Consider the following 230,308-nt stretch of genomic DNA (forward strand, 5'->3'; position numbering starts at 1 on the left):
GTTTCACAAAGTTAAACGTTAAACTATTATCTATGTGAATATATTACATAGTATACGATGGTATTATATGTTTAAACGTTATGGTCTTAAAGATAATAAATTAGTTTTAATTTTGTTCAAGAAAAAATCAATGATGAATGATGGCATGTAAAAAAAATCATTATGTAAATATTGCTGCGAAAAGTAATTTTCGTCTCGGTCCAAATGAGGAATTGAAAACAACTATTTTATGCTTGAGACAACTATATAATACCTTTAATAAGTTTTATCGCGTTTTATCTTTTATGATCATTATTTTAGATAATATATTATACCGCTTCTTATATCTTCTTCTTAATATATATCATAATAAAAAATTGAAACCTTTGACGGTAATATTCTTGGAAACAACTAAACCGATTTATCTAAATATATTTTTTTTTAATGGAGAAGGTTTCTAACGCAATAACTTGGGAAAATCCCCAATTATTTTGTAGGTGCTAAAACAGGATTTTGAGATTTACGATGGACATTTTTATTCGTAAATTATTGCTACCTATTGGTTTTTATTAATATTTGGTTATAATAATGAAATGGTGAATATGTCAACACAGAAGTCAGGTTGTTATGCCAACCATATAAAAAACCATGAGGACGGTACATTATTGTATCTAATCCACCGTCACCGTAGTAAAAAGAAAAAAAATTGATATAACATGGACACTTAAGGTTTAGAAATTATAAGCTATGTACACATCTCGCGGGGTTCGCAATCCACAACAAATGGATCATTCGTAACAAGAATTTAGTGTTAAATAAAAAAGCATTAATTACGTGATATATGATTATATGATTATCTATTATAACCCATATTTGTCGTCGACCTGCTGAATCTCACACATTAAAATAACAAGTAATATTTTCAATAGTTTCGTGAATTTTATATTTGTATATATTTATAACCTATTTTGAGAATAATTATTATATTATAAACTAATCAATTCGGTATTGCTTCGAAAGCCAGCCCACCCAGCCCGTACGTTCTTTGCTTGCTTTAAAAATAATTATAATATATGTAAAATATGGCGTGGGTACGAATTGCCACTCATCATTGATTCAGTCATACTATTGTATCATCTTGGTAAGTGCAAATTGCCAAATTAATATTATTGTCATTAAATATTATAATAATTGGCTCTGATTGTCATTTATTTATGGACGCAAGTCTCCAATTATTATTTATTGTATTATTCGTGTGTACAAATTGCCATGCAGTGAATAATTTACCTTATTGCTTATAGGTAGTCGTGCGTGTTTGTGAATTTTTCTTTTTTATATAATTATAGTACCAGCTGGCCAGTCTGAACTCCACAAATTGTAAGGTTTTTATTATTATTATTTATTATTACTCTTATGCATTGTTGGGCCAGAGCCCAGAGCCCAGAAGGACTATTATTTATTTTCTATCGTTTAAGCTGACTGTCTGATCTATCAATGGACAACCCAAGTCATTGGATGGATCGGATTGAAATTCGGCATACAGATAGCTATTATGACGTATGGGTCAAAAAGGGTAAAAGGGGTATTATTTATATAAATGTTATAATTTATCGTCGAACTGTACTGTAACGGCTCAACCGATTTTTATGAATTTTTTTTTTTTTTTTATTTGATGGCTATAAGAATAGGTCGTAAAGTATTTTTCACCATTCCGTTTCCACCCCCAGTAGGTGCTATAACAGGGATTTTGAGATTTACGATGGAAATTTATTTTTCATAAATATAATAAACTATAAATGTATATTCATTGAAGCACTCCAGAATTCAAATTCACAAGCAATTTTCAGATGAAGAGAATACCACACATTTTTGTAAATCATTGATAATAATATTGTATTATAGAATAATACATATACAAAAAAATTAAATCATTTAATCAAAAATAGAATATTACTTACAATAAAATTTTTAGAGCATATTTTAAGGACATATTTTGGTAATTTTTAAGGCATAACTGCATGTATATTTTAAAGATTTTTAGGGCATATAATTGTCGATCCTAATTATTACAATGGTCTTTGTTGCCTGAACTGAAAGTGCACATCATACATTGTACTTTCACGGTATTCGACCATGTACCTACACAGTAACAACATAATGATATAATAATATTTTGTGAGAAAATTGTCGTCGTACCGTTTTTCGGCGTAAGACTTATTGGAGCGGTCTTAAATTATAATAAATATAGTTGTCGTGCACACACTGCCGTACATTATAATACAATAATATAAACGCGTACGTCGTGTATTGACACTATATTATTATTATTGAAAACAAGCACTCGTCGTGTGAACACAAAACGTGTCTAAACGTGTAAATAATAATCGTTGTTTGCACAACCTTTATGTGGTGTTTTTTTTTTTTTTTTTTTTAAGAGCATCTACCTACCTGTCTACGACTGTTCCGGTGAATAATAATAATACAAAAAAAAAAAAAAATCGAAATGCGAGTCACACGTCATGACTTACGCATACAACACACATATTATAGGTATACGCGCATGAAGTCGTCCGCGGTCGCCGCCCTCGAAAAGGATTCTTTTTATTATTATATTTTTCCGTTCCCGACAACGCGCGTGACTGACAACAACAACAACACGACGTAGTTTTGCGTTTATATATTTTCGTTCAATAGATTTCGGAAGCTTTCGTTTTTTTAATTGTGAGACGTGTATGTCCACACACATACTACACACATGGGTCGTCGGCGAGGCGGATATTTGTACAGCGTGATGGTAGGGCGGAATGTCAGGGGGGGTAAAAAACTGTAATAATGACGACAAAATACGCTGTCACGCCCACGCCGAGAGGGGTGGCCGTCGGAGACTTGACGCGCTCACTGTAGGTACGCGCAATGATAACATTATAATATACATACCACTACTGTTACCTATTATTACATATTTTATTATCATTTTAATATTGTGCAAATATCAATAACCGCGTTTTATCGCGCCGGGCAGTGTTTGACCCGCCGTCGCCGTCTTCCCCACCGTCGCGAGTCGCCTCGCACAGTTGTTCAAACAAACGTGAATATAGTTTGCTTTATTTCGTTTCTTTTTTTATTTTCCAATTATTATTACTATTATTATTACGACTACTTCTGTCTTCCCGTCGTTTGTCGACTTACGTGGGCGTTATTATTATATCGGCTCGATCGTCAGCTCTCGAACGCCGTTTAATCGCGACGCGCGCGCCCGTCGTTTCCTAAAATCGTTATTTATTATACACTCGATAACGTCGTCATGTTTATTGTATTAACACGACGGCCGGTAAAATATCGTATGAAATGTATTATAATATAAGTCGTCGTAGAGTTCACCTACTTTTTTTTAAATCGTCGACCGTTATTGTGTCTCCGATAATTTTATTTTTTGCATTCTATCGAAATGAGATGTATAAAAAACGACGTATCTATATTGAATTAACGAACTTTTAACGTAATTAAAGATTGATTTTTAATATTTTTATTTTATTTAGTCTTCTGATCACATTAATTCACCTTCATATAATATGTACACAAGATAAAAAAAAATGAAGACTACTTTAAGCACTGTACCTAGACGTTATTTATAATGACAATTATAGTTTACTTATGAATTACACACAAAACAAATAAACATAAATACTTAGTTAAACAAATAGAAAAATTAACATAATGATTTATTATGTTAATATAACTGCTAAATGTATATGTTATCTTTATACTACTCGTAAACAATAGTATTTACAGTATACATTTTTTCGTATTCGCAGTTGTAAGTCATTTAGATTGAAATTGTGTGAATATTGACGTAGAATATAAAACGAGTAACAACAGAACAATAAAAAACCGCAGAAACGTTAGCAAAAAAATGTTTTTTTTCGTAATGTAATGGAGTTATTAAAATCTGTTAGGTTCCAATCCTTGACTTTTACATAACACATATAGGCCGTACTTAATAAATTATAGTCTCGTTCTCGAATTGGTGTGTACATGTAGGTATATCAAAGTTCCTCCGTTATTATATAAGTCATCATAGAGTAATACTTATAAGTATTACACTTATACACAACGTACAAAGGAAAAACGCGAAAGGATTAAATCGCTGCAGTGCGTCCTCGTATTATTATATGGCAGCCGCTATACAACATCTTTATATATATATATATATTATAATATGTACTTTAAAGATCCGTTGTGCGTGTGAGTTTTTCGATAACAAAACACCGAAGGCCGCCGCCGCACGCGATACGGTAGGACGCGCGTGTACACGCCACACGGCATCAAAAGGGGTAGAAACGCGAATTCAATTATCGACTGCAATCGTTTACAATATTATAGAAACCGAGTTTCCGGGCCATTGTTTGGGGCCGAGAGGGCGGAACGAGAGTCAACGACGACGTATTTTCCGTACATATTATTATACATAATTACGCGCGCAATATTATACTTTAACCCCTTGTCGTCATTAATTATCGGATCAACGCCGTCTCGCCGATTGTGTTTCGACGATTTCGCGGCGCACTGCACTATAAACACGTAGGTGTAGGAAGTTGACAAAACACCTTTGAGCTGCAGTGTTCGAATAGTCACCACTTTTAATGTAAAAGTTCGCTATACAATCATCGTTACTGTTGTTCAAACATAAAAGGGTGTTATTACACAACGGAGTTACTTTTAGTTATAAAGGATATCGCAGATAGAAGTTTATGACGTTTAAAATAGGTTAAAAAAAACCTTCACGGCTACAAACTGCAAACATATCATCATAATTCACATTTTTTTAGAAATATCATTTATCGTTTTTATTTACAGTGTCTATTGTACAATTGTACAATAAGTCTGATGACGAAAATCTATATTAAATAAACAGCAAAACAGAATGATACGTATTCTTCACGTTGATGGGGAAAGCCACTTGTAAACAAAATTACCCTATGTTTAAATTCAACTAAAAATTAATATTATTTTTTCAGTGAAAAAGCTGGAACACTTAATACAAGGTATTACATTAGATTATTCTTACAACATTTAAAAAAATCAACTAATCAAACTGGACGCCAAATATCGGTATCTACTATCTACTACCTAGGTACCAATTTTAATGTCAAAATAAAATATTATAATATAGAAATTAATCACTAGAGGTGTGTTATACAATACAACTTTATATTGCAGCAATAGCTGCCTCATATTTGATACTCCTATCATTATGCATAGAAATGTATCAATTAAACCTAATAATGTAATTTATATATTTTGAATATTATTATGCAATTTCATCGTACCGTAAAAAACGAACAGAAAGAATACGTAACATTATAATTGATTAAAAAATAAAAAAAAAGGCTTTCTCCTCAATATCATAATTATATACCTAATGTTAATATATTATTTTGTCTCAAATAATTGTTGATGACATGTTGTGTATATTTAATTGATGAGATAATTTTCCTTAGGTATATAACTAATAATTATATTATTTGGCCGAGAACAATAATACACTATTACAACATAATATGAGATTAATACGTAGTGACGTTGAATAAATTATCTAATAATGAATAAATTATGATCATTTCCACTTAAACTTAAAAAACAAAAAAATTAATTTTAAAATAATTGTATCGAACAATAAAAACCTTATGAAAATTTAAGGTTAGACATTTAACGTGTAAATATATCCATTTAACCTTGCTAAGTGAGGTTTCTTATACGGTATAGGAAATATATTAGACATAAAAAACAATAATTAGCTTTTTATATTAACATAATATTATTATTGCAATTATGATGCTGACAATCTTCGATACAATCATAATGGTATATATAATATATATTATATTATATTATACAGTCATCACTCCGCACCATGTGAACTTATAAAATATGTTTATCTATATTTATAAGTGCCGCTCGTGAGTTTCAATAAAATTGTATTTTAATTGATAAGTATTTATTGTCACGGCCAAGCGATGTATAGAAATCAAAATTCGCATCGATTTACGGATTCACTTATTACCTGTAGGAAATTGGAACAGAGTATTATTGTAATATTGAACACGTCGAATCCGATTGAATTCACCCTCGCTTGAGGCTTGACTGACAACTATACTGCAAACATACAAAACCCAACGTGCAATAAATTATAATAACATCGATTGAGCGAGTGGGAAGGTCTTAAAAATTATAAATTATGAGCTTCAAACTGTATGGTCATAGTAGATCAAAAGCTTTTGTCATTTCACGGCTATAAATATTCATTTCGCATTTACTTCCATTACAACCCGCTGCGCTCGCATCGAAAACACTCACTATAACGTCGGCGGATTTGTGAACGTGATAAAACTAATATAGTGTATAGAGCGTCGATTATCTGCACGCCAATTATCCAGCCCATCAATTATCCACACTACGATTTTTTTTTTAAAAAAACTTGGTATTTTAATTTAATTTTTTTTTTAATTTTAAATTTAAATTAATTATGTTACCTACGTACTTTTAACAAATAACAATACATTGTTTTTGTTTTATTATAATATTACACTTTTATGTTTTACATACATACACTAGTTTTATTTTTCATTATACGAAAAATTTTATTAATTCGTGTTCACTGTTTATAATTTTTAATCATTAAATTTCATTACCCGCACTACTTTCGATCACAATTTTAGTGAGGATAATATTGACGTTCCGCTGTAATAAAAGTAAAGTCGCACAAAAAGGAGGTAATTTTTTTTAAAATAATTACCCAACAAAAAATTCAAATTTTGATAATATACTTAAAGTATCTGGAGTACATTTTTCTCGCAAAGTTTCAAAATATAAATCATTACGTTCCGGTTCATGCTGAGCGTTTGCTAAAATTGATTGAATTTATTATTTGCTCTGCAGGTTATCTTGGCCAAATCATTATCGTAGGACGTACTTAATTGCAATAGAATGGCTGACAGGCCGCGTGACTTAACAATTTATATTAGACACAGCTGCAGTTGTCAAACACATGTACTTGTATATTATTATGTATTATTTTACTGCACCTTGCATGGTTATTCATAACTTTTAGCGTGTGTGTAGGTTTATCACGCGAGGAATGCAGTCCGCTTATTGTTAGTTAGTGATCGAAACATTTTTTTTGAAGTTTTTGAATTTTATTAGTCCCTACGTAACCTACCGCTTCTCATATAACCAGATTTATAATAAAATAGCAAATATAATACATTTTACTGCTTACTAAGTACGAATAATTCTTGTCAAAATCATGAAATTTATCTGCAGGGTCTTGAGTAACCGAATTCTCCACAGTATGAGAAAACGCCATTATAATATGACTCATACTGTTTTGTCTATTGTATTGATAATAGTAATATAAAATCGATTATACGCTTAAATATAGGAAATGATAGTTATGGATACAATAGCCACCAACATAACCAAGTCACCCGAAATTATGTTTCTCTGTAGACAAAAAATAAACTGCAGTGGATGTGTCCTTTTTCTAGACTTAGAAATATATATGCGTATAATTAGGTAAATTAAAATTCTATCATAAATACACAAAAAAAAATAATAATAGTAATGATAATAATATCTTATCGTCGGTAAGCTAGTATACTACTAGTTTTTACATACAAAACATTTAATTTTCATTGCTCGTAAAAACGTATTGGCCATAATATATTCGAATATTAAATGTAGGTAATATATTATACGCATTAGGACAACCGTTGAAAACTTTTACAACGCCATATTCTCTTATATATATATACCTTGAGCCGTCACTCATAATTGTCCCCTCAAAGTTAACGTTTTTCTATTTTATTTCCCACGGTAATTTTATTTTCATTATTTAGGTTAAATTTAAATTTTATCATTATTATTTGAAGAGAAGTAAATATTTTATTAGTTCGAGCAGTCATAGTTTTGTCGTATTAATGATAAATCTACCAACACCATGCACGATTGGTGTAGACTTCCTATACTACTATAACACCCACTGAGATATCGCCAATATTATTATATTGGTATTGAACAATGTAAAATAAAAGGTACAAAAGAAAAGTTATCGATATGAAAAATAATTTTAAACAAAATATTTTTAAATGAATATAAAATAAAATAAATAATATTTAATAATAAAATATCATACTAGATTTAATATAGACATTATGAATAATAGGAAAACGCACGATAACAAAAATTCCGAGAAAAACTCAAATATCACTTACACACTTTTATTTAAAAATAATAATAACTTAGCCTCGTCTGGTAAACGTATAGGGAGAAAAATAATGGCACGCACAATAAAAACGTTAATACGAACGTAATAATATAATTTTAATGTGGACTGTGAAGTGCAGTATACTTATAATATAACCATTAAAAAATATAACCATAAAACAACGTAGAATAAAATTCCATATATTATAACATTGTACATTTGTACCTATGTGTATATTATATTATATACATACTCATACTTACATATATATATGTATATATATACGACTGCCTATAATATATCAAAGACGTTCTGCACAATTAACAAGCGCTTTTCTCTCGACCCTGCAGCAGTTTAACTTGAACAAAAACTTTGATATTATAATAAAATAAAATAAAATTTAATAAAATACGATGCATAATAATAATAATAATATTATTATTACGAGAGTATAATACGACTTATTACTGCAATATGCACATGCATACACGCACACGCGCGCGTCATATAGTACTCATATATATGTATACGTAACCTAACCTAACAGTATATACAGGTAACGCAAATATATATATATATATATACGTGTAATATATTGTACATATTATTATATGTATAAATATAAATAGAGAGAGAAGGGTAAATATTATATACATTCGGTTCGGTTTGTATGCATAAAAGATCGTAAAAAACAACAATATTTTTTTAACGCGATAAAATATAAATATTATACGTCATAAAAATCGACGAGTAAGACGAAATATTATATAGGTACGTATAGGTACGTACAATAATAATAATAATAATAATATACATACGGTTAGCGGATACCCATATTTCTGCAGCTAACGATAATATACGCTGCATAATACGGCGAATTATTATTATTATACGATCGTTGTACTTTTATCTGCTGCAGAGAGACCCTAGTCCGAGGACAAGCCACCGACACTCGTCCGTTTATGTTTATTGAAATATGTTATATTGCAGCGGGTACCTATCCTGTATATATACGTAGGTACTTACATATTATTATTATTATTATACAAATAGTGACTGTATAATATTAATATAATAGTAATAAACTCGAGAAAGCGCGCGACGGACGAGCGCACAACGCGCGAGATTATTATCGGATAGTATATACATAATATAAATGCACAAATGCATGTATAAAGTACATAATGATATTATATCGAACGGCGGTTCGATGTTTACCCACATACGCGTTGTTCCGTTGTTATTATTTTATATTGTACAGTACTATAAGCACGATTTCTCGTACGTCGAGCCACGGAATAACGTTTAATATTTGTGTTTTTTTTTTATTTCAATATCTGTAAAGGGACGCATAATATATAGCAGGATATTATTGCGGACTTTTCAGTAATTTACTCGACGTATATGAAGTCTTCCATACCATAAACATAATAATAATATCGTGAACGTACCAAAATTTATCGAAACGACGACACTAGTGCAAACATCAGTCCCCCGAAAAACCCCAACAAGACTACTCGGGGAAGAAAACTTTATTTCCGTCAACAGTTTTACGCTAAGTTGCACCGCTATTGCGCCGGCGAGATTTAATTTACTCCGCGCGGACTATGTACATAACATTGTACGCGGTAAAAAGAGAAAAATTACCCCTCTTATTAAGCAATGAGATGCACAAGCCGCCGCCATAAACGATCGTACACTTTGCGAAGTCGCAGTTTTAAATTTTATATTTAAATGTAATTATTTTCGATGTTCCGTGTGGATCCACTGTGGATACGGATTTTTAAGCAATTAATTATATATACTGCTCGTGGAAGCCGTCTGCGGGACGAATAAATTATTATTTAAAAGATGAAATGAGTGCAAGTGTATATATATATATATATATACATATTATACACCGGCAGCGAACCAAAAAGCCCGGGAGGAAAACTGTACTGAAATCCTATCGCGACAAATTGCTTAATCAAAGTTTCGTCGTGTACCCGCTCGTCCGTCTATCGCACATCAAAAAGATGTATTTTCTATTTATTTTTTATTTTTCGTATACCTTATCAAAAGAAACAGAATTCAAAAGTTATGTGCACCGTGTTCTTTAGACAAACTTTCGGAATTGTTTTAAGTAATATTTTGTATTTAATCGTGTTTGTGCGTAGCTGTATCTACCCAGTGTCGACGACTAAGTTCGATGTAAATTTCGATCATTTGTCCGGTCCGTACGTCTTCCATTTTGCTTTTACAGTGTTAGATTAATGTACGAGTTAGTAAATCGACGAAGATGAAGAACCATATAATTTGTAGTCACATGGAACGTTTTGATGAATAATATATGATATCAGTCTAAAAAGATAATATTTTTAAAAGCAACTTTTTAATTCTGTAACACGTGCAACAAGTATTATGCTAAGGGTACGGTACTGTAGACGAAGTACATTTTTACAAGGGTTATGCATCATCCGAGGGTTAAGCATTTTCCAAGAGTTACGCGTTTTCCATAAATCCGAGTACTAAACGATTTCACATAAGAGTTGTAATCATGGATTATTGTCAGTACACAGTCGTACGGAAGAAAAATATTATTCCTGTGATGTTTGCCAAATTCAAAATAACACTCGTATAATATGATGTCGGTCTGCATGGTGTGCAGATTTTCAGGTAAGATTATACTCAGAACATCGGCACAAAATATCGTGTTGATCTTTGTCCAACGAAAGAAGAAATCCATTTTCGCAACGACCGCGAATATACCGCGAACAGTATGTCTCGACGCGTATAGACAATATTATCATCGGTCGAACGATGGCGGAGATAAATGAGTACAATATCTTACCGTCACCCGCGTAGTATATCGTTCGAAATTTTTCATCGCCCCACGGATTGTTTGTTGGAAATTTCACAAACACTCCGCGCAGTGCACACAATATTTATATATACACATTTTTTTTTTTGTGGTATTATAGACGTGTGACGTGCGTGTAAAACATCGACCGGCGACGACCGCGGTTTTAATGTCTTGATTTGAAAATAAATAAATAAATAAAGATATACCAGTATAGGATTTTTTCCCGTTCTACCGTTCGGCCGTCATTCGTATACGTATTATAATATAAACCAGTTTCGACTTTGAGAGTTTGAGTAGTAGTCGTGTAGTGCGGTGTGGGTACCCGGCAGTGCAGGTGAGCATAATATTATTACGCGTTGTAGTCGTCCGGGGCGCGCGCGGTATAAGTGAAAAGCATAGAAAAAAAACAAACCAAAATCTCCGAGTACCGCGGGCGCGCGCAAACTACGTTTCCCACGGATTTCCGATACGATATACTGACGTGCTGGTTTGACGTACGAAACTTAAGCCGAACGACCGAATAAGACTCGGCGTCGATGAGGTCGACTTCTTTTTCGCGCGGACAAATACGCGTGCAATCTCATAATCACTATAAGTGTACAATAATAATATTATAATATTATATTGTTACAAAACAACACTATTTCGTGTGACGAAAAACGTATAGATTACGTACCGTGCTCGCGCACCAGCGTTTTTTAATGGCGATATTGAATCCAATGTTTTTTTTTTTTTTTTACGACCTTCGCGTAGATGTGCCTGTTTATGTATACGCGTGTATACTCTTCGTGTATAGTCAATGATCGCAGTTTTTATTCGTTTTAAACGTTGCCGCGTTCGTTTGATACCGTATAATTTTTATTATTTTGACGGCGGCGGCGGCGGTGGCGACGAAGAATATAATATTATAATATTATATTGTTACAAAACAACACTATTTCGTGTGACGAAAAACGTATAGATTACGTACCGTGCGCGCGCACCAGCGTTTTTTAATGGCGATATTGAATCCAATGTTTTTTTTTTTTTTTTACGACCTTCGCGTAGATGTGCCTGTTTATGTATACGCGTGTATACTCTTCGTGTATAGTCAATGATCGCAGTTTTTATTCGTTTTAAACGTTGCCGCGTTCGTTTGATACCGTATAATTTTTATTATTTTGACGGCGGCGGCGGCGGTGGCGACGAAGAATATAATATTATATATACGGAGTGTATATTATATTATATATTGTCCGCCGCGCGCAAACCGGTCCCATTACTACACATATATAATAATAATTGTAAACTGTTATTTTTTTTCCCGTCGCTCCTGCAGTTCGATCTTTCTTTCTTATTTTTATCATTTACTATTCTCTCTGAATAATATCCGTCTCCGTTTCCCTCGCGTCTTACCCGCGTTTCCTCCGGCAGCGTATATCGCAACTCTCGTCAGGACGTTCGACTATTATTATAATATACTGCGCCTATTATATACATACGCTATACCACGGCTGCATCCGTCACACGCAGCATCACGCCACTCGTGTAACGGCCGACGACCACGAAAATCTATACGTATACATTCATCGTCCGAAATCGCGAGATTCGACTCGGGTCTCGTGTGGACACACACGCTCACGCAAGCGATATTCCCATCGTCGGTCGTGAAATTTAAAACCCCCCTGCTGGGCCTGTCTCTTGATCCGAGAGCGCGAATTTGTCACGACCGTCGAGATAAATCCACGAGATTGTTTTTTAATCCTCGTCGCCTTCTACGCGTAGTAACCCTTCCATCCGCACCGCCGACCGTCGTGTCGACATTGTTCGTCGAGAGATTTAAAAATCCGCGATACCCGCGGGCGGTCGTTCATCCGTTTTCCAAATACGCCGAAATAGACGTTAACTTATGACGACGTATATTATAGAATAGAAAATATGAAAAGTTTAAATATTATACTTACGGATTACGAAACCCGCAGTAATAATTTTCGCGACGCAGAACCCTGCAGCTCACGCGTTATTGGACTTTAGTGAAGTCACTTCTAAAACCTTGATTTAGATGCTCTTCTTTATATAAGCAGTGTGGTGGATCCTGGATCACTATATTCCATAGAAATTTAGTCAACAGAACGAAAATGTTAAAATGTTAATACTTTTTGTTTTGGCTGCAGATACATACACGTACCTATAGTTTGTTATCAAACTGTTCGTCTATTTTCATAACTTATAAATCGTGCAATTCAGTATGCGTTGTCACATATCGAATAGTTCTACATTTAGTCCAATAACTGCAGTTTAATGTAAATACTTGATATACCTATATTTCTCGGTGCATTACGATTCATAGTGTTGATTTGGTTAATGAAATAATGTTGCTACATGCATAGTCGACGCAGGTGGTGGTCACACGATCACTGCAAGTGTTCCTGGTAGTGTAATAAGAGTGACGGCGTACACCGTTCGTTTGATGTGTCGTTATCAAATTTCCAGTTGGGAGGAGCGACGACTAGCAGCCCTTAAACCGTTTATAACAGTCGATGACATTTCGAGAATGTCTGAAGCAATGAAACCGCGTGTGTGCAACCCTCAATCGCGTGTAAGTGTAACGTAGTTTAAAAATATGTTATAATATTGGGAGATGTGTCGCGCGTATACCTATTATTACGGTATTTCGTGAGTGTATTTAAAGATCTTCCTTGCATTGTGCGGTGTTAATATGCCACTGATGGTCCAAAGACGACTGTTTGGTTTTCGAAAAGTTCCTTGCTGAAGACGATACTGTATTACGTATGTGTGCGCATAATACCAAACATCGTACACGGTCGTCCGGTTTTTCGTTTGCAGTACATATTCGGTATTATTACGCTTGATTGTAGGTAATATAATAATAATAATATAAGGTAATATTATAATATATTTCATGAATTGGCTTTTTTTCATTTCATTAACGCCAAGTCAAACCCGTGCCTCCCCACGTAGATATCGATTACCCGCGATAATAGATAAATAATGCAAGTATATAGTTATTATAGTTATAACTTGTAATAAGCGTACGCAGATCGTTTGTACGTGTCCGTCTGGACGTCAGCGCAATCAATAACAATATTCTTAAAACGCGTCTATTAAAATAGCGATTCGAGATCGTTGTGCCGGTACAGCTTCCCGAATGATATAGACTCGGGCGGGGTACAATACAGACGCCAGACACGTATATATACGATACTAGAAACATAATTATTGAAATTGATAAATTTAGCTCACGAAACTCAATGTATTCCATTATATATTATAACTATGTTCACCGTATATATATATATAGATTACTATATAAGTGTATTATCTCCGCCGTAATACACCGTCGTGCCTACAAATTGTACTCGAATACTTTAGTTCATTGGCATTTATAGTAATAAATGCTTAGAGTAGGAGGAATGGCGATAGAAGGGAGGAAAGGTGATTTAAAATTACAGATTAGTTTAGTATAGATATGTTGGCTTGAAGTGTAATAAAAAGCCGGAAAAACCAAAATTTCCTCTATAGACTAATAATCTATTTGAGTGTAGTTGTTTTTTTATCCTTGTTAAGCATAATAAAGTATTATTATTAATAATATAATTTATGCGTATACGTGGGTTTTTACTACGATCACACGAAAATCATCATACTATATACATAAACGATTGGTTCTCGTCAAGTCATAAACATAATAGTTAATTATTTTTTAAACTAAAATGATTAATACAATATTATTTCTATTATTAAAAACAGAAATATGACTTAATATGAAAATTGAATAACGTGTAGTACAACGTGTTTGTTATATTGATAGCTACTTATGCTATACACTATTATGTTTGCAAAAAGCGTTCGTTTAAGGCGTTTACAGAAAACATATGCGCCCACGACGTGTTTTCGCGTGTACAGTAACGAAAACCGCACGTATCTACGTTTATTGAGTCATTCTCGTTTGTAACGAAGTTGTAAGTCTGAAAGCAGTCAAATAAAATTAGCAAATGTAATTACTTCGTGTGTGTGTGTGTGTGTGTGTGTGTTTATATATAAAATAATGTTATGCGCATCAGACAACATTTTAGTTACCATGCACCATCAAAACGTTACAAATTAATAATATTGCAGAACGGATTGACGGGCGTGCATAAGTGATAGAATACCATCATCATAATATTATGATATATGTAACCGGTCGAGTAGTCATTAACTTGTAAAAATAAGTTTTTCCACGTATATAATATAATATTATGAAATAATTTGTAAAATCGATATTAAACGATATTTAATCTATTTTCCCCTCGAAACCACCGTCTATCCATCGCGATATTACTGCTCGATTCACTTTCGCGGCACTATAAAAAAAAGGTATATGGTTTATATTGTACAATTATTTACTATTGTAGTGTTTTTACTATAGTTGTATAGTTATGTATACTGTCGCATCCGTTTCGGGTTCTTACCCGTTTCATGAAATGGATAAAAATTTCATCCAGTTCGCGAAACGGAACTATGTTTTTTACGCATCGCATGATTAAACAATGTGGATAATTTTTCACAAAACGGACATGGATTTTTAGGGCCGAGCCGCACTACAACGGTTTTCAAAAACTTTAGATGAAAACGCACTGCGCATATAATATAGAGCACGTTAAAATAGTGCGACAAAAACGCGCGTTACCGCGTGCAAAAACGCAAAACAGCGGTTGCACGCGGTAACGCGCGTGCACTGGTTTGGCGTGCTTTATATTATATGCAGCGCGTTTTCAAGCGGCGTTTTTTACGTGCGGTGAAAACACGGTAAAAGCGCGTTTTCACCGCTCTTCAAAACTGCAGCTCTATAGCGTGGCTCGGCCCTAAATGACGTTTCCTGAAATTTTATCCACATCGTGTAATTATACGAAGTGTAAAAAAAAAATAGTTCCGTTTCGCGAACCGGACGAAACGTCTATCCATTTCACGAATCGGGCCAGAACGATAAATGAATGTGACATATACACACTATAAATATATCATATAGTAATAGTAACTGAGATTACTAATTTGTCGTAGTTGTTTTATTATAACGTATAAAACCATATCATAAGCACCTATTATCGCGTAAATTTGTTATCTATTGAAAAACAATGTAAAACTTTTGAGGCTCACGTCTCTCAGTCAACAGCCAAAATATTAGAAAACAAACCTTGGCATACTCGTTCCGACAACTTTTCCAACGAAATTCAATATATCTATATATTAGTTATAACTAATAATTTAATATGCGTAATCGTTTCTATTACAAGAGTGAACGTCCGCGGTGCTATCGGAAATTAACTCCACTAGGTAGGTTTATCCTGTTATTCCGGAACTGGTCACTGCCCATAGATTAACACCGATAATATAATAACAACAGACGATAAACATATTATAAAATAGGTTTACATAATATTGTAGATAATAAAGCGTATGATATTTGATGTTAAAAAAAAAATATACGAATTCGCTTATTTATTCCGGAGATATTTATTAAAATGTGAACCATATAGTCCACAACTTGTGTAATATTATGTTCCCGTTCCGCGAGCAACGCACTAGCACTACACGATATTCGAAGCTTGGCGCTTGCCCACTTCTAAAACATCCATATGCTTATTTAACAAAAATCTCAGTAACTATTATTATACGCAAAAGGGTGTCAGAGTATAATGATAATAATACGATTGTCGAGAAATATAAAATAAGTATGATCTTGTTTCGTTTGCCAACACTGCAATATTGTTAAAATATAATAGCGAAATAATTAAATAATAAAATAACATACAATAATACGCTGACGGATCGTCAGGGTCGTTGAAAAATTTGAATTTTTGACGGTGTTCATCACTATATTTGCATTTCTATTATGTAGATTTTTTTTTGATATTTCATTGGCTTTGGACACTCGCATATGAACATTTGAAAGCGTCGCATACATCGGTTTGCGAGAGATTCGATAGTTTTCGATGTTACAGTTGTGTTACTATAGAATCATATAATATATTCTCGATTTTACGGGTTGGATTATAATAACATAGTAATGATGTGTGGATGTTATGACTCACCGAGGTAGACTGCAGCAACAGACGACAATGAGAAGTTTCTGCCAGCTGGGTTTGCAAAAAAAAATAAATAAACAAATAAATAAATAAAATAGATAAAATTCGAAAAGACAATAAAATAGACTCGGGTTAGTCATCGTTTTCGTCGCGACGAAACGCGCGATATGAAACAGTGTGAATATTCGCTGCTTCGTCATACGAATTTCTACACGTTTAATATTATACAACAGATACATAATAATATAATATATTGTCTTATAATGTACACAAGACGCATATTATACGGCGTCTTGGGGTCATAATAATATATAGGTATATAGGTGCGCGTATAAATATATATATATATATATATACTCACATTATGCCGACCGTATTAAAAACCGATATCGTCCGGATAGGTTCCCGCGCAGTCGTAATCGTTAAAATTACGATCGCGAGACGACGACGGCGACGACTACAATGTGTAGGTACAATATAAATGTTCATGTGTGCGTTGTGTAATATAATAATATTATAATGCTCGCGCCGCGCGTTATATATTACGGGTGGACGGTGAAATTTGTTTTATTGCTATCCTCGATCGCGGCGAGTCGGTTGAGCAATAATTATTGCAGCGACGGTGCAGGCGGGATGAGTAGATAATATACCTACGTTATGATATTATACATATTCCTTCCCCCCCACTGAGACTTCTACGTCTTTACGTCTTCTCCTTCGTCTTCTCGTACGTTTTTTTCCGGCGTGTAATTCACGTCCATAATATATAATATCTTATACGACGACCGATCGATAAATCGATTAGCTTAAAGAGAGAAAGAAAGATGCTAGGCACAATATTATAATATATCATAATAATAGTATATTAGACGTATATACCTATGCGTGTATATATTATGTGTACACGGTAAAATAGTGAAATTGGATCCTTAGAACATATTGAAAACGGATGATTTGTTGCCTAAAAAGTAGGTATATTCTATATATAATGTCTATGCGCGAGTATTATAAATTATTATAGTAAAATATTATGTACATTAAATAGGCAATGTCATCCTTAACTGTAATAACTTACGAATTGAAAAAAAATAATTTGTCATGGTTGAAATATTTCTTAGAAACATCGATACAGAAAATGACGAAGGAACTAAATTATGTGACACGTACAATTAACGCGCCCGGTATATTAGAAATATATAGGTACAAATGAACTTTATCGGTTTCGTATTATATTTCACGCAGTTATATTTAACAGGTATATTTAAAAATATTCAGCGGCTAGGCAAAGGATCCGAGAATAATAATTCTTCAGACGACGTGGACGTAAGTTATACGCAACTAATATCAATATATTATATGCGTAAATACCAATTTTATGTGTGTGGATCTAAGATATCTGTGTGTGAGGATGAAAGGAACGTAGTCGTTAGTGTTAAAAAACTCGACAAATTGTAATAGTCTCTATAAAATATGGATTGTATTAACTTGATACATAATTGAATTTTGCAATAGTAATACATTAAAAAATCAAAAAAAAAAAAAAATTTAAAAAGCGACGTGTTATAATAATAATGTTTATAATTATGTTTTTACAATAATATATCTACACGGTATTGCACAGCGCGTTATAAATTAATTTTACTAAACGCGCACTGCAATGGCTTGCCGGAAGACTATAGAGGAGCCAGTTCAAAAGTCCCGCATCGCCTACGCACGACTCCCTTATAATACGTATTTAGAACGTCTTCGGCGATAACATCGCATGTACGATTTAAATAATATCAAAACAGAATCTGCAGTTTCGTTTTACCCGTGAAACGTGTGAGGTATAGATAATCATCATTATCATTATCGCCGCTATCCGTACACGCGTCTTACACGAGTAACTGTATATACACGACTTGCCGAATCGCACACCCAAAACTGTTCCTAATGCGGCAAACGTTCCTACAAACCACACGTGTCCGGCTTTTTATGAATGATTTATTGATAATCCGAGTATACGTTCACTTTCGTGTATACGCATAATACACATATACATATAGGTACGCACACCTAGTTAAAATAGTAAATATAAATTATGCTACCCGTAGGCGTGTGCAGGATACCCGACTATAATATACGTATAATATATTTCCGACACTATATAATATATAATACGCCGTCGGAATGCGTGATGCGTGCTCGAATTATTCTAAACGACGTCTAGAGCAAGAACATCGGCTCGAAAAGGGGATGGACAGGCGACCGCCGCCGTCCGGACTACGATTTCGTAATTTTTTTTTTTTTTTTAATGCTTTTTTATACTTACAGGAACTACTTGAAATCGTGTCGTGACCACCATAATATGTAAACTGCAACGTCCTCCGGAATAAAAGCATTTACTGTGTATATTATTATTACAGTCGATAATATAATAATATTATGGTATTATTACACTGCCGAGTCGATCGGAGTAGACTGGTTTGCTGAAATCTCTGAAGCTATATAGTGTTGTCAATAATATTATTATATATTGTTAGTTATGACTTTATGAGTTTATGACTATTATGATGAGTTTTAGAGTGCTACTATACAACTCGTACTCGGTGCAGAAAATGCACACATAATATCCACACCAAATAATGTGCGTACACATATATTTTTTTAATAACTCCAAAGTGTCTAGGTCGAATGCGTACAAAACCTATGAACGATAATTATGTTTTACGATCAAGCCAATGATTATAATGCACTAAAATACTGTTAATTACACATTCATTTGTGCATTAAAAGTAGAAAAAAAATATGCTTTCGAAATAAATGCAATGTAAAACTATGCAAAATATAACTTTATACAATAATAAAATGTTATTAGTTAATTACTTATTTAAAGTGTTTTTTAGTTAAGACAATCATAATAATAATAATTAAAAAAAAAACTGAATTTATTAAAAATTCCATACGTGTTAGCTTGGGTAGGTACTAACTATATAATATAGGGTAGACGACGAGAATACATGGAACTGGGTATGCATCGCACGAGAAAAGTCGCTGGCGTTTTAGTATAAAATTGGTATTATGACAATGCGATCTTTAGATTTCGTTTTTTCTTCCTGTATATTACCTATTCGGGTTATACGTATCGCGTTATTCATGTTATCGTAACCGGTAATTCAATGCGGTATCGTTTTTTTTATATTTCGAGTGGTTTTGATATTGAATTTCGTTACGTTCGGCGTGTACCGCGGAGTAAACATAATATATATACCTATAAGATACACGCACGCACAATGATGACAATGATTATTATACGTATAACATTTATATTTCTGTGTAATGAAGTAACGATACCTTTAAGATCAATAAAATTATTCAATTTTTAACTTTGAGTGTGATTTCTGGTAGCAAATTGAATTTATTTGAGTACTTTGGGAATTTGGGAAGCGAGAAAGTTTAATAAGTAAACTAATCCTGTGTCATTTTCTGTAATCAAATAGAAATACTCTTTAATAGAGAATAATAAAAAAAATGCCCCCGGTTTGTACCTAAAATAAGAACGATGACAAAATGTTTGAAAAATTAGAAAGTAAAACCGTGGATATTCGTTACTTTATGTGTCTGTTGAAGTCATATTCTATTAAATTTTTTGGATTTATACTGGTCCTATATCATTATCTATATCTAACGTATTATTAAATATTATTAATAATTGCCTTGTCTTTTTTACGAGTAACCAAAGTAACTATTTTTATTCGTCATCAATATTGTTTTTTGTAATTTGTTTTTCACGAACAAAAAAACCAATTCGTTGGCTCACTCGAAATCCTCATTTGCTCACTATAAGACGACAGTTAGCTCTAAACGTATAACGACTAACGGTACATTATAATATACTATTATATATGTACAAATAGTCGGGTAAAAATACTACCACAGATAATAATAATTGCTCTTTTCCCTTCGTACATATTATTACCTATATGTATGTAGGTATAGCCGGTAGTATGGCCAGTGCGTGCTGCGTCTCCACGGTCGCGCATATAGGACGCGTATACGAACGGTTCGCAAACATGACAATATAATATATTATAAAATAGGTAGGTTTTATTATTATTATAATATAACTGCGCGTACAATGCCATCGGCCGTCCGCGCGGCTTCCGCGTGCTGTAGTTACCTCAACGCAGACCGCACACGAGTACCGGTAAAAACGTACATAAGCAAAACCTATCGGTGATCGAATTCCTCCACCGTCGTTGTCGTCTTCTTCGTTTCGTCCGAGCTCGTTCTATATACATATATATATATATATATATATATGTCGTGTAAGTCCACTAGAGCGTATAACTGAATGCCTATACGTTTAATAATGATGATGGTCCTTTGCGCGGTCTCTATAACGCCACCGCCGACTTCCGATACGATATATACACGTATATTACAATGGCAGCGCCCGTCAATCGGAGTGTACGTTCAGTCCGAGTACACGTGTACGGTAGATACATATAAAATGTGTATCGTACGGACGAGAGCGTTGCGTTCCGTTAGTCGATGTGTGTATGTATGTGTAAGTATAACGCGTTTAATAATCGTTTAATTTGTCGGTCACGACTAACTGTTTTGGTAATATCGCGGACGTCCATCTGCGTGTATACGAGCCAGGTAACCGACGCCCGCCATCGTCGCAGCGGTTGTAGGAGACGAGCGTTCGTGCAAGGGGATGGCGGCGGCTTCTTTTATGTATTTTTTTGCACGTATAGTAGCTGTCCGCACGCCACTGTTATACATACTGTATTGTCGATCGAATGTACGAAAATACTCACTCTAAGGAGTAAGGACCTTTGAACCTCAACGTGTACGATCGATACTCATCGTCCCTCGCAGCGACAAACAGTGTTCCGTGGCTGGAGAAAAACTCGACTCGAAATGTTAATTTCATACATTTATAATAATATACTAACATTTCAAAAAAAAACTATTTGACTAATATACCTAACACGATTATATGGTAAAACACTAAAAAACGAAAACGGATCTATTCGGCGGAGGAAATGGAAGGCATTATAAGTATACATTATCAGCACCGACAGCATCATAACAGAACTCTCACGTCTTACTGCGGTCATCACATATTTCTCAAAACAATCCATCGATTATCGAAATAAGTCATCTCTGATACGACGATAGCCGGTAGGACTGAAAAACTTGAGTCTGGAAGATCAGCTAAACTATACGATAGACCAATAGATAACAGGTACGTATTAGGCACAAGAGGTACTAAATAAGCTTCGTTATTTGATACAAGTTGTTATTGGAATTCACCTGTATTTAATATTGAAAAAGTTGCGAATCAATAGGGTCACAAAAAACCCAAGAGCTCGTAATCATCTCATGAAGTTCGGAAGACATCAAACATTGCTTTATTACCGGGGACGGTTCTCAACTAGTTCCAAAATAAGGTTGTCGAAAATATTTTTCATGCGTATAGTATACCTAGGTACATTGACAAATTACTTTTTTTGTTGAACGGTAGATGAGAAGTATTTTTATGTAATTTTCATTTATAATTACCTAATGTTTAATGTTTTTATGATTATTAGAGTTGCTGTAAATGTATACATTTACACAGTCCAGAAGGGGGGTCAAATTCCCCCTTTCCCGCCGTAACACCACCTCTACCGTATACAGATTATTATTATAATACCTATATATACACGAGTATATATTATAATTATTCTCGTGGTGATATTAAAAGCAGTGTTACGATAAGCTACCGTTATAATATACTACGTTAGTATTATATACACAATCTTTGGATGCTGGTCGCACACGATAATATCTTGTTGTCGGATCGATGTTGAATCGTTGCGTGTAATTATATGTAGGGACGTCGACGACGCGTGTGACGATTAAACACTCCATTCGCAAAATAGCCACCCGACAGTCGATGATAATTTCAATTGAAAAATAATCATAATAATAATAAATAATAAAATACAATATAATATATAGAGATATTATATTGGAAATTAATCCTTCTCAACCATAACGCGTATCGTATTCGGTTATTCGGATGAATTCATCACGCGGGACTATACGTGGATGATAATTATTATAATAACGGAAAACCATATGGTCTGACTCGAGGTTTGCAAGGCGATTCGATCACGATTTAAGTCGAATAGTGTTTGAAAAACAGTCACTACCTAATAATTTTATAACAATCCTCTTCCTTTTACTGCAATTTATTTTGATTCATCGACAAATTTTAGTGTGTTTCCGCGATTTTTCCGAAGATATATATATATATTATATATATATAGGTTATTGCCTTGTCACTTTGTCAGAGCTCAAATACTACGTCGAATGTCCGTCGTTCAATACTGTCGTAGTGCTATAAATTATAATACTCGTGTACAACAATAACTGCGTAGGTACTATAAATTCTGCACTCGTGTGACTTTTTATCTTTGGTGCACGAATTTCGTCTCTTGAGTGCCATCCATTTGTTTGCAATATTTACTACTGTAATTATTCGCGTCGTCGATTTTTGTGAAAGTCAAAATCTATCGGCAAATCTATTGCCTGGAATTCAGTTGCGTGCATATATTATAATATTATTATGTATACCAGATACCTACTTGAATCGATACGCGCGTGACGTCACATTTCGTATGTCCTTTCCCTTTACAGAACGATTGCGATTTAATGAAAATAATAAATACGCACACACACACACATACACATTATTATAAATACTATAATGTATATCGTACAATAAATTCCCATCGTACATTTTTATATACATATATATATATATATATATATATATACCGACATTAATATAATATATAATGTAAGAGGTTAACGTCTCTTCTTCGACCACGTCCTTCGTCTTTTGCACTTGTCTCATTACGTAATAATATTATATTATGCTGTTTACATTGTATTTATATTGTATAGTGTGTGTGTGTGTGTGTACAGTGCTCACAGTGCGCTCTCCGTTTTGATCGAACTTTTTTATTACGATTTCTGTGTAAAACACTCGACATAAAATTAATCCACTATTTTAATTTTTTAAGTAATTCTCGAATAAAAACTCTTAGAGAATAGATAGTATTTTACAACGATCGTACACCGATAAAATTACTTTTATTTTATTCTAAAGTGTCCTATTATTTTTTAAATTTCAAGCCTGATATGAATCATTGTATAATTTACACTAAACCAAAATAAAACAAGTTTTCGTGTCTATTTAAAGCTGAGCTGAGACAATTAATGAAAGATACATTTTAAAAATAGTTATAAAATTATTGATTTCTATAGAGTTTCGATTGCGAAAATAATACAAAAAAGAAAACGAAGCGAGTAGAAATACTAACATCGATGAGATTTAAAAGTTCAATTTGTTAGTTTATAGTTTTGCAAAGCATACCTCGTTTTTTTTAGCCATAATTCATTCTGCTTGACTGCAATGTACTGGAAAAATGATCCAGTCTGACACAAACTCTGTCGATTCGAAGATTCCTTGATCCGGCTTTACTATATTATTAACTACAAATTATAATACAAAATAACATATAAAATATTATGGTAGTGAATTTGTAGCGATCAATCAGAAATCCAATCGCCTTCGATGTACCTATACTATAATATCGTTTTCGAGAGTATTATTATTTAATAATGTGTCTAAGTAATATTATTTTAATAAATACATAAATATTTTTTTAAATTATCATTATTAGTAGACATGTTCTATCTACGCCGAAAATCATAAAATATCAAACGATTCCATTCATGATCGTCTCGGTGTACAATTCAACGCGCACATGTGTAATGGTGTAAGAGTAAAAAAAAACAAGGCGTCGAGAGCAGTCGTTTCAGTATAACACACAATACATAAAACACAATCGCAGAAAACCGTTCGATTTTCAAAAAAATCCCAACGTCGCGTCTTCTTTCATAATATCACATTATAATCATATGTGTACGTGTGTAGTATCGTCACTGCGGTTCACGCCACAATAAGAATATTACATTACAATCGCGCCATACCATAAAATATTCATATAATACCGATGACGCGTCATCGGCGGTCAAGAGCCGAATAGGAAAGGGGAGAGGGGGTGGGGTGGACGAGAGCGAAAAATTTTTTCAATGCAATATAATATCGAACCGAATATAATATAAAATATTATGCTTTATTGTTTCTGTAATGCGACGAACACGCTAAAACCGTCGGAATTTCGAAAGTAAATCGACCGGGGCGAGGAACGACGACCATCCGAGCTATATATCATTATATTCGTTACGTATTTATACAATATACACATATATAATATGTAATTATTATATCGCGGTCGGTCGCGTAGGTATTATATTATTATAAACTATATATACGCGTAGCTGTTGTGTTATTGTCGCGGCTGCGGAGTGCCGATGACCGCTCTCTCCGTCGCCATCGCGGATGCTGCGCTGCTGGAGTAGCGGCGAAATAATAATATAATATAATACATAAGTAGGTTTATTATATTCACGATCTATTTACGTACGGTCGCCGTATATTTTGACGTAATACTGACCGACGATATATATTATATAGGTATCTCCTGCAGCAGGCATACGAGAGTTTCGTATAGTGATCATAGAATTAAAAAAAAATTAAATATTGAGAAAACCTTTTTTATTTTTTTGATATTTGAAAAATAGCTAGTAATATAATTAGCATAAAAAGCTTTTATTTAGTTACGACAGGTTTATATTAAGTAAACTGAACATATTTGATTTTTTTTTTTAGGGGGGGGGTCATCGTAAAAACTTCCAAGTATTATTCTTAATATCAGGAAAAATAGATTTTTTTGACTAAACCAATATTAGACAAAATATACTTTATTTTGTTGTAATTTAGAAACCAATTACCGTAGAAATTTGAAACTTTACCAAATGTTTATTTAATCATTTTTTATACTTAGTATAATTTTCAAAACAGTTAAACCTTTTGTGGATTAATTTTATGATATTACCTGAATTGCTATACTATATAGGTATATATTAACATAAACCTATTCACATTGTCTATAGAATTACAGTAAGGTGTTATCAACTCGAATGATAAAAATAATAATATTATATGGTATAGGTAATTGTACTATTATTTATCAAAAGATATTGTATCATTGAATTTCAATTAAAATACACTCATTAAAATAACTCAAATAGCACCTTATGTACCTATAACAGAGTGGCGTCTTATATGACCAATTTTTTTTAATGTATTATTTCGTTTTAATGGGTTTATAGATTTAAATATGTATTTATAAATATTTAATCAACTTTACACTATGATTTAAAAAAGAAATGTATTGGTTTTAATTTTACTCAATTTTTCAATTGCAAAATATGCAAAATATACAAAATATTATTTCAAGGATAAAATATATACTGATATTTTTTCGGGTGAAGAATCAACTAGGATTGCCCTCGTCAATCTGATAAATCGAAAATACACAATAGTTACAATAGTATTATTACTTTGAACATAGAATAACACGTGAAACACTCTGTATATGAGATAATTACATAATAATAAAAGTGCATACTTATACAAACATGTATATATATATTATTATATAGATTAGTCCTAATTGTCGTCATTAGAAATAAAATAGTCGAACGCGGCTACAGATAAATCAATACGGTCGTACGTCGCCGCCATAATATAACATCGACAGTACTCTCTGAATTCCGACGGTATCGATAGGTATTAAATATTATTGCGGGCGGCGGCAATAGTAGGTCTCGAGTGGAAAAAAAAATGTCGGTAGGGACGCGATTGATTTATAACAAAGGATCGGCCGGACTGCAGTTATTATATTATTATTATTATACTGGTAATACTGGTCAACACTTTGTCGTTTAAGGATAAAACAATATATATATATAAATAAAAATGTGGACGGGAGGAAAAAAATGTAAGCAAAAGATAATTAAAAAGGAAAGTCGCGTCTCGCGGACGGAAACACGCCGCGAGAGATGTGCTGCAATTGTCGCCGCGGTCACAATTTATATTTTTTTTTCCGATTTTTTTTTAATTAATGGAAACTTGTGGCGTGTGACCGCGGCGACGGCGTTCACTCGCGTGTAAATACGATCGACCGATCGATTATAATTATTATTACCATTTACCAGGTATACATATAAATAAAAATCGTCGATAGTTATAATTGATGTCATCGTCTGGAACACTGTGTGTAGTGTACCCGATAATCAAATATCTCTTGCAAAAAGTAGCTCTTTTGTATATAAAATTATATTGTTTATAGTTTATAGTTAATGTTACACAGAGTGATTATTTTAACATTGGAAAAACATTCATTATTTAAAAAAAATAAAGACCCTAAAATTTATAACGGTACCTATAATAATTACTTAGAGAAAATGATAATTTTATTTTAACAATTTAAGGAATTAAAATTATTAAAATTATTATTAAAAATATTTTCAGAAAACTTAAATACATTTTTAGAAAATTAGTTTTTATTGTTGAAATAATTGTAAAATTCTTCCAATAAATATTATAATATACCAACTTTACGATCATAATATGAGTAAATAACGCTGATATGGACTCGGTCGTACCTTGACGCGTTATCGTCTTGCGAAATTTGTGAATTTGTATTATATACATCATATTATATTTGTAGATTGTAAGTACCCGCGAAAATAGAACCCTATGATACAAATGAGTAGCGGCCGATGAAGGATTAATTAGTATTTAAATTCCATTTAATATTATTACATACATGCACAATATTAACAGCAATATATTATTATTAACGTATATAATTATGTATAAATAATAGTAAATATTATTGCGGCCTCGAGTCGTGACAAGAGGATAATAATATACACCTTGGTTATTTAGTTAACCATGGTACAGATTAATCCGCTATTGTCGCAATACAAGCGATTATTAAAATGGTTCTTATATCTATATTACATTTTTTTTATTGTTATACTATAAAGCTATATGGAGGATAAATTCCAGTATTCAATGTTACTGAAAAGTGAAAACCACGTGCTACTAATAAGTCTACATTTTAGAATCTAAGCATTGTTTTCAACTAAAACAGTTTTTTTTTTTATAATATAACGTATTAACTTGTATAAGTTCTAACACATACGATGTACAATTTAAATCTTAAATTCGTATTTGCTGTTATCGGGTATTGAAAAGATACGAGTACCTATATACCTATTATGTTAAAAAATATTGGGTAATTCATTAATGCATTCATTAATCGTAATTATTTTGTTAAAGACTTAGGCTGTTTTTGACCTTAAAGTCAAAATATATATGTAAATATGCACGAAAAATTATCTCAAAGTATTACATAAAACCAATTAAAATAATATGACGTTATAATATATATATATATTTAAAATTGCATTATTTGTTATTCATTTAAAATATTTTACACATTTTCAATAGATTGTTAATACTGAGTACACGTTTCATTATTACATGTTCAGGTATAATATTATCTAAGTGAAAAAATCGTAATTCAAGTATGTAAGAGCATAAATAACACATTAACACGCTTGTGTAACCGTAAAAAGCACCTATACCTATGTGGTAAATCTAATAATAAAAAAGTATATTTAAAAAAATGTTCTTTGTAATTTTTAATTTAAACTACAACTGCTTAAATGATATAACAAACAAATTTATAATATGATTTACAATGTAAATATGACTATGTGTACCTATCTATAAAAAAAAAAAGTGTCTATAATATGATCTCTATCCGTCAAACATAATTTACTCTCGATATTATACTCTAATTTTTAATTTATTTTTTCTCCAAAATCGAAGTTAAAAATACTAAAAAAAAAAAACTTTGTTTTATTTCAAAATACAATAGCTTTCTGTGCAGATTCTATTTTTATAAAAGAAGAAGAATTAATGACTTATAAATACAATAATAATGTAAAGATGATAATGTAGACAAAGTGGTCACTGAACATGATTAATCAAAGGGAAAGTTTATATTCCTACTCTTACTAATCCCACATCGTATAAGTTATAATTTTAATTTTAATTAAAGAAAACATAAGTCACTCTCTATAACTATAATTTCATGCATCGTCTTCTATAGACATATAATATAATATGTGTGCAATGTACATGCCACATTTTTATATGATTGGTTAGCCGTTTAGTGAAAGCGACCAATCGTAGTTGTGTTCGTCTATACATTTGGGCAGTACACAAAATTATATAAAAAGTATAAAGACCAAAATAGAATTATTTTGAAACCAACAAATTAATTAATTAAATATTATAATACTTATTTATTATCTTACGACTTACGCCATAATAATAATAGGTATTCTTGTGCCTGATATTTTTTTTATGTTGTTACAAGTCGTAGATCTTTACAACAGTACCTATTATAGCATAGGTGTTTGTTGGTGCGATTTTAATTTTAAAACATCATAAGTAAATTAATATTTACTAGTATACGATCTAAGGCGATATAAAAAGAAAAAGGGTAATTTAAAAAATATATCATCAGATACAATAGATATGGGAATAAAAAATGAATACTATGTTCAATAGATTTAGATTTACGGAATATCCGATAAACATAAAATAAATTAAAACCTATCGTTGCGACACGATGATACCACGTAAACACGTAGGTATAAAATAGTGTATTGATTATAGTTAGTTGTACAATAATAATATTATAATACCTATTAACTGTCGTATCGTGAACGAAATTCCTATATCCCTATATTCCTATATGTGTTTATAAATATATATATGAACGGAGTTTAAAATTAAATCGGATGTGATGTTTAATACACAATGTCTTCTATATCAATATATCATTACGATGATCAGTGTAACTGTGTAAAGACGATATTTTAAAAAATATTCAATAATCATGGTAAAATATATACCTATTATTAAACCGCATGTGATTCGATCGCTGCTGTGACTTGTAAATATTGTGATTCACTTCGCTGCTGAAAATCACGATGCATAATATAATATTATTATTTGGTAACAGAGTATATGCAAACACCGTAAAATACTATAATAATTGTGCGATGTTCATCATAATAGATGCTTTACGCCTTCTAAATAACAAAAAATTAAAATTAAAAATCGTAGTTTTTTGTCTGTAGGTTATAAAAAACTATGTAACCGTATAGATGTTTGTGCTATGTAGCCATATACAAATATGTAAATACACATAGGTATATGATTATATTTTATTTAAGGTAAAACACTGGATTATTTAGATTACGAACTAAATGGCACTGTTAGGTAGTACGTATTTTTTTTGTCAAAAATTTGTCGTCAATTCTTGATGATTTACATGAAACTAGCCTATCTATTTAATTCAGTAAACTATTAGTACCTAAACTGCATTCGGTTATCTATATTATATTATTATTATTAACGTGTACATCGATGAGTTATAATAATGGTTTCCCACGCAATGCGCTCGTAATATTTATAATCACTCAATCGATCAAATTGTGCGTATTACATCTCAGAGACGTTCCGACACAGCCGGAGAATGTCCATAAATCCAGTAGATAATATGTACACACATGCACGCTCGCGCGTATTTATCCATCTCAACTATGACTATTGTCGGGACAAAAAAAAAATGATACATTTGCTGGTCGTCGTCACAAATCTCATAGTGCTATTAATTATTATATACATACCTGTATACAGAGCGGTGCAGTGAATTTGCATTTTTTTTTATCTCGTCGATACTCTGATAGATCTATAAAAATAATATTAATATTGTATTTTTGTATAAAATATGTAATAAAATATGTATTAAATGTAACTTGAAAAGTGTTCGATAAATCATAAACGAAAAAAATTTAGGTATTTAATATAATCGGTAATTTATCATAGATACATTACATATAGCTTTTATAAATGTTTGAAGAGAAAGTGTTAACTATCTGATATTATTATTGTATTGTAATTTTGCTAGGCGAGTTGTTATAATACATTTCTAATACACTTCGAACAAGGTATTATATGATTATAACTTTCAGTATTAAATGTGTTTTAAATTTTATTCAACGAACTTTTCATCATAAAAAATGTGTTTTTTAAATATACCTAATTTATATTATACACAATTATAATACTGTTCTTTTATAAATGTAGGTACTTTTCAGTTGTCAATTATTACCAATATGGGTTGATTATTCATTATTTGCTTATTAGTCGTATGCAGTAACTAATAACTATACCAGTATAAGAAAACGCTTAACGTTCATCATCATGTTCAGACTTTTTATATGTTTCTTGGTAAGAGATCACCTAATAAATGATATACATTTTCTCATGAACTGTCGAAATAGCTTGTTACTATTTAAATATTTAGGTAAAATATCATTGATAATGAAAAAAATAATATCAGTGCTTTTATGCTATTTTCATAAAAACGGAATACATACCAACATTTTTTTTATGCAGAGATGTTTGAACAATTATTTGCTTTAACTTTTAATAAAACAAATGTGCAGTTCATCGAGTCGAATGTTAATTGAAGAAATGGTATTAAGTTTATATCATCTGGTCCGCGTGTCCTAGTGATCGACGACGACGAAACTTCTTGTACCTGAACGCGCCCGGCTGCAAGAGAATGATTATAATGTAGTTCTATATAATGTATTATATCGGATAGACTCGGTTCAAAAGACCTGTAATTGAACGGGCGCGCGATGCCTTTGCAAATTTATGCGCCACCTCGACCGCGTAGTGGGTATGTGATGGTCGGCGGAGAAGGTTGCCGGACCTTTGACGTGCAAATCATCGTCATTGTGTATACCCGTCTGACACTGGACACGCGTTAGACTCGCTAACGCCGCGCCGTTTCCCCATTCACCCCTCTAGGGATTTGTCCTCCGCGTCCAACGATAATATACATTATTTTATAATAACTTTCGAGTGAGGCATAAATTATGTATGCAGTGTCTTTCAGATTTAGTGTGTGAGTGTGTGACGTAATGCACAGACACCACATGCGATCACAGTTTTCGATATTGGTGGCGTGTGTTTTTTTCTTCTATATGGATCAACTATTTAATTATTTGAAATAAGTACCCATCCATCAATTATTCCCGTATATAGTGCTAACTTACATATAAAATCAATTAATAAAATTTAATTGTAAAATAATTCTCTGATCGTTAAAATATCCACCCCCATTTTTACACAAAGCAATGCTTCGTAATTGTATAATATTCATGCTATCACTGATTTTTGGCATATATTTACATGGAATTTATTAAAGACCCAATATTTCTATACATACAACATAAGGATGTATATTGTATGTGCATACCTATCACATTATACTTTACAAAAAACTAAGTTGGTACTTAGAAATAAGAATCAATAAGTTATGACATAGAATATGTATTCAAATTTTAATAAATGAAAAATTATATATTGGGCGATTCAACATACATTTTACGGCTATTTAATCACATAAATATAAAATATTCATATTAGAGAGAAAAATGTTTAAAAAGTTTTTTATTTAGAAATATCTAAAATTATTAGTAATTATTATACTTTATTACATTATTTTAGAGGTAGTATTTTCGGTCAACATAAGAAAATTAAAACGGTGACCTATACTTATACCCAATACTTACTTACAATTATAATGTGTATTTTTTTTCTAAATATTTTGTTACATAAAAATCAAAATTCGGACGAGTAGTTTATAAGCTATAAATATTTTAAATTAGATCGGTTAGTAGAATGGAGCGTGGTACGGTGATACTCCGTAAAATGTTTTTCTACTTCTCATTTTGCTCAACTTAACTTTAAATACTTTTAACTCAACTCATAAACTATTCGTCCGAATTTCGATTTTTATGAACCGAATTCTCTAAGTTGCAATTGCAAAAACATATAGTTTTCATTTTAATTTTCTTAAGTTGAGCAAAAAATTCCCTCTAAAATAATGTAAAAAAATAAAAAATTACTAATTATTTAAGATTTTTCGTATTTAACATATTTAAAATATAATATTATAATGGCTATTTATTCGATAAAATGGTTGTAACATAAATTTTGAATCACCCTGTATGATATATATATTAAAATTTAACATACTAGTTTCTACTAAATATCATACATATTTCGCAAACTAAAATCATCGCTAGCAAATTGAACAAAAAACATTAAAAAACTAGATGAAAAAAAAGTGATTTCCTCTTACTATAAAAATCCTTAAAACTAAACTCAAACGATTAAAAATAATAATAAGTAGGTAGTGAAAAAAAATAAATTATAAGTTTTTTCAGTAAATTGAACTTTCCAATAAAGAATAAAGCTTTTGTATAAGAAAAAGTTATGTGCACGATATTCATGTATTTATAATATTTTAAATTCAAATGATTTCACCCTATCCTCAGAACCACCGTGATTTAAAAAAAAATGTCTTTTCTGAAACGATCATATTATAGCACTACCATTATAATATGCAAGTATGCGAATTTTAATAACTCGAGTTTCAAGAAGAGTATACATTTACCCGTCGTAAACATAATATTATTATAATAATAATGCGCGTCAAGTAATAAAAAAAAATAATAATAATAATAGTTACAATAATAAAATACAATAACTGCGTGGTAAGTACATATTTTTTTATATTCGTTTATATTTTTATGGGTATTGTAATTAACGATTCTGCGCTACGCAAATTTCGAACCTTTCATTTTTTTCTTCTCGCTTATTGCTAATTTTAACGCGACAAACTTGGCGCCGGCGTTTCTGAATTTTAGATGCCAATGTACCTATCTGATACCTAATACAATCCATATAACATACGTGCCGACGATATCGTTCCGACATCCCGGCTAACGCAGTTAAATTATTGTAATGTTCAAAAACAATGTGCGCGTGGCGACGTGCCAAATGCGTTGTTTTTTGCTTCGTCATCCGTATATATATTGTTCATATATGTATATAATATATATCCAATACGATATTAACCGTCATTGCGATTCGTTCCACATAGTTTATATTATTATGATTATTATTGTATTATTTATATCAGGGCTTATTTCATATATTATATGAATTTTATATACAGTGTTTTTTATTTCATTTAAACTATTAAAATGTTAAATTTAATTGATTCGATTATTATAGTGACAACTATAGAATTACATTACACAAATATAATACAGGTATATATAATACGACTCTGTTTGTATTCTAGAATCAAAGATAGCTAATAGGTATCTAACGAGCATTATAATTAGTGATTAAGCTTATTGAATCGATGCAAAATATAAATTTACTAGGTAATTCATCAATCTGTTCATCCCAATTATTCCCTTTAATTAAGATTGTATTCAAAATCTGATTTTTTTTGTTGATTTTATAGGTTTTACATACTATTTAAGGAGTATTTAAAGCTTAAACAAATTCTTTTGTTTTAACGAGAACCAACTAGTTTTACTCTAATATATTAAGTCGATGACTTTTTTGATATAGAGGTATAAATATACCAATAATTTAAAAAATAATCGTGATTTGGTAAAAATAAGTAGATTTTGCCATAAGCTACTTCTTAAAAAGTTTAACAAATAGAAATATTTAAAAATCTCATCCCCGAGTTTAACTATTTAAAAATTCTGTAAATCATAATTGAATAAGTACATTTATTATTTATAAGGCACAAATGAAAATAATATGATGGTGAATAGAATCACCCTGTATATAATTATATTAACTTGAAAAAGATTTGAGTAGGTTTATTGATGTATTTGTAATTTATTTTAGAAACACAACTTTCTAGAATCTAGTTATCAATAAATTTAAAATTTACATAAATAGGTACTTTCCTGAAATTAACTTAAGTATTTTATTACAAAAAAAAAAACCATCCAAGGTAAGGCACCCATAGACAGGGATTACAAGTGACATCAGTCACAATTATAGACATAATGAATAACTATTACGTAAAATATACACCCAATATGTTATATAAATATATAATAGCCAACATATATGTAGAATTGTTAATTTAATGTTAGTTAAAAAATTACTTTATTAATCATGGTTAATTGTAGACAAGTAATGCGCTGTAAAAAAAAATTAAATCGAAAAACAAGTTAGGTAAATTATAATTAGGTATTATGCTTAAAATGTTTTGTTAAATAGTTTTCACTCCGAACCTGTACACGTCTTTCTCAATGTCCACCCGTTTATTTCGAAATAATCAATCACGAGTTCACATCGTGATATCATCATTGACGTATCTCGAGACGCAAGGCCTACCGATAAAAAATACCACCGAAAAACAACATTTGTGATGGTATTTTTTCTCAATAATATAATATTATGCACGTATATTATCCACCACGTCGTACCCATTAGAGCCGCGGTGATTGGACACAATTATTTAAAAGAAGAAAAAAACCTGACGATAACATCAATATGCGCGCGCGTGTGTGTGTGTGTGTGTGTGTGTGTTTGTGTATTTGCCGAGAAAAGAAAAACAGGTGACTTTATCTAGAAAAAAACCCATGTATATATATATATTGATATATAATATAATAAATATTTGATTTTTATCGGACAAAATAAATCGGACGTGGGGTACCAATAATATGTATAACATTATGTATAGTCATCGGTCGAAGCCGCGTAATAAATTACTATTGTAAATGTGTACCGCGGGTGGGTAAATCGCTGCAGCGGCTACTACTGTTCGATGCCCGCGTCCCACGTCATCCGAGAGATATCTGTGACGAGGATATAATATTATACCATGTACACCATACGCGTATATAGGAATAATATATCATTATCGATTTATAGGCACGCTGATGGTGGAAGGGTGATGCAAAAACCATGTAGGCATAAGTACACACCTGGAGGCTGCAGATAGCATGTACGCAATGCTCGTGCACTTTAAATAAACTCACTTCTCTAGAGTATACAATTTTTGAAAACAACGATCCTTAGAGCCAAAATGATTTGTGTTTAAGTTTACCTATCCGAATCTCGTGATATATGCGAGAGCGAGATCCGAACGATCGCATACAAGTATAAGCTATAAAATAATAATATTATGATAACGTCTGCGAGAGGCGGTTTCCTGCAGAAGGAGATGTGATGACGAAACTAATAGGTCCTAGACAAATACATCGTGTTTTCTCACATAATTATTGTTTACCAAACGATTCTTGTTAAGGGACTTCAAAACGTTTTGGTATAATCCATATTATGTTTTATCCACCTCTGCAAACGCAGGAAACATAATAATAATAATATGACGGAGGTTATATTTCAGAACTTTCGCGTGAAAGTATATTATATTCGGACGAATACCACACTCGAATTTCCACGATATGGACTTGGGCTGAAATCAATACAATATGGTAATTCGAAATCGTTTTGCAATTTATTCCAGGGGATGGAATCGACGCATGTACCGTTTTCCGCATAACACTTATCTCTGCGCACGCTCGGCGTATAGGGTACGTTATTATAATATGTATACGTATTTTACGGGGATTGGTTAACTCGCACAACGGTCGTCGAATTTCAAATAAAATAAAACCATAGTCGTATATATCTATAGTACATAATAATATATTATTTATGACGGCATATAATAATATATTATATAAATATATAATATACCGTGCACAGCACTCTAACCACGACCGCATGCAAGGTCCGTTTTCCGAGTAGCGAAATATAAAGATATTCTGCTCGGAGTGCAATATAGAATGGCGCGTTTCCCTTATTTTATTTATTTCGTCCCGCTGCGTATATTATTATAGTCAATGGGGAGGGGTGAGAGGGCGTGTTAGGATAAAGGATTTTATAGCGCAATAAAACTTCACACGTGTATACGACCGTAGGAACTTGTGTTTTTCCGTATTTGTACTGGCATTTTTATGCCGGGTCATCCGGACCCTACACGCACACATTATCGTCGGATTTTCATCCAAAGAACCTTGGCGTGTGCACGTGTTTACAGCAGTAAGTATAGCGAGCTGTTTTTTTTTTTTTTTAATATATCAGAAAGCCGATTTTTGCGCGCCGCAGTGTGGCGAACGCCGTTCGGACGTTTGCTGCAGACGGCGAGCGGACGTTATCGTCATCCCGGCATGTCGTTTCGTGTTAACCGCGATCAATGCGATAATAATTCATTTTTCAAACTGGGTCACAGCAGCACCACGCATAGCTGCTGCACCGCAGAACCATACGATCCGCAAAAATCGTGCATCGTTTAGCGAAAAAAAAATCGCTAATTGTACAGCGTTATTACACTATACTATATTAGGTGGTAATTTCGGTTTTTTTTTGTCTTTCCCGTGAGAATTCCTACCTAGTCACCGATTAGGCGGTATATAATAAAATAAAAAAAAATAATAATATACAAGTATATAATACACACAGATATTAATATACCTCTCCACGGCTTGAAACCCATTAAGTTATTATTATTTATCTCGTTTAAAATGAAAAACGGTCGTCTCCGCCTGCAGTACCTCTATATACATAATATCTGTACCCACACCGCTCGTTGCTACCATAATAATAATATTATACACATATACATATACTGGTTTGGTGAGTGTGTGTGAGAGAGAGTGTCCGCGGTATATAAAACGCGCGCAGCAGTGTATTGACCTGCTTGCTACACACGAGGCGATTGACAGTTTTTTTTTTTAATTAAATTAATTTTTTTTCCATAATGACTAAACTTATAATCAAAAAACACGATATGGCATTGAAAATTTACAAGCGCACTTACACGAACGCGCATTATGGAGCGCTTCAAAAGCAGACGTGGACCCACGATAGTTGACATCTGATATAATATGTTGTTTGGTTTAATTGAATATATAATATGACATTGTCAAAACGCGATTTCGACGTGCAAAAGCAACTATCCTACCTATATGATATAAGCACCGAGGTATATGTTCGAAACTGTTAAACAGTCAGATCCTTTGGCGCGCATCACATGTCGTAGCCTAGCGTATATAATATATATAATTATGATATAATTACTGAACGACAATGCAATAATATTTTATAAGAATATCGGTAAACAAGTAATGTGTTGTGTCTTGGGCCAAATTTGGACTTTTACAATCATATCATATTGTAATTGATATATATCATGAAGTAACCTAACCGCACGACATGGTATATAGATGAGCTAAATTTTGGCGAAAACCAATAATTTGGGTGTTAAATTATTATTATTATTTTACGTGATATTATATTATATTATTTTTAATTATTATCTGATACTTGGTAAAATATGATCGTTTAGTCTTATATAATATCCCAACGATAAAATTCTATCGTCACTCGAAAGATTAGTACCATGATTTTACTTATACTATATTTATTACTAGGTATTACATACAAGAAAATCATAAAGACTTAACACTTTCTGAAAACACAATTAAATAATATAAATTTATTCGGGTGTAATACTTACCGCTGTAGTTCCAGATCTTGTGTATTATCCATCATAGATTATCACATTGTACATACAAGTTATTGTGAAGACATGTTTTTCATCGTATCTAATGGGCAATGGCTGGAATGAAAAGACAGGCACGTTTTTTCTACTTGAATGAACTTGTACATGATATTATTATTGGCTGTGAACACGTTATATTCATCGTATTAATTGAATTGCATTATGTAAGATGCAAACAATAATTGCTATATGCAAACAATTACAAACATTTTTAATTTCTATAACTCCATGACCATGTACTATTTTACTAATTTAATATTTTTATAAGTTTTAATGTATTATTTTTATATATTTATGTAATAATATATTATTATTATATTTAGCTTTTGGTTAAGTTATAAAATATATATTATAATATGTATAATATTTAATATTATTTAATTTACTAATGCAGTGTTTTTAGCTTATCTCGTTAAATAATGCGGAATTTTAAGCTAGAGAGAAACACACGTTTCTAAATAATTTAAAATATTCTCGCTTAAAAAATTTAGATAGGTATCATTGAAAATGTCAGTTAATTATACGTAATATTATAATATAATATATTTTGTTGTCATCAGCCGCGTGTATCGGGATAATGGCCGAAGTAGTGAAGTGTACACATCGGAAACATATTATATTCCATAACGTCGACGATATTCATCTACTTCATATATTGTGCCAGCTAATGATGCGTAATCTATTTTTTACGGTTTTTTGAACGACGATCCGGAGTGACGTCGAGATCAGTATCTAAACGGTAAAATCCGTCGAACACACGTTATAATCATCGTCATATATAAATACCGAGGTGGTTTATAAAATATGATATATCTACCGTGTTGCAAATATGCTGTACGCATACAAGTAGTGTACAAGTATATATTATTATACATTTATCTATATAATATTATTATCTATAGCGAATAAATGGGTGTTCGCCGTGTGTGTCCGCGTTGACGAGAAACGATCAATTTTATTACACTGCATTTTTCGCGTAGACACGACGATAAACTCGGAAAAAAAATCACATATCTACGGCGACGACGTACCTAACCTACCGGTCGGTGTACAGGTACATAGCGATAAGAATAACGTTACCTCGATGGATATATTACTGTGCCCTTGCTTGAAGTGTAGTAGTCATCATACCGTAGACTTTATCAACTTGATAAGTTATAGGTATACTCGCGTTTATTTACTACTTTAATTATTATAATTATTATTATTTACTATGTATTACGTATAGTACGTAATTTTATGTTTCGCTATCATTGTTTTCAGTTTGCTACTAGTCACGTGAAATATTAGCTGTGCATAAATAAAAAAAATATATATAATATATGATCTTGATTAAAAAATAATAATAGTGATAGTAAACAAGAACGGAACTGGACGGGCGGTCGCTACTAAACACGCAGACCCTGGTGATTATGAAGCTCTCCGTGGTCGTGTTATATAAATTTCAGTGTTAACCCCGAATCTGAGTACCATATCGTGGTAACCCACGGTTACCTGTATTGTGGACGACAATGTAGTGGAATATTGGTGACGCGTCCTACCTTGCTAACGCGTAAATCTTTTGGCCGAGTGCTGATGATTCATTTTAACGCGTTTCTTATTTATTTTTCTTTTCTACCCTCAAGCGCCGTGTTATAATATTATTACGTTAGTACCTGGGCCATAATAATATTAATCGTTAGTTGGACAATTTATTTTTACGATTTTTATATTTACGATTGCAGTATAATGCTCGAGCATAGGGTAAATTCCGTCATAATATTTTATACTGGCCGCGCATGTAATCGGATACGCATTGTGGATTTCTTGCGATTTTTCTTTCTTACTATTTAACATACTGTAGATAAGCAACGCTGCAATGGTTATGATTATTATTGGTTGGTGAACGGCGAGACTTTCGCGATGATTTTACCGGAACCGTGACGAAACTACAATATTTTTTATAAACAATATAACTAGTTAGAGAGAGAGATCATCGTGCGTTATCCATCTGAGAGTACTTACGATTTTTCTTATCGGAATTCAAAAATGTCATTCTTTTGTTTGACCGTTGAATCTTTTTCGAAACGTTATATAGTGATTATACTAAGGACTTATACTTTTTTACGAATGGTGACCCGTATAACTGTTTGATCTTGCATAATATTCTGTGAGGTAGTTAGACGTCTGTTAAATGTAAATGTAGATAAATGACATCTAAAATTTAAAGCCTCTCCAGATGTGTTTTGGATTTATTTGTATTACCTACATCTTATTTGATAATTCAAATGTCTTGATGTTGAAATTTACCATCCGTTTATACTAATTGCCACCATTGGGCATTTCTAGTGATAGTTATAGGTAACGTTGATATTTTATGAGCCCGTGCCTAATCCGGAAAAGGTGTACATAGTATACACACCATGATGGATTCGTCGATAGTATTATTGTGAGGTTGTTGTCCTCGATAAAGCCGTTGACAATTTCACCTTTGAAAAAGCAGCTATCTGATGCACAACTCCAACTTTTACAGTGCCCTTTTACGTCGACTGTACATAGGTATAATATTATAATCATATTATAATATATAATATGTTTGTATACATATTTATATGAACAGTTATTTTTATGACTGCACGCATGATTATGTGTTATTGATTGCGAATGTATCGTTGGCCGATTGCGATTATATTATGATGAAGATTTTGGCTGTGTATATTGGTGAAATTTGATTAATCAGACAAAGAAACTATACAAAGATATATCTATTTACTGACGTTTTAAATTCAATATTACAGTTTAATAAATCATAGGTTATGCCCATATGTAAATAGTAATTAAAAGGGTTTTATTTTTGTTAAATTTATTTTTCATGATCACCATACATTTGAACACCGGATAACAATCCTAAACACTATAAGTAAAATTGTTTTGTTGCATTCTCATACATATCTTTTCATCCAGTGTGAGACTTAACGATAAATTAGAAAAATAACATATTTCTTACGTGTACCTAAACCATCACACAAAGATTTTCAAATTGTATAACAAATTAAATTATTGAATATAAACGTAAATTCAAATATTGGTACAAACAACTTTTTTTGGTATCTCATAAATATAATATAAAATAATCATAAACATCAGCTCTTCTAATATAAAATGGTTTATATTAGTATATTATATTAATTGGTAAATGGACCCATAATATAATATAATATTGTATAATGTATATACCTAACCAGGCTTACCGTCTAAAATTTGTATACTTAATAGTGACCATATAATACACATGTGTAATACAGCGCGGGTGATATTACAAAAATAGAAACAATCGAGTTTTCTTTTTTTTTTTTAATACAATAAAAATCACGGTTCATCGTGCATTATTATCTCAGTATCTTTGTATTTATTTTTATAAAAATCACATTTCATAATTTATATTTTATATAATATAAAACAAGTAAAACAAAATACGCTCAGTGCGCATATTATGTACCCATATATACATTATTAAATATATATAGCCGTGCAGTGTATATAGTACCTTATAATATTACAGTGGTCATTATTTTCGATGTAATTTATGTGCGTTCAGTAGAATGGAAATGGTTTACAACTCGTAAATAATAATATTTTATCGTTTCGAATAGTCTTCGAGCTATTTGAATAAACACTGTTTTATTAACACCATATCCACTGCATGTATATGTGTATATGTGTGGCTTAGTATATGTGTGTACATATACACATTAATTTATTCATCATATTACGGAACATATTATTATTATCATGTGTGTACGTAATCAACCATACTCGCTCCATCATTGCCCAATAAAAATACATTTATAATTGCAACTAAATCCGTTCACCGATGTGTACAATAGTATATCGCATTTGAGTTTGGTCGTTTTGACCGTTTTTATAATATGCCGGTCATTTACAATAGTATTATACAGCGAAAATAATTGGTGTTATTACGGTGGTCTACGCTATATTGTACAGTAATGTACAAAAATTAACAACGAATTAGTAAATCGAGGACCAAGGGACGATCGAGATAAACAGATAAATGTTCTTAATATAAGTAAATTAGGCAAGTGTACTTATTATGGGTAATTGTTAAAAACACGATAAGTCGATTACTCCTCGTGATCGTTGCAATAATTATAGGTGTTTATAATTTGCGTGAAACCGATCGAATATCAAACGAAAATTACGAAAAGCACGTAACTATATTTTAGAAATATTGTATTGAATGATTCGCACAATCGACGCACTAATATTTATGCCACTATGCACTTGCATTACAAACTGAAATATAATATATTGTTCCGATTTTAGTATAATATGTATACTGCCAAAGCAAGTACCTACCTACGTAATAATATTATTATTACGAATATCGTTTGCATTTGTTACGGCTGAAGTTATTATGCAGATGATTCGATATCCCAAGACTATATTATATATATATATATAGATAATGGCTTTTCGCGATGGCAAGTTGAACCGAAACACGCTTGCTACAGAAGCACACGCGAATTTAATACCCAAATACAATAGATACATGGGTACACGGAGTACGCATTATATATCTACGCAAGTACGACTACGGGCGAGGGGATGATTCTGGGAAGACCTCATTGCGCGATATATCTACCGACGTTCATTTATTACGCGGCGAGGAGGTTTTGGGTTTTTGTTTAGAAAAGGTCTCTTTCACGGCACCGTGTTCGCTCGCACAAAAGATAAATTCTGCTGGGGCGAAACGCCCGCGCAGGCAAACACGAACACACATAATGTAATACATATCTATATATATATATATATACCGTGTACGTTAGGTTAGGTAGAACCATAGTATAGTTTTATAGCATATAGTAGAGAAGGTATATGACGGTGATAGTGGTGCCACGTTGAATGAGGCACACAGGGACGGTTCAAAGGTTTCAAAAGCTTCGAACAAAACATTATCTCCCGTCCTACTCGCCTCCTTCGCCAAGTAGTCGTCCCGTCTCGAGCGCCATGCCTATCCACCCCGCATACACGGCCATTCGTCGGAAGAATATATATAATATACGCGCAAACAAAGACGGACACAAAGTTCGTTATTATCTTTATTATTATTATTATTCTATACATTATATTTCTATATAGTACTGCAGTGTATATACATCACAGTGAAACTTTGACAGCTGTGCCAAAACTTTGAAGGCAGCACCGCTATCCCTATCAGACGCTTAACTGCAGCGTATTGACTGAGAACACGAGCGTAAATCAATGAAAATAGAAGATTTTTCCAGGAAATAACAATATGCACACAGTAGATAAGGTTAGGAAAATAATGAGGTTATAAACATATAAAGCTGATAACGCGCAGGCCGTACTGTAGAATAGAAAAAAATAAAATACGCGTTCTAATAAATGGATCCACTACGTGTACCTATGGTATCTCAAATATGTATATTTAAATTTAAACTGTTCACGTTTTTAGCAGTATTCGGTGTTGTTGAGTACTATACCTTGGATGCTCGCTGATTTTATATAAAAAAAAATTCCATTCCTATAAACCTATTGCGCAATTTGAAGATCACTAGTATAAATATTAAATATTTTTTGTGAAAAAAGGCGAGGATTTAAAAATGTAAAAACCCTATATACGTTTAAAGATTTAATTAAAGAAAAATGTATGTACAAAAACGAGGATTCTATAGAACGATTCTCGATAAATATTGAGAACAAAAAATATTATTTTTACAATAAAAAATTACATCATTTTCAAATACGGAATTATGGTATAATAATAAAGAATAATACATAAAAGTAATACAATTTATGAAATTCAGTCTTATGGGTATTAATCATATTATTATAATATTACATGAATACATAATTCAAAATGTGAATGGGACTAATAAATCGATATTTTTGTTGAACACGATATTTTTATCATTTAAAACGCAACAAAAAAAGAATATATGGTCTCACCAACAATGTTTCAAAACGGTTCTACAACAATTAATGTAGAAATAAATTTAGGGTTATTAGTTACTACTATAATATATTTGTTTTATCGAATCGGTGCAGATGTTTATTCCGTAATAACAAGATCAGAACGACAATACAATGATGGCATCAGCTATGTGCAAAAGACTTAATTCAAGCGAAAAATGTATTGTTGGTGTATCAATATATAATATATTATTGAAATAATAATAATGATTGACATTTTGAGTTATATGAAAATTTATTTTTAATCAATATGTCATTGATTTCACAACATATATATATACCTATATATGTTGTGAGGTATATATTTTATTGCCTACTATATCTTATGAAATTTAAAATTCATCTATACAATATATAAATACTGGAGACAAAATACATAAACGAGACTACGTTTATTGACCTACAGAAACTAACCATCATGGAATCCACATACCTACTATACTTCCATACAGTATATTACTATGTACAATGTATAATGCACATTATAATGTTAGTAAGTACATTGTATCAATTTAGGGATTAGGTTGCAGGTTATACCTATATAAGGGTGCTGTACGTCAAAAATACATTGATTAGATTTCTCTGTATAGTGCGATTGCGCCGATAAGTAAGGTGACTGCAAAATGATAAAAATATCCTTTTCACCTTGCTGTCGTTGGACGCTGCACGCAGTTTCCAGTTGGCATTCATCACGAACAAAATATATGAATAAATTAATGGCGAAATACCAATGCGACTGCGGTGCAAGTGTGCAACTAGGCGACCTCTCCCGATTTTTTCTGATTATTATTATTATTGTTATTATAATATCATACGTACTTATTTACATTATTTTACATTCTATATTATAATACAAGTTATTATCATTGCACGCACATCAAATACATTGCATTATAGTTGAAATCTTAACGTAAAAATCCAAAGTAGCCGTTTTGCGGGAAACCGGTTGTCGCGCGCTGCGGCGTCGCCGTGGGATTTAAATGCGTGTGAGCGCGATCTTTTGGCTCGGAACAATAATATTATTCATACATCGTCAAATCAAGAAAACAATACGATAACCATATTTCATATCGAGCATAACATTACGATACAGTAATGTAGACCATATAGGTAAAAATCGTGAATACGAGAGATATATCTATGTAATCTCTGTAAGGCTCGAATTTGTAAGTGTTTGTACAATTTATTTTTTACTGATTAGTCACACTGTATGCTCAGAAAGCATAAAATATGTTTTTGAAAAGTTTGATTGAAAATATCAATTATTATAGGGTATATTTATGCATATTTCAACATCTGATAATTTTTAAATCATATTTTATAACAATTTTAAAATTATTATATGTTTAGTCATTAGTTGGTATTTTAATATGGCCATAAGCCCAAGATTAGAGAAGTTCAATATAAGATATCTAGGGTCTACAAAAATTCGTAGGATCCTGTAGGTATAATTATTGTAGCTAGGGGTAGATAGATATGAAGATCTTAAATGTATAGGTATTTAAATCATATTTATAATCAGTTACAGTTTTTACTCACTTGTGGATATTGATACGAATGACCCCAAAATACCATTCCGTTGTTTTTTGTTCTAATTTGTTATCGTCACTGTCACTGTTCACCTTTTTTAAAGATGCCTTCTATACAATATCGTTCGTGTCTGATGTCCACATCACCAAAACAACTGCCGACCAACTACCACCATAGAGTTAATTCTTTTATTATTTATTAAATATATTAATATTTAATTTTTACTGTTATTACATTTATTATATTATAGTCCCTTTGTCGACCGGTATAATTGCGTGCCATATATACTTTATTGATTATTGTATAGTTGTCATTTGATCAATAGTAAAATAGTAGAAGCAAAAAATACCTGAAAATAAAAATTGTTTTTCTTTATAATATCACTCTCAATTTGTATTTTTTTTATCCAAAACAATTTCAGTTATTAAAATACGATGATATAATATGTACCCTGCTACTGAATACGTTATAACAAAATTACATTAATAAAGGTAAATAATAAAAATAAAATAAAAACCCAATTCAAATATTTAGTAGGTAGGTATAGGACAGTTTAGTTTCCTATTAGAGGTGAACGAACGTTGAATTGTGATAGCCATTATATTATAGATAGAAACGATTAGATAGATAGATGAACGTTATTTTATTTTATTACAAAAACGAATAAAAAGATTCGCATGTAACTATGTACACCTGCTACCTAACCCCGCCCACACCCCTCGCACAAGCGTTTACAGTAGGCACCAGGTACGTATAGGTAAACTTCACAATCGCGATTAATTAACGTTTCGTTCTTTCAATATTAAATAAAATATAAGATTATATTATATGAACGTGTATTTTATGAGTATCATATAACGACGGCGATCTATAGAGATCTATATTATATATTGGATGTGGGGGGAGGGGAAAGAATCATATACACGCACGGTTGCTGCAACCGAGTCCAAATAACGATAAAAATTGATTGGGCACCAACAACGAACAACGAAAAAAAAACTCGTTCGAGCAACATAATAATATAATACCTACCTACCTATTGGTATTATATTGATAAACGTTGGTTCAAAGGAGAGCGTTGACATTTCGTTGACTAATTATAATCTAACTGTATCATCCGTGCTTGAGTGATGTTAAGACACTATAAGTACCTACCTATATACGTAGTTATAGTGTAATAATATTATTAAACTAATAATTGTATCCTGTTAAACTACATAATAATATATATTTTTTTTATTTTATACTTGTGTGCAGTGTGTAACCGGCTAGTGAAAATCGATGATTTTCAAATGTAATAATAGGTATATTGTTTGTCTTTTCTTCTCGCTAATATTAAACAGACGGAAAGCGAACGCATCAGCGGAAACGTCGGAGTATAATATTGGGGTTTTTTTTTATTACTATTATTTTCTGTTATACAATATTATATTTTACATTCGAATTAACGGCAGTTGTGTATATTTAGTATAATTATCGTGCCTATACGAATCACGTTTGTATTCCCACATATACCTAATAATATTATAGACGCGCGAATCGTTTCGTAATTTTATTCGAAAACCGGACTGGTAGAGTGTGAGTGGGTATAATAATATGTATATAATATTGTTTATATATTTTATGATGTATTACATTATTACGTTAGGTCTATACGCTTTAAGTACGTTTAGTCGGTGCGGGTTTTATTTAAAAAGAAAAAAATCTGCAATATAATAAAGCACGTAAGCCAAGCATGTCGTGTAGGCATAATGTTACCTGGTATAGACACAAAAGGTTAAAATAAAAAAGTGTCTAACACTATAATGATATTAATCATATTATAAAGGTTGGTTTTTAGACGTGAAAACAGCGATAAGGAAATAGGTTCATTTATAAAAAATAAGGCGATATGCTGGTAAATAATAGCGAACCGCCTGAAAACTTCGTAATCGGTAATAGTGATAATTGATTTTAATATCTAATAAATAATAGACAACATAATATTATTATGATAATGAACTCGCGCATTTTGAAAACATTTCTAATGCTAACTTGTATGGTTATTAAAAAAATAACAAAACAAATTATTATAATAATTTTAAAACTTCGTTTTTATTACATATGATGATGATGAGAAAAACTAAAAATAAACTGATCAAATTGAAAATGCAGGTATTTCACGTACACTATACAAAAATATATGGCTACATAAAATTACACACATTATGCTTTATACAAATACTGTAACTTTCCCAACCTATATATTTCAAGATGGTTTTAAATGTTAATAGTTATTAGATCATGGAACCTATACCTAAATTACTTTCGCGAAGGATAAAAATTATAAATGCGTAGACTTATAAAAAATAGCAATTATGAATCTAAAAATTAGGCATTAGCTTAGTCAAGGTAGTATACAAATTATAAAATTAAATGTGGGAGACTATAAGAGTTTACTCTTATTAAGAAGTATTCTGTAGGCAATTGTTTTAATGTAAGTTGTAGCATAATAAATAGATAAATACAGTTGTTTTGAGACCATATAGTATAAAGTATAAAATATAAATATTTCAATATATTATAATAAAAATGTTTTATTTTCGCTATCATTTACGTGTTGATAACACTGTTGCGAATATCATTATAATTTAATAATGGTTAATCGTGTGGATTTTACGACTTTTAGAAGTAGAATTAAATTGTACAATTCTATGTATATAATACTAAAGTCTAAAACGATCAAAAACGTTAGAAATTCTTCTCAAAATAACCTACTTTATTAAGGTGTACCTATCTATATATACTGAGTAGTAAACCATCATTAATATTGTAATATTGTCGCCATAGGACTGCCCTCATATTCATTATGTGCTGGAAAATGTTATTGCATTAAATTTGCTTTTAATAAAATAAAATATTTTGATCCTACGCATAAAACCATTGATTGTAAAATAAACTAGTATTTATATCCAATGATAAAACTAAGTTTATTATTTTAGACCTAAAAGCGTGATAAAATTATGTCCACTTACAGAGTTTGGGTTTTAATTTTGTAGTAGTATAGTACTGTAGTTAATAAAAATATTTGAACTCATTGTTTTTTTTTTTTTCTAATTTATTGTGGAAGTTAATTATTGAACAAGTCTGTTTAAGTTTTTAAGAAACGTTTACATAAAAAAAAAACAGTGATATGAATCAACATTTAATCAAGGTAATAGGATTACTACTTTTATTTATACTTTTGATTAAATAATATGAATATTTGATTCACACCACAACCGATGGAAAAGAAGCAGATAAACTCAAATATTTTAATGAAATTAAAATGAAATTATACTATCTGTTATTTTGATCTTACTCACGAAAAAAAATTTGACATTTTCAACCACCATTACACATCTGATTCATGCTCATAAGGAATACACCTATTCCCTTTGTTAAAAAATGTAGACATTATATCAAATCCAGTATCAGCGAGTGTAAGTACAATATTTTCTTTAGAACAATTTTAGTGGTCCAAACTTGCATGAAAATGAATATATTTTTACATTGGTTTCTTTGGATCTGGCTTGAAAAAATAGTAGTTGAAAATTCTATTAAGGTATAAAATTATTTTTTAAATACAAGGATATTTTATAAAACATTTGAAATTCACAAGGGGACTTTTCATATTTTGTCCATATAACGGTGTAATATAGATATTTTCAAAAATTCATTACATCAAATTTTTCGAGCTTTTTTACGTTAATTTTACGTATAGAAATAATACATAATATATATAATAATAATATATATGGCTATACATTTGCATCATATTATATAATATCATGATATGCATGTAATATAACGAAATGTGAAATGAGTATCATGCGTGTTAGCGGAATAACGATTTAGTTAATAATATTGTACATACTCAGTACACAGTAGGTACTCAGCTATTGTATAGTAAATTATCTCAAGTTATAGTTCATAATCATCGTAATGTAGAGGTATAATATTAAAACAGTTAAAATAGTATTCAATTTAATATTATAATTATACATATTTATCACCATTAATAATGAAAATAAGTAAAATATAATATAGGCGGTATAGGTATGTATTTTTAGTATATAATATATATATATATATATATATATATATATAATAGAAAGACAAGGTCATTATCTTAGCCCTTACAGGCTAATTATTCTCGAACCGTCCTGTCACGTGTATAATACGCTTTATGTGTATAGTTATGTACCTATAATCTACATACATCTTATATATTATTATATAATAAGTATATATTATACAAAACTGTAGATACTGTTAAATGTAAATGATAATTTTATATATCATGATATAAAGTAGTTAATTTCGTACTTATTGTTTAATATAAAAAAAAAGTTAGCTAAAATTGCGTACAACATAATGTAGTACACTTCGCTGTTAAATTTATCGTTCATCTCTGTTATATCTTTATCATAGTATAATATCATACATAATTCAACAATAAATTTAATTGTACTCTTTTAACATATTGATCAATATCGATTTTTTCAGGTACATATTCTCCGAACTGAGCGGAATTTACACTGGTATGTGTATTTTTTATAGTTTGTTTTACACACGACCACTTTATACATATAAAAATACTAAATAGAATTGGCAATAAGTACACTATGTTAATAACATTTGAAAATGTTATTTTATCAAATATCTGCCTAATTATTCTAGCATATTATTTTAACTATATGGTTTGACACATTTCGAAAATTTTTACTCGTTAATTGTTTTTATGAGCAACTTAAACAGAAAAAAATTTATACAATATATAAACATATCTACTATCAAGTAACGACATATATATATACTATATAATAGTAAAACGAGCACCGTTTCACTGTTTCAGAATCGTTACCAACCAAGTCTCAACTGGTATCATTAGAAGTAATAATATGTAAGAATAATTAGGTATACCTACCTACTCGTTTTGTAACTACTAGGTACATAATATATGTTGACAGGTTAACCCATTTGTGTGTGAATGATATATCTTTGCAAAACGATACACCATGATGTTGTACAATAATTAATAATATAGTAATAAGCTCTTACCTTAAGGTCGGATCTTTGTTGAAATTAATTGAAAACCACGGTAAGTTTATAAGTATGCATAATAATTCAATAAGACTGACATATAGTTGCTGAACAATTCTTGTGATTTTCTTAAAAACTAAAACGCCAAACTGAACAACATATTATGTAGATATTGCGGTGATAAAAACGTATTTGATTTACGAACAATTTGATCGATTATAATTATTTATAACACTGTAATGGGCACATATATATTATTATATTTATATAAATACTAAGTAAGCATACTTACTATCAGACATTAAATGTCAGAACCTAACATAATATAACATATATTTTAAATTATAATATGTAAAATAACGTGTTAAGTGTATATAATACAATTAAAATAATAATGATCGTCGATCATAATAATTTCCAATTTTAATAATGCAGTATATTTAAAAAAAAGTAATTCTATTTCATAATGATCCTATTTTCCTAAAAAGAACTTTACGAAATGTCAGTATAATAAGCACAATTAATTTTTTTGATCGATTTAGCCGTACTAATACGAATGTTTATCTCAGGGCAATGCACGAATGCATTCATTTTATCGTTATGTGCTTGTGATTATAATTTTGTTTATGGTGAATACTGCAAGTACGATTATATATATATAGATAAAACTATTTATGCCATCTTGTGAATAATTTTCTCCTCAATAATTTTTATTCGAATTTTTTTTGTATAATCAATTCAAAGGGAGATAGTTTAAACGTAAGCTATTTATTGTTTTTAGTGAAAAACCAAAAATATGTACTCGTTAGCCCTTATAGTGCAAAAAACAATGTCTCTAACGTGAAAATGTCATTAAACCTTTTTGGTAAATAATTATCTCCTCTATAATTTTAAAATTTTTTTATCGTACGATCAATATATTCATATTAAAAAAATCATTTTCGAGACCTATAATCTCGAATAACCTATAACGCTCAATATTGATTTCGAGGTCGAATTTGTGCACAATGTTTATATAACAACGTTTTAAAGGCATACGTCAAAATTCAACTTGATAGGATTTTTACCATACAGAAAATTTATAATTTGACTAGACTACTAAGTATAGTATTTCTAGAGTACCAGGAAATGAACATTTTGGAGAAGTACATAGTACTCTCGCAACAGCCGTTAAATTAAAATATTACATAAATAGTATTGTAATTTTCATCCCTCTTAAAATTGAGCCCATGGGTGAATACGGCCCTGGTTTTTTTCATAGAAATTACGTTACTAATAAAATATAATTTATAATAACTTTATTACTTTACTTACGGTTTCGTATCTGTATGTTTTATAACTTATTTATACTTATAATTTATTTATGTAAATGTAATATTATTATACTTCAAGATATACACCTTATTGTTATTGTTTACAAGACATTGTTTAAATGGTTTCAGTTGTTTCAAGAAAATAGATAAACTTAAAAATACCATAATACCATAAGTATTTTAACATTTAAAAAAAGGTATGCAACAAGTTTTTGTAACAACTTCATTAGCTTGAATAATCTTACATCGATAATATTATTTTATATGGTTAAAATGAACACGGTATTAACACCAACTAATATGATTTTAACTCACACTAAAAACAAACTTTTAACTGAAACTGTTAATTTTTAGTACTTATGAAATATTCATTATTTTTATGTTTTCAATGTTATTTTAAATTCAAACTAATTTTCACACATTAGTCAAAAAATGTGTTGATTTCTGGTTAATTTTTCGATTCGGTCACTAATTTTATCATCGAAGTACGTAAGTTAACATTCATTTTCATATATGATATAAAATTAAAACTCTTTATGGCGTGTGAATAAATACACAAATAACTGTATACAATTTTGTTATCGTCATTATATGTTAATAAAATTGATTCGTAAAAACAAGATTGGGATCACAATATATAATGCGCCTTCTCATTTGATTTTTATAGGTAAATTAAAAAATTATTTAACTATACTATATTTTATTTAGATTTTACATAAAAATTAACACAACTTAACCAAAACTGATTAACCATAGAAACAAAAATAAACTGTTTTACATTACCATCTTTCCGACTACATCGTTATTATTTTATTTACAACATTTATCATCTTTGATGTTGGTACGCTTATCTTACCATACTTTGACGTATTGAAATCAAAACCTTAGGAAACCTGTACATAAAAAAAATCACATTATTATGTATGCACATTATGTCATTATGCCATAAAAGTATATCAAATAGAATTAATAAGTATTGACCGTGCTATAATTGCAGGGATAAGCACGTTATCGAGTACAAAGTTTTCATAAAACAAACTTTGAACGTGTGCGTTTATATTTCTCGGGTTTTGACAGAAAACAGATTAATTATGAAATGCGTGCACATAAAAATGTATACATAATAATATCATGACAATATATTATTATACGTATAATATCATCATTATCACGTGCGTGTTAAATTTATCTTAGCTCCACGCATATTCCAGCTACACAATTATCAGAGAAATTATTCAAAACGAATTATATTATAATAATATATAATCTGCATTATTATAATACTACTAAAACATTATATATATACGATCGACAAGGCTTCGCGTTAGTATACTCGTCACAATATTTATAAGTTATAGGTACCTACCCATCATACACACGCGAGTACCTACATTTCATATATAATATTATAGATGATAGACTTATTATATTTAGGTCGAACAAGAATTACGCAGGTTATTTGATGACTTATCTGTCGCCTAAACTAGGAGAAAATGTACCCAATAATATTGTTAAATTTACGACATTAAAATGCTTTCTATTACTTCTAATTGTAGTCCATGTTATATGTATTGCCATAATAAATTAATGGTCTGCATGGTTAATTTATATTAATTGCACACCAATAATGTAATGTTGAGTTGTCTTAACTTTCTATGTACAATACACATCAGTCACAAATCGTGTATATTTACGAGTATTAGTGAGTATTACATGAGAAGGTACTGACTATCAAGGGTAACAATTCAGATGCAAATTTATTTCTTTTAAAAAAAAAACTTTGGTATACTCTTCCGAAAATGACATTACATACATGCGCTGATATTCACGGAATTATACAAAGATTAATTAATTTTCTAATCATCGTATAACTATTAGATTACACAACCACTCAGCCTGTTTCCGGTATTACCTGTCTAATATTATTAATAAAAAAATAAAAAATAATTTATGGAGTTAAGGTGATACGTACATTACAAAATGGTCACGATGCATGCGCAGTAACGGTGCACCGAAACAATTATATTGTCATCACTCATTATAGTAGTACAAATAGCAGCTAATATTTATGGAATACGCACCCACCTGTGGATCGATAGTGTATTTTTTTTATCGTATACCTGCGGCACTATCTTTGATTGCGTTATTTCGACGCTTTTTTACTGTTCTTCAAGTAGGTATACCTGGTACATGGTATATGTTTAATACTTCCAAATTCTATTGTTTGGTATTTTTGTATAATAATTTACTTGAAAATGTATTTACCATACAATAAAACGCTTATTTTTCCCATTAACAAAATAAAGATGAATAACAATAAACTGCGTTCCAGCCATGTCTCCTATAATATTAGATACTATCATCGTGGTTATTAGAATAATATATTATACTTGTCATACATACGTATAATGGCAAATTAACTCTGCAAATAGCATTCCTCTTGTGTCTGAAAATTTAAATATCTATTATAAAATTGTATCTTTGATTCTTTGTATAATCAACTATAATTTTACACCACTATTAAAACTAATAATATTACCTATTGTTATTTTCTCAGTTCTTGGCGAGGTGAGGTGAGGTCTTACACGCTGGTTACCGTATTTAAAGATATTATAATAAATATCGTCTAACACGATAAAATTCAAAATTTTATTTGAAGGGTCATATTTTGTACTCATATAGAATGATAGTAATAATTGATATTATTTTGCAAACAAACTGTGAAAATAAAAAATATGTAGATTTAAAAATAAATCTTTAACATTGATTTATATACATACATACATACATAATATAACAATATTATTATAGATCTTTAAATATTAAATTCAACTATATACTCTCCATCAGTCCTCGTATAATATATTACACGTGTAAATCATATTATTTATCATTTTACGCGTATAATATATATTTAAATATTTTATTATGTATTTTACATGATGTATGAAATAAAAATTTAAGGCGTTCCGGTTAGGAAAATTTTTCATCTCTAGTAATGGACATGACAACACGAGGACAGCAACATTAAACAGATAAGTACCTATGTTATATATATATATATATACACACACTATATACATTATACAAAGTATACACGTTTGCGGAGCTCTTTGTCGGCATAATACACTATCAATTACTAGTAAAATCCAACTTCATTAACGCGTCGAATCGTGGGTGATGATAAGAACTAAGAAGTAAATATTAATCGGAGATGATTTTTTTCAATTTTATACAATACGTTTGGACGAATAGGGCTAAGGAGTCACACCTATCTCAGGGCAGTTGTTTTTTATAGTGTACACGACTAAACCAGTGCATTCACACGTACGTTCTGTCCGGCAATTTGTCTACAGTCGTTCACAGACGTCGGATTTTGTATTTCGACAGAAAAGGTAAGAAAAAAATGTAAATAAAAAACTTATTGTAGGTATACGAAGAACGAGAAAACATTATACGGTAGAGGGGAAGAGAAACAACAACGAGGACGACGACGACAACAGCATAGATTCTTCTGCGATATCATTGCCTCGATAATTTATCTTTTATTCCTCCTCTCACTCTTTCTCTCTCAATTTCTCTAAAAGATTTTGTATGTCTCTTTCTCCCAGTCTAGTATGTATATCTCCGTCACCGTGTCCATCGCCGGTCTTGGTGCGATATTAATGGGCTTTCTGGAATTAAATTGATTAAAAACAATGGACGAGCGCTTAAAACATATTAGAACCTTGTATTTTTTTTTTTTTTTTGTTCTCCACCGTCCATCGCTCTAGGACCGGTGAACACATTGCAATACTAGTGTAGTACTACACACGTGTGTTATGGTTATCCTCCCCCTCCCAACATTAAACGTGAACATAATACGATTGTAGATAGATATAATATTATACACCTAATACCTATACAGTTACATGCTATATTTAAAGCATGTATCGTGTGTGTGTGTATGTGATGGGTATACGTATAGGTATGTTACTTATTCAAAATAGTCGTATAAATAAATATGCCAGACAATAAGTTTTAACTGAACCAGATTAAGTATACCAATGAATACAAACATCGAGTTGTAAATTATTTTAATGGTATACGTTAACATTTTGGGAAGATCGCCAGCTAGAGACATAACTTCTTTCTTGATAAAAATGTGTTATAGATACAATATCATAAAAGTTATGCAATTCATGTAAAATATTCTAAATTTACGTGTCAATATTGTTGATAGCATAGGTACTTTATTGGTATTATAGTATTATACTATTACTATTCCTATTAATAATTGAAAGTTGAAATTCAATATACCTAATTGTTTTTGATTTTCGATAGTAGGTAGTATGTACCTACATTATAATATATGATAAACATATTATTACATAATTTACACGTTATCTTATTATCTTCGTCTACTTTGTTGATTTCGAATAGACAGGTGCGCTTGCATCAGTGGCAGTAGTTGCCGCCCCGTCGTATTTTACACACCACACAATCGAGGATTCGTCAAACTAGTTACCTCATTTTTACCATAAGACAACGCGTGGAATAATATTATCGTCTTGAAAATATTGAATGACAGCGATAAATAGGTTTTATGCAAATGCAAGTACACTGTTTACCAATAACTTTTGTAGTTTTGTATGATAAACAATTAATAAATTCATTGTCGAAGTTTTGATGGAACGCCTGCGAATTACAATGTTGACAGGCACTCAGAGAATTTCTTTAGAGCTGTATCACAAAATAATATTTTTATACTTGAAAAATAATGACACTGCATACAGAAACAAAAAATATACGGTAAGTCGGTCTCGTCGATTCAATGTGTGTATAACATGTATAACGAGCAAACCTCGTAGTCACAAGTATTCGAATTTTACTGTGTATATTACAACGAGACAACGAAAATTACCCCACCCTTCACGTCCTCAAAATGTGTCAGTTTCCGGTTTTTTTTTTTTGTTTAATTTTAAATTGTACTTAATCACCTACCTACCCATAAGTTACACGTAGAGGAAGTAATCGATCCGGTTTACGAGTGCACATACAATATACATATATAATATATTTTTAGGTATAACGCATGTGCACTGTACAGTGTACCTGTACACAAAATTATTATTGTATTGCTGCTGCCGCGACCGCCGGATTTATTTTTTATGCGCCCTTTCAAACATATTATGTGTTATGTTGTTTTGTATAATGCTCAATGCATTTATGCGTATTTTTTTTCTTTTAACACGAATCGCACGCGTACGCCCACACGTCTTAACCGAACTAGGTCGAAGGCCCTGACTGGGACAACTTATATCATACAGTTTTACAACACCGATTTACAACCCCTCTCTTACCCGACAGTCGTGCTCGGTTATCTTGTCGGCTGTATGTCACTGCATAAGACGTAAACGTGCGTGCGCACGCGCGCACACACACACTCATACATACTTACATATATGATATATATAATATATATACATATAATACATATATTACCTGTAATTAGCTATAATACGCATCACGGTTAACATTGATATAATATCGTTTTATTGTTTTTTAGCATATAGTAGTCGTATACAACTATGATTAGGTAATATATTTACTTACCAGCCGCCACAATAACTTTATTGGTCAACAACATTGAGATTTATAAAATAAAAGAAGATATTTTTACATACAGTTTACAATACTTGATAGCTGTAACAAAACATTATTTTTCATCTACAATGTATAGCCTGTAGTATTATTTTCTAATAAAATTGAAGTTATTTTAATATTTATGACTTATATGAGCCTTTATACGTATTAGTATTAATAAATAGATACTATAATATATTAAATAATATTAGAAACTGCGTTCAACTAAAATATATTGTTATATTATATACCTATGAATTTAGTCTACCACTAGTCCTGTATTCACAGTCAGATATCAGGGGAGGATTCAAGAGCCTCTCTCTCAAATGGAATTTATATATGAATTAATTAACCATACAATAAGTACATTATGTACAATCGGGGTGCACTTGGCTTAAAATAACACTATAGGACCATTCAAATAAATAATAAAAAAAACCTATAGTTGTCGTGGTTAATGGTTATACTATATCATAAGTCATTGATATTATGTAACCAAAATATGTAACAAGAAAAAAAAACGATTTATATATTTTTACTTCAAGAGCAAAAAAATATATATGTATTATTATCATATAAACTCTTTAAATATATTCTGTTGTTAGTGTAAAAAGATTTATTAAATGGAATTTAGATAATTGCACTGGACCGCATCTATTGTGTACAATAAGCTAAAAGTTAGTTTAATTTCATACGAAAACAAACGAATGCGTACAACGTACGTTTGTCACAATGTGCATGCACGTGTTCGTGCGTGCGTGCGTGCATGCGTATCTGAGGAAAAATGTAAATTTTATGCAAAAAATAAATAAATAAATAAAATCTCTCTATGTTTAGAAATTATTTTAATTGGAATTCGATTTAATGAACGGCGGGGTGACTGTTCGTTATGTACGTACGCGACAAACGCAGAAATCCGAAACAATGTGTGTATAATAGGTAAATAAATGTAAATTGTGTAAATTGTATAAAGAGACGGCGACGACGACGTGCTTGTGGCGGAAATGGAGATTACATTCATATGAACGGAATATTGTTATAATTGCAAAACGTTTTCCACAACGCATTCAACGTGCGAGAGTGTACTACGCATGGGCCGATAGTCTCTTTCTCTCTATCGTAGGAAACCGATTGATGGCACAATAATAGCAGCGATACTTCGAGTGCACCTTTGTATTATACAACCACGGTATACGCGATATTACGAAAAATCAGATGCTTTTTTTAGAAAGGATATATATATATGTACATAAACATACGAACATATCATGATATTCACCATAATAATCATAATTGTTATTTGTAGTGTCGCGTATCTCTTGCGTGAACTACTTATATACATTATAATACACACGCCGAGCGCCGCAGCCGTCGTTTTACATAACGCAGTTGCTACCACCACCGAACACTATAATAGATGATATGTTGTATCGAATTTATATATTAAACCTTCATTTTTTTGTTTTCAGTTATAAACAGCGAGATAGTGAGGGAAATAGGTTATCCCATTGCTGTCTCCTGATACCTATATAATATTAAAATATCTACAACAGCATTCACTCGCTGCTAAATAACTATATAGGAACATTACTGAAACACACGGCCATTCCTTTCCCTAGTTATAGATCAATGTTTTTCTCTTAATAGTCTCGGTGTTGTCACTTTTATATCAGCGAACATTCTGAATAGCAGTGTGTGCGTGCACAACTTAATACCTACATGAAACAAAAACCGATTTCCGCGTATGTATGCGCTGCACTGGTTATAAAAATTAGATGTTGTAATGTACGTCCTATATTTTTATAAATATTTATCCTTTTTAACTGATAAAATATTTCTATTTTAGATTCTGAGCGGAGCAAGGAATGTATTGGTTTTACAACGATGTTTATTTATTTTTTATTCTGTAAACACTTTTTCTCCCCCTAAACTTGCTCAACAGTACAAGTGTAGCATATTTTCTAAAGGGTAATGTTCATGAGCTGGTACTTTAGAGAGGTCATTTTTAGATTTTCAAAACGGTACTCGAAATAAAAGCGGTTAAAAGAGAAAAACGTACGATATCACGGTTGTAATATTAAATAATTATGGAGACTAATTACGGCTTTGTTTTCATCATAAAAACGAATAAAATTAAATAAAAAAGATCCCCTCGTCCGCGCAGAATCGTTTTTTATCGAATGCAATGATTGTATTCAAATCGAATACCTACAGTAAAATTACACTATCCTGTCCGAGGACTGAATGACGATGGATAAACATCCACCACTGAAATGCGCTGAAATATCATTATCTTAAAATTGTATGAATTGTGCACATAACAACAAAACGCTGAAATTACTTCACTGCAAAGAATCTGACAAGACTCGTGTAAAGATACGTTTTCTCAACAGCGTTCAAATGCTGGCGTTCGATACGGTACACTGGTATGAGACCAGTGCTTTTTGTTTTACTAACTTCGATTACCAGTATTTGGTTATAAAGTTAAAAGCGTTAGAAACATTTTTCATTAAGGGTTGGTAGTTAAGTTCATTTTTCTAACACGCACGACTATCAGCAATCGGTAAAATTGTTTATGTTTCAAGGCCCTAATCGAGTCATATTATTCGTTTTAAATTAACTTTTAAGTGCCTGTATATTACGGAATTTTATATAAATTATTGTAGTAAGTAATACATACAGTCTCATTATTAAACGCGTAAAAATATAAAACCTTTGTTCGTAAAGCGAGATCTTATATATTATAGATAGCCATAAAGGTACATCGATCGGTATGTAAGCGAATACTTTCTTGGTAATTTAATTTAAAATAATTTTTCAAAATTGTATTGCACTAATGGACATCTGGACGCACATTTGATATACTAGATTAGTGTCTATTCGTTTTAATACAAAACGTTAACGCCACGACAAGTGGCAAATTCAATCGATTTCAACGGAAATATACGACTATAATATACGAGATTTGTAATGAGAAAAATTCTCGCCGTCTCCCACCTGCAACTCCACGCGCGCGCGCGCTCGCGGCGACCTCTCCAAAACCGCACATATACAATCGTATACATACATACATACGTTAGGTATAATGTATGATGATGCGGTCGCATCGCGGTCATCCGATTGCCGCCGATGCACGGACGGACATTGCTACAGCACCAGCACCAGCACCAGCAGCAGCAGCAGCAGCATCGTCGGCCGTGGAAGCGGCGGCCAATTAATCAAAAAACGCTCGAAGAGCCCGTTCTCAACAGGAGTCCCGACGCTGAAGCTGCCGAGTCCTGGCGGGGCCCCCATGCCGAGTCCCACCACGCGCTGCCGGAGTATAAATAATGGTGTCTGCGCCATGAGAAACGAAAGAGAAAGAAAAAAAAAACCGAATCATATATACTTACACGCGCACACGCACACGCGTCATACACGTACCTACGCGTGTGTATATAATAATATTATAATACACTCGCACACACGAAATTAGCATAATTAAAAATCGTATCGGTCGCCGCTGTACGTTTATACCTGTGCACCTATACGTTGCGCGGGGCGTTGATCGATTCTACATAACCACACTCTGTGATACTATATAGCTATATATAATATAATATATCGTATATTATCCGTATATAATATGTATGTGGATGCATGTCCACTGCATATACCTGTAGCGTATCTGTATATATATATATATACTGCCGTCCGATCGTCCGCGGTCGTATACATGCGATATTATACATATATATAAGTATTGCGTACATGTTTTATACGATAATAATAATGGAAATCATGTAAGCGCAACGATGATGACGACTGCGACGATGCCCACGACACGAATGAGAGTCAATGCGCAGAAATCGCTTTTTATTGGCAAAAAAAAAAAATTTAAACCTACGTCCGTTGTCGAGTGCGTCGAAATCGTTATTATTACCGTCCGTCCGTCCGTCCACGGCGTCCTGACTAAACCGATCGACGATCACATGTACAACATTATAATATTATACTTATATATATGTTATTATTACTAAGTTACGTCATTGATCGTGACCTCTCTCTTTTCACTGTCACCCGAAGTATGCTGTAGGTATATTGTCTTCTTCTGTACACTTACACATATTTATATACATACATTCGTTTCGTATCACGTAGTCCCTTCACTACTCGTGAAATACAATACATATAATATTATTATATCGATATTGTACGTATACAATACGATGTAGTTAGATACTAACCTGACATGTACATTTTATATTGTTATCTTTTCCGGACTAAACCCTTTTGAGCTACGTGGCTGACACGGCATTGACAAAACGCCTCACAAACACTAAACACTGCTCCATTGTCGAACAGAGCGCAAAGATACCAAAACCAGAGGCGTTTGCCGTTTGCGAAACCGACATTTATTGACATTGATTGACGTTCTTCTATATAATATAACACAAATAATACAATTTTAATGCTTTTGGACATTTATAATGGTAAAAGTAGGCAGAACGCATTCTATAAAAAAACTTTGAAATTTTCGATTTATTTTTAGTTTTTTACGATTTACGTAGATAAAATTAGATCTATTTTTGTTAAAACTTACATTACTATAAGAGAATTGTTGAAGGCAATAAAAAAATACTTTAATGAAAAACATACATTTTTTTATTAAACTTGACATTTAAATTTAATTAAATAACAAAATGATTTTTTAATTCAATTGATCTAATGCAGCAGTACTCTGTAGTATCTTAACTGCGTAGTATTCATTGACTACTCGACCACTAAATAAGAACTTACAAAATCATTAAGAAATAGCTAAGAGCTTTTTGGTTAGGTTATTTTATAATTCATTAATGTTAACATTAAAAATTAAACAAGAATAATAAATTGCTAAAGAGCTCTGTATCAAAAATAATTTTTATAAGCAGTAAAAATTTAGCTTACTGGAATCAGCCTAACCCTCATAGTTATACTGATTCTATAAACATAATTAGGCAAAATTTCACTTACAAAAAGTGCTGGTTTATTTTAAATAAACTTAGAACGGGGTATGAATTAAGACTTATTAAGTTTATAAATGTCATTATTATATACTATATATAATATGCAACATAACTATTATTTATTTTGTAAATTAAAATATATTAAAATATTATTAATCTGTTAAAGTGTTGAAGTATGCTTATGTTTATACTTTTTATTATCAAATGTTATTTTTTGTTTATATCTGCATATAATTTAATATACCAATTAATAAATTTAGAACATTATATGGGGCGTTTTGTCTTTAAAGACATTTCCCGTTGCATCGGCTCTCCGCATTCAAATTTCAAATTATGTATTAATCGCTCAGACAAAAATTTAATTATCTTATTTACAAATCATCAACTTATAAAGTATAAATAATCTTCAATATAAACTACTTATCTGATGCATATGTATATATTACTAGGTTATATTGGTACTCCTAACTCGTGGTATTGTGAGTAGTATTTAAAATTATTCATAATTATGGCATCATTTCGGAGATCCCGTCGCTGCTAGTATAATAGAGTATTAAATACACGGTTAATAACAAAAAAAAAAGTCTAGTGGTAAACGATAAAAAGATAATATTATGGTTATCAATAACTGATATAATATATAGGTACTTTAATCGACAAGATTAATCACTTTACATTATATTTAATATCAAAAGCGCAATGCATACAATGGTCAGGCGACGAAGCTTAAAAAAAAGGTTCATTGTTTTCGAGCACAATTTTGTTCTAGGGACATGACGGATGTAAAAAAAAATTGCAGTTCTGTGTATGAAAAGTGGCTACTCGTAATACGGGTGAATAAAAAATATATAACCGAAAATAATATTATAATAATACGATGGCAGTTCACAGTTTGATGTTGAAAACTTGTGTATTGGTCATCGACCGGTTGTAACATATTACTCGCCAATAATTTAAATTTGTGCAAATTGCAATGCTTCACAACATAATATTACAACATTTTAACACTACAAGACAATCAATGTTATAGATGTACAGTGTACACGTTTTTATTTCTTGTCTATTTATACGTATAATGATGATATTGTACCGAGGTCGATAACACTATAGGTTGAATAATATTATAATAATATTAATAATCGTATATTTTTATGTTTTAAACTAGTTTTGGAGTACCATCTGAAGTGATATTTTAAAAAGTCTCTGTACACGCACCTCGGACAAACAACTCACGTCACCGCTTCGTGTGGCTAATGCTTTAATTCGCGAGTCAGTAAAAAATATTAAAAAGAAAAATACAAACACGAGTTATTCGAAATTCAAATTGGATATGAATTTGAATTTGTATTTAAACGTCAAATAACTAGTTTGAGAATACGTTGTAAATTTAAGATTAATAAACCAATTACTTTTTATCGAGTATTATAATAATATTATCGCACACGGAGTATATTATAGCAGTCGACAGTTCAATTTTTCCAAACGATTTTTGTTTTACTTCTACAAGTCTATTTCACGCACATTAAGGCAATAGTTCATTATGTTTTATAATACGAATAGACCGTTTAAATTGAAAACGCGCAATTTTTATACATATGTTTAAAACATATTATCATTATACCTTATTTGATCACCCTCAATCTTTTTTTTTTTTTAATTCATAAATTCTAGTCAATATCTAAGTATGCAACATAATATTAAAAAATACATAAATTATTTTTTTTAAAGTAATTTTTGGTTTATCTAATTTAAAATAAAAAAATTTTGTATTTATTTTTATCCATTGTTTAAAAATCTGAGAATACCAATTTTTAAGGAATAATTGCTTACTGAATATTTTGATTAAATTTAAAAGTCTAAAATGATCGTTTTTATGAATATATCATTTTTACATACAGGAATCACAAAAGTTCGCGTTTGAGGTCAAAAGGATTTCATACATAACCGCCGTTTACGGATATATACCTATGGATCGACAAGTGCCCTAACTGCCATATTGATGGAAAGCGCAAGTGCCGAGTCTAAAATTGCCACATGTGATAGTCGATGCAAAAGCGATAAAATTATTGCGATTTTGTACACCGGCTGTCAAAAATCTTCGGCCTTGGTAATTATGTGGTTTATGTTAATGGTTGACTTTATGTTATCTGTAGCAGCCGATAATTTAATACAAGTCTAATAAGTTTTTGTAATGGAAACTTGAAAAACATTGTAGTTGGGATTCTATTTATATATTTCTTCAGTTTCTCAGATTCGACAATCGAGTTTTTTTATAAAAAATGTATGCATATATTATAGATATGATAAGTTTTAAATTGATTGCTCTTAATCAAAATTTGTGGGATATCGACTCATCCGAATAAAAAAAGTTTATTTCGGCTTAATGCAAAGTTATAGTATGTGTATGAGCGTTTATTATCTCCTCAGTACTCTTATCAACTAAAATATAATTTGTCATAACTATCTCCAGGTTTCCTGGGAAAAAGACTCAAGGGCTTTCAATTTGTTTCACTAGAAAACTCGTATAAAAATAAAATATCAAAGTTATAAAATTGTTCAAGTCTAGGTTTTAATTATAGTTATACAAATCCATTGTCGAATACTCGGTAGTCCAATATCAGAAGGCTTTGTGAAATTAGCCCCAATACAAGTTTGTAATCTCTATCTCAAAGTCGAAAATGCCAAGTAATTATATATTTAACAAGCAACCAAAATACATGTAAGTATAGGCACATGTACGTATTATATTGTATCGATAAAGAAGTTCTTAGTACTTTTGAAACTATAATGTACATATTTATAAAATGTATAGATAATATAATTTGTATGGAATATTTTAACTATTTCGAATTTCAAGTACATATATTGATAAATAACGACTTACAATGTATAAGTTATACTTATAATAGTGATTTAATAAAATATAATAATTAAACTTATCATAACACAAGAAAATATGGATTCTTATTGATCAACATCTAAAAAACGTCAATGATATATTATATTTAAATAGAATTAAGTCGACACACATCCCACATGTTGTTAACAGTGGTTCATTTAATTTTATAAATAATATAACTGTTATTTTATCATGTAAATTAAAATAAAAAATGGTTCTGCAAAAACAGCAGGAGGTATCTAAGGACTAAACTCAATAGTTCACCTCAATATTTCGGTGACACAATATCTCTGAATGGATAAATCGCGTGGTACGTGTACAATGTAAAAATGTTATAGTATCTGGAGATAATTTTTCTTAAACGTTTATAATATTATTAATTGGTAAAAAAAATTAACTTGTTAAAAAAATGATGCGTAATAATATTATATCAGTTCGTTATGCTATACGTATTTTTTCAAGTAAAAAGTTTTAAATTCTATATGTTTTTCAAATTCGTAATTTGTTGATGAAATAAACAATATATATGTCCATGTAAATGTATTCTGTCACGGTTGACACGTTTTTTTTTGTTAAACTATTACCTCTAATATTATAAAACTTAATATGAGTACTTAATCGTATTCCATCAAAAATAATAGAGTAGGTACCTATAATATCTATTATACTACATTATAAAAACAAATGTATTATGCCACTACGGCCAACGATTGATTTCTCCGACATGCTCAGAGATTTAACTTATGAGTGCATATACGTATACATGTTCACACAATAGAGTATAGAGAACGAAAATTATTATTATAGTCATCAGGATTTTAGATTTATCCAGTGTATTAATAATTAATGTAATTACTAGGTATAAAGCTAAGTAGAAGGTAGAAAATTAATAATATTATTTAATGTAACAATTTATAACATATTTATATAATGTGTATATGCCTAAATAACCGAATGTATACAATTTTTCGCTGCCGCTGCCGACACCGGAATCGTCGGTACATATTATACTTATACTATGTCCTAATATACGTGTATAATACTTCATAACGTTACGACGCTATATTAAAAGTATTTACTCGTACCTATACCTATATCGCTTTCGAACATAATTTATACACTATGTCTGTCGGCCTATTTTAAATACCTTGTAAAACTATAAATCTTATCCAATTTTTTTATTTTTAATATGCTCCGAACTTGCTTATTAATATATAAATCAAAACGTCGCGTATATATATCGTGTCTATTGTGTGTTATAATGCATTAAAACCATTCAATAATCTACCGTTAAATTATATCGTTGATTATATATTATTAGTATATTACTATACCTAAATACATTAATAACATATCCATAATAATACTACTTCGCAGTGCCAATTTATAAAATATAACATACCTATCATATATAGATAATAATATAATATTTAGTTATATTGTACACTGTATACAGGTTGATGGCGTTATTTCAGAACTTTATTCTGAATGCACATATTTCGACATCATGGACCACCAAGTAAACATTTTTCTTCAAAATCAATTCCATTGTTTAGTCACTGATTCGTAGCACAACATTTTGAATAAAAAATATCATAACAAAAATCTTTTCCAGGGAACACTATTTGTCTTAGTATAATGAATGTTACACCAGTACTAGCAAAAAAAACAACGATTTTTTTAGAAGAGTAGTTAAGAATAGTTTTGAAGTAATAATAAATGAACACTGAGTGAGTGGCACCACAATAAGTACATAATAATATTATTTCAATCAGTCTATATAAAAAAATTGAATAAAAATACGTACAAACCAAACCAAACGAATGAAAATTATGAAAATTGTTTTGCATTAAAACTGGGTACCTACTTTGTTTTTTATCGCATAAAATTACTTTTTGGTATTTACCAAGATATTTGTAATGTCTATCAAAGTGCTAAAAATACTGAAATTTTGTGAGTAACATTTTATACAAAATATAAAATATAACTACCATAATATTTTTTAAGAGAAAGTAAATTGTATTAAATTAATAAAATGTTACGAACATGATGATGTTATATAATTATTCCTATTTTAAAATACTTTTATAAATTTATAATTAATTAAAAACACAATCGTTGAATTTTTTTATTAGCAAACAACGATAATATTATAAAGTATAGTTCTGGAAGGTTAACGATGTTTATAAAAAAATTAATTATAATTTTTACTTTTTACTTATTTTTACGTATTTCACATTACGTTGTTAAGAATCAAATCATTTAGAAAATCTTAAAAAATGTATGTCCACATTAATTATAATTCCTTGTTAACAAAATATCATTAGTAGATTTTTGTATTGAACGTTTATATTGAAAATAATAAATTATTTAGTTAAATAGATAACCTAACCTAACCTTTCAACAATCATATTTCTTTTATTTTCTATATAAAATATTTATTTTGCTCTGTAAATCTATATATTATATACATCTTTTTATAAGCGCTTGAAGTTTAATCCTTGACAACATTTGTCAAAATTATGATTATTTAGAATAATTATTTTGTAGTTGAAAATGTATAAAAAATGTTGTACAAGTAGCTATGAGTTGAAAATTGAATGCAAGATTTTTCATAAGTTTGGCTAACTGGTTTAATTATAAAAGAAGTTGAGCGTTGACCAATTAAAAAAAAATGTTATCTATAGTTTAAATTTATACGAAATACTGAATTCACGCGTAAAATAACGATTAACTATCAAATAATTTTAGATTTTTGTTTTAGTTGTAGAAACTTTAAACATACACTAGTTATTTAAATAATAGGCAAATTATTTTCATTAAAACATAAGCCACCTTTTTCACCACCCAATAAAAATTATATATCCTAGCACCTATAGGCTGATAATTCATCTCTGTTCAGAATCGTTTTTCGTTTACAATGATACCTGTCATTGGATTCAAATTTAACACACTCATCATAATAACCTACCTGCTCTATGTCCAAGGTCCACTCGATTAGGTATCGAGTACAGCAGAACGTTAACTAATCATCTTTGAAAGGTAAATTTTTAGAAACATTTGTAGTAACAGTAAGCCATGTGTGGTCTTTTAACTTTTCCAAAACTCTGCATATTATAATTAAAGTGATCAAAATTAAAGTTATTCTATAGATACGAAATAAATGTCAAACAATCGATATGTGTTGCTCATTCTATAAATCGAATGAAGTCCGTATGCATTGCAATTTGTAAGTGCACTAATTATAAGAGTTTAAAATTAAAGTACGTACGTAGCGTATAATGTATCCATATATGATAGGTATATATAATATATATACGCAAAACTTAGGAACCTTAAGAACCTGAATAAACATTGTATGGAAGTAGTTTTTGAGCGTTGAATTTTTAACCAACTGAACGGTGCGAAATAATTAATTTTTAGTGTGTTACATATTTTTAATTTTAATTTTCTTGGCTGTCCCAGATGGTTAAAAATTTTATATGATTTTATTATTACGTTAGATATCGTTACATGTTTATTATTAGAAGCCCAAATTTGAATACGTGCCAAAGTTAGATCAATAGTGAGTTCAATATTTATTATTATAATAATATGATATTTTAATCAAATCATTTATATTCAAGAGTTAATAGAATAGTAATATTTGGGCATTATAACAGAATACCTCATATTATTTGTATAGTATTTTTTTTTTTTTTTTTTTTTTTATTATCATAAAACTAGTAAACTTAATGTTTGGAATTTTGGAATTAAATAAAAAATAAATAGGTAAATAATACGTCTGTTCAATTCAAACTTCAAAGATAAAAATATTTTAATAATGATCTTTATTGCACGTCATACAAATCCTATAAAAGCGGACACGTTATCGTGTGGTGTACTCGTTGCGATCCACAGGTAGTTGACCCATTAATTTTACTATAAACGATTCCGTATATATTGGCATCAAATTAGTTTTGCGAACATTTTTTTTCTTCACAAAACCAAACCCAGAAAGCATGCAACGCAATTTTATTTATTTACCTGAACTGGTAAGAACAGTGAATTATAAGACATACCGACTTAAATTAATTTTTTATCAGTAGGAACTATAATACTATTTATTAAAAAGAATAAATTAGTTATTAGATTTAAACATCATGGCTTGAGATATCATTACAACGTGACGATAGATAAATGTTGGCAATAAAAAGTTTTAATTGTATATATTATGTATATCATGTATATCGTACTTTTAGGTATTTTCGGCAATCATTTTAATCTCATTTCTCAGTCAGTTTATTCGTTTTTGAAGAAAACTACATTTTTATTGATTCTGTTTAATAACTCTACTTATTGTTCGATTGTCAATCGAAACACATAATTTAATTTCAAAGTTTGAAACAGAATATAATATACTTTTAAACGTTGATATCGACATTACAATAACATAATCCATTGTTGAAATCACAAAACATTAAATATTAAAACTAAATCGATAAATTTATTTTAATAACACGGGTTGAATCGATGTAAACTATCTCAAACAGTCTCCTGTTAACATATTGTAAACATCTACGAGGTGTGCAGAGAAAACAGATTATGGCAGTAGATTAACCGATTTGATAATTGCATCCGTAGCAAATAACTTGATTATTCAGTAAATTATCATATTTTGTTGCTGGTTCATGTTTAATTAGTTTTACGAAAAAAAAATTATAGGTATGCGTGAGTAGAATCATAGGTCAAACTAGAATCTGAACTTAATTAGATTGGATCCCAAAGAAAAAGGTAAAAAAAATATATGATTTAATCTGATGTTTAATTTTATATTTAAATAAATAATTAACCATTATTTTAAATTTGATAGACCTCTACTATTTTTTTAAGATTATATTACGTGCAATTATTTTAGTGCCCGTGTCTAGAGATTGCCCTCCTGAAATTCACAACTCACCGACTTATTAACGTATAATAATGTTTACTACTACCAATATCTAATAATACAAGGTATATTATAACTATTTTAAGTCGATAATTATTATGCGCCGCGCTGCCGCATAATATTATGAATTTTTCTCCGAGGATTACATATTTTTAAAGTAATAAGTTCAGATTTTAATGAACACGCGGTCGATAATTTTACCAATTTTAGACTGACGACGATTTTGTTTTTATACTCAAAACGAAACTAAACGCGTATATATTGTATAGGTATGTATATATAAAGTGCGCGTTGTCGAGAAGCCGATCGTCGTGATTGACAAAACGGTCCTGCAGTGACGTATCGCGAAAAGGTAATGTGCCGATTTGTCGAAAGGATTTGCAGGGACGTCGGTCGCGGACGATAGTACTACGACGTACGCGTGTGCGGTGTGCGCGTTGGACGCGGACGAAAGTTCAAAACACACACGACGCGAAACGTATATCATCACTGCAGCCCCTGCACCCCCTCACTCGAATCGCTTACCCGCGCACCGTCACCGCGGAGGCGCCGATACCGCGGGCGGCGATACTCGATCGAGCGTGCCTATAAAATATAATAATAAAAGAACTACCGTTGTTTACGTAAAACGTCGTCGGAGAAGTACTGTTGTCGTCCGCCGCGGCCGAACGCTCACGCACGCGCACGCAAATACAAACACACACACACGCGCGCACCAGCACCCCGTCTGCGTATGTACGCGCGCACACGGACACGAAAACTTGTTTGACTAGGCACGGCCGGTCACCCGCCGCCGCCGAGAGGTACACACACGCGCGGGCGCGCGCGCAACCGGCAAGAATGGGACGGAGGAGAATAAAGTTGATCTCGTCTCACACCTGCTCAAGATTCCCTCCGTGTCCGATGAGCATTCAGTGTCTTCGGAGCTCCGGTTCCGTGCGTTTCGTTTGATATCATATCACAGTAACCGTGTGCGCGGTTCCGCGGCGCCGCCGTCGCGCGTCAAATCCATCATCGCCGGTGCGGTTGCGTTAATGATAATAATAATAATAGTAATAGTAATAAATTTAATTATATAGGTTGGTACCTGCTATTTTGTTTTTCGCCCGTCGTCGCCGATTTTGGTGTTTTAGTTTTCGCGCCGCCGTCCGCCTTTGTACGCCGCCGTCTCCGTCTCCGTCCGCCGTTGTTTTCGTGAATAATATTATATTATATTATTATTAATACTTCGATAAAATAGTTCGTCTTTCGTGTTTCGCGTACCGACCGAGTGCGTCTCGTCAAAACAGTGTGCGTTCGGTTCGCCGGCTCGACCGAAGTCGTCGTGAGATCTGTACCGTCGCCATCGCGGCAAATTCCGAAAATCCGACGTCAGGCTTCCGGAGGATATTTTACTCGCAGCAGGATCCGAACGCTCGAGGTAGGTGCACTTTTCGTATACTCGATTTTGATCCAATGCCACACATAAAATTGTTCGTTCGTTCGATCGCTGCGTATTCTGTCCGTCCGCGCGACTTTAACGCCGTTTCCCGCCGGTTTTTCGACGACGAATATCCGAGCGACGAGCGTTGTACGCGTTCTCCGCACCAAACGGTAGTAATAACGCTGGGGTTTTCCCCGGACTGCCAAAAAATCTTAAACAGCTGCTGTATTCGACGTTGTTACCGGTTCGTCACGATTACTGCGGTACCTGCTGAACGATTCGCGGTATCGACCGTCGTGGTATCCGCGGGGAATCCCGCCAATATGGAATCTGCGCGCATTCCACCGTCGTTTTCGCTATTATTCTACGAATTAAAAACATATATTATATTATAATTTGCTCACGATGTCGTGTACTCGACTACTCAACGTTTTGTCGAATAAATGTGCGATTTGTCGCGACGTGGGCGAAACCTGCCGCGACGTTGTATTATCGTATATTATCTCCCTGTCTCCGAAGTACCTATTAAATTATATGTATAAAATATGTGTACCTAGCCGGCAGCCGTAACCGCGATACGGTCGTCGTCGTCGTCGTCGTGTGTGTGTCGCATATAATAACAACTGGGTTATAATAATAATCGTCGTTTGCAGAAGAAAAAAAAAAATAATTATTATTATTATAAATTATTATGATAGAAAAAAAACTACCGTTGCCAGCTCCCGGAGCACAAAAAAAAAAAAAACCTGCCACAGTCGTTGTAAACGCCGTCCGTTTATGTTATTGTAGGTATATCTGGTATATATTATATGGGTACACCGAGTCTGTGGCGTTGTGTGTGTCGTTGCAATACTTAATATTGTCCTACGTAGGTTATATTATGTACGACGTTATATAAATGTGCGGTTTTATTATTATATTATTTATTTTTTTATCGTCTGAAAAATAAAACGCGTATTATATACGATACGAGTTAATAATTTTCTTGGTAGGTACTAAGTACTACACGTCATGACAATAATAATAATAATAATAATAATAATAATAATAATAAAAACAATAATAATACGCGCAGCGGTACCGCCGTCGAGTTCGCCCACATTCCCTGACGCGATCGCCGCTTGATGTCCACTGCACTGGGTTCATGGGTTGCCGAGCAGGAAAATAATTCCGGTGCAGTGTGCCTAATATTATTATAGTTACTTTGCACATGGTCACGAATTTCTTCACTTTTCGTACGTCGTTTTTACCAGGATAGGTACTTATTCAAAACTACACGTCTGTCGCAATTTTTTTTCGTTACACTATTTCCATGTAAATTTCTATGTAAATAGATACAATTTTTTCACACCGCCCGGCGTCAACGGTTTCCAGAAAATCCCACATCAAAATGATATCCGTCTTCTAATTCGTTGCAGTTATTTTTTACGTGCCGTTAATTTTACCCATTTTACAACAATAGTAGGTAGGTATATGAGTGAGTATACCTATACAAAAACCGTAATTCGATCCGTGTAATTTTAAAAAAATATACAAACGGTTTCAGTATATTATTGTCTATCTAGGTTATTATACTATATGATAATTGTTCACCATATTTTCGACTTCAACCTGTATTATTTTCGTTTTTGTTTTATTATTATCGACTCGTCGTGTTTAATAACTATACGTCTGTGTATACATATAATGTTATATTATTATACACTTTTTATAGGTATGTGGTATTATAGACGTATAGTCAGTGGCTATTGTTGTTGACCAGCAGCTGAGTGTTCCGTCGCACTGTGTTTACGCCGCGACCTTGGCATTAGGTAGAAATATATAAATCACTATACTTTGCTTTATTATTCAACTAATATATTGTAATATAATATTATTGTACATATAAAACACTTCGCTCACGCCGCCCAATCACCTCTATCCAACAATTAACTGCGCAGTCTATATAGGTATATACGACGACGTAGGTATACTATTATGTATTTATAGGTATTTGAATCTTCGCTATGAATAAACGTTGGTGTAATAATTACATGAATATAACTTACCTGAGTAAAGAATAAGCTATGATTAATAATGAAACTAGTTCTTTTTTTAAATTAATAATGCTATAACAACATTGTATTAACCAAAATAATTTTCAATCGTCATAAATTCATCACATACCTAGGTACTCTGATTTCATAGAATTCTCATATACCTATACTTTTAATTGTTTTCATTTATATTTTATTTCCTTAAATAAATCTGTTATAATAACAGAAAGCTCATAAGTTATAAATGTTATAGTATTTATCCTTTTAAATAAACTATTTAATATAAAAATAATTTTTTCGTTAACTGGTTGACAATATTTTTCACACGAGTTACATATTATAAAATATAAGTAAGAATATTAAGATGACACAGCACTATAAGATACGCGTTGACATAAACGTCTCGAAATTCATTTGTATTTTTTTATTAGGTACTTTTGACATAAATAGTGGTTAGACTATGTTGATCAACAATCACGGAATATCACTTGGTGTTACCATTTCATAATTTATATTCGATATTTGTAAAACTTTAAAAAAGATATACATTTGTATTCATATATGCATTACCTATTACTTATATAACACGTATTTATTTAGCTGTGTTTTCTAACTGTAAATAGTATAAACTTTATTGTTTAGATAATTAAAACATTGGTAATTTATTCAATACCTACACATACGTGTACACGCCAATTTAGCAGTCTATTCGTGGCCCGCAGGGACTGAAACAGTGGCGGCGTTGTGCTATAACCCGCCGCAATAATAATTGACTATGGCCATTGTTTCGCAGTCTTGCGTTGAGTAAAAAACGGTCGACGACAATCACATGACAATAATAATTGTCGTTTGACAAGGTCTCTTTGGAATAAAAATAAGTACGCACACATATATACATAAAAGCGCGCGTAATATGCATTTCGCATACATCTATATAGGTAATACGTATACATTACAGTAATATATTATAAACCTTCGGGTGCACAATGGCTGATCATTTTTAGCTTTCGTGGGAAAATTGTGGGCGCCGTCACCGTTAATTAATGAAAAATTAAAATGATCGGTATAAAATAATAAGTAATATTGTAGTATAAGTATAAATATAATATTGTATCTACGAGTATTATGATAGGCAGTATCGATTATTATTATTTATAGTAATAATAATACGTATGTCGTATGGACCTATACCTATATGTCCTATAATATTATGCACGTGTGTGCATATTATTATAATTTCGAAGCAATTGTCTCACAATGGCGTTTCGGTTTTCCGGCGTACTTACAAGTTGCACAAGCATTCCGAATAACTATTTATTTATATATATATATATATATTATTATTTTAAGCAACAGCTCGCGATAGGTGCCCATACTTAATGAGCGTCGACCGGAGCCGTTCGCGCGTGTAATAATAACAATCACGCGACGATGGAAATGAGAGCTATTCTCTCATTGTACAATATAATAATTACAATATAATAGCCGGCGGCGGGGCTACTGCTGTGGAAAAACGGGGTGGTGGTCGTCGTCGTTAACCTATTATTAATTGTAAATTACCGGGTAATTTTTGTATTATGATCGAATATAATGCGTATTTGTTGTTTAATATTTCCGAAGAGAAATCGTGTTTTCCGCGTGTATATAATACTATTATAACAGTATAATACTATATGTATGTATCTGTTGTCGAAACCGTTGATGTCGTTTAAAACCTCGTTCATTTGTCGACGTTGATACTTAGGTAATATTTACGTTTATAGAATACAACAACGGCAACCCACGACGATTTACGCGATTGGTAGAGACAAGAGACTTAAACGGTGTTGTTTGATAAGCATATACTACTTTGTCGTCGGGAGGTCCTCTACGCGTATAATATACGCCATAGACAAGAAAAACATCGAATTATAACCCAACGAACGCACAATAATAAATTATAAAGCCGTTCATACTGTTTTGTTTCAACACGACGCGATTAGGCTAATAAAACTAATTTTGTCTTTATTTTATATTTTACTTTTTTTTTATAAGTAAATATTGTATTTTATGAATTAACATAAAAGTAATATTATACTTTATAGTATAAACTTCCACCACGCAAAACGAAACTACGAGTGTACATAAGAGTGCTGTGTCAAAGTCGATTTATCACTAGTGTGACTATACGACATCTATGCGGCGACCGTGTAGGGGACTTTTCCGATTATACTACCTAAAACATCTTAAATGCGATAAATAATTATTTCTATCGTATTGTGGACCATAATAATTTACGCTGTGTAAGAAAATTAAAAAAAAAAAAAAAAATCTTCGCGCATTTCGTATATAATACGTATATTTACGGTACTGCGGCAGTGCGCCCACGACGGTTGCAGCCCGGGGGCAGCGACAGAAACTGGAGAACCCGACGACTTGTTTATTTAATTTAGTCACTGCTACATTTCGATTTTGGCTACTGCGCCTTCGTTTGTTGAAGTGTTGTGTGATGTGTTTTTGTGGTTTTCATTCTTAGGTCATAGATTTCTCGTTGTGAAAATAACAATATAATATATCGGACTATAATATCGCATCTATAATATTACTAAACCACCATTTTATATATATAACTGTAGACACATTGGTTTTTGAATCAAATTCTATTTATCGTATTATATAGTGTGTATTTTTTATAGTAGTATCGGGAGGTAATGTGTTGCATAGACTGCTAGGTCATGGACCCCAGTAATATAGGTATACCTACCTATCGAAAAATGTTTTATTTTTGTGTAACTTAAGTGGACTGTATTGTTCGTAAGACACTGAAACAGAGAGAGAAATAATAAACTTATCGTCAACGACTCCGGAATAGTATTTCAATGAACACGCTATGTATAATAAGAAATATAATAATATAATAAGAAATAACAATATGTTATAAAATCCCATCAATTCGTGATTGTGGCTACTAAACAATTGTTATATTAATAAAATATATACTTTTTATCTTCGACAACACTTAACAGCAGTGAAAGTATATTATGCTTTGTAAACTATAGGTACCTTCTCTATAATATGCAGATTATTCAATCGATTGCCACGAAAAATCGTGTGTATACCTATACCTATATACTATATTTTTTGTGGAACTCAACTATTTTAGCCTATTTTGATAATTTTCTAAGACATCTATTATATTATTAAATAAGTAATATAGTGCATTTAGAACTTGGAAAAAATTGAAAATAAAATGATATTTTACTTATACCTACCTATATGCATATTGCATATATTCTGCATATATCTGTCATATAATATTATATTATACGTTTAACGTAGTTATTTTTCTTGTGTTGTTATTAGTTTAACGTTTATTTTCCATAATCATATCAGATAATATCGCAATGAATGTAGGTATAATAATAAATAATGAGTAAGACGAGTATCTCTTTCAAAATGTAATCAGAATCGACGTGCGATCATTACACGTAGTCTCGTTTTCAATGCACTCATTTTTCACAGATGATGTAAAATGTAATTATTATCTCCAGTACAATACATCATTTCGTTTGAATAATATAGCGTGACAATTTTAAGTAGAAAATATAATTTAAAAATAAATTATTTTTTTTTATCAACAGTATTTGTGAGCATAATATTATGCGTACAGTCCATAATATTTATTATATGTGTGTTCTATGTATGAGTTTGTTTTTTTGTCATAATCATATAGTAAATACTCGGCGAAATCTTTAATTAGCTGTGTAAAATCAGTAGAATTTGCGTGTTCACCGCATACTTCAGCCGTTATAATACGTATTATAATATTAAGGCATCGGTCACATTTCACTCATTTATATACACATTTACTTCGAAATTAAAGTTTCTAAATCGCATACCATACATAGGTAGTAGGTACCTACGTTGTATAATAATTTTAATATCATGGATCCAATGATAAATTACTTGTACCTATATATACTATGATAAACCAGAAAAATATCATAATTAGTATAATTACAATTTATCACTGAGTACATGGTTTTACTGTAATATCGTTACTATAGTATATCGTTTGTACGTACGTTTTTTATTCGCCTGTTGTACTCGCGAGTACTATTATATTAATATAAAGTCTTTGTGTATATTTAGATATCGATAAAAATTAGGCTTGACCTAGGAGTAAAACAAAACTATCGGTAGATCTTTGAGGATATTAACGTCTAATCTGTAAATATTTAGTTATATAAATAACAATAATAATAATAATAATAGTATAATGTATACGTGATAACAATAATATATAATAACGATAAGGTCTAATATATAAGGTTAAACGGTTTCGTCGATAGCATACAGCTCCATACAGGATTTAGACAACAAACGCATCCATACACACACATACACGCGCACACACACACAATAATAGTAAAAAACGAATATAATATTTATATACCTATAGGTACATATATGTGTAAAAAAACACGATCGGTAGCAGTATTAAAGATAGATGATAGACGGTGAGTGAGAGAGAGAGACCGAGGGAGAGAGCTGCAGTTGTTACATTTATACCGCGTGTTCCGGTCGATTCAATTAAATTTAATTGGATTTTAACGACGACGACAACGAGGACTTGACCACCGCCGCCACTGCCCGTTCGCGAGCTCTACTCCATTTATGCGCTCAGTCTTGCCAGCGTGTGTGTGTGTTGGACGGAGCTTTTATTGTTGTTGTCGTCGTCGTCGTTGTACCGCCCGTACGGTTTTTACACGCAATTATCTCGGTAAACCGTCTCCGCATCGCCGAGACATACATACAACAGGCACATAATCTTCGCGGCGGCGGCGGCGGCGGCAGTGACGTGACGGAATGCTATCGCCACCGCGCCTCCGCTAATGGTGCGGTAACAGACGAGGCATGATGCAGCACGCGACTTACGCTGCGCTTTCGGTCCGTTTCCGTCGTGTTCTAATAAAACGATACAGTAGCATTATATTATAGTGTTCTAATAAAACGCTACAATAGCATTATATTATATTATTATACCGCAGCCGAGTCGGAGTATGGGCACTCTCAAAGTTTGTCGATACTCGACCAGATCGTCGTTATTATAGTTACACGTGTATACTGTATACATGTATATAACGTACAATATCTATACAATGTCGTTTAGAAAATAATACTAATGTATTTTGAAATATATATATATCTATTATTCCAACGGTGGGCAGTAATCAACTCGAATAGGCCAGTGCATAGGAAAACTACAGATAGTTTCTAAGCAGTGTTATCTTAACGATTATGGGTCGCATTGGTTAAAAAAGTAAAATCATAATTATTATAATATTTTATTAAGTTTATATGCTTTCAATATGTATATCAATGCTTTAATACAATAATAATATTATACCTACCAATATAAAGGCAACTAAAAATGGGGAAATATTATATATTTTGTATTGTTGTGATCAAGCAGGTTATATATTTACATATCAACGCTATTTTATTCTCACGGTAATATTATATAAACTCACAGTATATTCTATAATTAATCGTATACTTAGGATAATTTAAAAATAATAAAAATATATTGTCATCTATTGATCTTAAAAATATTTCCACTACCACCTGCATTCATTATTAGAGTATCATAATATATACATCTGCAGCAATACTTATATTTTATACTTCGAAAATATAGAAACATATCTATAAAAATATGTCTAGTTGCGTCCTATTTATAGATTGTTTAGCGTAACTCTACTACTAGCTGAATGATATAATTTTCAGTCTTTTAACAATGTGCAGTTGTAAACTAAGTGAAAAAATTTAAAAAAAAAATAGTTTGATAGTAGGTACACATATGGTTGTTAAACATTTCTAACATTCCGTGGTAAAATAGGTGTTGTAAATTATTGTTTTTTTGCTCTTCGAGATTCCCCGTAGGCCAATCAGACATAAATGGAATATTATATTACGTCGATTACTCTGCGATGCAGATAGAAACGGTCCGAGTGACTGGAACAGGTGTCGGCTAATATTTAATTTTAGAACGGCGCTACATACTACTGCGAGTAAAATAATGCATGGAACTACGATGGTGTTGTGCCCTAATTTGGCAACGACGGCCACTTCAAAGTTGATAAAACAATAAATTACGGTAATACGCGAAGACTGCACGCCAAACAGCAGATTGAATACCTACCATTATGTACGCGCATTAAAGTCTCCGTCAATATTTTATATTATTATAATTCTTATAAAATGCGTCAAATTTGCGTTGTCTAAATAGTCTTGATAAATATAATTTTTTGAAACTTTTTGCATTCAAGAAAATAGATTTGATTTTCTTGATGAGTATACAATATAGAGCTCGAAGAATATTTCTTATATCATTATTTCACATAAAAAACAAGTAGTTACATTTATACACGGACCTGTTGACGATATGTTAGAGTGTTGGAGTATTTAATGTATTATATTTTATACAATGTTATTCATCATTTGTACCTACAAAATAATGATAATAACTGCAATCGTCACCCATACGGTGTTGTCGACACGACTCGCGATTGGTCGGTCACTGGTAACGCCTCCCCCCTTCACCGTGGCAATATAAAAATATAAATTATTATTATTTTTATTATACGCGCGCAGGTACAATGTAACGATGAGGCGCGCTCAGCGGTTACCTGCCTCCGCCGCATACTCGGTCACGGTATTTTAAGCCACTGTCGGTGCGCGAGTATAAGAGGAGGAATAATAGACTAAATTATAGGCAGGCTCGCCGAGTGTTGCCATTTTTTTTGTCCCCACCGTCGTCCACGACCGCTGGAAACGGTAGTGCACGAAAATCTATAAAACATCATATGAAGATAAATTCGTTTTATTTTATAGGTCTATACGTATCAATATGTTCCATCAATTATATAAAATCAAATTTTAATACGCCACAGTTAATTTTAAATACTATATACTACTGTTTCAAATATTTAACAGGCCCTATGTAAAGTTAACATATTAATATTATATAATAGGTACGTCATTAGGTACATTTTTAAAAATATTCAAAAATTATACGAACCATTTTTATAGTATTATATTTTGTCATTAAACTAGCACTTATTTCAATTAAAAATATCTGTTCAGTTTTATTATATAAATGTGTTTGGGTCGTAAAAATGAAACTGATATATTCTTGTATATTCGTAATGAACGTCTAATTTAAATTTAGTAGAAAAAAATATACAATGTTAAATTTTCATTAGTGCGTTTGGTGATAAATTTCTAAATATTTATAGTGCTTCGTTGATCTTTTGTTGTTGATTTAAAAATATATTACTATAATAAAATGTGCAAAGAACATGCGTGTCCAAGATTTAATCTCTGAAAGTATTTTACGAATTTTAATGAAACTCGTTGTTGTACGCTCTTAGTTTAAGTCTTTATCGTAAAAAATTATTGCGACCGTTTTTAACACTGTTTTTGCATATTTTCGAAACTCGAGAGATGCTTATATATTCACGCGTGTGTGTTTACTGTAGTGGGTTTTGGACGGATTAAAAGAAATAATTCGCGCACGCCAAATGATTGTCGAAAACGGACCACATTTTGGGTCATTTGTGTGCAAACGAGAATCACCTCGATCCCACTCATGAAATACTCCAAAAACCTGTTTAATGCTAACAGTTGCCATTGTATATGTTTACTTACACACCTATTTATATCCGCGTGATGTGTTACCACTGTCATCGTCGTCGTCGTCATGATCTCGCAGTGATTCATAGATCCTGTAGAGTCTAAATCTGTTTTAAGTTTATTATACTAAAATATTAAATAGCTGTAGCACATGCGATTTTAACTAAAAACAAGTAATTATATATATTTATTTTATTACCTTTTATACATATTATTATATTTTTAAGACTTCCTTAACCATATTTGTTATAGGTACACCATTTAAACGACAACTCATTATTTTTAGATTCGTACAACTTCACATTTTGTACTTAGTTACACGGTTAGGTAATTCAATAAATTATAATTTATTTATTGAATTATCGTGTAACTAAATATTAAATACCATATACAATATTTAAAAAAATTATTAATATTATATTGTATGAAATCAAAATTTTTCTTTAGTTTTCATACGTTTTTATTACTTATTCAGCTTTAGGGTTTAAAACTCATACGATGTACATTGTACATATTATATTATTCTAGTTTATTCTATACATATTGTTAATTATTGATTAAGCTCATTTATGTTCATTTTTTTTCTTTATTTCTCGCTTTATTTACAATTGTCATTACTCTGTAAATACACTTGTAATTGGACAATTTTTCTCTAAATAATAAAATAAAATAAAGTAAACAATATATTGTCATACTCAGTACAGATAAGATGAAATTGTATGTAATAATAATACATTTTAACTTTATGTGGTTATGTTTTAATGTTTTTTGACTATCTGTTTGTGCCTTGAACTAATATATAATATAGCTACATTTATATTTAAAAACTTGTTTGATACAATTAAAGGAAAACTATAAATAATATATGAAATTTTGTCAGTTTTTTTAAACTTGAAACGGGTTTCATATTGTATATTATATATTATTGAAGACCACGTTCTTAGCGTGAAATAGGATACATTTTTTTTAACACTCTTGTTAAGTTATGTAACGATCTAGTTGTACCTCTGGATCGATTTCGGTAGCTGTTTCCTTACAGTTCCTATGCAATTTTTAATTAAATACGGTCGGTTTCGATGTGTAAAATATGTATATACTCGTATGTGTATGCTCGAAGAAATGTGTCCATTTAGTCTTAAATATTATAGTTCATAAATATTATAATGTCTTACTATACAGTATACATATATAGTTTTCTTTCATAACTAGCTATATTTCGAAAGGTTTTTGTTTCTTTATACTAATAAACTAACTTGTGCTATTATATTTTAAAAGTAAAATGAGAAGGAGATAATATAAAGAGTAAAAACTAGTTTAGTACTTAAATAAATGAAATATCTGTAGTAGTCTATTAAATATTATTATTATTATTCATCTCTAGTTAGTTTTGATTGGTGGAGTTGTGGTACTTTAGACCGTTGTAATTTGCTCGTATACTGCATTCAATTATTTCGTGTGTTTTGTATTATTCGGCTAATTCTAATTCACAGATAACACAAAATAATAGTAGGTACAAGTAACCTAAATCTACTAACGAATCTGACAATTGTCATGTACTCATGTGCGATGCATTATAATATACGGTGCAGTTGGTATATTATGAATGTATCTAATATTTTTTTAAGTACATTTTTTGCTTATTATTGTTTGTATAGACAATTTCAATCCAGTTTATCAACTTTTACCGGAACTAAAAATACACATGATACGCAGTGACAGCATTATATATAACTCGTATATATATAATATTTATGTTTGTTCTGTAGCGAAGACGTTTTATTTACTTATGCAGTTCGCTTGCACGTTTCACTCGTAATATTCGTCGTATTTGGACAAAATTTAATCGATTCCAATTAATAAAATTCATCTCAAGTAGAAAATAGTAAATTATCTGTGTATCTTCTCGCCATTTAATAGGCTCTGTTTAAACAATAATAAATTGACATTGCGTCTGTTGCATCAACTTTTAAGTAGGTACGTACATATAAGTATAGACGTATATAGAATTGATTTATTATTTTTATCGGCCCAATCAATTATGAGTTTATGACATTTAATATTACACATCATAAATATAATTGAATTTCATAGAAACAACAAATTATTGCCTTTTAAGTTATAATATTTATGAATAATATTTTTTACAAGATCATGTTTTATAAAGTAAAATTCAATCAGTCTTTATAATTTGTAATGTTATGTTCTATCTTACAAGTGTTTATGGGTAGATATAGAACAATTAATTTCATAAGCGCTATTAAAATATTGAATTATATTAATTTAAATATTTTGATTAATGTTATCATTTGTTTGTAGATATTATATAGGTTATGCTATTGAATAGAGCAATTCTATTTTATGAATAGTTAGTATTTTTATTGTGCTTGATTTTATTTTGATTTACATAAATCATTATTCTTCTATAATACATACATACATTATTGATTTTTATTTTTATTATATAGTTGTTTTTCAACTTAATTCATCTTCTCTTCGACACGTAAGTCTTTAAGGTCAATGTATCATCATTCTTCTTCGTGGTGTATTTTGGTTTGTCTTCATTAGATAACTTCGATTGATTAGATAAATATTCAGATTCTTTAAAATATGTGTCCATATTATTATTTGTTATTTATTTAAATTTGTTGTGTTACAGTTTTTTTTTTTGGGGGGGAAATAGATTGATTATTTATAATTTGCACATTCATTTGAATTTTTCAACAATATTTCCATCGTCCCAAAGCACTTGAATTGCCTATATACTTCGCCGTCCGTCCCTTAGAAAATATTCTTATAACTTTATAAGTATATACGTATACAAAAAATAATAATAAATGAATGAAATAAAAAATAAAAAAATATAATAATATAATATAATCCGGGTGATTTTTTAAGCATGCTCAACCAATTTTTATGCTTAAATTATGCATATATTCAAATTCTGATTTTTGGAATTTAAAAAATTACCCTTATTTATTATTATAAATAATTTTATAATTTATTGTCATACAGTTTATGATCGTTGTAAAACCATAGCACGTCATGATTATAGCAATGGCATGGTATATGACTTTAGGCTGACCATGCTAGCGTAATTAATCCTTAGTAATACACGCATCAGTATAGATATAGGGATTTTAATTGGTTGACACTGATCACTCGTAATACATTATTTACACAAGATGACTTAATATTATATATAATAATTTTTGTCTGAAATAATGCAACAAAATTTAAAGATTATTTTTTTCTTGTTAATTGGTATACCTACCACGTTATTTGATTATAATTCGTTCATAGTATACATGCGTAACCCGGCACATTTCTAAGATAAAACAGCATCTGTTTCAAACGTATACCTACATTATATTTTAGTAAAATGAGTAACCGGTTTTTTCGATTCGGAATGAAAAGTATATACATCTAGATAATTGTAAAAAATAATAGTTATATTAAACATAATAATAATTATGAAGATTGTTAAAGAATTGTAAAAATTCTCCATGGTTGTTATTGCGCGATGGGGACACTTATGGAATTCATATAAGATCGTATGTATGGATGATGCTGATATTTAAGACTGAAAAATTATTATTGCCTTTATACGTGACAATATATTATTAAGAGTCGAGATCTTTGCCTATAACTTATTTCTTTTAATATAATGTCAACCCTTTGAAAATAGTAATCGTCTTATCGAAACATGGGCTCCATCATTTCTACACTATTTTATTTTGTATACTATATGCGTTGCATGAGAACGTAGATAGCAAATAAAAAGAAAAAAAATTAATATAAAAAAGAAGAAGAAAAACGAAATAATTGATATTTTTCCTCTTCGAAAACCGGATTGACGACGTAGTTGGACTTTATAACTGATCGACGTGCGAGTTTCTGCAGCACCACGCTGTAACTACCGGGTGCGAGTTTTCTTTCTCTCTTCTCTCTCTCTCTCTCACTTACAGTCTTACCGCTTATATTATTATTCTATTTTAAAATAGTCGGACAATCAACAGCGGACTACTAAATTACATAGACACAGCCAATTTGGCAGCTTTCCAAACTTAGAGCATAATATATATACGCATTATATGCATATTCACGTACGGGCCGTATAATATTATGTTTCTATCTATATTATGCATTTTTATTATTATCTTTTATTTTCATCTTTTTTTCCATATTTGCAAAGACGACGATGATAAGAATATGAATAGTAATAATAATAACAGTTACAGTGTGTTATCGATTAATACTTCAGTGCTATATTAAACGCGCGTACAAAATTCGACAAACCGTCCATTATAATAGCCGCCACATAATATTATTGTATGCATTTATTTATAAAAAGTGTCATGTAAATTAAAGTTGTCATTATTAAAATTTCACATTTGATGATTCTTATAAAATACCTATAATTGTACCTGTATAATGAATATATTAGGTGTACAATAAGTTTGGAAACTCTTAATCATTGTATGTAGGTACATTTTAATTCCTGTATGGGACAATAACAAAAAACACTGCTGTAGTATATGTATTAGGTAAAAATCCTATTAATTTTATTATATTATAGTTGATTAGTCTAATGATCGTTTCTAAACTTATTAAACACATTGTATAGTTTATCAATACATTTTATAATAACAATTTTACACAATATAATATGCAAATTTTGATTATTATAATATTAAAATATGATATATATATACAATTCATTGAAATATAAATTGGAACATATGGATTATGTTAACTATAAAGTTAACTTCTTTTTAGTATGTCCTCAAATCATTTACAAATTACAATTGAAATTATACACACCTATAAGACCACAGAGTTACGATGTGTATATTTGTTTTTCATTACATTTATGAATAAAAATACTATATTTACCTAACTACGTTTATAGATTTAAAATATTATTATGTTATTATATATTTAATTAATTTTTATATTATATATTATATACAATAAATATACTTTTAGTGTATATTTCATATAAATTTAAATTACGTAAATATAATACAATATATATATCTTACAAGTATTTTATTTTTTTGAGACTAAAAACAAGGAAATTATCATAATAACGTTATTAAGTTGAATGCTATTTTTAAAAACCAGTAAATGATTATTATGATTTAGATTTAATCAATAAGGTCCAATGATGTTGGAATAAAAACAAATAAATAATTATGTAAATAGCAAATGAATATAATTTTAACAAACCTGTTTAGTTGATCACAAATATAAATATAAATATATATTACTAATAGATAAAATAGATTGCATATTTTTAAATTTTAGATCAATAATTATTTACAAAAATAAATTGCCATAAAGTCTCATTTATATTATTTTATTTTGAAACAGGTGAATCTAAAATGTGTAGCCTGTTTTAATATAAATTAATTGGTACTCGATTTTAAAATAATTATAAAACATTTTTACATAATTATACTGAACAAAATTTAAAATTTAAAAACTCTATTTAAAAAATAAAAATTGTTAAAAATTGAATACCTACCTTTTTTTTTTTAATAACTCTCAGTAAAATACTTATACTCAATGTTTTATTTCATTTTATTTCAATAATTCTATAGTTAATTCTTATATTGATAATTATTTAGATTAAAAAAATTTAAGTGATTAGTAGGTACCTATTAGTTTTCCAATAACTTGGTCAATTTTATGAAATACGAATCACAAAATTAGACTGATTATTTTTTAATACTAAACAATGTTTATTGACGTGCACAAACCGGTTGTTATAGTATTATCAAATTTTTATAACTAACGGATTATTTAGTTTACGATAAAAATGGTATATTTTTTTAATAATTTATGAAACAAAATGTATACATCTCAAAAACGAGTATTTTAATGAGTTAGAAAATGTACGGAAGTGTTTAATTAAAAATGTTTTCAGTTTAAATTTAAAATTAATACTTATGGGTATTAATAATCTGCACAACTACAGATTAAATTCATTAATAAAATTTATAGTTTGATTTTTAACTATTTAAAAAGTTTTAAGACTTTAAGTATAATATGTATATCTCTTTGTAATATGTATGATAGACACCTATCATAATATATTGAGTATTATTGTTTATTATGAAAAATTGTGTTTATCATAACGATAGACTTCTAACTTGATAGATTTGTATGTTTTTTCCTATCATATGTGTATAACTATACTATAAACATAATAATGCAAAATAATATCAGTGGTAACTGTTAAAATATGTGCTCTGGTAGGTTATATTTAGGTCGATAAGGCAATAACTGATTGTATTATATTATTATTTATTCTATTGCGGTGTCTTGTCGCGGTCCTGTTCTCAATCTATCATCATAAAATTATAATAGTGAAATGAAATATATTATTATACTGTACTTCAGATGGCCAACTGAGCAAGGGTCCGTTATCATTTATGTGAGTGAGTATATGGATTTCATTGAAGCACAATGACCTAAGCATGTATAATATACATTTAAATTCTACACTGACAACGTTTGAACAGACGATGTGTAGTCATACCTCATACATAGCACATACATATTTTACAATAGTTTTGTATCGTTTTCCGATTTTTGTCCAAATCATTATTATATATTCCTCTATATGTTCTAATATAATTTTTTCCGAATTAATCAAATATTTTTTCATATTAAAATTTTCAAACATTGTCTTTAATCGTTATTGTTTAAAAAGTATTATTGTTCTTATCTCTGTATTGTGTACCTACCTATATTCATCAGTTTAAATAATAATTACACATTTTTACTAGGTACTGATTAATATATTTATTACTTTTAATGTGTATTATTAGAATAATATACATACTATAAAATATTTTATTTTTATAATTGTTCAATAAACTTAAAAAATTATTATTGGATTTTTCCAATGTTTTATAAGTTAAATATTGGTTTTTGTATTTGATACTAATTGCTAATTACTAATGAATAATATAAAAAGTACTTAAAATGAAATACGCATAATTGAAAATATTTCTATAAATATAATAATTTATATAGTTAATTATTATTTAATAGTATAGTAATAATTAAAAGTTTTTTTATAATAGGTAATTACCTAGCTTTTTAATATAAAAACAGTTTCGGGTCAATTAGAAAAAAATCCATCATAATTTATTAGCCTACATTTAAAAAATATGGATTTTAATTAACACTAACTGCATGGTATGTAGAAAAAAAACAATTTTTTAAGATAACGAAATTATGATGCTTGTACAATATACATATCATTAACTTATACGTGTATACAATATTTTACGTACAATCCCCTTTTAAATAAATATATATAATACTCTAAAGAGGTCAACTATAATAATACATACAAAGTACGTATATACCTACAACCTAATACAAAATACATATATACCTGCGACCTATTAACCAATAACCATGACGTATATACTAACCAAGCTATAACGCTGCAAATCCCGATTTAAGACTATACTATCTTAATCTATAATTAACTATTTAAAAAATAAAAATATATAGAGTAAGTAATCAAAATTCGACAAATCGTTATTGTATAACTTAATATATAAATTAAGTTATGAACCTTGATAACACACATATAATGATATAAGTATAATCAATAACTAATAAGGATATGATATAATTGACGAATTAGCATTAGGAATATGTTACATATTTGTTTTTATTTTCTTTAACATTATTTTTTGGACACCAGCTATATTATATTTTTAAATTTTAATGCTTCAATGATTGTATATATTATATAATATTGATTGCCTACTGTATAGTTTTCTGCACCGTACACGAATTTGGTTTGGTTAGGTTCTTGTCCACCTTATATCTATTATTATTTCTATAGTACTGAAATAATGTTTTCTCGTTAGCTATGCTATAGAAACGCTCGAAACGTATTATTGCGGTTAAGAATAGCTTTTTATAATTTATTTTACTTTAAAGAACCACAATAAACGACTGAAACAAGTAAACAAATGGCACGTATTGTATGAGCTATAGGTACTTATCCAGCTATATGTTTATTATACAGGTATATTTACTCCAATATTTCATACATAATTAAGACATATTTTACTCATGTGTGGATGGCAATTACATGTATGACAACATTATTATAGTATTATATAGATTGGGGATGAGATATTTTCTTTATACGACTTTGGGTTTTTCGATCCTGCGCTGCAGTGTCGTGTCGTATCATCTAATGTCACACGTATACACATAATACATATTATATTCGCTCTTATGCACCATTTACATATTATGTACTACTACTATATAGGTATAAGGCTGTAATATGTACGCGATATAAATGCAGTTTATATACATGTATGATTGGCATCGAGCTATTATATGTTATACGATAATATACGGCAGACACCGCGAGGTCGTCGATCCGATTGAGTTATTATTGAACCTTAGACGATGGCGTTACAATATAATGTGTAGTATATAGGTTTTATAAATGTACATATACGTATACGTTTTCCCCCTTTGATCGGTTCTGACGAGTTGTCTTCCAAACGCGCGCCGTGTTTTATATAGTAATAATATACCTATAGGTACCTCTTCGTGTAATATGTATATGATGTGTATGTGTGTGTGTGTGCGTGCGAGACGGGCGGACGAGAAGAAAGTCTATCGAAGAAAAATAATAAACAACGTTCTTGAATAGTTCGACTGGTCGTTGCAGGGTTGCACGTATGTAATCCAACTTACTATACTATAGCCACTATAGGTATGATATGCATTTAATTGTCAGGCATTTTTTAATTTAACCGCGGTAAGCGAAACAATATTATAACGAAACTTGCTCGATTACGGCTAATTCAATTGAACATGGAAGTTTTATTATATCCATATTTTATATTATCTATATACTAAACAAATAATTTATATATATATTATAAATCGTAAATTCCGCTTCCACACCACGCAAATGTTTACTTATTAGTTATTAATGTTATTATAAACGGTATGGAAAATTAGAAAACATCAATCACATCATTATTGTTGTTCCGTAGTCGATCATACCACGTTAATCCCGTATAAATTATAAGATAATTATTTCGAATTTATAATGGGACGATAAATTAATATAATAGTTTGAAAACGTGTAATATCATCGTCGTAACATATTGTAAAGTCTCGAGATCATTCCATATTATATACCTACTATACATAATATTATGTACGTGTTTCTTATTTTGTATGCCATAATTCTTTTTATCCACTGCAACAACGCGCGTGGTGTTTCGTGACACAACCGAGACGTCTTTGAATGTTATTATTATTATTGTTTATTTTACGCCAGCGGGCGATCTTTACCCAAGTGAATAACTCACCATTATTCTCAGACGCTGTTGTATACCGACAATAATAATTTTTACACAATATGCGTGCGTATACCTATGTCGTATATGTACTGCTGCAGCCGTGTATAATATTATAATATAAATTATATAAATATAATATGTGATTTCTACGTAGAAAGCCGCGTTTTGGAACAGATTGAAACGCACACTTCACTCGCGTGCGCGCGCGTATTATATCGTAATGTTTTGGAAACGATTTTGAAAAACGATATGAGTTTCGTGACGACCAGTTTTGTATTTTACTCTTGTATACGGCGCGGCGCGACGGCCTGCCAGATTAAGGTGCCGCCGCCAAACCTTCTTTTGTACGCTAAGCCATAATATAATATACCGCCGAGTAGGTAATAGTTTAGAATTAGAGTGTCGTATATGCTATATAATATACGCTCTTTTTCATATATTTATCGTGTACGTTATGCGCGCGTTTTATTTTTTCATGAAAAATCGCCGGTCGCGTCAATAAATTACGACCGTAATAAGCCACACCACATGAAAAATATTATTATTATTACTGTACACGAGAAAGGCTTAACCGTCACGTTTAGCAGGCATGTATATATTTATATATATTGTGTGTGTATGAAGCAACTGATGTATTACCGGGTCATTAGCGCCCCCCGACGGAATATTATATTCCGCGTTTGCTGTTTTTTTCCGACTTGGAGCGAGAACCCATTATTCAGTTTTTATTTCTTCTTCTTATGATACTTATTAGTTATTATGATTATTATTATAATATTGTATACCTACTTATATCGTTGGGTTAGGTATTATAATTGGCGGCCAAACGAGCCTGTCAGTCTTAGCCGGCCGCCGATGGGTACGTTTCGTTACGTTCTGCAGCGTTCCAAAAATGTTTGACCGATCTATGTTATTGTTGTTCATATAGCTTGCACACAATGATAATATCCTATAATAAGTACTTCACGCATTCGTGTTGAAAAAATAGCGTAATGAGTTTTTAATAAAGAATTAAATTATAAAAATAATTATTTTTATTTTTTACACATTAAAAGAAACATTTTTCTTACTCGACCTATAGCTTCTAAAGTATATGGAGTAGAATGTATCCGCGCACGTATAAATGCGTTCACATTGCTAGGTATAATCTGCTAATCGGATTATTTAATTCCTAGAACTTCTAACAATTTTCTGTTTTTACAGTGACACGCCCGTCTTACAACAATACTTAGCGTTAACAATTTAACATGACATGATGATGTGCTGCAACAACATCAGATTATATAAACTTGTTGTGTACTTACCTATAAATGTGTTCGTTCCATCTAGATTCTCTCTCTCTCTTTCTTATTCAATCAAAATGCCGAGAAAAACATTGTACAGCGACGCGCATTTTCATCGTGTTACTATTATCGGCTGAACCATGTACAAGCACACACTCATATTATCTTCGCGCGTATCGATTTCCGTGTATATTGGTAAAATCTCTACAATTTGTATTGGTTTTCGATATACATCCACGATTTAGTGTAACCTACTACATGTCATGCTTATTCGCTGGTTTTACAAATCTTAACTTTTCTTGAATTGGCGATAACAAGTCGACTCTGTGTATGTTTATGACGATTAGTCATTATTATTACTGTTTTTATTGTGTTTTCCTTGTTGGTCCGAACACGTAGCATTAGTCTGTCCTATTATATCTATCTGTACGCGCATATATATGTGTGTGTTTCTGCTGACCTGCCCAATATGTGTACGATGCGCATACAGCTTGCCGAGAAGTCTAAGCGCGTCGTTGCGGTCTGCTCATCATCGGTAGTATTACAATAGCGTACACGTATAATATATAATAATATAATACACAATTGCAGCTGCCATCTTTGGTGCGAACGGTACATTTAATCAGATAATAAATCGTGTTTTGTAAGCCAATAAAAATTAATGTCATATTCTTGTGTGGACACAATTGCGCGCACGGTGTGACGTGAAGATATTGTCGGTCCGTCGCATGCCGTGGACGGGTTTTCTTTCTTGCGCCGCGCATATCATATTATTATTTACCAGTAAGTGATCTCTTTCTCTCTCTTTCTCTAGTCTATAGGTATGAGTGCCACGTGCGTTTATTATTATTATTATTGATCATTAAAAAAAAAAAATCTCTTCGTCGCTGAAGGCACAGTCGTACCTGGTCGCGATGCAGTGTGACGACATCAGTGTTCGGGAAAAACAATAGCACACAACTACTACTAAGGTATATATTACTGCTATACGCGTACGTCGCCGTCGCCGTCGCCGCGGCTTATACGATGTGATAGCCATCGCGTATATATAAACATACTATAGTGTTGTTTATTGTGTTTGACAGCAGTACTAAGAGTCTGAGCTCGTGATCCGCGTGTTAACTTCGGCGTACTTCCAATTAATACGAAAACAAAGACATGACTATATCGTTGCGGTTTTCTCCGTTGAAAAATAATACATCCAATCCGGCGGCGACGACGTGACATGACGAGATGTGGAGAAATATTTATACACACGACAATGTCGAAATCTTTAAGTACCTATGGCCTATACTCATATTATAAATAGCCATAAAAAACGATCTCAACATATTATAATGATTATACAATATTTTTGCCGCTGAATAAATTGAGATTCAGTGAAAATGAAAATTACAAAAATTGAGTTTGCGTAGATAAGATAATAAGTCGTGTGGAAGAACTTTTCACATACACGTAATAAATACTAATTTATTATACTATTTTGTAACGCTGCGGTGAATTAAATATATTAAACAACTTTCAAGTATATTTCATGTAGGTACATAATATTATATAATTTAAAAATTAGCTAAATTTATCGAAACGTAAAATACAATAAAATTACAAGATATTTTAAAATAAAAATGTGATACCAATTAAAAATTACAATACCTATTAGTCGTATTACCTACATATAATAGGTTAAGACTACTTAATATTTTTTTCACAATTTAATTGATTAAAAAACATGATAATGATTTGTAGTACAACCTAAATTTTTTTTTCTGAAATAAAAATAAAATGCAATTATAATGCGAAATTGTAACATACATTTCATATTTCTTATTATTTAGTTGCCCTGTAACCCTGTTACATAAAATAGTCCACGCAAAATTAATTTAAAAAAAGTTGTATCTAGCCCTAAAACATAGTTATTATACATATTAAACATTGTTTTTGTATTAATATAGGACATAGGTATAATATAAGTAATATTTTGAAATGAAAATTAATTACAAACTTTTATATAAAAAAATTGAATTAAAAAAAAAAAAATAATAAAAACAAGTTTGAATCTATTCAAATATCTCAGTCTAATGAAATTATGTTATCGAACAATAAGAGTAGGTATATAATGTACAATTTAGTATTTACACGTAGCTTATTATGTCTGACATATTTTTAGATTGCTGTATTTAATATATTATTCTATATTTTAATTAAATTATTCAACTAACATGCGCTAACTGGAATATGTGAACGATAACGATTGATTAGTATAATAATTATTATTATCTAGAATCTAAGCTTTAAATCACGTTAACCCGACGGCAGTGGTTTAAGTCGTGGCAACCACGTACGGATCTTTGATGATCATTTTATTATGTTTAATGCCACAGTGGCTGCAGCAATCGTAATAAGATTAATAGGCTGGACTGGCCGTATAGTCATCGTATTCCGAACCAGTAAACTAGTACATAAGTAAACGATTAAAAAAATCATAATTAATAAATAATTAAATGTAAAAAAAAAATAATAAATATAAATTATTATAATTTATAAGTATGTTACAAATAGCTCCCGCGAGTCACGACCTGCAAAACGCAATCAAATCACCCACATCTCTCCGGTAGTATATAACTACTGCACTGTATGGTAAAATATTGTAAACATGTACATTACGCTTATTAAAGTCCATAACACAGTTCTTCGAAAGTATAGAGGATTTTAGGCTCATTGACAATGCAGATTGCAGAGGATAACTTACTGTAATAAAACTTTTTGAAGGAAAATCATTGACGATTGTCGTTTTTATTATGCGTTTGTATAATACAAACTCTAATGTATAATATAGGTAATTATGTTACTACGCGCGCAAGATTATCTGAAACCATTGTGCCGAATCTATGTATGTATAGGTACTTCCTACTTGTGTTTTTTATTATGTCGACTATGTCTTTTTCGTATTTAGGTATCACTTATAGAAACGTTGGCCATATGATAAATGATAATAGATCCCCCCCGTGTAGTAATAAGTTTGATTATAATATATTATGATGGACAAGGAAGTGTGTATCTGCAGTCAGTATGAATCTACTACTACAATGACTCGGGATTTATTTACCGGGTCATCATTATGCGGCTGTTACAGAGAAACTATATTATATTATTATTTATTATAATATAAATGCGTGTTTTGGTTTCATTCTTATGGACTGGATCTGAGATACAATATACGTAGTTCGGTTAATAAACCGGTTTGATAACAATATTCTATTTAATAGTCAAAAGTGTATTATTATTATTATTATATTTAGATATACGATCTATTGTATTTTATACATATAATATATATATATATATTATATAAATATAATAATATAGTTGTGTTGTAAATAAATCCGAAACAACGTTCGTCGCGAAGGATGCATTTTTCCTCAAGTAACGCGATCTAATAATATTATTATGATTATAACAAAATGAAATATTATATCGTGCGTATCGGTCGAGGATGATAATGATGTATAATATTACATTTAGTCGGTTACTTACAATAGTTTTTATACGTCTACAATATTATATATAGCCGTTCATAACTGTTGCATTTTCTCTGGTAGTTTTCCCAAGTATTTGCACGTGTGAAACTGTGAACTCGCACACATCGTTAAATGTATATACAGCTGTCAGTTGTAGGTGGTCGTTTTCTGGCGAAGAAAAATAATATATTTAAAACCCTCCTACACCTCGACCGATGCCGCCAGGCTAACCGAGACGCTCCACAATTATATTTTATTGTTATTGTTATTGGTAGACAGTAGCGTAATCCTATTTTATTGTTATTATAGTTTATTTCTTCATCGCAGAACTCACGGTCAAACCGATTATCCCAAAATATTTTTAACGTTTTTATATTTATAATTTCATAAAACGAATTTTTCAAAAACTAACTTGATCAAAAATTCCTCGCGGGGCATCATCATTACTCATATTACGTAACACCTGCAGAGAGTGGTTGTTACCAAATATATTATACTAACAGTTATTATATTATACAATAATGTACCGCTAGTTAATATTTTATTAATTTTTGTTTTCTACACAAAGCTCTAACACGCGTTATTTTTTTTTTTTTTTTTAAATAATTAATATATTTAATTGCTGTGTGTGAAAAACATTATCTATATCATTTTATATTGTCAACAAAATGACGGCGAACGCGCATCTTTGAGCGCTTTTTTATTAACGTGAAATGAAAAATAAAAAACACGTGCAGTAAAACCGATGATGCTTCCGCAGTCGAGATCTCTTACAAAAAACCCACGTTAATTCCTATCCGGCGGCGGCGGCGGCAGTGGAGGCCCATGCCAGAGCCACTGACGACGTATATTAGCGCCCGTGTATAACATCGATACGCGCCTATCAATCACGCTCGGAAACCGGTAAATCATTATTTCAATAAACGAACACCGCCACTGCTCACGCTACAAAAAATATACACATACCTAGTAGGTACATCCCATGTATTATATTATTATTATGTTTACCGGCGGCGGCGCCTGTTCGGAGGACGACTTTTCATCAGTCGTGGTACGGTGGGTGGCAAGCGGTAAAGGTATATACGGGTTTCCGGATAATCGAAAAATCGTGTCCTGCTATATAATTCCCTGTTCAACAAACCCACTCTATTACCTTATCTTTCTCACTCTGAAAGTATACGTATTACCTATTAAAACATGTTGCAGTTGGTCTTTTTGGTTTTCGTTTATTTCGCTATTTCGTTTGGCTACAGTTGATTTTTAGACTATTTATTACTAACATTTTTTCACACAATCTATTGAGAATATACGGAAGCATATTTAGTCAATTTTTTTTTTTTTTAATGATTTGGCATGCTAAATTACCCAATTAGAATATCTCTCTCATCCACCAGCGCCGTAAAACGAAAGATAATTAAAAATAATTAATATATAAAAATATAATTTTTCGATTAAATTATATGATACATTTTCATACAGGTAATTTGTGTTATTTTATGGTTTGTTCAGATTGCGATGTTTTAGAATAAAATGAATAAGGGCTTAACGCGACTATGAAAAGTCATTTGAGCGAGTGACTGTAGACGATACGTACGTAAAGGCGAAACAATAATATCATAGCATAGTAGCATACCAATACATATAATAATATTTCATTATGTTTATTATAATATTAGTATATAGGTACTGTATAGTAGACGATTTTACAAAGTCGAATAATAAGACGCCACCATAAAATATGGATTGAAATTACATATGTTGCCAGATTAAAATTATTGCGCTGTGCAAACAATAAAATATTAGCCATATAATCGTATATATATATATATATATATATATATATGTGTGTGTGTGTGTATTTGTATATATTATAATAAACAATAATAATACACGCATGCTCTGCAAAACCGTATTAACCATCGTCCGATCTTTCTGGGTTGATGCACAATATAATTGCGCATATAATATTATTATTCCGTGAATTTATAATATTATATGTATTAATAATTACTATATATACCAATACGTAAGGACGGATTTTGTTTCATTGTGTATTACTGTATTAGATATTTTTTTTTGCGTTTTGCGAAAATCAAACTCAATTCCAAATCGGGTTTATAAATAATTATTCTATAATAAACTGTTATATTATGCAAGCTAATTGATGTTTAAATATTGCAAAAGGATAACAAATTTCGAACTTCACATAAATTGTGTTCATGCCAAAATAATGCACTTTTCATACTTACTTAAAATACCGACCATTTTTTGACAGGCTATACTTACTATTAAAACATAGAGAATAAAATACCATGGTAAACTGCAGTCATCTCCAACATGTCATACTGAACATATTCCACCATAATAAATAATATATATATACTCAGAATTCCGGCTATGTGAAATAAATAAAACGTTTGTAAAGTACACTTAAAAATTCCTATGGTGAATAACAATTAATCTTACTAAATAGACATTCTTAATTCTAAAATAAACATACATATTATACGCGTGACTATCACCGAGACGGTGGTACTCCGTTAACAAATGTAATTGGGTTATTATTATTATTATTATTATTATTTTTACTATTATTTTTTTTTAAGATTAAGAGAGAGTGAGAGACTTTATTTTAGCTCAGAAAATGTTTAACCGATTTTATATTCTTTAATTAATAAAAACCAGAACGTGTTTTATTTCGTGCATCGAAATTATATGTATGAAAGATTTATTGTCGTTTTGTAAATAAATCTTACTCGTGTTGAAAGTTTTATGAAATCCGAGACATTGTTAACTTAGTATTCCCCAACTGTAGGTAAGGTGTCAATCCCAATGATATATTATTTTCATTACGTATTTCACCATACAGAGTGATCTGATTTTACCGTGTAAAATACCATTTTTAACATATTTATGCGTATTAAATTTTCATTTTTTATTCGTCATACTATTTTTAAATTGAATAATATTCTTATCTATAATTTTTATTATTATTATATTATATTATAAATTTATAAATAAATTAAATTGTTAGTTTTAACGTTATTACTTATTAGATAATTTATTATTCTTTTTTATACTGATTATACAAATAACCCGATTATTAAATATTAATACTATAATAACTATTTAGTATTTTTACTAAAATACTTGGATTATATAAATTTATATAGTTATTTAATACATGATTTATTATATAATACCATTGATTTTAGAATATTCTAAAATCAATGATAATACGCATTAAATTAACAATTTTGTTTAATACTGAATGTATATCATAGTATTAACTATTATTAATATAACATTTTGGAAATCAATGAACAATCGTGTTAAACTCTGTATACTGTATAGGGTATCATAATATCGTGTCCGGTGACACTGAATCCTTTTCATCCAATGTATTTGTCGTTGACGTGTGATCTTCGATGAATAATACATGTGGCTCGTCGAGTTCTCGATTTGGAATACAAACGTGTAAGTTCCGTTTCGGATAATAAATTCCACCCCTAAAATCTAAATCCGTACGCATGTTATATTATGTGACTTCGCGGCGATATACAAAGTCGGGTAGTGTATATAGCAAGTATACGTACACGTCGTGTATAATGTATAGGTATATAGCATACAAAAGGCTAAGTTCAGAAAAATCAAGACTGACACGCGTTAGATCAAAAAAGAAAAGACCGTTCCTATAAGGTTACTTTGTTTGAAACATTTCAAAACGTGTCTTGCCAATAGACTGGTCGGATATTGTTTTTTCTTCCAAATGTAATTCAACGCGTCCACAGTATCTATCCCAGACGATTGTATAGTAACACGTGTTTAAAACTTATTCTTGTGTATGTGTTTGCGAATATAAATATGTGCGCGTGTATTATGACGAGCAATGATTTCTACTAAAAAATACGGATATAAATTACTAGATCGAGTGTAGGAACTGCTTGCTTTATTTCCTATAAGCATCTTAACCATTTAACATTTTCGTAAAATACAATATCTGTATTCAATTTATGATAAACGCAGAAGTATCAATTTGCATACTTGTAAAATAATACATCATCCTCTTATACGTATTATTGTTTATTTGTTAAAATAACATGTTTTTGTTTTCAAAAATGATTTTAAAATAAGTGTATTTTCTTTTGTTACAGGTAAGCACTATATTATCGAGTATTATTATAGTTGAAAAAAGTAAGGAAATTAATGGGTTTCTGTCATTCTTCCTTATTGGATGATTAAGTATGAATAGAGACACAGAGTACGTTGGTGAGTTCTTTTAAATGTAACAATATAATTGATTATTATTGTTAATAAAATCGTTTTGTCGTTTGTTGGTTGGTTGAATATTTTGGGGCATTTATTTACTTAAAAAGCTATAAATTAATTGTGTATAAATCTATCAGGGTGATAAAATATAATTTGTCAAAAAAAAAAAGAAGACACAATTCTTAAATCGTTCTTATAATAATATTATAAATTATTATATTGTATTTAAAAACCAACTCGCGTAGTCGTGTGTGCGCACTTAATTTGTTACACGCAATGAACAGGCGGACAACCTATGCAGGATAATAATAATAATTACAGTCGCATTGTCTGGACGGACGTAAGCCTTGGGGACGATTATTATCACGTATTATTTAAGGGATACTGCCATAGCCGCCGCCAAGGGACGTATATATATTTATGTATATCGTGTCCGGACCAAGACGCTCCGGGGCAATACGTGCGATACGCGACGAGAATATACTTATATGGCCGTTATTAATAATACCCTTCATGACGATGAGTCATTAATAATAGTTACGGGGAAGAGTGCATTTAAAAAATAATTAGATCCGTAAAAGAACTTACATATTACCTTGTATATATCTAACGTATGATCCCCGACAGTTTTGTAACGTATACGACTACAGTGCTTTTTCCAAAGAATCTTTCCTCTGTATGATATACCCGTTTGTAGTTGGATATTAATATCTGTGTCTTTGTGAATCATAAGCGGGAGAGGGTTGTAGAGGTGATTTTTACAATCTCAAATATTATACTTATTTCTAGGATACCAAAAACTATTAAAATTTAGAACTGTTTATATATCAGAACGTTGAGTTTGGAAAGAATAAAACTCACAATTTTGTATCGTAAATGTCTATTGTATATTATACTCGTATATCCACCAAGTTAACTCTTTAAGGTACTATTTCGATAATTCTCTTTTAGTATCCATATTTCGGTACTTTATTTTCCATTCGTTTCTATGGATTTTACAGCTTGCAACTTATATTATAATAGTACCTTCAATATATTATTACGTGTGTATGATTTTTTTATGAAAATTATTATAGTATACAATAAAAACCACTATACATATTTGTGTAACATATTATATAGGTTATAAAGATTAGAGGTATAGATGATTCATTCTACACTTTTCGTACTTTTATAGTCAAAGTCGCACGCATAAAATTGCAGACTCACGAAGACGACTACGACGGCTCGTCGTCAATTATTTCTATTAACATAACATTTTGTACGGGACGGTAAATTATCGGTGGATTAATACGTTTAGTGAACAAATAGCGTCTTCGACTTATCGGGAAACTCGTATAAGTATACCATAGCGCAAAATGACGGACGTATATTTTCTCGCGTGAATCTATCTCTGCTGTTGCTATATAGGTAGGTGTATACATATACGCACTTTATAATTTATGTATAATATATTATATCCATACGTGAACGTGTGCGTTCAATTCAACCACGTCTTGTACACATATATTGTATTCAATGTTTGTAATATTATTTTCTCTATATTATATTGTATAATATATATATATAGTGCCGTACAATCTCGTACGTCGGTTATATATCAAACGGGAGATGGTATAAGAAATAAGTAATAACCGTCGTGGGTTAATTTAATAAATATTTTCAACAGCAGGCGTTCAAGTCTATGTATACAGTGTACAATGTACATGCATATATATATCAAGTCTGGTCGTACCGCCACGCGACATCCTTTGAACTCTTCGCGTATCGTCATTGTCGGTGTACTGTACGAAACTATTATATGAAGTATTCTAAGTGCAGCTCGTTACACACAGGTTATAGGTACTTCACTATACATGTGTTTTATATATTTTATCTATAGTATTGAGCCCCGTTGCAGTGTATAAAACTGCAGGTGTTTTGACTTCCGCGATGGAAGTCATTGGCGTTTGACGTGTACCAGTCACTGCGCTGCTCACTATGTTGTATAAAAGAGATTCCGCCGCATGGCTTTGGTGATTGCGATCTTAGCAACGGCGCGGCGCGCGAAGGATTTCGAGAGGTTAATTTTTCTCCACTATTACAAGCGACATTAATTTTTGCACTCCACGACGTTGTACCCATATGTGTTGTTATATGGTAGATACTTACAACAGAGAAGGGGGATAACAAACTCACAGCGGAAGAAAAATGACAAAAAAACAGTTAATAATAATAAAATATAAAAACGCGTCTTGCGACAGTTAGCTCGAACCGGGTTGTGACTCTTCGGCACGCGTCCACGCATTCCTCGGGTACGTAGTACGCGCGCGCGGCATATTATACGATTTATCGGATCAAACGGTAGACGTATATAATACTATGGCGGTGTTCATTGTACAATCTTCTATCGCTCTCGCCCCGCTCGACACTGCGACAGCGTGGCTAAAAATATAAGATATGAAACGAAAAATATATCCTTGCGACACGTTTTCGTTTGACCATTTCATGGTTATCTGATGGTTGTGCGCCGCACACGCGCCGAACTACATCCGAAATCAGACTTTCGGCGCCCGTCACCATTCGTCATAATAATAATAATTATATACTATACGACCTCTTTTACTTTTCGTCAACGCCGCCGTAGAAACGGGTTCGTAAAAATAATATAGAGATTTGCTGTGCACATTTTCATATTATTATACTTCAGGATGCTGCTCAGATATAATAATTATACAGTCGGCACTTTTGGAGGTAAGATATGAAACCATATGTGATTTGGATCTGTATCTCTTAGTAAGTCGTACCTACGCGCACGCACACGTGCTCTGAGACCGCGAGATATATGCGATGAGTATAATGTAAAAAAAAAAAATAGAAAATATTTATATATTTTATAGGTATATAATATATATACCGGAACACATTGAAATGGCCTTTTAAAGTAAAACCAGCGACCGCCAGCGCCTCTCTCTCTCTCTTTGTCTCTTTTACGCACACACATTATACTCGTTCTCGTCAGCTATATTATATACCAATAATATTTATAGCGCAATAACAAATTTGTACTTGTACACGTCTTGTGCCGCTGCCTGCACATAATAAATATCGCCAAGACGATAGATATCGGATAAACCGCGTATATTATTATCATCCGTATTGAGCCGTCCACTTTGTTGAAAATTCTATGTTCCAGACTATAAGAGAGTATATTTTTTTACTTTCTGTCAATCAGTGATATGGCAGCAATCTTTTATACCAGAAGACGTATTCGTCAAACTAACCTTCGATCCTAGTATACAAATCTATGAGCCAATTTTTTGACTAGTTATCATCATTTCAGGATTGCAAAATTATAATTTGAATTTGTTGTATAAGAGGTGATTAACTTTTTGTTTTATAAAAATATGTTGTTTTTTTTATTAAGCAATCATGTAAAAGGCACGAGTCCCCTTAAATCACCATATTATTATAAATACTAGGTAACTATAATTGCATTGTAATAAACAATTCATAATGCATTAAACTCATTTAAGTGTATACACCTTATGTATGACATATAATAATAATCAATCATGATATTTCCCCAACAGCAAAACAATAAAAATGTATCAGTTTTTTTAAATATTTTATTTAATACAATTTTTTTAAATTTTAATATTTTTATTTCTGATATGAGACAGCTAAAAATAAAAGCTATTGACTTCAAATAATATAAATTAAAATATAATATAATAATTAAATTATTAAATGTTCGAATAATGGTAACTTGTTCCAGTTTTTTAAGTACATTATGCAGATGCTATAAAATAATAAGTTAATAAAAAGTTCTCCCAATTTCTCACTAGTTGTACCTATTTATAGGGCCTTGCTTTTCCTATTATATTACACCTATCGCAATATTTCATCCAACAGGGTTTTTTATGCTATATATACATAATATATTTTGTTATTAGTTAATTTTTTTAAATGAGAATTCAGTTTTTGAGATTTGTTAATATCTTTTTGATAATTTAGAATTAATGTACCTACATAATATATTCTTTGTATTATTTTGATTATTTAATTTATCCATATAGTTATATATATATGAAAGCATAAATAGTATTTTATACATTATAATTTACATGGAATGCGAATGGGATTGAAAAAAAACAACGTGATAATCCCCGCTCCAGGTTTTCTAATTAAATTCATACCTAATACCTATTCTGACATATCTCAAAGTATAATCAGAATTACAATAATTTTTATGTTCTTCGTATTTTATAACAAACGTTATTTTACCATCAATTAAATATTCAAATTATTTTCGACTAGAACTCAACATTTGTTTTATTTATTGAATCTATTGTACCTATATAATACGCTCCGTTTGTAATTTTTCGATAAATGTCAACGATCCTTTGATAACAACATTATTAAATACTTAACGATGGGTTTGAACTTTTATGGTACTAGTTTTACGAAATATAAAAACTGGTTTCTCTTTGTAAATTTTATTTCGCACATAAATGGAGAATGTCCATTTTAATAAAAAAAAAAAAAAAAAAATTGTGATTTGTATTCACTTGATTTTTAAGGTAAAAATCATTAAAATAAACTTAATTTATATTATAAAATCATTTTTCCCCATTATATTTAACGATTTTTAAAAATTTGTCACAGCAACTGTATATAGTAAAACAAGTAAAAAATATTGAATATTATTTATAATTAATCAAAATAAATTAACTATAGATTTCCCAAGTGTACAACGTACGTGCAAGACTTGAAGTATATATATCCTAGTAGATATATCCTTAATGACCTGCCAAAAACATTTAAACCATAAATATATGACACAATTTCAGGAAATGCCCAATATGTAATCGGACTAAACTCACACACAATCAACAACTCACGCCATATATATGCTATTATTTAATTATTGTCGTTATTGTATGTTTGTATGGTTATTGATTTCAATAAGGTTATACCAATGTGTATAGTAAATTATTATTATAATATGGATAACTTGATTTCTCATAATATTATTACAATTATACTGTTTCCTATATTCTTGTCATTCAATAAAATCCTAGTGGGGTTTTTTTAGAGAAATGTCCTTCGAATGATGTGTTAGAACCTTAGTAATAGTATTATTTTATAATATTTATAGGCTTATAATGTATGCACAATTTTGGATATTTATTAAAAAAAAAAAAGCCATACTAAGTTATATCGTACCTATTAGATTGATTTTACAGTGTATTTAGTCTTCACTTTCATTAATTCTCGTGAAACTATAAAATAATAGCTGTTATCAATATAAAATGTTTAATTTCGTTTATGCCGTCGACACGATGATGACCTTTATACACTCTAATGTTAAATCGTTGATTATAATATATTCGATGGTCTCTGCAGCGTCATAATGCATAACCGATGTTTCAGCGTACCTATGTAATTTTGTTTGATCCATCGAACTATTATACGGATCGCAAGTTAGATCACTAGGTATATATGTATATAATATGATGCTTTTATCGTGTAAGATGAAATCCATTATTACAGCCAGCTATAATCGATTAATTATTGTCGATAACCGAAAAGTCTGGTTATTTTTTTTTTTTTTAGATAAATTATACTGCGGTCGTATAGGTGTCATATTATACACGTATGTATATTTCGTATGGCGTGGGGGTAGAGCATTAAGAATAGCTGCTGTGTCGCGCGCGATGTCATCCCTTCGGAGGTGCGCGCGGTCGGGGTCAACGATATTACGAATTACACGTTTTTTCACTTAAAACGCACCGGTATACGTTTATTTTTGTGTGCACATTATTATACACGTGTAAGCGTATAATATAATATATAATGAAAACAATAAAGACGCGAACACATATACGATAGAGCGTATAATAATAATAATAATAATAATAATAATAACATAGCGTTGACCGGAGGAGAGACAAACCAGTTTTTTTAACGGTTGTTCGTGATTATATTTTATCTCGTCTCTTCTCATTCTTCTTCTCGTCCGACCAGCATATCGTATACTATAATATTTCTATGTACACGGCGTTTATTTTTATTTCGAGAAAACGGCTTGCAGCGCTGCAGCAGGACGCATAACGTGCCCGCGCGAAACGAAAACATAATAATTAACGACGACGCAGCTACGTTATAGTTGATTGGCAAAACGCGAAATATTAAACGTATGCACGCGCATGATACTGTATTATTTTAAAACGTCCGTCTCGCTAAGGTGCGCATAATATAATAATCTATAGAGGTACTCATACACGTTAATATTAATGTACGTGTTATTATTGTGTATTATTATTATTATTATTATTATTATTATTATTATTATTATATAGTATGATGTTGTACGTGCAGTCGGGGACTAGTCGTGTGCAGAGAGATGATGTTGCAGCGCGTGTATTGCGATTATGACAATGACGACGAAAACGATGGAATATATATTATATGATAATGATAATAATAATAATTTAATAACATAATATATAATATACCCGACCTGTAGTCCTGTCGGTGGTTTTATTACTATTTATACATCTCGTATATTTAAATATATGCATACGAATCATACGAGTGATAGTGTTTACGGACCCGCGCTTTTATCCATTACTAACGTTGAAAAGAAGAAGAACCAGTTTCGTAATAAATAATTAGACTGCAGCAGCAACATCGGTGGTGGCGTCGCGCGAGAGATATCCGACTGAGACGTTCCGCACAATTGACGTTTATTGTAATTGAAAAAGCTTTTTCTCTGCGTGTTTAGAAGCAAAAAATTTGTGTCGGGTACGCATATTATATTTTAATAGTTTTCGTTTCAACCGACCCGGATGAATCGCCTATCAACTTACTAGCTATCGCAATCGTCGCCGCCCCTGGCAAAATGCGTTCGAATATAATTTGTCCAGAAATATGTGCTATCGTCGAACACTGTATATAGTTACATTCTCGCGTTATCGAATTTCTAGTTGAGTCATAGTTCACATTTTGACAAGTATACACTATACATATAATCAGTACCTTTTTAATATTTTTAAGTTTCCAAATTAAATTCGTTAATAAATAATATATCGTTTAATTTTAATGTATATACCTATTTTATGTATTTATAATATAAATCTATAAATCCATAAATCAATTCATAAATATACTCAATATCATAATAACTAATAATTATTTAATATAATATGAATAATAAATTATACGATTATTAAAGGTAGTTTTAAACATTTACATAACACACGCGTATCCGATCACGATAAGTTCTATCTTAGCCGTTGTCTTGTTCAGTGTTAGTTAAAAACGCCATTATCTATCACAATTTTAAATAATTTAGAAAGTAGAAACAAATCCTCTCGTTTTACATTATTTTGTCATCTAAAAATGAACAAATAGATATCAAAACTTGGAGGTAATATAATATAGGTATTTTTATATATTACATTAACATATCATAACTATACGGTGGATATTTTAAATTAAATACATATAATTTTATTGAATAGGTACATGTTTCTTTATTCTGATTAAAAGCTAGCAAAAATATTAAAAACTTAAATATAATTTCCTAAATAAAATTATACATGATGATTTTTTATTACAACATTTTTTTAATTTTAATTTTAATTTAGTTTTTATGTTTTTAGTTTTTACATATAATTTATAAATATATATGTATTATTATAAATAATAATTATGATAACCCTTTAAAATTGGTTCTGTTTTCAAAGCAAAAATGGTAAAGATTAAACCAAATATTTAAAAATTTGTATATTGGATGGATTTTTATGTTTACAATGATTTTTTTACTTAGATTACTGATAAAGATTTTTGTAAAAACTACGAAACAGCTTCTGTCATATCGTAATATAATAATATATATATATTATAAAGTCTTAATACCTAAATAATTTTATTTATCAGTCATTACTATATTATAGTATAAGAAATAACATACAGTCGAATGAAAAACTGCATATTCATATCCGTCGGATTTATCGTGTATTTAAATGTAGTAGTACGACGTGACGAATTATTTTAATAAAATATCAGTTGTAAATCTTTTATATTATTGTTGTGACGCCGTTACTCTGCTCGTCTTAGGTCTGTGATGAAGTCGATTTTCGCCGATGTGTAAAAAATAAATTCTAACCTACATAATAATAATTTGTTTGGAAGTGGATAGATAAGTATTATATGTATCTGTATATGTGTATATATAGTTGTTTTGCCGCCAACCATTATTATATTATTATTATTTCGTATTCCACTGCAACACGTATAGAGAGCGGAAACGGCGGCGGTGTGGTGGTTGTAATACAAGCATAATAGTAATAATAACATATTATTTTTATTGGACAATTTTATTTTTATATATTCTCGAAGTCCATTTTTAGTATACATTTAGAACGACGATGTTTTATTATATTTTACGATTACGTGGTAAAAAATCAACGTGCACTCACGTATAAAATGCAGTCTACGTCGAATAGCTGCTTGGAACGGAGGCATTATTAATATGTTATAGGATATTTAGCGGAATTGTTTTATAATAGGTCATCTGGTGGCAGTCATATAATACATTTATCAAAAACAATTAAAAACGGAAAATCGATCAATTGTCGATATAATAAGTACCCTTGTATTATATATTAATTATTACACTCGTGTGTTATGTAGAAATTAATGTATAAGACAAGCGCTAAATCGCTATTCAGTGCGAACAAGCCCGTCATGTTAATGACGCTAAGGCATTATAAGATAAAAGTTATCTACTGTAACATCTAGATAGAAGTCGTAACAATAAACAAACTTAAAAAAAAAATTTGTCCGAAATCTGTTCAAATATTTTATAAATATTATTATACAAGAAGTTGTATATAACACAAGAAACCCACTATATAAGTGCAAACGTTAACGCTCAATACGCTGTACTTCCGTCAAAAAAATATTAAACATAATAATATTATTATTAAATAATATATTAATATGCAATGATGATGTTTATACAATACATAATTGGTTATATTTATTGAATTTACAGTTCAATAGATGATCAAAATTCATTTATTTTTTCACTTTGTTGATTTATTATCTGCATGTTTATTGTTTATATGACCAAATTTTCGAATATGTATACCATATATTGGTTATAATTATTTAATTTCAATAACCAATTAAGACTAAAAGTATTAGATAATATTATATTATATTGTGGCGTCGCAAGAATAATAAATACGTTGTTTACTAGATATATTCACTTTATTATTATTTGGTATTAATACAACGAACTAAAATACACAATTGGTGAAACTATATTGCTAACAACGATGTCTTTTTTTTTATCATACAAGGAAAGCAATGATAAATAATGAACTACTAATTAAATTTATATTTAAAGTTTTTGAATGGATTGACTGAAATTTATAAAAACAGGAATCAATGTCAGAATTAATTAATTTTTTACTTCCTAATTCCTAAGTAAAATTCTAAATTATTTCTATATACCTAAGTCATCGCCATGTTTTACTCACATTAATAATCTATTTTAGTTAATATCTACTATTGCAAACTACAAGATTTTTGTAGGATTGTTGGAATCTGATAATCATAAACGTTCAATAATTATCATTGTTAGTTTTATTACTTCTATTAGAGACTATTTTTTTTCTGTAATAGAAATGTCAAAACGTTAAAACCACTCCACCGCGTATATAAGACCAGTGACTTCACGATTATTTTTTTATAGACCATTTTCTCGTGCATAATGTAAGTCGTATAAAATGTGGATAGATAAGAATTCTTGCGATTTCAAAAAGTCGTGCTCGGAAACATTTACGCAATCGTATATTATTATACGTATAAAACATTGTATAATACTGTGTAGCAGGGTCAACAATAAAAAAGTCTGTCGGCTCAGATTTTATTGGTGCCATAATTGAGCTAGATATTAGGTAGAATATTTTTTTACGATTAAAATTAGATTTATAACGATGTCTGAGACGCGAATAATATATGTATAAAAAACAGTCCATATCGTATATATATACATAGAGGACTAAGGGTAATAACTGTTAAAAGCCAGTGACCCTCGGCAGTAGCATACAGCACTATAATACTATATTATGTACAATGTCTTTTAGATAAACGCGTATAGCAGCAGCTCATTAACATTATCATTGTATCAATGCAGCTGTAGTGGTCATTATACTTTTCTTTTTTTTTATCTAAGACCATAAATTCGAGTTTTTAGTAGAAGCCCGCTCGTTGTACCTACATATAGTTTGGCGATTTCACGATTGTTACCCAGAATATAATGTATACTTAATATATGCTCGTAAAAAACAGAATCTTATTTTTGATTCTATCGTGCAACGAAATAACTGCAGTATTCATAAGACTCACAAAATATTTAAATATATAATGTACGTAATTAAAACAACTCAAGAACGTGTAATTTTTTTAGTATATTGAGTAATATGCAATAAATATCACTCACTATACAATTATATTACATTTACTATTGAGGTTTTACTATTAGGTATATATATTTTGGATAAAATTAAAATATATTATATGTTCATGTACTTAGATAATGGGACGAATTTACCAAAAAGTAAATGTATTATACGTTAAAAATATTTTCGTAATAAAAATCCATTTAAGATATTACATGATGCGTAAAGACTTTATATTATAACGGCATATAATACATTAAATAGATTATGAGAAAACAGAAAAGCACCAAACTTTAAAAGCGTGTCATCATTTAATATTATAACCATTACATTAATGTAATAATAAATATTTTACGAGTACATACTTATACCTACCTATAATTTTATATATTATAGATTCCGACTAAATATTATAGTTATGTTAGTGTGTTAGTTAGTGTATTTGTTTTGTTTTTACTAAAATGATGATAATATGATGGTAATTAACCAATTAATACGTTATTTGAATTTTTCAAGGTAAAAAAAATAAAATACGTTTTGGATAGTTCTCAAATTATTATTAAAGACCACAGGAGGAGAACGTGATGAGTGGTAATTACGACAACTTATGTAGTATATTATAGCCTATGCATACAATATCTTTACACCTGACATCTTAAGTCTATACACAGTATACACATTATTCCTATATCATAAGTTATACTGAAACTTTAAGTTCAAGTGTCATATAATATATGTAAAAAAATAATAAACCCTTTAACACATTTTTTCAGTAAAATATATGTTTAAACACACAGCATGTACTGTTGCTTGTATTTTTTTTACAACAATAATAAATTACTATAATATAGTGTATCATATAATATGTTTTAGAAAAAAATTACTCATTATTTTTAACTATCGCTAACGGCTAATAATTTTTCAACGTTTATATATTGGAGAACGCACGTATGAGACACGATCGATCATTGGCCATATATTGATTATTTCGTAATTAAAACGAACGTCCTTTCGCCGAAACTATATATACGTATAATAGTTCCCTGGTTTCGTCCATTTATATGTTCGTACAAGAAACGTGAAATAATAATTATGCATGTACGCTGATTGGGGTCCGAGAAAAAATCTACAGAGTTATGTAAATTGTTGCCCCTTGGACTCGTCAGCAGCTGGATTGCGTGATTAAGACGTCTTCGTTGTGCGTTTCGGTAAAATATCGGTCGAAAAACGAATTTATTATAATAATGGATTTGTAAAATTATACTTTTAAGTTTTTTTTGTCATTATCTATAATATAGATATAAATAGATATATTTTCCTTTAAATTAATTAGTAACTCGGTTTAAAATATTGTAAGTTGCCATCATGCTACAGAATATAAAATATAATATACGTTGGTCGTAGAATACAAATTCCTTAATGTATATTACACTTCGATACGATCCAAAAGCGTTGTTTTTGACAGTTAATCTTTTTTTATACAAACAAATTTCTACTTTATATCGAAACGAGTTTATTGTGCATAAATTATACTATCATGCAATATTATATATATATATGTGTGTGTGTATGTGTGTGTTTAATCAATCCACGTGTTTCGGATAGTGAAGATTTCGATCTAAAACTGTCGGACACGGAAATAATATAACAAGGGGAGCGATACAAATTATGTAAAATATTTCGTTTTCATAATTTTGACATTACTATAATATTTTTTATTTTGTATCAAGTGCAATAATCTATAAACATAATAAACTTGTATTTTACGTTCCGGTAAATGGATAATGGGTTTGTGTGTGTATAAATCATTTTTATTAGTAAAAAGAGCAATTTCTCGAATGTTAATGCCAAAAGAAAGTGCAGGATTGTGCGATGTTTGGTCGTAAGACTGCGTAATGAGGTAGGACGATGTTTTTGATCATATTTTGTTTCCACGCCAAACATTTATTAGAACACTTATCTGTAAGCACATAGTTTGAAGTTTTGTTTACAATAAGCATATTATTATCTCCAAAGGAATTTAAATGATGTATGTGAATTAAATGAAAAAAAAATATATAATTAAAAGGGGATTATTACATTATTCCGGAGTACAATCAGAATTCTATACCTGAAATCGAAGATTAGACATAATTAACTAGCTATAATCATATTTCATATACCTAATAGTTATAGTCCTAAAACTTGGTCGAATAACGCTTACAAATCACAATTCCTAATAAATAAAATAATCAAAGTCCTATAAGAGGCAATATTTAATATTGGAATTAATACTATATAAATTTTTTTTTTAGTCTTTAAAGCACTTATACTTAACAATGAACAAAACTATACTCTTCCATCTGTGACTTAAAATGAGCTATTTTATTCTTGAACTACTATAGGTACAATGAAATATTTAAGAATTTTATTAGAATTTAACTTATATATTAAGATATACATGGTGTGCAGAATAATGGAATCATGCATAATTGGTCAAAAAAAATTCTAAAACGTTTGCCACCGAGCGTGTTTCGTTGTGCCGCGTGTATAGGTATAATAATATAAGAGGATATTTAAAGAACCGGATAGACCGCATCGTGAGTGGGATGGTCAATATCGCCTTCTCGAGTGGTGTATTATTTTATCTTATTTTCTTTTTTTTTTGCTCTCTTCTTTTCTTTTCGGCAATGTTTCCGCGCATACCGTGTATATACATCTATATAACGTTATAAACGCGCTTTTAATGCGAGTATTACTATGATTATTATTATTATTATTACACACACTGACGTTTAAACAAGAGTCATTGCATCGTACGAGTTTCGCGCCAGATCCTCGTCTGTCCGTCTCTCTCGATTGCTGTATTTTCTCTTCCGCCTCTTTTACACATTATTATTATTATGTATACTTATAATACCAGTACTAGAGTTGGCCGCGGGTGCTAACGAGATTTCGCAGGACACACGACTATAATAATAATATAATATGCAATTGTTGAGTACGAGAAAAACACACACGCGTAATAATATTATATATTATTATAAATGCGATTTGTGATTGTACGTGGGCTACTTATACTTCGTTTGTTCTACGGACATATGCATTGAAACGTAGGTTGCTGCCACAATATATAGGTGGTAATGGTGGTAGTGGTTACCAAAACTTATAGCACAGATTTCTGTGTATTTCGTAATTGAAATAATTATCGTGTCAGCATACTTTTAAGCAGCAAAGTGTTGATGATGGTAGCTAAAACTATAGTTGTAAGGTATTCTTCCTCTTATTATTATTATTACTGTCGGTACAGACGATATTATATACTCTCTAGTTGTCTGCCTCACCACAGCTCCTTTCTTGTGAACTTCGTATTTTAGTTTTAGCCTTTTTTTAAGTCATCAACGGTGACAGAGATAAAAATGTCACTACGACAATTATTATTTTGTTTTTAGTTTCGTTTGTTACGAGATATTATTAATAACTGATTGCGCTAAGAACGAACTCAGTGAAGTGCCTAATAAGTTTAAACCCAACTATAGCTCTTTTTAATTTAGTTACTTTTAACAAAATTGTTGAACCACAAAATTGTATGTAAGTCGAATTTATTACTAAACATAAACTATAGAGTACATAACACGCAGAACAGAACTGAATTTGAGTTTTTGTAGAGGTTATAATAATGGAGATGGCGCTTTAAAACTCATTTGTCAGACTAATTATAACGTGAATGTTTCTTTTTTTTTTTTTTTTAGTTGTGCTTAATATAGTAAGTTATATAGTGATTTGGAGACAACGGTCTAAAAATAATTAATTATCTCGGAAATTAAAATCGACATTCAAAAACTTTGAAAGTTAATCATATAATATTGACATTAATAGAATGTTCAAACAACTTTTAAAAATAAATAAATGTAACATGATAAATAAATAAATAAAATACTTTAAAATATAAAACCGAAATCTTTGGAAATATACTTATATTATATAGGAAATATCCGAAATAATGTCAAAACAATAATTGTATACCATATTGTTTCCAAAATAATAATATGAAAAAACTTCATGCGAACTTCATTGCGAACCTAACCTTTTCTTTATAGCGCAAGTATTGTGCATGACATAGGTACCTATTAGTGCGTCATAATAAGATTATCATATTATATTTGCGAATGTGATCGTATAAGAGTGTAAGTAGTTATTAATTTTCGATCACAATGCCTGCGCTGACTTTAACGTATAAATTATCTAAATAAAAAAGATTCTAATTAATTTTATCAAAGCAGTTGCTCTAGTAATCGTATCAATTATAAATTATAAAGCACAATCATTTCAGTAATTATAAATTTATTATTTTTTTTCATTTGTGTTGTTCATAAAATCATATTTATAATCGTACTACCGAAATACCGTTAAAGTATATATATATATATACCTTTGTTAGCTATAAATGATTATGACGTGCCATTAGACGTGGCTTCTTACCGGTAGAATTGTAGTAGCACTACCGATGTATATACTTTGTAACTGCTCCAGGCTCTTCGGCTTTCCTTATAATTTTATTTCTCCCTTTCAATTGTTTTTAACCTTCTACTACCTGCATATTCGATCATATATATACTACTCACCGCGTGCATAGTACCTACATCATAATAAAATAAATTATGATACATAGAAGACCAGAACACTACGCGTTTTCGTCATCTACAACTATCCCTATAATATATTATGCACTTTCATTCGTTATCTTCATCTCAAAACCTCTTATGGCGTACAACACATTACAAAATAATATAATATTATCATACACATTACGAACAGTCTGTTCAATTAAAACAATACGATTAAATATTTTTACTATGAATAAACTCGACATTCCTAGACATTTGTTACCTACATGATTTACTGTTTTTGTAGTTGGTAATAATAATAATAATACTAATAATAATTTTATACGTGGTGGAATTCGTAATAAACGGCTCGGGATATCAAAAAACATACGAATATACATATTATATAATATACAACATGGAAGTACGCACCAGACAGTTGTTATCGCGTGTTTTGATTTTATAGTTATTTTTTTTTGTTTTTACTGAACAATATAATCTATACACACCCGTGCAACAATAGTGTCTAACCGCACGAAGACGAACAATATGTTCCCATTTGTGTACGACGCACAGAGGATAAAACGATGTAAAAAATATTATGATTATCTACCTCTTACGGTTTCTGTGTGCATCATCTCGGTTGGTGCTTAAACGGTTTATACTACTACCGAATTCGTGATTGTCAAATGTTATGATACCATAATATGATGTATCTATTTCCCAAATATACTAGTAGGACCAGTTATATTTGTATTGTACGTCGAAATATACTATTTTTTTTTCATTCCTGCCTTACAGAGAATGATTAATTATTTTGTAATAACGACGTTGATTTTTTTTCAAATCACAATACTATTATACTATTATATATATATATATATATAATATATACATACATATTATTATCCTTATACGTGTATCATACGTCCGACAAGTATTAATGACGAGCTGCAGGTTATTTATGCAGGGCGTATTGATTTTATATTGTTTTACACGTTTATGTGTACATAATGAGTTCGAGGTCTTTTATATTTTTTAATTTTATATAAATATATAATAGAACACCTCTCAATAATGGAAGAGTTACACAGTTACACGCTTTTATTTAGATTCACAACTATGACTGAAAAAAAGATGACACTAACAAGAAGCTGTATACATTATACGTATACAGTGTAGGTACACACTTTTAAAATAATTTAAAGAAACATATTATTTTATTGTAAATTGGTACACATTTTATACATAGGAACATGATGCGCGTGCGTGTTAGGCAGTGTGTTTAGCGTATCCAGCTAATGATCTACAAATTGTGTATCGGTGATTTTCTGATCGTTATCGACAGTAAAAAAACAACAACTATCAACTATCGCCTCCAGAGATTCTCCGTACAGTATACCGTTTGCAGTACCGGTGGTGTATTGCTCCTGCTATGTTATGTGTGTACCTAAGCTATCTCACTGTCTTTGAACGCTCGATACATGTTTTTCGAACAAAACGTTATATAATATATTGATTTATATTATATAAATTTATAATACATAATATATATATTTAGTATTATAAAATATTAGCTATTTTTTTAGTTGTTTTGTTTATTATTGTGGTTTTTTTTTTTTTTTGTACGAATTGCTTTGTATCTGATTACTTCAAAGGTGGTATTTCTTAGAGGGCCCGCATTCACCACTAGCGTGTCTTGCAGTACCTAATTTTTACTAATCATTGCACGAATAACAAATAAAAAAAAATCATAAATAATCACTGCGATTCATTACAGCCCACCGCTGTAGTTGGCACTGCATTGCATTATACCTACGATATTATTATTGTCAAAATACAATACAAATATATACATTAAATGTCGTTCGTCGATGGTTTAAATGATAAAAACAGGTGTTTGTAAATCGAATATTAATTTGCAGAGCTTTTATCAGTAGGAGGGGGACGGACAGTGACCAATTATTGTTGGAATTGTATCTACCTACCCACATGACCAGTCCGTATAATGAATATAAATGTTATTCTATACTTAATATTAATATTGTTGTTTTTGAAGATGATTACAGCATTTTCTTCGCTCAACGTCAATTACTAAAGTTTGCAAGGACACGTCGTCGTGGTCGCTTTAAACTATTTCGATTTCGCCCTGGACCATGGTCTGTAAGAATTCTTAAATGGACTCGCGGCATCTTCTGTTAATATTACAATTTAATGTTTTTGTTCGGAGAAATCAAAAATGTATATAAAAAAAAAAAAAACGATAGCCACTATAATAATATTAATAAATACGGCGGGGGGCGTTCCGTGATAACCATCCGTTGTCTGAATGTACTGCTGTTACTACAACACTATAATGTGCATATGTACCTAATATACGCCGCGGTGGCGAAGTCGAATCTGGCCTTGAAATTTTTATCTCAAAAAGAAACAGACAAACGACTGAGCAAAGATACGAAAACTACGTCTAATCCCACCCACCCCTCTTTAAGAAAATCTCAAATTTACAGTATATAATATTATAATAGGTATATTAAAAGTAAACCGCTTGGATGAGGAAGAGGACTACTTATATACTTTACTGCAGCGGCTATACGCGAGAATACGACAACACAATCGAATAGAAATAAATAAATACAACCGCCTCACACGCCTATTTTGCCTTTACCAGCTCTATCTTTATTAGACGGTAATATGTTTAACCCGTACTACAGACAATGTACCTACATACATAATATATACGCGTGGAACAAATAACCCGCGGAGGTGTCCGACCTGCGGATTTTCTATTGTTGCCGCCGCCGCCACCGCTCTTGGGCAACTCGCGCGCCACCATTATAATATAGACTACATTAAGATCGTAATCCGAGAATATTATGTATAATAGGCGGCGTGTATGTACGCTAAATACGTCCTCGAGCTACACTACCACTGCACCAGTGCGCTCGGCCACAGCAGCAGCAGCCGCAGTATGATATCGACCGACCGCATCGGGAGCGCGTGGGCTACTGCGCCGGCTATCTTCTCTGCTCCCGTGGTATATATCTGGTTCGGTACCTGTTATACATACGTCTTAAATCGCTAACCACAACAGAGTCAACTTATTGCGAGTCACACCTACGGCATGCATAATATTATTATTCCACATCCACACACAGATGATGCCGCTGTGATCTTGGTCGTGGAGTTCAAAACCTGTAATGGTTTGCGACGTCATATACATACATTGGAATTGGTTAGCACCGCAAATAGGCTCCTTGGTTGTCTCGAGAATCTGTCAAAATAAGTTTTATTCGAGTGAATACTACAAACTCAACGAGATCTTCTTCTGTGGACTGTGATGTGTTTCACACAGGGCCGTGTTCTTTACGCACGTTTCAATAGTATGGATAATATTATTTTAACTACCTACTAGTTGTAATTAAAATCATCGTTTGTTCTATAATAATGTAACGAAATCAGAACTTTTCTCACGGTTTTCTATTTCTTTTTCTCTAATTAGTCTTGTTTTTTTATACAAATACGAGGAATGATTATTTATGTAAATATCTCTTCGACACATCAAACCAAACCCATCGATCGACAATACTGCGGTATAAATAATTGATCTGGCTGAACAACAAAAACTTGATTCGTATATACATTTAATATTTATATACTCTTGTATTTTGTTCCCGCTCGGAACGCGTTTCATCCGGTGTGTTTACTGTGTCAAATTCTTAAAACGTGTTGCTGCCGCCGTTGACCAAGACCAGTAATTTGACGGCGCGCGGGTATACCGCGCACAGTAATTATATTACCAAACACGCGAGTTTTTATGTATAGGTGTCGTATATATATTATTGTTATTAATTCAACGATGGAAACGTCCCAAATAGAGGATATCAGATTGATCTCGTTATTTTGTAATGACTTATATAAATCGTTTCTTATTTGTATTCTAAGCTCATTCACTCGGTATATATATATCATTTTAAAATGTGTTAGTGTTACAATATCAACCTGCCATATATATTTTCTGTAGGTCTAACGATGAAATACACCTAATTTACGACAGTTTTTAGTTAGGTACGTTTCGGAAAAAAATATTGTGCAAATCTTACATGCAGGTAAAGTTTGATTCTAACCTACGTTATGTTCCGCATCTAAAAGCTTAGTTCAGCCCAACTCTGATGAAAATCGAATGGTATATTATGGTTAATGGAAGATTCTATGAACATATAACAGCCAATAAATTTATGATACAATGAATACAACATGACAAATTATTAGCTGTGAATAACCAGAATTTATACAATAATATCAAATTCCTATACCGTAACGACGGTAATATAATAATATAAACTAATATCATCCATACATAAGTTACGTTCAGTGGTGGTGCATATATTTGTATTATAGTGTAGGTAACAAACGTGTGTTTCCTACATGTATAATTTATACTTATACCTACATTTAATACTAACAGCAGTCGTGGTCGACGTGTGATGATCGGCGCGAGATACTGCAATTGTAGAAGAGAAATAATAAATAAATAATGTGGGTACTGAGAAAAAAAGCGCGTAATCTTCTCGGCTGCGGAATACAATATTGTCGCGTTTTTCTAATATACGTGCCCGTCTCACGGCACGTGTTTTAGCCCCGTTTTCCTACGCGCCCGACCCATTGTCGGCGACCGCTTTAAACGTTAAACCGGTATGTCGGTATCTTTCTAGCTACGACCGCGAGTGTGTATGCAGTTGTATTTATACGTAATGTATAATATATATATATATGTGTGTGTGTATACAATATACATCATACATGCGTATTATATTATAGGTGCACGCGTGTGTGTGTGTGTGTGTACGGGTACACAAACGAGGTGAACGACCGACCCGATCGATGGTGGTGGTACCAATCATTCAAAAACAAAAAAAAAACCCAAATCAAAACGATTTAGAAAACGAAATTCCCGATGTTTTACGGTTTCTTCTCCCCCGAGGGAAATCCGTAAAGTGAGAGCGCGATGATCCTGGCGGTGCGCTAAAAATGACTATTACCATAACCGGCATACGTCACCCATAATATAAAAAACACCAGATATATTGTATTAGTATGACGCAGAGTTTTCAAAAATCAACATTGTAGAACAAAAATGACCGATACTCATTAGTACCTCTATACCGCTATACTTGTTTATTTTTTATTTTTTTATATAATATTATGTACTCGTAAATGGGTAGCTATATGTTTTTTTTTTTTAATAGTTTATAGTGTTGTTCTCATTTTTATTTGAAAAATGAATAAATTTCTCATCATTAAAAATAAAATTTGGATTAATTGTACGATGCTTCAGTGATAAATATTATAGTTATAAATACAAGACCGTGTTTAATCGCTAGCCAACAGAAAACGCTACCAAAAAAATATGACTTGAGTATTTGTGCTGTTCTTTCATTAAAAAAACTATTTTAAAACATAATGAATATTGCTTGACTCAACTATTTAAGATGTTTGTGGCCATGACAAGATAATTAATTTCAATATATTGCAGTTTTTCCTTTTGTGTGTTGTCATTTGTTATACATAGTTTCATTTTCATCACATAAACATTATATATTTATTTAATACATTATATACTTGCTCGTATATAAACTGTTTGAAATATCGAATTTTCGAATTATTTTCACAGTCGAGATGACAATTTTAGTTATTTAGACTTTTGACGAATTAATTGAATCATTATATAGCCGTTTATTATAGACTCGATTGTTTATTTACGATAGTTATTATTTAGTTAACGGCAATAACCGCGCGTTTATTCGTTAGTCGTAAAAGTTTTTTATTTTTAAATATTTTTCTTGATATCGACGTCAATGATTAAAATTTGTGCCAATCACAAGATGGAAAATTGAATTGCATTTTACATTCAAGTCAGTTTTGAGTAAAGTGGAGTATTCTTGTGTGTGTCTGTGTACCGAACGAAAGTTAATCAGGACAAATATATATTATTATGTATGGAAAGAGAAGAAGTAAAATGAAAAAAATTGTGTTTTAAAGAAAAAGAGAGAAAAACATAAGAAAATGAGAAAAAGTCTTAATTGCGTCATGCAGCGAAAGAGCAAAAACAATCCGCGACCGTTGGCAAAATCAATGCATTTTTTTTTCATAAATACTTACGATATTAATAATGTTCACTTTCGTCTTTGACTTTCAAAAGTCTGAACGTGACATGTAAATAAATAAGATTTCCATTCTACGAGGGAGACGTAATTTTGCTCGTATTTTTGCATCAAGTAGTAATAATAATAATAAAAAAAATTAGTAATAATAACACAAAGCCGGAAATGTTTAAAGCAGTCGTGTTACATTAGTAGTAGTAGTAGTATAATAGTAGTAGTAGTAGTAGTAGTAGTAGTAGTAGTAGTAGCAGCAACAGCAGCAGCGTGTGTCAAACGTCGGGGGTCGACGACAATCATCAACAATCAAGCCACCGCCGTACGCGCATAATAATAATATAGAAGGGTATATATATATCATTATGCTATGTACTGTTGCCGAATATAATATGCACGACAGTATGCCTCCACCGCCATGGTAGTCGCCGTCGTTGTCGCCATCAGTCCCATACGCTCTTTGCAACGTATTATTATACCATACATTGACTTTTTTTTTGTTATCAAAGTAAAAAAAATATATATAGTAGTAGTGACACGCCCACGTTTCGAAATGTGTCTAAACCAAACTAGTTTTCATTCGGACGCACCGCATAATTTCAGACCACGTGTATGTGTTCGAGTGGGCAACCTTTCCTTCGTTGTGTTTATTTGTCATCGATTATAATATCCGGCCGTTTCTCTGATCTCTATAATATACTCCCTCGCTCTTTGTTCGTTTCAGATATTTTCGTCTCTTATTACTCGTATTATTATAATATACGCACAACCATATAATCGGACGAAAAAGTTCGCCTTTGTATAGTTGCGTGCCTGAACATAAAGCGAGCGCAATCACTGTCTATGTGGGGTATTGCATGAGCTATGCACTATAGCTTTGCAGTATATATAAAAAAAATCAATATCATAATAATATTAAGTATAGCAAAATTGATTTATCTCTATCAGCAATATTTATGGGAGAAATTATTACAAGTCATAAAACTATTCGCTATATAATATCAAAACGTATATTATTTAAGTAACGACCGAATAAGAAGAGTGACTTATTGATATGTGTGCCTACCCTATATATATTATATATAATAATATAAAGTATAGGTTTATCCTGCAGATTCATTTCAAAATCAAATCAGTAGATCAAAGTAGCGAAATTGATCGGATTGTAGGCTAAAATTTTCATAGTGAACATTATTATAGATATAAAATAGCGGAAACGAGTAGGTTTCAATGAAAACAATATCCGCCAAAATATTATTCTTTAAAAAGAAAATTGAACAACACATATTTATACTTCTGGACTCTGGTTATAGAAAATGTAAAAAAAAATGTATAAATTCGAAGAACGAATCGACTGATACGTTATCGTATCATGCCGCGTGTACACTTATTTACCATACTTATTGTTTTGATGCATTTACCATCGTTCATATTATAGTATAAAAAATTTAATTTTAATTGACGATATATCGGGTCCGCTGTTAGCAATCGGTATATTATACATGCACGTGAGTGTCATGTGTCGAGGTGTGGGACTTTACGTGCGTATACATGGGAAAAATGGACGGATTGCACTCAAAACGTCAGCGGGTTAGAGGTATTGTGTCAGCGGTCGTCGAAGTGAAAATAATTGAAAAAAAAGTACAAAATAAGAACGTAGGGGAAAAAGCGGCGCGCGTGAGTGTGCGTTTTTCTTTATTTATTATTCCGTTCTTCTATAACATATTATATACGATACTATGTGTGTATATTCTCTCTATTTTTACCTATATATATATATATATATATATATATTACACGTACTATAACAAGACAGATGAGAGGTAGATATATATATAGGTATAAGCGCGAGTGGCTGCTGTGCTGCAATGAATTTCTCGGTTTTCTCCACTCTTTTCTTTTCTTTTCCACTCATCGTTTTCACGCACAACACTAGTTTTATCATTATTATTATATACTCTGGCAATGATTATTATAAATGCATGACGGTGGAGGAGATAGTGCAGTGCACATCACGTGCAAACACACACGTCACATTGTGGCGCTGGTGGTTACACGTCGGCGGAGGGGTAGCGAAAAAAGGGTTTCTTCATTATTATTGTGTGCTATATACTATGTATGACGTATAATACGTAATATAATGTATACACGTATTTATAACATATAGAAGCACACCCATACACAAGATTCACGAACAATGCAAGACGAGAACTGATAAAAAATGCACGGTGAAAACCTATTGACGAAGAAAAGTAGAATGAGTAGGAAAAAATGAAAATTATTATATGTAATAATAATGAAAAACCACCGCAATACTCGGTCGATGGAAAAGCTCTTCCTCCAGGCCATCACCATTGCCTGACAAAAGCCACTCAAGTTTTGTTTTGTTAAAGCTCGGTTTATTTTTCGAGTTGCACCCCCCCACGGAAAATAATAATAATAAAAATTGTTGTCGGCCACTTAAAAAAGTCGCTGCTGCGGCTGCTGTTGTTAGTTGCTGCATCGTTGAGAGCAGAAAAAAAGTCGTTTAAAACAAGCTGCACTATTATACTAAATATATATATGCACTTCATAATGACATATTGTTTTGTGGTTTTGTATTTTAGTTTTTTAATTGTGACCGCGGTGGCGGTGGAAATGAAGTCATTATTTTATAATGGACGACTTGTAGTGCATGCACCTTCCCTGTTTACTTAATACGCGCTGCTCTATAATATGTAAAAATAATATTTTTAATTTTTGTCAAAGTTTTTCAATTTGTTTTTTCCCCTATAGTCATTGTACGAAATGGTATAGTATAATATATTATGTTATGATATACCTATATAATAATAAATATAGTTTCACCGTATAACGTCATCTTCTGCAGTTGTGTTCTACCGATATAGTACATAATAATAATTACTATATAGAAGAAACGATGTAAATATATTTAATGAAGGTATGCTTGTATTAAATAAAGGATGGAAAAAAATTACGCTTTTCTTTATGATTTTGATTTACGAGAGACCAGCCAGTTGATTGGGAGTTCTCGTGCGTGATCGTCATTATTCACTATAGCCGTCGATCGGTGACATTAAGTCTATTTGTCGAAATCTATTATTCTTTCTACATAAAACGCCATAATGTTCGTCGTATTTAAATCGTGTAATAGGTACCATACACGTCGTTGTCCTCGGGTCTGCGTAATCATATAATAGCATCCAAATAGTATAATATACATTCCATATAATATACTAGTCGTTGCGCGTAGTTGGGAAAATCAAGCGAATTACGTTCGTACAACTTTGGAACTGTATAATATACGCTGTCGCGTGTACTGCAATACGCATAGGCATATATTATATAGGTACTATGTGTGTGCGTATAATATAATATTATATTCTGCGGTTGTGATGCATTTTTAATAACACGGTACAGCGACGGCGATATAACATTTATATTATATAGTTATATATCGCATGTTTATATTATATCTATATATATTAAACCGATATAATATTAAAACCATTTTTTTTCTGTCTACTCGGCCGTAGATGGCGGTCGTTGTTATTTGTATCACGGGACGAGGAACATCTGCTACATTGATATAATAATAGTGTAATAATAATAATAATAATAATAATGAACTGCAGAAATGAAATGAATGCGCTCAACATATATTTTTTGTTTTATATATATAATATGTACTTATAATAGGTACTCACGCAGTATCCGTACGGTAATATGTATATATATATACGCAGAATCCTCGAACGAAGGAATAATAATCGCCAGCAAAATATGTATAAAAACTACTCTTGTAGAATATATAAACGTCGAACACGAGTTAATTGATTTACAATGAGCGTGGATTGAGCCATTAGCCGCCGCCGTCTTGGGTTGCAGCATCCGTCGCTGTAATATTCGTCGCCGCAATCGGGAGGACGCGTGTGGGCATCGCAGTTATTATTATTTATTTATACGAACGTATTATTGCTTATTATTATTATTATAGTATTAGTATTATAACGTAGTATATATATATACGCCTTTTATCATAATGCTTTATAACATCTATATAATATAATATCGTGATATAACTATACGGTTTGTAAATATACATATATATATATTATATATATATAAATGTATAATATACGATACGATAAAATAAGGATAATTTAGTATTCTAAAAAATAATGCATAACGTCATAATCGGCGATAGGACTGCGGATGTGTTTTTTATTTATTAATTTTTATCGAAAATAAAATATCGTAGGTATATCATATTTATACTGTACACACGTGCGGTGCAACACATTAATAACAATAATAAATAATAATATATAATATACACGGAACGCCGATTATTATATACATTATTGTTTTTTTTTCTTTCTTTTAATGAGCCCCGTTCGACTAACGACTAGATCAGCTCGTACGACGACCACTATATATAATGCAATAATCTTCTGCAATATTATACTATTATATATGCGTTCCTCGTTATAACAAGGAAAGGTCCATTATACACGCGAAACGCAATAAATTTAACGAGTTTTTTTTTTTCGTGCAACATCCATGTTAATATTAATATCCACGCATATTATTATATACCTAAATATTATATGAAACGAGTGTTACCTACATATTATATTTATTATTGTTGTCATGTTATTACTTATCGTTATTATAATATGCGCTCATGATCTTATTTTATTTTTCAACTATTATTAATTGTTAACGCGTGTGATACAATATATTATGTTATACACAAGAACATCACAATAATTATACAACATTACGGCAGTACCTACCTATCATTTGTCTACGAGTCTGTATGCGAATTGCAACGATTCACTGCGCTGCGGACGTTGGTTTTTTTTTCCAGTAGTCATTTTAGATTGGAAAAAAATCGATTATTAATTGTCTGTCGATTTTTATCGTCAAATCGTGGTTTACACCTCCCCCGCCGTCGCGCATCACTGCCGAGGAGCGAGTTATATTATAAGTAGATATACATACCTGTACCTATAACCTATATAGACAAGCGGCTCTTCAGCGTAGGTTTCATATTATTATCTGTGTTTGCATCATCTCCATATTATCAAATATCCGCAGCTCCCTCTAAGAAAACTCATAGGTACATGGAATCCGTTATAATGTATACGATTGTTCTAGATGGATGACACGGTTTTTCTCACTTACGTTTTAATCAAATTCATTATATCGTCGAAATCGTTGAATTTTATTAAAACTAATATAGATGTTTCAATAATATATTCATGTTATTATTATCTTAACCTACACGACGTGTCGTATTACGTCGTTGGGTAACCTATATGCCACTACACCGTATAATATGTGTACATTGGAATTGATATTTTTTTATTAAGCTGGGATTATAATATTATATTTATTCAGGATTAACGAGATCAAATTCGTAGCGTACCTTTACCTATAAAATCGAAATCAGTTAAAATATGTTTAAGCCATTACACGTGTTTTGACGTAAATTTAATTTTTCAAAATAGACTTGTTAACTAAAAAAATATTCACTTGTTTTGGCAGGTGTACCAATATATAATATAATTCTTTAATTTAAATTTAAATTACATTTTTGATTTTGGAGGATTTTTATTGCATCCGTTCACAAACCGAATTCCATTATTCGTACATTAATTAATATATCTCAAGTAATTTTTCAATACTTCATCATTTGATGACAAGTCATAATGTTCGCATTATGTTTCATATTTTTTTATACATTTTAATGAAATATATATACATACCTAATATTATTTTCACTTGTGTGTTTAAATTGTTCAGGTAGTTGACTTATATATTATGATATTGTATATTATATAATTACTTAATTAATATGTATAAGTGTTAGCAGTATTTATTTATTATTTTAGATACCTACTTGTTGAATTTTTTATTCAATAGTTAATTAACTGAAGATAGTATATTTATGTATATTATGTAATAAAATAAATTATTATATTTAATATATTTCCACTAAAAAATATTTAAGATATGCGTGCGCGTCTTCTCGTCCCACGTGTAGTGTAATTTGACTTCAGAAGTTATTTCAGTTATTATTTATTTCATTTTATTTTAATTACAAGACGTCCATAAAAATACATTATGATATAATTATTAGTTGTTCGGTTTTATAACCACCCACGCCACCCTATTTCTACACCATTTCACTAATGCGTAGGCAATTGTTCGTTTCGAATTCAGTGTTCGCTATTATAATAATAATATATTATTATTGTACAGTGGTTTAATCGACTTATGTGCTTTTCTCTTAGCAACGATTGTTATATACTTAATTCAAAAACGTTTAATATCAGTAAAATATGAACTATTATTTGATATAGACTTTTTTCATGACTAAAATAATACATTCAGTTTTATACCTATCATATAAGAATTCAAATTAAATTTAACTAAATAATTTTTCAATTATTTGAATAAGTTTAAAATTTTAAACTAAAAATATTATATTAAAAAATACCGATGTATGTATAACTTTAATTAAATTATTGTATATATATACCTAGTATATATAATAAGTAATTTGAATGATTTATATAAAATCGTTTTTTTATTAGTACCTATTTGTAATTTTTTTCCAATATATACGTATAAACGTGTAAAATCAATAGTTATGTTAATATTGTTAAGTTAATGAAAAATACTAAATTTTTTTAAGCACTGTAATTTCATTAAATGGAATGCACAACTTTTTTAATTACGCATGGGGACATATAAAAATATTATAGAGGCACTTCAAATTTAGCTAGGTAGGTATAATTTATCGGATTTTGAATAAGTAATAATTTTCAGTTTATACATTATCTCAATCCTACGATAATCGGAATTTAAAAGTTATGTAATGTTGGTTGAGTTCTTTTTATAATTTTAATCCCACAGAGAAGTGCTTCAACTACACAAGCACTACCAATAAAATATTTTAAGAGCAAAAATATTAATTATTATTAATATTCTGATAAAATAAAATTACATATTAATTTTATTTAATATAACATATAAGTAATAATAATGTCTAAAATTCCATTATATAAACTTCAGTTATATTCGTATATTATAAATAACAATCGATTATTGTATTTATAAAACAATATTAATTTGCATATATATTATGTAGGTATCGTTTATAAATAATAATTAATATATTATAACATAATGTTTATCAACTGATATTTTTTTTATATTATTCTTTTGACATTGATAAAATTTTTTTTTCAGGTGTTACCCTCTATCGAGAATCACGCTACAGACGCATAATATTATATACCCGCGTCATTTATTGTAGCGTACAATATGACTATGACTGTCGGAGTCGTTCAATACCGTCCAACATAACATGAGCAAACAGGTATGAGACATTTATTTTTGGTTTGCCGTTTTTATAACAGCAGTGGAGATATTCCTCTCCCTATATAGACTTCCCCGGGGACTTGTATTAATCTTATACCGGAGGACATCTATTAATTCTATTGCTAGTTTTTTTTTCTCTCCGTTTTATACGTACGTCCTTCTCAACCCTTCTCCACGCGTCACCTGTAAATATAGACGACACTACACCAATCCTTTCACCACATGTCTCCTTAGCGCGGGTGCTTATACGCTCGCACATTAATATTCACCACTATATAAACCAGTTAGGACACCGAGCGGAATTCGACCCCGAACGCACAACAGTTGGCATGGATTTTGGAATTAAACGGCGGAAGCAGTGTTTTATTTTCGTATAATCACGAGTACCTAATGGCCAGGGGAAAACAAATTGAAGAAAAAAATGGTTTTGGTTTTTTATACCCAAAACAACGCCCTCTTCCCCTTGTTCTTCACCACCATGTTGCTGCTTCCAACCAAAGTTGTGAAAAAAGTAAATAAAAACTCGTTTCGTTTATACTGACTAGTATGGTATAACGTGTGTATAATAAATATATGTATATATATCTTATTATACACTGATGATGGTGGTATATACTGCTACTACACCCTTTTCGTTTATTCATAATCCCGTGTTGACAGATTCCGTTACCCACGAAATTATTACGATACGACTTAACATGCGCGTGTGTCGTTTGCCGCAGTCGTTGGATAATATATTTTTAAGTTTTAACGCGATAACCGATTATATATACTTTAAACTGTTTAAGACTATTAGTGTGTTAAATTAATTTTAAGTTATTGTGCAGATGATATAATATAATATGTTGAAACATGAAACAATATAATAAGATATGTGTATAGTACTATAATGTATATAAGTAAATCATCCTATTAAAATTACATCCACATAAAATATAGAAGTGGAAATAAACATAAAACTTCTGTACTTGATATGTTTTAAGTCTAACGGTCATTATTCATTGTCATTATGTTATATATAGTATTCGAGATAGAAGTACTCCAAGATTAAACTCTTAAGTATCATTTTTTATACATACGATGTACATTGATGTGGGGTAATAAACTAGCGTGTAATATAAGTAGAAAAATATCAATGAAAGTACACTATGAAATTATTCATATTCTTTTTGTCCATGCCAAATATTCCCTAGTCGTCTTTATAGCTTACAGTTATTTCTGTCACAGAGGTCAATCTACATTACTGCCAAGACAAAAAGACGCAATACGCTGTCTCTTTAACAATAAACTGTTATTATAATTATTTTTAAGCAATGTATGGCACATAATAATATATATATATTATATATATATAAATATATATAAATATAAATATAAGTGTACTTTTACGGAATATACGTTTAAAAAGCAATATAAAGTTAATTACGTAATTCATAATTCGAAAATATTTTAGTACAATATATTCATTATTATTATTAAGTGTACCTATATTATGTACCTATTTATGTTTTTCGTGCATAGCAACACACAGATTTGGAGTTAATTTTACCATTTCAGTGAGTAGGACGAATTGACGTAACGATATTGTCATTTGAGCTCCAATCAATACAGATATATTTTATTTGAACCTAAAGTAATTGACATATAATTCAATTTTTCCTCCAAGCCAGTTTCGTTTACACGTATTTTAAATAATAACATAAATTGTAATTTGAACGTTCATATAAAACACTTATTATACATAAATATACTAATAATTTAAAATCTAACTGCTTCATATCGTCTATCTAGACATAGATAGTATAAATATAGTTATAGTAACTAAGTTATTCATATATCAATGCTGAACAAGTCGTTTTTTCTGCAGACTGTCATAATACAATGTATTAGGTGCTTTTCGGATTATATTATTATTATTATGTCTCCCGACCCATGGTTAGGTAGGTTAGACGTTTTCAATCTCATACTCGTGATATGATAAATAGCTAGGTTAACCGTTGAACAAGGCATTTTACGTTGTCAATATAATTTGGCTTCGTACGAGCAATTGTAATTCGCCCGCGGAGTTTTAAACGTAGCAACCGTCCACGCTGGAAAAGCATCAACGACAAAGACGACAAAATGATTAATGATTAATCCACCGTTCGCTTTTCTCGTCTGAACCCTTTTCTTCATGGGTCGTTATTTGTTTTACGCATATTTCCCGCTTTCGAGTTGTTAACTGATCATAATTGACAAGCGGATGTTCGTTAAAGGTCGATGTAGGTGCTTCTTACTGTACAAAAATGATGAAAGGTTTTCTTTTATTTTTCCCTTCCTTGCCGCCTGGTGGTTAGCACTACTAGCACCTAAATTGTATTAAACAAACCAAATATTTATATATATACATATACAATTTGTTTTTCGTGGTTTTTTGTATCGACGTAGCTATAAATTGCGTAATAACTGTGGCATCCACCGCATCGCTGAATAAAAGTTTCAGACTGAGAACGACTACGGTGCACAGTGGACGTGTGTCGAATTCGACCCTTTTTTCAGACCCCTCTTCGCCCGGTGACGAAACTTTTGCCCTTCGGGTGACAATTACGTTTGAATTATCATTCCCTGGGCGCGGCCGGTGCATCTTACGTTACAATACGATCGCGTACCCGGGAATTCAGTTACCAATTATATCTATTACAATTGTCATTCGTTTATCCCTACGGCGTGCAAAAATACGAGTTCAATAGCTTGTTAAACAATTCGACCGAGGGGATCGAATATTTTTTTTTCGGAAAGACTCAATTTTACGTTTACCGCTTACCACTGAAACAATATAGAATATGTTTTTATATCTGCATCGTAAAAAAACGTATACATTGAGAGTAAATTTCTTTTCGTGTTATTTCATCACCAGCGTGTAGCCACAGTGATTATTGCAATATATTACGATTACTGCAGAGCTCCGCTATTATTACAATATTTTCGTACACACTGCACGCAGGTGTGAGGTGCTACAAAGTAGCACTGTCGAGTTGCACTGATATATATGTATATATTAAAATCGTACGATGTGTTCCCAATGTTTTAGAGAGTGAACCACTTTAGCGAGAGAAAAAATCCAAGCCCCGGGTGTTTTAATCATATCATCATAATGCCACCACTATTATTTTATATTACATATTTATACTCTACTGATCGAGAAACTGGTCGGAGACTCTATAGTCAATACACCAGCAGCATGTTCCCATTACCTACGCCTAAATCTGATACTGTCACGTACAAATATAACAAACATTATTGACGCGTTCAAACTATGTTGTATAGATTTAATATAGTAGTATCTATACGCAGTTCGAAAATCTATCATTTCGCAATATATATTTACAAACATGATACAAACAATTTCACTCGTCAATTGTCATTTTTCGTTTTGCCTCGTCCGGTATAATATATTATATATTAAATATTAATGTGGGTCGAAACGTAAATAACATGACTTGTATATGCATGGCGTTAATATATCAGGCTCAACAATAATAATAGTCGTCAATTTTTAATGCGGATACATAGGTTTACTGCTGACCATTATATATATAATATTATATAGTTTGTATTATTTAAGTATAGATTTTGGTATACCAACACGTAATATAATATAATATACATTAAACATCCTCGACGGTTTCGATCGTTATTAATAAAATGGCTTTCTCTTCTATATATAAATGTGTAGTGGCGCACAATATATAATGAATATTTTTTGCGTCGCTTCGAGATGGGTCCGACCATTCATCTTGATCAACTCGTTTTGTTCCCCGGATTTCTCGAAGGCACATCGAATTCCGAACATTTAACGCTTCCAGTGTGTGTATGTATGTGTGTGCGTGCCAGTCTCAGTGTGTGTACTGTACAGCATTATACAGAAATCTCCTCGAAACTTTTCCTCTCCTTAACCTTATTATTGTTGTTCATTGCTGTACACAAAAACGTACGTAGTACATATAATATTGTAAAACTATGAAGATGCTGTCGTGATTGTATTCGTTTTTGTTCAAAACTATTACTTCCTCCGAAAACAGCTTTCTCATGTAATTAAAAGGGTTTGCGTCAGAAACGACGACTGACAAGACCTTATATTAATACTTAAAACTTTTCGTTTGGAGAACTATATATTATAATATATACTGGTGCTTAAGAGAAATGTCGACATTTAGAGAAAGCATTTATTTTTAAATAAGCAAAAAAAAATAATAATAATTACTCCAAATAATTATTTAAGGTAGAAGAGTGTGGCGTTTCGATATTTTAATATCTTCTATATATTATATTGAGTATATTTGATAAAATTATTTTTGTGGTTTTCTAGTTAAAAAATATAGTTATAGTTATTATATAGTTATTATAGTTTACTATTAGTAAACTCTAAAAATTAACCAAACTTTAAATTATTTTAAAATAACAACCAATATATTATAGTACATGTCGTAAAGTAATTATACTCGTCAACTCTTTTTTAGGGAGATTGCAAATAATTTGAAGGAGATAATATGCCTCCTTGTTAATTTTTACCTTTAGTAAGACTGGATTTTTGCGGCAAACTGTTTTTATTTCTACGATATAGCAATAAGGTGGTATACGTATACCTTGGTTGTGTACGAGGGACTAACTAGAAACGAAATAATATCTGTAGACTGTAATAGTGCTTTTTATATTATACAGTCCACGGCCCACACAGTGCACATAATATTATATATATACTGCCGTTGTACGATGGAAAATAGATATGTTTGGCATCTGCGAAAATCGATACCTACCAGGAAACGGGCGGCCGACAATAGTGATTGGATGGAAACGGTCCGGAATTGCGGTCATGAAATTTGTATTAGTTTTATAACGCTTGCACGCGGACTTCTGGAGAGCGTAAAAAAAACAAGAAGAGAAAAATAGAAAACACCACCGATACACACGGCTCATGGTGGCAATGATCATATTTATATGGTTATTTAAAGGTTTTCTTCTTTTCAAGGGCCGAATCCCTGTGGGACGATAAATTCAAGCCGGCCGAGCAAACAGGCTACCGCCGTATTTCTACTATTTTTCAATTTTTTTTCTACTCTCTCTTACGTTGGTTTTTTTTACGTGCGTCTGTCTCTTCCTTGCCCTTTACATTTTAAAGATATAGTTGTACAGTGGTGTGGTGTGTTCGGCTCTTGCCGTTGTTTATGGTCCATACAATCTATCGGCTCTAAATCGTGGTTACTCCATGCGGGTTTTCTTTATTTATTATTTTTTTCTTTCTTTTTCTCTTTATATAAGTGTCCATAAAATTTTACGCCGGCCAATATAGTTTTACGATGATTTTACATTATCAAAGTTACAAGCCAAGTTTATGTAAAGAACGCGACTTGTACGTAAATTGCCTTACAACCGAACCAATGAATCATGACGTAAAACCGGCAGTGCTGCTGCCTGTTATACCACTATATGTTCATAATATACATGTAGGTATACATATAGATACGTATAGGTACACGTCCAAGTTTCTATATACGTATATATATATATATGTATAATATATATACATATATATTATACATGCTTTCTATTCAGTACCGTATAATAAATAAACGGTTGCATTAAAATATAGCGAATAAAGTTCAATTATGTGAACCGTACAAACCCTTTTGAGTGAATAATAAAATAAAAACAAAAATAGAGAGTTAAGGCTAAATATCTTTGAGTTTATGGAAATACTTCATGATTATAAAATAATATTTCTATTTTGTATTCAACAATGAACAATTAACATGGGGTATAGGTAGTATACTATTAGTTTATATATATAAGGTATATAAAATAAAAATATTATATTAATGTCACCTGAGCTGATGTTAATTATGTTATATAATAATTACAATATTTTTTTCAAAAAACTGCAAATAAATTGAGGTGGCCTATATTATCCTTACATACAATTTAATATATTTAGTGTTTACTATACGGACGATGTATATAATAGGAAACAGCAGAACGAAATGTAATCTGATATTTTGTTTTGTCGACTGTATAACTCAATTGTGAGACTACCGTTCCGACTGAGAAGAATTGTAAATTAAATCAAAAACTTGTCGAAATGAAAGTTCTCAATCAGAGTTTATTATAAATCAGTTATGTGGCATGTATGTTCGCAGTAAAAACTTTTTTGAAACCAGTGAAAATTAAACCAAATTCAATTTTAAAATAAATATTGAGATTTTTTTTAAAGTTGTAAAATACTTTTAAAATAAACAAAATATATTATTTATTTTATTTTTCCACCATTTATAGATTTCTAACCGTATTGTTTTTTTTTAATTTCAAATTAATAATGGTAGGAAAAGTTCTATTCACGTTTTAATAAATCTATCACATAATATTTACATATTTAATAATAATTATATAAATACGATTACTCTTTAAAAATGTTTCTTTTAATAACTTTATGTTAGTCAACACTTGTTCGTTCATAGTAGGTTGAACTTGTGAGCGTGAATTTTTCTTTTATTTTCTTTTATTATTTTTATTTCTACCACAAAACCTTCGCCGAGCACTAGTGTACGCTCGAAAAATCGTGAGTGTACATGAGTATACAATAAAATATTATAATATTGTATTCACGCGTATAAAATCGCGTAAAAGAGGAGAGGATGATGTATATATTGAGAGAGTGAGAGAGAATGAGAAAGATCCGTCGTAACGAATCATTAACTTAATTTAAAACCTCCGTGGAAATTGTATGTTATTATTATTATTATTATTATTATTATTATTATTTTTTATTTAAAAACTTAATCCGATCGAGTGGCGGCGTGGGACACATCGCACGCACAAGAGGAGCTTGAGACAGCAGACGCGTTCCGTGGGTAGTGGTGTACGCATAGTAGTGGGATATAAGTATTCAATCAAATTCTCGGCGGGAGAGTAAAACGCTCTCGCGCGTTTCAATAATGAAAAGGGTCAAAAGAAAATTGGTATTGCCAGTGGCGCGATGAAAAGGGGACACTCTCCGCCGCTGCCGTCGCCGCCCTAGCATTGTCGTCAGTGGCGGCGGCGGCATCATCGGTGGTAGCGGTGATCCATCTTGGTGCCCGATATATAATTATTGCCTCTGCTATTTCACCACAACGCCGTTCCTTTTGTGCTCGTTTACGCCGCGCGCGCGTATTTCTGTCGCCGCGTTCAAATATAATGTGCCACCGCCGCAGCTTTTCGGTTATAGTGTCTTCCATCAAACAAGTGTCAACGCCTCTTGCCACCTCGGTGACAGCTATATATATATATATACCTATATTATATTATATTATATTATATTATGTTATATTATATTCTATAACTCGCAGTAGCTCTTGTTCTGCGCGGCTATATATATATACACTCTGATCCAAATCAGCTCCTTTATTTCTAAAGAACGAAAAAAAAAAACTCGCACGAATAGGTATATTATATTATAATGTCTGGTAGTTCTAATTGATTTTTGAAAAGGGTGATTTTTACTTCCCTCCACCACTTAGTTTGATCGATATAGTATGGTTTTTTTTATAGTGCTCTCTCAATCTATAGACTACAGTACGTATAAACACAATAATAAGTAAATTTAGGCGTATTTACAGACTCTTTCGACACATTAACTAAGATCATATACACGCGCCGTATAGGCTCGTCGGTCTTATATATCGATCGCCTGAATTTCGCGTATGGCAAAGTCGAATGACGAACAACATATAGGCAAACAAACATACGCAATGCGTATATTATGTACACATAATACACGCGCTATATTATACGTATATTAGGTAGACATAAACGTGTGCGGATAAAACATAATATCGTAAGAAACGCAATTAATCGTGTATGCAGGAAATGTAACTCGGCTGGGTAGAGAAGGGAAGGAGTTGGACAAGGACGAACGGACAGTTGAAAAGTGTTTATAGTTTATAATATATTATGCAAAATGCAAATTCCCCTTGCAGTGATATATTATATGGTTCACGCGCGTTATATAGGCATTTCGGCGTAGACAGTCATGACACGACACGCCACCGCGACCACATTGTAGACAAAGTATACTAGGTATCTCCTGTACATGAACAACACACGGAATTTTACAGTTTTTATATCATATAAAGCTCGTTGAGAATGTAGGTTAGGTAGGTACTATCGATACGCGGCGGAGACCTGTCGACGACCGTCGTTGCGGTGGAAATTAAAAACAGTCCGCCTCGAAGAAGTATACAAGACGTATGTATACATACGTGTACAAGTATAATATTATATATAAATAGGTATGCGTGTGCAGTGTACTATTTGTACATGCGTATATGAATAATTCAATGCGGCCGAGTGTCGTTGCAGGCCAGACGAAAAGGAGGAACGTTGTTTGATAGTAATAATATGTCTTACAACTAACTGGTTTGATGTGAAAAAAAAACGATGACAAAAGGGGCTTTGGCGTGCAGTGTGTGTCGTAATAAGGGACGCGCTTGGTGACGTAGACGACGACGACGACAGTGGAAACAGCGGTAGCGATAGGAGCTGCCCACCGCCACCGCAACAATATCGTGACGGCTGGTTCGGTGGTGTACCTGCTATTGTACCTACCTATGTCATACTTTTTATACCTACGTCCTGTAGGCATACTATGGTGGTGACTAATAAAATATTTTGACGTTAATAATGCTATTATCATTATTATTATTGTTATTGTTATTATTTTTTTATGCTGTACGACTCGACGTGTGCTTACGCAAATGCTTTTTCGTTCCTATTGTCCCTTAAATGATTGCGAATAATAATGTTTACAACAAAAGAACCATCGTCGTCGATCCTCGCCAACGGCATTTAAAGGAGAGTTGCTCCATATCGCCGCTATATTTCTTTAGCTACCGAATGTACTCGTTTCGAAATGTGTTTTTTTTTATTACAACTGCAGCCTCCAAGAGAATTCTAAGTGTGCAATAATTAAACAATTATTCTGTATAGCATATATATTATATATTTTTGAGTTTAGTGCATGGGAATGAGATGATTCGTATCGAATGAACAACGTTGTATGATAAGATACACTACATTATTAAGGTATTATTTCGTATGTAACACGAGTATCGTTAAAATTATAGGGTACAATAATATAATATACTTATCTGATCTAATGAAATTCTTTACGGTTTGCATGATTCTCATCGATCTATAAGAGCCATTTTCACGATTTAAAATGCCTCGTTACATTCATCGATTTGAGTCAGCTTAAACTGGTTTTCGATTTCAATATAATCTCATACGCTTTTCATCCTTACGAACAGGGATACTAAAAACGACGAAGAAAATAAATTGTCATTAAGTCGAATATTGTAATGCAATAAAACGATATCAGTATAATTTCCGTTGTCTTGCGCGTTGCTTTTATGAGCCATTGATTTATATCGTAATTATTATTCCACCGTCGACTAAAGCAAATAATTTATATAAGCATTATATTTTGTTTTCGTATGCACATAAACTTAACGTTGCGAAATTGATTTCCCCATCATCTTTGTTTGCTATCGCGTGAGTTCATGTCACCGAGCGCACATACAATATCCATTCTATCGCATCTCATAAACGTCCGAATCCAGGCTCAAACATTTATACCCATGTTTGACTTGAAAAAGAAATAGTTATTGAGGTGCTCTGTTGACACACTGTTTCTGACTATAATTAACATACCTAATATAACTGTCAGGAGATTCGCCCCCATCATACATCCTAAAATCAATTATCACAAAGTAACATAATATGTTGTATGACTTATTATTATTAATACTTTAAAAGTTTGAACCAAAAGCATATATAGGTAGTAGATTTTTGCAAAAAATTTAGACAATACTAGTAATTTTCTTAAATACATCAATAATAAATTATAAATTTATATATGTGAATAATGAATATATTATATATATATATATATTAAAGTTTCAAAAATAACTCCAACATTTTAATTATTTAAAGAAACGTTTTATGACTATTTACTAAGCTAATATACTTCAACGGAATATTATGTTGAACTATTCAAAAAAATTGTACAAACTATATACCTACATAAGTTAAACATAGTTAACAAATATTATGTATTAATCTTCATTTAGTTCTATAAAAAGAAGGGGCTTTTAGATATGCTTAAATGTTTTTTTGAAAATTTAGTCGAAGTACTTACTTAGTCCACTGTATCAATCCCCTCCCATACAAAACACTGTTTATAGCATTGTAATTATAAATCATACATTTATCAAAGTACCCAATGTCGACTTAACGGTCAGCTACTTTTTCGTAGAAAAGACTGCGTCGTTTTCCATTTACGATGAACCGCGGTGGATTTTTTTTATAAGAATCAAAATAATCAAGTTTTTATTGTTTTATCGTTCTATGGTATCACTGCAGATGATTGATAAATTATGAAAATATATGCACAAAAATGGACGTCCCGTCTTTAACATATCATATGGAAATACGGTTCATACTTATTTTATCTGATTAAGCGACATTGTCGTGTTTCGATGTTCATAAATCGGCTGTTTATTTATCAATATTATTAAACACACATACAAGAAAGTTACATAATATCGAATGTCATAATATAAGCTTTTATGTAGTACTTAAACACGAACAACTATAGGAATGTGGGTAGATGAATATTTAAATTGCAAAACGTTGCCGTTAAGCCAATAAAAGAAAACTAGTTATACCTACCTATTATACAAACACGCTGCACCATCGACGGTCAATGTTTTATTCTTTTCCTACATACCCGCGCAATCACACGTTCCTGTGCATAAGTGCATTATTGTAAATTCAACAACATATTTTATAACCACCGAAATCACACACATGAGACCGCCAAAATGTACTTTATCAAAATATCCATTCTGCATAAATGTATTATATTATAAGCGTCGATCGATATGGGTTAAAAAATGATGTCAAATACACGACGGACATCACACGTACCGCATATTATATCAGTCGTATTATATTCGTTATGGTGAAATGAATTGGAACAGAAACTGAAATGTCAATCAAAATCTCCAATATAACCCGCGAGACCGCGTCGAATCGACGGAAACACACAAATTTTGATAATCATTATATACAATTTTAAAAGAAAATAATGCGAGTATATCGTATTATAAATTATAGTAACTGGAAAAATTAAAATAATTTCTTATATTGGTAATGTAGTCAATGACGTAATACGAGTATATACGTTTAAATTCAATTCCTCGGTAACAAAAAGTTTTTGGCTAAAATTGTGTTGTATCAGTGGCTAAAACGACATTTTTTTGTATAATTATCGTGTTTTTCTACGCTCTATTCGTGAATGTCGTCATAAACTTTATTATAAACTTACCATCCCTCTTCCCCACGATCATGACTCGGCGATGTGTAGCAACCGTGAAACAAAAACCTAAGGCATAAACCTATAATAATATTATAATAAAATGTTACGTTATAATCTATTACTAGAATTTAATTTGCTTAATTTACCGTGCGCGTGGCGTAATACATAATAATATATAGCTATGCTGTATATGTACTATACTGACAACGGGTGAACTGCGAACAATATAATATATTTATATAATGTAGGTATATCGTGTATGTATAATGTATATTGTGTATATACGAGTATAAACGATGAGGCTTTTTTTCTGATTCGTTAAATTTTCTGTTTTTTTCTGCTCTACATATACGCAGACAACAGCGATCCGACGAACCGGAAAAAAAAGACGACCGTCTAGAAGAATAATAACTCTGGCGTAGAGTGAGGGGGTTGAGGTCTATTCAAACCACACGCACACACACACATAGATATTATACGATATAAACTGCCTCAGCCTTGCGCTCGCGTATATGAACGTATTAAAAGCGCATTTAACGTTCATTAATCAGAGCTGGTCTTGTTATCTTTGTAGCAACTGCGAACGCGTGCTGCAAGTCATCGTATGTACAAAGTAGCGCACCCGCGAGAAAAAAAATAGAAACGACGCTGCGCGCACGCCACTACCCTGCTATATATTATTATACCCCGTATTAGGCGTATATTATGGTATATATTGGTATACGTCCATCGCTTTGGCACGCCACTATGATACGCGCTGCTTATCAGTAGCAACGGTTAATTACTGAAGAAGGGGCCCGGAGGAGACCCGAGTCACAATAACACACCCGTAGTGACATGCCGCCGCCGGACACACATCAATCATTATATGTATATGATATTATTGTATCCTCGTCGACACGCACAAAGCTCCTTCTTAGACCCAAGTCTCCCGCTCTATTGTAGGTATAATGATAATTGTACATGCTATGCATCTATGATACAGCGAAGACTCAATACCCATTATACATAGTACATGATTATGTATACATAATATATGCAATTATATTATCGGTGTATAGTGTATGAACTACTATAATATTATAATGAATAATATAGACGATAATCGTGAATAAGGTCATTTATGTTTTTTGCGATTTAGAATGACGACAATGCTTATTTCGTTATTAAATAAAGTCAGATAAAATTATGTTAATTTGTTTATTTTAATTTTTATTATTATCGTTATTCGTATGATAGAAACCGTATATTTGATTTAAAAATCAAAAGGAGCCGTAAACACAAAAAGGTTTTAAACCACTACCTACTATACTTTATAAAATATTTTTGATATTATCATATAATTCCTACTATCTGTATTATATTAATTATTGTTATACACACTGCAGCGGTAAATTTCCAAGTTAAACGTTTAGTCTCTTACACGTAAAGGGTTATCAATATCGTTTATAATAGATATATTGTTAAATTCAAGTACAAAACGGATTACAGTAGCTCAATTTATATTCCTTACAAAATCATTATTATTGTATGCAGGGACGCAATTATTCGTAAATCGATGAAAGACACTGTCGGCGTTTTCTCGATGAACCACCGTAAAATATGCTATTGTATAAACAATTGTTACATTGAATACTACGCTTAAAACCAATAGAGATTAAACCGATTTTTAATGCGCCTGTATTAAGTGGAATCGAAATGAATGTGATTTTTCATCGTCACGAAAACAAGGCTAAAGAAAACGCACTCCACGGAGGCTGTTTGTAGTGTTTGTACGCATATGGTAACAGCAGTGAACAACTTAGAAATTCCAAAATGAAATGAACTCGCGGATAATTTGCCATCGACGTAGTCGTCGAGCACAAACGCGAGACTGTAATGTAATTTAAAAGGAAATAGGAGGCCGTTCGAGCGGGACTAATGCGACGAACAACGTATATATATGTTTAATGTATAAATAAAGAAAAAACACAACTCAATGTGTTTTCATCGCCCGAACCACCCACGTCTGCAGAGAATAAATAAAAGCGTTAGTCGTGTATTGGGTAAAGGTTTTTTTTGTTAATTCTACAAGAGAAAAAAAATCACGTTGCATTTTCGGCACAATGTAATTTTATTTTTTCGTAGATGATGAACATTTAAACATATTAGTTTGCACCACACATATGTCTCTGCACGCGACGACGCGATATTGTTATTAAAATATATATTATTATTTTTCGTTATGATTATAATGGTTCAGCACGGTGTTAAAGAACATTCGTATAATATAGCTAGACACGCCCGACACCGGAGTTTGGCGAACGTGAATGAAAAGAGAGAGAAAACCAGGCTCGTCACGAAAAACAACACCGAAACACAATAAATATGTCAAGCGATGGGACCGGATATAACGTTATCTCAGTGAGCGCGTAAAAATGACTTCATCCATCATTGCTGCAGGTCCCTTCTCGAGATAATTAAACCCCGTGTAACAACGGAAAAGTTGTTTCTAAAAAGTCACATGCGCTGTTTTAAACGTTATGATTGATGACAACAAATATTATTATCACCTACGCGAACATCGCACGACAGTGTCTTAGCCGCCACAGCTATTATAGCTGTGTATTATATTATATAGGTACAGGGGGACAAGGGGCCAGGTCGTTATGTGCTATTTTATGGTATAGTATAGTTGTATAAGCTTGTTACAATATATAGCAGTTGTAGAAGTATATTTATAATTATATAATGGATATAATAAAATAATACGGTGTAAGTACTGTAAAATACAGTTTTTTTATTTATTATTTTTAAGAAATTTTAGTGGTCGAACCATCCGATCGAGTTATTATGTGTAGTATATGTAAAGTATATGATATAATATTAATATTATATTATACACGCATAAACTTATTTTATTTGTTATAATGTTTTACGGGTTTAACGGCGTTGTACAATTTGGAAAACGTGTCTGAATGAGCTATTAAGAGCGACGTTGTTGGAAAAACGAAAATCGAAATGAGAAAGAGAGAAAAAAGCCGTTCAAACATTTTACGATCCATCATTCTGTTTATTCTTCTCGCTGCCGATTTTTCAGCGTTTTTCTCGATGAATATATATATACATATTATACCACCACCGTCTCTCATTATTGCCCAGACCCTTGCGCTTGTAGATCGGTACCTCTCTCTCTCTATGTATATATATTATATACGAATGGTATAAGTTTGGCGTGAAAAGTTTGAAGTATACACGTCGTGTAGTCGTCGTATAGTCGTCCTATACCCACTGTAAAAGTTTGCGTCGAACGATGGGGATTTGACATAACCGGCGTTAAGTGTCTGGGTATGGATTTCGCATTAATCACCCCCCTTTGGGCGCGTCTCACTGCCTTTCCCGCGTAATGACAGTGCGTCGAACGCTTATATTATATAGATATATAGTATATATATATTACTGCAAAGGCAGTGTTAGGGAGGAGACAGTGGTGACGTTGGTAAATATATACACACATGTATATATATATACATTACGCTTTATCTTGTCCCCGTTCTGCCGCCTCTACTATAGTCAATATATATATAATATATATATATTAGCATACCACCTATTTTTCGACGATGACTATGGTAAAAAATATATATTACATTGTACACACGGGGATCATCATCAACTTACCCCCACCCTTTCCTACAAACAACCTACACATTACGCATACTCTCTGTCGTCTATATATAATAATAATAAATGCGTGAATACTTGTAATACCCTTTATATATACACGCCAGACGATCACCCAACCTACAAAGTATAGACATAGCTTGCGTGTACACAAATAATAACGACGATAATAATAATAATGGTTAGCCCTAGGAAAAAATACGCGTGAATAATAATTATAAGTATATAGATCATGTGCAGCCATAAAATATAATTTATTATATAACGATAATAAGAGGATATAGCGACGTGTGTGTTTTTCAGTAGCAGTGTGCAGTGTGTGCACATAAATAATTATAAATGACAAATCGTTCACGGGCCGTTTAGACAAAGCTGGTTACACGGTAGACAAATCAAAGCGGTTGATGCTGTAGAACTGTACACATATTTCATATCAAGGAGGGAGGGTCCCAGGGGAGGTCCTAAGTAGCCTACATAAATCAAAATACCGCCGCTACGATAGAGGAAAGGGTTTAGGCGACCATCAAATGTATATAGGTTGGAGTATATTATAAAATAAAGCAACAGCGAAATGTCATACATCGCGCACGCAGTGTGCTGCAGTTACAAGTAGGTATCTATTTAAATATCACTGCGCGTATATATTGTGTAATAATTCTTTTTATTTTTTTTATTCTTTCATCCATCCATATGATCCATATGTTCCTCACGGCGAGACAAACGTCTCATAAAATAATATATTAGACAACCACAGCGGCTCCGCCACCGCGTCACATATGCACATCCTACGGATGTTAAAAATTGTATGTATATAGGGTTAAGAAAGATTGTTTTTCTTCTTCCGCAAAGTAAGTCACCTACGTGAGAATGCCCGTTGCGTCTCAGATACGACGATAAGACCCTTTTAGTTTCCGTGCAGACGTTTTTCAATATCAGATATTATTAATTCATTTAAACCAACCATATACATTTTATTATAATAATAATTACTGTTTAGTGCATTAAAACACTATTTAATCGGTATTGTGAGTAGAAGGGCCTATCTCCGGGAAAAATACCAAAGACGTTCATCCGTCCATGATGACGTGTTTCACTTTTTTGTCTCGCTATTCAAATAATATATATATATAATTTTTACTAACAATAATAATACGTTAAATTTTCTCAAAAGTGGTCTGTCAAATTAATAAAAAATTTTAATATAGTATTACGATTCATTATTGTGTCGTTACAAAACGGCGTTTGGATAATATGGATATTAAAATACCTAAGTATGTATCTATATATAATACTTACATGCATATTATAGCGACATGGGATATTAAAGTGCACTAGTCTCAAAAAAGACGTAGGTACCTTCCGATCACCGGCATAAGCATCGGGTGAAAATAATACCCCTTCTTCATCCCATTTAATATTTTTCGCGGGCGTATTATCGACGACACATATATTGCGCAAGCGGCCGTCGCCCGCTGAGCGAGTATTCGTATACATCATGTGCGCAAAATAATTGGCGACTATATTATAATATTATACTATACGCATGCATTGTCGGATAATATTATATTATGTTATATTGTACATATTATTATTATATATATATATTAGACAAGTATGCGATAGTACAACGGCAACGACGAGTGCTACGCCGTCGCAATACACGTAATAATCTGCTCACTATCGGATATATATATATAGAGAGAGAAGAGAGTCAATTTCACAGACTTCTCGAGGATTAGAGTATACATACACGCGCTCACAGACCTAAAGAGATGTGCGTATTATATATATATATAATATGTATGTAATACGTGTACACTGTATATAACTCGTATGTCGTTGCCGTAAAGCCGTCCGCAGAGAGTGTCAATACGACAACGGCGCAGTGTTCCATATCAGCTTGTGTGTGTGTATATATGTCTATGTGTGCGTGTGTATGGTGGTAATGATGATGGCGGGCCCATATTGAAAGATTACGTTGCTGTTCGGTGAAAGCGCGCCGCCGAGTCGTCACATATTTAATACGTATAGTCCCTTCGCGAGCGCACCCCTTATACCATCGGTTGCTGCGGCTGTACGGTTGCGCGGGGTGAGCTTAGACTTTTATACAAAAGCCTCCGAGGCATTACGCGCGGGGTCTGCTCCACCCGACCACCAGCCCCGGTGTGTTATTAACACTTCCTCAATGTCGCACCACCGATTACTTTACAAAAAAAAAAAAAAAAAGTAAGAAAAAAGAAAAGCTTTCCCGTATTATACTTATTTTTTCTTATTTTCAACACCCTCGAGCCGGCTGAGGTTTATAATATCATCGCTTGTATGTCATATTTCAGTACCACAAATAATAATATAATGCTACACTATTGCGGTCAGCAGTACAATATTACATAGTGTTATTATGTTTCGAGTCCGACGTAAGACCGAATATTAGTTTTCGGTCGTCTTGATCGATTTGATCGTATTCCGTCGGTGCGGATTGTACCTACCTATTGTACTATTATATTATACGTGTTATGTATATTTAATGTTATCATATGTCTAAAATAATTGATGTAGAACACTTTGTTGTGGGCACATTTCATTCTGACTGCGCATTTCCGCTGAAATAAAAATCCACGTAAAAATAGTATATTTAAATATTATTCTAAGAAATAGATTATTAGTTTCATGAATACGATACGTCATGTTATAACCACTCCTTCGTGCAGATTATGTACCGTAAAAACAACTACATTATTATTAACATAAAAAAAAAATTAAGTACTTAATAATATTATTTTATTGTACCTAATATTATAAAATTACTTAACATGTAGATGTTATATCATTGTTATATCGATCGCGAACTATTTTGTACAACGCTATGATGGTCATAATATTATTATCCTTTTCAAGACTCATTCGTACCAATTTTCCGTGTGATGTCAACCACGTCCTTGTTGTATAATATAATAACGCGTGAGTACACGACATACGTATATCATTACGTGTATCCTTCTAAGAATTTCGGGCGTATTGATTTAATAGTAATAATTACTTGGTTACTACCTGTGCGGCATCGACGCATCGACAGCAGTGGTTTGATTATAAATTATCATAATAATATAACCACACTATATGTTTTAGTATGTATACTATCCTCGCCGAAGATTTGATATATGTCTGGCTTTCATTAGACTGTAAATTATAATTTATAGTTCTTCTGTATAATATTAGTATCTAGAAATCAGCCTTTATACGACGCCAACTGATATTCTTTATTCACCCAAATAGATTCATAATGTGTACATCGTGTAAGGAATAATGTGCATATATATAAATACTTATTTGCTATTAAATAAATTTCAGTATTCATATTGTTTACGAAATTACGCATATAGTTTGAATAGTTCAATGGCCCTACTGTTCTGGCTGCTATTATCTGTAACTTTCACGTGTTTATTACCTATTATTATTATATTTTTATTAACCTAAAACTTGTGGATCATAGTTTCGAATATTATGATCACTACCATGCATTACCTATGCTAACATATAACACAATCATTAAACAAGCCAAATCAACCGTATTCGATTCGGTTTATTGTGCTCGCATCCAGGACTAAGTTTCACATGTGTTTCGCTTGCGGCCGAAACAACAGATAGCAGTCACGTAGGCGTGCCGATTTCCAACTCGGTCCGGTCGGACTCTTCGGTAAAAATATGTTTAACGCTTCTTTGCGATCCCAATACCTTTACACGATATGTTTCAGTTTCGTTAGGATCTTAGGAATTCTACAAATCTGACACGCTTTATTTTCTGGTCTCATAATATATTTTATTATTATTATTATACATAATAAAATGATAAACTATTTGAAGAGGAGTGTCAATTCCTCTTAAATTCTCCAAATGGATATTAAGGTGGCACAATACTACAATTATAAAAATATTTATTATATTTTCCACCCTTAAGTAAAAAAAAAAAGAAATACCCCAAGTTACGCCACTGATGGGAGCTATCTGAAAACTTTTTTAAATAAAATAATATGTACATTAAATGTTGATGTTGTTGATAAATTGAGACAAAATCATGTCATATATTGTCATACGAAAAATATTGTAGATACCTATTATAATGATGTCATGATGATATAAAATATAATAATATATACGTGCGCGGAATAATTATAAATTCGACTTTTTTTATGAGCATAATACAATATGACCACTTGTAACTTCGCAGTTATTATACTATTATAAATTTATGTTCACGTTTCAATCAAATTATTACACGTTATTAATTATAATATAATAATAACCAAATTGTTTTTTTTTTTTTTTTTTAAATACGCAATTATAGTTTTCATAAACGAATTTATTTTTGCAAGTAGATCTAACTGTAGTGTATTATTAGAATATAGAATCATAATTATTAAAATTAATACATTTTAACTATTCGAACCACCTTAGTTTAGGTTTGTAAAAATCAAAAAAACGTCTAAACTTAAACATTGTATAGATAAACTACACTTGATGGTATTATGTAGTGTTTTTAAGCACCTATATGTTCATCTGAGGATTAATCATTTTAAACATGCTGATAATTTTATGTTAATTATAAAATATGAGCATAAGAATAATATTTATTTCAGTAATTTAAAATACCACTTATATTTTTATCGTGCATGCATATATTATAATGTCTGTGTTGTTAACAAATGTAGTAATCCTTATTGCTATAATAAACAGTTGTGTGTATATATTATATATTACGATGTGCAAGAATTGCTAACTTTTAAATATTATTAAACACATGTCAGAGAATAATGACATTGTTTAATGACAGAAATTTCATTGTAAATACACAAGCAAGTATAAAATAATGTTATTATTATTTTTTTTTTTTAAATCGTTTCATTCTGTAGCTAAGTCGTAATTAAATATTCTGTCAATATACCCATTATAAGGTTTCATTTCTTTCATCACAACTGTCGATTCGTAGAGGAATTTCGTTAATCTGTGCAGAAAATCTGCAAGAAAAGAGACAAATTTAATATGTCGAACCGATAGATTAGAAGTGTGTATGCTATATAGACTATGAGATAGGAAGAGAGTCTACATGACAATTGAGTGTTGTTACAAACTAAAAAAAGAAATAATATGTAAGCCATTAACGTTGTGCGGGGCTAACGATCGGTGTACACAAACACTCGGAATTATACGAGTATAAGTATTATTATTAATAGATATATATTATAGTATGTGTGATGTACATATATATATACTGATAGAAGTGCACGCGCGTTGAATGGGTCTGTACAGTCGCGGCGTACAGCGGCGAAGGACGAGCAAGTTAGGGCGTGACGGCCTGGTGGTAAGCATCTACGGGAAGGGGGGCGAAAAAATACACTAATGGATAAAATGTTTGTCCGAAAACAAACGGGTCCGATTGTTGGCAACAGATTGATGGGCGCCTGTCACTAGTCCATTACCCGAGTCGTCCAGGTACCTATATAATATTATTATACATGCGTAGTAGGTATACCTGTCTATATCCTATTATTATATGTATATATATATATAGTATTATAGTTGTAAGTAGTAGTAAGCAATAGTAGTAGGTACTGTTGTATATAGTAGCCTTCTCGTTGTATGTAATGTATTATACATATACATAAATGAATACGCATGTACGAGTATTATTATAATCGGTGTAACTGAAAAAAAATTCACTAGGTATATTAATATAATAATGTAACAACAGACGCGCTCTCATTATTTGATATACCGTCGAGCTTATTACCTGCGCACATATAATAATGACTAAACAAAAAAAAAAACAAAATAATTCTTAAAACGTACGAATATATTGTTCATAATATATTATATAGGCAGAAAAATGGTTAGTTGAGAATATCTTTTTACTTGCTGTTCGTTGCGTGCCCATAACCCCTTCGGGTATCGTTAGTAAATATTCCAAAGGATAATAACGCGCGTCTTAAGTAAGACACGCTTCCGATAGGATTTCGTGGTATAATTAGATACCCATTCTGAGAATTACTCGTTTGAACTTTAGTTGAAAAAATTCATATAGAAAAATTGAAACCTGTTTGGATTCATTTATACAAGTCAATTATTGTTTTTATAAGATTTTTACTAAATTCATAATAATATTAAATTTTTTTAATGGATAATCTTTATTATTGCATTGTATTGTTACGCAACACAAGCCATAATGTATATAATTAACTAGCTGTTACCTAACATCTTATACCTACCAATACTGTATGATCTATACGTATCGAATAAATGGAACACGACGCGGTGTAGCGGAAACTTAATCTAACTCTATGGATAGAATAGATAAATATCTATTCTGACTATATTTCCGTAGCCAAGATATTTTATGTCAGTCAATTTAAAAAAATAAATAAATACGTTGTTATGGCTATATTTACTCCAGTCTCCAACGCCTAATTCTAGTTTATACCATTTTTGTGTATTTTTTTTCATGTTATAAGCTTAATATTGCATAGTTTTAATTGGAACATAATATGTAAGTTCACCGATTGACGACATTTCAGCCAAAAGACTCTTGGTCTAGGATTAAACTTTTGTTCATTACCTTTCACGAGAGTGTTTATACACCATGAAATGAATATTTTCTTTAATTTTTAATTATTTTTTTATAAACTACCTATAGTCAATGCAAATCAATATTTACTATTTTAATTGTTTAAATAAATTATTTAAAATAGCTAGACTGTAAAATATATAGTTATACTACTTATCGGCTTCCTATGTGGCTATATTATACAATATATTATATTTTACATACCTACTCTGTATCATACCTCATAATATACAATAAAACATTTTTCAAACAAATATGGTTAAAGGCCACATGACCACCCTTTTTTACTGGCTAAGCTGTCATATGTTATTGAAATTGATAATTCGAAGTATTTTTATAATACTATAGTACCTGTATTTATTCATATATTTTATAGTCACTAATTTGATTATATCTCAACAAATAGGTTTTAGTTTCTTTTTAATTGGTTCAAGTTAGTAATATCCACTCACCCTTTAAACATTACTTAAAATAATAATAATAATAATAATATTGAAACTGTTAGGTATATAATAACCACTGTGAAGACGAGAAGACGGCAGCACGTGATCCGTTTATTGTCATCATTAGCCGTGGAAGGTTAAAAAACCATACAAGTATAAATATAATATATTATATTTTATACTGTGCACATATACGGTCAGTAGTAATCTGTCACGTCCTTTTTTTCCTTCTCATCTTAGTGGAAATTTTTTTCATTTATAAATAAGTACATATTATACTTGATCTTTTTATTTTATATTTTTTCTGTTTTCTTAACTGATGAAACGCGTATATTTTTCACGACGATCAGGGTCAATCGGGTTCACGGACCGTTGCAATATTATTATCAATTATTATACATTTTGGCCGTGATAATTATATGTACAGTGTTTTAGTATATTAAACGCATTATATAGGTATGCGATAACAACGGGACGAAACAGACTATAATATTATAGCCTATGACGAAAATCACACCGAGGTTATTTTCCAATAATCGTTATTATTATTATACTTGTAATGTGCTCAGAACTACCCAATAACCACGTATCTAAACGTATAACATCGATTATGACTACAATAAGTATTATTAACAAAAGTAGCAATCTTTTATTGTATGAAAATTTAAAATAAATGGATAAAAAAAATACAATATTATATGTATTTAAGCCTATTATTAATTTTAAATTTTAAATCGAGAATATAATTTCCAATCAATATTGTTTGAGTTTACCATTAGTCCATTACTTTCCATTTTATATAATTTATTAACTAATAAAATGTATCCACCTAACGGTGACAGCATTTTTTGTGTTTAGGAGGTTATATTTTTGATATTTTAATTTAAAAAACAAATTATGCATGTAAAATATTATATAATTTTAAAAATGCATATTTTTGCTTTAAAATTAAAATATCAAATTTTATATAGAAACACAGACAATGCTGTCACTCATTAGTTTTATGAATATAGATCAATATATTATAAAGTTTAAACATAGGTGTTGAGGAATTTGAATTTGAATTGCCGAACGTAAATTTGTTATGTTAAGCACTTCTATGGTGAAGATACAAATGCGGGTGGGTATCATATTTCACCACATCAGTATATACCTATGAATGTATATTATCAAATAAATTTCGAAGACTGTCAAATGTTTAATTTTGTTGTTCTTATGAACACGATGTAACGTTATGATAACTAATAATGCAATCTCTAACGCATTTAATAATATATTATTTACTTAATATAATAGGTCACCACCTAATACCTATAAAACGTAATATGTATTTAATATAAGTATGATAACGTGATGTGTGAAACGGCATACACTAAACAGCGTATTTGACCTTTGCCCTTGACGAAAGTTACTTAATGCGTTAATGTTACCGTCTAAAAAAGTATACGAATCAATACTGACCATGGTTTTAACTTTTAACTATAGGGATATTTTAAAACGGAAAACGATTTAGTAAGCAGGTTTATGCAACCAGTGTTGGTCACATTTCCATGACATTGTGTCAAACACTTCCTTTTCTCAATATCAGTTTTAATGATTATACAATAAGCCTTTTTTCTTGGATCATCAAGTGTGTAGATTTCACATAAGTTAACCATTTTCATTTTCCATTAAAATAACTGATTAAAAACAGTTAGCCATATAATAGGTATTATTATTATTATAGCATATTAACGGGATTATTTAAGTACTTAAACATATTTATTATACAATACATAAATAATACTATTATGATAATTATTACTATCATTTTAAAACAATTATTTTTAACATCATTATTACTTTTTATTATCCGCCACACGTGTCGAACGTTGAGAAATAAAAAAAATATATAGAAATTGTCCGGCTGTTATGTGTAATATTATCATCATTATAATAATATAGGTATCTATAAATAAGAAGACCTAGAATCTAAGTACTATTCAACAAATGGATTTTATGTTTTATAAAGGTGAAATGTACACATTTCTATGTCTATTCTAATTTAAGTAAGCGTAGTAAAATTAGTACTAATATAAAATAGTAGTAATTGTTAAATACTTTTCTAATTGGTAATTAGTAAATTATACTACGGTATAGTATATTATTGTTTATTTTAGAACCCCTACGGTTTTATTCTTTCAAGTTACAGTTGTATAACTATAATTCTATTTTTGAAAGTACAATTTCAATCAAATTATATTCATTTTATAATGTACTGAAAAATTAATGCCGATAACGCAGTAAAACCTTTTTAGTGTTTTTATGATTATGTGTAGGCTTATATTAAAATAATATATAGTTAAATATAATATAATAATAGTTAATAACTGTTTGAAGAATTTGTACGGTTTAATTCTTTTGTAACATACATTTGTACTATCATACTCGTATTACTAGATAGTACCTAATGTACAATTCTACATCTATAAATTTATAAATAAGTTACATAATTATTATTAGTTATTACTCGAAATTACTGTAGTAGTAGAACTAATAGATAACCGTGCTTAAAATCAATCTGTTTCATTATTATTATATTTATTATTATAGGTTAGGTTGCTAAAATTGTTTTTTAGAAGTATTTAAATTGTTTAAATTTATTTTCTACGTTTAATACTAAAAAAAATATTAATAGAAGATGAATATTCAATATTTGAATTTTTATATTTATAAATACAAACTAAAAAGTATAAATTTGGAGCACAGCGTATCATCTTACATGTAAGCTTATTTATAATTTATAAATTATAATACAATTGTCAATTATAGATTCAGTTATCTTTTCTATAATTTAGTTTAGTTTTATCTTTAATGCTTAACAGTTTAAATATAATTAATTTATACAATTAAAAGAATTAGTATACTAATTACATATATATATAACATATATGTTGGGTATGTATAATTTTAACTTTTAGCTATAATTAGCACTTTAAGTATATAATATAATGATATTAACTAAATGGAGACAATTAATTAATTTAATGGCTATAATAATTTAAACACATATATATTGTAATAATTCCACCAACCTTATATTTACCCTTGGAGTAATTAATAATAAAATTCTCCCATAACTTAGATTTAAAATCAAATAATACGTGAATCTGAATGTTTTGAAGTGACAGCGCATAGCTATTATGAATTTACTATAATACATAATAATTGTGACAAGGGAAAGTTTTGATATGCACAATACTAGTGTAAATCTGCTGGTACAATCGTCGAGGAAAGGGGCGGTAGCAGAAACCCTGTGGTGGCGGCCTGTTGCGTTTGACGGTGTGCTGGTGAGCATAAAGTATAGTGGTAACCCTATTTTGTTGTCTGCTATGTATATATATATATATATATATACATATATAAACACGTGAGCTGTGAGGATTCTGTTTTTATAGGGGGTGGTTAAAACAAAAGGGAGTCAACAAGTGGGTCAAATCGTTTAAGCTAAAACCACCACCACCACCCTTCCTAACCTAATATTGCATAGGCAATATGTATATTATTTAAACGACTCTCGTTTTGTTTTTCATTTCAGTTTTGTTATTTCTCATCTTAATGAAGTGATTTAAACGCGATTTTAATTCGTACGGTAATATATGCTATACACCTATATTATATGTGTCATGTTACACAAAATAATAAATAAACATTTTTTTTTTATCATTGCGTAGTATACTGAGACACGTATGTATAATTATAACGATAAATGATAACATTTTATTTTTTATACACGTAGTTCTAAATTTCTTGATATGACGATTATGATCCATGTTTAAAAAATTTAATTTTTTTCTAATTTTATCAATATTAATAAACTCTAAAAGAACAATATTCAAGATATGTTGATAAATAATTATCATTGAATAACAATTAATTCATATTTAATACTAGGTATATAAAATCTATTTTTTTTTTTTTATTCTATCATATTTAGTATTTATCCAATACAAATAATCTGTTTTATATGTTTTACATATCATAAAAAAAAAAATCATTGACTTAATTAAATCTGTTTCTTATTTGCTGCTAGTAACATATTATACTGATTATAAAATAAAATTGATCTAGTATAAACCAGTGATTTTTAATGATATCTCGTACATATATGACGCATTATAGTATTTTACTTTATAAAAACAACAGTAATAATATGTCAATGCTTGATTAGTAATTGTTTTCCTTAATAATCTGGCAATTTTATTTGAACTACTATAATATAGGGAGTATAGAGTCAATAATGCATAGCTTCCAAGTATAGACAAGTTAATTAAATTATTTTTAAAAATTTACATATTATTCTACATTTAACCATCTTATTGATTAAACGACATGACTTTTGTATTTAAGTTGAATCCAGTTTAACCAGAATATAATATGCATAATAATATAATATAAAGTATATATTAAATTTAAAATGTATTCCGCATCCGTCACCCGTTGTGTGTAACGACGACATGTTTAATTTTTTTTTCACAACTATTTTACAACAATTTGCATCTACAATATGCATTAATATTTAAACACCGACAAAGAGCTAAAATAAATTTAACATAACGTATACAATATACATACTCGTACCTGAAAGATAGCTATTAAGGTTTAAGTTGCTATATTCAAATAGTTTGAAATATTGCATTACGCATCTTTTTATTTATTCGTTACAGTCCGCAATATTTTAATTAATCTTATTATTCATCGATAAATTCTTGAACTCTGCCAAATCTCCCTTATGTACACATATATGCATGCATTAATGTTACCGATTTGTTGGCGATAAAATAATTATCTGTCACCGTATGACAATTGTGAATAATTGTGACATCGGCAAAAAAGGACATTTCCAATAAAAAAAATCCAAACAGATAATAAAATATTCTGTTTCTACTTTCTATTTTATCCACCACTGTAAATAATGATAATAATATTATTTATAAATACATACACGATGGAATTTATTTTAATCTTTGACTTTTGGTGTTTTGCAGATCATTACCCAAAGACAATGATGCCGTCACTGAACAACAGAATAACGGGACAAAAGCATCATGTGAGTGTTTAAATAAATATTTACTTTATTCTGCTTATTATTGCATATCAAAGGTAATGATCAAATAATTATAGTTTTTTTCCGAATTTATTTGGTACATTATTATTGTGCTCAACGCGTAAAACAATAATACAACCGGTTTATTGTAAACCAAGACGATTGCCGTCCGACGGCGAATTGTATATACTCTACTTAACACACCGCTGTTGCACAACTGCATGACGACACAGCATCAAGGCGTTTTCTATTAATTTAATTCGGCCAACTACATGGATTACTAATAGTAAAACAATTAAATATTTTAAGCATATACCTATTATCAATGTGCTTCACATGTGATATACAATTTTTAGATAATCGAAGTCAATTTATTTTCACAATTTTTTATAAACAATTTTCATTTTTTTTTTTGTGTGATCCATTGATTATAATCGAACTACTCAAAAATGAAATAATTTGACTATACTTAAAATTATATGAGTTATACATAATGCAATACATTTGTATTTTGTACAAACAATGTTGGCTTATCAAATAGGTAAGTGAAAGAAAAAAAAACACTTACTTATTGTTGTTTGCAAGCAACTTTACGATTGTATATTGTGTATAATTATAATTATATATTGAGGAGTAAACTTTTTAAAAACTGTTCTCATTAATTTTAACCCTAATTGAAATTGAAGAAAAAAAAACCGAGTTTTTTTTTCTTTACGACTTCGTTTATTTTTATATTCCACCCCAATTGGTATCATTTTTTCCTCGGTTTTGTAGAATTTGTTGCCGGTAGACAAATGAGCCTTCCACTAATCCATATACGTCATATGTGCAATGTGCCTGTAACTTAGGAATAATAATGACTGTCCATATAGACTATAGAACATTATATTAACTATATATACATATGATTTTTCCCAGCCGTTGAAACAAACGGGGCAGGTTCACAAAACTATCATCGTCGTTGTTTCTCATTAATGAACCACGCAACTATACACAGCAACGACGGTGTAGGCGGTGAAAGAACGTCCTCGAGAGAAGGGTAGGTAGAGGTGGGATGGACTTCCGGCCAGTTTTTGTACGTCACCTAAAAATAAACCGTTGTGCACCTTTTTTTATTTTTTATTAGCATCTCTGCCACTTTTGTCCATATTATAATTTGTTTTTTAATTTGTCACATTTCGTTATTATCATTATCGTTTTTTTTTTGTTTTTTTGTATCGTCACACATATCATTTTTTTGTTTTTTCATAAAACCTAAAATATACAGTTCCTGGATCAGAGCCACAAAGCGGTGGCAAGACGGTTATTTTTCACCCACGACTTAACGACGACGTCCGCTGGTGGTAGAGAAAAAAAACAATTGCGGTCGCGAAATAAAGAGAGGAAGTGGTCCGCCATAGAGCTGTATAGTGAGCCGAACTATAGGAGAGAATAATAATGTAAAAATTAGAAATGAAAAAAACGCGTATTATTTTTGGCCGCTACAAAGGAAACGAGTCATGGTGCGTGTGATACCACCACCGCCGCTCAATCCCTTCGCCACCTCCTGCGCGGTCATCATCAACACTGTCCCGTCGCTACACGTCGAGTTCCTCTCTCATTCAATCGGAGCGCGCTCATGCTGTATACACAAACACACACATACGCATATTCACTCACACATGCTTACTGCAACGTCTTCCGTCGTCCATTCATAAAAGCATATTATATGATATTATATAAAAATTATATTATTATACTCGTGTAACGAATATATATATACACGCACACGCGTCGTATCATCGCTGTCGCATTTCCGTTGACAAAACAAAAAAAATAAAATAAAAAAAAATTCTTCACGCATTATTATAATAATACGTTCATCCCCTCTCTTCAATTCTGCACAGCGTTCGAGCTATCGCCTCACTCGTTTGCTATGTATCATTAATGGTCCGTGAATACAAAGCGTTCCGCGCTCGCCCTCTTATTAATTAAGAACGCGCGTACAGTGTAGTCAGTGTACGTATTATAAAGTGCGGCGGTGCATTCGATGTATATAGTATAATGTGTATATACCGACATTCTATTCGTTTTTCTTGTACAAGCGATGGTCCAGAGGAGGGAAACAAAAAGAAAACACTGCGCCAACAGCTCTCTCTGTTATAGGTAGATTTTATAATTTACATATGAGTGTGTGTGTACTGTGTACACATATACTATCAAACCGTTTGATTTATTTCACTATTTATTTATTTATTTATATCTATATGTGTATTGTATATTTTATTTGCAAAACCGGATGCTGTCTCTGCATAAGGTAGGTATTCTGCGTGTACTTCTTCACTATATACAGAGACGCGACCCTAATAATAAAGTTGAAACATACATATATATTGTTAAATTATTATTATTGTATCTATTTGTATTATATATTATGATATATGAAGTCATTTTATGAAAGCTCGATTTTATTTTTTTTTCAAAATAATTGATTACATTAAAAATAAATTTATAATTCTATTTATAATTAAGTTGTTAGTTTCTGGCCAATGATTATTAAATTAGGGTACCTAGTAAAATGTGTGACAGAAAGAATATTTATTACTAAACAAGCATCTTTGACGTAAAAACATATCAAATCATATATTTTGAGTGATGCGATGAATGCATTAGTTTGACAATAATGCTTTTTATTTTTATTCTTTTCTACGTTTGTCAGTGGACATTAAAAAAAATTATGTATCTTCAATGTTAAGAGTGGCGTTTTTTAGCAAAACGGATATAGTTATTATTTTGATGATTTAAAACTAAACATTTTTCAATACTTATAAAAAATAATCAAAAAAAAATTAAGGAAAAACAAGAATTTTTGTAATATATGATACTTCTTTTTAATTCATATATAATCTAGTTTTCGATGGTAGAAAAAGTGCATAAACATTCTCTATATTACAGTTTCCCGTTAACTTAACCCATAGTTATATTTTATTTAATGGTTTGTCAGAATCTCACAAATTTTTTATTTATTTTTTTTTTAAAAATATATATAATTTTAATTTAATAAGGTTTATAAGTGTAATACTCGCTTAGGACGCTTAGGTAATGTTTTTACTATAATTTAATTATAATGTAAATTATATAGTGTAAAGCAATATATTATAATGTTTTTGAGAGATTACTATCCGAATTTTGACGACATTGGATGTACATATACATATACATACCTACACATATACGTAACATAAAAATTTCGTATTTTTTTTTTTTTTTTTTGAAATTGAAAAAATATAAATCGTAATAATTTAGAACATTCTATTAAGTAAATTATTATTTTCAATACACAGTAAAATTTTCAAAATATTTAGACAAATTTGAAGTTTTTTTTTAATATTATAAATATTGAGGAAAATTGTTATGAGGTGCCAAAAAGCTTGAAAATAAGATCTAGTCAATAAAATTAAATTAAACAAAAAAATAGTGAACTAATAGGTAACAGATTTAATGAAAATATGATTGTTTATATGAATAGTTTATTATTTATACTTTGGTAAAATGAATGGTTTAATGTGATAGAATCACATTTAAATTACAATTAATCAACACACTAAAATTAATATTTAATTATTAATTAGCTAAAAATAAACCAATCAATATTATTAAATTCTAGCCTGGTGATACATATTATATAGTTTATGGTTAAGAATATAATGATAATAATAAGTTAATAATACAGGGTCTCTGCAGTATACTTTTCATGACGAGCAAATAATTGATCAACTCTAAATATTATTATGTTATGTATAATATAATTTGATTATCAGTCATATTATTTAATTAAATAATAACCTCTACTATATGATAATTAATATAAATTAAAAACACAATAAATATTATATATTTATGTCTTATACTATAATAGCTTATGCTCTCAAATCAAACAAGTAAACGGCTATAAATAAATATAATATTATGATTTTTGTTAAAATTACTCAAATAAAATATAATAATGAATAGTTAATTGTTGTTTAAAGTTTTAGTTAAATAGTATGTGTATAGGTACTATAAAGTTATATTAATATACCTTCATATGAAATTAAATTAAACGTGTACTTAACTTTAAGAACACTTATATAAAAAACAATCCACAGATAACAGTACTAAGTATTATGTAATCAATTCTTTGTTTTTTTAACACAAGCCTACACTTTTTAGGTAGGTTATCACTTACAAGTAATCACTAATCATGTATAATTCCTTCTATATTCACATCGTTGGATTTTTCCACTTCCACACATAGGTACCTACACAATAATAAATTAAATGTCAAGTACAGCCACGCGACTGCCTGTATGTTTAATATTAAAAGTTGTCCTTCTTGGTTGTATTCTTATATCTTATAAGTAATTCTTAACTTTTAAATATTATAAGCACCTATGTCTATACTATAGGTAGGTAGTTAATAAGCTATTACTAATTACTAAATAACACACGCACATAAAACATAAATACAATTTGCGACAGTATACATAGAATAATAATAATAATAATAATAATAATAATGATAATGATATATATAAACACTAAAACATTTTCATAATTAGATTATGCGCTAGCGATAAGTTTGAATTTGTTAGGGACGTTGTAACTAACGTATGGGAGATCAAAAATGGCTTTAGTGACAAAAGACGATAAATGTGATGAATATTAACTTATATACGTACCTATAACGTATATGCTATGTATATTTTATGTATACAAACATTATTATGTCGGAATCACAGCATCAGGATGAATGGTTAGAAAAACAACGCAATTTGTTTACTGTACCCAAGCAAAAGTTTTTAATTACGTTATACTGAAAAAGACGGTATAGCAGCAGTGGCGGGTGAAATTGGGTCCTTTTTGCTTTTATCTTTATAACCCTCTGTACACTTCACCGCTTCTCGACTTGCTTCTCGCTCTTTCTGCGTTTCTTACTCTCATCACATTGTTTATGATCGGTTCGTTGAACAAGAAAGGAGGTTTTGAAAATCTACTTAAGCCTTAAACTATCTTGAATAATAACATTACGGATTTAATCGATAAAACTTATAAATATATTTTAAATTAAACCCGACAAAATTATAACATTTTGATATAATCAACACTATGGACCTATTTCATTATCTGATTTTTTAGATTCCATTATAACTTGCAATATTCGTAACATTCGAAATTCAATTAGTATGTTAAACAAAAAGGAAGTCACTTATTAAAGCAACCCCTAGAAATTAAGTTAATCATGAATTCATTTATTTCTTATTATCTGTAAATATCACGAACGATTAATTAAATAATGCAAAGCGAGATAAATATTATGATGATTCTAATTAAATTAAAAATCAGGAAATATAGTAAAATGTAAATTTGTGGTGTTAAATCCGGAATTCAATTATTATTTTCATATCACAAAGTAAATATTATGTAGGTTGCCTATAAATAGTTATATAAAGAACATCTATTTTTTCAAACTAACATGATTTACAAATATTTATAGTTTTTATCTTTTATGTTACCTATATTTTCAGGTATTCAATCTAACATATAATTTAATATACTTATACACATACGTATATTATAAAACATGTATATAGCTTAAGTATATAATAATAATAATATTTTGATTGCTTATTAGTTTCATCGTCTATCATGTATATAATATGGTATAATGTTATAACATCATTATGCTGAGGCCGCTGAGGGTTCGATAAATAAGTGAATAAAGTATACATTATATTATATACTTTTTATTCTCGTATAACGTATTATATTATATTCGTTAACATAATATCTCTGGAAATCGAATAGATAGAAGAGCAAACAACAAGGGTATAACACAATAATTAAAAAATAAAAAGTTACAAAAAACAAAAAACAAAATAAATATAAAAACACACAACAGGGACAACCATACATGAAATTCACTTTGTGCTCATTCGCTGTTTTGGATTAATTATTACATTTTTAATGAGTCTTCCCTCTCACTAAGTGCTCATCCACGCAACAACGCAACGGTACACGATTTAATATAAATTATTTGCATTTGTATTACACATATATTATTCAGAATAATATTGTATACATCTAAAAAATAAAACACCATGTTTTATGTACATAATATATTTTGTATAACATCATATAATATTTTACAACTCTTCGCATAATTCAAAATCACTGTGTATAATAGTATAATACATATCCACAGCGATAGTAATAATAATAATAATATTATAATGAATGTCCTTCAATCAAAAACGACGTAATTTCATGTACTCCTTCGAGATCTTAATAATAATAATAATAGTAATGAAAAATAAAAAACTATAAGTCCCTGCAAAGGGGCGGTGGACACACATACACCATACACGTGGGTGCACACGTGGCCTGGTGCTACTTCCGTGGTTACTGCAACTGCTACTCCAACGACAGGGACACGGGGTTCACGTGCCGTTCTTTTATTTTTTTTTCACCATCGCTCCGGCCACTTAAAAAAACACAGTCAATAACGTGGTATTGTATACTCGATTGTCGACTGAAAAGAGGATGAGGAGTGTATACATACATTTATTGGAATAGGAAGGGGACAATTAAATAAAATACGAATAAAACAACCGAGTGGTGTGGGAACATAAAAATCACCTATCCGAATGATTTCCAGTGCAGAAAGCCTACGTGTATATATATATAGTATATATAAATTCAAACTCTACTAATTGGGAACCAAATATCGCGTGCTGCGACGTATTAAAATTAGTAATTTCGTGCTCGTTATTAGGCAGAGAACAAGACGTAGGTACTTACTCGAGGAAAAATAGATTATTATAATATGGAAACTGAGAAGCGCATATGTATAGCGTCATCGTTATTGTTTTCGACCGTCTTACCACCGTCGAAAGACGAGCACGACACTAATTGCCGTAATGAACTTCTGTTTAAAAGTCTTATAATGTTACGGTTTTCGACGCCCACGCGACCATTCACTGCCGTCCAAGAATTCCTGTTCATTATTACTTCTATTCGTTCATTTCTGAAAAATCACAATCGGTTTTTTCCCCCGCATTTCACATTAAATCCATCGCCTTCGTCGACCGTGTTCAAATCTGGCAACATTTCTAAAAATCCAATGCATTCCGTCTTTTAGAAAATATGTGCATTCCTTTTCGGATTGAATTTTACTTCTATAAGACTAGAAATACCACTTGACCTTCTTTCGTATTATAGTAAAAGCACGTATGAAATCATTGTTTTACAAATGTACAATTTATTTTAGTATTTATTGTTTTTTATCCATGCAATGTATTTGATATAAATATATATTAAATTAACATAAAAACGCGGAAATAATATTAATTTTTTTCTACTGCTGTATGTTTTATTGTCATCTTAAAAACCTTGGATTTGTTGTTTTTTAACTATTCGATTCTACTGCATTGGCCAAACATACGAATTGTTATTATTTTAATGAGTTTACCTGAACCAGCTATGACGAAAAAATAGTCGTTTGTACTACAACAGAGTAAACAGTGTTTAGTTATTTCGTAATAATTTATAATATACTTGAATACCACCTTGAATACTACCTAACCTGGGATATTGTTTTAAAATATTATTGTATGGTGTTGTGAAGAATACTACTATAATTAAATTGATCATCATAAACATTTAGTATGCCTATTATACTTATCTATATTATTTGTTTTTCATGTTAATTTTTTTTTTTTAGGTTTAACAGAAATGTTTTCAAACACCAATGATCATAAACAAAATTTAACACAAGATTATCTTATCAACTATTTGCGTTCAAGACTTTTACTTTCAAGGTAATTATTTTCATATATTTTGCATATTTCAATAATTAAAACTTTTTGTATTATTTCTATAACAATATTATTGTTATAAAATTATTAATTAGTCTAATTTATATCGATGAACATATTTGTATGCTAATAATAGTATACTATGATATTTTCATAGTTTTAAGTGAAATTATACAATTTATTAGAAAATTACGGGGATATGTTATACAGAAATCAAAATATAATAAGTGATAATAGTAATTGATAGATATTTAGTTATGATTATATCATCGTAGTCTATTCAGCATATAGCAGCGAATTAATTAATAAAGCGTATTGTTCAACAAAAAATATTAAAATAACTATAAAAAATTTAAAAATCTCGAATTACATTATTATTATCAATAATTTATATTTTTTTCATATTAAAATAATGTTTTAAATTTATAAATCAAAAATAGGAAATATAATTTCCTTACAATAAAAATATGTTCTTTCGTATATTAATATTAGGTAAGCTTAACTACCATAATATACGTAATACGTATATTGTTTCATACTTAATTATTTGTGTAAATAAATGTATATAGTATATATATAATTTGTGCGTATGTCTTTCTGCACATAGAAGAAGACACACAAAAGGGTGTATAGCATGCATGTATTCTAGGGATAATCGACAATATTTCCTGTTTCCCAGCTACCTGACCAATATTTTGACGGTGGTGTAGGGTTCAGTGGGGGGGATGCAAAGGAAAGGTTATCGGGTATTATATACCGTTGTCGTGCGGTTTATCGCGCGTTCGCGCTTCGTTCGCTCGTTCGTGTATTGTATGTGTATACAATATATATAGTACTTACACGACGACGCCCTGGGCGTTTTGTGTGTAGCACACCCCTCTTCGTCACTCGTTTCCCCTTAACATCTCTTTACCACCCCGGTATTCGATATCCCGTTTGCTCACGGGCAAGGAGAGGATAAGAAAGGAAGGACACGGGTGGGCGTGTTTCCTATTGCGCGGGTCCACAATTGTAACCCACCGACTTCACCACCCCTCGCATAACTCTACTTACTTCGACTTTGGCCGTATACTCGAGCTTACAAAGGGGGGCACGTGATTTAAAAAGACCCCCTCGTCCGCTTTTAGAATACGATCGATAAAGCAAGTCGTCGTTGTCGTTGTCATCGTCGTCCTTTTATTTTCGACACCGTTTCATTCTCTCTTGTCCTTCGTCCGCAGCGGCCAGGACGATCGGTTAGTTTGGGTATTGCTTTTTAGATTTGTTTTAGATTCTCCGCCACTGTTGTTACTGTTTGTGTCTTATTCCTTATATTCTCCTTTTACATATATATACTTCTCACACACACACACACTCGAGCGCACGCGCATATATATATATATATTTATATTTATATATGTGCACGTTGAAAAGAGCTTTGGTGAGGAAGGAAGTTAAGGAAAATATAAGGAATGTATACTGTATTATATGCGGGTGGGTGGTGACGAGGGATATAGAGAGAGGCACAGGTCGAATGGTTGTCTGTTTTGGAGGGGGCCGGTGGAGGAGGTTATCAATAACGCCCCGTCCCGAGGGTACGGCCAGCAAAGCGATCGTTATTTCCCCAAAGGCCACATCTTATATACGTTCATATATATAGACCAAAACCCTTTCTTGACCTACCAGCCCAGGTCGATACGCACGACCAGGCGCTCAATGTTCGTATACTTTTGTACTTAAATTATACATCATACAAGAGTTTTTGCATTCAAATAACTATCACTGTAAACTCGATATATATAAGTAAAATTTTCAGTTATAGGTATATTATTATACTTCCGCAGTTATAAAAGATATTTATAATTTATTTCGTATTTAATAATAATATTATTATAAATTAATTATACAGAAACGACAAATCCAGTTTTTCTACCATTCATTTTTTTTCTTTTTATCGCTTTTGATATTTCGAGATGTGGATATTTTAGGTTTCGCATATAGTCAGCAAAGCACGCAAAACAAACAAACGTCACGGGCCAACCAATTCAGTATGGCAGCTGTACAAAGTAATAACAAGGACCGCCGTTTATATATTGTGAAAGCGACTCATTTAATCATATTTCATAAATAATAATAATAATAGTAATAATAATAACCACATAGTGGTGGAGAGTTACGAAGAAGAACACTGCGCGGGGGAGAGAAAAAATTATAATAATAAATTTGAGCCGCAGTGGTCTAGTTTTCTGCCAAACCGTTGCCGTCGCCGGTTCCGCCGCCAAAACCTAGGAAAAGTGTATTTATTTTTCCCCAGTTCAATTCTTTTAACTTGTTTATTTTTAATTGGTGCTCAAGTCTTACAACTACTTTTACTGTGTTCTTAATAATTATATCTAAAACAGATAAATAAAACTAATAAATTACTGATGAATCGGATATTGCTATCGTTCTATCATATATAGCTTGAAATTTGTTATAATAACAAAAATCAGAACTTTAAGTTGACTCACGAGTTATTCGCTAATATTAGGGTAACCAATATTTTTTTACAATTAAAGCTCTATAACCTCTAATAAGATTTAAAGATAAAATTGAATATTGGTCAATGTATTATAGGTACTTAATAATATTTAATAAACAAAATAAAATGTATAAAAAAAAAAGGTAAAAAATAAAATTATACTCGTTAATTAGAAACTTTATTATAGTTTTAAACAAATATACTTGAACATCACAATTAAAGACTTTTTTCATATTATAGTTATTACCTTAGTATGACTGATTTTATCCATTATTTATAGATTTAAATTTTAGTTTTTTTTTTTATTATTTTTCATAGTTTAGCTAGAATATTTTTTAACCCAAGTTTAAGTAGAAAATGTTTATTACAATTTGATACTAAATAGCAAGTCATTAGGTGAAGTGATGTATATCCCACCCATTATAATATAAAGGGAAAAAATGTTGATAATTTTTTACATTTGACCATTTATTTAAGTATATAATAGTTTTAAATAATTGTTAATGATTATTATTTTTTTTTTTTTTTAATGTTAGGAATTTTAATTAATAATTTAATCCATATAAAAAATATAAATATAATAACATAAATTCTGAGAAAGTTGTTGAAGTCGTCATCGTTTCGCTCACTTCTCGTAATGGGATTGGTACGCATATTTTGACTCAGTCGATCGGTACAAATACAAGTATAAGATGAAAAATATAAAATTACTAATCAGTTAGTTTAATGTACTTAAATGACAGAATTTCACCGAAGTGAATTCGTTATAATGTCTAAATTTGAACAAACATAAAAATGTATTATATTTACCATTTATTCTCTGCAGTATTATGATTATATATATATATATATATATATATATATATATATATGTTATAGTTAATATTTTTAATCACATGTGATGAAAAATGATCACGATAAGTGTATAAATTCATATTGAAAATGATAGGTAAAGGTAAAAAGTGAAAACATTACTATCGTTATGAAACTACAAACACCTGAAAAGCATATTATATTAAGAAGGTTCAGCAAGTACGTTTTTATTTTCCCAACTGGACCTTTTTGCTCGATTGGACACAAGACTTTGACTTATGAGTTTATATATACCTACCTACCTTCTTCTGATCTTTTAATACTATATCACAATAATATATATATTTTAACTTAATTTATATATTATATCGAGCTTACACAATGTATTTTATTATTATTATTGAATTTCAATATACATTACATAATATTAAATAGATTTGTTTTTTGTGATTATAAAATATATCGATGACTGTTGTCAAAATACATAGTTCGTTGTAAAAAAAAATACAATTTAAAATTTATTGTTTTATTGCTTTAAATTGTAATGCTAGTATACTTAATAATTATGTCTTATAGGTACACGTGTCTTTACAATATTTCCAAAAAAAAAAAAAAAAATGGTTTATTTTTAAAGGACGATTATTTATATATTTCTCGATTATTAAGACATTATTTTATCCAATATTTTTAACATTTGAAAGGTACAATTCTTTATTTTTCATTATCTGTATTAATACGAGTTCTTATACTTTCTTCTTTAAAAAATGAACAAATATATTATATAGGTGCGTGTATTAATTATTATAAAACAATAAATAAGTTATGGAACTTAAAAATAATGACAGAATATTAGGTATATTAAGTGTTACATGAATAGTATAAATATATCTGTATTCGAGTAATTTTAGTTATATATCCTATTTATTATATTATATATATATGACATTATTCGGTCGGTTAAAGCCGGGAAATCCGCCAGTGATAGTTCATCCCAATAAATAATTCATACAATTTCTTCCTTCAAGTGTATATAGGTATGTATACACCGTACACGTGCGAGATAAACATCACATGATGTTAATATAGTATAACGATATGTCATGTGCGCGGAATGCGTCGACAAATTTGCTAGCCAACAAATGTATTACCTATATAATATATTGTAATATATTATTAAATCTTTTGCCTAACATATTTATCTTATCTGTGGACGCTATTTTTTCCGGAATATTTTTTTATCGTGGTAGAAATTATGTAATGTACTCTATAATGAACATCTCGTCTTTTGTTTATGAACTCAATGACGCTAATCTTAAACAGAGATATTTTGAGGAACAAACACATTTTTTTCTAACCAATTACATGACGATGATGATGTCAATAACAATTTTTTTTTTTTTTTACAAAAGAACTTACTTTATATTTATTGATTAATCATTATGTTAATGTCACAGCGTAGGTATATATACCCGATACCGCGTACATCGTATATAGATGTACTTAAATATTGGTAGAGTTGTAACGTAACGGAATTATCGATTATATCATCTTTTAGCACTAATTCCAATAATTAAAATGATGATTATGTATATTTTTCATTTTATTTTGCACATAAGTATGAAAAATAGAAATTATCTTTGAGTTTTGGTAGGTATTATTAACGCATATTCTAAAAATTATGAAACGTTACTATATTATATTATGCTCACGCTCTGTAATAAAATATTGGAGTTATCTTAAGATCATTAACGGATGTGAATGACAGTGTCCGTTAAATTAACGACAGGTAACAAGAATTTGATTAAACACATGTACATAAATGTTTGGTAGAAAGTACATTAATGAGTATATTATATAATTGGTACAAAAACAGTTGATGATTGTAGATCGCGGAACAAAAACGACAGCAATATTATGTTTGTAAATGGGTGCGCGTTAAATGCAAATTGTAAATGTCTAAGACGACTGCCATAGACCTTGCAGTATACGTGTATATATTATAGTGACATGCGTAGATGTATACGATAAAAATTGAGTTTGTAGTAGAAAGTATAAATGCGTAGGTATAGGAGTGGTCTCATAAGCACACACACACACTATGAAACATACGCGTATCAGCTTTTAATATTTAGTGTATAACAACAAATTATAATTATGATAGCAAAAGACGTTTAAGAAAAAGTTAGTGTATACCGGGTCTGTATCATATTAGTTTTCAAAAAGTATAGAATAAACTAAAAATAATCGGGTAACGTAACAATAATTGTACCAATAATATCTAGAGATTGTTCAGAGAAAACATACTCAAACTATTTCAGAAAAAGTGTTGAAATAACAAACTTACACGTTACATCCTTGTATTTATTGTATCTTAAGGTAGACGTAGTTATCCTAAATAATTACACAATTTTCATTTGGGTCAATCACGTATTCACTATATTATATAGATATTTGAAGTTTTCAAATCTTATATTTATTTTTGTTGAGCCAGAACTTAATATATTATAATGGAGGTAAAAAGTCTAGTGAAACGTTTCGACAATCTAATTTTATCCTTTTACAATATATCTATAACTTTCATAATATTGATTTATGTAAAATTCGTTAATCGTGGTTTTGTATTGTAACGTCGAAATTGTAATCAGCTTATGAACGATATATAAGTAACGAAAAGTACCAGTAAGCAAAAAATAAAAATCATATAATAAAGTTGTTCATAACAAAATCCTGGTTATTTTAGTGGGGTCGAGGGTGCTTGAACGACCGACCGTTGAAATAATATGTTTAAAAAAAGGACTTTATTGTAATAAGTTTTTGACTAATAATTGTATTTGGAACCATTAAGACTTGAATGTGCAAAATAATAATATTATAATATGCATATTATATAGTGAACGTGACGGCACAATAATAATTATATAGTAGTTGGAGCTAGTTGTGACGGTGGCAGCAGCAACATCAGTAATAGTGGTATTAGTAGTAGACGTAGAAGAAGTATAGTACTATAATAGTGGTAGTAATAGTAGTAGTAGTGGTAGTAGTAGTGGTAGTAGTAGGAGGCCGGGCCGGACCGTCGTTGCCGTCGTCGCCGCCGACGACGACGACGTCGGCGGCCCATAACAATGGCCGGGGCGCATGCCTGCGAACCGTCTCGGCGGCGGTTCTTTGTTTTCCAACCTTTTGATTCGCCCGAGACAAAAGGTGTGGGCCACCCCACCGCGCCGCGCGCGACACACCGCGCCTTCCGCGCGGGGCGGGGGCGTGCGGCGTACGTACGGAAAATCGCCACCACCGGCTACGGCGGCGCCCGAAACGTCCGTCACACACACACACACACACGCGCGCGCGCGCGGCACACACACACGTACACGAGCGAGCGCGCGCGCGCGCCCGGCACCACTAAAAACCCCATCGTCGTCGTCGGCGGCGGCAGCAACAGCAGCACCCGCAACCGACCGAACGTCCACCCGCCGCCGCCAACCGCCCTCCGACGGCCGCGACGACTACGACGACGACGACGACGCCGCCGTCGCCGCCGCCGACGCCGCGAGAAGGAGAACCGTTCACAGTCAGTCAGTCAGTCGGTGTACGTCGCGCGTTTACGGTGTGCTCAAACGTATTACGCGCACCAGTACGTCCCGCGCGATCGCTTGCTCGCCGGCTCATCCGAAATTTTTTACACATACACATCTCTCTCTCTCACTCGTTCTTCCGTGATTCCCACTCTCGTACGGTCGGTCAACGTTTAATCGCTCTCTCTCTCTTTCCCTCCCTCGCTCTCGCCATTATAATCTGTCCGTCGGACACCACGCGCGTCCGTAGACCGCGAGCCGCCCACGCGCCGGCGACACTTTTCCCTAAACTCGTGGGTTTTCGCCCGAAAAATTTTTTTATAAATTTTTTCTACTTTCAATCGATTTTCGTCTTCGCGCGTTACGATGACCGCTCCTGTCGATAAATCGCTATAAATTTTTTTTCGACGATTTATTTCCATCTTCCAATGGCTCTGCCGGCCGGTGTCGTCTGTTCCATTCACAATAGTTATTTCGGTAAGTGGTCTTCTCGTTCCAGTACGCTTCGTATATATAGGTATCTGGTATAAAGTATTAGCAGTATATTATTGTACAATTTTCTATGGGAACCTAACCCGAGATTTTGGGTGACAACATCGCATATGGTCGATCGTTAAATTCGTGATTACGACTCGATGTCACAAATTTAGCACTTTAAATTCCTGGTTTTCAAAGTCTCATTGTTTTTGTGTAATAATTTGCGATATAAGTTTCACATTTGACTTTTGTCATTAATGGACCAATATTCAAATCGAATCTAATGCTGTGCACTCGTCCAATTTAACAATATAAAAATTCATTATTACAACGAATAATTGCGAAATAATATTCTTAGAAATGTATGCTTCTTTAAATAACTAACATAATTTTAATTGGCAAACTAATTACACGTATACTTAAATACCAGTGGAAAAATAGAAACCATATCAATATATAAAAAAATCAACAATTAAATTATATGTATTGTGTGTTCTATATTTTTTATTATATTATATTGTTTTTTGATATATTCAATAATTAAAAATAAACCAACAGTTTATTAAATTTGTCAATAACTAATGTTTTATTTGGGTTCACGTAGCCATTAGCAATAATAATCACTAACTAAGCTCGCTTCTTATTTAGAAAAAAATTGAAGTTTTTATCATGACTATTATAATATTTTATATACGTTAATTTTTATCGTTTCCGTTAACACACTTTGGTAACCCAATCAGTTGTGTTAATAATTATTTTTATTGTAACAATATATAATATATATATATCTAATTATAAAAACATAAACAAACGACATCATATGACAATATTATATAATATATACAATATACATGTATTATAATTCGTTTTAACCAGCCATTCATTAACTCTTGTCGCTTTGATGTTTGGTATATAAATATATGTTTTAATTTTTTATTAAAAATATTAATAATTATCAAAATATTCCCTTCATTGCACATCGCTGTGGAAATGGACCCTCACGGTGTCTAAATGACGTTTACAAAGGTGTTGCGATTTTTACACTACATCGGTTCTTTGATGTTTTCCTGTCACTATGGTATCTTGGCGTTGCGGTCACCAAAGATCGAGATGCGTGTTTATATTAATTTGCACGTGCCTTATATGAAAAAAAATGTTAAAAAATTCTAATAAAATAAATAACTCGTGTAGCCAGTGGTGAGAATCGGAAGAAAAAAAATATCGCATTGTTCGACAAAAACTATGAATTAAACATAGTTTTTTCTGCTTTATGATAAAGTTTTATGAACTAAGTTTATTATAGTCTGAAACTGACCGAAACCGTTTAGCAGGTCCACACATGAAAAGATTGACGACGTTAACGAATTTCCGGTGTTCTCGTCTTTTGGTAAATGTGCCGACAAGTAATAAAAAAAAAAAAAAAATATGGGGTAAATATACAAATTCGCGTGCCCAGTTTCAAACGATTTTTTTGACGCGTCGTTTAATCTCATTAACATGATACTTCCATATCACTGGTACCTTGGTAAAAAAATTAATTTGTGTATATAATATTAAATAAATAAAATGCAAGTGCTATTAACAAAACAATATTGTACAAAAATTACGAAAAAAAAGAATGTACCAAAACATATTACATAATTATAGTTCTTCTGAGACTGTTCAAATGGTATTTTTTTATGATTATGTTATTAATATCGCATGTGTATTATTCTCTATTAAATTTCTTAATAGTGTAGTAAAAATTTTTGATAATCTTTTATTTAAATTCATTCATCAGCTCGATGCGATTTGTTACTTGTATATGCCATGTCGTCATTTAAATATAATGATGTTAAGTGATACTTAAGCTAATTACTATTTTGACTCAGACATTATTTTTTTTTTTTTTTAAGTCATTTAAGTTATTTTGATTTTGAATTGATTGCTGTGCTGAAATAAAATATCGTATCTTGTAATTTGTACACTAAGTATACTTAGTTATATAGCTCAAATTTTACTTCAATTTTGATATTTCGAAGTGAGAAATTGTATTTTTGTCAAAAAATAAGGTATACGTTTAGATAATAAGATTTCAACTATTTCCAGTCATTTTTAAACAACTATACATACTTATATTTAAATTACTAATTTATTTAGTAATAAAATAAAATAATCAAAATGTATTTTGATGTACCTATTAGAATGAGTTCTATATTTTAATTGGGTAGTATAAATTACAAAAAAATGATTTTCTCAATAAATTTGTATAATCAAAAAAATTCTTGATGATAGTTTTCTTATAATTTTTTTCATAGCAAAAAGAAATCAAGATAAACGGCTGATAATTTTAATATAATTTGAATAACAATATTCACACATTAAGTATATAGTTGTACCTATACTATTTATATTTTAAATTAAATTTTTTTTATATTATACAATTATATTATCAAACGCATGATACTTATATACATAGATAATATTCTATTTTGACTATACTTGGTATTATTTATATAGTATTAAATGTTATATATTTAAAACATTAACTAGTTATACCTACTCGTAATTCATTATCCAATAAAAAAAAAGTTGTGCGAGTAATAGAATCGAACGATTCTATCACTCGAGTACCTATAAACTTAATACCTACTAATTTATTTACGTTCATTTTTTATTACGAAGTATACCTAAAGAGTTTAGGTAGTTATTGCATTTTTTCTCAACGAGATATATTTTGAGTTTTGCATTATTACATTCCATTTCTTTTTTTATAAAAATTTTATTCGGACATACAATAAATTAATTATATTTAGATGTAACTATTTTTAATTGTTTCTAATACAACACGGTTGTTTTGAGCGTCCTCTGTTGTTATGTATGCTATTTGCTGAATGATTTTTAGTGAACCAAAAAAATAAATAAATAAAAATGAAAACCGTATTTTTAGCGAATAAATCCACACTCGTTTTTCTTTGCCTCTGCTTACACACACTACATTGCGTTGACAATGTCATATTATTACATTAACCGTAATAATGTGGCACAGTAACAGAATTTTTTCTCAACTAACAATTAAAATAAAAATAAAAAATTATAAAATATTTTTCAAGAATACGATTTAATTATATCGCGGGGGTAGATAAATTAGCTTTTTATAATAAAACAAAAAAAGTAATATTTTCGCTGCGGATGTTTATCAAAAGTAAAAAATAATAGCCGTGTATTTTATTGTATTTTCTATAATACTACGTATGCAAGAGTAACGTATAATAATAGTAATAAAACGTAAAAATACGTCATATGAGACCCATTTCTAGTGCATATAATATGCGTATTATAAGTCTTGAATTGAAAATAAAACGAACTATATTACAGGCCGACCGATATAATTGTACCTATATTTATATGTGTTAGGGCCTGCAATAGTGCAATAATATAGATCGAGACGAGTTATCATTGCTAAAAATAATTAATGTTATATATGCAAATAATAATATTCATAATTATTAGAATTGCTGCAAGTCAAGAGTGTAGTGTTATATTTAAATAAGTAATATGGTGTGTAAGTGTGATGACAAAATCCAACTATTATTTTTTATAATATATTTTTATTGTGCTGGGGAGGGGGGACAAGTAATGAAACTTTAGTACTAGAAGGAAATTATACATCATAGTTTGACATAATATTGTGATAAAAATAACTCAAAATGAATATCAGGATAAAAATGTAAAATTTTCTCAAAACTATTTAGCAATATCTTACTTTTTAAATTTTTTAATAAACATTACTCTAAAGTAATATTGTATTATATTATTATTGTATTTACACCTTTCCAATATTTACAATACATAAAAACATACATGCATTAGTATATTGTTTCCATCACTATATAGTTAGTATTTAAACTATTAAAATGAAGTTTATTGATAATTCATTATTTTTGCTAGGTATTAAAAAACTCCCAGCAGGTACTTATAATTCAATAGCTGATGTAGTAAAAATACCATATTTGTTATAGAAAAGAGTCAGACGTTTGCGGTAAAGGTGAACCAAAAATCATCCAAAATGTATGGTCTCATATTGTAATACAAAAGTGGTGTTCTAATTAGATATTATTAGGCTACTTACTTATTTTTATTTGAGTTAGGACTGACGTGTAGATTTTTGGTGGGTTTATCGCTGGCCCTATGAACGATTATTATACAATATACATATTATTAAAATGTGAATACTTTCTGAAAGCGGAACGTAATATTGTTTAAAATATTCACCATTTGCAGAACGTCACTTGAGGGCTCTTTTTTTTTTTTTTTTGGTATCTAGTCTTATCTGTTTAACTTAAAAGATGCATATAGTTGAAACTTCTATTGTACTGCAATTCATGACCTAACCTGTATTTTAAGCCATCTAATACTGTGGATATACCACACCATTGTCGTGTGTCGAATAAAAACAAAGCGCATTCATTGACCATAATGCATATATTATTATTATCATTATCATTAACATTATATATTTTAATATTAAATACCGGTACACCAGTATGCAATATTTTTATAACGAAGGTTCGGTTTCTGACTCGACAAACGTCATTAATACACCACATTATAGTGTGTGTATGTGTGTGTACACGTACGTATTCGGGTGTTCTTTATTTATTTAATTCTATTTTTTTTAATAAATGGAGCGCATTGTAAAAGGATTGGTGTACATGTACAATAATATTATATGTATATAATAAAGCGACCGTTGTTGTTATATTTGATGGGGTCACATGCATTCCATACGCCATATAACACCACACACGGGAGCATAATATAATATAATATATATATATTATATTATATATAAACGTATGCCATAAAACCGACGCAATAATTAATAATCGTCAGTAATTATACGTATACATACAGTGTAGATATGTAACTCATGTATAGGTATATAGACGAGGGCGTGTGCGCGTATAGACTTGTACAGGCGCATCGAAAACGAAGACACCACTGCGGAAGGATATTCGGTAGTGTACCACCTAAATATATGTATATTATTCTGATATACATGAATGTATACTACATAAGAAAAAACGTTATGGAGTACCTATATAGACGGTGTGCGTATGTGCATCGGTTAAATCTCATTTATCTCGGGGTGCACACCACTAATTCCCAAGTCGTGTTAACAATAAAAACAACAACGATACAATTTCTGTACATTTCCGGCGCGGCGGACGAGAGTTTCTATATTTAATGAGCCCTGAGGGGTGCAGGGTTCTTTGTTGTTGTTGTTGTTGCTTATATTTTTTTTTTTAACGACGACATACAATATAATTGCTTATATATGTATCATGGTAGTCTAGAAACTTGTATCTAGTCTAGCCATTCGCTGTGACGAAGATTCGAGTAATGATTTTTTTTTTCTAAACCAAAAATATCGGATGTTGGGCCTATGTGCACACTATATGAAATATGTGGTCATTTGTTGTTGTCATCACACATCTTGAAGATATTAAACCTCGGAAGTCGGAATATTATTATATGTGTTTTTACGATGGTTTCACTATTTCTGTAGACTGTATATAGATAAGGACTACTGAGCCGTGGCTGTTCTATTTAGTGTTTTGCCCGAGATACTTAAATTTCGATAATCTCACGAGACCCATTTCCATAAAAGAATAACAATATACTATATGTACATATTACAAGCGCATGCATAATGTTGTATATATGAAATGTTTATAAATAATAAACGCACTGTGCGTCTTATAGCTCGAGATATACTGAAGAAAATGTATATAATTATATATTATATTATGTTATTAAAAATATTTTTTTTATTTATATATATAATAATCAAAAGTTAAAAAAAAGCGAACCAATCATTTTTTATATAAGGCTTTGCATATTGCCGCAAAAAAAACCCTTAAGAAATATTAATTATCTCATTAATGTGGCCGATAACGCGTCGCTGAAAACTATAGACCTTATAATATAAAGTATATATATATTATATATAATTTGGTGCACTATATTTACAAATACACGTGTGGCCATTTATCAATAATAGAAATTATTATTATAATAATGCCGTAGAAAACTATTCCAAATTAATTTAATTAGGGAACGCCGCGCCGCTGCTGTCAGGCTGCCAGAAAAAAACCGGCGCAAGCTCGTATATCGAGATAAGCGTAATTCGCCTTATCACAAACATAATATTAAACGTGAAAAAAATAATGACTTGAATATAATTATAGGTATATTATTAGGTGCACGAACCGTTGCAGCAATATTCATAATTTTGTTTATTAAATCAAAGTGTGCATATTATGTAATTTTCGATACTGCATGCATTTGGTAGAAAAATAATATAGTGTATAGTTTGAATACACAAAAAAAAAAATTAAATGCTAGTCCTTTGTCAGCGTCTTCCTGTACCGTCGTCACGTGCACCGCCACCGTTGCCATTATCCCAAATATGTCCTACGAAAACCCTGCATCCTCGCCACCTCCTGCCATACATTGCTTGTAGCGCAGACCATTCGCGTTGTTAACATTCAACATGTGTTTGTGGGAAACAAAAAAATGAAATAAAGAGTAAAACGAAAAATTCTACCACCGACAACTAAAGGTTCAGCCCTAATTCCTCTACGAATTTCTTCTTTTCTTCCTTAATAAATCGCATAAATCAACCGACTTTATAGCCACCACATGCTATACACATACACACTCGCATCATATACATACACGTACACAGTCACTCTGAATAATATCTGTTTCTCGGCCGTAAAATCCACCTACAGTATAACGCCCTATACAATTTACATGTATGCGGTTTATCACTTTAATATATGCCATCATGTGTTTACTGGACGTCCGCTGTGTATACAACATCTAATTATTATAAATACAAACGTTCTATATATCGTGGTATCTATAATATAACAATAATATTACACTCTTTTTGATCAGTCCAGTTTTCGAATCTCTTTATTATTATCTTGTTTTGTTCCAATTCGTGGAAATCCTGTGTTCATACACTACGAACATAGCTGATAAATATTCTCTACATAATCTAACAAATTGTGTAGTCTTAAAAAAGAAAACACTAAACAATTTGTAAATTAATTAAATTATATATTTACGATTCACGTATATAGTATCTACATTTTATAATTATTATCATAAAATGTCTACATTTTGTATCTTAATCCGAGTTTCTATTAGTCACCTCAAAAATAATGTATTACGATTACTAATATAATAATATATTTCCGACTTATAATCTAAACAACAATATTTAAAAAATGTTTATATTATAAATTATTGTTGCTTGACTAGCTAAAAACATAGAGTATTGAAATTGCCTATATGATTCGCCTGACTTGTTTTAATATAATAATGTCTTTATGTCAATCTAGCTAATCATGATGACGATTTCACAAGGGTTGTTTGTTGAAAAGGTATCTATTTTTATAAACGATCCGATGGCGGTTGTAAAGAGGTTGGTTTATTTTCTTTGGACTGAGTTCAATGTACACTACTATGACGACGACCGCGGCGTAAAAGGCGTATCAATCCGGCACGGGCGCGCGCGTTAAAAGGATTAAAATAGTATCCTTTCAATTTAAAACGCTAAAACAAACACCGGTAAATCCGTCTTATTATCGTTCGTTTTATTGGTCGTAAAAGCCTTCGTATATATAATAACATAGAGCCGGGTTGACGTATCATAGCTTCCACATTTCACTAACAGCAGTGACGGCCCCGTCCATCGCATATTATATACATAAAATAATATCATTATCTCAGCGCGTGGCTGGTCGGGGGCAGACGTTCGGACAATTTAAAAATTTAACAATTTGTTTCACTTTCTATGCATATACTTGAAGTATAAGTGTATGTATGTCGGCCGTTTGATTTTATTTTTAATTCTCGTGTTTGCATATTTTATTTATACATTGTACAGTGTGATGTGCAATACCCCGCGCGCACATCGAGAGTGAAATAAAATACGAGTGAAGACTCGGCAACAGCAGCTTCGTCGAAGGCAGCGGGCGAGTGCATGCGGTATATGTTGTCCATAACAATAACATAAAAACGATAATAATAACTATTATTGTACGGGCGTTCACTCTTTTTGAAATGTTCACCAGATGTGTCATCTCGGCCATGTTGCAGTTTCTTAGAAACAAAAAAGCCTTTGTTCTATATAAAGTTTCCGTCCGCGTTTGTGTGTGTGCGTGTGTGCAAATGCACATTAGCAGCATCAGTGTGTGAGTGTCAGTATGTGTATAGATCCGTCATAAACCACACACAGTAATAATATAAACGTATATGATCCGGTGCGTGGGACGGTTCGGGCGGGGCGGACGGCCGCAACTCGTACAAACCGTGACTAAACCGCTTTTTTCCAAACACATTTTTTTTTATTTTAACACTATTTTTATCCAAACGGCTAAGAAACGGCGTCCGCGGCAGAACCATTTCTCGTTTCGTATGACAAATTAGTTTTAAATCCGCTTCCGGTTGTATCATAGTATTCTACACTCCACACCGAGAAGACGAAAACATAATGTTATCATTTAACCCACCCGGCACAAACATTATAATGCATATTATCTTGCCCGGTCGCCCGCAATCGCGTTATATAAACGTTGAGTTTTCGATGTGTTTGAGTTTTTTTCTTCTTATCAATGCCGACAGAAAATTAATAGTTTAACAAAACTATGTTACAATAATATTATATATAGTGTTATAATCATTCATGTAAAGTGTTTAATAATATAATATAATATAGTATATAATATCTTCTTCACATGTTCGAGTGTGTCATAGCACTCGATCGCGATGCAATTATGTTTCAATCGAAACGCTTAGGTACTCACCTCTGGCGGTAATTATACGTTCAACAAATAAAAATATAAAAATCTACACATTCTTGCAAGTCGCGATAAAAATCACGCACTATATAAGTCTTATAAATACATTAATGATACACTCTAACTGTATTACCAGCGGCGAAACAATGTACCGCCTATACCCATACATTTTATAGTAACAATTTCTTACCCACCCACTTACCACGGTTATAGATAACCATTAGAGAACCAGTAGATAACCGTGCTACCTACCAGCTACTTTGCAACAAAATCACGATCGCCTTTAAGGACCATATCCGTGGTGGCAGTACGATACGTATCAGTGCGACCGGTTTTTAACACAACTTTATTTAATAAACATTAAAATATAAGCGTGTTTCAAATATTGTAATATATAATTAACATCCGTAATATTTTTGTTTACGCGAACGTGTGACACAGTGCAGCTTTACCATAATATTATATATATTATTTGGAATGGAATGAAAACGTCGTTTGTTGCATTAAATCCGATCAGTTATACTAATTATCTACAATAATGTATAGACTTTATAAAGGATGTGTGAAATATGTTGACATTGTATTTAATCTGTTTGACAAAACACACTATATGTATAATAATGCACTGTACTTCCCACATTGTATTTTATTGTATTTCATTGACATTAGGGCTACGATAAAGCAAACAATGCTTCCTTCAAATCCTTGTTATTTATCGTTATCGTATTTAAAATGTGTCGGATATACAAATACCCAAATACCCTCTTTTAATACGACCGCAAATTATTATGTTATTATAGTTTAAGTCGATTGTGTTATTTATTACCACGGTGTTGCTTTGAGATAATAGACGTGTTTAGTTAAAATGTATTTTTAAGCGAAAATTAAAAAAAAAAAAAACAATGAAACCCATAAAACACCGTCTATTGTCGCTCTCAAAACTCCTCGTTATTGTCTCGAACTAATTGTGTCGCTCTACACTCGTTATTCATTTGTTTGTGACCCTCTCGAGAATGGGTTTATTATTATTATTATTTTAACAAAAACACATCTCTTAATTACACCTATTTAAGCCGTATAGCAGTTTTCGTGTCGGTTACAGTCAAAGTTTGGTCCGTCTTTGCAAGGTCATCAGCGTCACTATACTCTTTCAATTTTTTTTTAACCTAAAATCCTATTTATTTTTTCTTCTGTTTCGGTTCACGTAAAAATAACCCCCTTCAAACTTGTATACAATGAATCTTTTAGGGGTCTTGACGGACAATTAGCTCGAGACTGACAAAAAGGTTAAGTCGTCATGCGGTCGGTACGGATCATTTGGCTCTATACAGTTTTTTCATGGGGGAAAGCTGCGCCTCACCTTATCATCAGTTTGTATCTCCCTATACGCAGACGACGGCGACAGTGACGCAGTGTTATCAATTCCATATCATCTACAAGCGATGTTTCTTCTTTCGTTCTCTTCAAACCGTTTTTTTTTTTTTGTCCATCGCTATTTATATCGCCTTCTTTTAGCGCTAACACTAGCTTGTTTATATAAGTGATTCAAATATAGAGCGCGTTTTCTATCCCAGGTTAGATTTCTTTCGGTCCATCATGAGCATTTACTCTCATCAGCACATTTTTTTTTATTATTATTAACTACCTATTAAATATATACATACACTTACATAATATAATATAATATTTATATGATCATATTTTGCTGGAACGCAGTTCAATTGTCTCGCGCGGTGTGTTTTTAGTCTCCCTACTCATATTATGTATACTATGTTTTATAAAATAATAGGCTTCAAAGTAAACGGTCTATTGTTGCGCCACAACAATAGTTATCAGCTGAGTGCACTTTTTCAACGCGACCAATTGCCCTGATTATATAGATATCGATTATTTCCGGTGGCGTACGATCCCTATTTCGTATATTGACTGTTCGGAGCTTATACACAGTTATCATCCTAGTAAACCGGACGACGTTTAAACATAGTTTTGAAGGCATAGTACTTCCGGTTTTTTATTTATTTTTAAATTGCATTTTTTCTCCATTCCAAAATCATCCTACGCATTTATGTTTGTTGTAACATGCGTCACCGCTGAATATTTTTGATGCTAAATACTATGTAAGTAACGCTTGATGCTTGACTCATTTAAAATCAATTGTTAGGTTGAGAACATTTTTCAAAGCAGTTACTTTAATTGAATAATGATATCTGAGCACACCGCATTGTGAAATATGGCAAGTATAATTTACGAGATTACTATAATATTGTTAATTGGCTATTTAATAGAGCTTAAATCAATCACGAATGGTGTTTATTATATATTATTAGTTGATAGGTACTGAAAATCGTATTAACAATCCCACAAAGTGTATACATCTACTTACCCACTACACATAATGTATAAATATTAATATAATATAATGATATAAAATAATATAGTTATTATGATCTGTTTTTAAGACCTTAATTATTGTTATTATATATAGTTTGTACAATTGTACTCAATCGATGAATACGTTTCTTTGATAATTATGAAAATGAAATATTGTAAATTATTTTTAATAAAAATTTTTGATTTTTATGCGCAAAAATAATGTTATCACATTTATACTTATAATATAATTATCATTGCCGAGGACTCAACATGTCTCTATTAAAATAAAATAAAGAAAATTATGACATTTTTCGTTTTATACCCATACAAGTCTACTCTACCGTCTTTTTTATGTCTTCCAAACGAAATATTTGACAGTTAATGGCGAAATCCTTCTGTTAGTGTCTTATACGTCGCTGTCTTATAGCGTTTCTGTGTAAGTGTATGTTTGGAAATAGTGTATTGGTGTGTATAACAATTTGTACTGGTCGTTGATCGTATATGGTTTACGTGTAAGCACAGATGATGTTCATCGGAGCAATATCGTAGTCGGTTTATCATTCAGCAGACGGTCCACATTTGCTTTTTGATGGAAACAAAACACACACGCGCACGGGTTGAAGTATACACGCGTGTACTCTTTGAAAAAGAAATGTCGCCACTGCCACGCTTTATAATAATATATATATATACTTCATCTGACGATGAATAATGGATGATGTTCACCATCGGCGTTTTTGTTTCCTTTGCAACCGAAAAATAATAAAAAATGAAAAGAAAAGATAAAGAAGAAGAAAAGAAAAATAACTTTGCGATTTTCCCAGACCACCGCGACCACACTGTCAGTATATATATTATACGATATGTGTATACACAGTACACACGTTATGTGTGTGTGTGTGCTATTGGAAAATATATATCGAAAAATATGTATGTGTACAAAACTAAAAAAAATCGGTTTCTGTTTGCGCAGTGTCTATATTGGCGTCGTGTTGTGTATATGATATTGTGTGAACACGGCTGTGAGACTTTGGGTGATTTGTGTGAGCAGAAGAAAGAGGATATAGTAATAGTATATATATAGTATATATGAACACTCTTATAAACGTAAATAATATAAAAGTATATAAAACCCTGACCGTTTACCGGATCATTTGTCATTGAAAAAAGTGTTCGTGTGCACAAGGACTCGGACATGTAAAAAATGGGGAGAGAATAATCTTAAAAAAGGGGGATTTGATAAATATAAGTGTTGGTTTATTTATTATATATATTTTTTTTCACTTTTATTGTCTCGACACCTTTATTGTGTTTAAGTGAATACCAATGTAAAACCTATAATACCTTACACACAGTTAAGGGTAGGTATATATAATTTACCTATTTACTACTACTTTAGACGTTTTCCGTATCGTTTTTCACATCAAATCGCAGGAACCTATTATTATACCATATCGCTACAATTTATGGATGTTTGATTATTTTGCAATTTTTATTGTCATGAAAATTTAAAAAGTTATATTTATTCGATACTTTTTTTTTGTAAAGTACAGTACCTATGTAAATATATTTATATAATACCTAAACTTAATTTACTTGTTTTAAAACCCATAACTATAGATACACATTTATTTAAGTTTTAGTGAGTTCTAATTTATTCACATTATTTTGTTCTTAAAAATTTCAAGATCAAGTTAAATCATAATGACTTTGAAACTTCTTTAGTTTTTATAATTTTATGGAATTTATTATAGTATCATAGTATAGAATATGTGGCAAAACGAACGTTTGCGCCAACCGAATCTTTATGGCGCGCGTGTGACGTGATACCTCAAGACTACATATTTTTTTATTATTATCAGACATTTTTTTCTTAAGCAAGTTTAGAAAAATGCATCAATTCTGTCGTCACGCAGAGAAGGTGGACGATTTATTAATTTGCATTCTGTTTTATTGCCGGCCGAAAACAACCACTAGACAATATAATATATATAATATAACCACGTCAACGTTGTCAGAGAAATTTACGAGCCCATAAAATTGTGTACCGCATTTATCATCGATGCACATATATATATTATTATTATTATTATCCACTGTAGCATGATTGCAGCGGCGTTGTTACCGCGTTACTTATTGTTGCAGCGCGGAAGACAAATAAATAATTACACAATAAAAGAACATTTGTAAAAGATATCACTTGTTGAAATTCGCAGAGCAGCGCAGTTTTCTAACACGTAGTAAACGTCCGCCGCGACTAGTTCGACCATTTATTTGTTCGTTTTAACTGCTTTGATTTGTGGTCTAAGTCCCCGGCGACGGCCAGCTCCTATAATATGTATATTTATGCGTGCGTGCAGTGGAATCTAAAGGAATTTTCTCCTTGTCTCTCTCTCTCTTTTGTAATATACATAATAAACATACATTATATTATACCCATAACTACCAAAACAGTACACTATTATTTCCGAAAAAAAATTTTAATTTGTGTATATTTATTCATATATAACAAGCAGTAATATGATGTATAAAATAAACATTTTAGTTATTAAAGTGAAATGTCGATAACAGTATAATTGTATCAACATTATTTCTCTGAAGCACTCTGTACATACTATACAATCCGTTGAGTGTCGTTTTATGTCTATTGATATAAGTATTAAGGTATTTGTCAATCATTATTATTATATTATTATTATACAATATACATACGCAGTGATGAGTACCTACGTCGTTTCAACAGAACAAAAAAAAAAACATTTGATACAGTTAAACTTTCGATATGTTTTCATAAAATAATACTCGGTGGCAGTATAATAAGTATTTATAACCAGCCAACTCCAATACTGGGTGAAATGTTTATTATTTTTTCTCTTAAAACGCTTTGAGGTTATTTTAACTGTTATTGTTTCTATGTCCCTTTTCGCGAAATAAATAGTTGCGAATATATTTATGATCTGTGTATACAATATGCATACGTACAACGGCTATACAGTATATTTAATCGGTTACTTTTCATCTATATTGATTCATCTTAAAAATGCAAGGTTGTGAGTATAATCGACCTAACAAGCTTTCAAAATGATTAAAAATATCGTATCGGATATTATTTATAAATAAAAAAAAAAAAATTGCTATAATAATTATTGTATAATTATAAGAGCAAAACCGTTTGAACCTTTATACAATACGCCCTCAATCAATAGATTACGCGTATTTATTTTTGTCAATGCTGCGCATTTGTACAGGAATCGTTTGAGGTGACGTTTCTCTATTCATCGTCGGAAATTCATAAATATTAATAATAATAATAATAATATAATACGCGTGTACGGGAGTGCCTTTATTTATTTTTTCAATTTGACATTATTGTGCTCAGCTGTCCTCTCTTATCCGTTTTCATCTTGTCGGTACATAATAATATATACAATGTACAACACGTATAAACATATTGCGTTTTATAAGTTGTATTAATCGTGTATAAGAATTTTCCTATTTAACCGATCCACGTGTTGTTAGGTACACCGGACATTATTAAACTATATCATTTTACCAAAAGTCGCATCGAGGATAATAGTACTCACCCACACGACGTTCAACGAGGACTTTTTTTTGTACTCTATGCTCCGCGGAAAAAACAAATAATAAAACAAGCAAATTGTCATCAAAGCGATCGGTAGTCCATTACTGACGGGGAGAAATTTTGTTGTTTTTATGTATCGCGTTCTCTTTAAAATCCATTCGGTAAACGGTTCGTTGAACCGCACGTGGACGACACACGCCGCCTCGAGGATATGTATATTGTTTACGTCGGTTTTTTTTTATATATACACACACACGCAGTTTAAATAACTCGGGAAATTTTTAATGGAACGACCGCGGCGGCGGCGACGTTCCGTGTAAACATTTTCCCGTTTGGGTTTGTTGATGCGCGCGCGCATATATACGTGTGTGTACGTAATACGTATGCATTATTATTATTATTATTATTACGCGAACAACAATGGCGACGAACGATTTATACCAGAGTTCGAAAATCGTAAAATCAAAATAGGTACAACACTCTATCGTATTATTAGTTTATGTTTAGTTATATGGTATATATACGCGCGGTCGGAAGGTATACGATAATATTATATAATATTATTTTATCCGTCCGACCTCTCAACTGCATTTTACTGTGCGTTGAGATATAGGGTCTCACGCGCGTGACGCTCCTCAGACCCTGAAGTACACGCTCGCATTCATAACATAGACAAAGCAGGAGTTAACCGTATAATGATGAAACTTTATTTAAAACGGGCCCCTAGCAAGTATAATGGTATAAGAACATATAGTTCACCTGCTCCTCATCACCTTGTGTAAAAGTATTAAGTATACAATAGTTCTTAATTTTTTTTTTTGCGTAATGCATATCGATAAATAAATGTAATACAGTTCAAATGGCATTCATATAGGTGTATATATTTTATAATACTATTCAACAATATATCAATATTATCTTTATATAAATTATTTAACAAACGACATCCAACAACAACCTAGAAAAATACTCTTATTTTACTATTAAAATTCTATAGCCTAAAACGAACAGAAATGAATATAATATAGCGTGATTGACGTAATAAAGCATTTTTTTTAATCATGACAGCTTATCAATTATTCCAATAAAAAAAAAAAATTATAAAACTTCATCCGATCGTTTTTATTCATACACCATTATTGTACCTAGGATTAGATCCACTCTGTAAGACCGTCTATAAATTTAACACTATAACACTGTTCCCATTATATATTATATCAGCTGCAGCATAGATGGCCGACTTGACCCTTCATTTGACGAGGTCGTAGGTAAGCGTCGAATTTATACACGAGATAATACGTTTTCTAAGCAACATAATATTATACATATATATCTATGAATAAATACATGCAGTGATGACATTTATATATATAATATGTTACTGTATATAGCCAAGGCCGACGAAGAAAGTAGTAATTGCGGCCACATCTGCACGCTCTTATTTAAATTATCCATCAAGAACGTGTGATGGGATGTGTGCGTATATTATATCGGAAATTTCTAATTTTATTATTGTGCTTGTCTATACACTCATATAAGCTCAGACGTCGGCTCGACTCGACGTGTACACCTAATATGTATACGACAACGATGAAATCACAAGACGACGTATGCACGGGAAATTACGTCCATTTCCTGTGTCTTAGCCCCCTTGAAAAACCGAATATACACTTGCACCCGAGCAGCATATCCAATTTGCGATCCATCTGTACACTGTATATTATAACGCATATGAATAATCTATATTCACCTACGTGTGTAAGCGTGTATATAAATCGAGCCGGCGGCGGCGACGACCGTCTTGTTATTGAATTACGAAAATTGATTACGAATTTTCGTAAATTATTATTATTATTATTATTATTGCAATAAAATGTTCTTCGTGTATTTGGCGGTTCCAATTAAGGAATATTATTACGTTCACAAATGGTTAGATATATAAATATCATAATCTCTGTGTGTGTCTGTGTATACCTACCTATAATGAAAAATAAGTCTGTCGATCGCTGATTATAATGCAAGAGTAATAGAGTATTATAATATTATTATTAACATTATACATTGATCGCGGTTATTGCTGATTCCATTCGCTAGGTTTATACTAACAGACTGCTATTAATCGATGTACCTATAACACTTAATATAATATATAATATATAATTATAGTTTTTTACAACTGTAATGTTTTTTTGAAACTTCTTTTGATTGATTATAATTAAAATACCTGTATAATAATACAAAACATTATTAATTTTATCGAAGTGAAATACGATACGTTACATGTATCCATGGTACGTATATACCTATAACAACCATCAATAAGACGCATTAAAGAGGTTTGTATTAAAAAAAATCTGTGTAACTTGTTATACGTTTAATCTCGATTATGTATAATATTTAACAAAGAAAAATCGTATGTCTAAACCACTAGTCACTGTACATGACACGTGCGTATGTGTGTATATATTACAATAATACAACTTATAATTATTTAAACAACGTGGGCAATTGGAGACAAAAGAAAATAGCGTGTTATAATTGTTAAGAGGGAAGAAGATGTATGTAGGTTGAAAGTAAAATTTGATTATTTGTCAGCGAGGAATAGTATAATATGGATTAATTGCCGAATTTGAAAAAGTATTTTTCTATTTTTCAAAAAAAACTCAATATTGTTTATATCTTTATTACATCTACACGTTGTAATTGTTTTTTTTATAATCATTGTTTCATAATAACATGCGCATAATCGTTTTAATATAATATATATATTTATTGTGTTATAAGAGCAACGAGGTCTCTTTGGAACTTTTAATTCATATATGCATAACATTATTGTGTATAATGCGGCTGCACATGAGAGAGCGAGTATATGTATGTGTGATAGAGATTGATAGAGAGAAAGAGAGAGAGAAGTGAGATAGAGAGAGATAGAGAGAGAGTAAGACAGAGGCAGGGAGAGGAGTCAGAGTGAGAAGGATTAAAAAAAAAAATTTTAGTTACAAGGTGTGAGGGTCATCGTTTATTATTATTATAATTTTTTTTATGTACAAAAATAATCGTCAATAAATTCAATAAAAAAATAACAATGATTGATACTCTCGTATATATAATATATATGTATACATTTATATTCGCGTTTTATCTCTTTCAATTGGTGTTTTGTTAGATTCAAGTCCGGCGTATACTATATGTTATCGGGCCGTTGCTCGAACTGATAACCTCTGAAAAAATGTACTGCATGTATATACAGTATACACACACATACTATGTGCGTGTGTGAGAATACTGTTTTATTTTATAGGTCGCGTATATATTATTACCTAAGTATGTAATTTTTTCAGCAGTTTTTGTTAATATACGGCAGGACACCACCATCTTTCGTTGTTTAATTGCCATCGTGTATGACTGTTATAATATGGTCGCGGGTATTATGTATTTATTATTATTATATAAAATATGCTGACGTGAATTTGTAAGAACCTCATGAAACAGACGATATTTTCATGCGTGTCGTGCCAATTAAAAAGTTGTTGAGATTTCGTAAATTTAGTGATGGATTATTATTATTTATTTTTACTGATTTTGTGTTAGGACATTTAGGTACTAAATAAAAATCTTCCTAAGCTAGTCTGTGTATACATTGAACACATTTAAGTAATTAAATGTCTATTATCGGATCATATTATATCTTATTTTTATTCGACTCGACTCGACGCTGTAATGTCAATCATGATAAAAGTCGTCGTCTACGTATATTTCGTTTAAATTATATATATATAGGTACGCTGAATCTTTTCCTTTTTAATTTTCTTTATACATTCGTATTTTTAGTGTAGGTACACATAAATACACATACCTACATAGACTTTTTGACCTCTAACGCGGTCGTTACGTGTAACCTTCTCCTTTGACTCTGAAATACGTTTTCATTTCGTTCGCGTGCGGCACATACAAAATATAATATATGCATTGTAACACATAATTTAAATCGAAATGTCGTCTCAAAAATAAATAATAATAATGACATTATTATTAATAATAAAATAACATGTGATGATAAAATATATATCGATCACAGTAGTGTAAGTATATACAAGTGTATAAATTGAAAAGGATAGAGAGAAAATGAAGAATGAGAAAACGAATTCAATTTATTCGCGTCATCGAACCGTTTCAAGAACACCACATTAAAACGCAAAAAATCGATTGTCCCAAAGTAAATCAAACAAAAAGTGTTTGTTCGTGATAAATCCAAGAGATGCGCTCGAAAAGCAGATTTTATTGTTCTTGCGATTTTTTTCGTATTATTTCGAGTTCTTCAGAAAATCGTTTTAATAAATACGCGCATTATTGTCTGTGTAATGAAAATGCACGTGTAATATTTTTTATGAACTATTCGGCTCTGGATCAATGTGAACTGCACGCGACAAATAAAATATTATGATGTGTGTATGATTTTATATTATATAGTTATGAATGTATGTGGATGACACCTCCCACGAATATTTTATGTTTTTTTCGCTTACATCTTCCACGCGTTTCATAATAATAGATTGTACTCGTCACGGTAAATTTATGCTGAGTGTCACACAATATTTATAATAATATAATATAACAATGCGATTATATTATAAATGGTTGCTCACGCGTGCGTTTGACCGGATCCGGCAGATTTCTGTTAAAACTGACCTCTTACAACAATGCATTAGGTATAACGTCAACACGCTGGGGAGGCTTAAGGAGAACAAAATGTGACATAAATCTATACTAATCGGTATTTGGTCAAAGCCTTTTAACCGACGAGCACTCAATGCGCTTTTATGTTCGAACATAAAAATAAACTGTGATGTTTTGTCCCTATATAATAAACCTGCAAGAACCAGGATTAACTTCAAACCATTACGGTATATAAATATATTATAACTTATAATGTACGTTCAATATCACCATTCACCAATACCACATACTATGTCTTTATTAGATTATGAGCTGTTTTGTAATAAACGTATATAAAATAACCTGAAAAGGTAATGTAAAATATCTCAGTGTCTCAATACAATGCAGTATTTTCTGTAGTGTATGGCAGTTTATTTACTCGACTATTGTTGAGATGTAAACATAATACAGGTAATAGTACAGAACAATGTTTCAGATTTAACAGTCTCTAATTTAAAATCCATCACTTCTCTGGTGGGTGCAGTTTTAGGATCTATATATTATATTATCATATTATTGTGTATGAGTGAGTTTTGAGTTATCGATTGAAAATAGGTATACTCGCCACTTACGTCGCTATTAAATATTATACTTTTTTTTCATTGACACATGTTGCAAATTATAAGGTATATGCTAGTGTGTGACGTATTACTGATGGACATCCGTTTTTGTTGTCGTTGCAGTGTAATGTCATCGAAACGTAAATCGCCGCCGTCCAAATTGCTGGAGAACGCCACGAGCGCACCGGACACGACAACGACGGCCGAGACGACGGTTGCAGCGACCGCGGTCGAAGATAACGGTAGCGGCAGCAGTAGCGGCCACTCGGACGACGGTTACGCGTTCAGCAACGGTACCGAAGTCGCCGACAACAGCGAAACGACCACCATGGAAACGGCCACGGCCACCGCGTCGGCCGTGCAGACGACGGACAGGAGCTGCGGCAGCAGCCCGGCCGTGGCCAACAGCCCCCCGCCTTCGTCGGCGGCCACGCGGCCGGCCAGCAGCAGCGGCGGCACGTCGCCGTCGCCGTCGTCGGACAGCGAGAACAGCAGCAGCGGAGGACGGTACGCTTCCGGTTCGTCGCCCGTGGGCGGCAGCGGCCGACCGTCGTCCAGCAACGGCAAACGGCAGCGCACCGAAAGCCCCTCGTCCGCGGCCGGTTCGGCCGCAGCGGCTTCCGCGGCCGCCGTCAGAGTGTCGCCGTTCGCCGCGTACGGCAGACAGCACGCCACCGGATCGCCGCCCCAACACCAGCCGTCCTCACATCCGCCGCCGCACATCGCATCGTTTTTGACGCTCAACCACAGCGCCGCTTTCTACGAGACGGCCGTCGCCGCGGCAGCGTACGAACGAGCGTTCATGAACGCCGGCGGCCATCACGCTCAGCAGCAGCAGCAGCAACAGCAACAGCAACAGCAGCAACAGCAACAGCAACTTCCGGCCTCGTATCATCACATGATGGACAACGTCCAGGCGGCGATGGCCGCCGGTTCGTCTTATTTCGACATTGAACAGCGTCTGCTCCGCAAAGGCGGCGCCGACGATGCCGAAAAACTCGCTCATCTAATGCACCTGAACAACAACACTTTCATGCACAACCACAACAACAACAACAACAACAACAATAACAACATGATGTCTCCGGTCGGCGGACCGGCCGCCAAGCGGACCATGGACGACGTGCTCAAGAAACTCTCGTCGAAAAAACACATCAGAGACGAACACGGCGTACCGGTGTCCGGCCGAGCCGAGTCGCCTTCGCCCAAAACCAGGTCAGTGCGCACGTTTTTATTATAATACTGTTCGGGTACGCTGTAGAGCTTACGGAGTACCTTTGAGTTTTCACTGCGATTCCGTGATTTCGATACCTTTGCGAATTCGGCAATAATTGTTTGCAGTTTTGCGGTTTTGTACGACGTTATATGTTTAAACCACAAGAACGAAAATACATTTTTTAGCACTCGTAATTACACTAATCGCGCATTTCAATTCGTGCGTTATCTTTGAATTGTCTTGGTGAAAAGTGGGTGTTAATAAAAAAATTAATCCTTTATCGTTCTATCGTTTTTGGTAGGTAACTAACTATGTATGTCACATATACTTGTCACAATCATTGTAATTACATCACTGCAGATGCCTATATTCGATTCGGGCCAACCCCGATAGATGTATATTATATTATAGTCTTATTCGTATAATTTAATGTTTTTTTTATTTTTATTGTTATGTCGTGTTTTTTCAAGGGTAATGATAATAATAACGATATAAGCATATTCGTGTTGTTATGTCAAAATAAAACAAATACTATGATCCCAGACGGTATTTATATACTCGAGTTTTCGGTGGCAATCGAAACCAGTATTATAATATAAATAATTATATAAGTATACGTTACAACAGATATGCTATACACGCAGATAAAAAAAAAAAAAACCATGTGTATCATAGTGAACAATTATTGCCATTTGCCGTTTTAAGTATATTTTTTATAGGCCACTCGAAACCGTATTATAACAACGTAAGGTATATTTTAGTCCTATTAGGCGCGGATATACACTCTAGTATGCGCGTGTATTATTGACTTATTCTTCTGACGGCCACGGCCTATCCTTATATATATACCGCTCTTGTCGTCGTCGTCGATTGTTGTGCAGTATATAGTAGCATACTACAATTATTATAGAAACATTTTTTTTTTCACCGCGACATAACAATATAAATAAGTAGCTCTTAAAAATAGCAATCCTCGGGATATATCTAGAAGGTGCACATCATACACAATGTATAACTTTTATTTTACTATAATTATACTTATATTGTGACCTATCGATGTGCGATTTTCGGGGTGGGGTCTAACGTCGTCACGCCTTTATATATACAACAATATTTCTGTACACTCGCCTCGTGCACACGCACACTGCACACGACGTTTCAATAACGTTTTTAATCCTCGTGACGTCGTCAAATGTTTAATACAATATCGTAAAACGCTCATTATCTGCCGACAATTATTATTGATTTCGTGCATCTCTCGTCGTCGTTGTCGTCGTCGCCGTAATCGCGCATTCGGCTCCGGTGCAGTTACGAGTAATCGCTGCCTCCACCGTCCGTCCACGGTCAGAGCTTATTTAGTGCTAGTTTAACCGCCGTCGTATGCTATTTAACGTATCGTAAGACGTATAGAGAGAGGTGTACCTCCTACACATTCGTGTGGCGCTCCGTTCGTAAAATTGAATTATACTGCTGCAGCTAGGAACGCGGACTGTTGAGACATGTGTTCAAAATGCGTTCTTTTCGTCGGAAGCGGCGGTGGCGTCGGCGGCACCGTACTTGGGTAAGTCGAAAAACGCAACATTGTGTCATACCTGCATTACTGTAATAATATAATAATATATATATTATATGTATCATTCGATCGGTCATATTATTATAGGTAATTCACACGTGATGTTTTCGTAATTCGATAAATAATATAATAACATCAATAATAATAATGGTTATAATATCGCACACGTAGCAGTAATCGACCGTAGCCGATCAATTGTTTTACGTGTGTATGTTATTAATATTGTGTATAAAATATTATTATATACGATACATATCGTTATAATTTATATGTTTTTATAGGTTCACGGGTAATCTGAGGTGAACTCTAAACCCGGGTGTACGGGTAATAATAATGTTATAAATTATAATCGTTCTATTGTCGCGGTCACCGACGTTAAAAGTCGATGTTTTATACTATTATTATTATTATTTTCTTTAGGCTTAAGGTGGGTTTTGTGTATACCAACCTTAGAAAGAAAAAATTGCATATCGCTAATATAGAATAGATGTATCATTGTTATCTCGAATTACATACATGTACATGCGTTTCGTCGAGTGCCCTCTTAAGTATTTAATAATAAGTATATAGTATAAATGGTATCAATGACGAAGAAGAAAGCTTTTCGTCTCTCGTCGCGACTCGGGAATTCGTCGCCGCCGCCGTTTTACGCTCAGCCAACAAATTGATACAAATTTTAGAATGTACATACAACTACATAAAGCCGATCTCTCTCTCTCTTTCTCTGCAAGGCCTTTAATAAATTTCGACGCGTTCGGGAGTCCGTCGTAAATTAATGATCTAATTACGACTTGCCAGCGCGAATCGCTCGGTCATCTAGGCGACGATCGGTGTCCGAAAGGGAGGGGAAATAATAAGGAACTTCGAGCGGCGGACAGAGATAGAGACGCGCAGGCAGGGCTAATGGATGGCTTTTTCGCCCTCCACTCTCGTGTACCGGCGGTCTCTTCATACAGTGCACATGACGACGATGATGATAATAATAATAATTATTATTATCATTATTATTATATACGTTCTCATTCTTCCTATCCGTCTCACCGAGTTCGGTTGTATAAAACCGCGACGGCGGAGGTGTATGGCCGTCGGCCAACAAAACCTATCTGTCCCGCGTATTTTATATACGAGTCCGCGACTCGCGACGCTGTTTTATAGCCGCCGGACCGCAGCTATCCGTTTCGCGCGCGCAAACGCTCTTTCGTTTTAATTATTATTATAATATATATACTACTGCGACAGTGTAATATATTATACTATACGCCACAACACTCCTCCGCTCGGGCGTTTGCGCGCATTTATTGTTTTATATTTTTAGACGTCGAGTGTATTATATGCCTAATAATAATAGAAGCGAAATCAAAATTATGCGACCGGTATAGTGTACGGCGTGTAGTAATGCTCAGTCGACGTGTTTTAGAGAGAGCACGGCGTTATACTCGTATAACCACTACGATATAGGTATATACATATAAGACGTATGACAACGAGTTATTGTAAATTTTGAATGTATAAGTTCTCTTTCGCGTGTCGTGCGATTACCGCCGCAGCCAAGTTATTATTTCGTTCAGTAGATTTTAAAACATTTATTTTTTCCATTATTATTCTTTTGCCGAACATCATAACGGCCTAACGTTATCGTGTTGTTGGTTATTATTATTATTATTGTAGCGTTAAATAAACGGGAAAAAATCAAGAGTCATAATATAAAATAAATCGACAACACACTCATAAAACACCATGACATCCACGCGTTTGCGACAAACACGTTTTACACGAAACAAACACGAGTGAGGTTTCTACTCTATACTGATAAATATTATTGTTGTTATATCCGCGCGGTATATGCGATGCGCTCAAATCCTCTTCGGGGTCGTCTGGTGATCGAGTGCGTAAATATTTCTACAAATATTTCGTTAATCCGTATAATATTATTGAATGTTTATATTATAATAACCCATTTATACGTCGCCAAAATACTGACCCCCTGCAGAAGTCACAACACCATTCCTATAGGTAATGGGTAACAATTAAGATCCCGAGGAGTAAAGCTTTAGGTCACTTGTACTACCTTTAGAAATTAATTTCGACATCCTAATCGTTGAATGCTATTTATTTTGCATAATATACTTCCGCAAACGCGGGTACTAATGCGTTTTCGGAATTTCATTAAATATGATTTTTACGTTTCAATTTTTAGGCTATACATACCAATGAAGTGTTTGCGTAATTGACTACGATCATACTTACATACACAAAATACTCGTATACAAACGTATTGATTATTTTTCATTGTTATTTTTTTTTTCGCTAGTAACATATTATCCCCATTACAGCGTAAATATATTAAGTGCGTCGCTCCCTTCCCCGATCGCATTTATTATTTACCGTCCTCGGATTGTCGACTATCAAATGATAAAGTATTGGCATATACCTATAGGTCTAACCTATGTACATTGTATATAGTATGTTATATAATTATATATATATATAAATAATTGTACTTGTTTAAGTACTATATACCACGAGTATATACTATGTACAAAAATCATTAATCGCTCGTCGTCGTCGATGATGATGATGATGATAATAATAATGATAATAATAATAATACAATAACGTGTGCGGTATTATAATGTTCAGGTGCTGTTATCTAAATTTCAATTAGACGATTTATTAACTGCCTGCAAACAGTTTAAACATGTCGAGTGGAACTAACGCAACTAACATTGTACGTATACTATATACTATTTTATTATACCTATACATTATTTTTATGTATAGTATATAATATAATGGTATATGTTTCGTTTGAGGCCAATCTGCTTATTTAGACAAAACTTTATAGCATTTTCATTTTTTTTCTGTCTATAATGATGTTTGAATTACTATTCTTATTATTTATTACGAAATTAGAAATATGGAATATCTCTCTTATATAATGGATGTATTAAGCATAAATGATAGTTCCATTTCGATGTTAACATTATAATATGACCAAAAATATTTCAGACAAAAACAAATATTATAAATAATACTACAATGTACAGTCCACACTTGTAATACTTTTTATTTATTTATTTATTTTTGTTTAGACTTTCTAATATTTTAACAAAATACGAATATTTGTATATATAATAATCTTTAATATCGAAAGAAACAGTATTTGATACTTTTATCTCCGGACAAACCAATAATATAAGTAAGGCTGGATTTGGTCGTTAGTCGACAATAATCACTTTACATATATTATATTATTATTATTTCTTTACATATGTGTAATGTTTACGCTCAACAATGAACGTTAATGATTCGAATGGATTTTAGCCGGTTCGTTTTCTACGTATGTGTCGGTACGTTATAGATATACGCCGTGGTTACCGGCCGCCGTGCAAATAAATAATTTAATATAGGTGCCTACCGTTCGACCGCGGCCAATTAATAACATTAAATTTTATTCGTTTTCGACGACTCCGCGCATATGCCCATTATAGTGTTCTCGCGGTCCAAATTCTTATTTCATTTTATATGCGTATGTCTGTTTTATGCGTCTGTTTTATTTTATTTTTACTCATATCAAGGTCATTGAAAGGTGGCCGCCGCCGACAGTTTGTTATTTTTTTTTCTGTAACAATGCACAATACACGTATATCTATATGATATTATATCATATAAGTGCCATAATTATATTTGCCATTATAATAACAGTAATGTCCGTCTGACGTATGGTTGCGCCACGTGAGAAACCACTTTTGTGAGTTATAAATTAACGGCCGCAACGACCACGCACTTGACCATACCAGACGCATCCGCAGGGTTAAATCATAATAACTATACGATGTCGAGGTATTTTATACCGTACATTATAATATTTTGCTCTTCGCAAAGAGGTATAGGTCAGGTTTTTTTTTTTACATTTGATTCATCCGTCATGTATTTTTCACCGCGGAAAACAAATACCTCACATCAGTTATTTTTTTGCAATTTCTATTCACTTTTATCGGAATAGGAATGTCCGGGACAGAAAGTCGACGATTACACGCAGTGATAAAATTGTATTTATACCAAAAATTGCTTAAAAACATACTGCACGTCATTGCAATAAAATATCGTGTCACCGCGACTTAATCGTATAGGTTAGGTACATAGCTGATATTATTATTGTTATTAACTTTTTATTTTTTCGTAATGCGGTGACGCTTACAAATTAATAGCATATATGCACTGCTTAATACTTGTATATGTATATATATATTATACTTGAATAAAGACGTTTTCAACCAAATTATAATTCTCAGTATAATATTCAAATTACAATGGGTTAGGTTACAGTCGTAAAATCTAAACGAATAAGATAGTATACCTATATTAAATTGAATAAATTATTGATGTGGTATACGCGCACACAAACAATAAAATTGTAATTCGCATTTAGGAAAAGAACTATCTGCCAATAATAGTTAAAACGAGTATAATAGAATTTTGAATAAAATATAAAAATGAATATTTGATATGTATTTTGAAGAATCGTTTTATGTTCGTATACGACGTAACGGGTGATTTAAAAACTATATTATTTCTCGACTCACGAGCGCCCGTAGCACATTCCACTGTCATCGTCGCCGGCTTGTTGCCGCCGCACAGTTGTATACGGATGATAATAATAATAACACCTTAGGTGTACATTATGCAAAACCAGATCACGCATATAACATGTTGAATATATAGGTACTCCGCGAGGAAACTTAAGTTCTGCTTTATTGTATTTTTTTACGCGTGTTTAGTTATTGACGACGTACACGGTACAAATTATATATAAAACTCATCCTATTTGACAAAGTAACAGCATTATTGTTATATTTATATACAAACAAACGAGTAACATAAAATTATAATGACGGGACGATGCGCGTGAAGGGTCGGGAACTTGTCTCTCTTGGACGGAGGGCATTCGGCGCCGGCTGTGGCATCGACGTAATAAATATATTATAATATGTACGACGGTCGACGGTGGTCGTGTGTCTGTGTGTAATACGCTAAAAGAACAAGAGACGAATTTCTCAGGAACAGAGAGGAGAAAAAAAACGATCCCGCCGCCGCCACAGAAGAGGGGATGCATGACCGCCACGGGCAGGATCAAAAGGGTATAATCGCGTATATGCTCTGTTGTGTGTGTGGGTGTGTATAAGGGACACACCGCTGCAACCCCAAGGGCCCTGTGAATAAATAATAAAACACACTATACTCAGTGTGTATATATATATATGGCATATGTAGAGAGGGATAGTGTACTTACTATATACAATACTTTCGACTTAGGCCTAGGCGAAGTGCACGGGAGAGGGTATATACGTTTGTTTAGGGTTAAACTTGTATAAATCACCATCGATTATTATTATTATACCTCTCCCGCGTGTATAATCATGTAAAATGCGAATGTGCGTGTCTCTCTTATCAATGTATATATGTATGAAGTACAATGCAAGTCTCCCATGACCTCGGCCTCGCGATTTTTAAAATAAAATATTTTGTTTTTACAGAATTTCTATATAGAAAAAGCCAACGCTAATTCGATTTTATCTTGAAAAAACAAAGACAATACTCAAACCATTCTCTTTAGTATATAATAGAATTTCTGTAATTTATATAGTTTTATTTGTCTTACACACTTTTCAGTTTTAACTTTCACTTTTAGTTAAATTTAATATTCTCTAAATTATTTTCTGGGGATGAATTTTTCGACGAATAGTGAAAATAATATAGATAGGTACATGTAATTTTTCTCTTAAATAACAGATAATTTATTCAATGAAGTATAATATGTATGATTCGAAACAATCGCCTAATCGATTTTTGACATGTTTAAATCAAATTTATCTAAGAGAATTACAATCGTTCATTCTGAATGGTCGTTTAATTATTATACATTATATGATAATTATTAAAGGAAATAAATTTCCGCATATTTTATTTAATTAGTACATACTAAAACATACCTACCTATTTATTTTTGTATACTATCCATAAAATTAGGTTTACCTAATATTTCTTAACTACTATTTTAGTATAGTAAAGTATAAAAAAAATATGGTTTACTGATTTTATAATTATAAAGTAATTTAAACCTAAACCTTGAATTTAAATTTTCTATGCATATTTGGCAACTTTCATCAATTATTAATTATACTCAATACTTATGTCCCATGATATTAACCATTCAATAAATTATATTATAGCGATAGCCACAAAACTAGTTTTTTACGTTATTTTGGTCGTATAATTATATAGGAAACTGACAAACTCATAGGCACATTTTTTAATACTTAATATTTGTACGCTAAATATATTAAATAGTTATAATAAAAAAGTTTGTTGTATAGTTCAGACGACAATATATTATGTTTATTTATAAACAGTTTAAAAATCAGTTGGTTTTTTATAATTAATTTTTTATTGATCAACGGTTTGGTTACATATAGTTTGTTAAACACGGGATGAACTTTTTTATTCGTAAATCTTTTACTAATAATGACTTTTTATTTATTATAAATTATAATCATTATTTTGTCTATATAGTAAACCGGATATTGGCACTCTGACAGAACACGGCGAAGATCCTTCAGGAGCTCCTCCAGGCATGGAGCTACTGCAACACTTACAAGGCGATACCACTACGATAGTCGAAAAAGAACGCAAACTATCAGAGATGATATTGCAGTTGCAATTGTTTCGAGAACAGCTCCTTACCCAACAAGATCCGAACAAGGTAAGGTTTTACAGTGTATAATAATTACTAACATTTTCGTTTTACTTTTAAAGAAACTTAAGTAAAAACGGGCAATGGTTATCAAATTTGAAATTATATATACACAATATGTATATGTATCATGTTCGTAAGCATAGTGTCCAATCTTTAGTGTTATTATTTGTTTTATCTAAAGAATTTAGAGACCTTTTTTGAACGAACGTATTTTGCACATAGACGATGCTATTGTTTGTTTTATGCGGTGGTTACCGGTAACAGTTCCGACTTTGGTGTACACACAATTAATATTATTAATAATCGATATAGTAATACCTACCATATATTCTTAACCGAAATTAATAACTTAAATATTTTGTGATACCTACTGAAATTCTTTTGTAGCCCACGCACGTTTTGTAAACCTCCGGTATCTGATAAAAAACAAGGAGTGCTTGGAAAAATTTTAGACACGCGTCCTACATAACCCAGAGATACTTCTCGACGGAGTGTTATGTGTGTATATATGCACACGGAGAGAGAAAAAAAAATTATTTAACTGCCTTCTTTTCTAGCCGACATTTATGTTTTGTAATAACTTTTGATTTACTACCGTTTTTGCTATGCCATAATATATAATAATAATACGCTCGCATACATGAACTATTTTTATAATCATAACGCGCATCGCACTGTTATATCCGATCAGCGCTACAATAGAGGGTGGCTTTATAATTATAAATATTATTTTCAAACATTTTTAACATTCGCATATCATTTCAATTAAATTATTTTTAAACAAATGAAAACCATATTTTTAACAACACTGTAATGATATCCATATTGTATACGAATCGTGTGATATTATACCGAAACATTCGTATACTGTATTGTATTTAATTTTGCGAAAATCTCCCGACTCAAGTGCATTAATAAAAAAAAAAAAATCAACGTTGATTTATTCAACAAGCATTAATAATAATAATACTAATTATTATTACTATTATCATCATATCGAAATTAATGTATATTTATCGACGATGGTTTTTATTTCCATGTTTGATTCACCGTTTAATTAGTGTATATTATTATATTGACGGAGCTTCCCGCTTACTCTTTTGTATCGTCGCCGCAGTGTCGTTGTCACGTAGCATTTTTATGATTGGAAACATGAAAAGTCTGGCGCGCATTAATTTCAGACAATCGGAAAAGCGGTTTTTTTCGGAGGGGCAGTGGAGTGGTTGTATGGCACGGTAACGGATGGCGGCGGAGTTCAATGAGAAATTAAAATAAAAATACTCTGAAAAAACTACTTGGAACGAGTCTATATTATATTGTACGGGAGGAGGAAAAGAAGGGTCCATTGCGGAAAGACGAACGTTTTACCTAAATCATATTGTAGTACTTTTTTTTCTCTTTTCATTTTCATTAATAACACAACGCCGGTTACGCGCGTATACCACTGCGTATGTATGTATATACACGCCTCCATTCTTTTTCATTACTCGGCCGTTTTTCTTTTGTTCCGCGTTCGGACTTTAATCTGCTTCTGTGCTTTTGAAAAGAAATGCTTTCCTTTTGCGTCTCTTCCTCTCTCAATCTCTGTAGCAGTAGTAGCAGTAACGGACGCATAATAATTCTGTATCCCGGAATATATCTCATTATTTCCGGCCATTATGTAAACTTTTCAACGAACGGACGTGCTCTGCTGTTCAAATGTCCGTAAAAACGCCGTATATTAGTGTAAAGTGCCGGAGTCGGGAGTAGTATATAATATTATTGTATATATATACATATATATAATCCTATATAGGAGCAGCTCTCGCAGATACCGCAGTGTCGCGAGACAACTCATCGTTCGTGTGTACCGTGATGTACTTGAAAAAAAGCAAACAAAATATTTAACATTTAAAAATAAACTATCTGCTTACACAGTTTTTACGAGCTTACTTTGATTAAAACGTGATTACGACAAAAAAACAACCGTCGCCCCAAGTACGAAATAATAATAATATATAATATGTAATGTGTGCAGCGTGCGTATTGCGTATAGTAATGCGTACATTTATTTTATACACATCATATGTATAATGAGAAGTTAATCCGACGTATGTCGCCATCGCTTTCGCGTAAAATTTGTTTTTGATTAATTTTCAACGGCTGGCGTGGAGGAACGGGGCTTGAAAAAAAAACCGGACAATCGGAATGAGGTCCGAGACGAAAAGAAAAGGGTTGTGCAGGGGTCGCGTGCGGCATAATGTGATTTATTGTATACCGAGGAGAGTGCTACTGTGTTACTGTTGCTGCTGTAGTAATAGCAGTTCTTGCAGTTCACCGCGCTGTCGGGGTGCTCCCAGGCGTTCCAGCTATATACCACATACACTGCTAATTCGGACTAGGGTTTTGTAAAGTGGCCGACGTATTAAATATTCATAAACATATGTTTGATATAATATATTTCGCGTTGTCACGCCCGCGATCGACATAAACTGTGCACTGTTGCAGCAGGAGATGCGACGGTCCTCCGGGGATACAACGCGTAATATACGTGATGCCAAAGCACTATGTATATATACGTATATTATACGATCAGAGCGTTTGTATGCGCATGTAATAGAAACGGACAACGAGATAATAATATTATAATGCATTCGGTAATAAGTAGACGTAAATATATAATAACGGCAACGTACCTATATATGCGTACTTATAGACATTTAATTGTTCACGGTTCATGAACTTAAACACTATCTACGGTTTCATATTTTGCTTTAAGCGATAATCGACAATCGGATATGATTTGTTCACTGTATTTAAACAAACAGTGTTTAAATAAAAGGTTTACTACATGATATATACCTAACTGTTGTAGCCGACGTACCGTGAGACGATAAAAAAAATAATACTATTTGATTTGCACAACGTTCATCATAATACCGTATACATGCCATTATTATAATATTATATTGTTACACTTTTGGCGCGACTACGATTGCGGTGCTCATAGAGTTTAAATTAGAACTCGTCGTGCGCCTGTCCGATGATATGCCAGCGAAGAGCATTCATTCATTTCCTTGACCGCGGACGACGCCTAAGACACTTATGAGATTATAATATATAATATATGGTTTGTATTATATTATGTAATTGTATGGATAAATAATAAAACTGTATGGCACATCGTCTCCGGTGGCCCCGGCGTCGACGATTTTCGTAAAACACTGTGTTCATTGGGTCCTACTCCTCTGCCATGATTGAGTTCGTTATATTATACTTTTTCTGTATTTTATAAGCTACGGGAAACTCACTTTGATACTGCTGCGGTCACCATTGTCGTACCTATATAATAGTCCTGCATTATTATATTCCGTTTGGCTACTGATGCTTGGTCGTATCATAATAATATAATCATTGTATAATATACCTATATAATGTGGTTTTCGACCGATTGATTTATTATGAAAAGTGCGGAACGGCGGCGCGGCTTATTAAACGTAATTTTCTTCCGCCTCTACCTATATTGGTATATGTCGTACAACTGCAGCAGACTCGCGCGTTGCGACGATGATAATAATTTTCAATTATATTTTTATTACAACTATTATTATCGTCGACGTAGACTGAACCGAGGAAAATGGCGGCTATTGTGCGTGTTGGTTATGGTTGTTGTGTGAGACTTAAACAACGACGTGCGCGCCGCGGTAGGCAACGGCGAGGAGAATAAAAGAATAAGAGAATAGTAACTATATAATACCTATATAAGAACAGAAAAAGAAATCATTTATCAAAGTACTGTTTGTTTTGTGTATTATTTATTATTATTCCTTCGGTTTATTATTATATATATTTTTTTGTTCGTAATATTTTTTTTTTCAAAACAAAATACACACTGACTTTTGTTGACCACGACCTACTTGTATTATAATGACGACGCCATTGTGGGCGCGTACAATACTCGTATTGTCTATTCGTCTAGGCTTCATTATCACAATAATAATAATAAAAAAAAAAATTTAACTCCACACTACAGTGGTTGACGGTGGCAGTGATATTGCCATAGGCAGGTATATACTTACTGCGCCTTTTGTCAGCGTGTCTCACCGGGTTACATCATTTTTTAACGCGTTTCTTCCAAGTCCTGTCCATTCACCTTGGCAGTCGAGGTTCTCGCTTGAAGTTTGGGTATGTGTGAATAATAGGTTACTTTGTGTACATTTATACTTTATACGTTTAAATCTACCTATACAACAATAAAAATTATATTTGCACACAAAAACGATGTATAATATATGTAGGTACACTATCGAGTATGGATACTATGTAGAATATAATATATACGAGTGTATGTTATCATCATAGTTTACCATTAAGTAATACCGTATAGGTACTATCGTTTATTTTATAATTATTATTTCAAACCTTTATGTATGTCCTATTTGCACGTATATTATACGGGCAAGCGACGCGTGAATCCTGCAACGTACATATTCACTGCGAAGTATATCGGCTTTGCTTTTTCATCCGTGTTATTAAACGCCGAGTTTTCCCGAATAAATTTCGTCAGTATTATGTCACTAAAGAAATGAAATACGATATAATAAACTATTTATGATTCTAGACTTCTAGAAAAAAAAACTAAAAAAGAAAGAAGATGGAGGGTAGTTTATATACGCGTTCATATTTATATTATATATATATTTTCCATTCATTTTATTTCTTTGTCTCTATATTTTCGGTAGAAAAATTGATAGTCATGCTTGTATAGATACGTTTATTACACGATCCTATATATTATACTATATAATATATGTAGTGTATACATTAAAATATGCTGCTGTCTGCCATACGATGTCGAAATGTGTTATTATTGTGTTTCGGCGGGTTTTTGAAAAACATCGTCGTCAACTGCCGCACATATGTAGGTCAGAAAAGTGACTTATCGTGTATATATAATAGATCCGTGCTTCGCCGTCGTCATTTATTGGAACGTTTGTTCTGAATACCATCTGTATATTATATACATATATAATACATATAAACATCTGGAAACAGTCTCGGGTCCCTCATATTACATTATCGACGACGACCATATTATGTATAGTGTCTCGCAAATATACTAACACAACAATAAAATATGTGTGCGAGTGTGTCTGCAGCAGCGCCGTGTGTGTCGCGCCCATTCGAAAAATCGTGTTCGCCGAAAAATGCCTGCACAGTGATTAATAATGCGTATATCTGAATGTATATTGTATTACGCCACTCGTGACAGCATATATTAAAGAAATATATATATAATAATATATATTTTGGTTGGCGTGGGGTAGGTTTCTTTCCCACATTGCTGCATCGTCCGTCCGTTTTAGTATTCTACCCTCCACAGCGTGCGTATATGCGTGTACAATGTTAACCTGAACTGCCACATGTGCTAATGTGTGCCCCAAAAGTTTTCGTACCATTTTAATTTAAAAAAAAAAAAATTGTTATACACACTTCTCGGATGAGTTTTGTTTTATAATTAAATACTTTATATGCATCGTATAATTTATAAAAGTACAATATGAGTTTACACTATTTCACCTAGGTATAATATTATATTAAAGTCTGAAGCTGTTCAAAGTGATGCGCGATGTGAATATAAAATAATACGAATCTAATATCTATATAATATAGTATCCTTATACACATAATGACGACAATATATATTATATGTGTGGCCTTATTTATTTCCAAATTTTATACAATATTAAGTACCTATACATACATATAATATCGTACAAAATTATTCGTATTATATATTATATATAATAGTGGCTCTCTCTTTTCGTGTATCACATTGTGTATTTGCGTATTATTATATGGTAACAATATATATTATTACTTATAGATATTGTCATCTTATTTGGTTTACTCACACCGAAAAATAATTTATTTTTATTATTTTATTTTATATATTATAGGTACCTACTATATATGTACATTGTACACGTAACGACAATGGTTTATATAACAATACCTGTTATTTCGTCAATCTTGCGTGAAAAAAAATATTAAATTTAACCGTAAATAAAAAGGAGGAGGATCGAACAACATGAGATTGCTATGTATATTATATATTTTTTTTTTTATTATTATTACTTTGTATTATATTGCTGGTAGGTAGGTAGGTAGGAAGGTAGGTAGATCGTTGTTATTGTGTATAGATATATAATAAGGAACGTCATCGCCATTGTTTGTGCGGCTTTTGTCGTCCACCTGTACGCGCGTGCACGCTGTGGCGGCGATGTGAAAATATGTATTGTTGTCGGCGGCGGCCAATAGCAGCCCTTCGTCGGTCGTGCCAATCGCGTGCCAGCAGACCCTCCGAAAATATATTTTTTCCTCTCTTATTGTTTTTCCTCCGTCACGCCTGTTCGCGAGGCCAACTGCGGAAAACCGCCCCGTCGTATGTTTCCCATGTACATTATAAATACATTATAAAAAACGTTTCTATAGATTAGATTTTTCATTTACTATTATTTTATAATATTATTCTATAATAGAATCTAAAATATTATATGGCAACCATTATTTTTTTTTAATGTTATCGATTATTTTATTCAGTTTTATATATCCCACGAATTCGGATTTTCAGAAATTACAGTGACGTCTTAAATTAATAAATAAGAATAATAAGTTATTTTATGCATATATATTTGTCATATTATATTCATATATGATGTACCTACTTGAACTATGGCGTATGGGTAAGCGGATGTTAATGTAATTGAGTTTCTGTCATTATAATAATTAATAATTAATTATTCAATACTTATTTGGTGGAAGTTTTTGTCGCTTTATCTCTAAAGGACACTATATATTGTAGGTAAATTTAAACATAAAACGTTGAGCCGTGTCATGAGCGACAGTAGCAGATAGAATTCTTTGAAGAAACAGTTAAAAGTACGTAATTAACAGAAATCTCTGCGTTTTATTTGTCAGACGTAGTCAGCCTTTTTTCCAGGAAATAAAAGGTACCAAAGGATATCTATCATGCTTTTCTCATCATTTTACCGTGTTCATTTACCCACTCAACTCTGACAACTGTACTCTTAATTGTATTAACTGTTACTCGAACATTTACATAAAATATGTGGTTAAATACGCCCGTTGCTTCCAATACGAATTTATGGCCGGATGGGAAAATGGAAAATAAATTAAAACAATTAATTTTTGTATAAAATATTGTGAACTACTATATTATATAAATTTAACTACGCCTTTCAAAATTATTATATGATGTACACGTATAAATCTGAATTAAATAATGCGTTTGATTCCAACCTCCTATATGCATATCATAATATTTACAATTATTAGACGCCTCGTCATCCGATTATTGTAAGCTAAATGTATAATACATATTATATTATAATATACCTATAGTTATATAGCATGCATGTAGCATATATTTGGTAGTACCTATAACTGGATATAACTATATATATATACACTTATTTAATACCAACTTGTACCTACCTTAATTACTATAACTATTTCTCGAGAATAAATGCTAGTGCGCAGCTTTCTCCCTTCCTTCCTTCCGATTTAATAAACAAAGCGTAATTATGCTTAGCAAAACAAGCATGAGCGTTTAATAAGATTGCCATGAGTACGGTTGCGTATAACTAGATATAAAAAAAAAAATGAAAATAAATAAATAATAATCACGTGGTGCATATTCTTTTGCTACAGCAGCAATAATAATTTGTACGGTTCGTTATTTTTTCATAAACGGCTGAGGTCTCTTATTATATTTGTGTGTAGGTATATATAAGTATAAAGCATGCAAGCGTCCGACATCGTTGTCGCGTGCATTATTCGCCGGAAGTTGCAAGTTATTTTTTTCCAGTTAGTTTACGGTGGCGAACTACTCTTTTACCGACGACCCCCGGCCTATCGCCAATCACATTTCGCCCTCTTATTACAACTCTGACTAATACGTCTAAATGATCACCGACTCTTCTTGTCCTGTTGGAGTACGCGCGACTACTTTTGCCCTAAATATATATATACATACTCGTATAATATAATATATACCTATGAATACGTAGTTATATAGTGCTTTTTTTACTTGTGCAACAGTCCCGGACTTTGATGCCTCGCTTAATTCGTATAGATATTTAAATTTGATGTGTTTCATAAGTGTGTACGTGAAAAAAATAATTATAGGTATATATGTTTTATTTTTTCAAACACGCTTTATAATTTATATTATAATATTATGTAATATATCATAATTTATTTACTTTGTACATGTATTTTACTCAAATACTAATTTTTTTCAATTTGAAACCTACATTAATATTCAAGAAATTTAATGGCTGTAATTTTATGCACTTTTATATTACAATATAATACTTTCTAGTTTAAATAATCTAAAAAAAAAGTTTGACCCGTTTGGTTTTTTCCTAGTCGTAGATTTAAATACCGCGATGTGTCATACACCTGTTCATGCATCTTACCTACATCTATTTAATTCTATAATATTTTTTTCGTAAGAAATATAAGAGTTCAATAAAATTGATCAATAACAGACCACTATACACGCTCTTGATACAAAAAAAAACCTATAAACACCTCACTCATCTCATTTCTATAAATATTGTCCAACTAGTCACGCAATAATTGTAGTTTACCACGTAGGGCATGTTTAATACATATAAGTAATTAATATATAGGCATACACTTTGTCAATGTTAGTTGTTTACAGATTTAAATATTATTAATTTAACTCAATGCGATAATATTGAGTCATATATATCAAATAAGACTATATAATAGCATTGTTGAACGACCGTCATTTGTTCATTCCACTGTTAAAATATAATATAATATATACATATACCCACTAACCTACACGAAATAAATATCTCATCGAGTTTCGGTTCTGCGCACGTCGTCGAGAGAATACTCTCAAGAAGAAAATAATAATCATTATAATAATAATAATGTACGTGGCGAGTGCTGCAGTTGTGTTTTCGAAATGTGCGTCTCATCCTCCACGTGGCCAATTAATTCCATAGTCTATATACGACAACAGATATACACACATACACACACGACGGGTGTAAGACGTCAATCGATGGCGCGCGCGTTTTATATTATTATGTGTCGACGGCGGCGACTGTGTTTTTTTCCTATATCCGATGCGCCGCACACGTAATAACGCCACACAAAACGCAGTTCGGTTTCAGTGGCAGCGGCGACAAACCGCGTTGACAACCGTCATCGCTGTCAACACGTCACCGTCGTCGCCACCGCCTCACGATGTGTGCATTTTATAATGTAAAAACTTATTACGAATCGCACCTGTTTATGCGTCGAGAGAGATTTGATTTCCCCCCCCTCCTATGTTCCCGGTGTATCAGATTTCACGAGTAAGAAAATAAAAATCCTATCGTCTCCAAAATAATATTATTACGGGCGTATACGTAAAATTATTAAGACATCGTCTACAAATGGCCAAAATGCGAGTCTTGTCCATGTGGGATGACTATTTCAAGTTGAGATGTTTATAACTCGGCGTTATTTATTCGAACTTTGGACACGCGTCTTTTCTGATATCCATCAAAAATTCGAAACAAAAACACGGATTTGTATAATATAACTATACGGGGACCTACATTGATCGATAACGATGTTTTTGAAACATCTGTGAGCAGGCAAATAATCGTATATTATACTATTATGTCGTATTATCATTATCCTCGATAAAAACAACACGACGTCCGTTCTGAAGCTGAAGCCGATAAAATAATGTACGTAGGTTATCGCTAAACGAGTCGTTTAGTTTGTCTGTTCGTTTTTAACGATCCTTTTCTCTTTGTTTTCAGCCGTAATCCGAACCCGGCAGGGTTCTTTTCTCTGCGTGCCCTTGTAAAATAATTTGACCGGCTAGACACCCCCATTGACCGCTATAAATCATGAGCCTGTTTTATTTATTTTTTGACAGAATTTTTCTTCTTCGAAACACAATCTGTTCGCAATATGTGTTTTTCAACGAAACTCTCATTCTCTGCAGCAGTTCTTTGATGCTGTCGATCTTGTGTAGACCCATATGTATATTTATATTTATAATGTGTTACCATACTCTGTTATTTACTTAATTCAATGTATATCCTTTTGTGTGATCCCAAATAAGAAGAAAGAGAGCCAGCAGAAGAGTATAATATAATATATAGGGTCATTCTAACCGACGATTATTGAAGTTGGTAAATCTTTGAGATGAATTTACCATCGCTTGTTTTTTCTCCCTCAACCCACCTCCCCTACAACCACTACGTGGAAACGATTTTTTCGCAATAAAACCCACCATATATAATTACCCATACACTTCAGAGATGTTCTATACAAGTGTGGACGTAATATATATAGATTGTAGATATAATAATATATATAGTTGAACAATTCGGTGAAAAACTCGTGTCGGATAATATTGTCGTCTGATAATATTTTCGCTGTCGTTGTGCATTTGTGTCGGTTCGGTGGCGAAAATACTAGGGTGGCAGCGACAGAGTACAACGTGATGGCAACAGCAGCATTGCAGCGTTAATCTCTTTTCGTCCGGGGCTGTCCGATTCCCAGCGGACCTCCACAACCAATGCCAAAGAAAATAATGAGAATCTCTCCGCTAACCTCACCCTGTCTCAGAGAAACTAGTGGCTTACGTTTTGGCAACTAATGTCACACCACAAAAGCCGTTTCCCTCGTGACAATAACTACAGCTACACGCGGAGTCGCGTCACGCGCAATTATCGCTATATAATGTATACGTTTCAGTAGGTTTTCAGGTGATCAAAACGTTTCACATATATTATTTATAGGTAACCGTGCTGCATCGCGACGAATCGCAGTTTTATCTGTTAAGTACTTATATATATTATGTTTCAACGCGTTTTAATAATAGTTGTAGTTTTATTTAAATGTTATATACACAGGAACACAAAAATGGATAGGAGGGAATTTTTTTTTAACGAGATCATTAATTTATGTAATGCACGGTTTAGGATGAAGTTGCAGCCGCCGCCGATGTTATACGTACGTACGTACGTTAATCCGTATTTACGACGACAATCGCGAGGACGACGACGATGCGAGGTGGAAAGAAACGATAGTTGTAGCCAAAGTTGTCATAATTCATATTTTTCAGACGTCTTGTCCCTTGCCACCGCTACCGTCGTCGCGCGCGTGGTATAATATTTTCTAGTATAATTTTGCCACCCTATCCCACCGCCACCGTGTGTGTTTTTAATAATTCATAACGGAGAAAATCTTTATTTTCAGTTCTATACACACAATAATAATATATAATAGACGACGTTCTTCTTCGTCATTATTAAATGAAGTGTTTTTTCTTAGCCAAGTAGTCCCCTGAATGACTGTCTTTGTCTTTTGTATACTACTGCTGTACGTACGTATATGTACACATAAATAAAAATTGTAATAAATTAACCTGTTGGAGACCGATTTAAAAATTATTATCTCTATAGTCGTTGGGCGCGTTCCTGGTTCGTCGTTACGTTTGTAAGCTATATAGCTACTGCTGCTACTATAGCAGTTGGCCGAGTTTATTTTTGATATTCGTTAAAACGTCCTTACGCCCGCGATTTATATATATACATGGCAGGAAAATAATAAAATAATAATATTACATTAGACGACTAAGAGTCAAACGGTTCTCCGACAGAGGAATGCGGCGGCGTATTTGGCTATTCACTCGTTAATATTATAATATTATTAAGTTTTTTTTCGTCGTTTAACAATGATGATGATGTGTGCGAGGCCAATAAACTATTAGGAAAATATCTTGAAAAAAGGGTCTCGCACTCTCGCGAGTTGTTCGAAATAAAATTTCTGTTGTTCGGTGGAAGGCGTGGGCGGTTGAAATGGCGAGTATTTATATATATTTATATATATATATACAATTTACATATCCGTGCATTATAGTATATGTGCATATACATCGCGCGCGTAATAATAGCTACGTTTTTATACACTCGCGCATGCGTTCATGTATAATACCCCGCGTAATATTATGTCATGTAAAATCCAAAGAATCGTGACGATTTAATATATCACCGCCGCCGCCGCCGCCGCCGCCGTCACCGTGTACTAATCGCTCGGAGAATATCATCATATATAATATGTGTCGAAAAAAAATATATATGACGCGTTTCCTGTCGAAAACAAAAGGTCAACACTGTACACGCTCTTCTACATAATATATATATATATATATTTATATAGTGTACAGGATGCTCACCGGCGCGTTACGTTCTACCGTTTCGTGGACACTACTAGTGTTAGAGTGGGGGAGTAGTTGACGGTGGGGTGGTAGTGGGATGAAGGGAAAGGCCATATGGTAAATGTCAAACGGCTTACGAGGTCGTTAGAAAAATAAGAAGAAGACATATTACGCGCGGGACAAACAAGGAGATTACAAGATTACACGGTCGTACGAATATTATGGACGGGCGAAGATTGAACATGGTCGGAATTACGTGGTTCTTAGCGCCACCGCAAAGTCTCTATCTTAGCTAGGTCCGTTAAAAGGTTTCCACCGATTTACGCCTTTGTCGAACCGTAGAACGACGGTGACACACCCGCACAGATCGTATGTCCGGTAGTGGCGGTGATGGCGAATACAGGAGATTTGGTTGCCCGAATGCCGAATTATTAATCCCTAACTTAAACGTCTAATGCATTGTCCATTGAATTTTTCATGCACATTTTCTTCACGTTCTATCTACTTAGTGACTGATAAAAGTTTACTGTATGAATATAAGTTGACAGTGTTGATACACATCAAACACAAGTTATAATTTATAACATTTATATTGGCCACAGCGCAACACAACCTTTGTATCAATCATTTGGTTGGTCCGTTATCAAACGTAAGACTAAATTTGTGTAATTTAAATACTTATATATTCAAAGAAATTTTTCAGATTAATAAATAAAGTCTATTTTGTTGTACAAAATTACTATTGTATAAAAATAAAAAAATACCGACATAAAGACAATAGTAATAATATGTATAACTAATTTTTTAATAATTATGTAAATTAAATTAATAAATTCTCCAATATTTTTCAGTAATTTGAATTATTAAAAAAAAACTGATTTGAGGCTAATTGACATTACTTTATGTTGGGGGCAAATTGCCATATTAATTTGTCACCATCGTGATTCGGACGATAATGAAGATTAGTCTCCCAGATATTTTTTGTTTTATTAATAAATTGTATTATTATTATACATAAGTAACAAATATTATCCAAAACAAGTTATTTCTAAAAATTATGACCAAAAACGATTCTGTATTATTTTATATTGTTTTGATTTGTAAAAAAAGTTATTTTTTACTTATAGTTACAAATTAAATATTATTGTATACCTACTAATATTATTTACCCATGTTTTTGTTAGTTAAATTATTTAACAACCTTTATGGGTATAAAACAATATATATACATGTTACATATAGGTATTATAGTGACTGTATCAGCATAACCCAACCCTTAGCTCGCGTAATTGGGGTTAGTTGACACAACATTTTCTTTTTCCCGAAATTAATTTAATCTCTAAGGCAGTAGCCAGTAATTACTATTTAGTAACTTACATATTTATTAAACGATAAAACACATTTGACAATTTATAAAATAAAATTATGAATGATGTGAAAAAATATACATGATAGAAAGGGTCAACTACCCTCGATATTCACTGCGTATAATATATATTATACGAATATAGTTATAATATATACTTAAACGAATTTATGCTTTGGAAATATATAGTTTTAATCTCAATAACACATATAATATATATAATAAATTTCTGTATGATGTTAAATTTGTATTTAATACTTTCATAAAGAATAAAAATAGTTTTACAAAATAATTAATAAAAAACAATTATATGATATAATAATATCAACCACTAAAAATATGTTTTCTAAAAACAATTGAATAGTATATTTTATATGATACGTGGCATTAGACGTGTAGAGTTTATACCTGAAACATGAAATTCATATTGATGAGATATTGTATCCAGAATCATCATCACTGATCAGTGAGTAGTGACGACTAACCACAATCGTATATCCAATAATATTAAAAAAAATAATAATAATAAGAGCTTTTTACAAGGACGAAATACTACAATTATTTTCTACTATAGAACATTGGTATCATCATTAGCAATCCAAACCATTTCCAAATCATTGAACTAAGAAGAGGGCACATATCACACATTTTGTACTGGATTTTGGCAACGATATTAATCAATTAACCGGAAAGAACTCGAGACACGCGAGCGCGCTCGCGCGCGCACACACACACACACACACAAACAACTTTATTTAGAAAAGTGAAATCGCGCAGTAACTATTTTGGCGGTCCTGTCCGACCTAATGAACCGATATTGCTGTATCTTGGCACTCTACGTTGGTACTTGCGCTTGGACGTACAAACTACACACCACACCTGCTGACCCACGATATTATGAATACCTACAATACGACACTGTTGAGAAAAAATGTATTGTTTCTTCGCCGTTTTATTGTCGTGATTGATTATTTTAATTATTAATGAGAAGGTATTTATTATTACTTTTTAATTTCATAACATCCAATAAAGTTGTATGCTATGATGTAAAGTGTATATTGTGTATTTATATGGAGGCGATGTATATATTGCCGTGTATTGAAAAACCACACGACTGTTGTTCGTGCCGCGAATATTGTGGGTTAGGCCTCATTAAAAATAATAATTCTTTGAAAAACCGCGTTGTTAAAAAAAAAAAAAATTCGCGCGACACACTTATAAAACACCCCCGCCAACAACACTCTCGCGTGCCGATCGGACGACCGATGCGATGCGTCTATATTATTATGTATACACTGCAGTAGCACTTCACCACCGTCGTCGCCCACCGCCACCAAAGTAACACAAAACACTATTATTATTATTATTCATTTGAAATTATTATTATTATTATTTATTTCTAAAGTGAAAACTCTTTGTGTGAGTGTTCTTGCCACGATGGCGGTGTTTGCCATTGTGACTTATCCACTTGTTCTCGCTCTTTCCGTGGGTCTTGCTGCCGTAAAGTATAATAGTACAGGAGATTATTATTATTATTATAATTGCGATTATAATTATTATTATTATTATTATTATTACTGCGTATCCCTCCTGGCTCGAAGAGTTTCTCTCCGCCTACCAATAGTTCGTCACCGCCAATAGTGAAGTCTGATGTAATGAAAGTTTATGTGTGTGTGTAGTGTGTGTATGTGTACCACCTTTGTCGAAGATTGTTTTTCTCCAGAACAATACGTGTCGACAAAAATGCGTATCTGATAGGACTTATTTAATATATTATGCAATATATTTAATACTATTATATTATTATTTAATGTTATTGTTTTGTACAGGTATACAAATATATTCTGTTAAAAATTCCAAACCATTATCTAAAAATTAAACCATTGAAATTTGTCAATATCGTAATTGGCCTTTCTCGTATATGTTGTTACCGATCCACTCTTTTAACGTACTATATCGCGTTCTATATGTATATTATATACTGCAATTTGTATAACACACGACGAGATAACACACAATAACCTCCCCGATGCAAACCGTGACGTTTATACCTATGTATACATGCACGTGGACGGGGAAAAAACCGACACGAATCCATTTAGCTTATTGCGGAGACAAGTGGAAGCTAATGACCGCGCGGATGTACGCTGACATAATATACGTATCTATGGAGAATAATAAAAAAAAGGCCGAAAAATAACGACAAACAAAACCGTTTGTACATATACTGTGGATGAGAGAGGGACAAAAAGACGAAAAAAAAATCGTCGGACAACAACCGTAATGTACCCGACGATTTCTGGGGGGTCGGACGACCCTAAGTTTTTCGGTGATGTACGACGGGGACGGGTGGTTATCAACGACAAAGCTGTGTGATTACGCGCACTACCTATACTATACACACAATATATACATACATATGTATACGACCGGACCGCGGGGACGTTATTATTACTCTGATGTTTATTATAAAGAGAATACACTCACCGCTATCGTCATCACACGCGTATATGTATATATCTGTAATAATAATGTATACCGTAATAATGTTCGCTCATATGTGTGTGTGTGCCGCGACGAGCGTGTGTACAATGCCACATTGTTTGCCCGCTCGCGTTATTTTGTTATCCGCAACGTTATCTCTTTGATACCGCCGTCGTCGCAGCTACGACCCCCTCAAGGGCCTATAAGCACACACCGAGTTCGACATGTTTCATATATTGTCGGTCTTTGCTGTGCGATTATTAAAATTATAATAATATACTGCCGAGTCGCACAAATCGTACGTTACAACGTGCAAAAGTGAAATGCATTTATACAAGAGGGTATCGCGTTAGCAGCAGTATAACATTTATATACATACATTATACGCGTATTATATTATTGTCCCTAATACATGTACGTCCTGCGACCATTTTTCAACACGGAAACCTTTGAACGACCTTGTACGAATTTGCAGATAACTCGTGTAATATTATCACGCACGGATGCGTATAATAATATGATGTATATGTGGATCTAACGCGTTGACGAGGTATATGACTCTTTTCCCCAAGCTGCAGATCGTCGGATTCTGTATTTCTGTGGACTCGCATCGTTATCGACTCTTATATTATTATTTACGACTAAACGCTTTCCCACTGTATTATATTATTATAAACTGAAATTTGTTAAGAAATTTCCCAACATGTTTTTCACATTATCATTGCCATATTGTATAGATTATAATTATTATATAATATAAAACATCGGTGTACAATGGACTGAAATAACAATACAATAATGTCGAAACTAACCCCACATAGGCATATGGCCGTGTAATCTCTCATATAGCGTACGACACGCGTGTACAAAAATTATTTCTTTCAAATTAACTATAATATTATGTGGCGAGTTGGTTTTTTTATTTGTTTTTTATATAATGTCATCATGTTTTGCAGCCGCCCATTAGCATTATGCAATGATTTTGTTTCAATATTATGAAACAATACCATACATTAATAACATAATATATTATGGTTCTTCTTCGATTTTTTTTTTTATGTATACGATTTCCACGACTGCAATAATGCGTTTACGAGTTCAAAATACGAAACTGCAAACGCCGACTATATTATATAATAGGTATATATGTATCTGGTATTTGTTTTTCACGTCAAAATGTGCGATTTCAGACAATTCAGATTCCGCAAGTACCAGCGATTTGATGACACGCGTAACTAATATATTCTTTAGTAGGTACTCGTAAATCGAACATATGATAATAATTGGAATTGCGTGTTCGACGAGTACATTAGCTGTGCGGTATAACTAATTATATAAAAATAACAGTAAAACCATAGGTCGCGTGCGATCACAATCTCGGAAATCGGTGACACGTGCTCTTCACGTACAAATAGTGCACGGATTTTTTTCCCGTCGATCGGACAATGGCATTTGGATTGGTCGGGGGAAAAAACTGTATGTACTGCAGTGATGATCATTCGCCTAATCCCCGGCAGCTATGTATTATAATTATATTGTATCGTCTTTCCCGGTTTCCGGTCGGGCCCTTTATACATTTTTGATATTGTGTCACTCCTCCGTGCACGAACGCGACACACGCGCAATAATCTAAAACAAATACGTACATATTATTATGTATTACGTCATATACCGTTGGTCGAGATTAGCTAGGGATTGCAGCGACGAGTGGGCGGTGCGGGGTAACGAAAAAAGAAGCTCAGAAAATTCAAACATGTATTATAGTGGTGAATAATTATAACGTAGTTTCATTGTTTGCATTCGGTACACCACTCGTAAAAAAATAATAATAATAACAGACACACGACAAGGGCTGCGCAGCTCTAAACAGACACACACTCACAAACACACGGTTCACTTTGAAGTGTATATTGTCAACAATGATACACGCACGTCCCCGGGATGCCGCAAGAATCGACAGTGGTCTTTATAATACATATTATATAATATATTATACGCGAAACATAAGCGCTGTGTTGAAATCTCCTAGTCTGCGGTTCTTGGTGCAACGCATTCTCCCTCGTCCGCGTTATTACGATTGCCCCCGAGACGTCGTTTTAAACGATATCCATTGTTTACCGAGTGACGGTAGTAGTAGTGGTGGTGGTGGTGGTAGTGTTTGAGGTAAAAGCGATAGAATAAAATATGAAGAAAAAAATCTGAAAAGGTAGACGAGAGGGTCTTGTTCACGGCGGGAAACGGTTATTATTATTTTTAATGTGCGTATAATATATACTTTCAAGCTTTTTTTTTTTTATTTTCCTGGCCACTGGCATTTTTTTTCTGCGATAAAACAACGCCATCCGATAATGACAACGTGAAAAGTCGTCCGCAATCGATACCTATCACGAATTAAATATTGAAAAGGGCTTCGCTACAGCGGCGGTGGTGGTAAACACAAAGTGTGCGGTTCAAAGACCGCAGCAGTGGCGACCGCGGGTTCGTTCAATATTCATAAATGAACTTCGCGCCCCCACGAAATACATAATAATAATAACAAAAATCTTTTGCACCACAAATTTCGGGTCACGTCTAAAAAAAAAATACGACAAAAAGAATAATTTAAAAGCATTTTCTTTTTTATCCTCAAAGCGAGCATTGTATAATATGAATAAGTCAACAGAAGAGAGGTGACGTAGCCGTAAGTGCTTTTGCCGAAGGCTTCTGTAAACCCACTTTGCACAAAAACACGGCAAAAGATAAAAAAAAAAATATTTACGTGTGTACAACTACAACCGAAAAAACTTCCGCATGCTCCTCGTGGATATTTTTTTCTAATTTATTTTTCAAACCAAACAAACCCTTATATTTTTCGTATAAAAATTAGCAGCATTTTCGTATCGCGAAATGTAACTATTTTCGTTTGTTTTTTTTGATACGCGCGTGTCCACGCAAACGCACACACACGCGCGCACTATAATACTGCACACTATTATCCGGTCGAATTGCTGCCGTCATGTGTATACGTCAGTGTGTGTATGAGCGAGAATTGTCGTATAGGCGTTAAATAATCTAATAAATAATAATAAATCTAGAGAATTGGATGGTTGCCTCCGATGTCACCGCTATATAGGCTCCACTGCCACAAACTTTCGTATAATACGACAACGACGACGATGGTATATTATTATATTTTAAGTACTGGACCGTTGCCACGATTTCGCACTTTGTCTTTCGGCCATAATCTTTTTAAATGCTCTGAGCTCGCTGGTATGTATGAGTGTGTGCACAACCAGCTGAGATCTCGATAGAATATGAACAAACAATATATATATTATATACATATGCACACCTCTACTAGTCTATAGAGCTGTGTCTACGAATGAGAAGGTGAGGTGAGTGGTGGCGATCTATTTATTTTGGAAATTGTATTATTTACGATATACGATAAAAAATAAAAAAACTTAATCTTTGTGACATGAGATCTTGTATTGTTTTCAGTTTTTACTTGTAGTTCCATATCACTTCCGGTTATATTCACGTACGTCTTCGAAATGGCCGGTTCAAAAGAACGATACCATAATATTATACACACGTATCATATATGCAGATTCATTTTTTTTTCTAGATCATTCCCATCGTCAACTGAACCGCGACTAGATGTGATGAGTATGACAACATTTCTTTATTTTTTTCCTACTCATTATGTGTTGTTCGGTCATAAAAACACTAAAAACGCATGTAGTAGAATTAAAATGATTCACCGCGGTCGTCACGAAACCATATGTTTTAATCGCACCGGAAACCGGAACACGCGCGACGATATTAATAAATAAATTAGCACATGCGGCGCGAGTATTCCTACAGCTCACTGAGGCGGTTTTTGCCAGAAATTATTAGAATAGACATACTATAGGTTAGGCGGCAGGATGTATACGCGAATAATATAATGTACTATACAGCGCGGGGGATAGCGGTGACGGAAGAGTGCGAACGAGATGAGTAAAAGATTTTTAACTATTCAGATAATTAAATTGAAAAAAAATCGTCTACCGTCTTATATAGAACAATAAAACTGTCACGCGGGGGAGTGTGAGAAAAAAAACACGCTGTCCCTCGACAGCCGTGTGCAGAATTAATACTATTGGCTCCGATGTGTGTAACACGCATGCTGCATGCACATAATATATTATTATATATTTTATTATATACATATATATTATATCAGTATACGTTTTACTTAGCATCGTCTACAAACGTTCATTAATCAAGCACAGTAGTAAACTGCTACAGAGTATTGCATAAATAGTGTTTGGTCTCTGACCGTTGTTGGTCGTCAAATATTTCATCGTAAATTAACTTTAGCGTATACCCAGTGCGGGTACCTATATCCTGCAGCTATATCGTATCGTTATGTTATTGGCAATTCATATTTTAATTATCAAATCAGTGATCCGTGGAACTTGTGGAGCATTCACAGTTTACATACTATATAAAATAAACATCAGTTCGGGAAACCTGCAGAAGTAAAAGTTTATTTCATACTTTTGTTGAATCGATAACAAATTATTGCCTCATTTTGACACATAAATATTTACTTCTAGTCTTAATCTTCTTCTACTAATAGAAAGTTGTGGGTATTCGTTTTACCATATAAATGAAAATACTCATAACTCCTAGTACAATACACAGTATATGACGTAAAATGTTATGAATATTCATATTTTAATTTGGAATTATAGTTTCTTTCCTTGAAAAAAAATTATTTGTAAATACGACGTTTTTTGCGGAGTTTTTGAAAACACTACGATAATCTTTACTAATAATTTTTCGTGTTTTTTTTTTTTTAGTTCAACCCCCTGAAAGGTATACCAAGCCTCCCGAACCCTCAGTCGCTGTTCTTTCTGCCTTTATTGGACCAACTCCGAGGCCTGACGCACTGTTCCAACGCGGCGGCGCTGGCCAGTCAACAACAGCAGCAGCAGCAAACCTCCACCACGACGGCGTCCTCTAATTGCAATGTGAGTACCACGTTGATGATTCGTGACCTAATCTAACCTACACGATTTTCCCTAAGATGTACCTATTTCTCAGCCAAAACTCATTTTTAGAATTTTTCATAAATTCGTTGTTTCAATAATAATATTGTATTATATCATCATTTATAATCTATCTAGTATTTATTTTGAATATTTTATATTTATTCTCGTGCACTTTTCACATCAGGTCATGCCGACAGCCGTTTGGTCCAACAACGGCCGACCGCCGTCCACGTCGTCAGCCAGTCAATGTTCCATACAACTACAACAGGAACAACAGCAGACACCGCCGCCGGTCCAAGCACAACAACAACTGCAGCATCAGACAACGACCGCTGACCCGGACGCGCCATTGAACCTGACCAAGCGCAAGTCACCCACGCCGCAACCGCATCCACCGTCGTCAACGACTCCGCAACACCACCTCCAACATCTCCAACAGCAGCACCACCAACAGCAACAGCAACAGCAGCAACATCATCATCTCCAGCAACAGCAGCAACAACAACAACAGCAACTGCAACATCAACTACAACAACAAGCCAACAACATGTTCGCGCCGAGGAGTTCGGGCGGCGCCGGTTGGAACTCATCGTCTCATTCGCCTCCAGCCACCACGCCAGGAAATGCCAACAGGCGATCTGGTTCCGGTCAGGGATTGGTTAGCCCACCAGCCGCGGCCACGCCGAAACTCCTTCCGCCACCCATACCGGTACCCAGGGGATTCATGCCGTACGCTGGCATACCACAGCCTCCTCCGCCGCACCACTCATCCACCGGTAAGTGGAATTTTTCCTGTCCACTCGATAGCCAAAGAATTTCAGTTTTTCAGTACATAAATGGTCAAAATTCATAGTTTACCTGTATAATGTACCTAATTACAACCTATATTTACTTAAAGTAACCTAACCTAACCACCGTTCCGCCAACCAGGCATTGCTGAGTGATCAGTATAGATTATATAAAAAAAAAAAAAAAACAATAAAAACTTTCAACCGATAAAATTGTTTTGTTGTATATTTATGATGTCCCCCAACCTGTTAAACCATCTGGAAACATATTGGAACGTCATAAAAAAAATAACTGTGTCCGGTTATATATTTATAATTATTATAATATAATAATACTATATCTATACCTTCGGTGAATATATTATATCGATTCGTTAGAGTAAACATATTTATTTTCATAACCGACACGTACTATAAATCGTACGAGCCGAAGAAAATTGCGGTCGCGAAAATTCAAACCGTATAAATTATTTTTGTGCGAGCCTTGGAAATCGGTTTATTCGAAGTCCGGGGAACCGTTAATAACTTATTATTCGCTTTATCGACATACCTCTTCGCTCACGGTTCAATGCAATAATTATTATTCTCTCGAGTTATCTGTGCGCACCTCCTGCTGTTGTTTGATAATTTGAAAACGAGAATGTAATAATTTATAATTGTATTCGTTTTGTTAGATTAGACACAATACATATATATATTATATTATATTAATTTATCTATAGTCTATCATATGTATATTATAGCCCACGAAGGTTGTTTCCCGTCGGTATTTCATAAAGATCTCCAAACAATAATAGTGTAATAATACGATTAACGCGTTCGCCTGCACCGATTCCGGTATAATACTAATACTTAATAGTAATAAGAATCTATACGTTTTTTACTTTTTTGCATTACTACTTTTCTTTTCTGACGAATCGTTAAACGTAATGGAACAAAAGGTGTCGCCCAATGACTTTCGGCGCCGCCTTTAGGTCAAACGTCGGCATTTGGTCACTTACCAGATGTTATCGGCAGTACATGTCTGAGGTCAATCGATAAATAGCGAACCGTTAAAATATTACACTGTTCTGTAATTAAATCATTATTCGCGGATTTGATTGCACCAAAGACACGTAAAAATAAAGTAAACACAAATAAATAAGGTATATTGCATACATATATATTTCCAGTTGATAATATTATGCTATTGTATATCTGACCAAACAATACAATTATTAATGTGCACGTATTTGCAATATTTGCATATTACGGCGATAGTTCAATCCTGGTACCAAACCACTGGTAATGAAATACGTGTTCGTAAAAACATAATAATATAATCGCATCGGCGGAATTAAAATAATGTGTTATTTAGAGCGTACTTTGAACCGGTTCGCCTTATCTGAGCCGTTCATCGATCGCGATCTAATTGAATATATAACAGGTATAGGTATATAAAAAACCTCGTGTAAAAATAATGTAGACGAATATAAATAGAGACTAAAGTTCGCACTCAATTAAAAGTTAAAACAAATAAAATACTAAACAACACTATTATTATACTCGATAATTACACACGTAACCAAATTGATAAAATTGTATTATTGTTGTCGTCATGTAATATTTTTTTTATTTTAATCTCAGGTGGCAAACTAAGCCTATCGCCCTGTAAGGACAAGATGTCATCATACGCAAGATTCCAAATGTGTCCACCTCAGCTCCACATAGAGGATCATTCCGAATCCATGGAACTATGTAAGCAATACACAAACTACTTAATATATTATATCGTCACGATGTATGTATATTAGTGCGGAATTTAACATGTATTTTTTTTCACAGCTTGGGGACCCAACGATTCAAATTTCAAACTTACCGATGATACTAGTGACAGAGGTGAGTGTAAAACCTTAAACGACTATATTATGACAACTCTATATATTATATTATATAGGTACACCAGATGATTCACCAAGTATGATCACCCCTTTTTTTCCAAATAATGCAGTTATTCAAAATTTTATTTTTGGAATTTTAAACTGTACTTTAAAATTCTTACGTTTTTTTCAACTACTTTAATTAGACCAAGTTATTTCTACTATTAATTATTAAATGGATAATTTTTCTAAACATTTTGAAATAAAATTATAAAACCTATCATAATTTGAAGGAATAGTGTTTGAATTAATTAGCTTTTGTACTAAAGATAATATAATAAGTTCATTATAATGGGCTAAGAACATATTATAGTTATTGGCTATATTTATTTAAAAATTTTAATAATTGGTATTAATTTATCAATATTTATAATAATATGCAAGTATAATAAGATACTGAGCTAAACGAAATTAAAAAGTCCGTTCAACCTTTTCTTTTCCCCGTTAACACCACAAGAAAACATGAGATTTCCATCATCCATCTTAGGATAGAACACACCTATCTCACTCACTCACATTTAATACAGAAGGAATTTGCTCTATTTGCTTATAATGTGGAGTCTCCTTTGCTTTAAAACATATTCTAACTGAATGTAGAATATACAACAAGGAAAAAATAAAAGTTTAATATTAACCTTGAAAATATTCGATCACCTAGTTAAAATACACTACCCTGATTCCATAACAATGACTCTAAGCTTATCCAGTTCTCATCAGTAACTCATCTTATCAAAAAATTATAGTTCATTCCTGCACTTAGCAATATAACATCAAGACTTTTTAACTCTAAGTTATCTAATACTTAATATTTAAATATATTATTTTTCATTATTTATAAAAATAAAAATATAACTTCCAATCTATTTCATATTTGTGCAAACTATTTTTAAAGACCTTTTAAACCATTTTTATAACATAACATATTATTTAATATACGTTTTTCAAGATGATATTATCGTATATTTAATTTAAATAAGAGAACCTTAGCGTCAACATTTTTACAACTGAAAACTATTCATTGAAATTTTGAATTCAATACATCAAAATGTTTAACAAAAAATTATCCTCTTAATAATTAACTATAAAAATAAGAGATTCTCGTTTAAAAATAAAAGGTTATATCTCCACAAGACCACTCCTTAATTATTAAAATCAAACCTAAAGAATTTAAATAAATTCATTATTAAAGGAGTTTTTCATTTTTGGTGAATCACCCTGTATAATACCTCATGCTAGTAACAATACTACACAGCATAGCAATACTATCAAATAATTATCATTTATATATTATGTATGATTTCTTTTTGGGAATAGCAGGTCGTATGTTGCGGCAGCAAAAGAAAGATGGCGAGCACATCAAAAGACCGATGAACGCGTTCATGGTTTGGGCCAAGGACGAGAGGCGAAAGATCTTGAAAGCCTGTCCCGACATGCACAATTCGAACATTTCGAAAATATTAGGTGGGTAAACGCTTCTCTCTCGTGATCAAACAATTATTTTTTTCCCCCAGTTATCGTTTATATACCTGATAATAATCGCGTGATTTGTGACGTTCGCTACAGGTGGCAGGTGGAAGTCAATGTCGAACCAGGACAAGCAGCCGTACTACGAGGAACAGTCCAGGCTGTCCAAGCTGCACATGGAAAAGCACCCGGACTATCGGTATCGACCCAGACCGAAACGGACGTGCATCGTGGACGGCAAGAAGATGCGGATATCCGAGTACAAGACGCTGATGCGGCAGCGACGGAACGAGATGCGGCAGCTGTGGTACAAGGGCGAAGGGGCCGGTCCTTCCGGTTCCGGGCTGGACGTGGCCGGCACCAGTTTCGGGTATCCGCCCGACGGGTCCATATCGCCGGACTTGTACTCGCCGGTCAACTCGCCGCCGTTCGGCGGTGACAGTCACGACGAGGACTAGACGAAGCGGCGGCCTCGCTTTATGTTTACATATTGTGTCGCTCGCCCGGCGAAGTGTACTCGTACCAACGAAAGTCGACGACGCCATCCACCGCGTTACTCATAAGACATCGCTATCGGTCCACTGCTGCAGCGAAGCTATACCGCGCGCGGTCATCGGTGCGATCGGTGTAATCGACGCCCACAACAATTCCTCCACGCCACGTCCACGACGACCGGTGAAACAGGCCAGTACCCCCATGACTACCGACAGTACCTGTATATTGTATATTGCACTATATATAATATGAAGTGTGTTAGTAGATGTATGGAAATAGTCAAAAGTAAACCCCTCCTCCTCATATGTATGATTTTTTTTTTTTTTTTTTTAATATTTTACCGTGTAAAGAAAAGTGTATAAATTTTTATTATTATTATAATTATTACTATGAATTTTTTTTTTTTTTTATTATTTCACGATATTATTATATTGTATAGTTAAACGAAAAAGCCGAAGAGAAAATGCCCAAAAAAAAAACCAAAAAAACAAAAAAAAAATTACCTACATCGCGTTTATGATATTATATGTGTTATGTATATTTTTTAGCGGTTATAATATATATTATATTTTTAGCCGCTGTCGAGTACGTATACAATATATAAATTATTATTATATGTGTATTATTTTATATATACATAGCTTAAAAATATTGAATGTAGGATTTCTTTTGCACCTGTATTATATATTATTATATTGGTACGTTAATTATTTTGTACAGACATAACTTAGTATAATATCGATTGTATAATTTATCGAAAAAATATGTGAAATTCCGAAAAAAAAATAAAGAAAAAACAACAAAAAAAAAAACGTCGTCTTATAGCGGTGTTACTGGTGTGATGTGTGTGTGTGTGTAAATATGATATTTTTTTGTGATAACGTTTCATTACCTATACACATATACGCGCGTGCGAACGCTCTTGTCGCGCGTAATATATATGTAATAAACTATAATAATGTCGCGTGTGTAGGCGTATCGCGCCTATATATACCTGCAATTACCTATGCATAGTGATTTCGTGAGTAGGTTATATCTTTATAATATTATTATAATATATTATGTGTCGCACGATGACGGATCGAGCGCGGTGACAGAATAGTAAATTAATTTATCGAAATTATTTATATATATATATTATATATAAGTAGCGAGTAGTGCATGGAAGCATAAACGTATAATATTTTAATATATTATAATACTTTTTTTTTTCTCGAACTGGGACGAGAGACGTGCTTGGTATAATATATAATATAAATATAGTTTTTGGTACATATACTTAGGTACCTATATAAGTGCGGATGGTCGGCATCGTCGGTTTTATGATCTCTGTTTTTATTATTATATGTTTAATTTTTATCGTGTTTTAATTTTTTTTTTCTCACTAAATATAACGATTTTTTCTATTCGTATTTTGTACATAGTTTTGATTCATTCGAAATCGGACCCTTTTACACACGTAATTTGGAAGATCCATCCTGTACATATATAATTATTATGTATCAAGAAACCGAAATATATTCTTAAAACACAATAATTAAATACTTATATTATGTATAATAAATATATTGTATGCGCATAAAAATATTAGATAGATCATAATACACTATATATATGTATGGGTAAGTGTATTGAAATGAATTTCGCTATTTATCTTCTCTGCAGACATCGTCTCACGATCCCATTTTATCCCCCCCCCCAGAGCCCTCGAGATCATCAGGTGTGCACTGTGCAGTTGTTGTAGCTTATTTTTCGTATTTTCAACTATACCTACTCCCGCGACAAACGTTTGTTTTTTTTTTTTATGTATATAATATTGATATACTTTTTATTTGATTTATATACATTATATAATATCTAATTACAGTATTATGATTATTATCAAATCATAATATTTGAATACAAAATAATATGTTTTGATGTATTACAAAAGTCTGGATTACTTTTATTATTATTATTATTATTATTATTATTATTATTACTATTATTATTATTATTATTATTATTATTATTATCATCATTATTATTATTACTATGATTATTATTTAATGTAGATACGATATATTTTTTTGTATTGTAAGATTTTAACGAGCGATTTCTTAGACAGATTGTTATAATATTGTGTACAAAAAAAAAAAATAATAATAATAATTATACTGGAAAATAATTGTTTGAACGCAACGGAATTCGTCGGACAGTTAAAATCACCGTTGTACAATTTTCCTTTTTATTAGCTAAATGGTATCATCGATTCGTGTACAGTATTTATGTACATTTATAATAATTATATTATTACGTACGTACAGACATATTATTATTATATACAAAGTATTTTGTAATCCTGTGTGTTGAACCATGTAATAGTGTGTGTATACGATTTAGGTAGATAGTTATTTATTTTGTTTCTTTTATTGTCTGAATTTATTATTATAATAAAACATATTATTATATGATATTATTCTTTGTAAACGTGTTGAAAGAGAAAACAAAACTCAATAAACATAAAAAAGTGGACGAGTGTGTAGACGTCTACCGCCTTCTTGGATTATAATAGTAGATATCCAAAGGAGTTGGTCACTGTCAGTGGCGTCACGAGCTTATTTTTTTGGGGCAATTGCCTCAAACAATTTTAGGTGGGTGGGTAATTTTGTTAGATCGTAACAATATTTTTGTATTTAACTATCATCATTTTAATATATAGTATATTGGCAGGGTTTTTATGGGTGGGTGGGTAACTTCAATATTTTCGCCTGTGAAAAAAATGTTCGTGACGCCACTATACTTGGTGAAGAAGTAATTTTTCAGATTCAAAATTTCACGTACAAGATCTAATGCGTTGCCTAACTAATGTATAGTATATTAGGCATAATGTTGATAATTTAATAACCCTTATCATTCAAATTCTTAAACAGGTATGAATCACATTTATTACCTATCATTCAAAGTGATAGTATAGTCGTGGTGGGTGCCCTTTTATAATACAGTTTCGAACGCCTATATGTTAAGATGTAAGAAGTAGACCCATGTGGTAATTGTGGTATAAGCCCGTTATAACAGCTTAATATTTTGATCTATTAAAATACATGTGCATATTATGTGATATAAAATTCTATAAAAGTATCAACAAAATACAAATCACATTACTATTATAATTACTATTATATTCTTTTGCTTATATAAAAACCACCGACTTAGATTAATATATTTTATATTAATATTAACACTTATTGCGAATTTAA

The 230,308-nt window shown here is 31.6% G+C and overlaps 1 protein-coding gene and 2 long non-coding RNA genes across 4 annotated transcripts; 1 reads left to right on the top strand and 2 right to left on the bottom strand.

The window, feature by feature from the left end:
• Window positions 1-31,650: 31,650 nt before the first annotated feature.
• Window positions 31,651-51,506, bottom strand: LOC126551257 (uncharacterized). Its single transcript, XR_007605129.1, has 5 exons — window positions 51,334-51,506; window positions 46,486-46,600; window positions 46,261-46,416; window positions 38,683-38,848; window positions 31,651-31,817 (listed from the first exon to the last, which is right to left on the bottom strand). It is a non-coding gene; the product is annotated as an uncharacterized LOC126551257 (long non-coding RNA).
• Window positions 51,507-53,393: 1,887 nt separating this feature from the next.
• Window positions 53,394-62,667, bottom strand: LOC114131485 (uncharacterized). Its single transcript, XR_007605054.1, has 6 exons — window positions 62,480-62,667; window positions 55,168-55,346; window positions 55,032-55,074; window positions 54,894-54,969; window positions 54,601-54,811; window positions 53,394-53,521 (listed from the first exon to the last, which is right to left on the bottom strand). It is a non-coding gene; the product is annotated as an uncharacterized LOC114131485 (long non-coding RNA).
• A 9,304-nt stretch (window positions 62,668-71,971) lies between these two features.
• On the top strand, window positions 71,972-229,522 carry LOC114131492 (transcription factor SOX-5). Of its 2 annotated transcripts, none has more exons than XM_050202476.1 (12): window positions 71,972-72,484; window positions 129,103-129,232; window positions 156,376-156,437; window positions 164,176-164,272; window positions 191,845-192,936; window positions 201,084-201,273; window positions 222,212-222,382; window positions 222,588-223,179; window positions 224,818-224,928; window positions 225,016-225,069; window positions 226,425-226,571; window positions 226,674-229,522. In XM_050202476.1, exons 4-12 carry the CDS (start codon window positions 164,187-164,189, stop codon window positions 227,030-227,032), a joined length of 2,802 nt encoding a protein of 933 aa, XP_050058433.1. In that variant the 5' UTR covers window positions 71,972-72,484; window positions 129,103-129,232; window positions 156,376-156,437; window positions 164,176-164,186; the 3' UTR covers window positions 227,033-229,522. The 2 variants fall into 2 exon arrangements, with proteins under 2 accessions (XP_050058433.1, XP_050058434.1); XM_050202477.1 differs by having other exon boundaries at window positions 226,428-226,571.
• Window positions 229,523-230,308: the final 786 nt, after the last annotated feature.

The sequence above is a fragment of the Aphis gossypii genome, chromosome 3, assembly GCF_020184175.1.
Source record: "Aphis gossypii isolate Hap1 chromosome 3, ASM2018417v2, whole genome shotgun sequence".
In the NCBI taxonomy this organism is placed as follows: Eukaryota; Metazoa; Arthropoda; class Insecta; order Hemiptera; family Aphididae; genus Aphis; species Aphis gossypii.

What these genes read in the sequence shown, in the direction of transcription:
- LOC114131492 (XM_050202476.1), top strand. Translation starts at nt 164,187, where the DNA reads ATGTTTTCAAACACCAATGATCATAAACAAAATTTAACACAAGATTAT. An exon ending in TCAAGACTTTTACTTTCAAG is followed by an intron (nt 164,273 to 191,844) that starts GTAATTATTTTC and finishes TTGTCGTTGCAG; the next exon opens with TGTAATGTCATCGAAACGTA. An exon ending in TTCCGAATCCATGGAACTAT is followed by an intron (nt 224,929 to 225,015) that starts GTAAGCAATACA and finishes TTTTTTTCACAG; the next exon opens with CTTGGGGACCCAACGATTCA.